This window comes from Haliotis cracherodii, unplaced genomic scaffold (genome assembly GCF_022045235.1).
Source record: "Haliotis cracherodii isolate W230 unplaced genomic scaffold, xgHalCrac1.p SCAF_7, whole genome shotgun sequence".
Taxonomy (NCBI): Eukaryota; Metazoa; Mollusca; class Gastropoda; order Lepetellida; family Haliotidae; genus Haliotis; species Haliotis cracherodii.
The window spans coordinates 16,555,056-16,843,413 of record NW_027266330.1 but is presented as its reverse complement, the minus strand read 5'-3'; the positions used below and the strand labels follow the sequence as shown (position 1 = coordinate 16,843,413).

Here is a 288,358-nt window from a genome sequence, read left to right as displayed (position 1 = left end):
CTAACGAGATCAGGTGGTCAGGCTCGCTGACTTGGTTGATGCACGTCATCGTATCCAAATTGCATAGGGACCCGTGAAGATTCCGGGGTAGAATATGTCTTCAGCAACCAATGCTTGCCGTAAAAGGTGATTATGCTTGTCGTAAAAGGCGACTAACGGGATCGGGTGGTCAGACACGCTGACTTGGTTGATGAATGTCATCGATCCCAATTGATCGATTTTCATGATATTAATCACTGAATTGTCTGGTCCAGATTCGATTATTTACAGACCGCCCTCATATAGCAGGAATATAACAAACAAACAAACAAAATATCGAACAGAAGCCAATGGTACGGTGTACTCATTTTGCACTTCAAAGGTCTGGCGACGTCGAAATGAACGTAAAACTAATGTCTGCTTTAGACCTCATGACAGATTTGGCGGTGTATCGGTTGTGGAGTGGAGTGGCCTCACTATGACCGAGCGAACCCCACTCTGTATTGTGCAAGGAAGGGTCAGTGGACAGTGCTATCAGGACAACATACTGACACCCTTTGTTGACCCGTTTGGAAGGCGTGTGGGTCGACGTTTTCAGGACAACGCCCGTGCTCACCGTGCACGAATCGTCAATGCTCACGTCCAGCAACACAACATCCACAGAATGCCATGGCCAGCAATGAGCCCAGACCTTTTCCCTATTGAACACATCTTGGACATGAGACGTGGGCGTCAAAGACATAGGCCGCCGACCACATAGCCTGAACTTGGTCAGGCGCTGCAGGTGGAGTAGTGTAGACTCCCTCAAATCGCCATTTGGAGCCTCTTATGCAAAACGTGGCGGTATTATTCACTACTGATCCAAAAACGTCAACTTCGAGAAATGTCCCATCTTACCTCTGTCTTCCTTCAAGATCGATGGCGGTCATAACATCTTCTGTAATACTTCACTATCGAAGGTGATTAGTTCATTACTTGAAACTAATATCTCTTACATTTTCGAAAACTTTAAGTTATTTCTTAGTATCCCCAATATATATAGTATATATATTCCATTTATATATCTGAGTTTCTCATCTCCCGCCAGCCCTGAATTTTCATTCAATGTGAAGTAATAAAACGTTTTCGTGTCTACCATTGTACATTTAGGTCAGCTTGATTTCCTTTCGCAATGTTAATTAAAAATTCGTTTCCGAAGCACTGCGACCCGATCTACGTCATAAATAATTGTACAGACAGATGTCATAAAATATGTTACACAATAACTTAAAAAAGGTTAAAAATAATACAATTATACTTTTATATAATTTTTATTTAGCGGACCAGCACTCTTGCTAGTTGAGGTTTGACATGAAAAAAAAATATAGACAGCCTTATAATATTATACATTATCCCCTTGATAAAGTCCATTTTCTTACCGTAACTCAATTTAATCGTACACACCAGTGCCCAGATCACCTGTGAATAGAAATAACACGAATGTTACTAATGTACCATCCTTAGCAGAAGATAAACATATCGTGTTTTCAATACACACATTAAACTACGTTTATAACAAACACGCATATAAAGAACTGACGGATATAACGAACTTGTTTTTGTCCCGACCAGGTGCTCTATATTCTTATAACGAACTACAGTTAGTGGTCCCTTTGAGTTCGTTATAACCGTAGTTTGATGTACCTATTTTACCTGTGAACCTCATGTTGTTGAAACGAATTTGGATCTGAATCTAAACTGCAAATACAGTGGGTGGGTGTATTTTTAACGTGACAAAATTAAAATCGAAATCTTCAGTATAAGCCAGCAAAATGAGTTATGTTCTGATGTTTCGAGTAGGCTGCTCATTACAAATTCATTTAAGAATCAACAAATTAAAGTATAGGTACTGTATGGTATATCTTGGTCACGGCATCCATTCAGATTAAGCTTTTTACATCAGTACACTGTACACGTAAGCTTTAGAGGGATTTAAATTGTGATAAAGGTCAGTAAGCAAATATGAAGTGAGAATCTAACTCATGTTCATTGGATATTAGAGAATGACAGAGGCAGAAGTGTTTCGGACCCGTTGATAGCCTGTGGATATGTGTGGAAGTGGCGTACTGGGCCCCTTTGGCAGCGAATCGGGAGGTACTTCAGTAAATCGAGGGGGCACGGGTGGTCCAGTCGTCTAAGGCACCACAATTCGCTGTGCAGAGTTGCGTCCCTTGCACACGCCAGAAACCTATGATTGTGGGGACGGTCGGGTAGCCTAGTGGTAAAAGGGTTCACTCGTCACGCCGAAGATCCGGGTTCGTATCCCGACATGGTTACAATGTGTCCATTTCATTTCAAAGTCCATTTCTGGTGTCCCCCGCCGTGATATTGCTGGAATATTGCTAAATATTGCGGCGTACAACCATACTCACTCACTCCCTATGATTGTGGGTTCGAATCCCGGTTCGCCCCGATTATGTTTCTAGGTTTGTCAGCACCATACCCGTGCTCGTTGGTTTCATCAAAGTGGTAAACGTCTACGACCTGCATCACTTCGGGCTTTCCTCCCACATTAAGCTGATGTGCCGCGATATAACTGGAATACTGTTAAAAGTGGCGTTAAACCGAACTCACTCACTCAGTTAATCGAACTACAAAGATGCTCTTTTTTGATTCCCCATTGATGTATTTTAGGACGTATAATATTTCAAGTGTTTGTATCAAAATTGAAACTTAAAAACTAACCAATTGTACCAATGAGCTTACCAAGTTTGAAGTTGGTTTCTTAGGAACGATATTTCAGTGTGGAGACTCGCTACAGGCGACGATTTGATAGATGGGATCTTATAGTTGTGAATGGGTCATCAAAACGCCTCACATATCGATGGACAACCATACAGAAGGAAAACGGGATGCATCTCTTTCTCATATATCAATAATGTTTGCTCAAAAATCCCGTGAAGATCCAGATTAGAAAAGGTCTTCAGGAACCCATACTTACCGAAACTGTTATCCCATGTATAACATTTGTTACATTTGACCACTCTCTAAATGGCATTGTGTGTTCACAGCCTTCGGCCATGGGAGCCGTGCCAATTTACACTTGTCAGAGGGGTACTCAAAGTACGTCTTCTAGACTACCAGTTGTTGGACTTTCATTTGAACATGAGAACAAAAGCACTTTGAAAATGGTGCTTTCTTGGAATGCATACATAACAGTGGCACATAGGCTTGCTGGCTCAGAACATGCCGAACAGAGGTCACATGTATTGGACTCTATCAAGTTCTTTCTTGGACCCAGAGGGCAACCCTGATCTGTAAGTATGTTCACCATTGACCTGATGATTTACTGGCGACATGAGCTTACTGGCACGTCCTCATTTGTGAAAGGCACTACCCTGAAGCAGTGCCGAATACACCGTGTTAAGTTGAAGACGAGTCGACATGTAGAGATTCTGAGAAACTATGCAAAATCCAATTTAATCTCCCAAGTTATCATAAAGCACCAGTTCACCACTTGACCTATCCGTTTGCCAAGTTTGGTTAATATCTCTCTCATGGGGTTTGAGTTCTGCTCCAGAAATAAAATGTGACGGGCGGACAACACACTTTCCTATATCCCCTTCCACTTCGTGACGAGGGATAATAAACAATAAATTACATGCTCGTAAAAAAAATAAGCAATAAAACTACAAACTGCAAACTATTACTCATAGATACAGCAGCAGTGTATTGCTGAAACATCCATTTTCCCTTCCAGGATACGATGACGTCTGTTTGTCTATAGACATACACCTGTGAGATTTATGTGAGGTGAACCTTTCAGGGATGTCATCATAATTTGTTCAAATATGATGTTGTGTGTTTATTTGCTTGTCCTCCGTATTCACGCAGAACACATTTGGCTACCATTGCCGACAGCAACTTGTGAATTGACTGTCATTGTTGAACTGTTGAATACATATCCAGTTGAGAGCAATTTTGAAACAAGGACAATCAATTTTAATGAATATCTTGTCGTTTTTCCGTCCAATGACCATATACGGAAACACCCGACGTTTTCGTGTTTGCAGTGACATGATATATCTTTTCAATTATCTGTAAACTCCAAGGAAATCTGTGGTCTTTGTGGCCGTGGTTTGTACATGTTACAGTTTACCGCGGCATGGGAGATGGTTGACATGATTTTGCCATATTTAATCCAGGAAATATTTAATTATCCGACAAGGTTTTGTTCTGCTGAAGAACTTTTTCAATGATACATAAATAATGTATATGCGAAATTGACAGTAATGACAGAACGATGTCACCAATGCAAGGATATGGTAAAGGACGGTGGATTTGGTAATTTAGACAGACTGACGGTAACTATTCCACAGCCTCGAAATGACGCTTTTTGATTTCTTGAGTGATCTGGCAATCTGTCATATTGATGTGCCACCATCGACCATTGCAAAAACTCCAGTATTCTTGTACACTTGGGTGCTATAAATATCACCTGACTGCTGTTTGTGTTAGTTCAGCAGCTTTTCATTGTGTGACACAAGATGAACGTATTTTCAATAGGAAACACTGCAGGTTGTACAGTGTCTCCGTTTGGTACAGAGACATTTGTACATGACGTCAGCCCATTATGACGTATCTACAAAAGTGTACTTTTATAGCGGGATAAAGTACAGTCAGCGTCTTCAGCGTTCAGCGAAGCATCTTAGAATTCAAATTAAAAAATATATGTCCTCGAATCATTCCAAACCAAAAAATAACACTAAAACGGCTTATCCAATACCCATGATATCAATCGTCATATAGCTGGAATATTGCTGAGTGCGGCGTTAAACAACAAAACAACAAACCAACTCGACAAATAGCATAAATGCAAAAACAACCTCAAAACATTTAAGACATTTTGTACAACTCACGTGAAAATACTTGGCATCGGGTTTACACATTCTTCCTCAATGCTGATCTTATAAATTGTCTATCAACTGAAAAAGGTATTTGCAATGCAGTCAGTATAAATTCAGGGCTTTGCAACTGAGACTTGGTATTTAATATGAAATTATCTTTTAATGTATATGTAACCTTATACGCCCTTACGAAGTAGTAGGAATGCACGTGTAATCAGTACCCATGTATTATTTAAAGATAAGATAACGAACATGGATGCAAAACAGATCAGGGGGCACGGGTAGCCCCATTCGTCTAAGGCGCTGCGATTCGCTGTGCAGATTTGCGTCCCTTGGGCACGCCAGAAACCTATGATTGTGGATTCGAATCCTGTTCGCCCCGATTATGTTTCTAGGTTTGTCAGCATCATACCCGTGCTCGTGGGTTTCATCGAAGTGGTAAACGTCTGAGACCTCCATCACTTCGGGCTTTCCTCCCACATTAAGCTGACACGTCGTGATATAAGTGGAATACTGTTAAAAGCAGCGTTAAACCCAACTCCCTCACTCACATAACAGATCACCTTACCTGGTGACGCGATCATGCAGGTGTAATCAGTATCCATGTATCCCCCACTCACATAACAGATCACCTTACCTGGTGACGCGATCATGCAGGTGTAATCAGTATCCATGTATCCCCCACTCACATAACAGATCACCTTACCTGGTGACGCGATCATGCAGGTGTAATCAGTATCCATGTATCCCCCACTCACATAACAGATCACCTTACCTGGTGACGCGATCATGCAGGTGTAATCAGTATCCATGTATACCCCACTCACATAACAGATCACCTTACCTGGTGACGCGATCATGCAGGTGTAATCAGTATCCATGTATCCCCCACTCACATAACAGATCACCTTACCTGGTGACGCGATCATGCAGGTGTAATCAGTATCCATGTATCCCCCACTCACATAACAGATCACCTTACCTGGTGACGCGATCATGCAGGTGTAATCAGTATCCATGTATCCCCCACTCACATAACAGATCACCTTACCTGGTGACGCGATCATGCAGGTGTAATCAGTATCCATGTATCCCCCACTCACATAACAGATCACCTTACCTGGTGAGGCGATCATGCAGGTGTAATCAGTATCCATGTATCCCCCACTCACATAACAGATCACCTTACCTGGTGAGGCGATCATGCAGGTGTAATCAGTATCCATGTATTAGTTAAAGATTAGATAACGGACACGGCAGCATAACAGATCGCCTTAATGGTAAAACGATCTTGTAATAAAAAATATCCGAAAATCTCATTCTTCTGTATAAATATTAACTATTAATGTCCAGTAATACATATGCTACCGACAAACAGTAAGGATTGGTTGGTTTGTTGTTAAACGCAATATTTCAGCTATATGACGGCGGTCTGTAAATAATCGAGTCTGGACCAGACAGTGATTGATATCATGAGCATCACTCCACGAAATTTGGATCGATGACATGCATCAACCAAGTCAGCGAGCCTGACCACCTGATCCCGTTTGTTGCCTCGCACGACAAGCGTAGTCGGTAAGCATGGTTTGCTGAAGACCTATAAGGAACTGATGAAACTGAAAGTGAAAGTCTTATGACCATAAATGTCTGTGAAGTTTTTTTGGGGGCGTGTATATCAATATCTGAGCCCGCTTGTTTGTATGTTTGTTGTTTAACGCCGCACTCAGCCATATTCCAGACATATGACGGTTTGTAAATAATCAAGTCTTGGTCAGACAATCGAATGATTGATACGCAATTGGGATACGATGACATGCATCAACCGAGTCAGTGAGCCTGACCACCTGATCCCTCTTACGACAAGCATAATCGCCTATGATGACAAGCATGGGTCGCTGAAGACCTAATTTAACCCGGATCTTCCCTGGTGAAGTTTCTCTGACATGTCATAATACTTCGATAACGTCATCATATATAAATACAACCAATATGTATATGGGTGTTCATATTAATTACAAAATTAGTATGTACTATAATAAGAAACATAAAAGTCGAATTTAAATGTTATACAGCCTTCAGGTCACAAGTATATCAACTCCATCGGCAATTATTTCTACTTGGAGCCCAAGCAGCAGGGGAAAGTATCGCACATGTTGTCTAACGTGCAAACATCATCTTCCCGAGGCAAGAGCGTTTGCTGACTTTAAAAGTCCAGTTTCCACCCTTGTCGAACTAGGCTGGAATTCTCGGGCTTGACCTCAGCGCCACCAGTGGTTATTACGAGTTATGTTCCTTCTATGCCTCTCCTATGGACCAATCAGATTCCTTCTCTCGTATCACTTGCATTTGCTTCAAACAAAATGACGGCGTCCAGTCAAGACGAACTGATCGATAATCAAGATCTATATTGTAATAAAACTGGTCTTACATCGCGAAGAGCATCAAACACATGAGCACCTTGATTTACGAGTTGGCGGTGCACGTGCTTTGCAAATACTGCAATCGACCGAAAACTGCATCACAGTTTACGAACCGGATTTTGATTTCGTTGCGTGAATGTGATTGGACGATGCATAGACTCGTTAGTCCAGCCAAAATGTAACTCCATAATACCAGCCTAATTCGGCAAGGGTGGAGACTTGACTTTGAGAGTCAGTAAACTCTCTTGCCTCGGGAAGATGGCAAACATCAGCTTCCTCGCCAACTGTCACTTCGAGAACTTCCGAATGGGATTACAAGGTTTTCTATCTGGTGTCTTTTCCAACAACACCATCAATGGCCATGTGAACATCTGCACATCGCGAAACGCATTCGGATTCCACACAGCAGTGGATGAACAACCTGACACTCCAAATATAACATTTGTTACAATCACTGGATTGTCTTGTCCAGACTCAATAATGTACAGACCGCGGTCATACAGTTGAAAAAAAAACATTCATCCTCGTAATTAAGGTTAAATGAAGTGAACATAATATGTAACAGCAAAATACTTGTAAATATTACTCAAGTAAGCATGTAAAGTTTCAGCCATGCCATGGCTTGCCAAAATGCGCATGGAAGCCGAAAATAAAAAAAAGGTTAACTTCTTAAAACTCGACAGGAGGGTCAGCCTGGACCCTCTGACCACGTTGACGCTCAGACTTTGGGTTTTTCACGATTTTCTTCAGGCCTCTGGGGCTCCGTTCTGTTAAGATATGCCATGCAATGACTTGTCAAAACATGCATGGAAGCCGAAAATCAAAAAAGGGTTGATGCTTGATTGCGATATGCTTACCTCGTGTATCGATACATTGTTCTCAATCACCTCTAACACGGAAAATCCGCCTAAGCCCTCCACAATGAGGTCGTCAAGAGTATTTCGAAAACTCGATTGACAGCCGAAGGAAGGAAAAGCACCTTGCGGATGCCAGGTACGTAGCAGGGCTTCGTGACATAATGTTCCATGATTTCTATACAGAGACGTTATGGAATGGATTGATTTAGATATTTTCCTGATCTCCATGTTTTACTGTAAACTTCAAAGATCTTTTAGTTTTGTTGTGTTCGGAAACCTTTTATTATTATCTTGATCAAGTGTTAGTTGTGACTTGGGATTTGGGTATGCATAAGAGCTACAGGTGTAGGACTTTTAACTTTTATATTTTAGGTACAGTCATGCCCCGCTTATACGGACTTCAGATATCCGGAAACCTTGGTTCCCGGACGATTTTCATTCAAAACGAAATAGTTACTATATACATTTACCCGTATATACGGAAATTCAGTTTCTGATTCAGAATGCTGCCTCTGGGAATTATTATGCCTGTTCAAAACAATGCCGTTTTCTAAACTCCGGATTTTAGCATTGCTCTTACTTGCACTTAGGGTTATGCCCCCTTTACTTTTATAACGTAATGTTAAAACGGTTGAAAGATCGATGAATTACCTGCGATTATGTGAAACTTCTGTTTTGTGGTGTCTGCGTCTGATCCTGTCGGCATCCCCACAAACTGGTAAGCAGCTGAACATAGACTGGTGCAAACATCTCGGACAGACCGGAAGACTGATGGTGCAGATATTGCCGAGAAGAAGTCAGAAAGGAGGGAATAAAAGCCTACCGTATCAAGGAATCTCAGCGTAACAAGTACCCGTGGAAGGGGGCTGTTACGTTGAGTGGGTCATCGCAGTCTGTCGGACACGAGTGACACGATGTAAAGAATCGTTTCCACCCGAAACCTAAATCTAAGGAACAAATCATCGTCCGACATGTATTCCAGTGTGTTTTCACGATCGGTAAGCCGCCAGGAAATAACCTGTCTCCTTCTCGATCTCTGCTTACGTCTATTAGCAATGGCCATTTTTGTCCGAATAAAAACCTAAGTTACCATGTGGGCTTACTTAAGTTTTTGGTGGTTTTGAACTAAGTTTGAGTCGAAAATTGAACACAGTTTGGTTTGAGAAATGCATTTTGCTAAGTTTTCTCAAATTTGAGTAAAAACTCAGACTTAGGTCAGTTCTTGAACTTAAGTTTGTTTCGAGAAATCGGGGCCAGCACCTCTGTCATGTCTTCAATGAGGTAATGGCACAACGTAAAAGTGATCTGTGCTGTGTATGTATTGAAATGTTATGTAATGTGCTTGTCGGGCAGGCGATCTGTTTATGTAATAAACTTATCAGAAGTTGTTTATACAGGGATTTATGGCATTTCCTTGAATCCACGAATTTGATAAGATTAGAATCGCAAATGCTTACGTAACACTATAACGCGGTTGTTTTTTACTATTTTCGCCAACTTCCATGCGTTACACGGTAGCGAGAAACATTTAAAAAAGCAGGAGAAATGTGTTGGAATTGTGACAGCAGAACTCAAAATTTTAAACCATGATAACCATGATAGTTCCCAAGACGCAAGACAAATATGTATGTGGGGTTTTATTATAATATAAATCGAAAACAACAGTTGTCAGAAAAGCAAGAATTACAAGAAATAATGAAATACATTTTCAGAAAAGATCAAAAGCAGGAGAAATATGTTGGAAATGAGGGGACGTGTGGTATTTTATAAGGGATGTTCAGCTCAATGTTCCGTACCGCCACTTATTATGAAATTGCCTACACAAATGAACACACGGTTGTTTTCGACTATTTTCGCCAACCTCAATGCGTAACGCGGTGGTGAAACAGGATCAAAAGCAGGTAAAATGTGTTGGTTTTTGGGGGGCATGTGGAATTTTATTAGCAATTAAAATAATTGTGATAGCAGATTTAAATATATATAGAACCATGATATCCCGGTTGATTTCCATGAGTAAAGCAATCTGGGGTTATATTTTATATGAATCTGCCAACACACAATTGAAATCGATAAAAAAAAATCGATAAAATTCCAATGTGTCGCTTTTCGTGTTCTTTAAGGGACCACAAGTTGAAAAGGGTAAAAGACATATGCCTGGAGAATCATATTTGCGTTACCAGTGGTGCTAAGCGCTTGCGGGCCTTTTTTATAAGGCGCAGAGACAGCGACAACGATCTCGTGGTAAAAATTGGTTCGCGGAGTTTTTGCTCAGTTTAGTTACTGCATAAAACATTAAGAAATCGGGTAAGTCGAAGTGAAACGGCGATTACCTTGATTTCTTCCATGCCTTACGCCGTGGCGAAAAAAAGATAAAACACAGGAGAAATGTGTTGGAATTGAGGGGCATGTGGATTCAAGCAATTGGGATACGATGACATGCATCAACAAAGTCAGCGACCCAATTGCGTGGATCGATGCTCGTGATGTCAATCATTGGATTGTCTTGTCCAGACTCGATTATTTACAGACCGCCGTCATATAGCTGGAATATTGTTGCAGAGGTAAGGTTTAAACCTCGTCATCTCCTTTTTAATTACATGGTATACACGAAGAATAAAGATGTTAATAATGTTATGTATATCTGATATAATTAAAGATCAAATATTTGTTTTAGATTGTATATTATTTATAACGAAGGTGCCGACGGCGGGATCAGTGACCTTGACGTTTCCTACCTTAGATAACAATGTGGCAGACATTAAGAACATTTTCAAAAGCGACATTATTGCTACACTGGGCACGCCAAGGACTATTCAGTTGGGCAGTCGGTCGTTTTGCAATTTTAGAGATTTTGTAATTTTTTGGCTCGACAACATAGATGTCTGTCTATGATGTTATAGAAAAATAGTGGTAGGTCTGTACATATATTAATTGAGTATAAATATATAAATTAAGTAGATATAGGTCTTCGGTAACCCATGCATGCCTTAAAAAGCGACTATGCTTAGAGGCGACTAACGGGATCGGGTGGTCAGGCTCGCTGATTTGGTTGATGCATGTGTCATCGTATCCCAATTGCGTGCATCGCTGTTCATGGTGTCAATCAATCACGGGATTGTACGGTCCAGACTCGATTATTTACACACCACCGCCATATAGCTGGAATATTGCTGAATGCGGTGTTTAATATATGTAGTGTTGGAGGGAGCGATATTTATATAAGCAAGTTTGGCCTTTTTACCGATCTCAGTCGAATAAAATATGTTCAACCTATTTTTACATGTTGCGGGGTTTCTTATTTTATACAAAACAAATGTTCTTAAACACATCACCTTGGGTGAAACAGAATTGTGTCATTGTTGGTGACCTTTTTAGGGTCGATTTTATAATGCTTGTATACGTATTGGATGACATAAGATTTTTATTGTTTATTGTTAATATGCTGTTAGGCATTTGATATTTACAGCCTACATGCCACGGTGATTTTCTAATATATATTTGATAAGCATACAGTGCTTCTAGAAATAATGCAAATTCCTCAATCGGCAAACATATTTGCCATACTCAGGGAACTCTGTATATTTAATTATCCATTGTGACTGGCACACATAACAGTTATACATTCACCCCCGCTATAACGCGGACGCCCCTCCTCCCTCCCCCCAACACACACACACACACACACTCACACTCCTCGTTATTCAATTTATTGTATGTAGGTCGGGTGACAGTTGAACTAAAGAGGACACGAATACATGTACTGCATATGCACACTTGAGGACGTATGTGCACAAATGTGCATGCATGGTTACTACAAAAGAATTGACGGTGTTTGTGAGAATAAATAAAATGTATGATTTTATTTTTGTGTTTTTTCTTCGGGTACTGCTTTGAACTACTTTGACTGTTGGGCCCATTTGAATGCAAATATGGTAAGAAATATATGTATGAAATAATCTTTTGCGCTTGAATTTTTAATTTCTTCGCCAGAGATGGATGTCCCGTCATGTCCGGATAGCGTAAACCACGCAAACAGTACATTGTCCAGTGTCTGGTCGTACGCCGTCATTGCCTTTTTCATGCCAAGGCCTCTGATGTCTTCTGTCTTCAGCCTGTGATTCTCTTACTCTTTTGATCAACGCTAACGTCTCCTTAAAGCTGTAGGCTTGTCGTTTGCTTTTCACTGATGCCATGATGAAATGGTACAGATAATTGTTGTTGCATTAAATGTTTAAGAGGTCGCCTTCTGCCTAAGCAATTTCGGCTGACCTGTCCCTCTTTGGGACTCCTGTGTGTGAGTAGGGTACACATATCTATTGTGAGTTTGGTATTCACATAATTTCTGTTTGTGTATTGATAAGATTTTTATTTTCTTATAATGATATGATTTCATTTTTTCCCTTTGCTGCTCTCTTTATATACGTTCGAGTAGCAGGCCATCTCTCAGAAATAGAGTTAGTTTGGCCTTCGCTTTTGCATCTCATGGCTTTAGGAGATCTATGACAGATAGCGGATCTAACTGCAATACTTGTTTTTACCTAGTCAAGGCTGGGGCATGGTCTTGACATTCTAGTAACACGTGAGCAATGGATTCAGCCTGATTGCAAGATGAACAAACCTTGCCATTGTGCATATTGTGACCGAGTCTGAGGCGTGAGATGGCAATTTCAATTTTCCTTACACCGACGCTGACTATACAAATCTGAATTACTTTTGTGGTTTACTGCAGAAACATAATTAACTTTAGATAATCTTCTTCCATGAAATTCTTCTAATTTGTTTATTTAGAAAATGGCATTGAACCGTCTGTTCTGTAAGTTCTTGCAAACACAACTGGTTCCTCTTCTTGCGTGATCAAATTTCAATTTGTGATATGTACCAATGAGATGTCATATAATCAATAAATATGATTTTTTTCATTAGGATAAAGAAATATGATACCTATCAGCCATAACATAGGTGCTGAACATGTATAGAATATACTAATGCCCTGAATGTTTTCCAACAATTAATACAGCTCACTAAACAAAGGTTGTAGTTCCACGTTAGTAGACAAATGACATTGAATTTTTTTTCTGTACTTTATTTAGGTGTTTTCTATGGATGCCAGTAGTCTTATGCACCAATTTGGGGCAGTTGTATTCTGTTGCGAACACCCATGAAACAACACTGTCCAGATATAACAAGTACTGATACCGTTCCAAACTAATCTTTTAATCCCAGGGCCAAATGCCAAAGCACATAGCCAATGACTTTCCATTTTTTCTGAGTGAGAATGGTGTTATGCCACTTTTAGCAATATTGCAACAATATCACGGTGGGTGACACCAGCAATAAGCTTCACACATTTGTACCCATGTTGCGAATCGAACTCGTGATCGCCGAGTGAACGCTTCAACCACCCCACTGCCCTTTTTTCTCACAACAAACTGTTAATATGAACATGAAATTTAAGGATATAACCACACTAGAACTGATGTTTGTTCATTAAGGATACGTAACACCTGAAAAGAACTTTATATGAAATTGAAAAATTGTCTTCTCCAACAATGCATGCCCATAGATCTTAGTTTAAGGAGGATATGTACAACTAAAATAGCACAGAATATTACAACAGCTGTCTGATATGCACAGGCTAACATTAATAACCAGAAACAAGACATGAAGTAAAGTTGCATCCGGATACCTTCCGGAAACCTTCCAGATACCTTCAGAAAACTTCAAATTTCTTGGTAATTTCCAGCTATTTTTTCAAGTGCTTCACACTTAAGTGAACATAATGCACCCCCTAAATTTTGACATTTTTTTGTAAGGTTTTCGGAAGGTTTCCGGGCCGGATCCAAAGTGGGAAGGTTTCCGGATATCGGAAACCTACACTTTTTAGCTGTGTGTATTGATGACAAACACCACTTCTCATTTGATTCTACATTGTATGATGCATTCAGTGATGTAATAGAACGTCGCATAAGCGGTATACGGAAAACGTTACCTTGTAAACACTATCCGATATGGCGTTTATTATTTTAAAACATAGTCAACTGTTCTAGGGTTATCGGCGGCGTTTCAGAACGATCATTTACGATTTGATAAAAACATATCTATAATATCCTATTTAAGTAGTCAAATTAACCTCTTTATATGGAATTACACTTATATTGAATATCACAAGGAAATGCGAACATGTTACACTTTCATTTCATCTTCTACACTTGCCTAAAGGTTAGAAATACGGTATAATGTACTAACAAACAGGAGATTGTCGAAGGTTCACAGAGGTTGTGTATCATAGGGTATTGAACAGAGCTTTTGGTATTTGGGTATTTTACCCAGGGATTGGTTTTGATTGGTTATCCTCAAGTTTTAGAGGGTATTCAGTTTTTTTACCCACCTGTTTGGGTATTTAACTTTAAACATGTTTCGTAACAATCCTTGTAATTCATTTAAAACTATGTGAATAGTAGTATACCCGTCTGCATCTGATTGCGGCTCCCTAGTCGTGAATGGTGATTAAGTAATATTTCAAATATGGCGATATTTACGATGTTCTTAATTTTCAGTGGTCGTTTTCAGTAATTTTACTTTGTTTAAGAATGACAGCGGGTGACATCAGAGAACTGCGAATTTCCCGCAGAATTCACAACTGTGAAGCTTATTTGTGTGCGGAAATTAATTCGACTTTAAAGTGAGGGTTGAAGACGAAGGACATATATATTCCTGTGGCATTCCTGTCAACCATAATCTGCACATCAGTTGCTTGATAACGGGTTGCTCAACGTAGGGCATTTAGCAACATACTGCAGTCAAACAAACAGCTCATGTTGCTTGTTCCACACCATGCTGGCCCCGTGAAGATCCGGGGTAGAATAGGTCTTCAGCAACTCATGCTTGCCGTAAAAGGCGACTATGATTGTCGTAAAAGGCGACTAACGGGATCGGGTGGTCAGGCTCGCTGACTTGGTTGATGCATGTCATCGATCCCAATTGCCTGGATCGATGCTCATGTTGTCAATCACTGGATTAGTAAAACGCCAGTAATATCAGGGCGGGGAACATCAGATATGGGCTTCACATATTGTACCCATTTCGGGAATCGAACACGGGTCTTCGGCGTGATCAGCGAAACCTTTAACCACTAGGCTACCCGACCGCCTCTCTATTAAATGCTCTCAATCAAATCTATGATAATCTTGTTATTGTACTGTCTATCGATGACAGGTATTTATGTGGTCTAATTGTATTTATCATACATGTTTAACTTCTCGGCTATGACGTGGCTGAAGAACTACCGATGTGATGTCAACTTCACTTCAACTCAATCACTCAAATGCCACAGAATCACTTGCAATGTATTTTATTCAGACATGAGTCTTGTTCTTACATGCGTGTGGCATCCGCAGAGTGTAGGCTTTTATGTCACAGCAACTAAATCATAGTCCAGATTTCACCATGATTTCAAAACCACCGCCTCCTCCACTGCTGCCGTGTCTTATTACTCTGTTAAGAAATCCCAGTAATATTGTACTAAACAGTGGGACTGAGTTGAGTATCCACGTTAAACTGTGGCATGGTATCGCAGTTGACTGACGATATAAAACCAGCATAGTCCTGACTGAGACAATCAGACACACACAGAACAAGTGTAACAACCCATTAAAATTAGGGCATTATACCTTGAACAATCAGCAACATTTTTAGTACATATTTCGGCGAATATCATTGTGTAACAAGTATTTACATATATGATATGGCTGAAATATTGCCAATGATGTAAAGCATTAACTCACTCACTCACTCATTTACATATAAACAGGTCATTCTGAAATGAACTCCATCAGCAGTTGATCAGATTAAGATAAGAAAAGTAGTGAAATATTATTGTATCTGGAACATTTCAATATAAAATGTCAACGCCAACTAGTCTCCATTTCCATGCGTGTAAAAGGCTAACTCACTCGGTGATGACACATACACGCATACACATACATTATAATTTCAAGGAAAGGCATCAAATGATGGTCATGGCATCTTAAGCCTAAAGCGTGCTCCACACATCACGCCTCTGTCGCCTGCACATGGCTTCCTGCAGTCCTTCTCTGGTCTCTTGGGATACCCAGCTTTGATGACATTACCACAGTAGCATTCATTCCCAACCTGTAGTCAGAGAAAATGAGCATCACATAACACGTGTTATGAAAAACAATGTTTATCTGACTCAGCTGAGAGTATACATTCTTTACTCGTCACATTATGCTACAACCACCATTAAATATTCTGTTTGTTTGTTTGCTCGCTGACTTGGTTGATACATGCCATCGATCCAAATTGCGTGGATCGATGTTCATGATATTAATCACTGGATTGTTTGGTCCAGACTCGGTTATTTACAGACCACCGTCATATAGCTGAAATATTGCTGAGTGTGCGGCCTTAAACAACAAATCAATCAATCCTGGAGCTCTATGTATGTAAAGTATCTGTGTTTCGCCTACCTCAGTTCCAAAGTAGATGAAATTGAAGTTATGGCAGTGATGCATGCATGTTTCAGTTGTCAAGTGTCTATCTCTCATAAACCCGTATGGAAGTACTTGGTCCAAGTCATCGCGGTAACATCCCGTGTATGATGAACGAACTGTAGGACCAAAAAATAATTTTGTTATGTATGGATAATTAATGAAATGACATTATCACGACAACAGTGATGTTTAGAAATGATGACAATGAAAGAACAATAATTGAAATAGAATATATGTTATACTAAGTATAATAATTTAACAAAGTACTTATCATAGGAATGTTAAAACAGTATAACACTCTCAGATAAAATGAACCTTTTTAAAAAGGCAACTGTTACATAACATAACAGAAAAAAATGGTCTGGCCTACGATCTTGTAAAATTAGTAATAATGAGATGCTCGAAGTGCTGAAAAATTGTGTCTCTCATGAACACCCCTATCCCTGCTCACAAATATGGCAATACTTTCTATTATGTTGATGTTTACCATCTTCAGTGCTTGCTATGGTCCACAATTTAAATAAACTTAAAATATCAAATGCTAAAGCACAGCGTACATTTAAACAAAAAAAGCGTCAGTCTTGGCAAAATTATGTCTCCGAGATAAATTCACGTACGCCGATATCTAAGGTATGGAAAATGATAAAGAAATTTAAACGTGAGGGTTCTAAATCTAGTGTCCACCACCTTAATAATGGGAATGAATTATTAACCGATACTTCTGACATTGCTAATAAACTTGGCTCAACATTCTGCCTCCTCGAACTATGCCCCTAAATTACAAAAATATCAAAAGCAGCAAGAAAAGAAACCTATAAATTTTAATTCAGATAAGGGGGAGGATTACAATGAAATCTTTTCCATTCATGAGCTCAATACTGCCCTTGGGCAAGCTCTTGATAGTGCTCATGATACAGGGTCTGATAATATACATTATCAACTCTTAAAACATTTACAGCAATCCTGTTTAGAAACCCTCTTGATGATATTTGATAAAATCTGGACGACAGGAGAATTTCCTTCTTCATGGCGTGATGCTATAATTGTTCCCATACCTAAACCTGGACGTGATCATACTGATCCTTCCAATTATCGACCAATTTCATTCACTAGTTGCGTTTGAAAAACCATGGAACGCATGGTCAATAACAGATTAACCTGGTACTTAGAATCCAATAACTTAATCACAAATATCCAATGTGGATTTCGTAAAAATCGCAGTACCATTGACCACTTAGTTCGACTGGAGTCATTCGTTAAGAATGCCATTGTAAATAAGCAACATGCAGTGTCTATCTTTTTCGATCTAGAAAAAGCATATGACACTACATGGAAGCACGGTATTTTAAAGGATTTACATGACTTTGGGTTGCGAGGCCGTTTGCCTCAATTTATATCCAAGTTCGCATGGGTTCTACTCTGTCTGATCATTATAATCAGGACCAGGGTGTCCCACAATGCAGCATTTTACCTGTTACGTTGTTCAGTATTAAAATAAATAGTCTTTCAAAGGTTTTAAATGATTCAATTGATGGATCACTTTTTGTGAATGATTTTAACATATCATGTCGTGGTAAAAACATGCATAGTATCGAAAGACAATTACAACTGTGTCTAAATAAGATAAATAAATGGTCATTAGAAAAGAGTTTTAAATTTTCGAAAACCAAAACAAATTGTATACACTTTTGTAGGAAATACAAACCCCATAAAGATCCTGATTTAATTTTAGATAACACTCCGATTTAAGTTGTAAAAGAGGCTAAGTTCTTGGGTATTATGTTTGACCACCATTTAACCTTTTTACCATACATACATTATTTGAAAAATAAATGCCTGAAGGCACTTGAGCTACTGAAAGTTCTTTCAAATTCCAAGTGGGGAGGGGATCAGAAAACCCTCCTTCAACTGTACAGACCACTTATTCGCTGTAAACTTGATTATGGCTCCATCATCTATGGTGGAGCCTGCAAAAGCAATCTTAAACTTTTGGACTCTGTCCACCATCAAGGTCTTGGATCTTTCCGAACTTCTCCTATTGACCGTCTGTACATTGAAGCTGATGAGCCATCTCCTCAACAACGCCGAATCAAATTATCCATACAGTATATCTCTAAATTACGTTCTAATAACTCAAATCCAGCATACGACTGAGTTTTTAACCCCCTTTACGAAAATCTCTATAATAAAAAAGCATCTGTTCTCCCTCCACTTGGAATAAGGCTACAATCTCATATTTGTGCTGCTAAAATATATCTTGAAAATATGGCCCCAACTCAGCTTTTGTCTTCTCCACTATGGCAGTTAGTAAAGCCAGAAGTTGATCTAACATTAACTAAACTTAAGAAATCTGAAACAAATCCCCTTATTTATCAACAACAATATAATGAATTAAGAACCTCATATGATACTTACAAATCTATATTTACAGATGGATCCAAGTATAGTGACGCTGTTGCCAGCGCCACTGTCATTGGGTCCAGGACTATCTCCTCCAGGTTACCCGATAATAGTTCTATTTACAAAGCAGAGGCCAATGCCATTTTAGCAGCCTTACACTATATTAGTAAACAGTCAAAATATAAGAAGTTTATCGTGTTTTCCGATTTTCTTTCTTGCCTGCATGCCATACATAACTTATCATGTCAACATCCATTTTTAATCAAAATTATTGAATTATCTAATGAACTTGCTACTGGCCATTACGACATCGTCTTTTGTTGGTTACCCAGCCATGTTGGAATCATTGGTAACACAATGGCTGATGTTGCAGCTGAAGCAGCACCCAACAAATCTGCGACACCACTTTTGCTCCCATACACTGATTACAAGCCAGTGATTAGATCCTATATCCGTGATCTGATGCAAAAGAAGTGGGACACTCAAGTAGGTATCAATAAATTACATAAAATAAAACCAAGTATTGGTTACATCTCCTTGGGTTGTCAGTCCAGATTTGAAGAGGTCATAATACGACGATGTCGTATTGGCCATAGCAGGTATACACATGAATATTTGTTGAAAGGTGAGGATCCTCCATTTTGTATCCCTTGTGATGAGAGAATCACGGTCACGCATGTCCTGCTTGACTGTATTGATTTTTCCATCGCAAGGGATAAATATTTCAAAGTTTTATCCAGAAGGGATTTTTTTAATCTAAGTAATCATTTAATCATAGGCTTTTCAAAAGAAATAGAATTAATTGACAAATTTTGATGTACATAGTTCGTTTTTATGAAATGGTAGTGTATAATTGTTAACCGAGATTGTTTGTGGCTGTGCCCTCGAGGGGGGTTGAAGTAGCGTAAAATTATAGTCCCCCTAAGAGGGTATCATCAGACCACATCATTCAAAGCTTGTTATTCCTACCGTAGTTTAAAATCGTAGAATATTCGTGAATTTTAATTGATGGCTAACTTGACTACAATCACCAGCAGCTGAAGCGATGGTGTAAATCCTGCTGGGGAACCGTGCAGGTAGCAGAAGTACCGTAAGTCCCCACGGTCCCTGGTATAGTGGCCTAACTTTGGTTGCTGGTGATCTACAGCCCGTTTTTATAATGTGTCGTCTGTTGTAATCTGATCATTTTATTGTTGTAAAACTAGTTTTATAATTATAGTCTGTGATATATTGCTAGTTGTTGTACTATCCTTCGACGACAGTTTTTAGAAATATAATGCAAATGTATGACTTGCCCAAATCACGATATGGCTGAAATATTGCCGATGTGACTTTAAATATTAACTCACTCACTCACACACTCACTTAGTGCATTCTATCCAGCTTCATGTATAAATCGGTGATACTATTGTGACTAGATCATGACATATATTCTACGACGGAATGTTAAACAAACATCCTGACAAGACAGATATTTATTTAAAACTATTGGAGAGCATTAATATTGTTGTACTCCAAAACATCACGAAATATATTTCGGGTCACTATCAGACCACTGTTACCTGCAGGGTATCCCAGCACACTTTACACCATTCTTATACTTCTTGATGAGTGTTGGTAAATTTAGCCACTATTTAGAATCAGCTTAAATATACTCATCACGAATATATTGTGGTAGATTTAGAAATATTTTGAGTGCTGTATACGTACAGCAGGGATGATAATATTACTCCCAGGTTGACCCGATGCTGCTTTAAAAATTATTGCATTTTTACTGGTTCATATCGGAGTTGGTATGGTCAGTGTATGAGGAAATAGTGTGTAGGACAGATGGTAATGCTGTGCAGGATCTGTCACAACGATCACATGTACATATGCCAGTCATGCCAATTGTCACCATGTGGAGATTATATAATTTATACTGAACAACACACGAAAATTGGGTATTTAGAAAGTTGGGAAAGGAGTGTACATAGATGGCAACAAACTACATAATGACCTCCTCCCAGACAAACAAAGTTTTGTTGCAGACGCATGCATCATAACATCAACTAAAACCAAAAATCCACAGTTTAGTTGAAATGATTGAAAATGCAGAAGCAAGTATTTATAATATGTGTCTTGTATCGAACATTGATTAGAGATGGGGATGATATTTTGCAGGTGCAGTGAACAAAACAAGCAGCAGTAAACAATAGGAGGAAAAGAACAATTTCTTACTTGTTACTATCCATACTTCATAGCCTCCGTACGCCTGTAGACATTGACAGTGTCCAGATTTTGAAATGAAATAGCCGCGACTTATGACTGTTCTGCAAATCCTAGCACATATCAACCTGTTGGTTCCGTCATCTTCCAACTCTACACTACGGCTAACATTGCTGAGAGCTCTTACGTCAACAGGTGAGTAAGCGGAACAAATAATATAAAGACCACAAAGAGTAGCACATTTCATCACTTCCATTGTTGGTCTGCCGTCGTCGTGATGCACGAAGTTTCATCTAAGGTCACAAATCCACATTCGAACTCCACGATTGTATTGCAATATTTATGCTATCACTGCAAGCAGAAATGATTTCTATCCAATTAAAGATTAGACTGGCAGACAAAGTACGTTTTGAATATGTATACACGCAGAATTATTGAAAACTGTATACCAATCTCAATACAGCAAATTCATACCAGATAATATTTATATACATAGATAGGGGAAAACGGTAGAAGGGCGCCTGAAGACTTGAAGATGAAGGGTGAAATGGGGTTTAACGCCGTGTTCAAAGCTATTGTGTGTGTGTGTGTGTGTTTGTGTGTGTGTGTGTGTGTGTGTGTGTGAGAGAGAGAGAGAGAGAGAGAGAGAGAGAGAGAGAGGCTGCTTGTACTAGTTCGGATTGACATCATGAGCATCGATCCACACAATTGGGATACGATGACATGCATCAACCAAGTCAGCGAGCTTGACCACCCGATTCCGTTAGTCGCCTCCTACGACAAGCATAGTCGCCATTTACGGCAAGCATGGGTTGCTGAAGACCTATTCTAGCGCGGATCTTCACGGGTCGTATGCAAAATGTCGAAGGGGCTGATGAAATAATCGATTCGGTATCCCCAAACACACGCAGGCAAGTACTCACTTCAGCTAATAGACTAATTAATCGAAAACCAATAAAGATAATAGTACATCATTCGCAGTTTAAGAATGCATTCAACATTTTGGGAAGATTAGGTGGTCAAATAATATTTGTGCGCTTATCCCCATAGTAACGAATTCAAACTTCCCAACATAAAATCTAAGTGTGGTAAAAAACCTTCAGCACGGTATTTGACAAGAGTATTGACAGCCAGGGTCAACATTGTAAACAAAATACGGAAATAACCAATTCCTTGTATCAATATGAATAGGAGTGAATGAGTGAGTGAATGAGTGAGAATATATAATCGCGTCGGCAATTTTTTAGCCACATAGACATGAGAAAAAATTAGTCATACATTTTCCGTCGGCAAAGGACATCACAGATTTTAGAATACCTGATCAAAGAAATAAAGCATCTATATACAATATATTAACTCTGATCAATTAACACCAAGGTATAGGCCACCTGTAGCCCAGAGCTAGATGGCCTCATTTAATGAGTGATTAAGTGAACAATTATAAAAAAATATTAAATAAAACAATAACAATGTATGCATATCAAATATATAAAACACGACGACAATTAACAATTAGATTATCACAGAGTTGTATATAAAAAGAATATATAATAACGGCTTTGTAAAACTTAGAACCAAGAACCAAACTTAGAACCACCATATTAGATGATTTCCCAGCTGGATTTATGCTATCACTTTGGTCACAAGTAGTTGTTTGTAATACTAAACAATATCAAATCTAAAAAACAACGATCCAAAAAATAAAAAACTAGTTGATATTATATACTTCAATTAAGAAGGGACTCACATGCCACTATATTGGGGTGGTGGGGTGGGGTGGGATGTGGTGGGGTGGGGTGGTGGGACACTTGTTTTGCTCTACTTTAACACCACCTTTTATAATCACAGTCGATGATAACATCACACTAATTTTAAAACGTATATCAATTATTTAAAATGTATCTACTTTTCTTTAAAAGCCAAGAAGAAACTGAGCACTGACATTCTGATAAAAAAGATGTTTTAAAGATTATGTGTTGTTTATTGATATCAACGGACTTGATAAGCTAAACCGGTACGCAAATCATGAATAGATTGCTTCATTATCTTCCTCATAATTAAAATTAAATAGACAAAATTAAAATTGATCTATCTTTCTTCTTGCACTTGGTACAATTTCGGTGTATAATTTGATGAAAAAGGATGCTCTGCTAAAGTTTTTCTATTTTGTTTGCCGTATGAAATAAGTGTCGATGTCTAAAAATGTTTGTATTGCTCTATCTATTGGGGGTGATCTATCTATTTAAGAAATAAAGTTTTCTCTCCCCACATGTGTAGTGTAACTAAGTACAGCTTGCCTGGAACTGTTATAGTTGAAGCACGAGTGAAATAAAGTTTGCTCTTCCTACACGTGTAGTGTAATATAGTATAGCTTGCCCGGAACTGTTTTAGTTGAAGCATGAGTGAGCTTGTATCGAAGTGTTGTTTGACTGCAGTATGTTACCAAATGCCCCTCACAGAGGAACAAGTTTGTATGTGGTTGTGATATTTTTGAAGCATTGTTCATTTCTGATGTCAAAGATACAATTCTTAGAGCACAATGCTCGAATCAGAGACATTCGTGGCTGCTGTGTCGTGGACACCGTGGTTTGTACTGTTGGCATATGTCACTGTACCAAACGGAGCCAAGGCACAATATGAAATCAGTCATATTTACGATTCGTTCATTGAACAAACACAAACTACAGTCAAGTGTTTTTATGGTGCATAATACCTTCCAGAAAGCACCTTACAGAACTGAAATGATCGACAGTGGCACATCAATATCTCAGGGTGCCTGAACATTCAAGAGATCAGAAAGTCAAGCCAATTCGAGGCTGTTACATACTGGTAGTTATCGTCAGTCTATTCAGATTACCTCCCACGTGTTTAAATGTGTTCTTGGTAGCGTCTTTCTGTTCCCACCTCCAGTTAATCAATGGCGCATAGACATCAGATATTAATCGTTGAAATAGTTCTTAACCAGCAAAACATGTCAGATATAGAGAATCTCACCCTCGTGTATTTTGATATCAAATATATCAACACTCGTTGATAAAAGTGGAAAAATTCCGAGACTTGCCGAGGATTTTTGCCACTTTTATCAACGAGTGTTGATATATTTAATATCAAAAGACACGAGTGTGAGATTTTATTTATCATCCAACATCATTCTTTCAGCTTTTTCAATTTGTAGACAGTAATAAGCAGTATCTTCAGTGTAAAAAGTACTGCAAACAGCTTCAGTAGCAGAGCCATTGGTGATGTCATTTGATTGTGACGTCATGGTAACCAGTGATGTCACAATGGTCTGCAAACCATTGTGATGTAATTTCATTGCAGCGATATCTACAGTGTAGATATCGCTTGATCTCATTCAAGCGATATCTCCTGTGGGAGCCAGTTTTGGATGATAAAATTGAATATCATTCCCTGGAAAATAATATGGCAATATAATGTCAACCCTCTCCCATTCCACAAACCACAGTGTCCGCGCCACAGTAACCATAAAGTTGTCAGTGGCGGACGTTGGTGTCCTTAGATAATCGATGAACGAGTAATCCTTGAAAGGTTTCATAACCACATACACATGTCAACGTAATACATTCAGCAACATCCTGCAGTCATACATAATTGATTACAACAGCCGTTGCCTATGCCCCACCATGTTCAGGGGCGTTCGGGTAGCCTAGTGGTTAAAGCGTTCGCTCGTCACGCTGAAGACCCGACTTCGATTCCCGACGCGGGTACAATGTGTGAAGTCAATTTCTGTTGTTCCCCGCCGTGATATTGCTGGAATATTGCAAAATGAGGCGTAAAACCAAACTCACTCCACCATGTTCATCCCATAGCGGCGCCATTTCACACCCAAGCCGTCGATTCACGTCAGTTCTAATTGTTTGTTTACTGTTTAACGCCGCCATTCAAGCCATATGACTGCAGTTTCTCACACATGTATTTTGACTGACAAAAAGTCAAGTTCAGTGGAAATGAAATCATTTATTTACATAGCAACACTTGTCTTTGAGCCATGCAGATCCTTTTATCGTGTGTATTACTTGTACAGCTTATGAGTGTAATCCTCAAGCTAGCTTCAATAAATCAACACCCGTGGGGACTCCGGTCTCCAGCAACCTATGCTGGTCGTAAGAGGATGGTCCGGCTCGGTGACTTCGTTGGTTGCACGTCCCCAGAATCCAGATTATGGATCGTTTGCAAACACTATCGATCACTGGATTGTCTATTTCAGACTCGATAATTTACAAGCCGCCGTCATACAGCGGAAACAGTGCAGCGTTAAACAACAAACAAACAGTAAATCCCCGTCATTGAACCTCTTAAATTTTAACTTCCTGAACAAACCTGCCTTTATTCACAAGCTCTACACATTAAAGCAGAACAATTTCAAAACATATCGTACCAGTATTCATATCTTCATCAACTAAACTACACTAGAGGAACGAATTGTCGACTTATCAACCGCCCGAAAGATTAAACTGCTTACTTGTCGTGGATGGGGAATACTCAGCTGATGACATCAATGCCTGTTGGTGAATCATTCAGTTAAAGTACGGCTCGAATACAGTAAAAATATGCAAGTCAATCATTGTGGGCGAGTGAGTGAAAATTGCGAAGTGAAGTGTGAATCAGGTAGTCCCTAAACAAATCACTCAGAAAACGATTGATAGATATTGAATGTAAGCGTGTTAGAGTGAATCAGTGATGTGATCAGTCAGTGAACAGAGAGTGAGTTACTCAATTCATTATAACGATCGAGTGAGAGGCAGAGTTGATAAGTGAATGAGAGTAAGATCAATCTCATTAAAATCAGACCTTTGTACTCGCTACCGCTAAACAAAGATCTGAGGACATCCCATTAGGGGGCACCTCAGAACGACATTTCATCCGACCAATCAGAGCGACGCTTACCAGATCATGAAAGTGACAGTCGGAATGTGTTTTCTAATTATGCAACCACGAAATATTTAACACGGGTATTCCGAACGACAGTTACGGGTTTTATGATTATATCCATACAATCAAGGCCATCTTTAAGCCATTCCAGAGTGTTCTTCTTATCAGTTTTAATTTTTTTAATCGAGAATACATCAAAATGTTTTTCGAAGCGTAGTCGCCAGTTTGAAACTAGTGTCCTAAAACTCGAGAAAGCTGCCTTCTGATGGCTAATGTCGATTTCTTGTCAGTCATTTCATTGGTCGGTCACTTCGGGTTTGCCTCCCACTTCAAGCTCACACTGTTATGTAACTAAAATACGGCTCAATAATTCGTTACAACCATCTTACTCACTCCATGTAACCTCTCATCTCCTCTACGGAGAGTTTCAATCCCGTAACCGCGCTCAATTTCAGATGTCATTTGATTTCTTCATCACAAAATTGTCTTGCACCTTTGAAAATACACATGTACTAATATCTGTGGTCACCAAGTTAAAGAATATTATCTAACTAGATAAGGAACGACCGTTTAATGTCAGATAAAGCTTACTACATCTGATACCATGTTACATTGAACATGAAGACACAAAATGACGTGTCCTGTAAATCAATCAAACATGACGCCCTGTCAATGTAGCAATGGTTATGTTCCTACACATCTACATGTACAACGGCAGGAACACAACCAAACCCCAAGAGCCAAAAGGTGTAGTTTACAAAATTGACTGCAACTTTGGACAATCTTACGTAGGTGAAATATCCCGCTCAATCAACCCCAGAATGAAAGAGCACAAAACCTCCACCATTTGATCCGACAGTATATCAGCCATCTCAGCAACTGTCCTAATCAAAACATCAACTGGGACAACGTCCAAATCCTCTCCAACAACGTCCAACAACCTCCATGTTTTCACTGAAAGAAGACTAACAGAAGCAGTCCACTTTCGCCGCCACAAGCCATCAATCAACATAGATCAAGGCATTCCATCCCATCCGCCTACTATGAACTCATCAAGCAATAATCACTTATCCTGTTAAATTGGCTTCATGTCCCATTGGCTTCCACCAATGTGTTCTCTGTCCATCGTGTTGTGACAGTATTATCCCTTTGTTGTCAACACCTACCCATTCAATACTTTCTGACAAAACTATGCACGTTTACCAGACACATACTGAACTGCCTTTTGCTATTTAGGAATTTAAGAATTTTTTATTTTTTATGTTTCCATGGTTTCCAAGTTGGATTTAAGTTTTCATATAGGGTGGGTTCACTTATGGAGTATAACAAATAAACTGTTAAATATTTCCTTGTCAAACATTGCATGTCCATATATAAAGCACATACTGAACTGGTGCCATTTGATATTAAGGAGTTTTATGAATGTTTATTTTAGAATTTCCATTGCAGCTATTTTGACATGGCCTAAGAGAAATGTTGGGTCAGTTACCTGGTTTTGGACCATAACGTGTTAAAATGGCGTGGGATATAGATGACTTCCTCGACTATACCCTTGTTTATCAGTGAAATAGTTTCTTTACTTGTCGGATAAATGGATACTAGTATTAATCCCTGGAAAAATTTGGCAAGATCATTTCAGCCATATCCCATGTCGCAGGGATATCACACACATATACAAACCACAGTGTCCGCGTCACAGCAACTATAAAGGTGTCCAGGGCCGGAGTCGTTGCCCCATGAATTAAGTCACAGGAACGAGTTACCCTTGAACAGTTTCATAACCACAAGTACACCTGTCGCTCAAAGAAGCACATTCAGCAACATACTGCAGTCAAACCAAAAAGCTGCTGTAGCTTTACCTCTTCCATTGGAGTCCCACAGCGACGCCATTTCACCCAACAAGCCGTCAATTCCCGTCAATGCTAATTGTTTGTCTGTTTGTTGTTTAACGCCGCACTCAGCAATATTACAGCTTCATGACTGCGGTCTGAAAATAATGGAGTCTGTACTGGATAATCCAGTGATCGACATCATACGCATCGATCTACGCAACTCGGATACCATGAATTGCATCAATTGAGTACGCGAGTTTGACCACCCGATCCCGTCAGTGTCCTCTGATGACAAGCATGGGTGCCTGAAGACCAATTCTAAACCAATGAAATACCAGTATATTTTATTGATGTATATGTAAATTATGGCTCTCCATATTATAGAAAAACGAAACTGTGATCATCAATGCAACAGAAAGTGTATTTAATCGTCAAGTTGTAAATATCGCGTTTTGCCGCTTGCATTTCCTTGAGATCTATATGGTAACTAAACGTCTTGCAAAACATGATACACAGATATATACTAACATAACAATGTCCGATATGATATTTGAACGTGAAAATGGTACAACCAAAAAATGAAAATGCATGATCAATCGATATTGACACGGTTGAATGCACCAACCTACCCAACGAGATGCGTGAAAGTCGACTTCATTGAAAGACGTAGCTACCATGTCCTATACAACGAGATGCGTGAAGGTCGACTTCATTGAAAGACGTAGCAACTATGTCCTACACAATGAGATGCGTGAAAGTCGACTTCATTGAAAGACGTTGCAACTATGCCCTAAACAATGGGATGCGTGAAAGTCGACTTTATTGACGTAACAACTATGTCCTACTCAATGAGATGCGTGAAGGTCGACTTCATTGAAAGACGTTGCAACTATGTCCTACACAATCAGATGCATATAAGTCGACTTCACTGAAAGACGTTGCAACTATGCCCTAAACAATGAGATGCGTGAAAGTCGACTTCATTGACCGTAACAGCTATGTCCTACACAACGAGATGCGTGAAAGTCGACTTCATTGACAGACGTTGCAACTATGCACTAAACAATGAGATGCGTATAAGACGACTTCACTGAAAGACGTTGCAACTATGCCCTAAACAATGAGATGCGTGAAAGTCGACTTCATTGACGTAACAGCTATGTCCTACACAACGAGATGTGTGAAAGTCGACTTCATTGACAGACGTTGCAACTATGCACTAAACAATGAGATGCGTATAAGACGACTTCACTGAAAGACGTTGCAACTATGCCCTAAACAATGAGATGCGTGAAAGTCGACTTCAATGAACGACGTAGCAACTATGTCCTACACAATGAGATGCGTGTATGTCGACTTAATTGAAAGACGTTGCAACTATGTCCTATAAAACGAGATGCGTGAAAGTCGACTTCACTGAAAGACGTAGCCATCATGTCCTATAAAACAAGATGCGTGAAAGTCGACTTCACTGAAAGACGTTGCAACTATGACCTAAACAATGAGATCCGTGAAAGTCCACTTCAATGAACGACGTAGCAACTATGTCCTATACGAGACGCGTGTATGTCGACTTAATTGAAAGACGTAGCAACTATTTCCTATAAAACGAGATGCGTATAATTATAAGTCGACTTCAGTGACGTAACAACTACATGTATGTCCTACTCAATGAGATGCGTGAAAGTCGACTTCATTGAAAGACGTTGCAACTGTGTCCTACACAACGAGATGCGTATAAGTCGACTTCATTGAAAGACGTAGCAACTATGTCCTACACAATGACATGAGTGAAAGTCGACTTCATTGAAAGACGTAGCAACTATGTCCTATACGAGATGCGTGTATGTCGACTTAATTGAAATACGTAGCACTTATGTCCTATAAAACGAGATGCTTATAATTATAAGTCGACTTCATTGAAATACGTTGCAACTATGTCCTACACAATGAGATGCGTGAAAGTCGACTTCATTGAAAGACGTTGCAACTATGTCCTATACTAGATGCGTGAAAGTCGACTTCATTGAAAGACGTTGCAACTATGTTGTACACAACGAGATACGTGAAAGTCGACTTCATTGAAAGACGTTGCAACTATGTCCTACACAAAGAGATGCGTATAAGTCGACTTAATTGAAAGACGTAGCAACTATGTCCTACACAATGAGATGCGTGAAGGTCGACTTCATTGAAAGACGTTGCAACTATGTCCTACAAAACGAGATGCGTATAAGTCGACTTAATTGAAAGACGTAGCAACTATGTCCTACACAATGAGATGCGTGAAAGTCGACTTCATTGAAAGACGTTGCAACTATGTCCTACACAAAGAGATGCGTATAAGTCGACTTCACTGAAAGACGTTGCAACTATGCCCTAAACAATGAGATGCGTGAAAGTCGACTTCAATGAACGACGTAGCAACTGTGTTCTATACAACGAGATGCGTATAATTATAAGTCGACTTAACTGAAAGACGTAACAACTATGTCCTACACAATGAGATGCGTGAAAGTCAACTTCATTGAAAGGCGTAGCAACTATGTCCTATACGAGATGCGTGTATGTCGACTTAATTGAAAGGCGTTGCAACTATGTCCTACACAATGAGATGCGTGGAAGTCGACTTTATTGAAAGACGTAGCAACTTTGTCCTATACTACGAGATGCGTGAAAGTCAACTTCATTGAAAGACGTAGCAACTATGTCCTACACAATGACATGCGTGAAAGTCGACTTCATTGAAAGGCGTAGCAACTATGTCATATACGAGATGCGTGTATGTCGACTTCATTGAAAGACGTAGCAACTATGTCCTACACAATGAGATGCGTGGAACTCGACTTCATTGAAAGACGTAGCAACTATGTCCTACACAATGAGATGTGTTAAAGTCGACTTCGTTGAAAGGCGTTGCAACTATGTCCTACACAACGAGGTGCGGGGAAGTCGACTTCATTGAAAGGCGTTGCAACTATGTCCTACACAATGAGATGCGTTAAAGTCGACTTCATTGAAAGGTGTTGCAACTATGTCCTACACAACGAGATGCGGGGAAGTCGACTTCATTGAAAGGCGTTGCAACTATGTCCTACACAATGAGATGCGTGAAAGTCGACTTCACTGAAAGACGTAGCAACTGTGTCCTACACAATGAGATGCGTGGAAGTCGACTTCATTGAAAGACGTAGCAACTACACTACTGCCTAGAAGTTCATTCCCCTTACACGCATGGGCAACGCGTTACGCAACCAGTGTGCACCCCGTCCGCCACTCGTGTGTAACGCGTGACACACTCATTAGAGGGGTAACAAACTTTTGACCAAAGGAGGACCCGTCTTAAGCTGAACCTGGAGGTGGTAACAAGGAGAGAAAATTGTGTTATCCTGACGAAAAATGATAATACACATGTATTTGCTAGTGTCTCCTTTCTTTATGTGATTTTGTGGGAATAACATGAATATTGTTGTGTTTAAATAGATCTGTCTTGTTTTATACGACCATTGCTTCTAAATCCGATGGTGTTAAGAGAATACATGGTCCTCGAACATGTTATTGCAATTGAAATGCTTTTATTATGATTTGACATTAACCGTCTGTAGTACGACTTTCAGTGATAATATGTATGAGGTTTGGCGGCGCATTGTTTTTATTGGACCCTAATTACTTTATGATGACTTGGACTCTTTACCTCAGCTCCATAGCCGTGAGGCTGGAAAAGAGCAGCATGTAATTAAAGAGGGTGGGTTATATCATTGAGGATACACTTGAGGGAGAGAATACTAATTAACGTACTACAGGAAGAGACCTGTAGACGTAAGCGCGGGGTTGTGTTTTAGCTGGCCGTTCGATAATGGCAGACAGGAGAAGTGAGCTTTGACTGCGTCATCTAAAATAAATAATAAAATACAGCAGTGTTATTTTCACGGGTCTGTTGAATAAACTCCCAGCGCTACGGTCAATGTATCTTCTACTTGATCCTTGATATATCATTTTGGCATTCACAATATATAGTATTTCAACGTACAAAAGAGCACTGATCTAAAGCAATTCCGCGGGAGTAGTTGTTACCTGTGCATTACTGTATTTTCCCAGTGAGTACCCGGATGATATAGCAGAAATCTAGACTTGTTCGCGACCTGTGCTCGCCATTCGTAAGCGCATTTTTATTGAAAGTAGAAGGACGTATGGTCACATTGATCAACAAAAATGAAATACAGTTTTGGAAATGTAGGTATATTTGTGGGGAGCATCGGTAATGGTGATACAGTTTTGGTAAGTCACTTGCGTGGTAATTGTGCGATCTTTGTGTACACTATTTTGACTTGCAACACAAAATAAATATTTCATCTGAACATTGCTAATTTTACCGTGTGTATATGTTTACATTCAAAATGTAAACAGATTTCACTAAGGCAATTTATTAAATGCCTAAATATTCAGTCTATTTTACAAATTAACTGAAAAATATGTCCATCTTTATTAATATGATAACGAATTCCAAATATTTGTTTATGTTTAATATCATTACCAAGTACAGTTCTGTATTGCTTGGCTTCTTTTCTTAGCATAATTAATATATTGTGATGTGTTTAAGCTCTTTTGATCGTCTTTATCATTTTTAGTCGGTCGGTTAAATAAATGAATGGATTATTCAGCCAATTTGTAAAATGACTGAAATATTTAGATATTTAATAAATTGCCTGAGTGAATCATATTTTACACATTGACTGTAACATATACACGCTTACAAAAGAAAATACATGTGAATACAACGTCTATCGCGCATCGAAAAACTTCCCAACCAAACGGAAAGGAACAAGAATGATTCTGTTCAAAGCTGCAGCGAATGAATGAAAACAAAATGCAAATATCATCATTACAACCTACCAAAGTTATAATGTATCCGGGAATATCAACATAAAGGAACAATATCCATTGCGTCTGCAGCTGTACAAAAATACTTATTCGATGTCAAATGTCTATTTGAGAATCAAATACTTTAATAATAATTATTTGGAAACAATATTTGGAATATATATGAAATATATTAAAATATTGAAATATATCGTTTTTAAACGTTATTTAAATGTATCGAATATTATAACCCGTGTTTTTTTCTTAACTGATCACTTAGTTTGTTTCAATTGTTTCACATAGGTGCCAAGTTAGCTGAGAAAGGCCACGTGACAACTATTTTTATAATGTCCACGGTTCTTAAAAACATACATTGAGTTAGATAACAATGAACAACCAGTCAGTGTATTATCGGTTACCCTTTGAACAAAGTATGTTGTTTTTACATCTGTACTTCACGCCATGATATGAGTGTATTCCCTAGGTTTAGTAAACCTACCTTCACATGTAAACACTTACTTTTGACATATCCACTGTGCAAGATAGCAGTAATTATTCAATCAACGTATTTCCTGTTGATCCTTTGATGTCTAGGAATGATCAGTTGATTTACAAAAAAAGTAAAGCAACTGATCATACATCTCTTGCTGGGCTGCCACGTGCATGTCACATAACTGACATTCCACCTCACTTCAAACCTGGATTTAGATTGAATAATTACCCCAGGTACAAGAAAGGCCAAATTTGAACCTTTATAATCTGAGTGGTGCTACAACTAAGTATACATGTTATAAATTCATTAACTGAGCAGCAAGTGAATTACGACAAATACACAAGTGTAGGGTTATACCAGAAAATGTGGATGACAACAAGGGAGTAGTAATTGTATCATCCACGCAATCCGAAATCCGCAAATGCTTTCACTCAGGGATACTTTTTTATTATTAAACTGTAACCATCAGGGGTATTTCCAAATAACGACATCCGATGAGCTTTCGCCGTTATTTGTCTGTTTGTTTAGGCTGAAGAAATTAATTACCATGCACCCTTTGTTGAAATCTTCATAGATCACGGGTAACCAATCAGTTTTCAAAAATGCGTAAGCTTATTTAGCTGTCCTTGCAGACTGGTAGCCCAGTCTCTTGTCACGCTCGGTTGCGTTAACGAGCAAATTGACTCACGGCAGCTAGAAAGCCCAAGCGGAAATCCAAAGGTCCTATTACCTGAAGAATCAACCTTCATTTGCGAAATATCTACTGCTCTCAAAATTAAAGTCAGAACTTTCTAACCAAGGATTACCAGTTGAAACTAGTCGATGGCTGAACATTCCCAGGGAAGACAGCCAGTGTCCACTCTGTGAATCTTTCGCTGTGGGAGATGAATTGCATTATTTATTCCAATGTGAAGCTTTTCACCAACGGCGATATGAACTCTTAAATAAGCAATATCTTAAGTTTCCAAACATTTAAGAAAATTATGACCACTAACAGTGTAAGAAATCTAAAAGGCCTATCTAAATTCCTTAACAATAATGTGTACAATACAATTGGTAAATTGTATTAGTATCCACGTATCCTATTTTTATTATTTTTGTTAAATTGTACATAATAAAAATTGTAGATAATTGTATGTCATGTTATTCTAAGGATAAATGAGTTTGAGTTTGAGTCCGACACCCGAGAAGAAGCCAGAGATTAGTGCCCCTTTTTGAATAGTTTACAATCATGTGTTTTAGGGTTAGCTGTGTTGGCTTAAACGTATTTTTATTTCAAAAGAAATCTGGATCAGTAAACAAGCAAAACTTGCTTATGTAATACCTCTCCAGGTAACAACTTAACAACAGCTGGATATATATAAGAGAGTGATGAACATAAACATACAAAATGCACAAATGAAATACACGAAGCCAATACACTGAAGCAAGTGGTGTCTGTGAAATAAGGTAATGCAGTTTTCCTTTACTACATGCATAAAATCAAGCTACTCAAACCTTTTGGTTTTGACAATGATGTCGTGAACTGATTTTAGAAGAGTCATGTTTGTAGAACTGCTTAACTACTGCCACGTAATATCATTTTTAGACCATACCCATATGTGTAGAAATACACAGTGTTTCTGATATTATCGTATTTTCTGACAGTTATAGAAAAAGTGAATTGCATCTTCAAGGTGATATCCACAAGTGCAGTCTGGTATGTCTGATACATGTCGTCTACACTTATCAGCGTTTAAGTCACTGCAGCCGAGCCTAAGGCGACAGTGGACAATTTGGCATGATCTACTAGTTACTTCATCGGATAGAGGGTTCCGCAGGTTGATCATATCCAGAAGAAATTATTATTAAGCATAGGTCTGTGTTCTACATTTGATTGTTTGTATGTTGAATCTATTTCTAAGGTTATATTTGCTGTTATCAGAGAATTGAATATACGCTTTTCAAATATTTTGGCTAAGCAACTTGTGAGTGCTACAGGTCTATAATTTGAGCATTCATGTTCATCGCTGACACTGACACCGCATCAGCCCGGCAGTGGACTTGACACAGTTATTTGCGCACCGATTATATAACTCCTACAGACAGGGTGGGGTGGTTGTTTAAAGCGAAACGGACGACCCCGTCTGTTATCTAATAAATGCTGTGCGGCGCCTTTGATCTTGCCTCAAAACATACACCTTATAGTAGTAAACGACGATCAGGATGGCCTGGAAATAAACACGATTCTGTCTGCCCAGTGTATCCACAAATAACTAGAATGCTTCATATCCACAAATATATATATATAGAAAATAGATATTTGCCCACATCAGTGTGGTTTATCAGAACATGTACAATCCTTTCTTACGCTTGGTGAGGCAGACTGAAATTGAACATTAGGATAACGTCAGCAGGGATAAAAGAGGTCATACCAAAGAACTTTATTTACTAGTGGAAAAGTCAGACAATCCGATCAACCACTACAAGGCCCGGCCGGATCTGAAGGTTGACCAGATCAACACCCCAAAGGAATATCTCTACGCCAAACAAGGAGTCCCTTTCGTCATGGTGCACAAGAAGGGCGGACAGGACATCGAGTACGACATCACAAACTACACAGACTTGTACCACTTCTTCCAGAGTAGTGGCGTACCGACCTCAAACCACTTCGTCGCCAATACCGCCGCCCTCCTTGCCAAGAGTCTCTACCAGAATCCCGACCCCCAGGATGAGAAGCTGACCAGGAGACTACTAGAAAGATACCGCCGCTCGCCAGCCGACGCCGTGCCTTCCAAAGCTTGCGCCCCCCCCCCCCCCCCCCCCCCCCCCCCACACACACACACCCAGGCCAAAACTTTTCCATATTATTGAATATTCTTTTATCACCCACTCCCACCCAGCCAAACCCCATCCCCCTTAACTTTATTAGAATAGGCTGTAAACTTATTTTTTTATTTTATTTTTTTTTTGGGGGGAGGGGACTTTATTTGCTGTTCTGGTCATACATAAATATATGTAAGTTACGTACATGGGGGGGGACGGGGGGGCCTAGATTATTTACAGCTAACAGCAATATAGTGCAAATATTATGTTCAATAAAAGAAAACGTTGATAGATCTATAACACACTTTTTGTACTGTTAAACAAACTGTGGACTTTTAAGACATTTTCGCTTATTGTAATAACATCTAGCTAACAAATCATGTCTATCTCTGAAATCCACAAGCATAGTTGCTGTCAAACCTAAAAAAACATTCAGGGAGGTCAGTTTTGACTTGCCAAGAACCTTAAGGTGAGTTTATTTTTAAACTGTCAAAAGCGATTGTCCCTTCAATACTAGTATATGGCTGGAAGCTGTTTCTCGGACTGTTATGAGTTATGATGTATTTTATGATATTACTGGGGAATGTTCAAATTAGTTACTGTCATTTAATCCAACGTTCTAACTGTCAACTGTCTCAACAGGACCATAGGTTTGGTTATATATCTCCTCCCTGTCTCTATGTCTTAAGTTGTTAATCGGTAACTGCGGTCCAAATGTATGAACTTATTCATCTATTGTTGCAAACTTGACTGATTTAAACATATCTAATTGATCATGAACTACTCAGTCAGTCAAGCACCTGTATCAGAAATGTAAAACCAGCCATGTTTCATGTAGTCCCAATATCACTGAAAAATGCCGATGAAACGTGACATATAAATTTACTCACAGATATATTTTTCGTGAGAGTGAAGCATAATTTTATTAAAGTTTTATTAACAATTTCATAAACTATAATAATATTAATATTAAAATTCATCATCACTTGCCAAGTTTATGAAAATGTCCCCATTTGGGAGATGTCACATATAAACAAGGATTCGAACTGAGTTTGATCGTCTTTGACAATGAGGTTTATCCCCACTTTGCCAGCAAACTGCAGAAGATTAACAGTGAGTGAGTGAGCATCGTTTCTATGTTTATACAAGAAAAGATGTTGTGCCAAAAACGCTCACAGTAGTTAGTGAGTAAACTCGCGAACTGTCATGACCTGGTTGAGTGACTTCCTCCAATCAACGTAAAAGGATTACCCACAGAGAAAGAAAGGATTAAAGTCAGCCATAAATCTTATCCTAACGTAGTACTCCAACTTCTAAATGCCCCTCAAAGAAGGATTAAAATCCTAAAGATATCCTATCTACGTGGTATAGGTACTCACAACCTCTAATAATAAACTGTTACGTTTGGTATCCCCAGCAATACTCACTATGGTCATTGGGCAAATGTAAAAATCACAAACCCTAACGAGATTCTGTCTACATGGTCACACCCGGTGATTGTGAAGATCTCAAATTCTATCAACAGTCAGACAGCATGGCTGTTCATATTCATTTACAATATCCTCTTATAATTAGTATAAAAGTGTCCCACACAAAACCTTCTTTTATTTATTAATACAAAACAGAAAGTGGAATGTGGGGAAATGGGACATATTCCTACGTGAAATAATGAGACATTAGTAGTGGTGACGGTTATATCATAATTTTGCAATCAAATGGAATGACTCGTGTGGACAAATGAATATGTTCGCAATCCACAAACAATCATTTTATTAATGGCGAACATTTACCAACCCGCGACAATCGTGTCAACACGGGGGTTCCCCTAGCAAAAAACTCGCATCTAAATTCACTACTGTTCTACTGTCGGCTAGCCACAATGGCTAGGCGGGACCCTAGTGGAATGGTTCATGCCATAAAAGTCTAACAACCGAACACTAATTAAGACGGGCCGACCTTGTATTTACGGTCTGGTGAACACAGCTCAATGGCCGCTCATTAACTCAAATTTCACATCTCACTGTTTTTTTTTATCTCACTATTCATTTGATCATTTTGTCAACTTCAGCTGGAACCCGGTCCCGTGTTACACGCGTGGCACACGCGTGTGCAACGGGTTGCACACGCGCTGCACACCCGTTGCACACCCGTGTCCAACGGGTGCTCACCCCGTGTGCAACCCGTTGAGCACCCGTGTCACATGCGTGTTACACGCGTTCTCAACGCGTGTTAGGGGAATAAACTTTTAGGCAGCAATGTATGTCCTACACAGTGAGATGCGTGAAAGTCGACTTCATTGAAAGGCGTAGCAACTATGTTGATGCAGCATGGCGACGACCAGAACTGCATGCGTAGTCACATCCTACCAGCGCTGCTCCTGCATACAAATGACCTGCTTTACCTTCAGGTGTTTCGCGATGTATATACGTATAGCCTTGGTCTGCGTGGCTTAAAGTGGTTATTCTAGTGGAAATGCTGAATATTTGTACCTCGAAGTAACAACAAATACACAATGAATGACGACTTTTAGAAATCCTTTTGGGGAAATAGTTTCGGAGACCGAACAAGTTTAATCAGTAGAGCCAGCGCTTAACATTAATTGTGGACACTTTAGTATGTGTTGCCATGATCATTATGGGCCTTCTTATCATTTGCCTATCTTGTATCGCAAACTAAATTTTAAAATGCGTAAAATAGTGTTTATGATCAAAACCCCTTCAAACTATCTCAGACTGTACAGGTTGTTCAGTCATCTAAGGGCCGCGATTCGCTTCGCGGAGTTGTGTCCCTTGCACACGCCAGGATCTATGATCGTGGGTTTGAATACCCTTTCGCTCTGACTAAGTCACATCAAATTGACATACCGTGACATGACTGGACTTTTGTTCAAAGCGGCGTTTAACCCAACTCACTCACTCAAACTATTTTATTAGGGGTGAAACAGATGGGAAGGTGAAAGGGGGTTTAACGTCGGGTTCAAGATTATTGCACTTGCATTATAGCGACATGCATACACATGTGAGTGTCCGATGGTTCGAGATCTAGTCCCGACGTGCACAGGTTATACAGTGCTAACCCACTGATATACCATGTCACGGTTTGAATTGGGCTCCCCATTCACACACAGTATAATCCAAGCTGAACAGTCCTTGTTTTAACCCCCATAATGCCGAGTATTATGTAGGGTAAAACCCGTACCCTCTTTTAACGTCTTTTGGTATGACGCGGTAAGGGAATCGAACAACCGATTTTCCGTTGGCCTGGCAGACGCTGTATCAATTGGACGAAAGATGTGGTCGAAAAGGATGATGAGATTTCGGACAATGTTGTAACTGTTGTGTTTCTTGTGGAAATTAGTTTCTTGTTAGTGTCCAGTAGGTCAATGAGTAACTTTAATCCTGACATGACCCAATGAAGGACGAGTGACTGGAAAGATGAAATAGCAACGTTCAGAGAGCACTGTTTTGTTCTGACTGTGGAGGGGTACCTTATTAATTATTATTATGAATATTGCACAAGAATGGTTGCTATACACGACAGGTGTTGTTATGAGAACATAAATGCATGAGTTGACCTGGACTACTAGGAGTGTAGGCTTATGAAGCGTGTGCAGCAAATTTTTTTCAAATTGGTCAATGTCGTGGATTATGCAATTAAACACACATCCTTTGTGTCCAAAGGAATTGTATGGAAAGTATCATCTGTTGTGGTGTGGGTTGGGTAGTTGCACTGTATAAAAACTGTGTTGCATGGAACATTGCTTGTACACGTGTTTGGATATTTCTTTTGGAGATTGAGTGTGTTGTGTCTTGTCGAGATGCCCCGTGAGAGCCCTATATACTATTTAGGACAAATCAGATTTGCTGTCATGGTATCAGACACAATTGGGGGGATTGGCGAAGTAGATGCATTCCTATGACTTTCCTTGTGGAGCGTTTGCATTGGGCTCAGGCTCTGGGTGGGGACGGAGGTCGGACATTTCTGTCCGGGTGTCGGTTGGGTGACAGGGTTCGGCTTGAAGACGCCAATTTGGAGAGCAGAATGGTTTCAAGTATGGGTCGACATTGAGGAGGATTGTTAAGACAGTTGCTGGTAGTTGGTTGAAACTGTAAAACAATACGGAGTACCGTGTGTATTTTTCCGGTGCTGCCAACGGTAGTTGACAAGGTGTGGTTCCATGATTGTCTAAATGTCAAAACATCATTCTGAGGACAGGGTCTCTTATATTACATTCAGTAGAAGGTAACTATGATCTAGAAGATCAACATGTCGCAAAGAAATATTGTAGCATACCTACCTGTTGAAGCAAGTACATATACTGTTATAAAGCGTACATGTTTAACCCAGAAGGTGAAACGAATCGTTATTTGCATGATACCTTTAGAATAAAGAATGAGAATATGGCAAATTTCAGTTTAAATGTTTATGTCATATAACAATAGAAAACAAACATATTAATATGAAAAAAACCCTGGTAATATGTTTTTATATGTGACGCCCTGAAACATTTGTTACATTAAGGTGTATTAAGTTGACATGATTCCGATGATATTGATATTGTTATTAGTATTATTAATCTTTTCAAAGTAATACCTACTTTGTAAGATTTTATAAGGAACGAGATCAAGGGAGAAATACAGACATTGTTACAATTTAAACCCACGACGTAGTGGGTGCGTATTATGTTTTTAACCATGAAACAAACTACTCTATGAGAGCGGACACAGTGGTGTCCAAGGCGCCTCAATTCGTTGTGCAGAGTTGCGTACCTTGGGCACGCCAGGAACCTATGATTGTGGGTTCGAATCCGGGTTAGCCCCGATGATGTTTCTAGGTTTGTCATCACCATACCCGTGCTCGTGGGTTTCACCGAAGTAGTAAACGTCTGAGACCTGCATCTCTTCGGGCTTTCCTCCCACTTTAAACTGACACGCCTCGGTATCACTGGAATACTGTTAAATGCGGCGTTGAACCCAACTCACTCATCCACTCACCCACTCTCTATGAGAGTTACCTCCCTAAAACAAATATGTTTACTACTGTATTCTGACGCGTCAAAATTAATATTCACGCTGTCGAATGTACTAATACCTCGTTACCGGGAACTCGGTCAACGTTTCACCGCAGCGGAATGCTGGATGAGGAAATGGGTCGGATACAGACTAATTGCTAGTCTGCCCTTCGCCTCTCAGCGGCTGCAGACGAGGAACCCTCTAGGTAAGTGCCTGTCTCACGCTCATCATTGAATAATACATTCGTGTGCAATTAATAATTTACATTTAGGAATGTTTAAAAAATATTTTCATAACTATTTTTGTATTTCTTTGTGTATGCATGTCAAAATAAAGCTTCTTTGAAAAAAAAGGTTTGTGAACATCTTTCCGACTATTACTCACCCCCTGAAACTTTCTCAAACCAAAAGCAATTAAAGCGAAATTACTCTGAATCATGTGAATATTGTTACAAATGAGTGTTATAAAAGATTTCGGTAGTTTTCAGTTAAACACATCTTTATTTTCAAGTGCCTTAGCAGTAAACACATCCGCAATGTGGGTAAGCCCATGGTGAATTAACTCTGCATAGGTGGTACTCGGTTATTGATTGGGATAATAATTTGCAATATGTTTAATCAATTTAATATGAAAAGCTTTCGGTCCTTTGGATGTCCTTAAGCCCCTTAAACACGTAAGTCAGCTCATATTGTTTGGGTGTAAATCAGAAACTAAGTAATTGAGTGAGTGAGTTGGGTTTAACGCCGCTTTTAACATTATTCCAGTTATATCACTGCGTGTCAGCTTAATGTGGGAGGAAAGCCCGAAGTGATGCAGGTCTAAGACGTTTACCACTTCGGTGAAACCCACGGCTGTTTGTACTAGTCCGGACTGATGTCGATTTTTAGTGCTAGCTGAGCTAGCCGCCGTTTCACATAAATACCACACCCAGACACAGTATACTGACTCCGAGCCGACCAGTCCTTGTTTTAGCCCCTTAATGCCGAGCCCCGGACAGGGTAAGTACAATCTTTTAACGTCTTTTGGTATGACGCGGCCGGAGACCGAACCAAAGACATTCCGCTCTCCGGGCGGACGCTCTACCACTAGACCACGGAGGCGGTAAGAGACCCTAACATGTAAGAGACTATGATATAACTTGGGAGGCCGAAGTACAAGATCTGTTTCTCTATTTCGAACATTTCATTATACTTTATTTTTTAAAACAAAACAACATGTACATCGGAAAACTGTACACATTAATCCAGGCATGTTGCTGCCACGGAACTGTCACTTTAACATTATCAGATATTTCCTGTCATGGGCCGACACCACGCAGGAATTGTATTTGAACAACAGTGGGTAACAACTTTTCATACATGTTATTTAATGTCGTAATAACATATTTACATAGATAATTGAATTAGTTTCCTTGGAATATATACATTTTTACATTGAAGTATATACATCATTTTATGGATAGTGGGAAATTGTGTAATGTTGAGATGTAAGTGTAATTTCCGATTATGACTAAAGCTGTCAAATAATACTCTTACAGAAGGAGAGCACAATCGGAAATAACTTGGATAGTATTAATAGTTTTTGTGGTCATGATGAACAAATTGGGAACACATACCACCGGAAATGAAGTAAAACAGTAGATGACATGATCATCAAGGAATGTAAAGGTCCATTAGGGTAAGATGGAACATTTCTATGTTCTGAATCAGCTGTGCGTAATACCGCTACGATTTGCCAAACATTCTTTCCTCGACAAGTCTCCCAATGGCGACTTGAGGGAGTCTTCCCCACCCTTCTTGCAGCGTCTGGCCAAGTTCAGCCAACGCGGCCTATGACGATGACGCACACGTCTCACAACATTTCCCAGATGTGTTCAATTATGGGAAGATCTGGGCTCATTGCTGGCCATGGCATTCTGTGGCTGTTGTGCCAGCCATGGTATTCTGTGGAAGCTGTGCTGACCATGGCATTCTGTGGATGCTGTGCTGGCCATGGCATTCTGTGGATGCTGTGCTGGCCATGGCATTCTGTGGATGCTGTGCTGGCCATGACATTCTGTTGATGTTGTGCTGGCCATGGCATTCTGTGGATGCTGTGCTGGCCATGGCATTATGTGGTTGTTGTGCTGACCATGGCATTCTGTGGATGTTGTCCTGGCCAAGGCATTCTGTGGATGCTGTGCTGGCCAGGACATTCTGTGGATGCTGTGCTGGCCAGGGCATTCTGTGGATGCTGTGCTGGCCAGGGCATTCTGTGGATGTTGTGCTGGCCATGGCATTCTGTGGATGTTGTGCTGACCATGGCATTCTGTGGAAGCTGTGCTGACCGTGGCATTCTGTGGATGCTGTGCTGGCCATGGCATTCTGTGGATGTTATGCTGACCATGGCATTCTGTGGATGTTGTGCTGGACATAGCATTCTGTGGAAGCTGTGCTAGCCATGGCATTCTGTGGATGCTGTGCTGGCCATGGCATTCTGTGGATGTTATGCTGGCCATGGCATTCTGTTGATGTTGTGCTTACCATGGCATTCTGTGGAAGCTGTGCTGACCAAGGCATTCTGTGGATGCTGTGCTGGTCATGACATTCTGTGGCTGTTGTGCTGGCCATGACATTCTGTGGATGCTGTGCTGGCCATGACATTTTGTGGATGTTGTGCTGACCATGGCATTCTGTGGATGTTGTGCTGGCTAAGACATTCTGTGGATGCTGTGCTGGTCATGACATTCTGTGGATGTTGTGCTGGCCATGGCATTCTGTGGATATTGTGCTGGCCATGGCATTCTGTGGATGTTGTCCTGGCCATGGCATTCTGTGGATGTTGTGCTGGCCATGGCATTTTGTGGATGTTGTGCTGGCCATGGCATTCTGTGGATGTTGTGCTGGCCATGGCATTCTGTGGATGCTGTGCTGGCCATGGCATTCTGTGGATGTTGTGCTGGCCATGGCATTCTGTGGATGCTGTGCTGACCATGGCATTATGTGGTTGTTGTGCTGACCATGGCATTCTGTGGATGTTGTCCTGCCATGGCATTCTGTGGATGCTGTGCTGGCCAGGACATTCTGTGGATGCTGTGCTGACCTTGGCATTCTGTGGATGCTGTGCTGACCATGACATTCTGTGGATGTTGTGCTGACCATGGCATTCTGTGGATGCTGTGCTGGACATGGCATTCTGTGGATATTGTGCTGGCCACGGCATCCGTGGATGCTGTGCTGGCCATGACATTCTGTGGATGTTGTGCTGGCCAGGACATTCTGTGGATGCTGTGCTGGCCATGACATTCTGTGGATGTTGTGCTGGCCATGGCATTCTGTGGATGCTGTGCTGGCCATGGCATTCTGTGGATGCTGTGCTGGCCATGGCATTCTGTGGATGTTGTGCTGGCCATGGCATTCTGTGGATATTGTGCTGGCAATGGCATTCTGTGCATGCTGTGCTAGCCATGGCATTCTGTGGATGCTGTGCTGGCCATGGCATTCTGTGGATGTTGTGCTGGAGATGAGTATTGACGATTCGTGCACGTTGAGCACGGGCGTTGTCATCCTGAAAGACAAAACCTCGACCAACACGCCTTGCAACGGGACAACAAAGGGTGTCATTACGCTGCCCCGATAGTACTGTCCAGTGACCCTTCCTTACACAAAATGTGGGGTTCGCTCCATTATGGTGATGCCACCCCACACCATAACCGAGCCACCACCAAATCTGTCATGAGGTCTGACATTGATATAGGCTTGACGTTCATGTCCACGTCGCGGGACCTGAGCACGGCTATCAAAGTAGTACAAAGTGAATCAGAACTCATCTGAAAACATGACACGTTCCCAGCTACAATTACCCCAGATATGACGCTGTGTGACGTCTGTTGGCAATATGACGATTTGTCAGGGGTGGCACATCACATGGCCGTCGAGCATGGAGATGAGCTAAATGTAGACGATTTCTAATCGCCTGACCCGTAGCCTGAACCTGTACTCCAGTAGTCCAGAAGGTTTGCAGCAATTTGATTCGCATTTTCCGGTCGATTTCGGATCAATCGATCCCGTACCCTTGTCGTTGGCACGCACTGAACGGGGTCGATCATCAACATTTTGGGTTTGTTGTACCTGTTCCATAGTCTACCAACTACAACCTGTGAAACTTTTAAACGTATTGGCCACTGCACGCTGACTTCTGCCAGTTCTCAATATCCCGTAATTGCTCAGCGTGTTGCAGACGGCGCATCGGGATTCGAACCTACAATCATATGTTTCTGGCGTACGTCTGGGACGTAACTGTGCACAGCCTTAGGCGGATGGCCACCCGTACCCCTTATTGCATAGTATGTTTGTCGTCCACACTTATCTTCGTTTTAATATTTCAATGAAGAGTATAAACAGGTAATAATGTTCATCGCCACATTCAGAATTATTGCAAAGGTTGCATTTTCTTTCAGCAACGGGTATTGTGTTTCATCTTGCAGTTTCTATGGGTAGTCGGTTAAGAGTTGAGGTGAAATTGGGTTTAACGTCGCGTCCAAGATTATTTCATTAAATAGCGACGTGCATGCACCTCTCTCACTATGTGTGTGTGTGTGTGTGTGTGTGTGTGTGTGTGTGTGTGTGTGTGTGTGTGGCTGCTTGTACTAGTCCGGACTGATGTCGATTTTTAGTGCTAGCTCACTGAGATACCATGCCGCCGTTTCAAATACATACCACACCCAGACACAGTATACTGACTCCGAGCCGACCAGTCCTTGTTTTAGCCCCTTAATGCCGAGCCCCGGACAGGGTAAGTACAATCTTTTAACGTCTTTTGGTATGACGCGGCCGGAGACCGAACCAAAGACATTCCGCTCTCCGGGCGGACGCTCTACCACTAGACCACGGAGGCGGTAAGAGACCCTAACATGTAAGACACTATGATATAACTTGGGAGGCAGAAGTACAAGATCTGTTTCTCTATTTCGAACATTTCATTATACTTTATTTTTTAAAACAAAACAACTTTAATTGTTGATAATTCCATTAAAGAATACCTTCGCTGTACAAAACTATCATCTGGAGAATTGGTGACTTGTTGTTTTAACCAATGGGCGAAATGATAAAAATGTTAATCTATTTCCAGCTTGAGAAAAATATATAGTTAATGTGCATAATCCATTAATATTGAAAGCAATTAGTTATCTAACAACAATTGATATATTAAAAAGTACAACTTGGTACATTTGCTTTGAAATAATCTAGCCAAAAAAACACGTCTCTTGACCGAATAACTACAGATAATGGCCTGGACATAGAAGGGTAATTTATGAAGTAATTAACTTTTGCGGCAACTGACATTATATCAATATACAGCTGTAGATGTCACAATGTAAAGATAAGCACCTTTATCGTAACACATCTCAAGTGAATGGGCTAATAAATAATAAACCTAATACGTCTTGTTATGGCTCAGTAACCATGCCATAAAACGTGCGACAAAAAGTAATAAACCAAGTATGAGTGTGGTACAAGAGTAGCAAGAGGCTCCACCAACCAACGTTTGACACAGAGATGTCCCTACAACAAATCTTACTATTGGTATGGCAGATGGACTTGACAGCTATGACATCCTATGCGTCTGAAAACCCTGGTCCTAAGTACATGCTGTTTGTTATGTATGTATGTGTTCAGTAAAATGGCTTTGGCGAAACCGATGAAACTTTAACAGCTTTGACATGTGCTGAAGGGGTTTAAAACGTATGTTATTATTAGGACCGCCTAGTCCGCCCAAACAGCGTTCAAAGAGACAAAGGTAGTGACCTCAATAACAAATTGTTCAAACCCTTTGCCATTAAGGAATTGCATTCTTATTAGTAAGGAGAGTCACGAGAGCGACCTTCGCTTCGCTTTTGTCTCCCAAAGGGACATTTAGGTATCTCTGGTGAGTCTGGCAGTCGTTTTGATCGATGTTGTCTTACGAGGAACAATAGGCAGGCATGGCAGGCGTCTAAAATAACTGAAGCACGATTTTGGCGATTGGTAAGATTAATAAAATGTTCATTTAAAAAAGGATATTAAATAAAATACGATGATATTTTATTTGGTTTAAACCTAACAATCATGTAACTTGCAGATCATGAAGCACATAACAAAGTGTTCATGCTAACTGGATGACAGAACTCGTGTTTGCTGGCGCATCTGAAGTTTGTCTTTCATGTGCTGTCAAAATAGTCTCAACATCACAGTACTGTTGCAGGTTCCGTTCGGTGCCATACCCAATAATCTTGTTGTTGTTGCAAGAATGGGACACCACTGTCCGTTGTCTTAAACTGTTCCGGTCCGTCTTTCATGTAAAGAGATGGCAATGGAGTAGTCACAGTCCCCACTAGGTCCTTTATCATCTAGAGTGTTGTTTAAACATATTTTTATTTCGACTGGAAATCAGATTGGTACAATGTGTGAAGACGATTTGAGATGGTGATGGTGATATTGCTGGAATATTAGTAAGAAAAGTCCTATGGATAAACATTGCTACAAGCGGCGTAAAACCATAGTCACTCCTTTGACTTGGAACTGGGATTGGTAAGCACGAAAACCCTTATTTTAATACCTTTCCTTACATAATAATCAAGTAACAAGCGATAGTCATGTGTATATAACTACACAACACTTTCCTTGGTGGGCAATTATCAAGTACAAGAGTGTCAGAATAACGGGTCTTTTTTTATACATAATATTACATCATGTGCTCAAGATACGTTTATATTATATGTGAGTGTTTAGATTATTAATCAAGTTTCAATCTACCAGAATTTGTAATGAAAGTATGGATAGATAAGATACTTTCTTGATTTAACCAGATGATAGCCTTTCACGTCCGTTTTAACGGATTACTGTATGAACATCATGTCCTTTTGTGTAATAAACGAGGGGCGTTCAATACGTTTTGCAACTTCAATATAAGACCAAGTGGCAGAATATCTTTTGCACTTTTATTTTTCAATATAATCTCCATTCACCTCAATACACTTATTCAATTTGTCCTTCAAGCTTTTAATACCACTTTTATAGAAATCGGCAGATTTGCCCTCTAACCACTCCTCTGTGGCAGCCTTTATGTCTCGTCTTCCTGGAAGCGTCTTCCACGCAGGGCAGATTTTGCCGGAACAGTAAAAAGTCACTGGGGGCCAAGTCTGGGCTGTAGGGTGGGTCATTTAACTGTTCGAATCCACATTCACATATGGCGGCCTGTGCAATTCTCGACTTGTGAACCGCAGCGTTGTCATGCAAAAAGTAGAACACCCGTTTCTGGCGATTAGATTTTCGCAATTCTTTCATTACATTAGCATAATACTGTCCATTGATTGTAGTTTTTGGTGGCATGTTATCAATCATAAACATGCCTCTTGCATCCAAAAATATGGTGACCATTACCTTGACAGCCGATGGTTGAGTGCGAAACTTCCCCGGAGGCGGAGAATAGGGGTGCTTCATTGCATAGATTCCAATCTAGTTTCTGGGTCCCAGTGGTGGAACCATGTTTCATCACCTGTCACTAGACAAGAAAGAAATCCGGCTTCATCAGCAGTATAGAGATCCAGGAGGTCTTGACAACTTTCAGTTCTCTGATGGCGATCTTGAGCTCTGAGGTTTCTAGGTACCCATCTTGCAGATACCTTGGACATACCAAGATGTTCATGAATAATGGTTCCAACAGTTCCAACTGATATTTGGAATTCCCAAGAAAGTTGATATATTTTCGTCTAGTTGTACGCCAGCATAACACAGACAAGTATCTAATATCTTACCATTAATCATAACATTTGTTTTTATGTTTGTGTACATGTTGTTTACCAGTGTAAAAAGGCTATCGTCAATACCATTTTGAGGTAATTTCTTCCAGAGCCCAATTCTCCATAGATTATCAAAGGTTTTTGTGAAGTAAATAAATGAAAATATAAATTAGATTTCTTTTAGAGTTCTTCATTATTTCATAAAATGTTATCGAGAGTTGATAATTGTTTTCTAAAGCCTGCTTGCGATGGGTTAGGAATATGATGAATTTATAGAGACGATTATTAAGAATACTCATTGAAAGTTTACCAAAGCAGCTTACAATTGTAATTGGTCGTTTGGTATTAGGATCAAGGGCATCAGCTTTCTCCTTATAAATCGGTTTATTGTGTCTTCTTGTCATGCTTTAGGAATTACACCCGGAGCTAATACAACATTAAAGAATTAATTTGTAAAGTAGACCTTACCCAAAACAATTTCAGATTCGGTCAGATATTCGTTTTCAATGCTAACAATACCTGCTCCTTTATTGCGTTTTAGTCGTTTAATAGTGAGTGAGTATGGTTTTACGCCGCTTTTAGCAATATTCCAGCAATATCACGGTGGGGGACATCAGAAATCGGCTTCACAGATTGTACCCATGTCGGGAATCGAACCCGGGTCTTCGGCGTGACGAGCGAACGCTTTAACCACTAGGCCACACATGCTTGTTCTCCTGTGTTTAATCACATCAAAGGTGTATCTAACGAGCGACCACTTTAACCACAAGGCTACCCCACCGCTCTAGTCGTTTGATAGCTAACTGCAGTTCTTCGACTTTGATGTCGTGATAGAGAGTATCTGTATCAAAAGAACTGTCAAAACCAAAAATTGTCAGTAAAAGGATGATCAAAATTGATTATTAAGATTTTAAAAAATCATAAAAAACAAAAAGGTATGTTTATTTATCTCCTCTGTCGTGAACCTAGGGGTTAAGAATGTGTATCTCTTATCGATTTACTTATTTTCATTTAATGTTTTGATATATGTTTATTCATATTTTTTGTAGATATTTTCTCTCTGTATATAATGGTGTTTCTAGGCTGTTGTTGGAAGTCTCTTATATTGAATGTTATCCTCTTCATAACATTTACGCCTGTGTTTACATTCTGGCCCAAATCAGGTCGATCGATCTATTTTTTGTTCTACATTTCAAACCAGTATGTCATACACAACAATTGAAATTTCACATGTGTTAACATACAAATGTACAGGCATTTAAAAAGTAGTGTCCAGTGTTGTATGACATGAGTATACTGTGTCTGAGTGGGGTATTCATGTTAAACTGCGGCATGGTATGTCAGTGAGCTAGCACTATAAATCGGCATCAGTCCGGTCTAGTACAAGCAGCCACTTACACGTGCATGCACGTCGCTATGTAAGTGCAATAATCTTGGACGCGACGTTAAACCCCATTTCACCTCACCTCACCTAAAACGATTGTGGTCTAGTCGCAGGGTTAGACCATTTCAAATTCAGATGTGGATGGGATTATTTCACAAAAAAATGTCTTGAAACACTATCCTGTCCCAGTCACCCGAGCCCCTAGCCCAGTATGTCAACTGGGTGTTTGTTAGAACAGAATAAACCCTCTGAACACATATATAAGTATCTTAGTGTAGCGAACTTTGTGCCTCGTATCATTTGGAGCTGCATATGTCATCAAGAGAGGGCATTCCACGCACGTAGTCAGAAGCTATCAGCAGCGTGACTGCTCTAACAAAGAGGATTCACTTCCATTTTAAAAGTGCAGCTGAAGGTAAGCTGACCTAAAATGTTTTAGATTCTGTCACTGATGTGTTCAAGTTTCTTTTGTATCTACCATCAAGTATGATGATTTGTGTATGTTCCCAATATCTCCGCATGTCTTTATGAGAAATGACATCGATACTGTGATTGTGCATGTACAGTAAAACTCCATCAATCAGAACTGTATCTGTCACGGTGAAATCCTATGACTAACATAACATTGTAACGAAGTGTCTCATTTGTGTGTATGTACTTGTCCTGAAATTAAGCGACTAAAGCTTTTCCATATCCAATAGAAATCTCTGCATGAAACGGGGTTTGTGATGGGTTGCTGTGGAAGAGCTTAAGACTTACCGTTTCACCGGGTGTCATCACTGAGTTTCAGTGAGCCATCATATAAAGTAAATCTTCATCCCCATTTTGCCTTTTACGCCCGTTCGAAGCTGTTTCCGCCGGTACTCGAGGCTGAGGATTGTCTGGGCATATTTATAGATACATGCCAGGTTATTGCATTGTGACTTATTTCTGAAAACACTATTATTTATTTTAAGCATCTGGAGTTCAAGACTGACATCTTTACAATGATGTTTTGATAATGACGTTCATTTTATATTTGCAAAGATAATTTGCATTTGTATTGTAGTATCCTTGAAGTCTACTTCTTTTAGTTCATAATTCACATTTCAGTTATATATATATATATATATATATATATATATATATATATATATATATATGTATATATATATATATATATATGTATATGTATGTATATATATATATATATATATATATATATATATATATATATATATATATATATATATATATATATATATATTCACAAATGTACATCGCACTGACTTCAGTATATTCATGTATTCATGTTTTTGTCACGAATTCCATGTCCTAGTGATATTGTGAAATACTGACAGCGACTATTCATTTACGCCCCAGTCAGCAATCATTAGTGAATAGTTTATTGTAACTGATGGGGAGACTGGGCAGGCAAGGGTGGAGCGTGGCTCCTAACACAATCCAAAGTTTTAATATACTTATAGGAAAAAATGGAATGGAAATGACAACCGCCATGACTTGAATGCAAAACAGCTAAATAACATCAATCATATGACATAAAGAATGGGTACGGTGGGGTAGCCCAGTGGTTAAAGCGTTCGCTCGTCACGTCGAAGACCCGGGTTCAATTCCCCAGTCAAAGTGCGTGGCTTTGATAACATGCTGCTGCAGCTTTCGACGGACTGATGATTCCTGTTACAAGACAACATTTACCCACCAGTCTCTGAAGTTAGTCGGCGGCGCGTTGGTGCGGGATAGCAGGCTCTCTGCATGGCTGTTCCGCGAATACGTTTGGGTACCTTTAACTGGGAATAAGTTCTTGCATGTGACTATAATAATGTTCTAATCACTCTCCAGACCTCCGCGTCATACCTTTTGACGTTAAAACATGACACTTGTTGTTCCCCTTCCTGATATTGATGGGATATAAGGACTGATCGGCTTGAATTCAATATTTTGTGTCTGAGTTGGGTAACAATGTTAAAACTGCGGCATAGTATTCCAGTGGGCAAACACTATAAAACCAGCATTGGTCCATAGAACAAGCAGCCGCACGCACGCACGCACGCACGCACGCACGCACATTCATTCGCAATTTCTGGTTTTACCCTGAAGTATATTAACTGAAGACGTATCGGGTCAAATTGTTGATATTAATCATACACAGATGGGACATTGATATAAATAAAAGCGGCAAAACCTTTTTCATTTATCTCTAGAAATAGTCATTTCTCTGTAATTATCATAGAGGAACAAATCATTGGCATGATGAGATACATGAAAATAGTTCGATCTCTGAATGAATGAATGAATGAATGAATGAATGAATGGATGGATGAACGAATGAATGAATGAATGAATGAATGAATGTTTGTCGGTGCTTGGTTGGTTGGTAGGTTTTAATTAATAAGTTCCTGAAACACGATAAACGATTTGGTTTATTTAGCACGTGTTTCGCTATCATTTGAGTCGTGCATTGATGATGGAAGCAGGCACACCTCAGTGGTTCACACACCCTTTAAAGCAAGTCAGTGCCCATTTCTGGTGTCCCCCGCCGTGATATTGCTGGAATATTGCTAACAGCGGCGTAAAACCATAACACTCACTCACTAAAGCAAGTCAGTATTCCCGTAGCTGTTACACACCAACGAGGTCGAGCAGGAGAGGTTGTCTAATTCAATGCACTCACGTGAGACGTGTCATACCGGGCACCAGTGGAGGAAGGGTTGCATGGGTGCACATCCCTACTTTGTACTTAACATTCATACAAATCAGGTTTGGTGATCGGGTACACTTAATGTATTACAACTTCATAACTGATCATTGGGTGATATGTGTAACACAGCTAACACGACTATCAAACCAATCGTTTCGCGGTCGATTTGAATTCCTCTAACACTTGTCTGTGTTCTTGTTATCCCCAAATGATCCCTCCTTTTACTTTAGCCGCGCTAGAGTGTGTGCAGTGCTTGATTGTCCATTGTCGATAAAGGGTGGACACGTGGAGATACAGGTCAAGTTTTATTGGCCAGTAAATTAGCAGTCATTCGGTCCCACGACTTCCGATGTCATGTATAAGGGGTGGGGGGGGGGGGGGGGGGGGGTAGTGGTGGTGGTGGTGGTGGTGGTTGTGGTGGATGGGGTTATATGGACTTTATTACTTAAACGGGCGAGTAAACATTTGTTTACGTTTTCGTAAACGTGTACCAGCTTACTGACACAAGAAACAAAAGCGGACAGGAAATATCCACACAAAAATATACTTTGAAGCCAAAATTTTTTTTCTAAATTATATCTTTTGACTCCAGTCAACAGACTTTTGCGTCCACTTAAAACTGGTAAATCAGTCTAAAAAGTCATCCCAAAAGCCTAATTTGAGTTAATATTTGTATTCATCGTATTAAGGATATTAGAGTTCAATCACGGTGTATACAGAAGGATAACCAGAAACCTAGCTCAGGTATCTTTGTTCTTGTGATGCGAATCGATTAATCAGGAGTCTGTATTCTCTTATTTGATCAGGCAAGGGTTTAAGCTATCGTGGTAGTACAGGAGCCTATGTTATAGTTTGGGTGTTTATCACTCTCAAATAGAGATGCTACCAGGTACTTGCTAGAAGGTGAATACATGTTACAAGTCAAAATAGATACTTGAGTCGGACATACGTCTAGCGACAAATTTGGAAATTTTGAAAGCTTTACCGCTGCCTTGCATGTTTAAATCTTCATCAATCAAGAGTTGTATGACGCCCTTTGAAACCTTTGAAAACGCAAACAATGTGAAATGTAGGAGCTACAGGAATATTGGTCGACATAAAGTGACAGTTGACCATTGAAAAGTTGAAGTCATCCCTCTTGTCCATTATCTCTAGTTCAGGTGGGTAAATCAGTGGAAGGGAATTGGCTATTTGATGGTTATTGAACGATATCAGATCATACATAATCCTGAAGCTTAAGTTAAACTTCTTGGCCAAATTACCTTCTTTTGACTTTGCCAATCAGAGCAGAATTTCGTATTTATATGCATAAAGAAATAGATAAGCAAGAAGAGGAGCGCAATAGGTGGCCATGGTTATGCATACTTCATGCCTAAATGTCTTACCACCAAATGAAGTTATCAATGAGGAAGTCTAGCATTTCACATATTCTTTTCTCGGTAAACTTAAGATGGCATTCGCTTTCATATTTTATAAATTGTCCCGAACCGCTGAATATTGACAGGTAACTATGTCTGTAGTCAACATGTTTTGTAACAAAAGCCCCATGGATCAAAGAATGAAGTTTTTCCTAAAGTGTGTCATATGAAATAGTGGTGAACAGAGTTGAAAAATATACTATTTTAACAGAAGTGAAGCTGCTCTTTTCTGTCATTGTAAAACGTTAAGCAAATCCTTTTTATTTTTGCGAATCTAGATGCTATTAATTCAACATGTCTCAAATACATTCTGTGAATATAAAGAAGTAATCAGGTCTGGACCAGGCAAACCAGTGATTGAAGAGAGGCGCTCATGTAATGAGAAAATCATTCTTTGATAAGGCAGAGTATATCAATACTTGCATCAGTGCACATATGACAGTTTCTTGCTCGCGATGTTCGTGCCACATTTAGACCGATCTAAGCGTTAAAGTGACTATCGTAACGTTACACGTATATTAATCGATGGCAATACTTTAATGTCACGATAATGTCTACCACATCACCGAGCATGACATGTTATATACAAGTAACTATCGGTTCGTGAATTAGAATGGCCGGTGTGCCAACTATTTTCTCAAACTTAAAATAGATTCATACTTCCAGACACATTATAGAACATCTAAAACATTATATTGTGGTAAATATGTGATATGTGAGCTAGAACGCTTTGTAATCTGTATTTATACTTTAAATTGCTCTAACATGGGGAACGTGGATTAAAATCTCTGCTGTTAAGAACGTGAACCAAGCCCCTTCTCGAGTTTATCTTAAAGGAGTAATGTATCAATTGCATGCACGTTTGGAAAAAAATGATGAGTGAGTATAGATTTACGCCGCTTTTAGCAATATTCCAGCAATATCACGGTGGGGGACATCATAAATGGGATTCACGCATTGTACCCATGTCGGGAATCGAACCCGGGTCTTCGGCGTGACGAGCGAACGCTTTAACCACTAGGCTACCCAACCGCTTCTCAACATGATGATGGGGATTAGAGAACTTATAGCACTTTGAACAAGGCCACACATGCTTGTTCTCCTGTGTTTAATCACATCAAAGGTGTATCTAATTACTCTATTAAAGATGTTGCGTCAAATGAAGTAAATTAGGAGGGCGTAAGACATGAAGAGGAGGACGTATTGTTGGACTCCTTAAGACAGGGATAGGTGGGCTTTTTGTTGGACTCCTTAAAACATGAATTGGAGGGCGTATTACTGGGCTCCTTAAGACATGAATAGGAGGGCGTATTGTTGGACTCCTTAAAACATGAATTGGAGGGCGTATTACTGGGCTCCTTAAGACATGAATAGGAGGGCGTATTGTTGGACTCCTTAAAACATAAATAGGAGGGCGTATTACTGGGCTCCTTAAGACATGAATAAGAGGGCGTATTGTTGGAGTCCTTAAAACATGAATAGGAGGGCGTATTACTGGGCGCCTTAAGACATGAATAGGAGGGCGTATTGTTGGACTCCTTAAGACATGAATAGGAGGGCGTATTACTGGGCTCCTTAAGACATGCATAGGAGGCGTATTGTTGGACTCCTTAAAACATGAATAGGAGGGCGTATTACTGGGCTCCTTATGACATGCATAGGAGGCGTATTGTTGGACTCATTAAAACATGAATAGGAGGGCGTATTACTGGGCTCCTTAAAACATGAATAGGGGGGCGTATTACTGGGCTCCTTAAAACATGAATAAGAGGGCGTATTGTTGGACTCCTTAAAACATGAATAGGAGGGCATATTACTGGGCGCCTTAAGACATGACTAGGAGGGCGTATTACTGGGCGCCTTAAGACATTAATAGGAGGGCGTATTACTGGGCTCCTTAAGACATGCATAGGAGGCGTATTGTTGGACTCCTCAAAACATGAATAGGAGGGCGTATTACTGGGCTCCTTATGACATGCATAGGAGGCGTATTGTTGGACTCATTAAAACATGAATAGGAGGGCGTATTACTGGGCTCCTTAAAACATGAATAAGAGGGCGTATTGTTGGACTCATTAAGACAGTGTACGAGGGTATATTAGTGTATTGCAAATGGTGTTAAACTGGAAGTACACGAACACTGAATATGCGTACGCAAGATGTTCTACTTTGCTGATGCTAGCATTCATTGGCATAAACATATTCAGCCACACCTGTTACACATACATCAATTCAAATGTATACATATGAGGCAGCAGGCTCGCCACCATTCCAGCTCTTCTCGCTGAGTGTTGCGTGCGAAACACTGGAACCTATCAACATCAAAGGTATTCTCTTGTTTCGGTTGATTTATCAATGAACATCATATTTAGATATGGTTTGCTTTATTTGAATCCTTTGATCACAGGGAAGAAGATTATCACAATTATATTTTCGAGTGCAGTTCCATACTTTGATACCAAGTACTTGTATCGTATAGGTGGTAGATCGCAGACGTTACCATTGGGGGAAATACACGGTTATGGGACACACAAAAAAATACATTATCTGGTCAAGGTTTGAACCCATATCCTTCGGTTCCTGTCACAATACATTCACGTAACTCCTCACACCGGACCAAGCTTATATGTCTTGGCCGTCCCCCTTCTTAAACTTCAATCTAATCTGTAACTTGATGAATGTTTGGTTCTTTCAGTGGACTGTTTGGACTGTTCATATAGGATCCACAATGGCTGGGACACCGACTATTTTCCATGGCTCATTTGTACACTCAACGAAAGAAGAGGATATGGTTACTCACAACGACATGGTTATTGGAGTTGAGAAGGGCAAGGTAGGTTCATTTAAAACCGAAACGAATGTGTTATGTCTAATCTTGGAATAAACAATCTTAAAGTTTATCCTGTACAATCACGGAAAAAGGGAACATTTCAATATTGAACAAGAAAAATCTTGAGTTTTTTTTCGCCTCTATATATGCCTCGTAAGTGACTGCTAGTCTACCCTTAATATAACGACAATCAATGCCAACACTGGCAATCCCGGACCACCACGAGCGTTAGCAGGAGCGTTCAGAAATACTGCAACTCGTTAGGTGGCACCTGACACGCTAATCAGACACACATTCACAAGCCAACCACGTCCATGTTGGCAGTCCCACAACAATGTCCATGTCAAAACGCAGAGAGCAAGCATGCAACTCATTAACGGGCATAAGATACGATAGACAAGGAGCTGAAAAGAACCTATCCATGCCAAGCTAAGAAAAAGGATTTTCCATGATTGTACAGAAAATAATATGATTTTGTTTTCCCCAAGATTGTACGTAAGAAATGCACAGTGAAAGTATACCGTGACTTAGTAGTCAGTTCTAACACACCCATGACAGTTTAAAAGTTCAAATAATGTTTAGAACCCTGCGTTCTGATTTGTCCGCCTGTGGTATCGAAGAAGGAGTTTTTTCATGAATGAAGGCCACATGGCCCAGAGTTCATTTACATGAATAATATATGCTATGCACATAGGTTTTTAACAACAGAATCATTTCTGGTAGATAGAAGACTGATAAATTTTGGAACAGATGGGTGCACATGGTAACATTTTGGAATTAAATTTTCTCTACTATTTCTATAAAAAGGACAAATTAACATTTTTTTTATTTCAAACTGAACGATGACTCTGTCGTTGTACGAGTTTTCTGTACATTCAGATTATGGCTTAGACAACGGAATTAACATAACACTCTGGGGAAATCTCTTTCTCATGCTAAAGTATATAGATATGTTTTTGGTTCGAGTAAGGATTTATAAGATGAATAAATATCAATGAAAGAAGAATTGGTGATTTTGTAATGCCAGTTTCTTTACATCGTTGTTTGAGTATAACCATGAAGCATTTCATAACGCCGCAATGCTGAGACAACCACACATATGAAAACGCAGTTTAAAACAATAATTGTCTTATTTAAGAAACCGAGTTAGTTTGACCATTTTCGTCAAATGCTTTAAACATATGGTAACAGGCATACATATATCGTGTTTCGTGTAATCTAAGTAGACACCAGTAATTCATACAGCGACTGTAAAAGTGTAAACACAATGATGTTCTTCCCATCTCTCCTAGAATTGCGGGGGCATGGGTGGCCCAGTCGTCTCTGGCGCCGCGATTCGCTGTGCAGAGTTGCGGCCCTTGGGCACGCCAGAAACCTATGATTTTGGGTTCGAATCCCGGTTCGCCCCGATTATGTTTCTAGGTTTGTCAGCATCATACCCGTGCTCGTGGGTTTCACCAAAGTGGTAAACGTCTGAGACCTGCATCACTTCGGGCTTTCCTCCCACATTAAGCTGACACGCCGTGATATAACTGGAATACTGTTAAAAGCGGCGTTAAAGCAAACTCACCACCCCGACTGTCTCGCGTGAAATTGATTTAAACATATTTTAATCACAAGGAAAAGGAATGGGCACAAGTTTTCACGACTTAGGTAAGCCCTCTCTCAAAAGAATACAATCGCGCCGAATGCCTGAAAGGATATCACCTGTCCATAACGGAGAAGTTGCATCTGACTATTTAAGATATAAACGACGAGAAGGAGTTGTTTATCGTACTGTAAAACACTGCAGGGAGAATACTCACGAGGGACGCAGTCACGAGTAGTTTATTCTCCCTGCAATGTTTATTTCTCATGTGAGATATCAACAGTATGAACAGCCTCTTTGAGGACGTTGATTAAATGTACAACCTTTAAAATTATTTACCCAAACTGCAATAATGAAGACTTTCCGACTTTCTTTATTGTTCTTTGCTAGTATTTTACTCATCTGAGTCTCTAATGTTTTGTTTTAAGTACATGTATATCATCTATCAGTTCATTTGACTCGTGAGGCGCTCGGTCAATCACAAGAGTCAACAGAGCCGTTCTGATGCAGTCAGAGAGCCATGTGGGGTTACTTCAGTATGAAGATTAGAAAACGTGTGTCTCTAAATAAATATACATTTTCGCTGGAGACTCGATACCACAGGCGGACAAATCAGAATGCAGTGTTTTAAACATTTTTTAACTTTTAAACTGTCATGTGTGTGTTAGTACTGACTATCAAGTCACGGTATACTTTCACTGTGCATTTGTTACGTACAATCTTATTACTTTCTGTACAATCATGGAAAATTTGTGAAAGATAATTTTGATGAAATCATGTTATTACTATCTGAAGATGTTGCTCTCTTATTGATGATTGTGTAATTGGACTGCAGAGAAAACTAAATGCTTTAGAACCTTATTGTGACAAATGGGGCCTTGAAGATAATTTAGATGAGACAAACGTCGTAGTTTTTAGAAAGGGTGGTTATTTGAGGAAAACTGAGAAATGGTTTTACAAAGGTTCGCAAATTGAAGTTTTATCATATTTCAAATACCTTGGTCTTCTATATACACGAGCCATTCAAGCAAGGAAAGCGACCTTTCAGTATGATAAAGAATTTCCCATCTCTCCCATTTTCTACTGCTGCTAAAATATTTGATTCAAAGATTGCACCTGTTTTGTATTATGGCTCAGAAATTTTGGGATGTGCCTATAGAAAAAAGCATTGACAAGGTTCAAAGTAATTTCTTTAAAAGTCTTCTTTCCGTTGGCAAAATAACATCAGGAAATACAATTCTAGGAGAGTGAGTGAGTTGGGTTTACCGCCGCTTGTAACATTATTCTAAATATATCACGGCGTGTCAGCTTAATGTGGGAGGAAAGCCCGAAGTGATGCAGGTCTCAGACGTTTTTACCACTTTGGTGAAACCCAAGAACACGGGTATGATAGTAACAAACCTAGAAACATAATCGGGGCGAACCGGGATTCGAACCCACAATCATAGGTTTCTGGCGTGCCCAAGGGCCGCAACTCTGCAAAGCGAATTCCGGCGCCTTAGACGACTGGGGCACCCGTGCCCCCTGCGAGACAGTGAGTTCAGAGAAGTACAAGTACTTGTCAGGCAATACAATCCGTCTCCTGTGGTTGCTTTTTTGCGTTCTCAAAATGTAAGTTAGGGATAGGTTGGCTTTGTGGCTAACAAGCGCTGGTCCTGTGATTGTCAGCAACGTACCCGTCCTCAAGGGACCTACATTACTCTGGTGATTCGTCCTAAATTAATCTGTCACACCTTGTGAAAACAGAAATACTGTGTAATCCCGTTTTATTTATCCTTTCATTGTCATTTTTCATTGTAGGCTTTGATAAACTAATTGCAGCAACATCTTGCTGTATGATATATCGTTTTTTACAACAGCTGGAGATACCTATAGAGATGAACACACTCGCAAGTGTGTCATATTGTTTTACGAACCGAGTATCAGAAAAGCAATATTTCCCTAGGGCCGGGAATAATATTGTTTTGTCTCACAGGAGCCCGCTGAGCAGTGAAACGAATCGCGCCTTCAAGCAGTATGCATGTGGAACAGTGCCCTCAAAATAGATGCCTTTCGGCAGTATTTGAAAAATAATTGACACAAACGTCACTTGAAAATGCATTTTATAATAACTCAAATATATAAACATCATTTGATGTAGAACATTCCCGTCACACGGGATTTTGAACATTCGAAATCACGAGGCCAAGGTTACTGCAGAAGTTCGGTCGGACGTCAGTTTTTTTTATGTCAGGTGAAGGCCAGCAGGAGCACTAGCTATAAGATATTGCATGAAAACTGAACTATTGGAACAAGAACATGGAACTGTGGCAATTCCTACATGTGGACTGATTATTCATCGCCAAACAGGAAAGTTTGCAGTGTGTCTACCTTTAATGACTGGCTTCCTGTCAAATGAAACAGAAGGATTCGTTAAATTCCCATCATAGATTTTGAAGACCCAACCGAATATAGAGCCGCCAAATATTGTGTGAACAAAATCATACGACATGGCTGTACTAGTGTTGGTGAGAGATGTAAGAAGTGCGCTACTTTGGGATGTAGCTTCGGGGACAAGCTCTGCTGTCGACGTTGACCCTGACTGCACAGTGGATTGACGGTCGTGACACATTTGCCTTGACATATTCTCGGATGAAGAGACCAGACTGCCGAATGCCCTGTGTTGTGGATCTGAAATGCGAGAATAATTGTTCACACTCTGAACAATTTCACTGCCCGACAGCTGTATAATATGCGTGGGTGCAGTGTCGTTGTTTTGCAACGTTTGCATCAGGTGTTTTCGAGCTTCTGTGGATCGTCAGTCGTTTGTCGGTGATGTTGGCTATCTCTCATCTCTCATCATGGCAGGTCGTTTGGTCCATATCCAAGGCAATCTTACGGCTCAACGATTTATCAACGAAATTCTCCTACCACACGTCCTCCCAACTGCAGCCAACGGCAACGGTGTACTCCAACAGGATAACGCTCGACCGCATACAGCACGGATCACAAGAGCCTGTCTACACAACAACGACGTTGATGTTCTTCTCTGGTCCTCCAGATCCCCGGATTTGAACCCGGTAGAGCACCTGTGGGATGAACTGGATAGACGGCTACGCCGACGACACCATCAAACCCAGACGTTACAGCAGTTGGCTTTAGCGTTGCAGGCCGAGTGGGCTACCATTCCCCAGGATGTGATTAACATACTCGTCTCTTCCATGGGCAGAAGATGTCAGGCCGCTATCGATTCCATCGGGTGACATACGCGTTATTGGTTGTAGCTGACCTTCACCTTGGACCTTACCTGTGTACCGATAACTACATTCACCAAGTGGTCTTTCCACAACATTTTGCCACAATACCATTTTCGGTTCCTCATAACAATGTATTTTCCTACCTCACGAAAATCTGGCTTTGCGTTTCTTTTTTTCAAGAGTATATATTTGTCATCGCTATATCAACCTTTACGCCAAATGGAATCTGTTTCGTTGGATAATCAAAACTGGATCTATGTTTACATAAAGCTCGACCAGGTACAAATGATTCCAGTGGGGATATGAAATTTGAACGATATTACCTACGATGGGTTTATACAATGCGCATGATTACATGAACATATTATGCAAAATGTAAACATCGACTGGAACTTCATTCAGCATGCATTCCATAACATCCCTACGTAATTACAATATTATAAATGTCTGAAGTTATTTGATTTGCGGTCGTGACTTTGCACAGCTTGGCAAGCAAGCTGCTACTGCCGTGCTGATGAGTTAAGCTCGCGTCAGGATTATTCCTCGAACACGCTAGTTTGAAATAACATAGCAAGGCTCACGACTTTATAATAAGCAAATTAAAGAAAAGTCATGATTGTGGATGATTGTCGCCGACGTAAGTTCTCATCACATGACGGGTTTCAATCACTGCAGATCAGCCACCGGTGCATGCATACATGCCATGTGTGGTGTCATGCGGCCCCGCATAAAACGCTGTGGTCATGATCACAATCCAGGAGACATACAGACACGTTGGCCATGAGTGACCTTTATGGCAGCGTCATTCCGACAAGTTTCCATGTCTTCTGTCTGCCACACACCGAAGCTCATGTTGCGTGTTCTGATATTTGAAATTTTCAGACATAAAAAAACCATTCAGACATTTATAGTTTAATCTCTTCACATCTGCTTAATCTATTCGATCATATGAGTGTGAGTAGGTCAGTATTAATCTATTTTGATAGTGTATAATTTTGATTTTACATCTTCCTAGACCTAAAAAATAACATTTTCTATGAAAAGTGTATCTAATTGATCTTACATGTATGTATATATTCGGCCCAGTCATCTTAGGCGCCGCAATTCGCATGCATCTCTTTGTCGTGCCAGAATCCTATGGTCGTGGGTATGAATTACGATTTGCCCAGAATAACTCGAACTGTTGTGGAAGTATTTAAGCATAAGACACCAAGATGAAAGCTTTGCAAAATGTCAACTGTCCTGAAAACTCTGAAAGAGTTCATATGTGTGAGAGCTAGCATTGAGTTCTTTACAACACAACCACGTAATAATTATTGTTAGAATCAAGTCGGAGGGCTGAAATGGGTGACATAGTCAGTTTAAGAGGGTTTTGGAGGGTAACCTTGGCTTCACTATTGCGGTGCCTGAGACGACTGGGCCACGCGATCGCTAGAACATTAAAGAGACATTGCTGTTTGTTAGCAATTTGAACGCAATTAATAACATTTGTGTCTTCTAATACGTCAATGTCAGAAAAGGTCCATATTATATCTTGCTCTTTTATGCTTCTTACTGCTGGTAACATGAACAATGTGTCTGAACACCTCGTCTTGGTACAACAGGCGTGTCATGTGCAACGGAAGAGTCCATTTCCATTGAACAGGGGACAACGGTACTGTGACGTGGTGCAGGTTCATTCTTTGTCAATGCGCCATGTAAACTCTAAACATTCATTGAAGCTGATCACATCACTCTATTGATTGTAAACTACCATCTGTCTTCGCCGCTTCGATATTGAACATAGATTGGTTTGCCCCACGGGAATCAATAGACCTTGCAAACCATAATTACAATGTGGGAAAACCATGTCATTGTTTAAGCTTTGTTATGCAAATAAAGCTTCTTCAATTCATTTTTAGATAGCTTGACTCAAAGCCCACTGAGCCAATGTCGTTGCCTGTTTGTACGTTGTCCGTCGTTAACCATCTTCCCGAGGCAAGTGAGTTAACTGACTATAAAAGTCCAGTTTCCACCCTAGCCGAGCTAGGCAGGTATTATGGAGTTACATTTTGGCTGGACTAACGAGTCTATGCATAGTCCAATCAAAATCGCGCACCGAAATCGAAATCCGGTTCGTAAAGTGTCATGCAGATTTCGGTCGACTGCAGGATTTGCAAAGCATGTGCACCGCTTACTCGTTGTCAGCAGATATTTTCTAAATCTTTTCATGTTTTTAACAAGGTGCTCATAACTCTGCCATGTCTGTTTGACACAATGATGACATACTATCATCAGGATGAAACAGATTTTGTGAAATAATTGGAAACATTCTCAGCATAGAAAACATTCTTCTCCATAGAAGGTTTTCAGGACTCAGTGCGAAATAAATACAACTGTATTGTATCGTAACAATGCTCTACAATAGAAAATTCATTCGTACACACTTAGATTCGTACACAGTTTAGATATTTCACATTTGTTCATACTTTTGTCCTCAGTATTGACACTGGAAATATGTGAGTGAAACGGTGACAGCAACGTGTTTTAAGTGTCTCTCTCTGATCACATTTAAAACTGTTGAAACTACATGTCCACTATTGATGTATTCGTCGAAGTGGCAGGCTTGTGGAACAAGGTATGGGCGAAACATGCGTATGTTGATGTATCCTCTAATGTCTCTAATTCAGATAATTTTCATCGAACATGAAACACGCCTTCCCGATTTGTTGAGCGAATACAGCGTGCCTCGTGACGAAGTCAGACATCTGGAAAAATGGTCAGTAAAATCAAATACGTTCCTGTAAAATGAGAAATATCGGTGATCAAAGATTGTTTTATAATATGTACGGAGGGATGTAGCAACTTTATGCCTCTTTTGATGACGTCAGAGATGTTTCGTGGTAGACTGTCCCAGATAAATTTTACACATGACAAGTATTGGACAAACACATATATGGAGGACTTATATGTAGGTCTTATGACTTATATTAAACATAGTTGGAGCTTCAATGTTGAAAGAATTAACTGTAAGAAGAATTTTAACTGTAGTATTAAAACAACCCTTTCTTTGTGTGTGTGTGTGTGTGTGTGTGTGTGTGTGTGTGTGTGTGTGTGTGTGTTTGTGTGTGTGTGTCTGTGTGTGTGTAGGATATGTCTACCCTTAACATCATATACGATTATATTACAATGTATGTTCTTTTATTGGGGCATTATGCGATAATGATAGGATAATTTAGAATGTATGATGCCATGAGTTAAGTTAGCTGTTTTCTGTTTCGTATTGATTTGTTTGTTGTTTGCGACACAGTCAGAATTATTCCACCTATATCATGGCGGGTCTTTCGAGTCTTTCAATTGGAAGAGGATAACATGTAATCAACCAAGTCACCGAGATTGCCGACTCTTTTAGTCGAGTCTTGAGATAAGCAGCTAAAAAGGTTACTGGTAGCCAAATTCTATTTCTTAATCCGGATCTGATTTATAAATCACAGGCAGTTTCTGATGCCTGGGTTGGTGGACACTCACATCCATGCTCCTCAGTATGCGTTTGCTGGCTCCAACATGGATCTGCAGCTGTACGACTGGCTCAGCACCTACACATTCCCAACTGAAGCAAAGTTTAAGGATCTGAAATACGCCATGGATGTCTACAGTAAGGTGGTGGTAAGTCTCAACAATGGTACTGATATTTAACGTAAATTATTTCAATATTGACGTCGATGTTGCATCTTTTTGATTAACTTTCTTTATTCTGCATATTGTTTGTAACACCATTGCCACTGATTGTGTGTCAGTTCGTTAGACAATAACGTCGGTTCTGCGCATCGTTATTACTGTAGATTCCTGTGTCAGGGCCGTAGGTGTTAATGTTTATGATGTGTACTTTAACGTCAATGCGTTAGATTTTTATGTCGGTTCTGCACATCGTCATTGCTGTAGATTCCCGCGACAAAGCTGTAGGGATTTATGCTTATGATGTTAACTTTAACGTCATTTCTTTAGTGCCATAAGTGTTGTAGGTTTTACCGTCAATGACGGAGTTCCAAACGTCAATTCGACAACTGCCTGTCGATATTTACTCTCTAACTGGGAGTTTAAAACGTTAATGCTCAAACACGTCCCTATGAAACACACAACGAAGAAAGTTTAATATATTTTCATTCTTGACAATATCTCTCATTTTATGTTACGTTTATTATCATTATGTGTTATCATCATCATTATGTGTCAACGTGATGAATACCTGTTAATCTGTCGTCCCATAATACTTTGATTATTTCTATAATCTCTGCTCATTAACAGTCTGACTCAGAAAACCCTTCAATGGAAACCACAATATGCTGCGGAAAACCTGTAGTTGCATTGCTGACATCGATCAGCCTTCTCATTGTAGTTGTAGCGGCTTGGTAGCACTGTGGATAATGCAGTCGCTAGTCACACTAGTCGAACCATGTTCGATTCCCCAAAACGGTACTATGTGGGAAATCTGTTTGTGGCGTCCATCGGTACGTTTCGGCTAAAATGTTTTCTCAAAGCCGTATGATGCCTGTTCATACGTGTACTCACAGTCACTCACGCAGTCACTCGTTTCTCTTCACATCAATCTCTGTATCTTTCTGGTCCAAGGTCGATTATTTACAGACCGCCGTGATAAGCTGGACGACGAAGTCGTGCTGTTCATTAGGCTATGGTCTCGAAGCTAACATCTCAATAGTACGAGTTGTGAGAAGTTTAAGTATGCAATGAGAGTAATGTATAGGCATGCGTAGCTTCTGAGGTTAATGAAATGTCCAGTTGCCGATTTACTAAACACTACTTGGCTAGCCCACCGCTTTTAGTTAATAAAGTTTTTACACTTGTCACCTTTACACTTTGGTGGGTATTATTAAAGAAATAAATGACTGCGGTTTATTCTCCCTGCAGTGCTTTATTGTACGATATCCTACTCGTGTATTTCTTGTATGAGATATCAACCTCATGTGCAGCCTCTTTGATGTTAAAATGTACGAGCTTAAAAAATATGTACCTTTTTTAAACAATGAGGACTCACTGAGTACAATCCGACTTCGGCATTGTCGGACAAGTCCGTTTCATGAATAGGTGGTTTAAGTTTCGTATTTTCCGGATATTCTCACAATTTTTACGTCGATTATCTGTACCTTGTCTCCTAATACATATTGTCAAATCTCTCTTATTGTTTTGGATGAGATCTTTCCGCCATTGCGTTTATCTGTGTTGCCAAGCTTCATCTAAGGGAAACAACTCTCTGGACACATCCCTCTTAAACGTTACGTCGTCCAATGTACAACGTCATGAAGCTACGAGCGTATGTTCGAATCTCAGGGGACAGTCGTCATGATAGAACAATGTTTCATCGTGAATTAAACCACGCTTCGTTCTTCATGTGTCTTTGCGATTTATCGCGTAGCTATCTTATATAAGTTTATGAACACGTCGCTTCCATTTTGTTCATTTTGTTGTCATAGAATATAAGTACCCATAATTATATTGTTAATTCACAAAAAGTGTTAGGCCGTAGGCCTATAACACAGAACTATTTACAGAGAGAGGGAGAAAAAAGAATTACCACTAATTTACACGTAACCAGAATTTTATTGAGGACGAATATCATTTTGTGCTTATATGCAATGCTTATGGTGATTTAAGAGCTGAATATATTCCTCCTAAATATTTTACGACCCCTTCTAAAAAAAAATTTAAAGCTCTTATGTCATCCACTAACTTTAAAATCATACGAAATCTAGCAGTCTACGTTTACAAAGCTTTTCGACTTCGTTCATTGCATACAGTCTAAATATGTATTTGTATATATGCATGAGTATGTGTATGAATGTGTATGGATATGGATATATATGTAAAATAGTGGTAATTCTTTTTTCTCCCTCTCTCTGTAAATAGTTCTGTGTAATAGGCCTGCGGCCAAACACTTTTTGTGAATAAACAATATAAAAATACCCATAAGGCACCGTTTTTTATGTTCTGTACTATGATTTGTTCAACCTGTATGAGGGAGGTCTGTAAATAATCCAATCTGAACCAGACAATTCAATGATTGACATACTGAGCATCGATCTACGTAAGTGGGATACGATCCCATGCATCAACCAAGTCAGCGAGCCTTCCCCCTCGATCCCGCTAGTCTCCTCTTACAACAAGCATCGGTTGCTGAAGACAAATTCTAACCCGAATCTTCTCGGGGGTAACTTCCCATGTGAATATACGTGTTAAAATTCTTAAACCATCCTTTGAAGAAATATCATTGAAACATTCCAGGGAAGACATATTAATATAAATTCCGGTTTTTGAACAAATTAATGACCAGTTATCATTTTCAATTACAAAAAAGTGACGCTTTCTTATTCATTTTCACAGGATCGAACTCTGAAAAACGGAACAACGACTGCATGCTACTTTGCTACATTACACAGAGATGCGACAAACCTACTTTTTCAGATTATTGGTAAATGATGGTTCTTTCGTTGTCCTGAAATCGCAAAATGGTTTAATGCCACAACACGTCGACTGCAGAATACACCTTTGCTGTATTAAGCTATTAAAACATCAACTATAGTATCCGTCACTGTTTCGTGAACCTTTCACAGAATTGCTGACTGAGAAAAAAATATGAACCACGTAATGTTTGCATTTACGACAGCCTTGGGCTGATGATATTTGTAATGTCATACTTCAAGGCCAAATTATCAGGAATCTAGGGTGACACAAGTGATCTGCTTTGCGAGTCATGCTTCACACGACAGTTTGTTATCGCTGTACATACATACAACTTGCGTACATGTACACAGTAAAGACGTCAGACGGACGATATTTCCCCTATGTTTCGGCTTGTACCATACCTTCCCGTATTTGTGGACCTATGGATGAGACATCCAAATTTCAAGTATCAGTGACCAAATTTAGGTTCGGTACAATTCTATAATTCCTGTGTCCGGGTAAACACTTTACATGCTTTTGCAGGTGTTTGTGGCGGGTGCCACCGGTATGGCAGGATAGACTCATCTTTACGTTAACACCCGATTTAGAAATCTTTTAATTACTATTTAATATTTATTCATAAACTCATGCTTCTGATATATTCGGAGCTGTACAATGTACTCTACTGTCAGCGATTTCGTACTGGTATGGAAACGGTTCTCGCTTTTGTTCACAGAGAAAGCCGGTCAGAGAGCCTATGTTGGGAAGGTGAACATGGACTGCTGCTCGCCCACCTATTACATGGAAACAATGGAAGAGTCATTGGAAGACACAAAGAAGTAAAACCGTTACCAACCTTAATACAGTCAACTCCGTGTGTAACAAATACCCTAGTTCGTATTATGCGGAGTTCGTATCTAACTAAGAACTAGCTTTACATGATTCCTAATGAGGTTAGTTTTTTATATAGATTTGGTGGGATAAACATTTGGTTTGACGCAGACAACTATTCAATTTATCAGTCTTAATTAGTGTTTCATTAAGTATGTTTATTGTACTGGCAAGTCCAGTCTCTGTACCTTTTACAGATTTCTGCGTGTAAAGAACTATCACATTACATTAAACAAAATGTTGGGTTTAAGCAGGGTTATAAAGTAAGAACAATTTGTATAGGTTTTGCTTGAATCACACAATCGCCAGATGTCTTTGAGTTGCTTTATTCGGCATATCCCATTCTTTCGATAATTCGGTGGTAATTCGGTGGCGATAATTAGTTTCATGTGACCGTGCGGATTGTGTGTCAGTTTACCATAAAAACGTATTAAACATGCTGTCAATTGCTGGTTTATGTGATCCAGACATTTTGGCGAGCATGGCCAAATAATCTGTGTCAGATGCGACCTGATCACTATGATTGGGTGCCAACAGTATGGCAGGAAAATATGCTTACCCTTTTCGAGAACACCTGGTGTCGTTATTGATTTTGTTCATATAATTTTAACGGCTTTGTTTCCTTTCACGCCCAGTGAAATCCTTTTCGGCGGAAAATCGAGACTGGTTATTCTCTGGCATTTACATTTTATATGTACTATTCACCACGACCATATATCGTTTTCAGATTTGTCGAATCAACTGTTTCCAAAAAGGTAAAAGTGAAAGTTAATTACATTTTACTCAGCACTTACGACTTAAATTAGAACATACTTCAAATGTTTGAAAGGCATTTAGAAGTGATACGCATAAGGAGGAGAATTAATGGATGTCAGCTTCTTTATAATGAGGAACACAACGTTTGGTGCCCATGATAGAGTAAGCATATACTCCGAAACATTGTGTTCCTCATAATAAAGAAGTTGACATCCACAATTTCTAATCCTCAGAACACACTTCTTTACATTTTATTTCCTCGGATTAGGACAAGACAAAACATGCCGCCGGCTCCACTAGAATCCCATGATGTACATGGCATAGTGGTACAAAACAAAAGACCTGCAAATGCACGAGGTAGAACATAACACGATATATGAATACATGAGCAAGTTATTATATATGTGTTAATAGGTGTGGACATTACCGAAACGGATGAAAATAATATAAAATAATACTGGGAACGATCGATGACCTGCAAATAAAGGTGGTGGTGTTGGAGGAGGTGGGATAACGATTGCACTTAAAAAATACACGAGACTCGATCAGTGGCTGACTGCAGAAAGCACATGGAAAGGTTGCTCATGCGCACAACTTATGGTTACCTGGTTAATACCAAAATATGGACTGATAAACGGACAGTGGTTGAACTGAATACGCATATTTACATAGTTAAAAACTCCCAAATACGGACTGATAAACGGACGATGATTATGACAGGGCATTAAGTTAATTATGTTCTGTAATACAAATTGGGCGAAATAATAAACAGTGATGTGCAAGGTCGCTGTGTATTCCCATAGTTGTAACAAAAGTAGGACTATATGAAACGGAATGTGATCATACCTTTGTGATGCGATGTAAGGATATGAAACCCAGGTTAAAAATTCAAGTAGGTGATATAAGCACAGTGTGCTATATCCATGAAGGGACCTTGTCGGACCAGAGGATGCCATAAACTGTACTAAAATATTTTAAGTACAAAAATGTGGAACATTTAAATATTAAAGAAAACAATAAACCTGTCGATTCTGTTGGCGTAATTTCAAGAATGCATCGATTTTAACATGCTGAATAAGTATACACACTAATTCTACTGTGCACTACTCTTTGTCACTATTTTTCTAGAATCCCCTGGTAACTCCCATAATAACACCACGATTCACTGTGACATGTTCAGAAGAACTTATAATGTCCCTCGGTCGACTAAACCAACAGTATCAACTACCGGTTCAGGTAAGTCAACTGTTCCAAAGGCATAGGTTATCATTATCACACTCATTGTCGTTATTACTATCATTATATAGGTGGTGGGGTAGCTTAGTGGTTAAAGCATTCGCATTTAACGCCGAAGACCCGGATTCGGTTCCGAAAATGGGTACATTGTGTAAAGCACATTCTTTTCTTGTGTCGCCCACCGTGATATTGCTGAAATATTGCTTAGCGTGGCGTAACACTATAGTCACGCACTCAGTATGATTATTATAGTGATGATATGCGATAAATTATCCTTATTTTAATTATCATACATTATGGCGGATTTCACCACGATAACGAAGTTTTATTACCTGCATAAGCTGATGAAACTGACGTGCTGTGATTTAAGCCAAATACTGTGAAATATTGCAGTAAATATTGTGTCATTTCAAAAATAAAAACCTGCAGATAATGTACTTTACTGTCCCATACTGAGTGTCACATGAGATACTGCTTTTTGAAGATCATGTGATATCTCCCACAAGATACTGTTTATCACCTGTCAATCATACATTAAACTTATCACTGATCACTATCTGGGGTCGTTAGGCACACTGGCACCTTTCTAATCTCATATGAACATGACTGCCATGAACATCAATCCTTTCAAACCAGATGTCTGTGCATGGACCTGATACGGCTACTGTTACCAAGGAATCTGATGCTCCATGGTGATTGAGGGTTAGGGTTAGGGTTAGGGTTAGGGTTGGAGCTACTGAAGGAACGACTTTAAAGTTGAAATCCAAGATACAAACTTTTTCTACTTTTATCGAGGACTTCAGACATATTTTAGAATTGAATTGAATTGAATATTGTTTCCGCTTATGGAGGTGTAAGCATTAAAACCAGTGAACACTGGTGGTGAACAAAGTTTATACGATTGTGCCTGCATAAATTCAATAATGTGTTTAACTCAAATTGAAAATATATGTCCACAATTTTAACTTCAGAGACTGCGTATTGAATCTTTAACACACAAATATTTTTTTTGAAAACGACAACAATGTGACATTGTTCAGATTAGAGCACCGCCAAAAATTATCAGACAATGATGAAGCAGTATTCCGCCACGGCGCTTGGCACTTGTATGTTTTAAGTTTGAGAAACATAAGTGCAATATCAAATATTGGATACCTAATCAAATGCCATTGAATCATTTGCAATTTATTTTCAAGAGACACCTGGGTGAGATTTGAGGTGTTAGGAAGAGTTATATTCCTGTCAACAAAATGACTTAGTCACCAAGACGGCGGGGAATCAATAGGTTCGCAATTTTTTTTTGTGTGAGGTGTCTTGTGAAAAGACACTCTTTCCATGAATTATCATATCTTTTCAGACCCATGAACTAGAAACAAGAGCCGACGTCGGCACTGGGGGTTTAAACCATCTCCACATATGGGACAAAGCTGGCCTATTGAAACACAATGTAAGTAAGATAAGTCCGCAGTAAACTAACCTCCACGTCAGTAATGAGAACACCTACTATACACTATACTGGTTTACGTTCGCCTATCGATGGCGAATGCGTGCAGTCCCTGTGGGATGTAATAGTGACACGTGTCTATTTTTTGTCAAGTAACAAAATTAGACAGCGTATGACTCAAGGAAGTCACCCTTGCCTCACCCCAAACACGCAGACTGTTGTCTGCCATTGACGCAATGTGTGAAGTTGAGACCCAAAGGTCACTGAGTGAGTGCAGAAGAATTTACGCCACATTTAACAATATCCCAGAAATGGCCTTCACACGTTGTACTCATGTGGGGAATCGAATTCAGGTCTCTGAGCCAGGAGGCTACCCAACCGCCCCTGGCAAAGATATATATCCAGTCTATATATCCATATGTTAAACAAGTGTAACACTATGATAAACAATGAGCTGACTGGCTGACTGACTAACACAGATATAGATATATATATGTGTGTGTGTGTGTGTGTGTGTTTCTGTATATATATATATATGTGTATATTATATCTATCTGTGTCAGTCAGTCAGTCAGACAGCTCATTGTTTATCATGGTGTTACACTTGTTTAACATATGGATATATAGACTGTGTTGTTGAACGTAAGCAAAATGTTACATGTGTTTTCCTTGTGTTCATCATTTACAAACTAAATATTCACAATAATTTATCTTCATCAGACAGTTTTAGCCCACTGTGTCTACATCTCAGAAGAGGAGCTAGACCTACTCAAACTCCGTGGTTCCGGCATAGCCCACTGTCCCAACTCCAACATCACGTATGTAGCACTATACCAGGGTGAATGTCGTCTTACATCACGTATGTTGTACTATAACAGGGTGAATGTCGCCTCACACCGCGTACGTAGCTCTATATCAGAGTAAATGTCGCCTTACATCACGTACAAATGTATGTAGCACTATACAAGGGTGAATGTGGTCTTACATCACGTATGTTGTACTATACCAGGGTGAATGTCGTCTTACATCACGTATGTAGCTCATTATCAGGGTAAATGTCGCCTTACATCACGTATGTAGCACTATACCAGGGTGAATGTCGTCTTACATCACGTATGTTGTACTATACCAGGGTGAATGTCGTCTTACATCACGTATGTTGCACTATACCAGGGTGAATGTCGTCTTACATCACGTATGTTGTACTATACCAGGGTGAATGTCGTCTTACATCACATATGTTGTACTATACCAGGGTGAATGTCGTCTTACATCACGTATGTTGCACTATACCAGGGTGAATGTCGTCTTACATCACGTATGTAGCACTATACCAGGGTGAATGTCGTCTTACATCACGTATGTTGTACTATACCAGGGTGAATGTCGTCTTACATCACGTATGTAGTTCATTATCAGGGTAAATGTCGCCTTACATCACGTATGTAGCACTATACCAGGGTGAATGTCGCCTCACACCGCGTACATAGCTCTATATAAGGGTGAATGTCGTCTTACATCACGTATGTTGCACTATACAAGGGTGAATGTCGTCTTACATCACATATGTTGTACTATACCAGGGTGAATGTCGTCTTACATCACGTATGTAGCTCATTATCAGGGTAAATATCGCCTTACATCACGTATGTAGCACTATACCAGGGTGAATGTCGTCTTACATCACGTATGTTGTACTATACCAGGGTGAATGTCGTCTTACATCACGTATGTTGTACTATACCAGGGTGAATGTCGTCTTACATCACGTATGTTGTACTATACGAGGATAAATGTGGCCCCGAATCACGTATGTAGCACTAGACTAGGTTAGCTGTTGCCTCACAAGACGTGTGTAGTATACCAAGATGAAGTGTTACCCTCTCACCAGAATAGAAAACAGAAGTTGATGTTTATCATCACCTGAGAAGAAACCAATAGTAGGTATTTTGTTTTCAGGTGACATCAATTGTGTTGTAACTTTCATGTTTGACTGCAGTTCGTATAGTAAGAATCTTCCAATGTCGACGTTGTTGACGTTTAATATTTCCCTCATACATATATCGACATCTGCTAAGAACTGCAGTGATTCAGACAGGAGAAGGGGCTATCTCTTACTGGAGACAATACAACTCACTACAACAGAACACCCGTGAACACCCGGGAAAGAATAGGTCTCCAACAACAAATCCAGACTCCATTATGTACAGACCCCTGTCTTATAACAGGAATGTTGCGGCGTTAAACAACAAACAAACACAACAAGAGTGATGTTATGGGTGACAAGTCCATTCATTGTAACATTGATGAGAAAAAGGCACAATTCCTCTCACTGCAACAGTGATGGTATGGGTGACAAATCCATTCATTGTAACAGTGACGACACATGAGACAATTCCTCTCACTGCAACAGTGACGGTATGGCTGACAAATCCATTCATTGTAACAGTGACGATACAGGAGACAATTCCTCTCACTGCAACAGTGATGGTATGGCTGACAAATCCATTCATTGTAACAGTGACGATACAGGAGACAATTCCTCTCACTGCAACAGTGATGGATGGTATGGCTGACAAATCCATTCATTGTAACAGTGACGATACAGGAGACAATTCCTCTCACTGCAACAGTGATGGTGTGGTGACAAATCCATTCATTGTAACATTGATGAGAAAAGGGCACAATTCCTCTCACTGCAACAGTGATGGTATGGGTGACAAATCCATTCATTGTAACAGTGACGATAAAGGAGACAATACAACTCACTGCAACAGTGATGGTGTGGTGACAAATCCATTCATTGTAACATTGATGAGAAAAGGGCACAATTCCTCTCACTGCAACAGTGATGGTATGGGTGACAAATCCATTCATTGTAACAGTGACGATACAGGAGACAATTCCTCTCACTGCAACAGTGATGGTATGGCAGACAAATCCATTCATTGCAACAGTGATGATGCTCTAAGGCGTCGTAGTTGGCCGTTTCGTCCCTTGGTCTTGGCAGGATCCAATGAATCAATCCAAGAGTATCCCTGATATGGTCTGTAGGCACCATTCACCCGTTCGCTGTAAACGTCTAACAAGCATTTCTTTTGGCGTACCTCCAATATTAAGCTGACTAGCTGTAATACAACTGAAATACTGTCCAAATCGGCGATAACCCCAACTCTCCCCCACACACGTTTTACTAAAATGATGTTCTTCAGGTTGAGAAGCGGCTTCCTTGATGTAAGGCACGTGCTGGAAAAAGGATGTAAGATTGGACTTGGAACAGGTATTTTCAAAGAATCGATTACAAATAACCCAAATTGTATCTCACAATGAATAACAAGGTGATATAAAGACAGCGATAACAGAGTGTGAAGGGAATTTGTTGTAGACATATAACGTTAATAACCATGAACAATTAACTTCATTAACATCTGCCTGATCGACTTGATACTTGCTATTTTTGGTCCAATTTGTGGATAACTGTCATGGAAGCGTATGGCATCATCCATCCTACGTAACATATATTCTTTTACTCACCACTATCAGGCAAGTCCCTTTCTCTTGAATTAGATGAGAACATTGTTTTATGAAAGATAAATTAATACATTTCGATTTTCGATTTCATTCCAGACGTTTCTGGTGGATACAGTAGCTCAATGTTAGATGCACTTCGCTCTGCCTCCCAAGTCTCGAAAACTATCGCTATTCAACGTGAAGAAAGGGGAGAAAACTACGAAATACTAACATACAAGGAACTATTTCGCCTGGCAACATTAGGCGGAAGTGAAGGTTCAAGAACATTTTGTATTTTTCTCTTTTATAAATATATTGTGATATTTGTAAATCATTTCTGTACGCGCTGTTTGAAGATTAATTTATTATCTTTTTTTAATTTTGATACCTGTCAAACTTCAAAACTTAAATGCCCTGAACGCAAGGAAATTCTGGTGCTTCGGGGAATTGAACTTAAGCTTATTAACAACTCAGACATATACTCTCACAATTGCCATCTTGTGCTCTGACAGTTAAGCGCACCTTGGGGCAACATTGAGTAGAGTTAATATATTGTATTAATGATCATATTACATCGTTCCTTTTAGTTTCGAAGTGTCTCTCAGTATGCGTTGTCCTCTTATATATGTATATCTCTCATGTTAAAGCGTCTGGTAAGTAATAAGCATATGTCGGCTCTGTGTTCCAGTGATGGGACTGGACGAGACAATAGGGAACTTTCAAGTTGGAAAGGACTTTGACGCCATCGTTGTCGACCCTCTTGTGGAGAATTCACCATTTGATGTCTTCTCTACCGATACCTTCTCCGACATCATACAGAAGTTCCTCTTCTTAGGTAAGTCACCATAACGGAAGAAATCATTTGTGTTCGGTCTGAACGTAAAGGAATTAAGTAATTGATATCACCACACAATGAACTCGAGTATCGCAGGGTACTGGTTGATGCAAGATATCTCTAGTTGTCACACAAATATATGTTCAGCGGGAAGTAAGTATGTAGTTTGGCACGTTTGGACTTCTGACGTGATCAAATACCTTATTATGGGTAAAATAAGCGAAAACGTCTCATTTATCGAACTTCAAATGAAAATCTATGAGCCAAGACCATGAACCATTATGAATTATTACTATATCTTTGTTGTGTTTTTATCTCCATTTCCTTTGAAAATCAGATTTATTCAAACGCTCATGTCCAAATATCAGAAGAAATGATACCCGAATCTCTAAAATCCGCCTTTTGGCCCATTTTTGCTTCCCTGTGCATTTAGTGTTGTTATATCTCCCAGAAGTGCATGTGTTGAAATGAACACTGCGGGCCAAAGGGGAAATGTTCCTTCCTTGTCTTCTGTTATACCTTCCAATTTTGAACGTTCGTGTACATGGAGTTACAGCTCGACGATAACACAACCTACAAACATATTTCATATCATCACACAATTACTTGAGGAAACAAAATATCTCTAATTGACACACAAATAGGTTTCGCCGAAAAGTAGTATGTAGCTCTTTTCCATACTAACAATATCTATGTGCGTCCATAATAGTTTTGCAATTGAAATGAATACAATCTGGAGTGATTTATTTAACAGTTTACCTCACATCAGCATGGTTCAAGCTTTGTGACGAATATTGTAATTTCGAATGTGGGTAGACTGGAAGTAACTCCTTGATGTGTGCAATACCCTATGACCGAAACCAACATGACATATTATTGATATGTGTTTTACAGATGAGTGCATGTTTTAATAGGTGATGACCGTAATATGATTGACGTCTTTGTGGCCGGAACTCGGACATCTGGACGATGATATTAGAGAAAGATTAAAATACATACTTCTGTTTGTGTGTCGACACCAACGGGAATATACACACTTTAATGAATGTGCATGAAGAGGAATGTGTACAATTAATTCTATATCAATCTCAATCGTTATTTCGGCACTGAGGAGGCCACAAGCCTATTGTACATAATACAATACACATTGATGAGCAGGACAGTTTTGTTATGAAAATAAGATTGCTCGTGTATATCATTGCATAATAAAAAAACCCATATATTTTAGGTGCAATTGTGAGATCTTAGAACTATTTGAAAAATGTGTACATTTAAAGACGCTAAAACGGATATAGTAATATTGTTTTAAGATATGTATTTCTCAGCATAGCATATGCTGAACTATATTTTTTTCATGACATAAATGCAAATGTAACCTCAAAAGCATTCATTGCGGATATGTCTAAATGCTGTTTTGTTTACATTATTTTACTGATGATATGTTACACATTGTAATGTAATGTTTTCACAATTATGTACAACACATAAATACTAATTGATATTATGACATTGTGAAATGCAGATATATATTGTAATAAAGGGAGACAAGTATAACATTACTGATGTGTTTGAGTGTGAATTTTAAACATAAAAGAAACATAAAAGGATATGGTCTGTTCAACATGAGTTTTATCATTTGTAATCATCTGATCACTAACAAAACAAACTGGATATGGTCTCTGTGAATTTATTATTTCAGGTTACAACACAGGTTAATACCATGATCATACCTTGGATGCATTCATGGTAATCGGCAAGAAACAGTGACTAATTATTCATACAATCCATAACTCCTACCATCTACATAACAAAATATTCATTTGTGAGTACGTTATCTATATAAACTGTTGTTTTATGCCATTTCTCTGTCTGGGGGTGCCAACCCCTTCCCGTGCAATACGATGTGTGTCATGAAATATTTATCAGGTACGCAGATGTCATTATTTAATCTTGAAAAAAACACTTTTCAATAAAATCGATAAAGTATCATCCCTTATTATCCCTTATGGTTATGCATTCTGATTGACAATCTCAGCTTAATATACTTGTGTCAGTCTGACCCACTAGTTCTTGAATTGGATACAAGTTAAGTGGGGATGCCTCGAGAGGGGTGTGTGGGTGAGTGTGTTTGGCACCCTCATGGCTCTGGATTAACTCATTTACACATTTATATGCAACATCCTGCGCTCAAGTGAATGTATTGATCAGAGGTGGCGACATAATAGGATAGCGTATTACCGGTTCCTTAAGATATGAATAGGAGGGAATGTGACTGTACTGCAAAGGCTATCATGATAGGTGATGAACGAAAAGAATTGTGTACCACATGTTTCTTCAAGACAAGAATAGGAGCAGATACTGTGCTTGTGCTACTCTATATGTTCCAGTTTACTAATGCCAGCTTTTATTGTTACACCTGTTACACATACATCTATTTAGATGTATACTTATGAGGCAACTGGCTGTCCAGCTCTTCTAGCTGTGTGTAGCATGTGACAAGAGAACACTGGGGCCTGTCAACATCAAAGGCATTTCCTTCTTTAGGTTGATGTATCAATGGATATCAATATTTAAATTTGATATACCTAATTTGTATTTTTTTATGAGAAGACGATTGTCACAATTAAATGTTCGTGTTCTCTTTCGTCCTTTGGTACCAAGTACTTGTACTGTATATGTCCTAGGTCGTAGACGTTACTACTGTGGTGAAACGGGTCGAGGTTTGACTCCTTGTCCATCGGATCCTGTCATCTTAACTCCACAAAACTCTTCACACCGGATTATGATTATATTACTATTGAGTGAGTGAGTTGGGTTTAACGCCGCTTTTAACAGTATCCCAGTTATATTGCGGCGTGTCAGCTTATAACGTGGGAGGGAAGCCCGAAGTGATGCAGGTCTCACTTCGTTGAAGCCCACGAGCACGGGTATGGTGCTGACAAACCTAGAAACAAATTTGGGGCGAACCGGGATTCGAACCCACAATCTTAGGTTTCTGGCGTGCCCAAGGGACGCAACTCTGCACAGCGAATTGCGGCGCCTTAGACGACTGGGCCACCCGTGCCCCCCGATTATGTTACTAAGCCGTTCCCCTGTTTATACTTCAATCTTTAATATGATAAATGTTTCATTTCTTCAACGTGATTCTGTTTAGAAAGGATCCACAATGGCTGAAACTCCGTCTATTTTCCATGTTTTGTTTGTACACTCAACGAGAGAAGAGGATATGGTTACTGACAACGACATGGTTATTGGAGTTGAGAGGGGGGGGGGGGTAGGTTAGTTTAAAACTGTAACGAATGTGTTATGTTAAATCCTGGAATTATACAATCTTAACATATTTCAATATTGTAAGAGAAAGGGTGTGAGTTTTTTTATCAATATTCCAGCAATATCATGGCGGGGGACACTAGAAATGACCTCGTCACATTGTACCCATGTGGGATATCGAACCTGAGTCATCAGCGAGAAGAACGAACGCTTTAACAACCAGGCTACCCGACCGCCCCGAATATTGTAAGAAAATATTATAAGATGTTTTCGCCTTCGAAACTGATTACCACAATACAACGACCCATCAATGAAAACACTAGCATTCCGACACACTGCGACACTAAAGCATGAGCATTAAGATATTACTCGTTAGTCGGCACCTGAAACGCTAATCAGGCGGGACACAATTTCACCAACCAAAAACATGGTACCAGAGAGCTTTCAACCCATCCACGTACATGTACACTTTAAGAAAAACCCGAGCTCGAAGAAAGGACCTTTGTCAAAACGCAGTGAGCAAGTCTGCAACTGACTAACCGGTACCCGGAACGCAACCACCCGTCGTTAGTGTGCACACAGGGAACGAAGACGACTGGAGTTTATTGTCCATTTCGTAAAATCACCAGAGCCTTACTTTTAGAAACCTTATGACGTTAGACAGTGGGGTGTACTTGAGATCTAGACATTTCACGGGTTGCCTATTTTGTTTTAGAGGTGACAATTTTAGTGGTTCAAGTATGGTGGTGTAAATTGATATTATGGTCTTGGTATTTGAACATAAAGATACATCATGTGAATTGAAACCGATCGCATAATGATACATAATTATGTGTGCTCTTATATTGCGCATGCCTCTGTATCCACACGGTGCATACACAAAGCGCTAACTTCATTACCCTCATCAATGGATCAGAGAGCCCTTGATTTTCTCACCGCTCTCCCAAACTGGCTTGTTGTGTGCTTGAAGGTTAACGGTCACATTACTAACTCGTCCCACCGAGTATCCAATTAATACTGCTGTATGAACAGAGGCACTCCGTAGATTGCAGATGGTTTGAAACGCGAATACGCAGCGACGTGATACGTGTTGGCAGAATTCTGATACCCTGAACTTCCTTGCAGGTCCCAGGTATTCATCATCGGTCCATCATTTCGCTGTCAGTCGTTTCCAATTCAATTACAAGTCAATGTCCGTAAACCTGTTTCTGCACCATGTTGGCCGATTCGAAATTCATCGTTAAAGACGTGTCTAGGCCGGGTCACACTCACCGTTGGTGTATCCTTCGTATATAATAGCCCCCATGTGCTGTTTTTGTTTGACTGGAATGATTGGAATGATTTAGGGATATTATCATGCTGAGGACAAACTCTCTGCATTTTAGCTTCAATAAAGGTAACGCTATTTTTTTGGTCATTGTCATTTGTAGAAACCCTAGGCCTCGGTCTCTTCAACCTTCTTCTTCGCACTGGAAATGGCAGACCTCAGGCTTCTTCAAATGATAATGTCCTGAAAAATAGCATTACCCTTATACTGCCATGGAAGTATCGAAACAAATCAACTTCAGTTTAGCGATTTGGAACTGCGTTCTCATTGGTTTCATCAAGCGTCAAAGATTTGAATTACTCTGGCCTAGTTTATGCTGACACGCGTTGTGTGAAAGGAAATACGTAGCCTGTTTTCACTCCTTTTTATTTGCATTTCTGATTATTGGCTTTAATGAAATGAAACAAACAGGTAATTTTAGTACGTATTACAGAAAATTCAATTTCCTTCAAGTTCCAATTACACATTGCAAAATTACTTAAAGTAACATCTTGATTTATATGAAAAGGTATTCTGCAACAGCTTGTGACCTTATATTATATACCATTCTGCCGTCGTCGCGTGGCGGGAATAATGCTGTAGGGCGTCAGGCAACAAACACAAACATTTTTATGCAAATTTATGAGTGGTGGGTGCTACGGGTAGGTCAGGACATGCTTATCCTTTTCAAGAACACCTGGTGTCATCACTAAGTTTTAATGATCCATTTCCTTTTTCTCCCAATTGAACATGTTTCGTCTGATAATCGAGGCTGGTTATTTTATGGCTTTGACGTTTTCTATTAACATAAACTCGGACAGGTAAAATATAGTCCAATCGGGATATGAAATTTTGGACGATATTACCAACGATTGGTTTGTGGTGGGCATATAAATACATAATGTAAATACAGAGCCAAATTTCATTTCACATCCATTCCAAAACATCATAACGAGAGTATTACATCAAAATAGAGACCAATGAATTATCTGTCATGATCTGTCTTCCATTGCTTCAATATCAAACATAACTTCCCCGCAGAAATCATCGTGATCAACAGAAATTGAAAGAGTAAAATATCATTTGTCCCGCCTATCCATGTAGGCGTGTTAAAGTATTGTCTAATGTCTCTAATTCAGAAAATATTCATCGAACATGAAACGCGCCTTCCCGATTTGATTAGCAAATACAGTGTGCCTCGTGGCAACATCAGACATCTGGAGAAATGGTAAGTTTTGATTTGCATATTCAGACACCAAATATCGTTCACGTAAAGTGAGTAGATTCGAACATTGTTTATATTACAGGCACGAAGGGGGATAAGTAATGTATTCTTACATTGTGCCACAGACTATTGGTTTCGTCAGAGAGGTTTCTTTAAATAGACTGCCCCTTCAGGAAAAGTGCCCCCGAAAATATTCCTCATTACAAGAAATGTGCCCCCGAAAATAATCCACATTACAAGTGTCTAACAAACAGATAAGTGGAGTATTTTAGCCTATGTTCATATAATTAAGGGATCACTCACACCAATACATTTGTAACTAATTTATTCTGAGGAACTAGACATTTGAATACATTGAATCTGAGCTTCAATGTTGCAAGAAGCAACCTGTAATATTGAAACAAACTTTCCTTTGATACTTGTCCATTGCTATGCTATTTGGGGGCAATTTCCGGGTTAAGGGGTAAGTGCCTCCATGGTCTAGTGGTAGAGCGTCCGCCCGGAGAGCGGAAGGTCCGTGGTTCGATCCCCGGCTGCGGCATACCAAAAGACGTTAAAAGATGGTACTTGTTGTTACCCTGTCTGGCTCTCGGCATTAAGGGGCTTAAACAAGGACTGGTCGGCTCGGAGTCAGTAACCTGTGTCTGAGTAGGGTATTCATGTTAAACTGCGACACGATATCTCAGTGAGCTAACACTATAAATCGGCATCAGTCCGGACTAGTACAAGCAGCCACACATACACACACACACGTAAATGAACGTCGCTATATAAGTGCAATATTCTTGGACGCGGCGTTTAACCCGATTTCACCACCACCATAACAGTTTTACATCCTTTTCAGTATTTTGCTGCAAAAAAATAGTTCCCGTTACTGTTTCATGAATGTTGCCGAACGTGCTGACTGGGAAAAACGAAAAATGAACCGTGTTTATAATATTTGCTATTGCGACAGCCGTGTGCTGATGATATTATTACCGCCATACAATTACCCCATTTAGCCGTGAATCTAGGGTTACCAAAATTATCTGCTTTGCAATTACGCTGTATACGACACTTTGGTATCACTGTGCACGTATGTATGCGTGTATGCAATAGTCCGTGGCATCAAGATAGATGGTGTAAAGTTCGAAGAGATTGTTCTAAGCAAAATCTATATAGGTGGACACTACACTTGCCTTTCCTTTTGCGGATGCTTGTGACGCGTGGCACCAGTGGGCCAGGATAGCTTCATCCTCATCTTTCATCTTTTCGTAAACACCTGATATTATTATTTAACAGTGAATCAAAAACACATGCCCGTGATAAACAGTGGACTCTACTTTTAGCAGATATTTCTTACGAGTATTAAAGGGCTTGTGTGTGTCGCTTTTGTTCACAGAGAAAGCCGGTCAGAGGGCCTATGTTGGGACGGTGAACATGGACTGCTGCTCGCCCACCTATTACATGGAAACAATGGAAGAGTCATTGGAAGACACAAAGAAGTAAAACCATCACCAACCTTCATACAGTCAACTCCGTGTGTAATAAATACCCTAGTTCGCATTGTGCGGTGCTGGTTCTCCATCTTACAAGTAGCATTACATATTTCCTGATGGGATTAACGGATCTTCTTAAATCCGGAATAACTATATGGCATCACGACATCCCCTAATTTTAGGTTTCAGTGAACAATCTTGATTGTACTCGATTCATAAGTCTATGTTTCTTATACAGATAATTATTTGTTAAGAAACCTTCTCTGGGATTAAGCAAACATTTGTTTTATGCGTTATAAAGTATAATCAAATTTATAGCTTTTGCCTGAACCACACAGTTGTCCGATGTATTAGATTTCTTCGAGTCAGCATTTCCGACTGATTGGGTGGTGGTTATTCGTTTTAATTAAGGGGTGGAACAGAGTGTGTGTCAGTTTATCATAAATGTTTATTGCCGAACAGCTGTTGTCGAACAGCAGTCTTTGAAAGTCGAGGTGTGTCAGAAGAGGCATTGTCATGAAACCGTAGAAAACGTATCCCAGAATATAATGACCATAACTTTCTTCACGTATCTTGAAGGCTTGAATTTCTTTGGTGCCGGAGAAGTGGAATGGTACCATTCCATATATTGACGTTTTGACGCGGGATCATAGCGGTTGACCCATATTTCATCACCCGTTCATATTCTCTTTTTGAATTTGTCGAAATACTCCCCATTAGCTCTAAATGTTCTCTGGCAATGTCAGTTCTTTCATCCTTTAGATCAGAATTTAGAAACAGTCTGATGAGTTGTAAAATGTTTTGATGAAATAAGATTTCTCCTGTATATCATTGCTCAATAAATTAACATAAACAAATGATGCAATAGTAAATTTAGAGCTATTTAACAAAACACTAAAGTTAAAGACGCTGGGATGGATATGTATTTCTGAGTATGGAACAACATTAGACATACGAGAAAAAGTGGCACTCGTCTTCAAATATTCCTCAAGGTACATAACTGGTCATCTGTATAAGGTTTCCATGTATCTGACCATAGCAGTTAGTTGCATTTCCTCTGTAGGTTCACAACGGAGTTGATGTTTTTTTTTTTTTAGATATAATCGCGCTTGATGGCTCTGGAGCTTTTGTCATGTGTGACAACTCTTAATTTAAAAAATATGAGTGACGGTCCAACATGTTGCTTCCGGTCTTTTTACCGGTAAAATATGCGCTTCGACAACTTGAAGCACTTACAGACAAGGACTAGCTAAAACGCCTCCCTATTGAACCTTCATTGGAAAACGGCTGTACTGAATATCGTCAAGTGAAGTGATCGTTAGTTTAGAATATAGGTATCTGTTCAGTTTACCGATATTCATTAAGTCCCTAGCCTTATAAGTGTGTTTTTGATAACTTTTTCTTGACAACAGACACGCTCTCTGACAACCTCAGACATACATACACGTCATAAAACAACAGTTTGTTAAAACAAGAGAATATACAAAAATAAAAATTCAAGACTGGTTTCAACTATTGTATGGTGAACATATGCTATCTGCAATTTCACAGGAGAAACTTTCCCGACTAACAAAATCAGAAACAAGCTTTCGAACGCGATCTCTTTGTAGTTATAATAATTGACAGTTTTTCATATCTACCAACAAAAGTGTGTGTGTGATTTAGTGAGTGAGTGAGTGAGTGAGTGCTGCAGTCAGTAAGTCGGGACAACGCTTTGTTACGGGCCCGTGAACATCCGGTATAAAATAGATCTTCAGCAACCCATGCCTGCTGTATGACGGCGGTCTGTAAATAATTAAGTCTGGACCAGACAATCCACTGATTGACATCATGAGCATCTATCCACGCAATTGGGATGCGATGAAATGCATCAAACCAAGTCAGCGAGCCTGGCCACCCGATCCCGTTAGTCGCCTCTCACGACAAGCATAGTCGCTTTTTACGGCAAGCATGGGTTGCTTCAGACCTATTGTACACCGGGTCTTCATGGGATGAAGCCCGAAGTGATGTAAGTCGTTGACGTTTACTACTTTGCACTCACGGTCATGTTTCTGGGGTGCCTGCATCTCGGACGACTCGGCCACACGTGACCCCGACAGTGATTGAGAAATATACTTCAAACAATTAACCCTGCAAAACAGTTGAAGATATATTTGTTTACAGACGTTTTAAAATGACTAGACATGAAGAAATACTGAGAAAATCAGAGAGAAACGCTATATGCCAAGCAAATGAGCAGTCAACATTAGTAAAGCCCTAACAGGGCCCAGGGAAGACCGATGAGAAGTGAATCAAGACATCGTTAACATATTCAGAGAATACTAGTATAACCAACTGCGACTTTGTCACTGATGAATATACAGGATAATTTTCTTGAGGTAAACACATACTATACAGTGCGAGCTATAACTCTGTGGAAATTGCACTTTCTTTGAAGAGCAGGTCGGAAGTAAGGGCGTTAATTCAGTAGTCTCAACTACCTGCCGCTAAAGAAATCACAAATGACTAAAGGGAGGTAAAGCTGTCACGCCAACAGATAAACGGCACAAATCTGGTAAAACGAGTAAAAAACGTAAATTTTTACGAAATAGTAAGTCTGCCGTAAACCTTTTTCAATAGACTAGATTGGCATTTCCAAAGACATACACACAAATATGATCTCGCTACTTTTGGGTTGGATGAAAAAATGTCCAGATTCTGGTTCAGGCTGCGTGCAGTGTCAGGACCTGGGAAGGAGCTTGCGCGGCCTGTGTAAGGGGAGCTAACTCCACCAACCATCTTACATCAATACGAACTGCTTGTCGCCGTTTTGTCCATTTATAAATTATTCTTGAATTATATGCTTTTTCACTTCGCAACATATCATTGTTGTCACAATCGTGACATTCACAGACAGTGAACTTAATGCCCAGAAATACGATGTTGTGATTAAAATTATGAAACTGTATGTCCTTTAACTATAAAAAACGCAATAATCTATATATGAACAAGGGCGATATGTGATCTCGGCATATTGACACCCAAGTCCAAACTAGCGTATTTCAAATGAAGCTATCATTTTAATTGTCAGATTTTAAAACAAACGACGATACAATAAAACACTGCGGTGAGAATAGGCAAACGCGCACAACGACCACGAGTCATATACAATGTATTTCTTATATGAGATATCTACATTATGCACAGAAATGTTTATGTTTAGAAGTGTTGTTAATAAGCTCTATGGATGTTGTGTATGCTGTCCTGGAATGTTGTTGATGAGCTCCAGGGATGTTGTGTATGAAGTCCTGGAGTGTTGTTAATGAGCTATAGGGATGTTGTGTATGATGTCCTGGAATGTTGTTAATGAGCTCCAGGGATGTTGTGTATGATGTCCTGGAGTGTTGTTCATGAGCTCCGGGGATGTTGTGTATGATGTCCTGGAGTGTTGTTAATGAGTTCCAGGGATGTTGTGTGTGATGTCCTGGAATGTTGTTAATGAGCTCCAGGGATGTTGTGTATGATGTCCTGGAATGTTGTTAATGAGCTCCAGGGATGTTGTGTATAATGTCCTGGAATGTTAACGTTGGTAATGGGCTCCAGGGATGTTGTTAATGAGCTCCAGGGATGTTGTGTATGATGTCCTGGAGTGTTGTTAATGAGCTCCAGGGATGTTGTGTATGATGTCCTGGAATGTTGTTAATGAGTCCCAGGGATGTTGTGTATGATGTCCTGGAATGTTGTTAATGAGCTCCAGGGATGTTGTGTATGATGTCCTGGAATGTTGTTAATGAGCTCCAGGGATGTTGTGTATGATGTCCTGGAATGTTGTTAATGAGCTCCAGGGATGTTGTGTATGATGTCCTGGAGTGTTGTTAATGAGTTCCAGGGATGTTGTGTATAATGTCCTGGAATGTTGTTAATGAGCTCCAGGGATGTTGTGTATGATGTCCTGGAGTGTTGTTAATGAGCTCCAGGGATGTTGTGTATGATGTCCTGGAATGTTAATGAGCTCCAGGGATGTTGTGTATGATGTCCTGGAATGTTAACGTTGTTAATGGGCACCAGGGATGTTGTTAATGAGCTCCAGGGATGTTGTGTATGATGTCCTGGAGTGTTGTTAATGAGCTCCAGGGATGTTGTGTATGATGTCCTGGAATGTTGTTAATGAGCTCCAGGGATCTTGTGTATAATGTCCTGGAATGTTAACGTTGTTAATGGGCTCCAGGGATGTTGTGTATGATGTCCTGGAGTGTTGTTAATGAGCTCCTGGGATGTTGTGTATGATGTCCTGGAGTGTTGTTAATAAGCTCCATGGATTTTGTGTATGATGTCCTGGAGTGTTGTTAATGAGTCCCAGGGATGTTGTGTATGATGTCCTGGAATGTTGTTAATGAGCTCCAGGGATGTTGTGTATGATGCCCTGGAATGTTGTTAATGAGCTCCAGGGATGTTGTGTATGATGTCCTGGAATGTTGTTAATGAGCTCCAGGGATGTTGTGTATGATGTCCTGGAGTGTTGTTAATGAGCTCCAGGGATGTTGTGTATGATGTCCTTGGATGTTGTTAATGAGCTCCTGGGATGTTATATATAATATCCTGGGATGTTTTATTGTAGCTACAGGGATGTAGTCCGGGGACCTGGAGGCACGTGGTCCTGTGACCAGCGCACAGGTCAGATATCAGGTGATTGATTGAGTATGTTTTTTTATGCGGCTTTTAGCAATATTCCAGCAATACCACGGCGGGGGACACCAGAAATAGGCTTCACACATAAAACACATGTCTGGAATCGAACCTGGATCTCGGACTTGACGAGCGAACGCTTTAACCACTAGGCTAGCCAACCTCCCCCAATATTGTAAGAAAATATTATAAGCTGTTTTCGCCTTTGAAACTGATTACTAAACTACAACGACCCGTCAGTGAAAATACTGGCAATCCGACACATCGCGACTAAATAACACATGAGCATTAAGAAATAACTCGTTAGTCTGCACCTGAAACGCTAATCAGACGGAACACAATTTCACCAGCCGATAACAGTGTGCCAGAGAATCATTATCAACCTCGTACATGTACACATTAGGAAAATGCGAGCTCGATGAAAAGCCCCTTGTCAAAACGCAGTGTGCAAGTCTGCAACTAACTAATCGGTACCCAGAAAGGTACAGCCGTCGATACACAGCACACAAATGGACCTCAGATATTGTATCCATGTCGGGAATCGAACCCGGGTATTCGGCGTGACGAGCGAACGCTTTGACCACTAGGCTAACCGACCGCCCCGCAACTCAGGCGAAATCAGGTCGAGGAGATGTACGGCAGCTTGGCTCCTGAGAGTTACAAGGGTGGTCGGTGCTGTCCCACACAGAAGCATGTGTAGAACATGTGGTGTCTCCCTGTGCAAGTGACTTTCTTGGAAATATGCCTCTGTTCCTGCAGCAGTAAATGGCTACCCGGAAGGAGCATGATATCCAGCATGGAAAAGCGCACATGCAAATGGACAAATATTATTAATAGGTGCTGAATCTTGTATATAAACTTCAAGGATGTTGCATGGTGGATGCTGGGATATTGTATGGTGGATCCTGGCATGTTGTGTGGTGGATCCTGGGATGTTGTATGGTAGGTCCTGGGAGTTGTATAGTAGGTCCTGGGATGTTGTGTGCTGGATCCTGGGATGTTGTGTGGTGGATCCTGGGATGTTGTGTTGTGGATCCTGGGACGTTGTTTGGTAGATCCTGGTATGCTGTGTTTCGGGTCCAGGGATGTTGTATGGTGGATCTTAGGGTGTTGTATGGTGGATTGTGGGACGTTGTATGGTGGATGTTGGATACTGTTTTTCGCAGATCCTGGGACGTTGTATGGTGTATCGTGGGATGTTGTATTGTGGATCCTGGGTTGTTGTATGGTGGATCCTGGGGTGTTGTGTGGTGGACCCTGGGATGCTGTGTTTCGGGTCCTAAGCTGTTGTATATAGATCCAGGGATGTTGTATGATGGATCCTTGGATGTTGTGTGGTGGATCCTGGGGTGTTATGTTGTGGATCCTGGGATGTTGTTTGATGGATCCTTGGATGTTGTGTGGTGGAGCCTGGTCTGTTATGTTGTGGATCCTGTGATGTTGTATGGTGGATCCTGGGATGTTGTGTGCTGGATCCTAGGATGCTGTGTTTCTGGTCCTGAGCTGTTGTATATAGATCCAGGGATGTTGTATGGTTTATCCTGGGATGTTGTATGGTGGATCCTGGGTTGTTGTGTTGTGGATTCAGGAATGTTGTATAACTGGTCCAGCAATGTTGTGTTCTGGATCCTTGGTGGTGGTATGATGGATCTTTGGATGCTGTATGGTGGATCCTGGATGTTGTATGGCGACTCCTGGGAAGTTCTCTTCTAGATCCTAGGGTGTTGTATGGTGGACACTGGGACGTTGTATGGTGGATGTTGGATACTGTTTTTCGCAGATCCTGGGACGTTGTATGGTGTATCGTGGGATGTTGTATTGTGGATCCTGGGTTGTTGTATGGTGGATCCTGGGGTGTTGTGTGGTGGACCCTGGGATGCTGTGTTTCGGGTCCTAAGCTGTTGTATATAGATCCAGGGATGTTGTATGATGGATCCTTGGATGTTGTGTGGTGGATCCTGGGGTGTTATGTTGTGGATCCTGGGATGTTGTTTGATGGATCCTTGGATGTTGTGTGGTGGAGCCTGGTCTGTTATGTTGTGGATCCTGGGATGTTGTATGGTGGATCCTGGGATGTTGTGTGCTGGATCCTGGGATGCTGTGTTTCTGGTCCTGAGCTGTTGTATATAGATCCAGGGATGTTGTATGGTTGATCCTGGGATGTTGTATGGTGGATCCTGGGTTGTTGTGTTGTGGATTCAGGAATGTTGTATAACTGGTCCAGCAATGTTGTGTTCTGGATCCTTGGTGGTGGTATGATGGATCTTTGGATGCTGTATGGTGGATCCTGGATGTTGTATGGCGACTCCTGGGAAGTTCTCTTCTAGATCCTAGGGTGTTGTATGGTGGACACTGGGACGTTGTATGGTGGATGTTGGATACTGTTTTTCGCAGATCCTGGGACGTTGTATGGTGTATCGTGGGATGTTGTATTGTGGATCCTGGGTTGTTGTATGGTGGATCCTGGGGTGTTGTGTGGTGGACCCTGGGATGCTGTGTTTCGGGTCCTAAGCTGTTGTATATAGATCCAGGGATGTTGTATGATGGATCCTTGGATGTTGTGTGGTGGATCCTGGGGTGTTATGTTGTGGATCCTGGGATGTTGTTTGATGGATCCTTGGATGTTCTGTGGTGGAGCCTGGTCTGTTATGTTGTGGATCCTGTGATGTTGTATGGTGGATCCTGGGATGTTGTGTGCTGGATCCTGGGATGCTGTATTTCTGGTCCTGAGCTGTTGTATATAGATCCAGGGATGTTGTATGGTTGATCCTGGGACGTTGTATGGTGGATCCTGGGTTGTTGTGTTGTGGATTCAGGAAATTTGTATAACTGGTCCAGCAATGTTGTGTTCTGGATCCTTGGTGGTGGTATGATGAATCTTTGGATGTTGTATGGTGGATCCTGGATGTTGTATGGCGAATCCTGGGAAGTTCTCTTCTAGATCCTAGGGTGTTGTATGGTGGACACTGGGACGTTGTATGGTGGATGTTGGATGATGTTTAGGGCGGATCCTGGGACGTTGTATGGTGTATCCTGGGATGTTGTCTTGTTGATCTTAGGGTGTTGTATGGTGGATCCTGGCCTGTGATGTTGTGTGGTGGATCCTGGGATGTTGTATGGTGGATCCTGTGATGTAATGTTGTGGATCCTGTGATGTTGTATGGTGGATCCTGTGATGTTGTATGTTGGACCCTGGGATGTTGTGTGGAAGGTCCTGTGATGTTGTGTGGTAGATCCTGGGATGTTGTATGATGGATCCTGGGATGTAGTATGGTGGATCCTGTGATGTTGTATAATGGATCCTGGGATGTTGTGTGGAAGGTCCTGTGATGTTGTGTGGTAGATCCTGTGATGTTGTATGGTGTATCCTGGGATGTTGTATGGTGGATTCTTGGATGTTGTATGGTGGATTCTGGGATGTTGTGTGGAAGGTCCTGGGATGTTGTATATGAGGGCTGTTATTTTATCGAAACAATATTTTGTCCTCGATAATCCTGAAATTGCAGAAATTGTCTGCCACAAATAATACATTGTTCCAAGGTGGGTTTTTTTCTGATATAACAATATTCAGGTTCCTTAGTTTTAATATTATAAATTATCTGGTTTTGCAGCTGAAGCTGAAACAATATATTTGACATTGTCACGTTACACGACAATAGCCTTGTTGTTCCGCGGCGGAGAGGGTCAAGAGTTTCACGTGACCTTTACATACGGTATAGTGTTAAGAAAGAGATCCGAGAAGGGTTATAAAAGATCCGAGAAGGGTTATAAAACACTAGAGAAATTCGGTATATTTGATCTTATATAGTCCCTCTGAAAACAATTAACATGGGTGTAGTACATTGTGCTTATTTCGAGGCACACTTTGTGCAGAGACAGGTGTGTTAAAGCTGGCTGTCTAACGTCCATGCCTTCAACGGTTAATGTCCGAGTGTTGTGTTTAAAAACACGCTGTGTTAACCTTTTTAATTAATTGGTGTGTTAAGTCCTCCTGAAATGCTCGGATTGTTGTTTTGTCCATATTTCCTGAGTCATCGGGGTCGTTGCCTTATATGGAAGCTAGACAGAAAGGCTAGGTATTGAGTTGATATTGCCGCTGTACAAATGCATGTAGCATATGTTACAAAAGGATAGAAAAGTAGGTCAACGGGGTATTTAAATCCTGCCTTTATTTTAGCATTTTTTATCTTATCTCCTTATATATACGCGCTGAGTCAGATAGTTCAGTAAGAATTATAAGAAACATCCTGCACGTGTACGTTTCATCATGTTTGTTTGTTGTTTGCTGTTTAACGCCACACTCAATAAATAACAGCTCTTTGCTTATTAATGAAAAATGTCAACATTTGTTACAATAAGTTGAGTTGTCTGCTTCAATAATCTATTTCAAATATTTTATTTATTTCTAAAACCGCACTCGACTCCAGCTATGACTGCGATCTGTGAATAATTAAGTCTGGACCAGACAATCAAGTGATTGACATCATGAGCATCGATCTACGCAATTTGGATACCACGAGATATATCATGCCAGTCAGCGAGCCTGATCACTCGATCCCGTTAGTTACCTCTTACGTTGGTTGGATGGTTGGTTGGTTTGTTGTTTAACGCCGCACTCACCTATGTTTCAGCTATATGACGGCGGTCTGTAAATAATCGAGTCTGGACCAGACAATCCAGTGATTAATATCATGAGCATCGATCCACGCAATTTGGATCGATGACATGCATCAATCAAATCAGCCAGCCTGATCACCCGATCCCGATATAGTGGCCTTTTACGACAAGCATACTCGCCTTTTACAAAGTATGGGCTGCTGAAGACATGTTCTACCCCGCATCTTCAAGGGTCACCTGCATTGCGTATACAAAGGCAGCACAGTTCACTGGTTTGTGGAGATCCAGGTTAACGTCCGTGGTAACCAGATCATGGCACTTGAGACGCTAAAACCTAAGATATATTACACAGAAGAGAATGCCTTGAATGTCTAGTCTTTGTTAGTCTTTTAAACGTGACCCTAATTTCAAAGAACAACATCAGGTTCTCTGTAGGGACTTTGAACTACATGCCAGTTTCTATTTAGGGGTAGGTGAGGTGAAATGGGTTTAACGCCGCGTTCAAGAATATAGCATTTATTTTGCGACGTGTATGCACGTGTGTGTGAGTGTGTGTGTGTGAGTGTGTGTGTGTGAGTGTGTGAGTGTGTGTGTGTGTACTAGTTCGGCCTAATGCCGAGTTTATAGTGGTAGCCCACACAGAGACCATGCCGCAGTTTAACATGAATACGCCACTCAGACACAGTATACTGACTTCGACCCGACCAGTCCATGTTTTTGCCATTTAAATATTGCCGAGCGCCAGGCGGGGTAGCATCAAGTCTTGTTACGTCTTTTGGTATGACGCGGCTGGGGCGTGAAACCCCATCCTTCCGCTCTACGGACAGACGCTCTACCACTAGACCACGGAGGCGAGTCTTTCTATTTTGTGACTGCAACGAAATTGTGTCTTGGCCTCATGGTATTTTGCAATTGTTATATGTTCAGGGTATAATTCTGTTCAAAAGTACCTTGAAGGAAAACATAAGTCCTAGTTTTATAATTGCTGAAAGGAAAAGCGTGTAGTTCAAACGAATATCATAACTTTGTCATTAATGCCTCGATAAAGGATTATTTACCCCATAATGTCACTGACAGCCAAATCTAATACGAAACAACAAAAAGCTTAATTGGTAAACACAACTAATTTTGCCATGATTCCCTGCTTGAGAAGCATAATAACGTTTTGGATATCTAACATTTGGCACATGCAATAATCTAATCCTGAATTTTATAGAACGTTCAATGCAACAATATATACACAGCGTAAGCCCACATTCACCCAATATTGTGCAGGTGGGTGTCGAGTAGAACTCAGATCGAGGGCCCACTTGCACAAAGCGATCTTAGCGCTAAGATGATCGTAACTCCCATACTTTAACATAGGCTTACAATAGTCTAAGCGCTAAGATCGCTTTGTGCAAGTGGGCCCAGGGCGGGACTCCAATCCGCGGCGTATTCTCATATCCACGGCAGATCATCTTCACTCCAAGGAAACATTTACGTGCAAACATGTGTTGGTTTATATATCAATTTACTACACGATCCAACCCCTAAACCTCAGACCAATACAATAATCTAAGCATCAAATATCCTAAAACGTAATTCACACGGAATTGGAATCAATTATTTTACCAAGATGACGAGGCAAAACACACTACGTTGATGTGAAAAAAACCATATTCTTCTCCCCATAACATATTTCTTTTACATTTCATATTAATAGAACATGTTCGCATTATTGGTCACCTTGATCAGTCATTACATGAGCTTCTATAAACAGTAGTGCTAGACTGAGAAGCCGCACTGTTTGTATGCTTATCCCAGGATATATAGAATACTAGACGAGCTCCCGTGTGATAATAATTTCATGACACGAGTGAATAGTTCTGGTTATCTGACGAGCGAGTTTGGTATTAGTACTCTGCCGTGTGTAAATAGGCGGCAGACGAGATGCGCAGCACACTCCAAACAGGCAGAAGACAATTACGCGATCATCAGCATATTCCGATGAAGTTTGACAGAATAATACTTCAAACACTTCCAAACGTTTACGCGTTTTACTTTAATACTACACAAGAGTCAACCTTTAGAATTCATGGATCCGTTTCACACAGCTATCGTAGCGCTCAAGTGATCGTAACATCCATATTTTAACATAGTCTTACGACAATGCCATGTGACGTCAGCCTAGCAATACCGTTGCTGGGGTCATCGAGTGTGAAATAACTCCTGTCAGTGATCTGTTGTCTCTACACGCAATGTTAATGAATAAACCCAGGGATGTTGAGAGTTTCCAATATTTGCTAGAGAAACTAGTTCACCCAGAACAGCTTTGGTATTAATATATTGGTGTAATACCAGCTAACTGTTATTAAACAGCGGTATTTTCAACGATAATAGTAATACATAGAGGATATGTCATGTGTCGAGTGAAATATCATGTTTCTCTCACCGAGTGACGGGGGGAAAGGAGATATTTTCACGAGTGACGTATCTCTTTTCCCCCCGTCACTATTTATTATATACTTTTGGTGTAGTTGTCGGCAGGAAGATTAAATTATTTCATTACAAATGTAAAACCTTCAAGCGTAAATTCTCCCTACATAACACACGTGGACGGTTTTCCACCCCCTGTAAGTACGACTAAAAATGTAGTTCCGTCTTTGCTAAATCTTAAAAAATATAAACAAAAGTAACCAAAAATATTTGATGTCACTAAAATTCTTTAGTATACATTTGGATATGATCATATACAAATCAACTTTATCAAAAAAAAAAATTCAAATCAATGAGACGGTTGTTCGTGGCGAAAGAATACACGCAATTCAAGTAACAAAATGGCGCTTTGCGAAACGTAAAGTATCGACTGACAAATCAGAATAGAAATTCAGAGTTTAATACAAATCATTTTCAACAAAATAACAAACGGTAAGAATCGGTATTAACTACATAAATGACCATCTGTCATTATATGACTTGTCAACGTTGAACTGACGTAAATCAACAGTTTGTGTACGAGCTGTCTCGTGTAGGCCAACATAGTTCCGTCAACGTGTTATGTTCACTGCAGTGAAATTTCAAGTGTTATGTTCACTGCAATGAAAATATCACTTTTCTCAACTTCAGAAAACTCAGTCTTTCACACTGAAGTATATGATAAAGTGGTTTTCGGAATGTAAATCCCAAATAACGATGTAGTTTCATACTGTTTGCAGCATTACAAACAGCCTGTGACTGTAACTGTGACTGTGACTTCTTTAACGATATGTCAAAGTACCAATTCTAAAGAAATCGAACATGTTCAAAATGTCGTCAGAATTATAGATGTCTCTAAATACGTCCAGTTTGGTTACATACCACACAAAACGTACAATGCATTTAGAAGTTGGAGTGAGTGAGTATTGTCATACACCGCTATAAGCAATATTCCATCATTTTCACGGTGAGAAAATGGGCCACACACATTGTATCCGGCGTGACGAGCGAACGCTTCGGCGTGACGAAAAATCTGCAACTCGTTCCAGGCGTGTTCATTTGGGTTGGGGTCTGGTGACCGGACTGGCCACTCAATTGGAACAATGGTCTCCTGCTCTTGGTATGCATCAACAGCCCTGGAACCATATGGTCGAGCTTTATCGCCCATGAAGATGACTTCCGGTCCAACTGCACCAGCATACGGTCTCAGGTACCCATCCAGAATGTCATCCCGGTTGCATACACCTGTCCTCGTGCCGCTGTAGGACATGGAGGTTGGTTCTTCCAGCTGTACTGATACCACCCCAAATCATGATTAAGCCCCCTCCACACTTTGGCACGGCGATCTGTGAAGTCTTGACAATATCTCGATTCATCTTTGAAAAGTTCAGGAGCCAAATCCTGGTCGTGTCGTGATCTTCAGCCCAATACAAACGTGCCTGTCTGTGATGGCGAGTCAGTGGGTTGCGAGGGCATGCCCTCCGTGACCTGGGACCAGCCACCAGCAAGTTGACGCCACTGGGGTTCCGCGGGCCATTTCTGAGTGTGACGGCAGTCACGAAGTGATGATGTCCAACGATTCTGTCACGATGCATCCAAACATAGGCTTTCAGGTCCCTCGTGCTAATCGTGCCCATGAACGCATGCATCTGTCCGTTCATCATGAAACTGAGGTTCCATAGAGGTTACCTAATCATTATTTGTTGGATGATCGTTTTATATCATCAACATTTGATCCTTAGCAGACTTTGAGTAGTATATTTGCATTCATCTTTAAAAACAGAAGCAAAAATTAAACCACCAGTATCAGCTCTCCTTGACATAATATTGAGATATTTACCACATGACTCATATCTTGTGGCATCTGAATGGGGTGTTGTACAAAACACTGCTCTGCCCAAGAGCGGATACAGCATTCTGGCAAAGGAGAAGGGTGTTTTGTGATTTTCATTTCTTGTTGAATAATCATGCAAATACATGTTATTTTTTATGATGAAAAAATATCACCACGTAAGTGGTAGTGTTGCTACACGTTTACTTTTTAATATACCCAATCATCTATAAAAAAATCCCAATGAATGTTTGCTATGTTCCCTGAAACACACGTTGCGCTGTAGAGTTACGCTCCCATATTCTAAGATAATATATGTAGGGCAGTGTGCACTAAATAACTGCTGGGGCGCAGTTTCATATCTCTGTTTGACTCTGGACTGTTTGAAGCCGTATGCTCAAGGTGGCATGAAAGATCTTTTTGTGATATTTTACGAACAAAAGTCGTTCCATAATCATAAGATGGAGTCTCAATTAAAATTATGCGCCCAGTTGTATTGAAAAAAACCAAAACACCTTGCACAAAAAAATATTTTTTTATTTGTGACAGACAATTTCTTAACACCTGAAACTCACTTGATATCGAAGTTTACCATTTACAATGTATGCCCTTGACACAATAAAGCTGAGACACTTACTCAACCATCCATATTCATTATTGATTAATAATACCCCAGCTGCTGTTATCTTATTTCTATTGACGGTGAATATTTAGACAGGTATATTTTACTTGGGGAATATTTAACATGTATATAAAACAACTCACTGTTAAAACTCATATCACACCACTTGGTTTTCGAAACATTGTCTCCCAGCTGGGGGAACAATGGATTCACTGAACATATTGTAATGTTTGGTACTGATGCTCCTGAGAAAGAACGTGACTTGTTTCGTGAAAGAATGTCAGTTGACTGTCTGATAAGACGAAAGGTCGATCAGGTTATTTGTATCAGTTGTTTATCTGTCATTGTTCTCAGTAGGCTCTTAAATGAGAATAACATATTAAGCAAGTTTTCCATCCCTGACTAACTATTCAGGTCATTTACATTTAATGTCAATAAATATCAGCCTTTGTCGTTATATTTTCACCCTGAAAATAAACATTAATAATAATGTCAACATTTATACAATTGGTTAAGTTGTCTTGGGTATGTCTCAAAACTTGAGGAGCTTAATAAATTCTTCCAAAGCCTTAATCAAATATGTTTGTTTTTTTAACACCACACTCCGCAATATTCCGGCTATATGACGGCGGTCAGTAAATATTCGCATCTGGACGATAATAATCGTAAGCATCGATCTCCGCAATTGGGATATGACAACATACATCAACCAAGTCAGCGAGCCTGATCACCCGATCCCGTTAGTTGCCTCTCACGACAAGCGTGGTTTGCTCAAGTAAATCGAATAAACGCTTGAACAGATAAAGCTGTTATTTGTTTATAATTGGGTTGCATGCGCGTGTTAACATGCAAATAACCGATGAAGTCCGTCCAAATCTCATCTTTGATTTTGCACATGCAAGAATATTTTGTTCCATTTATCTGGCTGGTTGTGTCACGGACAGACAACATAAGTGTATATTGCAAGTTTCTGCTGTCCTGCTGTATCTCGGGTCAGTTTCAACCACGTGAATTTCGTTTAGCACGTGCACTACAGTCGTTTCGACTCATGGCGGACGAGAAGCCTATGATGAAAGGGCCTAAGCCCAGCTATAAAACTTGGACACTCTGTAGACAGGTGCATGAGCCTGAATGGATATGACACCGATGTGTTTGTTTGTGGTTGAATGCCTCACTCGGCAAGTATCCAGCTATATGACGGCGGTCTGTAAATAATCGAGTGTGGACCAGACAATCCAGTGATTGACATCATAAGCATCAATCTACACATTTAGGATACGATGACATGTATGAACCAAGTCAGCGAGTCTGACCACCCGATCCCGTTAGTCGCCTATTACGACAAGCACAGTCGCCTTCTGTGGCAATCATGGTACCGATATAGATTTGAAAGTTTGACATGTAATTTTATTGCCAGAACCAGAACTTGTATAGTCCTTGTCTAATAGCCTGGCAGACTGTAAAGCTGAATAAACTAAACATCTGATTCATAAAACTAACGTTCTTCTCGACCTAACCCATGTATCCTGTAATTAGCCCCGTGAAGATCCGGAGTAGAATAGGTCTCCAGCAACCCTTGCTTGCCGTAAAAGGGGTAAGATGCGACTAAAGGGACCGGGTGGTCAGGCTTGCTGACTTGATTGATGCATGTCAACGTATGTCGATGCTCATGAATTTTGCTGAGTGCGGCGTTAAACAACATACATCTGTAATCAGCAGTATATGATAGCCATGCGATAAATCGCAAAGAACAATTGAGATGGAAGCGTATTTTATTTCACGATACAACATTGTTCTATCATGATGTCATTTCTGGAGTTTCGAGTGTGCGCTAACAACATGATGACGTCATATATTGGACGTTATTTTTGCGTGGGAAGTGTTCAGTAAGTTGTTCCCCATAGCTGGGCTACGCAGATAAACACAGCGGCCGAACGATCGCATCCAAAAGTGGGAGAGATATGACATCAATATTAGGAGAAAAAGTACACATGATTTACGTGAGGATTGTGAGAATTTGCAGGAAATACAAATCTTAACCCACCTGTTCGTAAAATGGACTTGTCCGACATTTCCGAGGTAGGATTCTATTCAGGGAGTCATCATTATTAAACTTTGGGTAAATATTTTTAAAGCTTGTTTATTTCAACATCATCCTTTAATAGTGAGTGAGTGAGTTGGGTTTAACGCCGGTTTTAACAGTATACCAGTTATATCGCGGCGTGTCAGCTTAATGTGGGAGGAAAGCTAGAAGTGATGCAGGTCCCAGACGTTTACCACTTCGTTGAAACCCTCGTGCACGGGTATGGTGCTGACAAACCTAGACACATAATCGGGTCGAACCCACAATCATAGACGATTGGGCCACACGTGCCTCCCCCCCCCCCCCCCCCCCCCCCCCCTACCACGGGGCACTTTTAAAGAGGTTGTACATGGTGTGGATATCTCATATAAGTAATTACCTATGCCCCTCATGGTTTATTTTTCCTGTAGTATAAACACGGACACTCCACTCAAGACATTATATACCGACTCCGAACCAATCAGTCCTTGTTTTACCCACTTAAAGGCGACTAACTTGGTTAATGCATGTTATCGTATCCCCATTGCCCAGGCTAATGCTAATGATGTCAACCTCGATTGATATAGCATATAGCTTGAGTGCGGCGTTAAAAACAAGCAAACATCACCACTGGGACCGGCTGCGAAGAACAAATACATGATGTATTTAATGTGACGCTCTCCACTGGCTACGCCTGTATCTTTATAGGTCACACGCGGATATGCTTTTGAGATGACCCCTTGGTTCAGCCTGCCCTGGAAAAAAAGGTCAAGGCGACTGTGCGGTCCTGTCTGACAATCACAACGATGACGGAAGAGGCAGGGCGACGACTGAAGCAGCTCCAGACAGTGTTACAACCTAGCACGGATGGATGCAGCATACAGACACATGTGACAGCAGGTTGGTAGTTGATCTTGCTCACTCTCTCTCCAGGAGGCGGTCCCGTTACACGTCATATGTGTCGCTGGGACTGGGAGAGGTGGGGAGAGTGCCGAAATGTCGAATTCGTGTGGTTGTATGCGTGTGTGTATACTTGAGTGTGGACGTGTATGTCTCTCTGCCTGTGTGTGTGTGTGTGTGTGTGTGTGTGTGTGTGTGTGTGTGTGTGTGTGTTTGTCTGTATATATGTTTTTGTGTGTTACATAACTAATTTGGTCAGGTATTTTAAGTATAGCTACACGAATACTGAATGCCAAATGACAACATGCATACCCACGTTTCGATGAATCCGCCCGTGTATCATACCCCCGTTCGTTTTGTTTGTTTGTGTGTTGTTTTACGCCGCACTCAGCAATATTCCAGCTATAAGACGGCGGTCTGTAAGTAATCGAGTCTGGACCAGACAATCCAGTGATTGACAACATGAACATCGGTCCACGCAATTGGGATCTATGACATGAATCAACCAAGTAAGCAGGCCTGATGAACCGATCCCGTTTGTTGCCTCTTACGACAAGCATGGGTTGCTGAAGACCTATTCTACGGATCTTCACGGGCCTGTTGGTTCACTGCCTGTTCCCAGGCCTACTATCTGTGGATGCATTGACTGTCTCCGTTACTCGGGGCACCTGGTCATGACACGGCAGAAAATGACCCTGCTTGATTGCTGAAAAAAAATGGTTGGATACAAATAATTCTATTAATCGCCTTCTGGTCAGATGGGAATCATACAGTAACTAACGGGATAGGATGGTCAGGCTCGCTGATTTGGTTGATGCAATTACGTGGATCGCTGATCAGGATGTCCAGTCTGGTCCAGACTCGATTATCTACAGACCGCCGTCATATAGCTGGAATATTGCTGAGTGCGGCGTAAAGCAACAAACAAACAAACAAACAAACAAAAGATAACTGTGCGAGTGCCGGCATAAATACTAAATTAACAAACGCCCTTAGAACGCTTTTGGTTTCGCTGAATAACATAAATATGTTCCATTAAATGTAAACGTGTGACGTATGCATGGGAACGATGTATCTGATTTGCTGATAAATTGATAAAGCACTTGTGTAAACAGGAGTTCGACATTTTCGAAGAGTGAAACTTGACACGCACGGAAAAGTTGTTGAGTCCTGTTTGTCGAGATACGATCGGGTCGCCATAACCTATAAGTCGGCTCATAAATTGTAGTCATATCACAACTTGACAGGTCTTCTGCGCAGTGGGCCTCTTTTTTGCAGGGCTATCTTAAGTTGTCCCAAACCCAACACCCCTCTGCCCATTGATAGTCTCTCCCAAACAGATTGTACGGGTCCAGTGACTACACGGATCTCACCGAGGCATGGAGGTAACACAATCCAGGCATTGTGAAGCCATAAGAATTTGACGACCCGGGTTGTAATCGCATAAACATGCGACAGCGACAACCACAGCCTATTTGCTGGATTGATGCATGTCGTCGTATCCCAATTTGCGCAGATCGATGCTCATGATGTCAATCACTGGATTGTCTTATCCAGACTTGATTCTTTACAAATCGCCGGACCCGTGAAGATCCGGGTTAGAGTAGATCTTTAGCAACCCACGCTTGCCATACAAGGCGACTATGCTTGTCGTAAGAGGCGACTAACGGGATAGAGTGGTCAGGCTCGCTGACTTTGTTGATGCATGTCATCGTATCCCAATTGCGTGGATCGATGCTCATGATATCAACCACTGGATTGTCTGGTCCAGAATCGATTATTTACGGACCGCCGTCATAAAGCTGGAATATTGCTGAGTGTGGCGTTTAACAACAAACAAACAAAAGTGCAACATTTTCCTGAACGCACTCAATAAAACAATTATGTTTCTAGGTTTGTCAGCACCATACCCATGCTCGTGGGCTTCACCGAAGTGGTAAACGTCTTAGACCTGCGTCACTTCGGGCTTTCCTCCCACATTAAGCTGACACGCCGCGATATAACTGGAATAATGTTAAAAGCGGCGTTAAACCCAACTCACTCACTCACACTCAATAAAACATCGTACTCTCAATGAAAGAGTTCTTTAAACACGTGGTACTTGACATAGGTCACCTCCGAGATTCATGTTTCAGTCAGGTCGTCTTATCACGTGATCACATCACGTGGCTGGGAGCCCTCTTGATAAGATCATGATAACGCTTCTTGGTTGTGTAATTCGCGTTTATGCACAGTCACGTACATCGACCTAATTCAGGGTAAAGTTACGAAACAATGACCGTTTTACAACTGACCCTTATATATTCTACCGCATTGCTTTCATAGAATGTGGGGGAAACAAGTGAACTAGTGCGTGAACGTTAACACTGCTTTAACTGTTTATCACATGTATTGTGACAGTCAATAGTGACGCAATGCATGCGTGTTCGCCACGGTAGTGAGCCCGCGGACAAAGAGAAGGTTTTGATAGAGGTGTCTTTAGAAGGGCAGGGGGCCACGGGTGTCCCTATCGTCTGAGGCGCCGCGATTCGCTGTGCGGAGTTGCGTCCCTTGGGCACGCCAGAAACCTATGGTTGTGGGTTCGACCCGATTATGTTTCTAGGTTTGTCAGCACCATACCCGTGCTCGTGGGTTTCACCGAAGTGGTGGAGGTCTGAGACCTGCATCACTTCGGGCTTTCCTCCCACATCAAGCTGACACGCCGCGATATAACTGGAATACTTTTAAAAGCGGCGTTAAACCCAACCCAACTCACTCATTCACTCATCAGAAGGGCAGTATATGATATGTACAGACATAAACTTCCTCAAACTTCTGTAGGGGGGTGGAGTGGGGTAGCCTAGTGGTTAAAGTGTTCGTTCGTCACGCCGGACACCCGGTTCCACACATGGGTGCAATGGGTGCAGTGTGTGAAGCCCATTTCTTGTGTCTCCCGCTTCCGTTGGATAAACATTTGAACGGAGGAGGCGTTGCACAGTACGGGGGAAGCACTGCCATACAATCACAACCATATATTAGACATTCCGTAATGATCGTTTGTTCAGTTTTCAAAATCTTAATCGAGAACTGTGTCAACATATTTTTCAAGCGTAGTCTAAATTGAAAGTCGCCAGTGCCGTGAAGCTCGAGAAAACTGCTTTCTGATTGGCCGAAGTCGCCTTCTTATTAGTCCTTTCAGTGGTCGGCCTGAGTTCGCGATAGGACATTCTGACGTGATCCGTTTTGTGATGTCCTCTGATCTTTGTTTAGCGGCAGCGAGAACCTAGATCTGATTTTAATGAGATTGCCACGGCACATTCTAAGAAAGAATACAGCTTTCATTGCCACGTTGTCGGGTTGTCGCCCTAACAAAATGAACCAAACGTGATATCGCCACAACGGCATATTGTGACCAGACAATCAAGTGATTGACATCATGAACATCGATAGACGCAATCGTGATCGATGACATTCATCAACCAAGTCAGCGAGCCTGACCACCCGATCCCGTTAGTCGCTTATGTGCTGACATACCCGACGTTAGGGGCCACAAAGATACTGACATCAATTTCAACGGGATTAGATCTTGCAAAACACCAGTGACCAATATCATGTCCGGTGCAATTCTCTAGTTGGCCTTGCACCGTGTGTTCGCGTGTATTTCATGTGAACAATTGACATGCCTTTGCATGTGCTTGTGACAGGTCCCATCGGTGGGGCAGGACATGTTTGCGAACACCTAGTATCATCAATATTTGATAGTTATTCATAAACACGTGCATGCTATCCAATACTGGATTGTCTGGTCCAGACTCGATTATTTACAGACCGCTGACCGTGTGGATTAAACAGCAAACCAACCAACCAAATCATACACACAATCTGATTATATTATACAGTCAGATTTCATTTGAGCATCGAAAGGGTTTCGTTGTTTATATGTACAAAGACGCATCTGCCTAGGGTCATGGAGTTACATTGTCTCAATCGATATATCGAGTTAGTATAATGAGGTTCGAGTAAAAGATTCTGGGAGACCCTTTATAATAGAGTTCGAGTAATCAGGTTTTACTTCGACTCAGCAGGGAGCTAGTGTTCCCCCAGTTTAATGTACATGTCGACGTTTCACTGGTTGACATATAGATGACCGGTGTTTTATTCTTGTAGAATGCTGCAAGGGGCCGGGGTATGCCACGCCCCTGGATGCTATGAAAGGCCCCAGGGAGAGGCTCGTGTACATCCCGTGCATTGTCCCCGAGAAGGATCGCCCTGACTACCTGTCTACAGTCGATGTAGATCCTGAATCGCCTACATATTGCCAGGTAATAGCGTATTCTTGACCCTCCATGGATACCGCAGGCCCAACACAAACTTCGCACCAAAACTTTGTGTGTGTGGCCTTTACCTGAGTGTCAATGATATTTTGATAAATTCCAACGTACCCCTCTACAACGATGTTTAACTGGAGATAATATACTTTGACGTCATGGCAAGGTTTCTGCGTTCTCTGTAACACAAGCTCCCTGCAGTCTAACGGACGTAATGTACTCTGGCAGAAATATTTTGTAAAGCTAACTAACTTAACTAGTGAATTTCACTGTCCACTCAGACACTAACATTTTAGTAGACTTTACTAATCGGTTATTTTTTTACAAGATGACCTATCGTCACTAACCAAAAGACCCGTTAAGATCCGGGGTAGAAGAGGTCTTCAGCAACCCATATTTGCCAAAAAGGCGACAATGCATGTCATAAGAGGAGCCTAACGGGAGCGGACGGTCAGGCTCGCTGACTTGGTTGATGCATGTCATCGATCCCAATTGCGTGGATCGATGTTCATGATGTCAATCGCTGGATTGTCTGGTCCAGACTCGATTATTTACAGACCGCCGTCATATAGCTAGAGTATTGCTGAGTGCGGCGTTAAACAACAAACAACAAACAAACAAACATAGTTATGAGGTAAATCATAGGTATTGTACGTCCGTAGGTTGCTTGCGGTACTCATGATGCACATGTCCACACTACCTTGCAGGTGATCCACCGTCTATATATGCCCTATGTTGCTGATGAACTTCACCACACTGGTTGGAATGCTTGCTCCAGTTGCTATGACGATGCCAGTAAAACACGGAACAGGATGGTGCTCCCCTGCATCAACAGTGACAGAGTGTATATAGTAGACACAGGTACCTACCCGAGGAGCCCGTCCATTCACAAGGTAGGGACGTACCTTATCCACGCAATGCACAGTTTCCTCACTGACATAAGCCTTTGCAGGACCATGGTTCAATTTTGTTTGTCTTAAAGTACTCACGGAAATGGAAAAAAAACCTGTTTTTCTCAATTTAAAAATCGACACAAAGTGTTACGTAGCTGTAAATACGAAATAACAAAACAACTCGAAAAGTACTAGTCTGGATTTGCTAGTTTGATCTCAGTGAACAATACAAAATGTACTTTACAGGAGGTAATTTGTCGGCACTTTCAACATTCAAAAATAAAACTAAGTCCAAATTGTACATAGCAGAAACAGACTATAGGCATTATGCACCTGTTCTCACCTGTCGTCAAGGTGTCATAGGTCACCTTGATCTACTTACACCTGGTTATGCCCTGTTTCACAATAGTCTGTTTTATTCACATTTTTACACACTTTTACGTGTAAAAAGGCATAAAAACATTTGATAGGCTGTATTTGTGCCACGGCCCAATTAGTACTAATTTAGTTCTTTGAATATTTACATATTTTGTATATTAACTGCAATAATTTAAGATCTGAGGTCGAAAAAACAGGGTTTTTTTTCATTTCCGTGAGTACTTTAGTTATATTGCCTCCTTACCCAGTGCCTTACCGATTCCGTACTTCCGTACCAAGACGGCGCGACAGATACTGTAGCTGGTATGTCTAGTTCGGACAACAAACATTTACAACGAACAAAACTTGACAAAGTAGACATTTTCTTCTTGGCTTTTACTTCCTCACTATTGTGGGGCGGTCGGGTAGCCTAGTGGTTAAAGCGTTCGCTCGTCACGCCGAAGACCCGGGTTCGATTCCCGACATTGGGACAATGTGAGAGGCCCATTCCTGGTGTCCCCCGCCTTGATATTGCTGGAATATTGCTAAAAACGGCGTAAAACCATACTCACTCACTCTTACCCAGTGCCATGGATCATTTATTTTGTCGACCACGGATTACGTATAGTAGAATAAAGAAGCCGAAGCGATTTTGTGCTTGAGGGCGCTGCCCGGCCGTAGTGTTCCGTTGCTGAGCAACATTGCCATAAATGTTGTGAACGTCAACGACCTGCGTCATTTTGGGCATTTTTCAAAAAAGTTGACATCATTATTAATATTATGACCGAAAAAGTGTATGATTATATCAGAAAAGGGATGATACTATTATTATAATTGAATGCATCAATCTGATCCGGAAACCTATGTTTTCGTTACATTAATGAATTCAAGATTGATCAAGTGGTTCTTAACATAAAAACTTAAATTCGAATGTACATGTACATTTCGTATATAACTTTTGTTCGCAGATGTTCGCATTTATCCGGAGTAGAATTTACACAAAACTACAGACTAATGTATTTTCTTCTTAAATGATCATATCTATGACAAACTGAAAGTGGGATTCATCCTCGGTTGCATTTGAGTTACGTTTTTCTCATATTCTCATTTCTCAGGGTACCAATGTATCTCAAGATCAACCAATAATCCAGTAATCCATAATTACATTTTGGTCACCACATTATCCAAGACTATTTCCCTGCGACCTAATAGATTACACAATCACATTCCTCCCATCGTTGTCTAACGAGGGAATGATTTTAAATCTGTTTCCATTTTTTTCTGTAGATTTGATTACTTTTTCTTAATTTCATTTAACCATATTGACGGCGTTATTGCAGAACACTTCCATTTGCATTTATCAATTTTTACGCATACGTTTCGGGAGCTAGATGTTTTGAGGGGGAGACTCGAAGATATGAATCTTAGTGGCGACACGTGGTCCTGTGCACAGCGCACAATTGCAAATCAGGTGAAGTTAAGCGACGTCGGTTGCGGAGAATCCTTCGATGGGTGACCGCGTTTAGGAAGCTTGGCTCCTGAGAGTTTCTAGGCTTTCGGTCCTACCCCATACTGAAGCACATGTAACACATGTGGCGTTTCCTCGGGCAAGTGAATTTGTTCCAATATAGGCCTCTGTTCACCCAGCAATGAATGGGTACCCGGTAGGATGACATGGGAATGTGGTTGTTAACCTTCTAGCGCCTAACATGGAGCATGGGTTATATACTCCCCAGGGAGTTGAGAATTATTATTGAGTGCACATTGATCCAATGACCGGGGTCATAATATCGTTTTGAGCATGCCCCTGACTGGTGTGGAAAAATACGCTATATAAATAACCTATTATTTATATATTTATATAGAGATAAGCATAATTGAACTGACGGATATAACGAACTGTTTTGGGGTCCCGTCCATTTGTTGTATATAGGCTGTATATGTGCCTATATAACGAACTATGGTTATAACGAACTAAAATAAGGGGTCGCTTTTAGTTCGTTATCAGGGCGCTGGTGGCCCAGTCGTCTAAGGCGCCGTGATTCCCTGTGCAGAGTTGTTGCGTCCCTTGGCACGCCAGTAACCTATGATTGTGGGTTCGAATCCCAGTTCGCCCCGATTATGTTTCTCAGTTTGTCAGCACCATACCCGTGCTCGTGGGTTTCGCCGAAGTGGTAAACGTCTAAGACCTGCATCACTTCGGGCTTTCCTCCCACATTAAGCTGACACGCTGCGCTATAACTGGAATACTGTTCAAAGCGGCGTTAAACCCAACTCACTCACTCACTTGTTCGTTATAACCGTAGTTTACTGTATACCCGTTCAGCTCATTCGTGACCAACTCGTGTTATTCCGGGACAAGCCGAATAGCGACTCGTGCCCCTCTCGTGGCCATTTTTGCGACCGGGTTCCGTCTTAGCGCAAACGGGCATACCTAAAACAATTGTCAACTCGTTGCGTAATGGTTCACATATATTTCCCCATATATTATATATATTTTAGATGCAATTTAAAGCACATCGGGACATGCGGAATTTTACAGTATGATTGACCACATTTAACTCTGTCTTGGGTATATTTTTAGATGTAAGACGTATGTTAAATTAAAAATTGTTTCTGAGGGATTCTTTGACGAAGAACTTGAAATCATACGCGCATTCTAATTGGTTTGTCGTATTTTCGCACATAACATTCATCGATAGGGGGACGAGTCTTCTTGCAGGTTACGGAAAGGGGCGAGTGGTGACGAATGCCGTTCAGCTGTCGCACAGCAACATTTACAATACATTTTATTGTTACAGATCGTTCAGCCCTCTGAGGTTCACTCCAAGACAGGCCTGGGCGCGCCGCATACCACCCACTGTCTCGGGTCAGGTCACATCATGATCAGCTGTATTGGCAATCAGAACGGAGACGGAAATAGTAAGTGATGGGGCTCACTTATTTCTAGTGCTACTCGTAACTACAGTTAATATACACATATATCATGCGCTGTGTAGTTGTGAACAATATTCTAGCACCAGTAAGATCCGGGTTACACTTGGTCTTCACGACCCATGCGAGGCGTCTGACGGGATCGGGTGGTGAGGTTCGCTGACTTGATTGATGCATGTCGTCGTATCCAAATTGTGTTCATCATTGCTCATGATGCTCGACATTTACAGACCTCATGTAGCTGAAATATTGCTGAGAGCGGCATAAATGTATATTGCAACAATGAAATAAGAATTATAATTGCATCCTTCTCAAATCAAATATGTGAAAGCGAAATTAGTTTTTCGGGCATGTTTTGGATATTTAAGTGTGCTTCCATCAATACTGCTTGTGCACCAGTGAGTGAGTGAGTTGGGTTTAACGCCGCTTTTAACAGTATTCCAGTTATATCACGGCGTGTCAGCTTAATGTGGGAGGAAAGCCCGAAGTGATGCAGGTCTCAGACGTTTACCACTTCGGTGAAACCCACGAGCACGGGTATGGTGCTGACAAACCTAGAAACATAATTGGGGCGAACCGGGATTCGAACCCACAATCATAGGTTTCTGGCGTGCCCAAGGGACGCAACTCTGCACAGCGAATCGCGGCGCCTTAGACGACTGGGCCACCCGTGCCCCCCGCTTGTGCACCAGGGTTGATTTATGATGGTTCCATATCTGTCAGGTGGCTTCTTCCTGTTGGATGGGTCGGACTTCCGTGTCCTCGGCAAGTGGGAGAACTCCCCTGCCCCCGATTACGGCTACGACTTCTGGTACCAACCGAGACACAACGTCATGCTCAGCTCCGAGTGGGGAGCTCCGAATGCTTGGAGAAGCGGATTCAACCCACAGCATGTGAAAGACGGTGAGATAGCTTTAGGAATGAGTGAGTGAGTGAGTTGGGTTTAACGCCGCTTTTAACATTATTCCAGTTATATCACGGCGTGTCAGCTTAATGTGGGAGGAAAGCCCGAAGTGATGCAGGTCTCAGACGTTTACCACCTCGGTGAAACTCACGAGCACGGATATGTTGCTGACAAACCTAGAAACATAATCGGGGTGAACCGGGATTCGAATCCACAATCATAGATTTCTGGCGCAACTGTGCACAGCGAATCGCGGCGCCTTAGACGACTGGGCCACCCGTGCCCCCTACTTTAGGAATGAATACATGTGGTTGTGCCTCCCCGAAAAAACAAGCACACTTGGACTAACACTTACACTTTCATATGTTCAGTGTTTCGAAAGTTATTTAAAATAAATACATTGTAAACCAAACGCGTCTTAATTATTGACTTTTCTAAATTTGTCAAATAATATATTTTTCTTTTCTAATATTTTTTAATTTCAAATCAATACTAGACATAAATGTAACATTAGTACACGAGGTATATAAGTGTAGCAAGTTCATAGAATCTTAAAGCATGATCAGATATGGGTATGTACATATATTGGATTGACTGATAAATTATATTATATAGGGTAATAATTCCTTCCATTTTTTGTCGAATTTATTTATACTAGTACTACTATTTTTCATTGCGATAATGTTTTTTTCCATTTTACATAAATCTTTCAATATTTTTATGAAGAAAGGAAAGCATAATGGACTTTTCTTAATGCTTCACTGGTGAATGTATTTTTTGCAAGAAGGATTATATGATTGAAAAGTTACTAAGGAACATACGTGGAATTGACACTACCACGAAAAGTGTGGACACTGTCATGAAAGATACATTAAAACTGCCTGGCAAGATATATTGACATTACCATGTAATATCTTTTTATATTACCAAGTAAGATACATTATAATTTCCATACACGACATTTTGTAATATAATTGTATTACATGTATAAGGTGAAACTGTAAGGCACATTCGTATTACCATGTAAGACACATAATCATTGTCAAGTAGTGGGAGAATTAATTTTAAAGGATGCATTAGCAATTGTCCAGCACTGTAGCAGTGAGTGAGTGAGTATGGTTTTACGCCGTTTTTAGCAATATTCCAGCAACATTACGGCGGGGGACACCAGAAATGGGCTTCACACATTGTACCCATGTCGGGAATCGAACTCGGGTCTTCGGCGTGACGAGCGAATGCTTTAACCACGAGGCTACACAGCACCAAGATATATTGACATACACAGGTTTAGGATGAAATGTTAAATATACAATGTCCTTGCATTCTGTGATGTGGTGTGGTCGCAGGTCTGTACGGTCACAGTATTCACGTGTGGGACTGGACGACACACGAGCGCATTCAGACACTTGACCTCGGGGAGGAGGGCATGATCCCCCTGGAGATACGGTTCCTCCACAACCCGGACACCACCGAGGGGTATGTGGGGTGCGCGCTCAGCTCGACAGTGTTCCGATTCTTCAAACTCCCGGTGAGTCATTGATATTGTTATTGATAACAAGTAAGACATTTTTTCATAATCAAAAGAAATCTCTATTAAAAGCAGAGTCGATTGTTCGATCTCTATCAAATAGTGCGGATACCAGGTGTTCGTGGAATGGTGAGCGCATCCTGCCCTAAAATCACAAGCCAAATGTAGGGAATTGCATCCGACGTTATTTTTGTAACTGATGGAAATGTTCTCCACATGTCTATCATAAAACGTTTTGAAGCTTTGCATATGCTTTGAATGTTATAACTTTGACCTATCAACTTTTGAGCAACAGTCGTATATCTTCAAAATCTTTGAAGAACGAAAATGTTCGATTGTATACCTCCAAAGATTGTTGCAGTTGAGTGTGTGAGTGAGTTGGGTTTAACGCCGCTTTTAACATTACTCCAGTTATATCGCGGCGTGTCAGCTTAATGTGGGAGGAAAGCCCGAAGTGATGGAGGGCTCAGACTTTTACCACTTCGGTGAAACCCACGAGCACGGGTATGGTACTGACAAACTCAGAAACATAATCGGGTCGAACCGGGATTCGAACCCACAATCATAGGTTTCTGGCGTGCCCAAGGGACGCAACTCTGCACAGCGAATCGCGGCGCCTGAGACGACTGGGACACCCGTGCCCCCTTGTCGTATACATTTCACATTAAATTCATCTTCTCATGCAAAACATTGCAATGGTCATTTGACAAAAGACACGTGTCGCAGTTCCTGTGTAGGGATGCTTTCGTCATGAATCATACCAGGATCCAGCATCATTCATATCCTTTGTTTGTCGACCCGTGAAGATCCGGGGCAGAATAGGTCTTCAGCAACCCATGCTTGCCGTAGAAGGCGACTATGCTAGTCGTAAAAGGCGACTAACGGGATCGGGTGGTCGGGCTCGCTGACTTGGTTGATGCATGTCATCGATCCCAATTGTCTGGATCGATGTTCATGATGTAAATCACTTGATTGTCTGGTCCAGACTCGATTATTTACAGACCGCAGTCATATAGCTGGAATATTGCTGAGTGCGGCGTTAAACAACAATCCAATCCAATGTAACGTGATGTAACATTTGCAGAATGGGAGATGGGACAGCGAGAAGGTGATCACTATTCCCAACAAAACAGTGGAGGGGTTCGCCTTGCCCCAGCTGCCTGGTATGTGACTGTGTTTCCTAACGAGGGATATGTTTATGGAATGCTATCTAGCATAACTACTAGTTTTCAGTACATAACGACAGCGGCGCGGGTGGCCACGTGGTCTAAGTCAAACATAGTTGAGCATCACGCAGACATGCGAGACAACTTGAATAATGTTCAACTCGATGTTAAACCAAACTCATTTACTCATTTAGTGAATCACATTGTCTAACCTACTATATTCAGGAACAAATGAAGTATACTTACAACAGCTTGTTGGAAAAGCCACATGACAAAGAGGCGCGTGAAGATCCGGGGTAGAATAGGTTTCAGGAACCCATGCTTAACGTAAAAGGCGACTGTACTTGTCGTAAGAGGCGACTAACGGGATCGGGTGGTCAGACTCGCTGACTTGGTTGATGCATGTCATTGTATTCGAATTGTTTAGATTGATGCTCATGATGTCAATCACAGGAATGCCTGGTTCAGCCTCAATTATTTATATACCGCCGTCGTATAGTTGGAATATTGCAGAGTGCGGCGTTTAACACCAAAACAAGTGATACTAGTATATTAGTTCATACCTTAAGATTTGTTTGTGTGTTTTATACTTAACGACGTTCTCAGCAATATTCCAGCTGCATTACGGCAGCCTGTAAATAATCGAGTCTGGGCCAGAAAATACAAATATAATCTACAGTAAACTACGGTTATACCGAACACGCTTATAACGAACTAACGGATGAAACGAACTAACTTTTTAGTCCCGACTATATGCTGTAGTTATGCTGTATATATGCTTATAGCGATCTACGGTTATAACGAACTAAAATTAGTACAGTAAACTACGGTTATAACGAACTCAAAGGGACTACTAATTTTAGTTCGTTATAACTATAGTTCGTTATAAGCATATATACAGCATAACTACAGCATATAGTCGGGACTAAAAAGTTAGTTCGTTATATCCGTTAGTTCGTTATAAGCGTGTTCGTTATAACTGTAGTTTACTGTAATCCCTTTGAGTTCGTTATAACCGTAGTTTACTGTATATTGTGAGAAACGATCCACGCCTTGGAGTGCGATTACAAGCAATCAACCAAGTCACTAAGCCTCACCACCTGCGCAATAAAGCGGCCTCTTGCGACCAGCCTGCATCCCCACATGGTTCATGCTATATACATCTATAGATGATTACTAATCTTTTTTGTGTGACATAAAATAATTGTAATACATTGAGAAATGATGGACAAATAAAGATCCCATAAAGAAATTATAATGAATATATATTATTTGAAACTATTCCATCATCAGAATACTTGCCGTAAAAGCCGACTATGCTTGTCGTAAAAGGCGACTAACGGGATCGGGTAGTCAGGCTCGCTGACTTGGTTAGTGCATGTCATCGATCCCAATTGCGTGGATCGATGCTCATGATGTCAATCACTGGATTGTCTGGACCAGACTCGATTATTTACAGACCGCTGTCATATAGCTGGAATATTGCTGAGTGTGGCGTTAAACAACAAACCAACCAACCAACCATCATCAGAACGTCACTGTAGACACTAGGGTGGATATTTGTTCGGTCACTGTATAATTTAATCACACAACCCCACAACGCACGCACGTGTATAAAAAGTAGCCGGTAGATGAGGAACGGATATCCTATGGCTTCATGCCTATTCCGGGTGACATAATCGACATAAAACTCATGACACCGTCCCTTGCGAAACAACTATTGAATTCAAAGGCGACACGGTGTTTGTGTCAATTCGGTTGGTGAGTCGTTGCGACCCGGCCCACTACGTGAGGAAGATTACAATTGCGTTCCGTGTTCTGAAAACCTTTAAATAGTATGAATGGTTTCGGCTTGTTGCAACTTGTCCTGTGCATAATGCAAGCAGCCTATCAATATAAACTCATGATGAACAGCTTGAGTGAGATACCATGCAGGCCTCATGCAAGACGAATGTAACGAAATAACAAGGGTAAAGGTACACATGGTCCTCTGTATAAATCAAGTAATTAAACAAGAAACAGGTAGTGTAAACGTGTATGTGGTCCTCTCATAAAGACACTAAGTGACAGTGTGTAATTTGGGAAACACAGGACGTGAGGGACTATTTGTTTAGTCATGTACTGGCTGGTTCGACAACGCTTGGAAGTGAATTCAAGTGAATTCAAGTACCTCCTTATGCCTGTTTTTGGTCGGCAAAAGTTACTACGTCGTAAAACTATTGAGAGTGTGTGTCGCTCGCAGTTTTCGCTGTACTTTCCTGCTCGCAAAACTTTCAAATTTAGAGTACCTATCTATTGATGTCATAAGAAAAATAAGAAAATTTAAATGTCAGAAAGACAAAAAAAAGAGACAGCTATTTGGAGATTACTATTGGATGAGTTGAAAATTTGATGTACAATTTCCACAAGTTGAGTCCAGTAAGAAGCGCCACGATCACGGCATGTCAGGACTCTATTGCAGCCACGTTCCGATGTACTTGCATGTGGGATTCACCATAGTGATTCACCACGCCCAGACCTGCACCACGTCGCCAACATTACAGTGATACGCTGTTACATAACTGACATAGTGTTCGTCCCGGGGCAAGGGCGTTTACTGACTGTAAAACTCCAGTTTCCACCCTTACCGAACTAGGCTGCAATTATGGAGTTATATTTTGGCTGGACTAACGAGTCTATGCATAGTCCAATCATAATCATGAAACGAAAATCGACATTCGGTTCGTAACCTGCCGTGCAGATTTCGGCCGATTGCACGATTTGCAAAGCATGTGTACCGTCAACTCGGCGTCAACGTTTATTTTCCAAATCACTTCAATATATTTGTTCGAGGTGCTTACTTGATTTGATGCACTTCGTGAAGTAAGACCAATTTTATTACAAAATAGATCTTGATTATCGATCCCTGGGCGACGCCATTTTATTTGAAGCAAATGCAAGTGATATGAGAGGTGGAATCTGATTTGTAAATAGGAAGGAAATAGAAGGGACATAACTCGTAATGGCGACTGGTGGAGCTACGATCGAGCCTCGAAATTCCAGCGTAGTTTTTCAGTCAGTTAGCTCACATGCCTCGATAAGATGAGTGTTGACAGCCGCGTTGAACCCAACTTCTCACTTACTCATTGCTTATTGAAAAACTCTAGGCGTGCCCTAATGCGCCGTTATTTACTGGGTACAGTCACATCGTTTGTCTTGATAAAATCATCTGGACTTGGCGGCGAATCCCATATCCGACAATATCACCATTATGACACCTGCTCTGCTGGCAACATACCCATACTAATTAGCTAATGGGTCGGGTAGATATATTCACTCTGTTACATTGAGCAATGCAAATGCTTTCTGTTAGGTTTCCATTGAGCCGCTATTCTGTAAATAACGTGAGTTGAAGACTCCATTTAGACAGACAAACAGACAATTTATTTACTGATTCTGTGCAACTTGGCAAGCGGTACTTTAGTTTTGTGAGTGAGTGAATGAGTATGGTTTTACGCCTTTTAGCAATATTCCAGCAATATCAAACTGTACCCTTGTCTGGATTCGAATCATGTCGGCGTGACGAGTGAACACTTTAACCACTAGGCTGGATTAGTCTTGTATTGTCATGCAGTACGCATATTAAAGTCCCTTGGTATTCATCTTCAATATATTTCCAGACGGTATCTAACCTTACACCTTGTCTTCCTCCTGTTTCAAGGTCTGATAACTGACATAATACTCTCCCTGGATGACCGATACCTCTACTTCAGCAACTGGCTCCACGGAGACATCAGGCAGTACGACATCACCGACAGGAGGAACCCAAAACTGGTTGGACAGGTACAGTGATACAGTGATACAGAGATGGAACGTAGCAACCGAAAAGTGCCACACATGATAACATAACATGGGCGGATACAGCTTTTTCGAAAAGGGGGGGGAGTCGGGGGGGGGGGGGGGGGGGGGGTGCACAATTAAGATCTATTTATTGTCTTTGGTGGTTATTTATACAGAAATAAAGATAAGGGGTTAAGATAAGAAATAAAAAGGGGGGTTGACGGAACTATTATAATACAGGAGTTACCTCCCCTTAAATTGTCTCCCTTTGTCGTAAGTTTTCTATCCCTGTACACAAACTGTTGACGTCCTTTTTACGTTAGTTCCACATTGACAAGGCAAAAGAATGGCCGATCGTCATTTATGGAGTTAATATCACTTCTTGCCGTTTGTAATTCTCTCGAAAATGTTTCGTTATAAACTGTAAATTTCTCATTTAACTCGTCAATCGATAGTGTTCGTTTGGCAAAGCGTCGTTTTTGTTACTTGACCAGCGGGTATTCTTTCGCTTCTACAGCGGTCTCCTAGTTTTGAAGAATATTTTGTTTATTTGTTGATTTTGTATATAAGCATACCTAAATGTATGATAAAGAATTTTCGTGACCCTTAATATTTTTTTATACTTTTGTTTATTTAGTCCCTATGTGTTAGGTAGGGAGAGACCCGTGAAGATCCGGGGTAGAGTAGGTCTTCAGCAACCCATGCTTGCTGCAAAAGGCGACAATGCTTGTCGTAAGAGGCGACTAACGGGATCGGGTGGTCAGGCTCGCTAACTTGTTTGTTTCATATCATCGTTTCCAAATGGCGTGTATCGATGCTCACGGAGAATTTGCGTTTCAAGGTTTTACATTTTTAATGAAATTATTTATTTTTCCAGTAGAAACCTACACAAAAAAGTATATAACAAACAGGATATTACATATGTCCATCTCGTGACGGGGGAAAAGGAGGTATACGCCACTCGTGAAAGTCTTCATCCCCCCACCCCGTCACTCGATGTGAGAAACATAATATTTCTCACGACACCTGAAATATCCTCTATATCTTGTGCTGAATAAATGTGAAACACATCGATGAAATGGCGATTAGGAATACATTTCGGATAAATGTGTTTCAGCAAAATCATTTAGTCCGGGAATGATAGGACTAGTAGCTGAGTGAAAGACTTTGTGAGATCACGACGAAGTATTGGTTTTTTTTTTGCTGTATCGCTTTGTATAATGGACATCTACATAAACACATGGTGTATTACAGAAAACCGAAGAGGATATTAATATTAAGTAGTCAAAGTCTAAACTATTTTCTCGAGTTTCAATGTTTGTTACTTCTAATAGGTCATAATGAAATACTCGCTATGATACCTATCACACATTGCTTGATCGCTCTTCATCTCCACCTAGGTATTTCTTGGCGGGATGATATGCAAGGGAGGTGACATCACAGTGACACACGACCCAGAGGGCCAGGTTCGCAGCATGACTTTCTCAGTTTATCATTGTCAGTCAGTGTCTCCTCTCCACATGTTGGAACCGTGTATACAATATAAGGGAGCAGTAAGGAAATAATCCAAACCAACATCAAGTTAACATCAACATCGAGATGATACCTGTAACCAAAGCAACGTTGCTTTAAAAAACTGACACACCTTTCTCTGTACAGGGTCAGCCCGACCCAGTGTTTATCCGCACCAAGAGGCTGGAGGGAGGACCTCAGATGTTGCAGCTCAGTCTGGATGGGACACGCCTGTACGTTACAACGTCCCTCTTCAGCGCCTGGGACAAACAGTTCTACCCAAATATGATCAAGTATGTGTAGTGACGAATAGTTCTACCCAAATATGATCAAGTTTGTGTAGTGACGAATAGTTCTACCCAAATATGATCAAGTATGTGTAGTGACGAACAGTTCCTCCCAAATATGATCAAGTATGTGTAGTGACAAATAGTTTTACCCAAGTATGATCAAGTATGTGTAGTGACGAATAGTTCTACCCAAATATGATCAAGTATGTGTAGTGACAAATAGCTCTACCCAAATATGATCAAGTATGTGTAGTGACAAATAGCTCTACCCAAATATGATCAAGTATTTGTAGTGGCAAATAGTTCTACCCAAATATGATTAAGTATGTGTAGTGGCAAATTGTTCTACCCAAATATGATCAAGTATGTGTAATGACAAATAGTTTTACCCAAATATGATCAAGTATGTGTAGTGACGAATAGTTTTACCCAAATATGATCAAGTATGTGTAGTGACAAATAGTTCTACCCAAATATGATCAAGTATGTGTAGTGGCAAATTGTTCTACCCAAATATGATCAAGTATGTGTAATGACAAATAGTTCTACCCAAATATGATCAAGTATGTGTAGTGACAAATAGTTCTACCCAAATATGATCAAGCATTGGTAGTGACAAACATTTCCACCCGATTATGATCAAGTATTACAAACCGTTCTTCCCAAATGTAAATAATTATGTTTTGTTGAATGTTTGTTGTTTAACGTTTAGAGTAGAGGATATTGTAGGGAGATCAGATATTTTAATCTGCAGCCTGAGAAATAATTATATTTTTTAAGCATTTTCTTGGACAATATTGTGTTTTAGATAACATCCCAGCTGTGTGATGCGATAAACAAGAAACAAACAGGGAAGATCATCCCATGTGTTTCATAATAATATGTTTAAAATCACATAAAATAGTATCTGCCAGGGGCACCAGTAGAATTGTCGTCTAAGTCACTGAAAGTACAACTATACAAACTTTAACACAAACATAATTTGAAAGCACTACACATTTATTTCTAGAAGCAATTATGTCAATGGAAACGTCAAACATCAGAATGATTATACAACTATTTCACAACAGAACAATACTATGTACAACACTCGTTCGACGATAAAAAAATGTAAATGTGACATCAAGATAAACATTGATCAACTTAAGATACAGAGGTGTGAGTGACAGTCGCCTAACACCACGGTCAGCAATATCCATATTCCAGCTGTATCACGGCAACCTGTAAATAATCGGGGAAGAAACCTTGTGGCTGGTCAACGGTCTACGCCGTCGGAGAACATTACCCAAAATAAAATATCGCAGATTGGTAACACCTTATCCTTATTTTAGTGGGGTCGTACACATCTAATTGGCAAACTCTTTAAATAACCCCACGAATCACGGGTTGATTGTACGTTTCCGAATATATCATAAGCATATGTTTACGAATCACTATTAATTAGTTATGAAACCAGGTATTCGCGAAAAGGTGAGCGTATCCTGCCCCACCTGTGGCACCTATCACACACACATGCAACGGCAAGTCAGGTGTTTATCTGGCAATCGCGGGCTCAACGTATATAATAGTATCGGACATTTTGTCACCGATGCGTCAAATTTGGAACTGTCTTCTTCTTCTCTACCTAAAAGGTTTTAAGAACTTAACCAAAGTTTTGAATGTTGTAACCGTGATCAAACAAGTTTTAAGCAAGAGCTGCATGACGTCTTCTAAGAAAGAGCGAGCTTATTACACCTCAAAAGTTGTGAAATGTAGATACCAAAAGCGGGAGCGCCTGGCATACTGATCGATATAAAGTCAAAGTTGACTTTTGAAAGTCATCCCTCTTTTGTCACACAGTCTTGTGGATATGTTTTTGTTACTCTGAATCTTAATATGTAGACCTAAACATGAAACGGGTGAGGCGGTTTCGCTATTCTCTTTAATATCTAGTGCTCATGTGTATATCAATTGAAGGGAAGGGGATATTTGACTATTATTGGGTGCCGCTGCCCTATTGGGTGTATGAAACATTGAGACAATAACATTGGCGGTCCATGTGTCCGTCGTAATGATTTACTTGTTGAAACCTCATCGGAAGCCACAATTACCATGAAGCTATAACTAGAAGAGAATTATCCCGACAATGTGTTTTCTAAAACATAAATCAGATCCAATGGTGACCACGGCATCCAGATTGAAGGTCTGTGTTGCTGTTGCAGCCATTTCGGCGAGGTTCATCATGGGGTAGTGGGTAGGTTTTTAAGCCGCCTTGAACATTATTTCAGTTATATTACGGCGCATGTATCGTTGTGAAAGTTTACAGGCAAACCGTTCGGAATACCCAGGCTGAAATGTGTGGAATACCCACACACTGATTGGAATAATATTTTGAAGTCTATCAATGTTACTTTTTATGTTTCAGATCGGGATCAATGTTCCTGATGATCGACGTGGATACAGTCAATGGAGGGCTGAAACTGAACCCAGACTTTGCAGTCGACTATGGGCTGGAACCTGCCGGACCAGTGTTCGCCCACGAAATTCGGTACCCAGGTGGAGACTGTACGTCCGATATCTGGCTGTAAATCCTACCAGTCGTCCTTGATATTATCACATGCGCTATACTGGACCATACACACAGATGTAGTTATTTTCATAGACTTAGTTGTGTGCATGTTTGTGTCAATAAATCCTCGGACAATATAGGATTGATCATAATACGATGATGTAACAATGTTATGTAGAAACCAATAAAGATTGATAAAGAACATATTCACAGCTAAAGGTATCCTGTGTATCAGTACATTGAGGATGTCACACACACACACACACACACACACACACACACACACACACACACACACTCACACACACACACAGACACACACACACACACACACACAGACACACTCACACACACAGACACACACACACTCACACAGACACACACACACAGACACACACACAGACACACAGAGAGAGGGATAACACTGTAAGCATGTGTATGACTTCGAATATGTACATTATATTCATTACTGCATGTTAGTAACTCTCATTTATTTCATGTAAACGCAACAACTTACAGAAAACGTTTCTGTGCATTGAATAACACCATTGTAAAATAAAGAAATATTAATTGGGAACTCTTCGTATATTTTAAAGCACACCCCACTTCGATATTGCCTAACGCATGCTTTGTGCATGTGTATCCTCTTAATTAGACCGACACCACACCCATTTATAGCATTTGTCTCAAGCAGTGGTAGAATTTTCTGCTGGCCCATTTCAAGCGATAAGAAGAAAATAAAGGTTTGCTGATTCATTTAACTTATTGGTCCTTCTGTCAGTGGATTTGGGCTTGTTGATGTGTTGATAGTCTTTACTCACAAATGTTTATGTTATTAATCGATGTCTGCAGGTTTCAAAATATGCTTATTGGTCCATTTTGGATTTTAGGTTCAGTTAATTTTGACACCAGTTGCCTTTATGTAATTACTTGACATATCAATATTATATTCCAAAAACATGTCCCTGACTACAAAAGGGCTGATCACACAAATCACGCACACCACATCGCTACATTTGCGATGAAAGGTGAGCTTCTGTACCTCCGATGAAACGTTAGCAGGAGAAACATTAATTTTCTATAAAACAGGAGGTTATTCGTGGCAATTTCACGCTCCGACAAATGTCGTCTCAAAGAAGACTACTCCCCCTTTACAAGCTAAAGGGCAAGCACTTGTCAATACAACACGGCTACAAACAAATATAACATTCCTTTTCGTGTTGTGGTAAATTGTTTCTTGGCCAAAGTGAACCATTCCATCTTTCTTGACATGACATCAATAAATGAGTGCTTTCCAATATCGACTGTGCCAATGAACAATGTTGGTTAATAAAGTACAATCCATGCCATTGTAAATCGCCTCTCGACTGAAGAAAGTCAATGCTGCATCACATCGTTAAAAGAGTGCTTATATCTTTAAAAGAGTGCTTATACCCGTAGGAAAACAACAAAAGCCCTCCATAAAGGTCCAAGGGTACAAAGTACATATTCTCTATGATCACACGAATTACAAAGTACATGTAGATGTGCAGCTTACTGAGATTGTTTTATGTTCCATGGCAACGGGAGGAATATTCCAATGTTTTGTATAAGCAAGGACGAGTGGCTTAAACACATCAACGTGCAAAATATAATGGTTTGTCTGTTTTGCATGTTCAAAATAATAAAACATTCTGTTGTTATCAAGGCGTGTTTTACAGTATTGTTTTACAAAGTAAGAGTTGAGTGAGTGATTGAGTGAGTTGGGTAAATTAGTAGCTTTTATCTCCACAGAAAGCTTACATGAACTATATCTTAATGTGACTCGCTCGTCTCAACTGACGCAACCATGGTATGAGGCAAGCGCTTGACTATCCTTCTGATATATATATATATATATATATATATATATATATATATATATATAGACCTGCCCAGTTTTTTTTCAACCTAAAGCATGTGGCTGTTAGCTTAAAAACGGTTTGCAGGTTTGATTTCGTCTACTGATATCTTTTCTGACCTTCCAGTTATTATATCAAAGTTAAATATAGAAAATACGTTTGCCACAGTCACAATGTGGTTTCAAATATTTTGGAGTCAGATCTCAAAAACGAGAACCTCGTGGCCAAAAACACTAAAGAGAATACTTGAACTGACATTGATGTTTTCTGGAACAACAAACTATTTTATGCCAGAAAATCTATCTAAGCATTTATAAAAATAGGTTCATTTATCAAGGGCTTTTAACGGAACTAAAATGTCCTAATTGCAATTTCTAACCGTGGTAGTGTTTATCTAATTATCGTTTACGAGCATGAATACCCCACTCTACGAATCTCAATGTTTGAGCGTTTGATGTTGGCAGTCCAACCTGAACTTGACACGGTGCTTTGACTTGCTCCAAACTTACAGTTGTTGACGAGCAGTGCCTTGTTGAAGCTGAAGGCTGTACATCCGGGGCTCTGCAGACACCAGATGCTGCACGTGGTTGCCGAGGGAGCCGTCACCGTGTCAGTTGGAGTCGCCAGGGTGTGGCCACGCACGGCCTTATAGGCAGCTCCTGCAATGACGTGTGTCAGTGACCTTAACTTAGGACTGTTGAGTTTGGTGCAGCGTCTGTCTTTAAACATAATTATGTTTGTATACAGCTGGATCTGTTAAGGGCCATTGAGGAACTGTGCGGATTCTTATGTGGGCAGAAGGGTATCCGGCTTGAGAGAAAGGCAGAGAATGTGGATCGAAGTGTCTGTACATTCGCCCTCATTCGACACCCACGCACACAGACGGACATACATTACACACACAGGCACACACAGGCACACACCCACCCACACAGAAAGACATATATTGCACACACAGATACACCCCCACCCAGACACCCCCACACCTACAGACATTACACACACAGAGACAGACACACATACACGCACGCACGCACGCACGCACGCACGCACGCACTCACTCACTCACGCACGCACGCACGCACGCACGCACGCACACACACACACAGAGATACATTACACACACAGACACACACAGACACACACACACTCACACGAGCCTGGCATATAAAGGTTAATGTAAAGCTTAGTAATACGTCTGGCATATATTCGTAAAATCCCCATGTTTGTAGATGAGATATCCATTTAGTTTACCCTATTCGGCAAGTCGCCAAGACTATTCATGACAGGTTGTATGCTGTTCATGAGGGGGCTGGCAAATCATATGCCACAATTACACTTTGGGTGAAGGAATGGTCAAGGACCAGGAAGACCTTCAACATATAGACACTCCACATGAGATACCGCATGGGTGAGAGCTATCAATATTTACAATGAAATTACATTACGATGCTTTGCAGACTATTCAGCTAACACGTACATGTACGTACATACACTGCATCGTATATACACTGAAACATGGAGATATATGTATATTCCCTGAAACTAGGAGATACACGTACACTGCAACATGGAGATACACGTACACTGCAACACGGATATACTCGTACACTGCAATATGGAGATACACGTACACTGTAACATGGAGATACACGTACACTGCAACATGGAGATACACGTACACTGTAACATGGAGATACACGTATACAACATGGAGATACACGTACACTGTAACATGGAGATACACGTACACTGTAACATGGAGATACACGTATACATCATGGAGATACACGTACACTGCAACATGGAGATACACGTACACTGTAACATGGAGATACACGTACACTGCAATATGGAGATACACGTACACTGCAATATGGAGATACACGTATACAACATGGAGATACACGTACACTGCAATATGGAGATAAACGTACACTGTAACATGGAGATACACGTACACTGTAACATGGAGATACACATACACTGCAACATGGAGATACACGTACACTGCAACATGGAGATACACGTATACAACATGGAGATACACGTACACTGCAATATGGAGATACACGTACACTGTAACATGGAGATACACGTACACTGCAACATGGAGATACACGTACACTGCAATATGGAGATACACGTACACTGCAATATGGGGATACACGTACACTGCAATATGGAGATACACGTACACTGCAATATGGAGATACACGTACACCGCAATATGGAGATACACGTACACTGTAACATGGAGATACACGTATGTACACTGCAACATGGAGATGTCTTTATATTTTAAATCTCTCAGTTGGATAAACGAGGTAATATCTCCCCGTCAGAGCGTCAGTTCCACAATATGTCATACCCACCTGAAGACGATGGAGTTGGTACTGGTGTTGTGGTAGCGACAGACGCAAGGGAAGATGTAACGGGGGATGGCGTCACAGGAGGAGTCGTATCTTTGGCGCAGAATATAAGAAAACCAGAAGGATTGATTGACAGAAAACATTGTTTAGCAAACATGTACAGGCACATACACTTAAAAACACTGTGGCATTTGCACTGCAACATAAACATCTAAGTACGTACTTATATACCGCAACATTAAATATATACTAATCAATATAGAGATGTAGGTTACAGCAATATTTAGGTATATACACTGCAACATCCATGTGCTTGTCCATGTCTATATACTATAACACTCTTAGTTGGTAGGCGGTCGGGTAGCCAAGTGGTTAAAGCGTTCGCAGACCCGGGTTCGCTTCCCGACATGGGTACAATGTGTGAAGCTCATTTCTGGTGTCGCTCGCCGTGATATTGCGGGAATATTGCTAAAAGCGGCGTAAGCCCATACTCACTCACTCATTCTTAGTTGGGACATATAAAAGTCCACAAAGTGTCAAACCCACCTGGAGACACTGTAGTCGGTGCTGGTGTTGTGGTAGTCACAGTCGCAGTGGATGATGGCATATTAGAGGTCGTGCCTTTAGTTGAATGAGAAAATTATACACAGTAGTTGATTAAATACACCTCTCAACATGAACTAAGCTAGTCTTTCCTCCTTGTTTAAACGTTCAAAACAAAATTTGTTTCAGTGCGATAAAATATAAATCAACGCTATGATCTATGGGAAAAGCGAACACCGACTATGACAACTATTTTGAAAAGACTCCCTTAAAATTCTTTCTAGTATGTAACACAATATAATGGGTGGTAAACACCACATTTAGACAGCATTACAGCTTATGAATAACTGAATGACTCAGTTAACTATCACTGGAAATGTTGTTGTGTGATGCTGGAATTGAAGATCGTTTCATTGCACGTGACTGCTCTCTCATTGTATTTGTCCATTAGCTATCTTGGTTGTTCTAAAGTGTCCGTGTTGTGACATATTTCATGAAAAGTGGACAATTCAGTTAATGAGGTGAGGTGAGGTGAAATGGGGTTTAACGTCGCGTCCACGATTATTGCACTTATATTGCGACGTGCTATGTGTGTGCGTACGTGCGTGCGTGCGTGCGTGTGTGGCTGCTTGTACTAGTCCGGACTGATGCCGATTTTATTTAAATTACTTTTTGAGACTTTGATATTATTACATACAAGATAAAAATATAGTCAGCAATCTTATCACTATAGCCCCTGACAATATAACAAACTATAAATTAATGATGAAAAATAAGGGAACCAATAATTTGATTATAGTTATTGTTGAAGTGTAGAGTTACAATACCGCTGCGTTATTGCAACTGCAACTGCACGCAACATCTAATCACAATAAAGTTTCACAATGTGCATGAACAACACGCGATGCATGTGCATGTGCACACAGAAGTGTGTGCTCTAACAATTACTAATGCGATTGAGCTAAGCACACGCTTAAAATGCCTCCGGGACAGTATTTTAGGAACCGGACAAAATGGCGAATTGTGGGTATGAGAGAGGGGATGGGACGTAAATATCCCAACTTGCCAGAATGAATGGCAAATCAAAAAGTGTAATTTCTAGACTGTGGGACAAGTACCGTCAAACGGGTGGGGGTAGGTAAGTGAACATTATTTATTATTTAAAAAGCTAATGTCGATTATGACAGAGCAGGACAAGGCTGAATAGATTTCACAGAGTTTCTCATATCCATGTCATCACGTATCATTTTCACATCTTGGTTGTCAGCACCATACCCATGCCATCCGATTTGTATTTGTAAAAAAAACAAAACGACAGCGTCCCGATTCACCCGAATGCGATCCGACAGAGAGATCCAACAAAGACCGTTCGCATTCGGCAAGATCTGGACGCAATCTGGACTCAATCGACAAGAAACGGCCCGTTCATCACAACAGCGTCCCGATCCACAGGACACCGTCCAGACAACACAGGACATTTTGTTACGATTTTAATCCGATACAGCTGAATCTGTCACGACATAGTCACGATTGTAATCCGACTAGACAAAATCGGCTGAGTTTCCCGAATGTTACGGGACGCACCATATCGTCGGGAGTGCTTGGCCGACCTCTCTGTACCTTTCTCGATCCGTAGAACTCTGTTACGAACGTATACGACTGCGTTCAGCCAATGATAGGACATTCCAGATCATTGAGAATAGTAATCAAACTTTTTCACTTTTCGTGTCGTAGCGCTGTCTGATCTCAAACGGGAGCCATAATCAGCACTGTGTGAACCTGGCCTAAGGAATAGTACAAAAAAGTCATACACGCCTAAAACACATTATTTAAAGTCATGCATGTTGTTATTAGCAATTATTCCTTTCGTAAATCTCTAAATAGGCTGTGAGTGAGTGAGTTTGGTATTCGCCGTATTTCGCAATATTCCCACAATATCACTGAGGAGCACACTCACTGTGGGAAACCTCACTGAGGTCTTCGGCGTGGTGATCGGACGCTTTAACCACTAGCCTACCGTCTGGCGACCGAGAACATAATATACTCAACATTATTTGAGACTTACCTTCAGACACCGACTGTACCGCGTCCTCTATATACACTTTTATCTCAATAAGAGAAAGTGGTGGAAGGTCGGTGGAGACACGGACGTATCGTACTGTAAACAAACTCTGGCAGGTGAACGTCGTGGTACCTATACCGATACTCTGACCGCACAGGAAAGTTTGGGCAGAATGAAAACTCGAATCCATGGAGAGGGAAATTGTTCTGTTCTCCGCTTGAAAACTTCCTGTATAACAAATATTTCAGTACTGGGTGAAATAATGGGGTTAACACTGCTTTGAACATAATTGAATTTACATAGTCTGCTTAATGTGGGAGGAAACGCTGCTTTGAACATAAAGTCCGTTATTTCACGGCGTGTCAGCTTGTCAAAGGACGCAACTCTGCATAGCGACTCACGGCGTCAAAGACGACTGGGCCACCCGTGCCCCCTCCTCTGACATTAACCATTAATATAAGAGAACAAATTATCAAGGCGTAGTCAAATATTAACTCATGTAATGAGATGTAATATAATTACCAAAGAACGGAAAGGAGATGGTTATTTGTTTGACGTGATGGTTGTTTTCTAAATCAATTTGCCAGTAGGCGTGTCCGGTCGGAGTGTAATCGGACTCAAAAGATGTATCCAAGCGTCCATCAATCGCGTGTTCTGGTGGGAATCCTTCATGCACTGAGCTCGCACTCAATGGTTTCCCTGCTAGGTTTACTGAAACAAAACCAGAAATATATGTACCATGTTATCGTGAAAATCATTCGGCAAAATCCGGCGGTCATATGATTGTGAGGCCTTTCACTCAAAACAGAAATCGTATCAATACAAGAACTCGCAATATATATGTGCACCCAACTCATACACATACGTACCAAAGAGGGACAGGTCAGACAAAATTGCTGAGGCAGAAGCCGTCCTCTTAAACATATAAAGCAACAACAACAATATGTTGTTACCTCCAGGTATCGCTAAACCGTTTATGGGTGGTCATGCTACTTGTGTGGTCTTTCGAAACATACGTTTCGTTCGTAAGTAATTACGGGTCACTGTTAATCTAATACTGACTTACCCTGGTTGTATTAAGCTAAACTTATTATCAAGCGTTCTTCATACTTCGTTTTTCTAGTAATCCGTGGATAACCAACTTTCCTGCAATTGTCTATTTTAGCCCAAATGCCTAATGGAAAATAAACTAGCTGAGCACAGACATGTTCATACTGCTTATTATTCCTTTAGGGATTTGGTTATGAGTGAAATGGAATGCTTAATTGAAGAAGACTAAGAGAAATAATTCAACCTGTAAATCAACATGTAAATCAAATTACAAGCCTTACTGGTCTGATGTGCTACAGAATATGTGGGATGACGTGTGTATATCGGAAAAGGAATGGCTGACATGTAGTAGGAACTCTGTTATTAAAGGTGTCTGTCGCCGTCATTTTCTGGGCAAAAGAAAACTGTTTGTTAAAGCATTAAGAAAAGCTAAACAAAATTGTCAACTAGGACAACAGGATGACAGCAGAATGGTTATTGCAATGAATTCTGGAAAAGAATTTTGGTCACTTGGGCCTTTCTTACAACAGAAAACAGAGTATACCTATGGAGCTCGAGGTGTTTGATGAAAATGGTGACGTCATAACCGAACATAATCGAGTGATCTCCCACAAGAAGTATTCCTACAGTAATCTACTTAATAATGGTTTGACAGGAACGTTTGATGATGAACATTATAGTAACACACAACAACACCTACATGTATCTACAGGACAAGAGCTTAAACAAACCAATTGTTTAGCCTGAAGTACAGTTAGAAGGCAGTTATGAGTATTAAGAAGGGAAAAGCAACTAGCATAGATGGTACACCAAATGAAGTGCTTCAGAACCCACACTGTGTTGTCTTTTGAAAATGCAGTTTCACCACATGGTTGGAGGGAAGGACTAAACCACAATCAGGATGTGAACCAAGAGATTCACTTTGATATAGAGGGCTGACAATGATTTCTATTCCATGTAAAGTACATGTATATACTGCTTTATTAAATCAACGAATCCAAACGTGGCTTGAAAAGAATAAACTTTTGGCAGAAGAACAAAATGGATTTAGACCCTATCGGAGTTGTATGGATCACTTATATGTGTTGTGTAATATCATACAGAACAGAAAATTGTGTACACAATCAACTTTTGTATGCTTTGTTGGCATGCAAAAGGAGTTTGACACTGTAAACAGACATTGTTTGTGGTATGAATTAAGGAAAATTGTAATTTATGATAAGATTCTTGATGCTATACAGAGCCTATACACAGATTATCACTGCAGTGTTAATATTAATAACTTTTATACAGAAGTATTCCCAGTGTCGTTTGTAGTAAAACAGGGATTTAAGATGTCACCAACCCTATTTTCGATCTACATCAACGATCTTCCTGATGAAATTAATATGTTACATTGTGGTGTATTTGACCAAGCTACCCTCTCAATATTGTTTCATGCAGATGACATTTCCCTCATTGCACCGGACCGTGTGTCACTACAAAGAATACTGGATATTCTAAGTAAATGGTGTCAAAAATGGAGACTGGTAATCAACAAGGACAAAACTAAGGTCATTCACTTCAGGAATGGATCCACAAAAACAACACCTGTTAATTTTCACTGTGGCTCCGATGACCTGTGTATCACTGACATCTCGGTATATGGCTGAATGAACATTTAGATATGAAAAAGACTATTTATCTAAGGAATTATGTAAGTATGCTGGGAGAGCACTATCAGCTTTATACACTAAAGTTATTAGTGCTGGTGGGATGTCTTATGAAGTTTATACCAAAATATACACCTCACTTGTTGAACAGGTCTTGTTCTAATGTTGCAGGAGTATGGGGTGCAAATGTGCACAAGGAGATCCAAGCCATCCAAAACAAAGCATGTAGATACTACCTTGGTGTTGGTAAGCATTCTTCTAAATTTTTCACAAGAGGAGATATGGGATGGACATCTTGTTCAGTTCAACAAAAAACAGAGTTATTTTGCATTACGTTTAACAACCGCATCTTGTTGGAATACAGACTACCTCATAAGTGTATAACTGGCCAGTTGCAAAAAATAAATCACGGGACAGTGAAATAATAAAACTTCTGCATAATTATAATGCAGGGAGGATTCTGACAGAGGATTGGAGCAGTAAGATGAAAACCAGGTTTCTGAAAGAATTTCTGACATATGAAGATCATCTGAAATGGTTTCAAGATGTCTGGGATGATTCAAGATCAGAAAACGGAAAAAAAATAAAAACCTATAGAACTTTTAAGCATAATTGTAATCTTAGCTCTAATGTAAAGAGTGTGAAGCGGCAAAAACACAGAGGTATCTTAGCTAAGTTCAGATGTTGATCACTCCCTTTATCTATAGAGATGGGTTGGTACTCCAAGCCTTCCATTCCACTACAAGATAGAACATGCAAATATTCTGCTGATAATACTACTTTAGTAATAGAAGATGAAATGCTTTTCCTTATTGAATGTAATCAGTATGATGGCATAAGAATTGATTTATTCAGTGATGCCACTTCAATAAATCCCTGTTTTGTAAATTATGATAAACAACAGAAGTTAGCATCCCTTGCTCAGTGTGACATTATACAGCCGCATCTTGCAATATCACTGCAACTGTGCTTCAAACGGAAATCCGCCAGATTTTATGTGCGTTTCATTGCACTCATGTGTGAGTGAGTGATTGAGTTGAGTTTAACGCCGCTTTTAACAGTATTCCAGTTATATCATGGCGTGTCAGCTTAATGTGGGAGGAAAGCCCGAAGTGATGCAGGTCTCAGACGTTTACCACTTCGGTGAAACCCACGAGCACGGGTATGGTGCTGACAAACCTAGAAACATAATCCGGGCAAACCGGGATTCGAACCCACAATCAAAGGTTTCGGGCGTGCACTCATGTTTGATGAGGTCAAAATGATTTTATTCAGACTGTTATTGTAATAGTATTGTTTTAATGCGTCTCCTAAGCCTTGTTGGCTGGGCATCATATTTTATTTATTGTATTTTAAAATGATCCTGATAATGTAACATATGATGTGTGACACACAAATAAAATATATTTATCCTTTCTTCTTTTTCCTATTTATGATATGGAGACAAGTTCCTCTTTTGGACAAGTACCCTGTTTTAATGATTGTGAATCTAGATTCTCCGTAGGTCAAGTATCATATATTTTCCTTGCCCAGTCAAAGTGACTGCGTCTTTAGTCTATAAGGCTAGTTTGCTAGTCAGGCGCTTTCGTTTATTTCATTGTCCAAGAGACTTATTCTAGGGACAGGCCCCATGTGTGTATTCCTCGCTGAGGTTATTCACTCATTGTTGTGTAAATTAACTCTGAGGGGTTATATTGTCTTAGCCGACTTGGCTGTCTATGCACTTTGTAAATATCTTGTCAAAGTGTTGATTTAGCTAATCTCTTTTCATGACTGTTATACAGTTGCTAAGTTCATCCGCTTGTGTTTTTGCTCTGATTTAACACATTTTGAGTGCAAATCGGGTTGATGATCCTTTATATTGTCATCTATTGATACAATTAGCTGATAGTAATAAACCTGTGAACCTGTTTTCGCGTTTTTATGATTACTTTATTCTTGTTTGAAGACACCCTGGTCTCTCGAGCACAGATCCGTGACAGTATATACACAGCGACAAAAAGCTGCATGAGTATAAGTTGCAATACTCCCCATTGTGGCGAGAAAACCTCTAACATCAAAGGAGTAAGCATGTGTCTAGATACAAAAGGGGAGGTCGGGTAGCCTAGTGGTTAAAGCGTTCGCTCGTCATGCCGAACACCCGGGTTCGATTCTCGACATGGGTACAATGTGTGAAGCCCATTTCTGGTGTCCCCCCGCCGTGATATTGCTGGAATATTGCTAAAAGCGGCGTAAAACCATACTCACTTACTCGCTCACTCTAGATGCAATATCTCTTCAATCAGGCTGCAGACGACACAACTGGTAATGAGATGTTTCTGAAAAGTTTAATATACGGGCAGTTCTGCAAATGCCAGATTTTACGGATTGAGAGTAAATATATCCCAAACAAGAATTATATGGACAGGCTAAAGAAAACGTTCAAAAATGAAACTGTGTCAACAGGGAAACTGAACTGCGATCAGAGCACAATTGAACTACTTGGGGAAATTCTATCTTGATCTTGCAGATACGACAGATCTTTATTTTAAAGATGAGCTTAGAAAAGGTGTGACACTGATGTTCATCTGGACAACTCGTATCTCTCATCAATCCAAAACTCAATCACTTGTTTTCATCTCTTCCAACTCCCCGAGATAAACCTATTGAAGACTTTATAGTTCGCACTGAAAAATACGACAATCTTAATGCTAATAAAATTGCAATGATATGGAGATTTTTTTAAACAGTCTTCGAAGTAGGTCCAACCTTTTTGTAGGTGAATCTATTTTATTACAGGGATCTCCTTTATGCTTGAGGGGCTTTGCAACCATTCTAAACACTTCTGAAACTATTAGCACAATGTAAGAACTGTAAGAATTGATTATAGAGTAATCTCCTACCCAAGATGGAAGGAAAAGGGAATTGGATATATAAATGATAGTTAAGATAGGATAACTCCTATCAGCAACTTTTGGATTGGGTATGGATTAAAAACTAACATTCTAGAATATATTGTTGTTGGAAACTCAATCACAAAGAGATGTTCCCAAAATTCTGTTGATTTAAAAGAATCTTTTAATCTCTGAAGCGCCTTATTTCAATACAACTTATAACTTAATATTATTTATTTATTTATTTATTTATAACCTGTTAAAATATCGAAAGCAACTCAATATTATAAGTGACGTAATTCGAAAAGAGTAACTGAGCTGATGTCTCCATTTGATGAGATTTGTTTGTGTGTTTGTTTAACGTCGCACTCAGCAATATTCAACATATATGACGCCGGTCTGTAAATAATCGAGTCTGGGCCAGACAATCCAGTGATTGAAAACATGAGCATCTAGCAACGCAAATGGGATACGAGGACATGCTTCAACCAAGTCAACAAGCCTGACCACCCGATCCCATTATTCGTTTCTTACGACACGTATTGTCGCCTATGACGGCAAGCATGGGCTGCTGAAGACCTATTCTAACCCGGATCTTCACGGGTCGCTCATGATAATATCGAAATCTTGTTTTTGTTCACACTTCAGTTATGAATATTTGTTACATGTTATAGGCACCTTATATCATACTGACATCGAAACTGCCTTCGACAGTATCTATTACTGAATGGCAGCTTGCTCACTGATAAGAATTCAATCAAATATAGGTACTTACAGTGCAAAAACGGTAATTATATGTACCAATAATCTCTTATTAGAGATATGGTTATCACGTTAGTTCTATTTGCAACTATTTCAAACACTTCAGCATTATTATTATTATTATTATTTACAGATTAAACAAAAAATGCAACAAAGAGGGTTTGGGTGATCCTGGCACAGTCAGGTTGGTTAGGCTTATCAGCGAGGTCCGCATATTTGCCATGTTTTTCCTCAATCCTGTCAATCACAATAGCGTCAAAGGGGACAGAAAATTCAATGATATAAATGATTTCAAAGGACAAGGTCAGGTTTGTTGGCCTGGATACGTCTGAGGCTGTAAATGGGCCTATTCCTAAGTATTATCATTTTCCATGACACCCTCTACATATTCCGGGTCTTACCATGGGTGGTCCCTGTGTCAAAACCACAAGCATGGCGAAGACGGTAATAAAAGGATCGAGCTACACCATCATGTCGTTTAAGATACTGTGTCTGTGCCAAAGCTGGGCATCCACTGACAATGTGTTGGTCTCATTAGATTCATTACATAATCTACATTTCATATTTACATTTTGATGCAAATTCACACGTTGACGGTTTCGAGCGGGAAGTGATTGGTCCTGAGCAGCAAACAGAAAGCCTTCTGTTTCACTTTTCAGGCCAGACGATTTCATCCAAGCGAAGGACTCTGCAGGATTGCTGATGTTCTCTACACACTGCACATAAACTCGGTGCAGCGGTCGTTCAGATAACCTCTTCCTGTAAAACTGAGTCTGGGCTTATTTCATATGGCACTTTGTTTGGTTGACACTCATTTCAGTACCGTCCAGAAGTACAGAACCATCAACAATATCAACACCGACATTGAGCTTATGTCCCACATCCTTTGCTCATTTTAGAAAACTGTGGAATGCCTTGTTTTCATCATGAGTCTTTACATGCTTCACAAGAGTATCATCAGACAAACAAATGTGTGCAAAAGTGCACAAAACAATTCTATCATGACGAACCCCAACGTTATTCAACTCACGCCCTCCCATAATGATTGGTAAATATATGCGATTGAGGGAAGAGCGAGGGTGGTGGGATCTATTGTCCTACATGATTCTTCGTGAGAGGGTGTCAATATCATGAATTTCTTGTTTCGTCCGATGAAAAACACCAAAATGATATGAAAGGACGGGTACAGCATAAGTATGTGTGGCTTTTACTTTTTTGCGAGCGTTCAGCTCTGAACTCCAGATTTTCTTAAGTCTACATTTGTACTCTGCCCCAAGGTTTTTCCTTGATATGTGCTTTCTGGAGTTTGTCCCTAATCTGCATCCCTAAGTCCGTGTAGGCCTGACCTTCGACGAGATGGTCACTAACTCCTCCTCCAAGTAAAGTGACTGATCCTCCCTTTTCTACCTTGCCACGTTTCAGATGAAGAATGTTGCATTTGTCGAGTCCAAAGGACATGCCGATATCATTAGAAAAGGACTCGATAAGGAGAATCTGTTTTTAGAGTGTGGATCCTCAATTGGCAATAAGTTCAAGGTCATCCATGTAAAGTAGGTGAATAAGGGGTGTTGGGGATCTGTGCTGAGGAGGTCCAGGATGATAACCTTCCTCTTTGCTAAGCACAAAGCTTAAAGGATTTAATGACAAACAGAAAAGCAAAGGACTGAAAAAATCGCCCTGAAATATTCCTCTTCTAATAGAAATGGGTTCCGAAGTCACCACCTGCCCCTGCGAATACATCTCAAGTTGAGTTGACCAGCAATTCATTAAAGACTTGAGTAATACAAGTAGTCGCTCGGGGAGGTCAATACATTCCAGTGACTTTAAAATCCGTTTGTGAGGTACATAATCATAACACATTGAGAGGTTACGGTGGTAAGTTTTAGCCTCTTCAAGTATCATTTTCTGAACCAGCAATTGATCCTTACAACCCCAACATCCCTTTCTGGCTCCTTTCTACTCCATGAAGATAATGTGATTCGAAACGCAGTTCGATGGCACGAGATCTGCAAGACACCCTGTAAATAGTTTGTACTGTGTGTTCAAACAAGTAATTGGGTGGAAGTTTTTAGGGTCAGTCAGATCACCTTTCTTTGGGAGAAGTATTGTTCGCCCTTTGCAGAACCAAGGCGGAACATCCCCTGCACCCACAAGAGAATTAAAACAGTGAAGTAATGGCGTTTGGACACAAGGGAACAGTTTCCAATACTGGTTTCGAATACCATCAGGCCCTGGCGCCGTATTAGATTTGGACTTTTTAATGACATTTTTTAGGCAATCAGGTGTAATGAAACACACCAATGGTGACCTTATTTTTTCATGTACACTATTATTGTAATCCTCTACCCATGGTTCCTCGAGGTTACAGTTGCCGGTTATAGACCAAAACCTTTCACTGGAGTGAGTGAGTTGGGTTTAACGCCGCTTTTAACAGTATTACAGTTACATCACGGCGTCAGATTAATGGCCCCAAGTGATGCAGGTCTCGGACGTTTACCACTTCGGTGAAACCCACGAGCAGGTGTATGGTGCTGACAAACCTAGAAACATAATCCGGGCGAACCGGGATTCGAACCCACAATCATAGGTTTCGGGCGTGCCCAAGGGACGCAATTCTGCACAGCGAAATGAGAGCGAAATGCGGCGCCTTAGACGACTGGGCCACCCGTGCCCCCCCCCCCCCCCCCCCCCCCCCCCCTTTTACTGGAATCCATGGTGTGTCTTTTTTTATCACTCTCATTCTTGCATTCAGTTGCCCGTACAATTGTTTTTAATTTGACATAAACAACTTATTTTGTTTTACGAAATTATTTTTCTTTCTGTCCAAACCTTAACTTTACCTTTAGAGAATCAAGAAATTGATTGAGAATTTTCTCATTTGTTGTCTTGTGTTTTGTTTGTATTTTTCCCCAAATTGATCTTATATTAAGTTGATTCAGTGGAAATGATTGGTTAATTTGTTTGATTGGCCTCCGTTTCTCAACCGGTAAAACACAGATTTGATTATAAAATGACATAAACAAAATATACAAGGGATCATCAGAAAGATCATCGACAGCAGAGGGGTCGAAAGAGGGGGAACACTTAAAATCTTCGCGGCCAACATCAGAAATTTCCTTTCGTGAGCCCATGAGTGGGTCAACAGGTAGTTAGGGAGAACAATGCGGAAATCCCTTTGCAATTTTGGGTCTGCCGATGTTGGAACTTGGGGTTCATGCAAAGGCGTCTGACGAGCGTTGGCTGTTAGCTCACCAAACTCCTGGCGCTTATACAATTTCAGTCGCCGGAGCTGGTCGCGAATATTCTGCTCTGTCAGGTATGCATACATTGGCATGGCTTTGTCCCAATGTTGCTTCAGTAATTTGCCATTTATACGTGGTATGGCTGGCCATCCTGTTGCTTTCGAACACACAAGAAGTGTGGACTTGAGTTGGTACGTCCAATATATTCTTGGGCGGGTTCTGTGCCTCCCCCTGGGACAAGTCCCATCTCCAGTTTGGTTGGTTTGTATACCAGAGGGAGGCTGACTGGGCTGCGGAGTTGAACAAATGGTTTTTCAGACAGCCAATAGGGCTTCTCCCTGGAAGCGCTGCCCAGTTGAACACACCGAGAACGTAGCAGCCTCCTGCATTACCCAGATTGTCAGAAGGGCTATATTCCTGGCAGCAAAACCCGGTACTCTCCCAATGTCAGTCAACTGATTCGGAGATACCAATCCTAAGGCACCGAGAACGATGGCGAGACGGACAATTTGGTACTTGAGATGCAAGCGTGAAATTTGAGAGCAAGTTCCGCATATTCGCGTTGTTTTTCCTGAAACCTGTCAATCACATTAGTGTCAAAAGGGACAGAAAATTCAATAATATTAATGATTTCATTGGATTTATAAAAAGGACAAGATCAGGTTTGTTGGCCTGGATACGTCTGAGGCTGTATACGGGCCAATGGCGAAGACGATAATAAAATGGTCGAGCTAAACCATCATGTCGTTTAAGATACTGTGTTTGTGCCAAAGCGGGGCATCCACTGACAATGTGCTGGACAGTCTCATTAAATTCATTACATAATCTACATTTCATATTTACATTTTGATGCAAAATCCAACATTGACGGTTTCGAGTGGAAAGTGACTGGCCCTGGGCAGCAAACAGAAAGTCTTCTGTTTCGACCCGTGAAGATTCGGGGTGAAATAGGTCTTCAGCAACCCATGCTTGCCGTAAAAGGTGACTATGCTTGTCGTAAACGGCGACTAACGGGATCGGGTGGTCAGGCTCGCTGACTTGGTTGATGCATGTCATCGATCCCATTTGCGTGGATCGATGCTCATGATATCAATCACTGGATTGTCTGGTCCAGCCTCGATTATTTACAGACATCCGTCATATAGCTGAGTGCGGCGTTAAACAACAAACCAACCAACCAACCTTCTGTTTCACGTTCTATGCCAGCCGACTTCATCCAAGAGAAGCAGAGTTACTTATCTTCTCTACACAGTGCACATACATAAACTCGATGCAGTGGTCGTTCAGATAACCTCTTCCTGTAAAACTGAGTCTGGGCTTATTTGATATGACACTTTGTTTGGTTGACACTCTTTTCTGCACCGTTCAGCAGTGCAGAACCATCAACAAAATGAACATTGACATTGAGCTTATGTCCCACATCCTTGTTTTAGAAAACTGTGGAATGTCTAGTTGTCATCATTGTCTTGACATGCTTCTCAAGAGGATCATCAGACAAAGATAAACATGTTTGATATGAGTGATAGCTTTTGCTTTGAAAGTCAGCATAAAAGGAGTTTATAAAGTCAATTTCTTAAAGTTCCATTAATCCACTTTTATTTATCAGTATCATTGCTACATCATTAACAGCAACATACCCCAGTAACACTGACGTATGTTCGTCTATTTATTCTATTATCAATATAAGGTTTCACCCGGTGACAAGACCTGACTGGTCTGAATTCAGTACTTAAACAAAATTATCCATATAAACCAATGCCAGTCTATCATAGATTGTCAATTCCAGATTTCTTCCGTTCAGAAAACGAGTGTGTCTGGGCTCCTTTATGTCATATTTTAACAGAAACTATTCTGTCAATTTGTCATCTAAATAAATGAATATTGACATAACAAATGTTACCTTGATACTCTGAGACTGAGACTCTCTGGGCACCTTCTATTAAATTTTATGAAACCATTCAAACAATATTTTGATTCATAGCCATTACCGTATTTAATTTCAGAGTTTAGAATACGAACTGACGTTACAGCTAACGCGGCTCGAATACATGACACATTGGTAAGCTAACATAAAATGTTGCACTGGCTCACATCATGTCAATTGCTGACTGAAGGATCCGCGCTAAATATTGAAAGAATTCATCAAAGGATTGCACTTGTTTCACGTTATGGTTTGTTTCATTTCGTGCATGTATGTAATCCTGTTTACAGTAAACGGAGTACACCGCATCGGCGCTTAAAGTTGTTGTGTTATCTACTATGACAACAAATGATGCTTTCATTGATCAAACGGTGTCATGGCATTACTTCAAACGGTGTGACAATCACATCACTTCAGGCCTGCACGGCGCAAAATTACAAAGTCAAGGTTATGCAGCGCTGGTGGTTGAGATGATATGAGGGTAACCGCCTTCTTCAAGCTTGGCTGCATTGAAACACGTGTCAATGCAAAACTACTTTCGCAATGGCATCTGCCTTCCATCCAACGGATGGGTACCCAGTAGGATGTGATGGTTATGACAATGTAAACGTTCTAGCGCCTTCCATGCAGCTTGGGCCGTTTACTCTCCAGGAAGCTTAGAGTGTATTTTGTGTACATATTGATGCACCGACCGTGGGTATAGCCGTGTACCGCCACGAGCATGCCATAAGACATATATATATATATCAAAACCTAAACCCATCGAAAGCTTCATTCATTTCACATTTATATAATTAAAAGCACCTCAAAGGAAATAAATGGAGACATTTTGTCCAAAGCAATTAAAATAAACCCCTTACACAGTGATAAGATATATATCTTTAAAAGCAGAGTCCATATGATAAGCAAGTAAGCACAAGACAATTGTACACATGGAAAAACAACACGGGAACATGTGACACAAGTTAAAATATTAATTTCATCCGACATCATTTTTGTTACTTATCTATCAATTGGAAGATGTCCTCCACACTTAGGATACAACGAAAATGCCTTGAATGTTGTAACCTTGGTCAAAAAACGTTTGGGCAATAGTTGTACACGTATGATTTGGTTGATTGGTTGGTTTGTTGTTGAACGCCGCACTCAGCAATATTCCAGCTATATGACGGCGGTCTGTAAATAATCGAGTCTGGACCAGACAATCCACTGATTTATATCATGAGCATCAATCCACGCAATTTGGATTGATGACATGCATCAACCAAGTCAGCGAGCCTGACCACCCGATCTTGTTAGTTGCCTTGGACGGCAAGCATGGTCACCTTTAACGGCAAGCATGGGTTGCTGAAGACCTATTCTACCCCGGAATCTTCACGGGTGTACACAAGGGCGTTTGGAGATAGATATAACCCGAAGGATAGAGAACGAGAGAGAATGAAAGAAGATCCGACACAGAACGGAAGACGCGAGAGGGGGCGAGAGAAAGGGGCGAGGAGATGAAGGGTCACGAAAGAAAAACAGAAGAATACGAATCTGGAGCGAAATTTTTGCTATAGTTAGATGAAGTAACGTTAAAAGGGGAGGAACGAGGAAAGTGAGTGAGTGAGTTGGGTTTAACGCCGCTTTTAACAGTATTCCAGTTATATCACGGCTTGTCAGATTAATGTGGGAGGAAAGCCCCAAGTGATGCAGGTCTCGGACGTTTACCACTACGGTGAAAACCCACAAGCACGGGTATGGTGCTGACAAACCTAGAAACATAATCCGGGCGAACCGGGATTCGAACCCACAATCATAGGTTTCGGGCGTGCCCAAGGGACGCAACTCTGCGCAGCGAATCGCGGTGTCTTAGACGACTGGGCCACCCGTGCCCCAGGGGAAAGTGAGAAATGGACTATTTCCCGTCTTTCTGTCAAGTTAGAAACTGTAACCAGACAGCAGCACAAAGGTGAGGTGAGGTGAAATTGGGTTTAACGTCGCGTCCAAGATTATTGCACTTATATAGCGACGTGCATGCGCGTGTATGTTTGTGTGTGGCTGCTTGTACTAGTCCGGACTGATGCGGATTTATAGCGCTAGCTCACTGAGATACCATGCCGCAGTTTAACATGAATACCCCAATCAGACACAGTATACTGACTCCGAGCCAACCAGTCCTTGTTTTAGCCCCTTAATGCCGAGCGCCAGTCAGGGTAACAACAAGTACAATCTTTTAACGTCTTTTTGTATGACGCGGCCCGGGATCGAACCCTGGGCCTTCCGCTCTACGGGCGGACGCTCTACCACAAGACCACGGAGGCGGTCAGCACACAAAGAGTGTCTGCTGAACAACGAATGTTTAGGACAATCAACGTGTACAATGTACATATATATATTTAAGCAAAAAATCATAAGCTATCTATTTCAAGTCATCACCTCTCAGAGACATGGTTTTGACTACAACTCAGGACTACAGAGTCTGGACCAGACAATCCACGCATTTGGGACCGATGACATGCATCAACCAAGTCAGCGAGCCTGACCACCCGATCAAGAACATATTAATTTGTCGTCAACATACGGTGTCAGTGAATGATTATGATATACATATAAAGCGATTCATTGACAAGTACTAATTACTTAAAATCTGCACGATCAGGCTTAACAAAATCAATGATAAGTAGTAATGAAACTTACATTGGGTTAAGACGGACGCCACCCAACATGACAGGCATATGAGAACCTTCATGACTGAATGCACGAGAATAACATGTGGTGCACTAACATCTATCTAGTAAGTAGCTCCACTTATACTTAACATTCTTAAGTATTCTGACGTTTTCAGTAAACGCATACCTGCCATTGGATGGCTCTGTTTATGGAAAAAGTCCTTTGAAATTCTTAAAAAGTTAAAAAAAATACTTTCACAAACAAGTTGATGACGTGTGACTGTTTATAGAAAACAACTTCTATTTGATTGTTACGACGTTTCAGTGTTACTTCTTTCCCTTCATCGGGTGAATACTTAGGTGTATATGCTTAAACCTGTTTTCTCACCGGGTCGTAAAACCAGTCTAGTCACAGTCTAGTGACCGAACCGCTGCCCTCTCCCTTAATTGTCCGGCACAATTCGGCAAAATACGGCGATCGTCGTTGTCCAGTGAGTTTTCTTCCGTTGCTGGAGAATAGTGACACGTAAATTTTATTCTCTAGCTGTATAATTGCATACTTTTATCATTTATTGATCTGATATGTGTTATCTCATATATGTCTGCTTCCTTATTCATGTGTAGAAAATGTTTGTTTAACTTTAATTTTCACGCAGTAGCGCAATTTTCTGGTACTTATTGTTCTCATGTTTTTTGGTCCTCTTCACCAGCAAATATTTGTACATATCTGGGTGTAAATCTTTAGCGACACGCGTGGATAACGTATGTTCAGCACTTTATTTTGTTACGTACATCTTCAGTATTGCTTTAAAAATAGTGGTTGGTTAGCTATTAAGGTTTGCCCTATGTTAGGAAACACACTTTGGTTACCTAATCAGGTGTGGTGGTGGAATTGGGTTTAACGTCGCGTCCAAGATTATTGCACTTATATGGCGACGTGCATGTACGTGTGTGTGTTTGTGTGGCTGCTTGTACTAGTCCGGACTGATGCCGATTTATAGTGCTAGCCCACTGAGATACCATGCCGCAGTTTAACATGAATACCCCACTCAGACACAGTATACTGATTCCGAGCCGACCAGTCCTTGTTTTAGCCCCTTATTGCCGAGCGTCAGACAGGGTAACAACAAGTACCATCTTTTAACGTCTTTTGGTATGACGCGGCCGGGGATCGAACCCCGGACCTTCCGCTCTCCGGGCGGACGCTCTACCTCTAGACCACGGAGGCGGTCCCCTCATCAGGCTATTGAAGTGCTGACATGTATATAATGCGACAAACCCATTCCATATCTTATAGAAAACTAAGCATTAAGCGTGAGCATGTGTTTAAGAATCATCAGGTGTTCGCGAAAAGGTGTGCGTATCCTGCCCCACCGGTGGCACCCGTAATGAACACATGCAATGGCAAGTCAATTGTTCATCTAAAAAAACCAAGGGAACATATGGTACACGTCAAAATATGATATCATTTTTACCACTGATGCGTCAAATTTGGAAATGTCTTCCACATGTCTACCCTAACACTTTTTGAAAGCTTTTATCCTAGGTAGACGTTATATATCCTAGGTAGACGTTATATATCCTAGGTAGACGTTATATATCCTAGGTAGACGTTGGTGCTCTACCGGATATTTCTCTTATATCAACACACAAGTCCGTCAGTGGGTCCACAACGTTTATTCGTGATCTTAATATGTCTATATAACTACATAGTAGTATGGCCAAGCAGGATCTCTGAGGCGTAAGAGTGCCAACCTGCCTAGCCGCTGTCCGAGGGTCAAGTTCCCCTCACAGAAAGCGTACTATCTTTAACCCTCACTGTCAGACTGCAATGTATCGTGTTACGTTACATACATGGTCAGCCTGCAGTATCCCGCACCTCATCCACAAAGTTCAGCTTCAGTGGCCAACCGGCCATTCTCTGGCATTAATTACAACCCGCTGACCCGCACATGACTCTGTGCTGCTGGCCATGGTAATGATACCCCAGCTGCTGTTATAATTTTTATTGGAAGCACTTTGTTTATTTAAATAGATATAATCAACTTACTTAATTAAGGGAAGTTATAAAACGTATATACACTCCCTGTTAAAATATATAGACTCCCTGTTAAAACCTATATACCCTGCCAAACTGCCTATGATACTTTAATGAGGCCTTGCATGTCCTATCCTTTATCAAACAATTTCTGAGTAAGAGTCGTATGACGCTCTTTGAAATTTTGATAGACAGTGCATGCTCCATTGCCATGTAGGCCAAGATCTAAACACAAGTTTATTAAGTACTGTGACTTCATGTTTACACTGGCATTCATACACAAACAGCTATACCGCGGAATAAAATAGTTCTCAAAAAGAGAGGTGACATGAGCGTATGGATGCACAACTTGCTCTTCAGAGAGATCTGGTGCAACACATGTGTTCAAATAATATCACCATTAAATGGGAAAGGTCTGTAAAGTACTACCTCAGTAAGTCATTCACAATGACGTAATACATTTACATTAGCAAATGATGTCCTTCCTTGATTGTACTGAGGATTTTGGTTAGTGTTTGAGAAAGGGATTTGGTGGTACATTTGGTGGACCCAGCAATATCTCTCTCTTTGTACGGATTTTTATGGAGCTTTGGAATCCGGTACAAAAGAGGAATGGAAGATTTAGAGTAATATTAAGTCGAAAGTTGACAGTACTGATTTATGGTTTCTTCCTCAGTTAACTTACTGGCCTTATATGTGGCTTATATATGTTATTTATGCCAAGTTCTTTGATCAAACAATTAATGTAGTGATGCTTACATGTAATAGTTATGTCATTTGGGAACAACTACAAACTTTTCATGTAGGTCAGCCAGACTTTGGATAGCAGCTGGCTGGGACAGAATGAGTTTATCCCAATTCCGTTTCATCTTTTTAAGTGTGTGCATTCTACCAATGACAACATTACGCACTGACGTAACCCACTCTGAAAGACATTCAACAGGTTCCTTTTCTCTTTTAGTCCATTTTGGGCATATTCTTCGACAGCACCAATAATGATTTTATAGTTGTGATCCCAATGGATAGGAGGTTACTCACGGTATTTTGGTCCATATTTGAATAACTGACGAAGGTTGTTATTGTGAACAATAGAGAAGTCACCTGTGATTATATGCCCTGTGGGTTGATAGCAGTATGATGAGTCTTGACAACCACAAAAAGTCAAATGTACACCATGAGCTGCCAAGTCCACGTTGTGCAACACGTTTATATAATTGAACAACCTTGGTGAAACTGTTGTGTATAAAACCCTTGTCAAATCATATGTCCTTTCCTCCCAGTATTGCTAGATCGTTTACGTTTGGTCTTGCTACTGGCTTGGTCTGATCGCAACCAATGCTTCATTAGTATATGGTCATGGGGCAGTTTTATCTCTTATACTGACTTACTCTGGTGGTATTGTGCTAAAACTTATTGGCTGGGCTCTTACATTTCGTAACCCGTTTTCCAAGTAATCCGTGGATAAACAATTTCCCGCGATTGTCTAGTTTAGGTCAAGAACCTATTCATTGATGGGAATCTAGATACTCCTTGGGTAAAGTATCTTGTATCTTTGTGAAGTATAAACTTTACTTGCACAGTCAACATCACTGAATCCGTAGTCTATGAAACTAGATTGCTATTCAGGCATTTTTTGTCTATTTGTTTTGTCCAAGCGGCTTATATTTTAGGGATAGGCTTTCTTTGTTTAATGTCCGCTATTTAACCCTACTGAGTCTATTCCCTCTAAATAGAGTGTTGAGTTGATTAACTTTCAGGTGTCAATTTGTAGCAGCTGACTTAATAGCCTGTCTATGCATCTTGTCAATATCTTTTCTTTTTAACTCTCTTTTTTCTTACTGTTATACAGTTGCTTAGGTGATCAGCTTGTATATTTGTTCTAGTTTAATTAATCAGTGATCATTGACAGTGTAAATTGTTGTTTTTTATCCTTTATATGGTCATCCATTGATACAATTAGCTGCTAGTAATAAACGCGTGAACCTCTCACCACGTTACATAATTACTCACGGTAGTTTTTACATCGCAATATAGTACTCATATATATGACAAGTCTTTGTGCAACATAAAGTTGTCATCCTTAAAAAAACCAAGCAAGCCTTGCGAAGTTGCGTTCTGCACCACACGTCACTATTCTGAAAGTAAATCTTGCCATATTACACCTATTGTGTTGTACGTGGAAATAACAAGATCTATTTATGTATGATAAATGATCATTCACGGGAAGGTCAACGTCCAAATAAACACCTACATTTTAACTTTACTGCTTTGTGATATGCAATAATGATAAGTGATTTGAGTGCCGCGATCTTTTAGGTCCAGATCCGGTCGGTCTGACTCCTAATTGTTTGATGGTCTTGATCCCTACGCACACCGAATTGAGTACTTAAACAGGACAATGTATAAAAATAAGCGTGAGGAGATAGGTACTTCTATATGACAATTATGTTGAGCACATGTAGCACTATTTTATTTAGATGTAGTCATTTACATCTTCGGTCATTAAGTAAGGTGCGCCACGATCACAGCGTTTTAGGATTCTGTTGAAGCCCCGTTCAAATGTATGTGGGGTTCACCAAAGTTATACACGTGTAAGACCTGCATCTCGTTAGGCTCCCCTCCCTCAATAAACTGATACGTTGTTGTATAACTGGCATTCTATTCACAGTGGCGTTGAGCTGAACATTCTCATGACTGAATGCTTGTCAACAAAAGCAAAGTGTGTTCTGATGTGCCGGGGCGGTCGGGTAGCCTAGTGGTTAATGCGTTCGCTCGTCACGCCGAAGACGATTCCCGACATGGGTACAATGTGTGAAGCCCATTTCTGGTGTCCCCCGCCGTGATATTGCTGGAATATTGCTAAAAGCGGCGTAAAACCGTACTCACTCACTCTGATGCGCCGTTATTTTCTGGGTGGAGTCACTTCATATGTCTTGATAGAAACATCTGCTCTTGGCGTCGAATCCCATATCCGTCGATATTATCAAAATTGTGGAGTTAAGTACATAACGAGTTTATTTATGAAAGAAAAGGTGTAATAAGGCAAAAAATACTTTCTTTGATAACACACTGTTGTTCACAAATAAACATCACATGGTACCCATCTTCAATATATGGACCGACATCACTTGATTGTCTCTTTTGGTATTCTCAGCTGTTGACGTTTTCCATTTACTCGTACATGTTACATAAATGTTCTCTTGTTTCAAGGTCTGATAGCCGATAATACTCTTTTTAGCGGGAACCCAGAAAACTATGATTGTGCGTTCGAATGCCGGTTCACCCTGTTAATGTTTCTAGTTTTGTCAGCACCATACTCATACTCTCTGGTTTCACTCAAGTTGCAAACGTCTGACAGCTGTATCACGTTCCTCCCACATTAAGCTGACAAGAACCTACCCGGAACTGAGGTGTTAAACTCACTCACTCGGTGTGTCCGGTCAAGTAGGAAACACGTTTTCTCACCTGCAGAAATAACAGATCGCGATAAATTTTATTTACAACGAAATATTGCTTTACAATGTATCTCTGAACACTGTACACTGAATATGCTATATGGTATTAAACACGTGATACCATGGTATGATGTTTTCCATAGGTGCTGACAAAAATTAAAAAGTCATTTCATAGAATATTGTGTGCGGTATCTTAGATTTTCATATTATCGGATTATCATATAACTGGATATATATTATTTCAACATGTTTGAAACACCATCTTCCCATGTAATGCCTTAAGTGAAAATCAGATATATTTTACTTTAAAATATGCTGATTCCCAAAGTATCAACGATATCGCAATTTTTGACAATTCTCAGCAGGTAAATTGTTTGATAGGCATTACTCAGAAGTTGACGGATGACAAGATAGTCACAATTTTATGGATGACAACTTCTTTTATACTGTGAAAAGCGACGTTTCGGTATAGATCCTTATACCGTTGTCAAGCAAGACTGAATGAAGGACATAGTGCAGGTGGTTACTGGTTAGAATGTGCTTCTTCTCTAGTCGGGTAAGGCTGTTGATGGTGTTGCTTGCCACGTCTCCATGTAGACGACGGATAGACTGTTTGATAGGCATTACTTAGAAGTTGACGGATGACAAGATAGACACAATTTTATGGATAACAACTTCTTTAATATTGTGAAAAGCGACGTTTCTGTATAAATCCTTATACCGTTGTCAAGCAAGACTGAATGAGGGACATAGTGCAGAATATATATATATATATAGTAGGTGGAGGATTAACAGTAAAAACAATAGCAGTGTTGTGGTCAGAGATGTCTTTGAGGGAGATGGCCTTAATCTTGCGATGATGGCGGATTCGTTCCGTGATGAGGCGTTGGGATCAACACCATCAACAGCCTTACCCGACTAGAGAAGAAGCACATAAAATCCATAAAATTCTCAGCAGCTCCAGCAGCTCCAACTGATACCGATATTAATGCAAGATACACAAATGCTAGAGATACAAAATATGCAATATTGCAATATATTTCGGACATCTTAAACGATTCCTGAAGTTTGTGAGTAAGAAAAGATTGCCAGTCAACACATCAACTCATTAACTAATTAATCTCAATCTAAGTATATTTTTGCGGTATCATATGCATGGGAATAGAAGTCACAGTCACAGTCACGCTCGACCCAGAGGACCAGGTTGGCATCATGACTCTCTCAGTTTATCCTTGTTAGTAAGCGTCTCCTCTCCGAATGTTGGACCGATGTTCATAATCAAAGGGAGAAGTGTTCAAATAATACAGTTCGCTACTCTTGTTTATTTACAAAACAATGGTAATACTTGAGCACCAGCTTATGTCGAAAACGAAAGATCCTAAACATTAAAAAAACGTAGATCCTAAACCCAAATCCACCTCAGCCCCTTTCACTATAACAAAAGGTCGATAGTTTCTAAATTATTTATAGCTTACTGTGCAAAGCGTTCAAAGTGTTCCTGAGCGTTGAGGCTGATTGTGTAAAGGCTAACAGAAACGCTTTACTCTGTACAGGGTCAGACGGACCCAGTTTTTATCTGCTCCATGAGGCTGGAAGGATGATCCCAAATGTTGCAGCTCTGTCTGGATGGGACACGCCTGTACGTTACAACGTCCCTCTTCAGCGCCTGGGATAAACTGTTCCACCCACATATGATCAAGTATGTGTAGTGACGAACAGTTCTACCCAAATATGATGAAGTATGTATGGTGACAATTATGTCAACCAAATATGACCAAGTATGTGTAGTGACGAACAGTTCTACCCAAATAGGATCAAATATGTATAGTGACCAAGATGTGTACCCAAATATGATCAAGTATTACAAACCGTTCTTTCCAAATATTAACAATTATGAATAGTATTGTATAATGTTTGTTGTTCAACGTTTAGAGAGTTTGTTTTGTATGGAGACCAGATATTGTTTCGCCTACAGCTGCTGCAAACCAGATATGTTTTAGTGAACCTCGGAGCCTAAATATTGTTTTAGAAAAGAAAACCCGTCTAACAACCATATATATTTTTGTATATATACAATATACAATTTCCGATTTATTTGCACCCTTATAAATAATTGTATTTTTCAAGCATTTTCAGGGACAATATTGTTGTATGGATACAATCCAAGCAGAGTGCAGCAATAAACATAAAACAAACAGGAAAAAAACATCCTATGTGTTGCATAAAAATATGTTTAAAATCATATATCTGCCAGGGACACCAGTAGAACTGTCGTCTAAGGCAATGAAATTCGCCATCATCCTATTGAAATTTGCCATCATCTTATGATCGAGGGTTCGAATCCCCTGTCAGTCTGTTTATGCTTTTTTGTTTCGTCATCACCATAACCATGGTCGTGGGCTATCGTGGTAAACGTGTGAGAGCTGTGACGCTAAGCAGAATCCACTGTACAAAATTTAACACAAACATAAATGGAAAGCACTACACATTTATTTCTAGAAGCAATTATGTCAATGGAATCTTGAAACATCAAAATGATTATAAAACTATTTCACAACAGTATGATATTCAGACAACACTCGATCGACGATAAAAATGTTCCAATGTGACATCAAAATAAACATAAATCAAATTAAGATACAGAGGTGTGAGTGACGGTCGCCTAACGCCACAGTCAGCAACATCCACATTCCAGCTGTATCACGGCAACCTGTAAATAATCGGGGAAGAAACCAAGTGGATTATTGTTACTGAAAAAGCAATATCGCAGGTTGTCACCACGTAATCTTTATTTTAGTTGGGTTTTACACAACTCTAATCGGCAAACTCTTTAAATAATCACACAAAATCACGCATTGATTGTACAATTGCGAATATATCAAAAGCATATGTTTATGAATCACTTTTAATAAGTGTTCACGAAAAGGTGAGCGTATCCTGGCCCAGCGGTGGCACCCGTCACAAACACTTGGTGTTTGTGACCTGTTGGGTGCATTAAACAATCAGACAATAACGTTGCCCGTTATGATTAAATGTCCCGTTATGAATTAACGTTGTAATGATTTACTTGTTGACACCTCGTCGGAAACCACAAATACTATGAAGCTATAATTTGAAGAGAATTTTCCCGACAATGGGGTTTCTAAAACAAAAATCAGATCCAATTTTAATTATACTCAACAACACAAGTTCCTGTGACACCAATGTCTGAGTGTATTTTTCATACAAGTAAAGTTTGGTTTTCAATATTGTAGTACATGTATGGAATGAAGTCACAAAAACGCAACTTCTACAGAAAAGCATGCATTCCATGCAAAAGATGACTTTTATGCAAACCCCATGCATTTCACTACCCAAGAATGGGTATAAAAACATGTGCGTTAACGGGATTCCATATGCATTGTTTAGCATTGTGCTGACAACAACCACTCAGAAAAACAACAAAATTACGCACTTATTCATGCCTGTCCGAAAATGAGCTTCTGCGAGCCATTGGTATGTTTGAAGCAGGATCGAGTCAACGTGATGTTGCAAGACAACTGAACGTCCACAGAAACACCATTTGTTGTTTATGGCAACGTTGGCAACAGACGAATGCAGTCAGAGACCATCCTCGGAGTGGCAGGCCACGCGTAACCAATAATCGACAAGACAACTGGATTCGAACAACACACCTACGAAATCGATTCCTGCCAGCAACAGTGACTACAAGAAGCATCCCTGGCCCTCGACGAATATCTTCACAAACCGTACGTCGTCGCCTCAGATGTGCAGGGATTGTCGCCAGAAGACCCGCCGGACGTCCCATTTTGACAGGAAACCACCGTCAAGCACGTCTACAGTGGTGCAGACAGCGTCTACGCTGGACGGCCATGCAGTGGGGACAGGTTTATTCACTGACGAGTCTCGGTGTCACCTCAGCCACAGCGATGGACGGATTAGAGTGTACGGATGTCGAAGTGTCGAAGTACGGACGTTACGTCAATCATTGTGTCATGGAAGAAGATCGGTTCGGGGGCGGCAGCGTTATGGCATGGGATTGGATTACAGCAAGACAGAGGGCCCGTTTGATAGTGGTAGAGGGAAATCTCAACGGGCAGCGCTACCGCGACGAGATCATCTGCCCTGTTGATCTACCGTTTTTGCGTCGTCATGGCCCAGGCATTACCTTTCAACATGACAACGCCTGGCCTCATATTGCTCGACTTGTTCAGGATTCTCTTCAACAAAACAGCGTGAATGACCCATCGAGCACATGTGGGATGAGATGGATCGGCGCCTCTGACGTCAAACACGTGTTCCACAGACACTCCAGGAACTTCGAAACATGCTCCTCCAGATATGGACAGAAATTTGCGACGCCTGGTCCTTTCCATGAGACGAAGATGTGTTGCTTGCATCGACACCAGAGGTGGACACACACGCTTTTGTAAATTGAAATTTTGGCATGTTCATGGTTTTTTTTAATGAAATCACGCATTTTCTGAAGTCAGTATGGCAAATTAAACCATTTGAACACTTACAGGAGTCTTTTATCTGTTGCAAACCGAAATTGTTTCATATTTGGTAAAACACATAAATCTGCCTTAAATCGTATTCAATGTCATAGGAACTTTTGTTGTTCAGTATATATCAATGCTACTTTTTTTTCTTTTTTCAGATTGGGATCAATGTTTCTGATGTTTGACGTGGATACAGTCAATGGAGGGCTGAAACTGAACCCAGACTTTGCAGTCGACTATGGGCTGGAACCTGCCGGACCAGCCGTCCTTGATATTATCAGATGCGCTATACTGGACCATACACACAGATTTAGCTATTTACACAGACCCAGTTATGTGCATGCTTGTGTCAATAAATCCTCGGACAATATAGGATTGATTATAATACGATGAAGTAACAATGTTATGTAGAAACTGATAAAGACTGTTAACAAAAACTTAACATATTCACATCACAACCAAAGGTATCCAGGTCCTACATGTACATATATTGAAGATGTCAAAGGCAATAACAGAAACGTTTTCTGTGCATTGCATAACATTATGGTAAAATAAAGAAATATTAATTGGGAACTTTTCGTATATTTTGAAGGACACCCTACTTCGATACTGCCTAACGCATGCTTTGTGCACGCGTATCCTCTTAATTGGACCATTTATAGCATTTTCTCAAGCAAAGGTAGAATTATCTGCAGGCCCATTGCCAGTGACAAGAGGAAAATGAAGGTTTTCTGTTTCATTTAACTTATTGGTCCTTCTGTCAGTGGATTTAAATTTGGGCCAGTGGAGTTATTGATAGTCTTTACTCACAAACGTTTATCTTGCTAAATGAGCATTCAAAAATCGAACTACAGTAAACATATGACATTGCTTATATATTATTGGTCCATTTTCGATTATATGGTCAGTTAATTTTGACACCAGTTGCATTTATGTAATTACATGACATATCAATATTATAACTCAAAAACATGACTACAAAAAGGCTGACACATACCACAATACAAATTCTCCCATGTTTCAGACGTAAGCAGGAGAAACATTAATTTTGTATAAAACAGGAGGTTATTCAAGTCAAATTCACGCTCCGACAAATGTCACCTCAAAGAAGACTACTCCCCATTTACAAGCTAAAGGGCAAGCACTTGTCAATACAACACAGCTACAAACAAATATAACATTCCTTTTTATGTTGTTGTAAATTGTTTCTCCGCCAAAGTGAACCATTCCATCTTTCTTGACATGACATCAATAAATGAGTGCTTACCAATATCCACTGTGCCTATGAACAATGTTGGTTAATACTGTACAATCAATGCCATTGTAAATCGCTTCTCGACTGAAGAAAGCCAATGGTGCATCACATCGTTAAAAGAGTGCTTAGCCCGTCGGAAAACAAACGTCGGAAAGCCCATCATAAAGGTCCAAGGGTACAAAGTACATATTCTCTATGATCCCATGAATTACAAAGTACATGTAGATGTGCAGCTGACTGAGATTCCGTTAATGGTCCATGGCAATGTGAGGAATATTCCTTGTTTGTTAATTAGCAAGGACACGAATGGCTAAAACTCATCAACGTGCAAACTGAAATGGCGTGACTGTTTTACATGTTGAAAAAAATTAAAATATTCTGTTGTTATCAAGGCGTGTTTTACAGTACTGTTTTTCAGACTAAGAGTTGAGTGAGTAAGTTTTGTTAGGTAAAAACAAGAACATTGATGTACGAAAAGGCGACTATGCTTGTCGTAAGAGGCGTCTAACGGAATCGGGTGGTCAGGCTCGCTGACTTGGTTGATGCATGTCATCATATCCCGATTTTGTGGATCGATGCTCATGATGTCAATCACTGGATTTTCTGGTCCAAACACGATTATTTACAGACCTCCGTCATATCGCTGGATTAATGCCGAGTGCGGCGTTAAACAACAAACAAACAAACAAACGTGTATTCGATACCGAAAACTTCACAAATGATACATACGCGAACGTCTGTTGTCAAGACATCATGATTTAATAATGCGACTCTCTCAAAGTGATATCGTTGTTTTACATGGCTCGCTATCTAAAGTCAGAACTATATGGAATTTTTGACATCGCTCATTCACTCTTCGCACGTTTCTATTTCATGTTATTCTCAATTGTGTTTAGTTTGAACAAAATCTGGAAATATAATAATGCTGTAATTTTCATTGGCATGTGTAACATCATTATTTAGATCTTGTTTGTATCTGGTGTAATTTGACCCATACATGTCTACCCAGATATCAACAAAATCATTGCAAATTAAAGAAACATTGTCAAACTCGTACTACCTCTTTGTAATCGTTCGAGTTTGTATTTAGTTTGCATTTTTTTCAATATATGCCAATACTGCAAATTAGTAGCTTTAATTTCATCTCCACAGAAAGCTTACCTGAACAATATCTTAATGTGACTCGTGCGTCACCGTGTTCTACTAATGTTTGAGGCAAGCAATTTGGAGACAGATTCTAAAAAACGAAAAATTGCAAAGAGGCAAAACCTCGTGGCCCAAAAAAAAGAAAAGGGATACTTGCACTGACATTGATGTTCCCTCGAACCACAAACTATTTTATGCCTGAAAATCGATCTAAGCATTTATACAAAATAGGTTCATTTATCAAGGTATTTTAATAGGCGTAAATAGTCCTTATTGCAATTTCGAACCGTGGTGGTGTTGAAATTGCGCTTTATTTCTTTAATTATCGTTTACGAGCATGAATACCCCACTCTACGAATCTCCATGTTTGCGCCTTTGATGTTGGCAGTCCAACCTGAACTTGACACGGTGCTTTGACTTGCTCCAATCTTACAGTTGTTGACGAGCAGTGCCTTGTTGAAGCTGAAGGCTGTACATCCGGGGCTCTGCAGACACCAGATGCTGCACGTGGTTGCCGAGGGAGCCGTCACCGTATCAGTCGGAGAAGCCAGGGTGTGGCCATGCACGACCTTGTAGGCAGATCCTGCAATGACGTGTGTCAGTGACCTTAAAAGTTAGGACTGTTGAGTTTGGTGGAGCGTCTGTCAATAAACATTTGTTCATATATACTCACTTTCCAATCTCCTTAAAATCATATCAAAGTTCTTGCGAGCACTAAGATCTTTTTTTAATGATATTGGAGGAACGCACACCCTACAGTACGAAATGTCCGAAAACGAAATATAATGGGTATGTCTTTTCGGTTATGGACATTTCACAAAAGGGTGTGCGTTTCTTTGGGCAGTCGAGGAGTTATGGAACGTTTTGAGCATACGTTATAACGCTCATGTGTGATAAGTACTCTCCAATATATGTAGGAGATAATGAAATGTCATGATCTGTATGAAGGAGAAAGATCAGCTTTCAAAAATGACTGCCAGAGAGAGAATGCTTTAACGTTAATCGTGATTTTTTGGTGTCTGGTGGCGTCCATACAAACGGCATACGAACGTCAAGTTGGGGCAACTTGACAAATTTGAGGGTGTGTGTATTTAATGGTATATGGCGGTTTCATTATGACTGCCACACCACCACTGCATATTTGCGACAGTGGACAGTGTAATAGTGAGTGAGTATGGTTTTACGCCGCTTTTAGCAATATTCCAGCAATATCACGGCGGGGGACATCAGAAATGAGCTTCACACATTGTACCCATGTCGGGAATCGAACCCGGGACTTCGGCGTGGCGAGCTAACGCTTTAACCACTAGGCTACCCGACCGCCCCGGACAGTGTAATAGAGACACCAGACTGGCGTCAGTAGTTGTGCCGTTTGCGTGCCACGCTGTCCACATTTTGTCTTTCAAGACGGTAAACCTCGTGCACACCGCGCACGTGTTGTAATTGACTACCCTCAGCGGAAAAAAACTTCGCATGAATGCAATGGCCAGCCATGAGACCTGCCCTTTCTCTCATAGAGAATGTCCCCCTGGAGCATGTCAAAACCGGGAGACGTGTACGTCGATGGCAAAGGCCACCCGCTACCATAGCCGTACTGGGTCAGGGTGTGACCAAGACTCCCACAAATTGACATTGATTTGCACCAATGCTCAACGTATTAACGGAACACAAACTGAGCAACCGTGGGGGATGACCTATTTTTGATAAAAGTTCTGTCATCTTTCTTGCCTTCTTACAATACACTGCCAACTTATTCTGATGATAGTCATGTAACACCTAGACCTTCTGTTTTCTTATTTATCCATTGCCATCACTCGATACCTCTTGGGATTTTTGTGATTGTCTTTTATCTTCGAATGTCCCCTACTTTTATTGGACAGTACATACAAGCATTAGTACTGACCAATTTTTACACAGGGGTAATCAATTTATTTTACCCAAGACGGTCGATTACCAACTTGAAGGCTATCGATGAATGGTTGCATGCGGTATTGAGTGAATTTCATCGTTGCAGAGCGAATTTTGAAGATGAGCCCAACTCCGGTCGTCTCACCATCAATAAAACTAAAGAAAACATTGATGTAATTCATAACCTGGTTCTCAACACTGTATGCATCACTCATTGAGTCACTGGAGACCACAGGTTTGTCGTATGCACACCTTCAAAACACGAGGTGGCTGGAAAACTCTGAGCCTCCCTTTGAAGGGTGTATAGAACACCTATAACAGTTTGCATGTATTAAGTACAATACTGTTCATGCATACAGTCTGCACTGGAACCAAATACAGAAGCAGGCAGCAGATGTTTTACAGGCATTAAAGTGCCTAGGTGAAGCCCACGAGCACAGTTATGGTGCTCGCAAGCACAGGAACATCGTCGAGGCAAAGCAGTGTTCCACAGAATCCACAATCATATGTTTCCAGCGTGCCCATGGGCCGCAACTCTGCACAGCGAATATGGGCGCCTTAGACGACTGGGCCATTCATGCTCTAAGATTAGGAAGACCTTCAGCTGCCACCACCAAGGGAAATGTGTCCACGTGGTCACATGGGCAATACGTGGGTAATAATGAAATCGGTAAAGGGCTTAATACCACATGCCCTAAGATACAAAGATATGAGAACAATACTGAGGAAGAATTCCCCTTCCGATACCACCGTAAAGAGTATACGTATGTCAGAGATTGCCTTGAAGACGACCTTCTTCATAGAAGGCCTATCACGTTGGCATCATCAGATATGATTCCGAGAATCTATGATACGGTGAGGACCGACCTGCGAATGCATCATATTGCCAGTTTATTCCTCTTTGGCAATGAATACCGCATCAGCTTGTTGGGTTCCCAAACTCCTACTTCCTGATAAAAAAGACATCAGCACACTATGAGACGAGGGAATCAGTGTCCAGAAGGGGCATTTCTGACTGAACCAAAATAGTTTTCCGCAGATAAATCGCGATTATTGTATCTATTGCATGAAAGGCAATGACTGAGTTGAGGATTTATCTGTGTCCTTTTGTCTGTATGGCAGCCGGAACTGTATTGTCTGTTGTCCGCCGAGCATTGTGACGTGAAATAAGTGTGTACAACCCAGTGAAACTTGCAGTGTTAAGATAGTTTGTGAGAGATGAAACGAATGACATTGTACTAGTGTATGTGTCAAATATCCTGTATTAAGAATGCATGGGCTCCATAAATAAAAGTTTTGTTCCTGCATTGCGTGACAACATCCATATAATAATAATGGTAATAAAGTTGAGATGCACAGCAACCCTGCAGAGTCGGCTGTCCTGAAAAGCGAAACAGAAGGCTTTCTATTTGCTGCTCAGGACCAGTCACTTTTCACTCGAAACCGTCAATGTCGGATTTTGCATCAAAATGTAAATATGAAATATAGATTATGCGATGAATTTAATGAGACTGTCCAACACATTGTCAATGGATGCCCCACTTTGGCACAAACACAGTATCTTAATCGACATGATTGAGTGGCTCGATCGTTTTATTACCGTCATCGCAATGCTTGTGGCTTTGACACAGAGGTCCATCCAAGGTATGGCCCGGAATATATAGAGGGCGTCATGGAAAATGATGAATATAAAATTATTTGGAATAGACACGTGTGCAGCCTCAGACCGACCAAGGCCAAGAAATGCATGTTTTATTCGCTCAAACATATCGGTATATACACTAAACGATAGAGAAACGGATATATTCAATGCAAGATGCTGCTACATACGAGTGAGTGAGTGAGTTGGGTTTAACGCCGCTTTTAACAGTATTCCAGTTATATCACGGCGTGTCAGCTTGGTGTGGGAAGAAAGCACGAAGTGATGCAGGTCTCAGACGTTTACCACTTCAGTGAAACCCACGAGCACGGGTATGGTGCTGACAAACCTAGAAACATAATCTGCGTGAACCAGGATTCGAACCCACAGTCATAGGTTTCTGGCGTGTCCAGGGGACGCAACTCTGCAAAGCGAATCGTGGAACCTTAGACAACTGGGCCACCCGTGCCCCCTTGCTACATACGATGTATGCTCTCTCTCTCGCTCTGGAAATTTAATCTTAAACACAACAAGATAGAAAAATAAGGCTATGAAAGGTAACAGTCTCAGCTGGGATAGATGAAACCACTTATGATCTCACAGCTAGTTTAAAAAAAATCGAACTCACCTGAAGCCCCTGTTGTCGGTACTGGTGTCGTAGTGACAGTCGCAGGGGATGTTCCAACCGATGATGACGCCACAGGGTTCGTTCCTTTTGAAACAAAAGATGGGAAATATACATATTGTTATTGATGAAAAACATAATTATGATTTTCCTTCTTGATAAAACAGTCAAACTAAATTTTAAAAATAACCCCTTGAGAAAATAGTCAACGTTATGATATATGAAGAAAGTGGATATTGAATATGATCACTGATTTGACAGATGCATGGTTTCATTGTATCCGGTGCGTTTGCACGGTATTCCCACAAGCTAGTTTCGTTGTGGAAGCCACTTTCATCGATAAATCACATTGTGTAGGATATTAAACAAGCCGCAATTTAACATCAAGTATTTGCCCGACTCTAAAAACCGATAAAATAGCTGTCAAAAGGAGTTAGTCAAATGTAATAGAAATGTGGAAAGCCAATATTGAATATGACCACTGTCTTGACAGATTCGATTATTATTTTCTATTATTGAAGCCACAATTCCCGAGAGTTTACATTGTATAGGATATTATACAAGCTTCAATTCAATATCAAGCTTATGCCCTGAAGACTTTATTTTTTTTGGCCCGAGGCTAAAAAACGGAAAAAAAAGAAGTTTCGACGGAAGTTATACATGTCACTCTCGTGACTGCAAAAAAAGAGACGATTAAAGCTGTTATTGTGACCCTAAAACGTTGTTTTGTCAGACGTCCAATAAAAACTGTAAAAAACGCCTAACGTCAAAACAAAAAAAACCCATCATATTTATGGACGTATTTACTCACAGTTATAAATCCATTTTAACTTCTCTAAATATGCACGACAAGCAAAAGATGTCATGGTTAATATAAGTACAGACTTAAGATTATAAAATCATGTTACCGTATATATAGTTTTATCATATCCCATGTCAGTGTCATTCGGGTTACATGTGGTTTTATGCATCCTTCGTAAGGTTTCATACCAGTCGCTTCTGGCTCGTGGTATACAACCTAACGCGAGACGCGTATATCAACATGTACTGCCACAACTATAATATTGCAGGTGTTTCTTAAGCATACATTCCTTGATCCGAATCGGTAAGAAAACAGTCAGACATATATCCACTTCTTCATCGAAACATAGCAAACGATAGAAGTCAAACGTAGAGTTATTCCCCCAGAACTAATTTATTCAGGAAACATCGCCAAAAAAAGGAAGAAAGGCGTCCATAATTAATTGGAGATACAAAATTGCGAATGGTATGTGGTAATTGTCATGCCTACAGTTGGACAATACGAGCGGGAAACATAAGAAATGTTAGTTACATGTTAGCAGGGTGCTTTAACAAATAGATGCCGACATTTATGTGAAAGTGTCAAACCCACCTGATGGCGTTGTAGTCGGTACTGGTGTTGTGATAGGGACATTCGCAGGGGATGTTCCAATTGATGATGACGCCACAGGGGGAGTGCCTTTGGAACAGAAGATTAGAAATATATGCATACTTATTCATAGAATACATCGCTCAACATGAAGTAAATATAATCGTCCCTTCTTCTTGCAACGGTCAAAATAGATGTAGCGATATGGTATATGTGGAAAGAGAAAATCGAATATGACCACTGATTTGACACATTATATGGTTTCATTATCTCGGGAGTGTAAACAAAGTCTTCTACGACCTATTTTCAATTATGAAAGCCACCAATGCTTATTGTTTGCATTGTATAGGATATAAACAAGCTTCATTTCAACATTGAGCTTATACCCCCAGGAAATTGTTTTTAGTTGACCGATGTAAAAAACGATAAAGTTTTTCAGGAACATTGAAGTTATAAAATGTACTAACAAAAGTGAGTTATAAAATGGACGATTAAAGATATTATATGTTACCATCACATGCATTTAAGTAAGACGTCAAATGTAAAACTGTTAAATCCTAAGACGACAGTCAAATATGTTTCAAGTCACAATTATTCAGCCTCTTTAACTTCTTTAAATATGCATGGCGAGAGGAACAGGTCATGGTTAATATTATTTGAGACTCACCTTCAGACGTCGACTCCACGTCCTTCTCGCCATACACTTCTATTTCTTCAATAACAAGTGGCGAAACATCACTGGTGACACGGATGTATCGTACAGTAAACCAAATCTGACAGGTGAACGTTGAGGTACCGTCACCGATGTTCTCACCGCAGGTGAAAGTCTCTTGAGGATCACTTTTCGAATCCAAAGAAAGATGTATTGTCCTTTTAGTAATCACCACAGACCCTGTAACAAATATGTAAGTACTGGGTGAGTTGGTAGGCTAAACGCCGATTTGAGCATAAGGGCACTTAGATTTACAGCTTAATGTTGATAGAAATCCAAAAGTGACAACCATTCTGATGAAATGCACGGGAATGGTGATGTGAGTGAATCGTGGATGTTGAACGAAGGGTGGACGTTTGGACTACGCGTCCTCACGCAAAAGTGAGGCGAGGTGAAATGCGTTTTAACGTCAGGTTCAAGATTATTGTACTTATATAGTGACATGTACGTGTATGCGCGCGCGTGCGTGCGTGCGTGCGTGCGTGCGTGCGTGCGTGCGTGCGTGCGTGCGTGTGTGTGTGTGTGTGTGTTTGTGTGTGTCTGTGTGTGTGTCTGTTTGTGTGTGTTTGTGTGTCTGGCGGATCGGTCCGGATTAATGCCGATTTAATAGTGCTAGCCAATTGAGATAGCATGCGCAGTTTAAGGTGAATACCCCAATCACACACAGTATACTGACTTGGAGCCGACCAGTCCTTGTTTTAGACCCAGGGTAACAACAAGTACCATCTTTTAACGTCTTTTGGTATGAGGCGACCGGGGAATGAACCCCAAACCTTCCCCTCTTTGTGGACAATACCACAGAGGCGATATCTGTTATAAACTGGGAATCAACAGTGTTATTTACCGCAAGTATCTGACGGATCACCACCTGTCGGTACTTTTCCAAAATAAGTATTTATATGGAAGCGTATTAGTGCCACAGTCTAAAAGGTCTTAATCATCTACGTAGATAATACTGTATTCTTCGTAGAACATATTTTCATCTCCGCATGCGTCTCAGACAGTGATTTTGTCTTGTGAAGTGGCGAAAGAGTGTGGTGTGTGTGTAACTTCGGAACGTTGAAATGAAGATTTACTTTATCTTTTTGCAATGTTTAGAAAGGTAGAAAGTGAAACAAATCGGTCAGTATTAATTAAGCCAGTGGTTATACATAACTGACCCGGAACTAGTGTCAATTACTCGAGAAAACATTGTTGCCTGAGTCGATAATTTGATGGTAGATGACACTTTCGTCAACGTATCTGAGATTCGCATCCACCAGCATCAGTAAAGGGAACAACTCTGCACAGCCAGCGGAAACAGGTCTTGTTTGGGGGGGAAGTAATCAATAAAAGTAACATGTGACTATTTATGTTGTCCGCATATAGATAAACGTTTAACTTATTAGGAACGTCGTGTATGATGTAAATAGCAGTGTGCAAACTGATAACAGAATTATACGTTTTTCCAACAATATATTGCAATGATTCCTCCCCGAAATTGTCGGGCTCTAACACTTATCAACGAAATCAAGGCCACTACGTTAACATCCCACCAGCTGCAATTGCAAGCTAACCAAGTCAAATATTTAAGTAAATAATATCGTGTTTGCTACACATTTATATACAAATTAAATATCTACCATAATTCTCATGAAAAGTAAAATGTAGGAAAGACAACCAATTCCTCTGAGGCAAGTAGACAAACGCAGACACTGCTGTGAAGAATCGCTATTGGTTGTGCAGAGTTGCTTATTTGTTCAGATCCCGAGTCGACCCGATAATGACCCTAGATTTATCCACTTAGTGCTTCCGGTTTTCACCAATAAGATAGAAGTCGACAGCCGCGTCGCTGTTTTCCTGCCTTCCACGTCAACCTGACATGCATGGTATAACTGTTACGGTAATATTCGTCAAAACAGAATCCAACAGCAGCTACAATGTTTTTACTCACAAAAACATATGTCTAATACCCTTCTTAGATACATTATTTCAAGTTGTTACCATAGATGTGTTAGCAAATAAGAAACAAATAATAGCTAAAATAAATACCACCACAGATTTTGATTAATGAAACAGAATTACAGTAGATGCCACGTTGACTCTTTGTGGCAGATACAATTATTGAATTTGTAACAGTAGTTTGGATTATAGATTGTATTTTGTAAGTAGATGTACCCAAAATGATCAGTCAGTAGCTTTATGATAAGTAGAAAGACTGTTAAGAATGTCAATACAGTTTCCACAGAAACACAAGAAATAAAAAAAAGAAATAACGGAAAAAAACATGGAAAGGCAATAGTTGAGCATGTGGTCAATGCATAGTAAAAATAGTCTTAAGTTTGAGAGTTATGGATCAGAAACGAAGTCCAAATTGTTTCCATGGAAACGTAGCCATGAATTGTTTTGACAGATTTCCAAACAGCAAAAGGTGCCAGTTAAGCCTAGTTTTAGAAACAAATCTGTTGAATGGTTATAAAGTTATGGCCCGAAACCGAATCCTACCCTCGTTTGAGACAAAGTCGAAATTGTTTCAGAGTATAATTTGAACAATGTTAAAGAAGCAAAAGTCTCCAGTTAAGCTGATGAGTAATACATATGTCAAGTTTCGTTGGGATATGCTGAAAGGTTTTCAGGGTAAGGCCGGAAGCGTAGTCTGCCCTCGTTTGTGACTGAGTCAAATTATTTCGATGAAACTATAGAAAAATAAGATAGCAAAAAACGAAAATATCAAAAGGCCCAAGTTAAGCTGATGAGCACGTTTCATTAAAAATCATTGAACGGTTTTCAAGTTATAGCTCGGAATAATAATTCATCCATTTAAACATCCATTAGATTATATTAGATCAGATAAAAAAAATAATTACCCGTGGGAAAGTGGACAGTTATTCGCCTGATCTCATAGAAACCTTCTAAATCAATTTGCCAGAAGGCTTCTCCGGGTTTGTTTGCGTCGGATGAAAAATATGTAAGCAGGTCTTCATCAATCGCAAGGTCTTCTGCGTATCCGGATTCTACTGAACTGGATTCCAGTGGCTTTCCTGTTAGGTTGACTGCAACATAACCAAACATGTTATTTCCAAAGTCAATACACTGCATAAAATATCTGAAAGGTGTCCCACGCAGCTCGGAGTCACGGACTGAATTCAAACATGAACACAAATAATGTACTTGCTCTAAACCATTCGCATCACAAAAAGTGTCATCCAATGAACAATTTAGGTTAAACTGGAATAAAAAGTATAACAATTTATGTTTGAAGCAATCGACTAAGGGCACAGAAAACATGTTAAATCTCCTTTAATCGAAGTTTTGGAGACCTTCGAAATATATCGAGTTATCCGAAGTTCGAGAAAAATCGAGAGTCATTATCAGATAACACTACCGGTAAGAATTCTGTGGGGATGATGGTAGAACTACATCCTTTCGTCGAGTTAGATAATTAGGTTTTTACTGCTGTTAGGTACTAAAATGCGAAAACTCAGTATCAAGACAATATTCGCTAAAAGACACAATGACTGACAAACTGTCCAATACGTGTGTAATGCTAACAGGCGAATACTCAAAAGCAATCTGAGATTCGAACGTGCTCTGGAACTTGACGTGCGTATAGTTTGTACGTAGGTAGGGTGTCATTCCTGATTTTCACACACTGAAGCAAAGCCGATTAATCTCTGTGGACCATTATTTCTGTCAATCTTATTGATTCTGCTTATCCCGCCTTTTCGATTTATTCGATTTCATTCATTATTTGTCTATGTTTGTGTCGTGGTCAATACGTCCACTGTTTCACAATCTGTGATAAGCAGACTATGGAACAGGTGTCAGCAAACACAGAATATTGACGATCGACGATCGAGAACAGGATCCACTGGTCGGAAACCAATACGAAATACGTTTTACGAAATTGAGATCAAACGGCGAATCAAATTGCTGCAAACTTTCATCAGGCTACTGGAGTACGATTAGAAATTGTCTACATGCAACTAATCGCAATGCTCGATGGCCACGTGTTCTACCCCTTGGAAATCGTCATATTGCCAACAGATGGTGTGAACGACGTCGAAACTTTGGTAATCGTCGCTGGTCACGTGTGTTTTCAGATGATTCCCACTTTAATGTTGTGCTTCCTTGATGGGCGTGGTTGTCTCTGGCGAATGAACGCCTAGCCAATGTTAACCTGTCATGAAATAGCATGCTCGATTGTACCTCAAAAGTTGTGAAATATAAACACCAAGATTGGATCTGCTAGTCTACTGCTCAGTAATGCATAATGGGAATATAGACTGTTGAAAAGTCAATGTCATCCTTCGTGTTTGGCGTTTCTGAACGGTGTTCAGAGAGATTTACTGTTATCTATGTTAAATGCTGTAACATATTCTACAACCGTCTTCTGGGTCGGATCTCAGCCTCGCGAAGATGGTTCCTGACAGCCTGGTCCGATATCCTCCTTAAATCAGGGATGCGTCCTGCACTCTCTGACATTGCGATGACGGAGGTTGAACAGTCGAATGACTGTGCAGGGGTGGTAACTCTTCGTCGGCCGATTCTCGGACGGTCTGCAGTGGCATTGAACTGGGTGTATCGGTCACAAAGGCGGCAAATGGTGTTGTGGTGAACGTAGAAGTGGCGTTGAAGAGAAGACTGCGATTCCCCTCTTTGGATACGATGTTTCGATCGGCAGCGCTGAGTCTCGTCATTTTCAAACTTGAAAAATGTTGACAATTGAATGACAAATTATTGGCTTATGCTTGCCTTTTTATAGCGACTACCACGAGTGACGAATGTCATACATCGCACGTGCATTTTGCTTTACTGTTATCCTCCATGACATTTGTGAACAATTGTGAAAACAATGCCGTTTAAGACATTTCAAATCGACAATGACTGCGTTTTGACGCACCGTCTGTCGCATATCAGGTCACCAACATCTTCCCAGCAACATATATCCAGTTTATATACTGGATGTTTTGTGTAATGAACTACAAACTACTTGTGCGTTTCTTTTTTGAAGAGTGTATGTGCAACTTTCCCGTTGCTGGTACCACAATTGCGATCGGTGATACATCTGACATCGGGACAACATCCGCTTAAAGACACATTGAATGATAAACAGTTAAATTGGACAGCATCACAATTTACAAATAACATATTGGCTCGGTTATAACAATCTCATGCATGGTTGACCAAGAATGGTTATCTCAAATTTCTTCTCGTCCGATATCTCCATGAACCTGGGCTGTTCTAAAAGAGTCCGTGACAATGCCATTTATCACATATTTTCGAATCGTTACACCCAAACATAGTTTATCAATGTTACACGAGGAACAGGTTATGTGGTAAATGCACAAACACTGCAATAAAAATGTTAAAAAAGCTACAGATAAATCCACAACAAAAAGTGTCGACCAAATGATATATACAAGAAAATACAACATTGATGTATGAATGAATCGTAGCGTGTTCTATAATCATCTTGAAAATATTTCAGAATCCTGTTTCATAATGAACGATGGAAAATCTTCCGCTTTTTCAAACTTTAACCGTGCACCGTTCACAAGCCAGTGAATGGTGGCCTACTTGTTCTGTCATGCTCGAGCGAGTTGTGGCTGTGGTTTTCCCTGGTGCTCTTGTTCAACTCTTTGTTATCAAATGTTGCATTGGGTTCAAATACGGCGTTCCGGAGTGACAGCAATGTTGTCATGAAGGAAGAAAGGCAACCGCTAGTCTTGAGGCGTGAGCCCAGTGCTGGTTTACGGCGTTGGCGTTGTCCATTAATGGAAATCTGGTCAATGTAGCGTACATTGTACATTTAGGTTTTCCTAAACATGAACCTGGTTTGTTATGCTGTTGTTGGGGATGGCCGCCTACACCATAACGCTACCTACGCCACATATGTCAGCCTCCTGTGCGCTGTTTGCCGCAAAGCGTTCATTACGAGGTCTACTAACACAGCCACCCGTGAAGTTACGGGGTAGAATAGGTCTTCATCAACCCATGCTTGGTTGATGCATGTCATCGTATCCCCTCGCATGTCATGATGTGAATCACTGGATCGTCTGGTTCCGAGTTGATTGTTTACATACCGCCGTCATATAGCTGGAATATTGTCACACGGGGTCTTCCGGATCTAGGTTGGTCACATGTTGATCCATGTTGTTGATATTTGTCCCATAATCTTGTAATGGTGTTTGGGATACGTTTAACATCATGGCACCGACTGCGCTGCATTGTCCTGCTTCCAAGCAGCCGATGACGCTGTTCCACTGCGCTTCTGTGCGTCGTGGTATGTTTTGGCAGTTCTACAGTCGGTAGCATACGGGTATAATTTGAATCCCTGCACTTTCTATACTGTTGGTGTTCAAATTGTACGTGCAGAAGACGCACATGAATTGATCAGATAGTTTAAACGTCGTTGCATTTTGGCGAATCTGCATATTTTTCCGGTGACGGTGTTTATGTCATTGTAACGATGGGGATAGGCTGAGGTCCCCACATTCAAATTTGCAAATGCTATATACCACTTCTAGTGAATGTGTATATTTTAGGTATCACGTTTTATGAATATATGTATATCTGGGTGTGTATACTCAGAAACAGAACACATACCTTTTGGTATAACCTACAACAAGCCTGGTGCAGCAAAGTCAACAAACCATTAAACTCGTATTCTGATAGACAATGCAAATCCCTTTTAGATACTGATATTAGTCTATTTGTTTCTACCCTATTTTGCCTCACCTAAATGTTTGTATACCTGTACATTGCTTTCGAAAAGAACCTCTGAAAACATACTGCAAAGGAACCAGTATATATCTCTCTATATCTAAGTAGAGCAACATATAAATAATTGCTAATATATTCAGATTGTTTATAGCTTTTATTGTATGCATAAATCCATGCATGTACATTGTGGGCCTTAAAACTGAATAAAACTGTCTGCCTGTAGCATATACACATGTAGGTGAAAATAAATTAATATAAACACATATACACACATACATGTACACACACAGTTACAGACAGACATACGCAGGCACGCACGCACACACGCACGCACGCACGCACGCACGCACGCACTCACTCACTCACTCACTCACTCACTCACTCACTCACTCATTCATTCACTCAACCCATGTCACCAGAGGGACTAGTTGGCAAAGAAATCATGTTACTGTATATATAATTGTATCATACCTCCATGTAAGTGTCATTCGGGTTACATGTGTTTTTATGCATCCCTCGTAAGGTTTCATACCAGTCGCTTCTGGCTCGTGGTATAATACCTTACGCGGGACGCATATATCAACATGTACTGCCACAACTATAATATTGTAGGTGTTTCTTAAGCATACGTTCTTTGATCCGAATGCAGTCAGACATATATCCACTTCTTCATCGAAACATAGCAAACGAAAAAAGTCAAACGTAGAGCTATTCCCCCAGAACCATTGCAAATATTCGGAGAAAGGCGTCCACAATTAATTTGAAATACAAAATTGCGAATGGAATGTGGCAATTGTCATGCAAACAGTTGGACAATACGAGAGGGAAACATAAGAAATGTAAGTTACATGTTAGCGGGGTGCCTTGACAAATAGACGCCGACATTTATGTGAAAGTGTCAAACCCACCTGATGGCGATGTAGTCGGTTCTGGTGTTGTGGTCGTGACATTCGCAGGGGATGTTCAAATTGATGATGACGCCACAGGGGGATCGCAGTAGAACAAAAGATTAGAAATATATGCATAGTTGTTCATAGAATATATCGCTCAACGTGAAGTAAATAAACTGGGCGTCAAAAGAAAGTTTTGGTCGAGTTCCATGATCGATAAAAAAGATAACAAGAAGAGGTTTTGTTGTGAATTATAATATAATCTAGGGAGGGGTCGCGAATAATTGATGAACCACAGTTTGAATGAAATCGTGCAATCACAGATAATGTAAGCTCAAGGTAAACAATGGTGGGGTAAGGAATTTCATTTTCAAAAGTTGTCTGAAATATCACCAAAATATTGTCAGACACACTACAAGTTCATTTTCGACACAGTTGCCTTCAATAACGTGTATGACCTCCAGCAGTCTCAATGCATACTGTGATACGTCGCCTCATTGATGACGTCAGTCTTCTGATGACGACTGGAATCCGTTGCCACTCGTCTCTCAGGGCCTGCTGCAATTCTTGTCTGTTGTCGGGAGGCTGATGGCGTGCTCTAATCTGTCTGTCAAGATGGTCCCACAGATTCATATCGGGTGAGTGGGCAGGCCAGGGCAAAACGTCAACGTTCTGCTGGTTTAGAAAGTTCCGAGTCAGTCTTGCCATGTGAGGCCACACATTGTCGTGTTGAAACAATGTCCCCTGCTGTTGGTTTTGTAAGAACGGAAGCTGGCTGCAACACTTGGTCTCTGTACTGCACAGCGTTCAGGTTTCCCTGTATAATCACCAAATCAGTCTTTCTGATCTCCACAAATACCGTTCCACACCATGGCACCTCCCTAGCCGAATGGACGGACCTCTCGAATACACGCTGGAGCCCAACGTTCCCCTCTGCTTCGATAAACTCGTACTCTGCCGTCATTTCGAAACAAGTTAAACCGACTTTCATCAGTAAACAGCACCTGACGCCAATTTGTCACTTGTCAGCGTCGAACCTGCCTCGGCCATTGCAATCTCAGGCGTCGATGTTGAGCAGTCAGTACCATTCCTCGGAAAGGACGATGCGCTCGGATTCCAGTAGCATGAAGTCGTAGCCAGTAGCCAGGCTGATTCAAGAATTCATTACTATAAGTGAGTGAGTGAGTGGGTGTGCGAGTTTGGTTTAATGGTTTATATGACGGCGTGTCAGCTTAATGTGGGGGGAAAGCTAACGTGATGCAGGCTTTGGACGTTCACCACTTCCTGCGAAACCCACGAGCACGGGTATTGTGCTGACAAACCTTGATACATAAACGGGGATTAAAACCCACGACCATAGGTTTCTTGCGTGCCCAAGGGACGCAGCTCTGCACAACGGCGCCTAAGACGACTGTGATATCTGAGAACTACTGCTCAGTTATACATGATGCGTATATAGACTGTTGAAAAGTCAAAGTCATCCTTTAGCGTCTCTGAACGGAGATTCTGAAATCTTAACGGTGTTCAGAGTGATTTAATGTTACTTATGTTAAATGCTGTACCATATTCTACAACCTAACTCCCTTCAGATGTTTTAACCATATTTCACGCCTCTTTGTGCAGTATGCCAGTCACCGTATGTTCTTTAAATGACGAAAAGCACACAACAATCTAAATTTATCTTTTATATCAACACGTGTGTGATGCTAACAGACGAATACTCAAAAACAATCTGAGAATCGAACTTATTCTATGAGATTGGCAAACAGGAACCTGACGTACGGACACAAATTTCGTTTTGTCCTAAACCCAAAACAACTATGAGTTTGGTTGGTTCCGTTTGTCCCAATACCATACAAATGTGAGGGTAAATATAACTATCTAAAAGGTGTTTGTTTACACATCACATAGATTTATCCCTAAACCCATAACAAACTAGCGTTTGGATGGTTCCCTATTTATCCCAATGCCATACACAGATGTGAGGATAAATATAAATATGAAACGAAACATAGCAAACGAAAGAAGTCAAACGAACAGTTATTCCCCCAGAACTATTGCAAATATTCGGAGAAAGGCGTCCATAATTAATTTGAGATACAAAATTGCGATTGGTATGTGGCAATTGTCATGCAAACAGTTGGACAATACGAGCGGAAACATAAGAAATGTAAGTTACATGTTAGCGGGTGGCCTTGACAAATAGAAGCCGACATTTATGTGAAAGTGTCAAACCACCTGATGGCGTTGTAGTCGGTCCTGTGGTAGGGACATTCGCAGGGGATGTTCAAATTGATGATGACGCCACAGGGGGATTGCAGTGGAACAGAAGATTAGAAATATGTGCATAGTTTTTCATAGAATATATCGCTCAACGTGAAGTAAATAAACTGGGCGGCCAAAGAAACTATAGGTCGAGTTCCATACACATATGTGAGGATAGATATAAACATGAAAAAGGTGAGTTTGTAAACACACCAAGTTGATTAGTTTTATCTGTAACTTACCCGTTTCTGGTAACTCTTCAAACACCTGTAGGTCTTCAATCGCGATCGGTGTTACATCTGACACTGTTATATACTGCGGTGAAAAAGGGGCTTTACAGACAAACTTTGATTGCCCGGTGTCAACGATTGTACCGCAAAGGTAGAATAATGCGCCTCCAGTATTCGGGTTAATGTCGTAGAAGCGGATGGACGCACTCTCCATGTTTGCTGCAGAGACAACCATGCATTAGGAGCGACAGATGGGGTTAGTAGACTAGTGTGCAGCAGTTCTGTTAAGGGGGTTAATGTCAATATCCCACCCAACCCTAATATACGTTTAATGGTTTAGCACCCATGCCATTCATCGTATAGATTGCCATGGGAACATAGCCATGGTGACTGTGTTCTTGCACATAATTCTTTTACCAGCAGGGGACGTTGCTGAAAGACGCCACGTGGTACAGAAGGATCGAGTTGACTTTCATGGAACCTCATTGGTAGTAAGGAATTTTGAAAACATCCTTCCTCCCCATCAACTTTGGAAACGTCATGCCAAACAAAAGAAAATTCTCAACTGGTCTCAATTCACGGTGTGGAATTAAAGAATATTGAGTGAATAAGTATTGCTTTACGCCGCATCTGGTGGAATGAAAGACCTACATGTAAGGTATACAAGTCTATAATTCTTTATGTTTACCACTCTGGAGAAACAGCAGCAACCATATGGTGCTGACAAGGATTATAAAAGGGTGGAATTGGGGTAAGTGAGTGAGTTGGGTTTAACACAAGCATATAACAGTATTCCATTATATCACGGCGTGTCAGCTTAATGTGGGAGGAAAGCCCGAAGTGATGCAAGTCTCAGACGTTTACCACTTCGTTGAAAACCATGAGCACGGGTATGGTGCTGACAAACCTCGAAACATAATAGGGGCGAACCGGGATTGGAACCCCTAATCATAGGTTTCTGGCGTGCCCAAGGGCCGCAACTCTGCACAGCGAATCGCGGCGCCTTAGACGACTGGGCCACTCGTGCCCCAGGAATTGGGGATTCGAATCCATAATCATTGGACGTAATTCTCCACAAGGTATTACAAAGAGCCTCAGTGAGCGTGTGTATTGTTTATCTCCCTTCAGAGCAGCATTTCGGGAGACGGCAGAGACGGGACACCACCGATCGGCTTGTGGCATGGCAAATATGACCTGCTGTACAACTTGTGATAATCTGCTTGGAAGCATTGTAACACGGACCATTGTTCCCAGTTAATCATATCCTGGCATAAAGATCTCTCCCTGGGAATATGACTTGGACTATGAGGGCGACATTGTGTAGTAAGATAAAACTTTGCCACGATCACCATGTCCTACTCGTCCCGGCTTTGAGTGAGTGAGTGAGTATGGTTTTACGCCGCTTTTAGCAATATTCCAGCAATATCACGGCGGGGACACCAGAAACGGGCTTCACAAATTGAACCCGTGTTTGGTCTTCAGCGTGAAGAGCGAACGCGTTAATCACTAGGCTACCCGCCTAGGCCGATAACATATTGTTCTAACGTTATCACAAAGTAGTGAATACAAAAACACATGAAGGTAATTACAGAATAATGGAACTTGAATCAGTATGCTTCTGATGATGTAAGGTTGTTCTAAATTCAGCATCCAGTAAGCCGAATAGTCAGATGGGTCCGTCATGCTCCAAGTAGAACTGTCGCCATCAATTGCTTGTACTGCGGTGTCGCCCTGACTTGTAGAACTTTGAGATGCATGTTTCCCGGTAATGTCAACTGAAATATGCAATAAACAACGTAAACATACACAAAATAATGAGGTATGTTTCAATTATAAAATCTACAACATAACGTATAAGGCAAAATTGCTATGTAGTTGTTATTTGGATGCGAACAACACATCGGTTTATCCGAAATATCACCATATTCGATTTCGAAGACGTAATTTCAAAGTACCAAAACCTATTTTTTCTGTGATAGACTTGCATGAAACATTAAACAAGCTTTAATGTAATTTTATCAAGTATATAACTTAACACTGCAAACACGAAAACGTCGTTTTTCTCCGTATATAGGAATGGGACGGAAAATCGAGAAAATATTAAATTAATAATTTTTTTGAGCATCCCAGTATCATTTTATTGGATCACAACAGCCCTCAGCTCCTGGAAAGAGCCAACTTATATGCGGATAATGTACAAGTTTTAAGGTTCAAGATTCAAGATGCATTATTGCTAATACAACAAACTCACCAACCGTGGTATATGGAGACTTGTATACAATCTTTAAATAATTAGTACATACACAGTCGAGATAACAGCTACAAATGTGTTTAATTATCTAATTTTATGTTTGGTCCAGTAATTATTAAGCAAACTGTGAGTGGTTTTGTTTTTCAGATTATTTAGTTTTGGTATATTCCATATTTCTTTGGTATATTTAAAAACCTTTATTGGTGAAGAGCTTCGCATCTAAATACATAGTGGAACTCGTCACCAAAGGAGGACACTCAAAAGTGTTACTGAATGTGTCATAATTGAGCGAACGTGAACTACATAATGGTTGTGATTTAAACGTGCATAGTTTTGTTGTCAATTACTAGCAGTAACGATAATCAGATTTATTGCCTTTTAACACAAGCCATTATATCACAATTAGACATATGCAACAATTCAGTGTCCCCCACCAGATAACCATATAAACCGATTTTCTCTTTAGTCCTGTATACTTTTGATTATTGTTGTTCTGGTGTTCTTCAACGACTAGCCACTCCGTTGACAACCCAGCGTGTTTTGAAGTGAAGCCTGTATGCTGTATGTAACTTTTTTTCTTTCTACGTTTCAGGGCATATTATGTACATGTATGTGGACGAGCGCATGCATTCGTGTGGACCCGAATACACTACAAGGAACATTTTTGCGTTCATGCATATTTGAAATTATGCACATTTTATGTGTAAATAATATACAAGCGACAAAACCATTTCCATATTCACATTAGAAATCTCTGTGAAGTACGGAAGAAGAATTCAGCTTAAAACAATGTATACCGACATGAAATGATGATCAATATCTCATAGAATGATTGTGATAATGGTGTTCCGAGCAAAATTATGATTCTTTGTGTATTAGCATGTGCTTAAATTTGTAAATGTCAATTTCTATATGAGATGGTTATCTAAATAGTTTCATGAAATTAGCAGGGTCTTTTATAGGGAAGTTATCAACATCGTGTTGTGATCAAATCAATGATCAGCAATGTTGTGATTAACCCAATTTTGTTTCAATATATGTATCAGCAAGTTTGTGATTAACCGAACTTTTTAAAAATATATATACATGAGCGATAGCAGCTTATTTCATTATCCAAACTAAGCTTGATAGCACAGCAGGAAAGCATAGCTGCACGTCTGTTGTTTACTCAACAGCCACAACCACCACTTCAAATCACTGCCTGTTATCTAACAAGCTTGAGCTGATTCGCCCAGCGCACTGCATGAGGATAAAAAATATTGTACGAGGGCTTGTCAAAAAGTTGTAATCCTGACTAACTTTCAACTATGGGCCATAACAAAGTGAACTAGTCGTGGTATAAGTAGTTCATTTATAAGAGTATTTGGTCTGTTGAGGCCGTTAGTACGGATGTTATGTATGTTAGTGACAGTTGAACGTGATAGGGGTCCAAAAGGACACAGAAATTGAAAAGAACGAGTATCGAGCAGTCATCAAGTTTTTGACTTAAGAGAAAAGTGCTCCCCAAGAAATTCATAAGTGCCCTAACTATTCCACTGTTAGCCGTTGGGTAGCTATGTTTAAGGGCCAAATCACACATTCAGGATTTTTACTGCCGTCCTTGATACGACCATTCCCGATTAAAATTTGTTAAACATCTTACCAACGATAGTGATGCTGAACTTTTAAGAGATAAAGCATGACGATTAGAGCTGCTACTTTTAATATTTGATTTCATAAGACGGAAAAATGCAGACTGGCATCCCGCTCCGGAACCACATTCCCCTCCTCAATACGGTTTTTATGTTTTGCTGATCTGCTTCGTTACTTTTATAAATGTCGTGCATTTTGCACAGTGAGGACTCGGTCGCACATTCAGGATTTTGATAAGACCATTCCCGATTAAAATTTGTCCAAGTCTGATCAAGATGCTGTGATTCGTGGCGGGAAATTCACAAATAATTAGATAGTGTTCAGGAAACGTACTGATTCAGCCGTTTCCAGCCGAACTCGCCCCGATTCTCCCATTCTCAATCCAAATCTTATCCGATTTGTATCTTCCGCGTGGTGAAAAACGACCGGATCTGTCCCGACAGCGTCCCGATTCCCCCGAATGCGATCCGACAGAGATCCGACAGTGACTGGACAGTGAACCGACAAAGACATGCTGACTGCTTGAGTTATACAACTTCATGACAATGCCTTGCAAATGCTGCTGTGCAACAATGCGGGTTCTAAGAGCTTCCCGACCCTCCATACTCGCCAGACCCGGGACCAAGAACTAAGAACCAAGTATTATTATAAGAACACCTTCGTGCAAAGCGCTGTGGCGACAACGATGAAATCAAAGCTGCCGTGAATGGGTTTTTCAGGGAGGCCTCAAAAACATCTTCCTGGCTGGAATTGAAAAGCTTCCCTATCGATATGAGAAGTGTAATGAAAAGCGGGGAGATTATATTGTAAAATGAAATAAAAAGACACTTTTAAAAAAAAAATTGGTTTTGTTTGTTAGGCTTAGACTTAGACTTAGACTTTTTTTACCAGTCCACGTACAGTCAACAATATTTGTGACTTACCCATGGACAACTGTACTTCAGCCACTTCAAGAACTCCTATTTCAGCAATAGCCAGTGGCGGCACGTTGGTGGTGACACGGATGTGTCGTGCGGGAAACAACCTCTGACAGGTGATCCTCGTGGTACCATTGCCGATATTCTGGCCGCACAGGAAAGTTCGGGCAGAATGAAACTCCGAATCCCTGGAGAGAGAAATTGTTCTGTTCTCGTTCCCAGATGATTCTGAAAAACCAAAAAAATAGTAGTGGGTAAATAAATGTGTTTACGCTGCTTTGAACAAAATTAAATTTAGATATGCCGCTTAATGTGGGAGGAAGGCTCAAAGTGAAAACCATTTTGATGAACACTTCGGGTGTGATTTGTAACTTGGATTCAAAATCATAGGTCATCGGATGACGAGGGATGCGAGTTGGACTAAACAATGTTATTATTTACGACAAATATGTTATAGATGGCAGCCAGTCTATTCAGTCTCATTTTCCAAAATATGTTTTTCAAATAAATTTGAGTTTATCTAGTTATACGAGTGAGAGCTTAAGGGCTGTGGTGCCCGAGTGAATCTATACACACACTTAACTTTGGATGTCACATCAATAATAATACAGTCGTGTGGCGACATATCGTGAAAAGTGAGTGAGTGAGTGAGTGAGTGAGTGAGTGAGTGAGTGAGTGAGTGAGTGTTACTTCTGCTTTCAGTCATATCACTGCCTGTCATCTTGATCTTGGAGGAAAGCAAGAAGTGATGAAGGTGTTAGGTGCGGTGAAATAGTGTATAACGTCGCGTTTAAGATTACTGCGCTTATAAAGCGACGTGAATGCACGCGTGTGTGTATGGCTGCTTGTACAAGATTTAATTGTGTTAGCCCACTGAGATACCATCCTTGCATGGATACCCCACTCAGACAAAGTATAACGTCTCTTATCAGTTCATGTTTCAGCCCCTTAATGCCTAGCTCCATGCAGGGTAACAACAAGAAATATATTTTAACGTCTGACGCAGTCGGGGATCGTACCCCGAACCTTCCACTCACCGAGCAGATGCTCTATTCACTAGACCACGGATGCGGTATCAGGTCTTAGGGATGTACCACTTACGGAAACCCTGAAGCATGGGTATGGTACTGACAAACCTGGTCATATAATCAGGGAGAACCTGGGATGCGATATATATTTCTTTCTGGCAAGATACGCTGCTCTGCACAGCAAACACTTTACTATGGAGAATTAAACCAAAAAATAGGAAATAAAAGGTAACACATTCATAGTATTTGCATTTTTTTAGGTGATCCATATATAGAAAAGATGTTCGTCCTCATCAGTACTTTATCATATACATGTGCATGTATTGCAGTGTGCAACTGATCACAATCGCAGATTTACGTGTCTGGACATTTGCGACATTACATTGATGTCGTTATAATAGTACTATGACGCCTCACCGAGGTTGACGTGGTTGGTCTCTAACATTGATTAGCATCAAAACCAGATCTTATGCCCGACCGAAAAGATTGACGCAATTATTTGCTCAAGGTATCTGTGGGAGGGTGATACGCTTTTGTCGATTCCAGGTATATCACGGCGTGTCAGCTTAACGTTTACCACTTCGATGAAACCAATTATGATCCTTGGTATATATTCACTTTATCCGTGCTTCCCGGTTAAACTAATATGGTAAACGTCCACAACTGTGTCACTGTAGGCCTTGTTCCCACATCAATCTGACATATCAATAACATTAAAAAACTATGTATGAATACAGTTTCAAACATTTACTCGTCCATTTAAACATTGTGTATGTCGCTTATAGGGAGCGTAGAGGGCTCACAGTTTGTATGGGGATGTCCTTGTTTGAATGAGTGAGTGAGCGAGTGAGTTGGGTTTAACGCCGCTTTTAACAGTATTCCATTATATCACGGCGTGTCAGCTTAATGTGAGAGGAAAGCCCGATATGATGCAGGTCTCAGACGTTTACCATTTCGACGAAACCCACGAGCACGGGTATGGGGCTGACAAACCCAGAAACATAATCGGGGCGAACCGGGATTCGAACCCACAGTCATAGATTTCTGGGTGGCCAAAGGACGCAACTCTGCACAGCGAATCGCGGCGCCTTAGACGACTGAGCCACCCGTGCCCACACATCCATCAGATAAGTGGATATACAAATATGATTACCATCTGGGAAGTGAATAGTTATTTGTTTGACGTCGTAGTTATTTTCCAAATCAATTTGCCAGAAGGCTTCCCCGGCTACGGCAGCGTGGCTCTCAAAGGATGTAGCCAAGTTTCGATCAACCGCACGTTCTGCTGATGAACCGGATGCTACTGAACTTGTCATCAGTGGCCTTCCCTGTAGGATTACTGTAACAAAACAAGAAAAGCCAAAATAGAAGTCACATCTACAAGGTGTCCCTCACAGCTCGGCTTCCGTGATAGAATTGGAACATGAACACTAATTTTTGCACTTTTTCTGAACCTTTCGTGTCATGAAACCAAGTTTCATCCAGAGTACAATTTTCGGATGAACTAGTATGAAAAGACTGACAATTGATATGCCTAACAATCAAAACGTGGGGCTAGAAAATTAGTAGCTTCAGTGAGTGAGTCAGTTACGTTTAACGCCGCTTTTAACACTATTCCAGTTATATCACGGCGTGTCAGATTAATATGTTAGGAAAGCCCGAAGTGATGCAGGTCTCAGACGTTTACCATTTCGGTGAAACCCACGAGCATGGGTATGGTGCTGACAAACCGGGGAACAAAACCTCAAACCCACAATCATAGGTTTCTGGCGTGGCCAAGTGACGCAACTCTGGACAGCGAATCGCTGCGCCTGAGACGAATCCCGGTTCGCCCCGATTATTTTTCTAGGTTTGTCAGCACCATACCCGTGCTCGTGGGTTTCACCGAAGTTGTAAACGTCCAAGACCTGCATCACTTCTGGCTTTCCTCGCACATTAAGCTGACACGCCGTGATATAACTGGAATAATGTTAAAAGAGGCGTTAAACCCAACTCATTCACTCACTCACTAGTATTAATTAGGACAATAGGGAAAAAACATCATTTTGTTATTGCGGTCGAAATAAGTATGTTTTACTCTATTAGTTTAATGTAAGATCGCAAGTGCAAAAATAACGAAACTCAGTTAAAGGACATGACTCGCTGAAGGGCAGTGTTTTAGTATGCAAACATACTAATAGTTTGGACTCCTTAAGAACAAGGTATGAACTCATTGACCGTCTCTTTGTTTAACAATCTCATGCAATTTTGATTTGTCACGATTCAATTAGGTTTCTAGTCATCCGATGTCGGGTCTTCTCAAAACGTTAGTGTAACGACTTGTTCAATGAAAACTCAATGGAACTCGGTTTATATATTTGTCTCAACGATGGCTGAGCATTTCCAAAACTGTAATATACTAAAATTAATGTTGATAATGACAGCATTGACAGTAACTGACAGTCATTTTCAAACGCAAACACTATCATATCATAACAAACAGCAATTGACAATGTTTTCCCCTCTACGTGAGCGTTAGTTATGTGGTAAACGCAGAAAAAACGACAACATAAATAGATATACACAGCGACCAAGGGGTACAGGAAACAGGTCAACAAATAGGTATATACACAACAGCAAAGATATATTTTCACTGCATATTTAAATTGTCTTCAAAATAAGTAAATAATATCATAATATGTACTCAAAATAAAGAGACTCCCTGGGCTCATCATCTGAATTGTAAGAAGATATTTCTTAACAAAATGTCAGCTGAACCGATTGCCGTATTTAATTTCAGAGATCCAAGTTTAGTCTATGAACTGACGTTACAGCTATTGTTGATCGAATACATGACACACTGGCAAGCTGACATACAAGGTGCACACACGGCATTGCACTTGTTTGTTTTTTCTTTCTCTTTCATTTACATTCATAACTAATCATGTTAAAAATAAACACAGTATATCGACGTTGTTGTGTCTGCTGCTATGACCACAAATTATGCTAAAGTTGATCATCAAAGCCTATTGAAACAGATCTTGCAGCAAAACTGTCCCTAGCTCGTCCGTGGAATACTATTCCTGGGCCATTTTTCTGTTTCTGTAAATGCTTTTCTTGTAAACGGTTGTCAGCAGCCCAGATATATAAATTTAGTGTTATTGTTCAAAAGTAGCGCTTTCAGTATCAATCGAGTGAAAGGAGGCTAGAAATATGAGTACATATTAAAAAAAAATTAAAAATATAATAATAATAATAATAATTTTAAACTTTGGAGCTCTTCATGTTAGAATTGTTTTGTGCACTTTTGCACACATTTATTTATCTGATGATCCTCTTGTGAAGAATGTCAAGACTCATGATGAAAACAAGGCATTCCACAGTTTTCTAAAACGAGTCAAGGATGTGGGACATAATCTCAATGTCGGTGTTGATTTTGTTGAGGGTTCTGTACTGCTGGACAGTACAGAAATGAGTGTCAACCAAGCAAAGTGCCATATCAAGTCGGCCCAGATTTTTCAAGGAGAGGCTATCTGAACGACCTCTGCATCGAGTTTATGTACAGTGAGTTGAGAGGAAAAACATGGCAAATATGCAGTCCTTGCTTACGAAATGTCACGAAAGTACTACACTGTCCATCTCCCAATTGTTCTTGGTGCCTTAGGTTTGGTACCTCCCAATCTGTTGACTGACACTGATAGAGTACCCGGGTTTGCTACCAGGAGTACAACCCTTCTGACACTCTGGATAATGCAGAAGTCTGTAGTATTGGGAAGTCTCCAAATTCTCCGAAAAGGTTTTGGATTGGTTTGACTTTGCAGCGCTTCCTAAAAGAAGTCCCATTTCTCTGTCTGGGCTGCGTGTAGAGGGAGCAAGGGCCCTGAGCTGATGGTGTTTTGTTTGTTTGTTGTGTACCTTTATCTGAGTTTTCAACACATGTTCACAAGCATTCGTATCTGATTAAATCATACAGGTTCGTGTTTGTGGACTTTGTTTTACTTTTGATATGGTCCACCTGGTTAGAACACACTTGTTGTGACGTGAAGAGCCAGTAAACCTATTTTGTTCCTTTTAATATATTTATATGAGTAGTCTTTAGCAATATATTAGTTTCGACGATTTCTCTGTATCTTTCTGGTTATTATCTGCTTACAGTGAATGAATGAGTTTTAAAGTGCAGAACGAAGAGTGTGAAAGGCCTGTAGAAACGTCCCGATCATGCTGTGTGACTAAATTGAGGCAGTTATAGCAATCCAATTACCAATTTAGATCGTGATGATCCAGGTTAGAACTAGCCTTCAGCAGCTCACGCTTGTCGTAAGAGGCGACTAACCGGATCAGGTGGTCAGGCTCGCTGGCTTGGTGGATGCATGTCATCGTATTCAAATTGCGTGGATCAATGCTCATGATGTGAATCACTGGATATCTGGTCCAGACTCGATTACTCACAGACCACCGTCATATAGCTGGAATGGTGCTGGGTGCGTCGTTAAACAACAAACAAGCAAACAATGACCAATTTAAGAGCAATTAATTATACAGTTACACAAGCCTTTGCAACTATTAGACATTTACAAATCCCAACAGAAACGTGAATCTCTGTCAAGAGGTTCGTATCATGTCTCTGATACGAAGCGACTGGAAATAAGATGGATTACGGTTTTTTTATTGAATCGATAACTGTATATAGTATGCGTTGGTTGTCCTAAACATTCGTTGTTCAGCAGACACTCTTTGTGTTCTATCTGGTTACAGTGTTATGAGCATGACAAAAAGGCAGGATAATAATAATCCACCCCCATTTCGACTGTTCTCTTCCCTCCTCTTGTCGCCAACTTCCTCGACAGGTTCTTCTTCTCAATTTCCTTTCACGATCCTTCTTCTGTATTACGTTCTGTCTCACCTTCCCTTAGGAAAAGGTTTGTCGCTTTTATCTACTAGTAAATGGTTTTCTCCACTTGAATTCCTTTTTTGTACTTTTAATTATATGTTTGTAATATGAATGTAGTGCTTGAAACGTTTGTCTTAACTTTAGGATCTATTGAAGATTAGTTGTTTTGAGTTTGACGCAGCTATGATTATTTCACTTATATCACAAAGTGCCATGTAAACGTCTATCAGAAATAAGGCAAGGAGCCTGACAATCTAAGTCACGGTACGGAGGAATGTAACTATGCTGAGCACATTTTCCCTTCAACAAGCGTGGTTCATATTCAGACGAGGAAGTTTACATATTGTTACCAATTAAAGCTAACTTGATTTCACTACGACCGCATGTTTTAGCCTGGTGTTAGACTTAGCTTATGATACATTTTATTGTCTTAAAATTTGAATTTTACGTTAGTGTTAATCGTCACAAATGGATAATTGTCTGTCAGTATCAATTCATTTATCGTACTTCCATGTCGGAATGAGATCTGATTGGTCCACGTGATCTTTATGAAATACTATGCATCCCGCCTGCGAGGGAAATAAATTTCTGAGAAGGACAATTAATGCCTCATACGCCCCGACGAAGACAAAAGGCTCACGTGGATTTCTCAGCAGCAGAATGAATCCATTAAACCCCGCTTCGAAGTTAAAAGCCTTTTCAGAGCTTTTTGAAGCTTTTTCAGAGTTAATAAAATTTACGCGACAAAGCACAAGATCAACTGACAAGAGTTTTTTTATTAAGTTTGAAATTTATTTAATTCTTTCATAATTAAAAATTAAATAATGCCGGCAAGATTAACTCGTTGTAGCAGTATCACTTGTGGTACATGAGGTTTTATTCTTTCCTCGCCTCCTGCTTGTGGTATAAAACCTAACGTGGGACGCCTCCGGCTCGTGGTATAAAACTTAACGTGGGACGCCTCCGGCTCGTAGTATAAAACCTAATATTGGACGCCTCCGACCCGGAGCATTAAACCTAACGTGCGACGTCTCCGGCTCGTGGTACAAAACCTTACGTGTGACGCCTCTGGTTTTTGGTACAAAAACCTATCGTGGGACGACTCCGGTTCGTGGTACAAAACCTAAAGCGAGATGCCCCCGGTTCGTGGAATAAAACATTACGTATGGCGCCAAGGGCTCCTGGTACAGAACCTTACGCGGGACAGCTCCGGCTCGTGGTACAAAACCTAACGTGCGACGCCTCCCGTTCGTGGTATCAAACCTTACGTGGGACGCCTCCGGTTCGTGGTACAGAACCTTACGTGGGATGCCTCCGGTTCGTGGTACAAAACCTTACATGGGACGCCTCCGGTTCGTTGTTTATATTCTAACGTGAGACGCCTCCGGCTCCTGGTGCAGAACCTAACATGGGACACCTCCGGCTCGTGGTACAAAACCTTACGTGCGACGCCTCCTGTTCGTGGTATAAAACCTTACATGGGACGCCTCCGGTTCGTGGTATAAAACCAAACGTGGCACGCCTCCGGCTCGTGGTATAAAACCTTACGTGAGACGTCTCCGGCTCGTGGTACGAAACCTTACGTGTGACGCCTCTGGTTTTTGGTACAGAAACCTATCGTGGGACGCCTCCGGTTCGTGGTACAAAACCTAAAGCGGGATGCCTCCGGTCCGTGGAATAAAACATTACGTATGGCGCCAAGGGCTCCTGGTACAGAACCTTACGCGGGACACTTCCGGCTCGTGGTACAAAACCTAACGTGGGACGCCTCCCGTTCGTGCTATCAAAGCTAACATTGGACGCCTCCGCCTCCCGTTCGTGGTATAAAACCTTACGTGGCACGCCTACAGTTCGTGGTACAAAACCACACGTGGGACGCCTCCGGATCGTGGTACAAATCCTAACGTGGGACGCCTCCGATTCGTGGTTCAAAACCTTACGTGGGGCGCCACGGGCTCCTGGCACAAAACCTCAGGTGGGACGCCTTCGGTTCGTAGTATAAAACCTAACCTTGGACGCCTCCGGTTCGTGGTACAGAACCAAACGAGGGAAGCCTCCGGTTCGTGGTATAAAACCGTACGTGGGACGCCTCCGGTTCGTTGTCTATATTCTAACGTGGGGCGCCTCCGGTTCGTGGAATAAAACCAAACGTGGCACGCCTCCGGCTCGTGGTATAAAACCTAACGTGAAACTTCTCCTGCTCCTGGTACAGAACCTAACGTGGGACGTCTCCTGTTCGTGGTACAGAACCTAACGTGGGACGCCTCCTGTTCGTGGTATGAAACCTTACGTGGGACGCATTCGCCTCCCGTTCGTGGTATAAAACCTTACGTGGCACACCTCCGGTTCGTGGTACAAAACCTTACGTGGGACGCCTCCGGTTCGTGGTACAAAACCTTGGCACGCCTCCGGTTCATGGTATAAAACCAAACGTGGCACGCCTCCGGCTCGTGGTACAAAACCTAACGTGCGACGCCTTCCGTTTGTGGTATAAAACCAAACGTGGCACGCCTCCGGCTCGTGGTACAAAACCTAACGTGCGACGCCTCCCGTTTGTAGTATAAAACCTTACATGGCACGCCTCCAGTTCGTGGTATAAACCCTTACGTGGGACGCCTCCGTTTCGTGGTACAAAACCTTACGTTGGACGCCTCCGGTTAGTGGTACAAAACCTAACGTGAGACGCCTTCGGCTCCTGGTACAAAACCTAACGTGCGACGCCTTCCATTTGTGGTATAAAACCAAACGTGTCACGCCTCCGGCTCGTGGTACAAAACCTAACGTGCGACGCCTCCCGTTTGTGGTATAAAACCTAACATGGCACGCCTCCCGTTTGTGGTATAAAACCTAACATGGCACGCCTCCCGTTTGTGGTATAAAACCTAACATGGCACGCCTCCAGTTCGTGGTACAAAACCTTACATGGGACGCCTCCGGTTTGTGGTATAAAACCTAACGTGGGATGCCTCCGGCTCCTGGTGCAAAAACTAACGTGCGACGCCTCCCGTTTGTGGTATAAAACCTAACATGGCACGCCTCCCGTTTGTGGTATAAAACCTAACATGGCACGCCTCCCGTTTGTGGTATAAAACCTAACATGGCACGCCTCCAGTTCGTGGTACAAAACCTTACATGGGACGCCTCCGGTTTGTGGTATAAAACCTAACGTGGGATGCCTCCGGCTCCTGGTGCAAAAACTAACGTGCGACGCCTCCGGTTCGTGGTATAAAACCTTACGTGGGACGCCTCCAGTTAGTGGTTTATATTCTAACGTGGGACGCCTCCGATTCGTGGTATAAAACCTAACGTGAGACGCCTTCGGTTCGTGGTATAAAACCTAACGTGAGACGCCTTCGGCTCCTTGTACAAAACCTAACGTGCGACGCCTCCCGTTCGTGGTATAAAACCAGACGTGGTACACGTTGGGTTCGTTGTATAAAACCTGACGTGAGGCGCCTTCGGGTCGAGATATTAAAGCTACCTTGGGACGCCTCTGGCGCTTTGTATAAAACCTAACGTGGGACGCATGAAATTCCCTGTTCCCCTCGTGATCCTGCTACAATTTGTAGTACGAGCTACACTTTATGGAACGTTTAATTGATAAAAAAAATGCTATGAGAAGTGCAAATTAGATACATGGTTTGTAAGTCCAGGGAACAAGCTACACATATTCGTTTGCAAATAATATTTCATATGTGTTTCATAGAGGCTCACTCCAATTGGAATTGGGTAGTATGAAAATGTGGATGGTTGTTACAATGTCTGGATCGTCGCCCATGCTATCAACCATACGTTTTCCTTGTCCATAATGGATTCTTTTTTACTTTAATTGATATCAATCGACCAATAAAACAATTTTCATGAATACTTTAACAAACTGTACATGTAAAAGTATCAACTGTCAAACTCATCAGTGAGGAAATATTCCAACCATATCACGGCGTGATGAACCAAGAAAATGCGTCATACTTTACACCAATGTCAGGAGTCGAACCCCAATCTTGGGCGTTAAGACCCCACGCTCTTTTCACTGAGCTACCCGACTTAATAATTTCAGGCGAAACACAATATTGATATGTTATAAAGATACGGTGTCAATGAATAAATGACTAAGATTGGCATGTACATAAATTCAATAACAACGGTATTTACGGAACATGTTATGAGCATATGCATGTTCACTCACGGAAAACAATAATATGTAGCAATGAAACTTACATTGGGTCAAGACGGACGTCACACAACATGACAGGCATATGAGAACCTTCATGGCTGAATGCACAAACAATGCACACGGAGAACTGACGGCTAAGGGGTTTCACTTATACTTAACAGTCTTAAGTATTCTGACGTTTTCTGTTAGTCCAATCAACTACTTGTAAAGTGATGCCATTATCTAGCTTGGTATATGGCGAAAGTCAATCAATGCAAAAAGAGGGATACATTCGCACAGAAGTTGTCGACGTGAAGCTGTTGAAGGAAAACAACTGCTTTATTGTCAATAACGACATTTCAGATCTACGTCTTGTCCATTAATCAGCAGAACATTCAGCTCAAACATATTGCCTAATTCGAAATATTTTTTTGGTACATATAACTGTCAATAAAGGGGTGCATCACACCAAATTCGTAAGCCAACGTGAATATTGCATCTTTAAAGAAACCAATGCCAGGCTTACGATGTTCCATTTTCCACCAGTCGTCACTATTATGATGTCACCCTGCTGATTGTGACCCAACAAGACATGACGTCCCATTTGAATAGAGAAAAGTGCCAACTTTCACATAACTCGGTAATGTAAGGCTGGGGGATTAACAAGAGAGAAACTGATTAAGCCATAGTGAAAACAGAGTGCTAAGGTTGGGTACTGTAATTTAGCCATGTCACGATGAAGGTATTTCAAAGGTATAATGATGATGGTCTATAGCAAAGTTGACTGTATTGGTACAGGTAGGTAGAAGTCTTAGACCCGGTTGATGTTTGACTGATTTCTTTGAATTTCCATTGTTTCTTTAAGTTTTTCAAATTATTCATGTTGAAGTGTTTTATTTAGATTTCTTATCCACATTGGTTTTCCGTCCTCATGTTAATCCAAATTCAATATGCCTATGACTTGGAAGAAGTTGACGCTTGTAGTGCATTCAACGGATAGGAATTTAACAGCTAAAGAAATCAGTAATCGAAAAGGTATCGTTCATAGACTCAAAGATCCGACGTAGCTGTTCGCGGGTACGGATTAATGTCCAGGTTATCCAGGTCCGAACTTGAAAAAAACCCAATGTTGCCTCATATATTACAGAAAACAGTTATTCGTTGGACATGCTGGTTGTGAACGAAATGTATTGTAAAACTAAAAGAATTGTCCCTGTCACGACCTGGCACACAAAATACCACCAAAGCAATTATCACTGTTTCTTTTGGAAAGGCAACATAAGATCAGAACGGGACAAAGCCATGTGTATATGTAACACGAATTGGTAATTTACTTTCTATACAACGTTGAGCACAACCAGGCTTATGGATCGTATGTGCTTGAAACGGTTTAAATATTGTTCATCCCCCAATCACCTAGATACTGCTGCGATACACGAGCAGCCATTTTGTTCTTCAGATGCTAAATGAAGAAACCATCCTGCAAAATGTTCAGTTTCTCATGTCAGGTACTTTACTGTCATTGTGTGTGTGTGTGTTAGCCGTGTCATTAAGGTACTCATCCATAAGGCAAACGGATACATCGGTACCTGTCAACCATGCACAGTTCATAGTGGTTTGGTTCGTGGTAGGTAAAGCTGATGTATTACAAAATGGTTCACAAGGCTCTTCAAGCAATTAGCTATTAATAAGGCGCGGAACCTTTCTGTGAACGACATCAAAATTGCAAAACAAGCACTTTGCTTACCTGTGCATTCAGGCTTCAGACCATAGAACATGAACATAATAAAAAATGCACATGCTGACTAAGTCTCAGATAAACGAAAACAATGGGTCATGAAAATGATATGATGTTGTCAACAGCAACAATGCATCATTAGCAACAATAACAACTAACACAACTTCAAGCAAAGTGGGTGAAGTTGGTTTAAGGCCTATTTGAACACTATTTCAATTATCACGGTGTGTCAGCATATAACGCAAGTCCTACTTTTACCACTTTAGTGAAACCCACGAGCACTTGTGTAGTGATGATAAATCTAGAAATACAATCTAGGATTCGAACTACGATCATTGATTACTGTTGAGCCTTTTGGAGGTAACTCCAAATGTGGCGCCTCGGACGACTGTGCCAGCCGTACCCTTTGTAATAATATTGTAGAATAACCGTCAGGCTTAAGAACAATGTAATAGTAGGGCCCTGTAGTGTAATGTAATAGTTGAGAAACGATAACGACAAATGATGAGTATTTTCTGCAGCTGCACACATACAACTGTCACCACTTTCATCAACCAGTTTTGGTGATTCCTGCACAATACGTATTCCAGTGGTATCGGGATGGGGCACGCAAAAGTATGACTTTCCAAATGTGGAGATCTAATTATAACCGGATGTTCTGCGTGACAACGACATGTTCACCACTAGGTTGTTCAAACGCTATTTAGAAAGGAAGTGTGGATACTGAGTTTTTTTCTGAATTACGTTTTCGTAAGATATGGCATGTGAACGTTGTGCTACAATGGCGCACTGAATCTACTTCCGACTATAAAATTACGCTTCAGATGTAGCTTATTAAAGTTCCAATCTAGTGGTGTACATTATAGCAGCGAATATTAAACCGGTTTGAAAAAAGACGCTGCTAAGTGTTGTCCAAGATATTGTTCTGCGATGAAACTTTCTCCGCTTTGTATCCAACACCGCTAAAAGTTCTTTTTAGCAGCTTTACGGAAACCGTGGAAGACCTAAAAAACTGCCTTATATCTGAACGACATAAATGTATATTCATATCAAATAGATTTGTGGGGCCCATATATAACCTTATTCAAATAGCCTGCCATAAATGACAAAATCTGACAGACAGAAGGCAGAGTGGTTACATCCGTACAAAGAATAGGGGGCATGAACCCGCTTTGCTTAGTATTAGTTCATTTTAACTTGGTGAGATTTGAGTGAGTGAGTGAGTGAGTTATGTTTAACGCCGCTTTTAACAATATTCCAGTTATGTCACGGCGTGTCAGCTTAATGTAGGAGGAAAGCCCGTAGTGATAATCGGGGCGAACCGTGGTGAGATTTGATGTTCACGAAGAACCAAACTATCTCTACACCAATATCGATATTGAAACTATATTTTAGATCTAAAACAAAAAAATAGAAATTTAGAAATCGTACTTCATTAACATGGAAGTAATGGGGAAATGGATGGCTCTATCTAACATATAAAGTAGTCCTTAGATCCCAAAATTCACCTGATGGTGTACGTGCATTATTAATGGAGCACTAGCCTTGATATTAAATGTAATTGAAAACACGGTGCTTGGATGCACAGGTAAGGGATGGACGGTTCGTAATTGAAATTGGTTGTTTTAAACATAAAAGACTGTATTTCTGTTGGTCGTGCACATGGTCAACACGCCTGGCTAGAGGCTGTCATTTTGGTTTATATGGAAATTTCAGAATGGTGAAGGAAAAACAATTGAGTAAAAAAAAAAGTTTAACGAAACAACAGACATTTGGGCTAAAAAGGCTTTCTGACATGGCCGCCCCAAAATTTTGGCACTAAATTTGTGGATGTCTGAAGAAAGTCTTGCCACACTGGAACTGGAGTCAATTATCTTCATCAGCACATTCAGTTAGTGGGATGACTCTTATGATTGGTCTGGTGTACTGCTTGTCTTTCACATTGACAGTGGCAGTGCGAACACATGACAACGTCATCCAATTTCTAGTTTTCTCTTTCTTTCTGCCACGTCTGCCACTGCAGATCAGGAAGGTAATATTTGATAAAGTATACCCAGGAGTGGTCGGCAAGAACTTGACTATGATGCAATCTGCGTCTGCTCAATAGTTCATCAGCTGGTTATGGAAGAGAAGCATCATGACGGCCAGTCAGCAGGATGTTTGATGCAACTGGGTCTACATCTCTGGCATCTGATGAAACGTAGCCTAACAGCTTAGAATTCAGAATCCGTGCCACCTCTGCTAACATGGTCCGTAACACAGGTTCTGTCACTGTCTGCTCTCCTTGTGCCACTCGGAAGCCATCATGATATTTCACAGATTAAATCTCTTTTTCCCTAACACCTCCAAAGTGTTGTGCATTAGGAGAGCAGACAGTGACAGAACCTGCGTTACGGACCATATTAGAACACAAATCTGACCTTATAGCCAGCCAGTTGTTCAGCAAGGTCTGGTTCCATACTTGAAAGTGCCTCCTGCAACTCGGTTTTAGACCCTCGGAAATTTGAACCTTGGTCTGAGATGAGTTCGTAAAGTATGCGTCTCAGTAAAGCAAAGCGGCAAAATGCCATGAGGTATGTATCCGAGTCCACGCCTCTTAGAAGGTCTAAATGCAGTCCACGGGTCGTCATACATCAATCCCTTGGGTACGCTAGAAACCTATGATCGTGGGTTCGAATCCCGGTTCATTCCGATTATGTTTCTATGTTTGTCAGCACCATACCCGTGCTCCTGGGTTTTACCTACGTTGTAAATGTCTGAGACCAGCATCACTTCGGGCTTTCCTCCCACATTAAGCTGACACGCCGTGATTATAACTGGAATACTGTTAAAGCGGTGTTAAACCGAACTCACGCTCTCTTACATCAAAGCCCAGCGTTTTTTTACAGAACAACGACTGACATTTACATACATTGGTCCAAAGCAGTCAATTCCTGTGGAAAAGAATGGTGGTTTGAAAAGTCGCAGACGTGGTGGTGGCAAGTCAGACGTTTTCTGTGTCAAAGATCTTTAGCGCCATTTCTGACATGTGACACATACTCCTGTCCATAGTGAAAGATTTCTCATCTTGATCCTGGATGATCTGCTTTGTTATGACGTGTCGTGGGTCAAGAAGAATTGGATTTGGGGTGCCTGTATTAGAGATCTTTGCTCTCTGTAAGCGTCCTCCTTCTCTGATCAGGTCTGATTCTGCGTCATAAATAGGGTCAAGCTGGAGGAGGATGCCTTCTTGACACAAGCGAATATAAAGCTGTGAATTTCTAGGGGAATGACTGTGATTGCACTAGCTTATAGAGATGGTTCTCTGTTTGTTCAAACCGTTCAGCAGTCAAGGGCTGAGCGTAGTCCGGCAAGGCCGCCTCGTCAAGGGACTTTTTAACATCAGCCACATTCACTTCCCAGGAAGTGTACTGTACCGTTCTGCATCTGGCAGCTGAGGTGTATTCACAACAATTATGCCACACATAAGCGCTTTCTTGATCTCTGTATTGTCACAGTCCCATTGTCATTGGGGTAGCTGGCCACTAATCAGGTGTCTGGTTTAAGAAATATGGCCCATCTCTCCACTGCGATTGCTTCATGAGTTCTCAGAGCAGTTTTCCTCGAGTAATGTCATCGGCAGGATTCCTCTGTGTGTCAACATATCGCCACTTGTGTACGTCTGTAAGATTCTGGATTTCTGATACTCGAGTTCCAACGAATATTTTGTATCTACACGATTCTGAATTCAGCCAAGCAAGTACAGTACTAGTGTCACTCCACAATTTCACTCTCTGGATTGGTAAAGTTAATTCCTTGCACAACACATCAACTAACTGTGCAGCAGTCAGGGCTGCACATTATCCATAGACACTTGTTTCTTTGGGGAAACCTTTGATCATGCCATCAGGAAACTGACTCTGGTGGTCAGGCGAGCTGACTTGGTTGATGCATGTCGTCGTCTCCCATTTGGGAAGTTCTCTGGTCCAGACTCGAAAATTAAAAAGTGTGGCTTTAAACAACAACAATAACATAATTTTGATGGTTGCAGTCACGCTCAATATGGTGAGTGTGTTAAACATAACTTTGAACAGTATTTCAGTTATGTCACTTCGTATCTGATTGATGGGGGATGAAAGCCTGACGTGGTGCAAAAAAAGTGGGCGTGTCCTGCCACACCGATGGCCCCCATCACAAACACGTGCAAAGAAAAGATCAATCGTTCACCTTAACCAACCATGGAAACATTATCGTACAAATATAGTGATGCTAGTCCTCACCATTGCCCAACAATAAAATCATTTTGTGCATCAAAAACATGGACATAATGTGTGCAAGTTCCTGCAGGTTGTACAAGTCATACATTTGGCAAAATTTATTCACTCAGAGCATTATTGCTAATCAGGACGTTTCGACTCTCACATCGGCATATATTTGAACCCATCACCCATCCTATTATTAACAATTCTCATTGAAGAGCTTTGAAATCAGAAGCTGATTCCAGATCACAAAAAAATCAAAAACGTAAATTTGGTAATACCTTATTAACAAACGTTATGAATACGCATGCGATGATTACATACATGTATACATGTACGAAGGGGGAAGAGTGAAATAATAATCTTTAGTTTATTAGAAGAATAGTTTGTACAGTCAGGTTAGTTTTCATGCACTTTCAAGTACATTCATTTCAGGTGAGGGTTCACAGTTTATGTTCCATGTGAACAAATTGTGTAGCAGGTGGCATCATCTTACAGGATAATACACCCGACAGTTGGGTGAGTAGAGTGTGTTTGATGCCAGGATCTTCACATGCTGGTATCGAACCCTGGTCGACCATGATATGAGCTAACATTCAGCCCTTAGTCAATATATTCCACATGTATTATGTGGAGAGTCATTCTTTATGTGGACGATTTATTGCTATACGTTCAAGTGATATAGGTATATACTGTTATTCGACATCCCCAATCTGTCCAAGCAGCCGTGTTTCGTGGTAAATGATGTAAAAGACAATAACTGACGCATTTTATTGGATAGCTACCCTGAATTTCAATTCATGTTGGTAATCTAAGCTTCGAAAGAATTGACAAACGAATAAACTCCCCAATCAGTATTTCTAAAATGACAGAATAAAAGAATCTGCTTAAGTATTTTCCATTTTAATATTATATATTATGTCTCCAAATTATTTCAGATGAAAATGAAAAAAACCTATGATCACCCTTCGCCTGAAATTTCTTTGTCAGGCGGTGCACAAACTAATTTGGCCAATCAGTGGTTTATGGATTTTTTATCTGTGATGACCTATCATTTTACCTGTCATTTTGCAACATATGTGTTTCACATTTGCTTTGTATAAGACTGTAAGAATCAAGGCCCTGTTATCCACGAATTTGAAGCAGAACAATATTGGAGGTTTAATGTAAAAAGGACCCAGTTGGACATGTGTGGACACTTCACTGATTGGGTTGCATTCCAACTTATTCTTGTGAGAAGAATCACCTCTGATATGCCAACAAGCTACTCCATCCGTTCAATCATCTTTGCACCATGTTGTTTTTCATTAGCACTCTCTTTCTACCAGAACATAATCATTTCTGAGGCAGAAATTGTTCATGACAACCAATGGTAAAGAAAATCTCAAACGGAGAAACTAAACTAACGTCAATTGTTAATGTCCAATATTTATAAACCTAAATATATACTGAGTGTGCTTTCTATTGGTTATGTATCAAGATATATTTTCACGTTCAAGGTCATGTTCATCGCGTTTCTGTTTACAATTAGGTTCATGAGCAAGTCGACATTCACATCAGATTATGGATGTATTTGAGTAGAACTGCTCCATTTTCCAATTTATCATATTGTCCACTTTGCAATGACAGATGGTTCCGGCCTTGCTTTTAAAACAGCTGAAGAGATACGCAATGACCCTTACTGAGTGCATGGGTAGCATATTCGTCAATATCTCCGACTCATGGTGAACTGGAAATACGCTTCAATTGTACCCACGTGGCCAATGGCAAGTCAAAGCTTTACCTACTCCGCTGCCCCACATTACTTCATGCTCTTACTCATCCGATATGAAAATATGAATTATGACTGTTTTATACGTAAGCTGAATCAGTATGCAATATACCAATTATATGAAAATAATTATAATGTATCTGAACTCCAGCTGCAAACAATGAAAAAGTGTTGCTGTTAGTGAAAACAGTATTTAAGTGCACGGTTAGGACCAAGAAAATCACTTGTAGATTTGGTTTGGGACATCTCGTTAACGATCATGAAGCTGCTGCTTATTATAGTTCTGGGTAAGTACTTATACTTGGGTTTATACTCCACAGTGTAGTGCCTAGTATATGGGTATCAGTGTACAATGTACATGCATGTGCTTTGGTCTGTGTGGTTTTGAAACACACTTGAACGAGTGATTATCGAACATAAAAGTAACAATAATTTTGCATTCGGTACACAATTAAATTGTAGGTAAAGCATTGGCTCGGTATTGTCCACGTTGGTACTGTTTGCACACTTTTGATCATTATCACAAAGGCTGAAAAGGATATATATCACCTTTGGCAGATACAGATAGGTATTCTCTATATGAGAGTACGAAAACTACAGCATGTTTTTGTAGAAAATAAACACATATACTGTGCATGTCCTTCTTGTTGGTATTTTAATGCGTGTTGGCCATTGTTACACATCGTTTGTGGTGTGAGGAGAAATGGGGTTTGACGTTGCTTTCATGATTTTTTCACTTTAAATAGCAATGTTCAAGCACGTGTGGGTGGCTACTTATAATAGTCCGGCCCATTTTAGTGCTAGCCTACTGAGTTATTGACACCCCACTCATACATATACATGGAGAGTCTTTGCTATATCATATAATGCCACGCACCAGGCAGGCCAACAGCAAATACCATATTGTTAACATCTTGTGGTATGTACAACTTGGCCAGAGATGTGAAACGTGAATTGTATTTTCGTATTTTAATCGTATTTTCTTTCTGAATTTAACTGAAATTAACAACACCCGTATCAGAACACATTACGGACCTTTCTCCGAATTAGATTGGATATAATTCGTAGAGTCGGAATGCATTAGTTTACATTTTTATGTGTTCCATGTGATTCAATTAGCTAAACGGAAAAGCAACAGACTCTCCATCAATGATCAAAATTTAGAATTCCGATTTCTTCATGTGGAAAGATACATTCTTAGACACGTGCTAATATGTGTTTGTTTTTTAACGCCAAACTCATCAAAATATGGCAGCTATATGACGGTGGTCTGTAAATAAACGAGTCTGGACCAGACAATCAAGTGCTTGACACCATGAACATCGATACACGCAATTGGGATCGATGACATGCATCAACCAAGTCAGCGAGCCTGACACGTGCTGATGTGTGTTTGGGATGTGATAGGCTGTGGCTAACTGTAGTGCCTATTACACATGCGTTTACATTGTACACCAAAATTAGTATTGCTTTTAGGTTTGATTTTGTTCCATTTCAGTCACTCTGTTGACTGCAGAATGTGTCAATGCACAATTTTTGACAGGTCCTTTGTTGATACGTGAAGGTAAGCGAAAGTTAAAACGTTGACTAATTACAGCGTTACTCCTTCCCAATCACCTGTCTAACCCTTCCTCAACTAGTATTCCCAATCATCTGTCAACCCCTTTCTCTCCCGGTATTCCCATCCACTGTCTAGCTCTTCCTCTACATGTATTCCCAATCATCTATCTAGTCCTTCTTTAACTAGTATACTCAATCATATGACTCGTCCTTTCTCTACCCCTAAGCAAAGGGTCCTACTCCTCGCCGCGGCATTTCCATTCTTCGCTTATTTTACCAATAGTAATGCTGATGCCAAACACAAGCCGACTACATTTTTAATCCTTCAACTTAATGGTCACTGTTCGATAATTTTACTGCTGGAAGTCAGTCGAAGCCAAATAATGTAACGTTAAAGCTTCATGTGAATCTTAATCTATCCCTTGACACTAGCTGATGGTCTTGCTTATTTACGTCTGACATCATGCCGTCTCAAAGTTCGATAATTATCTGCCCATAAAAATAACGTTTATGCTTTATGTAAATCTTAATTTATCCCTTAACTCTATCTCATGGTCTCGATATTTACGTCTGACGCTAGGTTGTCTCAGGGGAATTAACCCCAGCTGCAAATGAAAGACAACATCGGCATCACTGTCCGTGAACATGAAATAAACTTTATATAAACTAAAAGGGCAATATTAACACACTGAGCAGGATACCTGCTCGGGATCACACACAGAACGATGAGCTCAGACATACATGCACAGCTCAATCCCTTCGGATCACCAGGCTACCTGAATATCTACAGGACGTACATTTGTATACAGTTACCCAAATATGAATACGATGTTGGGTGGGGCTTTAGCAGAAAACACTGAAATGCCTTCCTTTTGATTTACATTATTATACAGTCAGGTGTGGGTAACAATTCGTTGATTGACAAGAACTCACAGCAATATAACAGAATGATTAAAGTTGACACGAACTTAATTATAGTATTGCATTCAATGCAAATAAATCAAAAGTAGGAAATGATTTAAGAAAATAGTGTTAGTGTCACACTGTGACCCGTCCAAACGTTTTCACATCGGTTATGCTAATTCAGTAACCTTGATTACAAACTAATTAATCTGCCCATTAAGTCATAAACACCTTGTTAGAAATTGTCCCTCACCCTAAATATACCATTTATTATCTATGTTAATGTCATGTATTGTCTCGCCATTATGCCTACATATTCAAAGCAACAATTTCCCGTCATTGACATGCGCCAAACTAGCCTGCCTTCTGCATATTTTTTCATATTTTGTACTTCAAGTAACATGATTGTGATGGGTAAATATTTCCGATGATACATGACATATAACTATGCTTTCATTTTTACATAACACACAGCAAGAAGTAAAAAGTTGACAAGGCTGACAAGGTCAGGATTACATTATCAGCCGCTGTCGGGTTTGAGCTTGGGTCCACCAGGGTTGTCGATGAGAAGGCGAGAAGTACAATATCATTACAAGCAATCATATGACGCGGAGAGGATAATGCGCTCAATGACAGAACCTTCATTCTAATGTGCAGCAATACAAAATGAGCAATAAAATCTCTCTTCTGATACCCTAGTTCTAATGTCTACATATTTTGATTCATAGCTTAATAAGAATAAATATATATCCCTGTTTGTTACTAATAGAGCCGACATTTAGAGAATGTACACATACTGTAGTGTAAACTAGAAAGAAATTTGAGGTTGTGAAATAGGGACAATAGTTAAAAGCAATATCTAAACCGAATGGTTCAAACACTTATAAATACCCAGCGCAAGAGAAGATAAAACGACATACATGTATGCCATGACTCATTCAACGGAATGCATTGAAACATATCAGAGAGTTTGTGGGCTTAGTTAAGTAATATTCCCTCAATGTCACGGCGGGGAACTCCAGAAATGGGCTTCAAAACCCGATCCTACGATGTTAAGAGTAAACCCATCTCGTACAAACCCCACCATTCTGCAACAAACAACTTTGTCTAAAATGTGTTATAAAATTAATGCGAGTAGCCCTGCATTTTACGGGAAGCGACCTTGTTATTAATTCAAGATTTTAAATACATTGGTTGTTGTTAAACAGAGCTGTCGTCTTCTCCCATTATAATGCTCACCAAAGCAGGACAATGTTACCGTGCTTGTAGAGCAGGTCGCCAGTTCAAAGGTAAATTCTTAAGGAACTTAACTCATTTGGGATTGACTTTGGGGATATAATTATGACAATATTTCACACCTAGACATGTGGAACGTCACTGCCCCAAGATCCTGCCGATCGGACTCCAGAAAAATCTTGTCGAATGAAGGCCGTGAACAGCGCAAACACTGCTTCAGAAATATCTGCCCAAGTGATCAGACGCAGTACGTGAGGTGAAATGGGTTTAAATGTCGAGTCCAAGATTTTTGCACTTATATAGCGACGTTCATGAACGTGGATGGGTGTGGCTGCGTTTACTAGACCGGACTAATACCGATGTATAGTGCTAGAACACTGCGATACCATGCCGCAGTTTAACATGAATACCCCCTCAGACACAGTATACTCACGCTTAGCCAACCAGTCCTTACTTTAGCCCGTGAATGCCGAGCGCCAGACATGTACAACAAGTACCACCTTTCAACGTCTTTTGGTGTAACGCGGGCGGGGATCGAACCCCGGACCTTCCGCTCCCAAGGCGAACGCTCTATTACTAGACTACGGAGGCGGTCCAGTCGCAGTAGGGTAAATAAAGGCAAAACAACTCCCATTATTCCTATGCAAAACGAGCAAAGATAGCCAAGAACGCGAGTGAACACGACAACACAAGAAGTGACACATTTCAGTAATCGTAAGTCTTGGGAAGAGCGCCGAAGGTGTGACTCTTTAACATTCTGAAATGAAATCAAATAGAATTTAAGATATTTTTTAGATTATGGCAACCGAAAGAACAGCAAATAGGAATTGTGTGACTGCAACTGCTTGTGGCATTGCTGTTCATAAGAATCGAATAATTTTGTTGACAACTTGGGCCCAAGTACTCTTTGTGTCATGCAAACCTACACAGCCAATCACTGGAGCAATGAGGAATACATGGTCAACATTAATTCCCCATTGCTCCAGTGATTGGCTGTTGACATCGTGCTGATTCCATACAAAATCAAGAAAATGTTGTAAGAAATAAAACCTAGTATATTTCTATTTAAACGGCAATGCCATGGCATTCGATTTTGTGTCGATATAATTAACAGTCAAGGGGAGACAACCCAAACTGTCAAATTGCTGATGATGCTGTAAGCGGTATTTGTTTATATTGTTGCAAGGGAAACATCACAGGCCACAAACGTAACATGCAAACTACATGTTGTTCAGAATTTGGGTATTTACTTACTTACTTTAAAGTACTCAAAGAAGAATGTCCGTAAATATAAAAGGTTCAGTTCGACTTGCAGTGACAGCCATCTGAACAGTAAGACCGTACAAATTTTGAATGACAAAGATATTGATAGTTGCGTTGTGCAATATGTCACAAGATTACATACCTGAACTCAGATTGTCCGTAGGTCAGCGGAACATCCTAATTCAAGCAATAAAACCGTTGAAAACACCGCAACCAGTACAGTCGTTGCCATCGCCTGTCACAATAAAAACACTTGCGGGTGACAAACAGTTGAATGACCTTTTAAACAGCTTCTCGGATGTACACCTCAAAGACTTCCTGGATCACACCACATCGTTAGAGATGGGACAACCGGAGAAAGCGTCACTACCGGGACGAGGTAGAGAAACTACTTCTAATTCCTGATGTACCTAAGCCCAGGTCATCAATGACCAGCGAAGAGACGCCTATAGTAGGTGAAGGGTCAGTTGAACACAGATGTCGTTTTTCACCTGTTTACATGTGATTTCATGACTAAGAAAAAGTTTAACACACCTTGAAAAACGGTCTCTCATCGCTACGGCTGTTGACAATCCAATGTTACCGAGCTTATAATAATATTGTGGAAGGACAGCATTTTGTCTTTACGGCCATCATTCCAGCAGCAGTGTTGCGCCATATTTTTGCAAGTGTAAACCGAGCATCGTTTTGATTTTTGTAGCGGGTCGCGTGAGAAAGGCGTATGGCAGCTGGCTGTGATAGAATGGGTTATTCCAATTCCGTTTCCTCTTTTTCAGTGTATGCTTTCTACCAATGAGTGAGTGAGTGAGTGAGTGAGTGAGTGAGTGAGTGAGTGAGAGAGTGAGTATGGTTTTACAAAGCTTTTAGCAATATTCCAGCAATATCATGGCTGGGGACACCAGAAATGGGCTTCACACATTGTACCCCTGTCCGGAAACGAACCCGTGCCTTTTGCGTGACGAGCGAACGCTTTAACCACTAGGCTACCCAACCGCCCCTTCTACCAATGACATCACGAAATGACGTAACCCAATTTGCGAGACATCTAAGAGCATGCTCAAAATCAGGTCAAACGTATTGCCAAATATTGCCAAACGATGACAATTTCAATTTTGTACCACTACTTACTATAAATATACTGAACCGCAAAAGAAACGTCACCGTGGAAAGATATATGAGAAAAATCTGATTTGTCCAAACACTGTCAACATACTTTAAGAGATATTAAAAGGATGAAACTTGGCAAAACTGATCATCAAGGTTGAAATTAAAGTGTCAAATGTTCTTAAAGTGAAACACAACACTAGTCACTGAGACAACACTGAAAAAATGGCATCACAAGTCAGTATCTCGTGTTTCCGCCATGTGCATTGATGACTGCCGTGCAACTTCGATACATGGAATGGATGAGGCGGTTGATGAAGGCCATAGGCACTTGAGCCCACACTCTGAGGAACGCCTGACGCAGTTCAGCTGCAGTTGTCGGCCTTGGTCAGACGTCATTCAGCCGTCTTTGAATCTCGTCACACAGGTGCTCAGTGGGATATAAATCGGGACTGAGGGCAGGCCACTGCATGGTTCTGATACCATACTGCTGGAGGAAGCCTCTTGTTGCTCTTGCAGTGTGGGCACGGGCGTTATCATGCTGAAACTCGTGGTTGCGGTGACGTGCCAAATGAGGTATGGCGTGTGGTCTCAAGACTTGATCAATGTACCGAGCTGCTGTGACACATTGCCTCTCCCTGGACTGATGTTCTGGAAGACCACATGGCCGACCCTCTGTGCAAGACCAATTCCAACCCACACCATGATGCTAGGACCACCCCACGAGTCTCTCTCAACAACACAAACATCGGAATAACGTTCCACACGGCGTCGCCAGACTCTCTCTCTCTGCTATCTGCTGTTGAGATACAGTAACGGCTGAGAAGAGGACTCTTCTCCACTGCTGGTGGCGCCAATGATGGTGCTATGTTTTCCACTGAAGACGGTCCCGGCGATGACGTGTTGTCAGAATGGTTCCTCGGTGTTGCCTGTGACAGTGGAGATGTCTGCTCGTCAATCGTCGACGCACAGTGTCCGCACTAAGGTGTCGCTGGTGTGTCCCCATGGTCTGTCGAGCAGTTTCCGCAGCAGTAACAAAGCGATCTTGAAGATGCTGTCGCACAATCTGACAATCCTGACGTCGGGTGGTGACCCTTGCTCTTCCACAACGTAGTCGGTCATCTGTAGTGTTGTAGTGTGGACTTGAAATGCATTGGCTACTTGCCGGGCAGTTTGTTCAGCTTGCAATTGTCCAAGGGCTTGGTTTCGCTGATTCTTGTCAATATTTGCATGTGGTTGCAATTCAATAACGAATGAATGTTATCCGATCTGGGTGGATTTTTATAGGGCAAGAAATGGGGGAACACATGTGCATTTCAATTTGCACGGGACTCACGTGCATCGGGTTACCATGGCCGTTGCCGTGATGCGTTTTGGCGAACGGTTTTATTGTCATCTGCTTTGTTTTCTTATCATCAAATTTAATTTTTCCGGACAAGGTAATGTTAAATTTGAGAAACTTTGACAAAAATTACCCAGATATTTAAATGACAACTTTTCATGCAATGTTACTTGGGGTGACGTTTCTTTTGCGGTTCAATATATATCAAATTTCATTACATCACTAGTGTGAGCAAGCATATGTTTACAGAACCAAAACTGTATACTGACAGCATTTTAGGGCATGGTCGAAACCCTGGCGTCAAATCAAGGTACAAAGAAAGAACATATGACGTCTTTGTTGGGTTCGACTACTTCTGGCAAAACATATACAACATTTCATTAGATGGGTGAATGTCTTGTCACACAAACACTATGTGCATTGAAATATCGATCTTTCGACAGATGCATATAACAATGGCTGCCGATAATCCATTAGAATTTGATGTGTTCAATATCAGAACAACAGTTTATCAAATATGATGAAACCGGTTTCGGAACATATTTAATGTTTCTTTCTTAGTAAAACACACACTAATCAGGGCCACACAATCATCGGTCACAAAAAGGGTCAGTCATAGGCAGTGAAGAGTAACGGAAGTAAGTCAGTTTCAGCCAGTTCAAAATTGTGCGTGTAGAGGTAGTCATTCTTAATTAGGATTACTGTTAGGGAGCTATTTCAAACCAACTGGTAGATACGTATAACTTCAAAATTACTAAAATCATGTTCCTTAATAACGTATGTTGGATAAATAAATTAGTTCAGCATTTTTGTCACCACGTCAACCTGTCACCCTTACAATGGGAGATGTAATGTTGATTTCCAAGAATCGGTTGCGCTGAAAGTGAATATATATCAATAAAAAGTTATTCACCAATTCTCATTAAAAAGACTAACTGTTATTTTGAACTAATCAATATTTGTTACATTCATCACTACATGTGACACCTTTTTGGAATGTTCTAGGAAAGATGAAGAAAGATGATGTATGTTCCTAAGTGTAACTACGGGTTGTTAAAGCATTCATGTCGCCGTGGTGGTAGAATGGACATTAAACTACTGTGTTTTGAAATTCGAGGTCACCCACAGTAAAATCGATACCTCTTATTGATACTTTTGAAACCTCAGACTGAAACGGTTTATAACATAAACAACCGAAAAAAGGCAATACACAGGCTTTCGTTATGATTTTTGAAGGCACAACTGATACATAACACCCATTTAGCGGTGATTGACGGGGTATTTCAGGTAACTGATTCATCTGGATATGGGGAAAGGAGAACATGTCAAAAGATATAACATCTTTTACAAGTTCAAAATCGCAGCATTTTTCAGCTGCGGGTCGTTTTTCTCTGAAGTATTATGCTACTAACTCTTCATTCATTCTGGACTACTTTCAGTTAAATTACCGAAATGGGACAATATGAATTTGAATTAAACAGTCTGTAGATGGTGTATGTCTGTAGATAGCCATTCGTTATCCTTCCTTGAAAAGGAAAGTAGATATTATGGCAATACATTACAAAGACGAATTTGAAGTTTTATGGTTTTTAATCTCTTGATAATGTCTACTCTTCAGTTATCAGACTAACAATGGTAATCTATCGTTTTTTCACAATGGTATAAAATAGGCTGCAAGTGTAGAGCTCTCCGTAGTTAACGGGATACCAGACACTATTCTCGTCTTTGGGCCTATTTTATACAACTGTTACATAATTACTGAGATAAGTCTGATCTGAAACTCTAGCCTTGAAAAGTGTGTCTACCATCGTGAACACACCGAGTGATGCATGTATTACCCCTACATCCAAACTTGAGTTATGATGTTTTCAAGTTATGTCCAACTGGCGGCAAGGAAACCCAAAATTGTCAGGAAATCGATGTTCCTTTTGGTTTTTGCTCTGTGTAGCGCACATCTTTCCGTTTGAGAATGTATACACAGTATGTCATGCACAACTGAGTGTATGGTCCGTTCATCTAGTACCCTTTGAAGACAGTGAGATCTCAGTCTTTGGACAACGGTTTGTTGTATCGTAATTGTGTTGCAGATGAGTTAATACCACCGTTCGCAATATTCTCTTGATATCACCAGTATCGTCACATGATTGGTATGGAACCATGTTCTTAATTCTATAAGGTAACATTATATCTTCACATATTATGTCTTTTTGGATGGGTATATGATTTATTGCCATGTATTTTAGAAATATAAGTATATGATGTTGTTCGCCATTCACATTTGTCCTTTTGGACGTTTTCGTGTTAATTATGATCATGTAAGAGACAGCAACTGAGGTTTATGTCGACTTTTCAGCGAACCAGAAACAGGCTTCAGACATAGGACCCGTGTGGCGAATTACGAGCCAATTATTTTCCCCTCATTGTCATATAAAGTTTACTCATCTGATATGATAATGATCTTGTTTATGATGAAACCTGAATCAGTTTTTCATTATCGTAAAAAAATATAGTAAGTTCATTAAAATATATCTTATCTGTATGCATTTCAGCTGCAACCAATGAAAATATTCACTCTGAGTGGAAATGATATTTAGGTGTACGGTTGTGACCAAGAAAAACACTTCCTTCCTTACTGTAGATTTGGTTTGCAACATCTCGTTAACGGTCATGAAGCTGTTTCTTATGATAGTTCTGGGTAAGTACATATACTTTTTGCATATACTTGTAGAGTGTAGTGCCTAGTATATGGGTACCAATGTACAATGTATATGTATGAACGTTGATCTGTTTGACTTTGCAACACACTTGAACATGTCATAATCAAAAATAAAAGTAACAGAGTTCTAACAGAACATCTGATTGAGGCCCGTGATTTAACATTCTGTAAAATTATATTTCACATTGTCATATCTACAGTTTGCAGAGCACACTATTGATCATGATCACAACGGCTGCAAAAGATCTGAAGTTCACCTTTGGCCGATATGTAGAGAGGCATCTTCTATGAGACGGCATAAACTAGTTGCAGAAACTAAACTTAACACATGTACATGTGCTGTGCATGCCCTTCTGGTACCTTCTTCGTGCAAGTTGGTCATTGTCACACATCGTACGTGGTATGAGGTGAAATGGGGTTAAACGTCGCGTTCAAGATAATTTCACTATATACATGTATTAGCACGCGCGCGTGTGTGGATACTTGTACTAGTCCGGGCAATTTTAGTGCTAGCCTAGTGGATAACATACCGCAGCTTAACAGCATACCCAACTTAGACATGCTCGTATATGTAATACTGACTCCAAGGTGTCCAATCTTTGCTATATCGTCATATTGCCGAGCGCCAGGCAGTGTAACGGAAAGAACAGTCTTTTCAACATCATGGTATAAACACCATATGTACAACTTGACCAGAGATATAAAATGTGAATTCTGTTGGGCGTAATTCTTTATATGTTGCTTATTATAACTCAAATGAACAACACCTATATCAGAACACATTATATAGTTTAATCTCCTATTGCATCACTTGAATTTAATTAGAAATACACTCGTAGAGCCGTAATGCATTGGTTTTTAATATTGTTTTGTATCCAGCTGAATGTATAAGAACCCGTCTCTATCCAGTGATCGAAATTTGGAATTCCGGTTTACTTAATGTGTACAGATAAACACTTGGACGCGTACTATTGGGTGTTTGGGATGTTATAGGCTGGTGGTGACTATGGTGTCTATTACACAGCCCGTTAGATTGAACAATCAAATTTAGCATTGCTTGTAGGCTTGATTCTGTTCCATTTCAGTAACCCTGTTGACGGCAGAATGTGTCACGGGACAAGAGAGAGCTGACATGTCGGGACGTGCTGGTAAGCATGAGAGAAAATGACACGAACACCATTCACACCTACCCAATCATCTGCGTAGCCATTCCTCTACTAGTAGTCTCAATCATCTCTCTGACCCGTCCACTGCCAGTATTCCCAATAACCTGCCTAGCCATTCCTCTACTTACTTACTTACTTATATTGGAGATTTAACGTGCGCTTTCCGACTGCAAGCGTATGTCGCACACGGGCCCGGCCAGGCCATTTAATGTGTTTCCAAAAAGGGGAAAAGTGAGTTTGTGCAACCCAGGAGGGGGCTTTAGGGGTTACTTATATAGTAATTTTGAAATTTTGAGATTTGGAAAGAATGCCAAGAGTGGGTGGGGGACGAACTAAGGGAGCTGTGTGTGTTGGGTGGTTATCAAATAAGGTAGTTTTGGTTTTAATATTTTATTTGGGGTTTAAATGCGACTAATTAGTCCTGTTTTTATTAGATATATGCCTAAGGCTTTGAATTTTTCTAATTTATTTTGTGGATTTAGGATTGATTCTAGTGTAAGTCCGGTTTTAAGATTTAGGGTGGTGTGTAGTGTTGTTCGGTGTGTTTGGTAGTGTGTGCAGTGAATGAGTACGTGTTCTGGTGTTTCTTGTTGTTTGCAATGTGGGCAGTTTCCTGTTGTGTGTAGTTTAGCTATTTTACGGTGATTATTTAGTTTGGTGTGGCCTGTTTGTAGTTTGGTAATTATTCTGTCGATTTTTTTGGATGGGTGTAGTATTTTGGATTTATTTAGGGTTTTTTTTAGTACTTTCCTGATTTGGCTATTTGAGTTTTGGTATATATTTTGCCATTTTTTGTTAATTGTTTGTTTAGTGACAATTTTGATTTCTGATTTTGAGCTGGGTAAGTTTAAACTTATTTCTGGGAGTTTAAGGGATAATTTTGCTGCTTTATCTGCCTTTTCATTTCCAAAGATTCCTACGTGGGCGGGGATCCAAATGAACTCTATTTGTTTACCTCTTTTCCTCTACTAGTATTCTCGATCATCTATCTAACCCTTCCTCTACCGCTAACCAATCATATGCGCAAAGGATACCACCCGTCGCTTAATACCCTCATCAAGATAACTGAATGACAAATTGACGCAATTACCTAGGGTTAGGAAGCCGCGGCCACTCCATTTTTTTATATTTTTATCCGTAGTAATCTTAAGGAAGAGAAAATATGGACGTCAACTTCTTTGTTATGAGGAACACAACGTTTCGGAGTATATGCTTACTTACATCAGGTGAATGAATGCCATGAGGCAGAGAGCATATATGCAAGGACAACAGAATTAATAAGATAACACAAGGTGGAAAATAACAAAGGGTAAAAACTAGCAAGGGAAGCCAACAGATGATTGGCGCTGAAAGGTGATTAGCAACAGACAATGGATGTCAACACTTGACAGTAATTACCGCTGAAGTTATCATAGATAAGCAATAGGTAATTGGCACTGGGCAAACGGGAGGCCGGGGTAATTAGCATTGATAGGTGAAAGAATGGACACAGCAAAGGGCAAATTGAAGCCAGCTCGGACAATTAGACCCGACAAAGCAATAAGTCCCCAAGTACATTGGAGAAGCCCTTAGACCCCTCAACACCAGACTCAAAGAACATCGGACGTCTGTTAACAAATTCGACCTGAAATCTGCTATTTCCGAACACATCAAGAAGAACCAAAACCATAACATCGTGGCGGGAAGCTACCAAAGGCCTATCTACCAACAACAACAACTGGCGACAAAGAAAACTACAAGAAGCCATTGACAGGAGACACCAGCCAGCCATGAACCGTGACCAGGGAACCTATCTGCCTAGTGCTTGGGACTTATTGCCTTGATCTCTGTCGGGGCCAATTACCGTGCTGGCTTCAATTTGCCCTTTGCTATGTTCATTCTTCTTAAGCATATGCTCCGAAACGTTGTCTTCCTCTTAATAAAGAAGTTGACATCCATACATTTTCTTCCTTATGTGTATCACTAAGCACTAGGCGACTACCGTTTTACTCCTTCAACTTATAATGATTGGTCACAGTTCGATGATTTAACTACCTTTGAGTCGGGGTCTTAAAACATAACGTTAAAGCTTCATGTGAATCTTAATATATCCTTTGACGCTATTTGATAGTCTTCAATGTTTACGTCTGACACCATGCCATCTCGAAGGCAGGACAACGTCATCATCACAGTTCCTGGACAATACATACATACCATATAAACAACAAAGCAAAGTTCGATAATTAACTGCCCATAAAAAAATAACGTTTATGCTGCATGTAAATCTTAATCTATCCCTAAAGCTATCTCATGGTGTCGATATTTACGTCTGACGCTAGGCTGTCTCAGGGGAATTAGCTCCAGCCGGAAATGAAGGACAACAACAGACAGCATCACTGTCCGTGAACATTAAATACACACTATATAAACTAACAGAACAACATTAACACAATGAGCAGAATATCTGCTCGGCATCACACACACAACGATCAGCTCAGACATAAATGCACAGCTCAAACTCCTTCGGATCATCAGGCTACCTGAATATCTACAGGATTTACATATGCATGCAGTTACTCCAACATGGACACGCATCATGTTTTATTCATATCCTTTTAATATTCTCCAACAAGAATACAAACCCTTGATTTTCTCTTGTTCTATTGTCCCTTGTCGACACTTTTATTTATATGTATGAACGGTTAACTTATTTTGGTCACAATATGGATAAAATAATGTCGATGTGGCTGTAAAGAAACTACGACTTAACACAGTCATAATATTCATAGCGATTTCTGTACTAGACCCGCCATAATAAGATGTATGGGAGAATTGTTAACGAATACAATTCAATAATGTTTATACTGCAATTATTGGAATGGTCGTTTCAATGATGGATTTATGTAAAGAATATATCATTCCTGTTTCGAATCTTAGTACATATCGGTTAATGTCATATTCGGCACGAACTGTTCATGCGGGTATTCGATTTGAACATATCCGAGGGACAGGATTCTGTGTGAAAGATGTTTTACTTGTTTTTCTTGAGGGGATTATGGGGACGTACGGTGCCTCAGCTTCCTGCATGATACCCCAGCAGGATTTACGTCACCACTTTAGCTAGTGGTGGTTGTGCCCAATACTATCTAAATTAAAACACTGGTTGGTCATAGTTACATTGATAATGATAGGAATTACGTGTCACAGAGGGGGACAATAATTTTACGGTATTTGAACTCCCTGGGTAGAACCTTCACATACATATTTAACATATATGAAAATGATTCAGATTTACGGTTCGGTAATGTGACCCCCTTCTGATTGCAAAGTCCACACATTCAGGCTAATAGACTTGATGGTGAACCTTTCATCACAAGGAATATACTTCGGAAGTTCGTCTTCATCCGTTTGAAGCAGATATTCGACGGTGGCCAATACGATATCGTCGCAAAACGACCAGACCATGTCTTGACTGACAACCCAAGTAATTATGACCGATTGTTGGTTTACATTAGTGAAGTTTATTGATTCCTACCTTGGTGTTACCAAGTCATCTAATGCGCCGCAATTCACTGTGCAGAGTTGCGTCCCTTGGGCACGCCAGAAACCTATGAGTGTGGGTTCGAATCCCGGTTCTCCCCGATTATGTTTCTAGGTTTGTCAGCACCATACCCGTGCTCGTGGGTTTCACCGAAATGGTAAACATCTGAGACCTGCATCACTTCGGGCTCTCATGAGCCATTAACACTTTCTGCATTATCCGTGTTATATAATCATATACTTGCTTCGTTTACACAACATTTTCGATGATGCGCTAAATACAACCGATATCATGGATCTGCTATGCTACTTCTTGTCATGTTTTTGAAACACTGTACGAACATTCCGTGATGGCGAGTAAATTGACCAGCCAGGTTGCTCAAAACGGCCATAACTAATAGAGTTTCGTTTGTATGATTCGAATTCAACTTGCCATAACGCCTCGTGATCAAGTGGACAGAGCATCTGCAAGGTGAGGGGAAATGGGGTTTAAGGTCGCGTCCAAGATTACTGCACTTTTATAACGACGCGCACGTGTGTGTGTGTGTGTGTGTGTGTGTGTGTGTGTGTGTGTGTGTGTGTGTGTGTGTGTGTGTGTGTGTGTGTCCACCGTGCTACGATGCCGCAGTTAACTTTATTTATACCCCACTCAGACACTGTATACTAACTCCGAGCCGACCAGTCCTTGTTTTAGCGCCTGAATGCCAAACGCCAGGCAGGTTAACAACGGATAGCACTTGTTGTTACACCGCCTGACCCCCGGTAGTAAGGGAATAAAACAAGATCTGGTCGGCTCGTAGTGAGTACACTGTGTCTGAGTGGGTGTAGGTGTACACACATGCATAGTACTTTTGTCTTTAACATTTTTATTCTATGCTTGAATTAAGGTAGATTGACGAGCCTTGCTTCAAACTTGATATACAAAAGATTGATTGACAGTATCCTTAAAAATGGCCATTTTTTAAAAATCCTACTGTAGACAGGTAGGTACAAACTATAACAAAAAAGAAATCAGAAATGTTACAACTTGACTCATCATGACTAACGTGAACGTGCAATGTACATATTAACACACTAAAACACATTTCCGGATTTTAACGAAGCATTTGCCATTTGACATTTGTTACAACATTGCCTTTTTATTATTACATTGGCCCATATGCTGTACACAAAGGGAATTGCAGATTCAGCTTGACACCGTGTGCTTTGGCTTTCTCTATCATTTCTCAGATGGCTAACTATACCAGGACAAACTGAAATAGTTATCTAACACAGGAAAGAAGCAAACATAAAAGAACTATATTGTTCACTCTCTAGTAAAGAAGCTTGTGGCAGAGTGGCCATGTGAAACTGAGAGAGAGCGTGAGTGAGAGAGGTGGGGTGAAAAAGGGGCCATGTGTAAGTCAACTCCCCATGGCCCCATGGAATATCCTAGCCGCATGTACATGGTCGAGTCCAGACCAGCCAACCAGTAGTTGATAGCTGATATTTTAGGATGTGACTTGTAATTTCCAAATAACATATATAGCAGTATGTCACCAAGTACACGAGTCATGCATGTACAGATGCACATCAACGTGATTAAGTGGATTTGAAATGGATGAACAAACTGATGGACAATTAGTAGAGAGAGAGAGAGAGAGAGAGAGAGAGAGAATGAGAGTGAATGGGAGTGGGAGTGAGATAGACAGAGCGAGAGACGGGGAGAGAGTATGAGAGAGTGTATGAGTGAGAGAGACAGAGAGGTGGGATGAAAAAGGGGTCATGTGTGAGTTAACTCCCCGTGGAATATCTTGAGGACTTCTTCAAGATCAGACGAGTCAACCAATAGTTGATAGCAGAGATCCATCAGTCATATTAACAACACAACACGTTTTGTTTTCAATCTAGTTACATGGGACTGAAATCATGGCATCTGGTTTGATTAGGGGGGCATCTTTCTTTAAGGAAAACAGAAATGTTTAACGAAGGTTCTTGGACTATTATCCTGTACAATATATATTTTTAACAAGACATGCCTACGACAACGATAAATACTGGAATTATAAGGTGTTATTACTAAGTTAGCACATGTTTGGCCGTCTGAAGAATGGAGACTGACCTCGTTGGATGGATAAGTGAAACAGGTGCTTAGCTTTATAGTCTGTTTAATGTGTCTGTCTGGGGGGACTGCCTAGGTTGATCTAGTACAAAGTGTCTATGTCGAAACTCACGTTTACGCGCAATGGTACCATGTGAAGATTTCCATGAAGGGCCGATCTATTTTAGATCAACTTTGAGAGAACAAGAACAGTTACTTGACAGCGACACCTTCCCAACGTCATTCATGTGATAAACACAAGCATAACAGGGCGCGGTTGTTGTAACGCGCCTTTTATATCATTACGTGATATGCATTTAAACTGAATGGTCTTTTCAGAGACAGAGAGAGCCACAGCTAAACACTTTCGGCGTGAGCACAACGGATGCTCGTTCTACGTGACACATATGAATACCATTGAACAGTGTTGAGTGTAACGGCCAGCCTACTACATTAACAAACCAAGCATGGTGAAACTAAAATACCTTCTCCGTGACTTGGTATTCTCTGCGAACTTTTTGTTACTATCATTACGCCGCATTCAGTTACATGACGGCGGTCGTTACTATTCACGTGATCAATGCACACTGTTATTGAACAGCGCAACAGTGTTGTAACTGTAGGAGCGTCTAACGAAACACGTACTCCCCAAGATTTCAATCTTCTCCTGGAGAAGATATCGACTACACGGAGGAAAAGTGAAAGTGCTTTAGTTTACTGAACAGGACAAAACTCTCATACGGGACGGAAAATGTTGCACATATTTCAGACAGCCAATATTACGATATACATTTGTAACAGAATACGAATTGCATGACACTAGAAAGGTCTGATTTAGGCAAATGAAATCGTAAAACATTCTTATTGACAGACATGTGATGTAATGATAGAGTTTAAATGCAAATGGAATGCATCATGTCGTGTAAGTAATTGTTGATGAAGGGTCAGTATTCATGATTTCACTTAAAACATGACATGCTACGACCAAAGTTCAAAGTAACGTTACGTGAAAATGTAAATGTCTCTAATTTAAAATGTTTTCAATAGGATTAATTTACTATGATGATTGTAGCTAATGTTGTCACTAACACAAAATGAATGTCGTGAGAATGATGTCGTGTGAAAACGTTCGTCGTCTATCGGAAACATAAATGCGTCGGGTGGTGTTATTTGGGGCTTTCCTTAAAAATTAACACCGCGAAATAGTTTCAAAAGTGTTAACTAATTCATTTGGAGCATAGACATTGAATGTAAAAGTAACAGATTTTCGCTTTATTACATTAACTTTATTTTCTCCCATCAGTAATGTTATGTTTGAAACTGAGAAATTGTTATGAACTTACTGAAACATGTGTGTGGGCCTAAACTATTTAATAATTCTTCGTTATGATTAATTCAACACTAAATGACGAAAGAAATACAAAACACAAGGAAATTGATTTGTAGTCCTGAAGTTTAAAGAAACATAAGAGCAGGGAAACGAAATACACATGTCCTTGTTACGCTTTAAATAGTTTTAAACGTGAGGGCACAGAAACTGTGCCGCTTTGACATTTTCGTCTATTTTTTTTATATTTATGCATATTCATAAATTATCAATCATATGAGAGGACGTTTTTCAAGAAATTAACTGTTATAATAAAGTAACCAACATCTAAACAAGTCCGCGATTTATTTACACGACATCGATAGAAACGTGAAGAAAAACATTCAATTATATGTAAATCACATTTTAATACCTGAATATACAATGATACATGTATACCATATTTGTCTGAGAAGGTTGAAACCTTGACCTGCTCATAACAATCCAATATACCCCAAGACATGTATGAAATGAGGGTTAGCAACTTTCGCGAGGTTAACTGGTATTTTGTATATTTCTCTTTCAAAAGACGTGATTTTAATTTGTGAACAATATAAGTGACATAAACGGTTTTGGTATTCAGTATACATACATTGAAAACAGCGGTAGATTGGGTAATTTATACTTTAATAGCCTAAATTGGGTTTATTTTCGGGTGAGGAATGCATATATCAATCCGAATTAAAAATTCATTTGAAGTGAGAGTCGTACTTATTAATATTCAAATGTCGGAAGAGAAAATGAGCTTTCAGTATCACATAAATACATACTTCCCTTTATTTTGTTCATCAGTACAGCCATCATGGACGGGAAACCGTGTCCTTGGATTCGTCATTTGCGGCCTCTTCATTAGATATACAGTTTCATGCGTCTTACCGATCACGTGGCATGGGAGTGGCCAATCGACACTAAATGATGAATGGCGTATACATTGCTTCATTTTTGTATAATGTATCCTACTTGCAATGTAATCCCATTTCTGATATTTGCCATGATATCTATATTCATTAATTTTGTAAAGTAACGGTTGTATGATAAGGTGGAAATATCTAAACTTGTATACAGATAATTTCGTCAAATGGAAGTCACGAGGTTGGATTGACCAACAGCTGTTAATCGTTCGGTTTATTATGAAATATGAAGAACATTTCAGGATGGTTTGGTGTCGGAAAAGCAGAAAAACATAAAGTACAACTTAATGGAAGTCATGCAATAACTTCAAAGTACATCTGTGTTAAATATACAGGTGAAACCAATCATAAAATGTAATGACATCAGTAGGACATTACGAATGAGCCCGTGAAGATCCGGGTTGGAATTGGTCTTCAGCAACCAAAGCTTGTAACGGAATCGGGTGGTCAGGCACGCTAACTTAGTTGATGCATTTCATCTTAACCCTATTGTTCAGATCGATGCTCATGTTTTCAATCACTGGATTGTTTGGTCCAGATTCGATTATTTACAGACCGCTGTCATATAGCTGGAGTGCGACGTTAAACAACAAACAAACAAGCAAACAAACAGTACGAATGATATTTTCGAAAACTCCATTTCAGATAAATTGTTGAGACAAGGGTTCTCTACCAGTTTAATCAATTGAAACTTTTAACATAATCTGAGTAGCATTTATCAATTATACTGCCCTTCCACGCCTACCTACCTCCCAAACCAATTGCAAAGCAAACATATTTTTACAAGTTTTCCTCTACTTGTAAGCAATAGAATCTCGGCACCTGTACGCAGTAGACGTAATTCTAAATTAACAAATATGTTTTAGTTTAAACAATCAGTAAATGCACTATCGTGGTACTGAGTTGTTTAATGAAGACTCGATCGTTTTCAAGCCGCCGTAGTAAGGCAGGATTACTTCCGTGTGGCATTTAGCAAAAACCAAATGTAAATTAGCTGAGTGGCGGGTGTTACCGATAGAACAGGACATATTTATTCTTTTCGCGAACACCTGGTGTCATCATTGATTTTCAGTGATCCAGTCATATATTTTTTATCATTTCATTTCACTTTTCACACCTGGTGTCATAACATTTTTGATAATGACTCGTAAACACATATTTATGTTAAAGTCGGAATTGTACAATTGACTCTGTTTCTTATGATTATGGAAAGGGTTTTTGTCTTTTTTTATAGTAGCTTTTTAAGACCTTAATAGGTCACATTAATGTACACATACTCCCTCATTATTGGCTACTTTGGGTCTAAATGTAAGCCGAGTCACCTGTCTTCATAAGCTACATATATTTATTGTAAGTACATATATTTCGTCAGGGTGTGACTTATTGACATGGCACATCACCAATAACATGATATCATACTGTTATTTAGAAGTCAGTACTGGGTTTAACTGTCATAATTTCATTATGAACGTGGACATTCTCCTAGTGCTTCCCGTATGGTCCGGGAAGACATGTAAGACTCATCTTGGCGGCATGTAAATGTTCGAACCTAGAACAGACAGACCCGTCGTTGCTAGCTACGATTCATCCTGTGAGATATTAACGATATTTTGTTCGGTTCACCGAATCTAACATTACTGAAAATGTATAAATTTCTAAAATGTTAATCTGACGATAGTATACGTGCATATTTTCTGATGACCATTATTTAAAGACATCATATAATTTCATTGGAATAGGAATGGGAATGTAACACATTTCTAGTACTGATTTGTTTTTGAATAAGAACTACCCCGATTCAACAAAAATAGTTTCACATAAAGAATTTGTGACCTCCCTAACCAGCAGAGATTACTATTATATAGATTCATATGTGTTACTATTGTCTCTGCACAATGTATCCAACCTCTGATCCACCACAACACAACAGGGTTTTAGCTATGAAGTTTCATCTAGTTATATGGGACGGGAACGGGACGAAGAATTTACATGTCATGAGGTTTTCTAAAAAGTTAGGAAACTTATCCTGTTTAACCATAATGCTTCGAGAGAACATGATTCATGTTGTTATTTGATATGGACCCCTTCGCAACGCCGCTCATGTGATACAAACAAACAAAACAGTACGCGAATGTGGTAACGCGCCTTTTATATCATTATGTTACATATACATGTATACTGAATGGTGTTTGCAGAAAAAGTGCTCGAGCTGAACAAGGGTAATCGGCGTAAACACAGCGTGTTGATCGTTTGACGTGACTCTGAAGAATTACCATTGAACAGGGAACCGTTGAGTGTTACAATACGTGTATAAAACACGGACCCGAGTGTCTGTCAGGTGTATTTTCAGCAGTGTGTCAATGTAACCATACTATACAGGTACAGAAAAACGACTATTAGTCTACACATGATCACTGTTATTGAATGGAACAACAGTGTTGTACCTGTATGAGCGTCTAACAGAACACCGAATCCCCAAGATTACAATCTGAAGAAGATATCGACCACACTTCGGAAATGTGTACGTGGTTTAGTTCATTGAATAGGAAAAAAACTTCAAAATATCATGACAGAATATGTTTTTTGCACCTATTTCAGGCAAACAATATCACGATAACATAATGCGTAATGTATAAAGCTGTAAGGTTTCATTCAGAAAAAAAGTGAATTTAAGTGAAAATGGCATTCACGTTCAAGTGATTATTGAAGGTCTTTATGTCACTTGAAAAATGACATTCTACGAACAAAGCTCAAAGTAGCTTTTTGTGAAGAAGAAAACGCATGGAATTAACATTGTTTTCAGTGGTTGATGGTTTCAAGGGGATTCTGTTGTCACACAGATCGATGATACACACACAAAACAAATATTTGCTGCATGTGCGGGATGGGAGAATAATGTATTGTGTAACAATAATGAAATCATACGGCTCCGACGTTTAGAGACAAATGTTATAGACGTTCATGGTCCATCGGCTACACAGATGTGTTAGGTGTTCTACATCATACATAATGCCGAAAAAACACTGTTGACAAGGGCCCCGCACATTTTGTTCATTCAATCATACGGAAGGTAAACACTGCGTGCAACATGTAATATGATTTCCCCAATTTTTTCCGTCAGCAATGGTGTGTTTCAAGGTTAGAAAGTATAGTTATGAACCCACTCAACTGAACATTTAAACTGTTCTTCGTTGCGTATGTGCCAACAGAAATTAACGAAATAACTAAAATACACAAGGAAATTGTTTCGCAAACCTGAATTTTAAGGAAACATGAGCGAAGGGACACGGGAAACACATTTCCTTGTTACCATGGAAAAATTTTAAATGTGAGGGCACACTGTGACATTTTCATCTATGTATTGGATCATGCATATTCGTAAAATATCTGTCATATCAGGGGAAGTTGTTCAACAAATTGGCTGTTATGATAAAGTAGCACACATGTTACATCAAGTACGCAATTAAGTTACATCGATGTTAACTTAACGAAAACGATATTTCGCTGCATCTTGTTAAATTGGGCTCCAAGTGATACTAATATATACTATAGCAACAGAAAAAACATAACTGAAATTCATGTTAAGTTCAATAAACATACATTTATTCTGAAATTAAATAATGCATGTTGCAATACATATTCGGAAAGACATCTCAATGGATTTAAGGTCGTGATTCACAATTTGCACATGCATGTTCATGTTTTTGCGTGTTTGTTGGTTTCGAAATGTGAACAGCACACAATGATTGTTTAGCTATCAAGTGCTTCCAAAACACGTTTGTTTAACCGAAAATAACATCGCAATGATTTGCTGAAAATCAGCATCTACAAACCGTTCGTATGATGCAAACAGGAATGGTGCAATGCGATACTGCCATACATTTCAATGTTTATCAAAAGACAATAATATCTCTTTGAAGACATAATCTATACTCAACAACAAAAGATCCTTTGACACCACTATTTTAGTGTATTTTCCAAACAAGTAAAGTTTGGTTTTCAATATTGTAGTAAAAGTCACAAAAACGAAATTGCTATAGAATAGTATGCATTCCATGCAAAAGTTGACTTTTGTGCAAGCCCAATGCAATATCACTACCACAGAATGGGTATAAAAACATGTGCGTTAACAGGATTCCATATGCATTGTTTACCATCGTGCTGACAACAACCAGTCAGAAAATTAAACCATTTGAACACTTACAAGAGTCTTTTGTCTGTTGCAAACCGAAATTGTTTCAGATTTGGTAAAAGACATAACTTTGCATTAAAACTTATTCAATGTCACAGGAACTTTTGTTGTTCAGTATACATCAGGCAACGATCAAGACTGACCACGGACCAGGCGTCCACGTGTGACGTCACATCAACAAGACAGCCACAGCATCTTCGGAGTCGATACCAAACTGACACCTTAAGAACTCGAAGAATTCCTGGGTTGAGACCAGTTAGTGGCAGGACCTTATTCAAACGGTTAGGGGAGCATAGCATCAGGCCCCGACGCCCAGCAAAACGCCCAATTTTGTTTCAACGTCTGCAGGAAGATGCATGTACTGTAATATACTTTTTAGGGAGCATAACATTGCTGTCATGTTTCCCCAGACTTCTGCCCATTAGAATACGTATGTGATTAGATGGAACCACGCTTACGACAGGACGGGAACGAGCCGGTAACGCTAGTTCGGTTGGGCCAATCTTCCTTGATATTTGGAACAATATCAAAAGGCTGTAAACACCTGGCATCTTCAATGCACCGCCGCTGACCCTTCTTTATCAATGCAGAAGCTGATCACACCAAATATTGACTCTGTGAATTGACTAGTACACAACCCCTCTTTATATCCTGTTACGTGTGTGTGTTGTAGGTGTCGGGTAGCCTAGTTAAAGCGTTCGCTCGGGTTCGATTCTCGACATGGGTACATTGTTCGTCATTGTCGTATCTCACTTAGCATTAAGGAGTTCTCACACCTGATTTTATCATGCCACTTTCGGTTTCAGAAAACAGAAGCCATCTGCAGCAACCCTTAATAATTATCTAGCTCAGGTTATAGTATAATCATAAGCACTTACATAATAATAAATACAAGCGACAAAACTCTTTCCATATTCATAAGAATTAAGAATTAAGCAGAGTCGATTGTACAATTCATGAGCATGTGTTTATGAATCACTTTCAAATAGTATTGATATCAGGTGTTCGCGAAAGGTTGACCGTATCCCGCCCCACCGGGGGCACCCGTCACAAACACATGCAAAGGAAACTCAATTGTTCACCTAAAAAAAACACGGGAACATTTAGTACATTATGCAAGTATCTAAATATGAAACGGATGAGGCGGTCTCACTAATCTTGCTCATTTCTAGTACAGGTGGGTTAATCAGGGAAAGGGAATTATCTAATTGATGGTTATTGAACGATACTAGATCATTGATATACCTGACGCTTAAGTTACAATGATGTGTACCTTTGCCAATCCGAACAGAACTTCCAATTCATATGTATTAAGAAACAGATCCGCAAGAAGAGGAGCACAATCGGTTCCCAATAAGCTTTGTTTTTAATAGCGCTCGGCATTAAGGGGCTAAAACAAGGACTGGTCGGCTCGGAGTCAGTATACTGTGTCTGAGTGGGGTATTCGTGTTAAACTGCGGCATGGTATCTCAGTGAGCTAGCACTATAAATCGGCATCAGTCCGGACTAGTACAAGCAGCCACACACACACATACACGTGCATGCACGTCGCTATATAAGTGCAATAATCTTGGACGCGACGTTAAACCCAATTTCACCTCACCTCACCTTGTTTTTAATAATGTAATTACCACTTCCAGTTTGGACAATATCGCTTTTCAGAAAACGCATTCTTACAACTTTTAAATCAGAACATCCAAGCCTACTACCACTACTACTGCTGCTAATTATAATTACAATATGGCCTTCAGCCTTGGAGCCCTAACTTCCTAATTACAGCTAAATGACATTTTCATAACTGTATTTATATATACACATATGCAATTGTTGAAGCCTTAGCTTGTTCAAAACACATCAAGTTGCCTCGACACAGATTCATAAAAAGGCATCAATAACCTTTGCGAGATTAATGAATATTTGGAGTATTTCTCTATTTCCTCCTTTTATATTTTTCTTAAACGCCACTCGCAGCAATATCCCGGGCTACAAGACGGCGGTCTGCAATAAATCCAGTCTGGATCAGACAGTCCAGTGATTGACAGCTGAATTCATTATTGACGTTCCTTGGGGGTGAAAAACATACATATAAATTCTTCATCAGTACTCATACTATGGCTATGAATTCGTACTAATGAATAATGTAGCAAATGAATTGCAATGGGACAACTTGACCAGTTTCATTGGTATTTACGGGTTCAGTAGATGGACGACCATGTTTACATGTTTTCCCATATATATATTCTACAAAAAAAGGTATGGAATACTTGGAAATAACTTACCGGTTCCATTACTTACTTGCAATAAATATTAGTTTCTGGTAATAGTTGTATGGTAAAAATGGACGAATGGGGAACACATTCCAATCACCTTCATTAGCTACATATATTTATTGTTAAGTCATTCGTCAGTGGTAAAGTTGTGCCTGACAAAATTGGCACTTAAATAAACCGACATCATCATACTGTAAGTTCTATGAAGTCAGCACTGTCTTCAATGTCATAACGTCATATCAACTTGACTTGAACCAAAGGGGTGCGGAATTATCATCCCTGTCGAGCTGCTGTTAGAAAAAGGTTTAAAACGCTGTGTGTGACAATATCTTAGTGCGCCTCATAAATATGAATACTGAATACCGAAACCGTTTCAGCTTCACCGTGAAAAGGAATATGACACACACATCATGGGGAAATATTAATTAAATAGCTTAAACAAAAACAATTTAACTCTTAGATGTCAGGTTGTTTTTTTTCTGCGGGGTCGGTATCAGTTTCATAAATATTATTCAGTTAAATCCTCGTGAATGTAGTGTGATCTACAAAATACAAAATGGAATCAAAATATCGCTCTTAATTGCAAGGAGTAAGCATATACTCCGAAACGTTTTGTTTCTCATAATAAAGAAGTTGACATCCATATATTCTCTTCTTTATGTGAATCACTTCTAAATGTCTTTTAAAGACCTGGCCTTATAAATTTCGAATGTTTTTTACTTCAGTGTAAACAACTAACAAACAGATAGATGTGGCGTAGTTTATATCCCAAACAACTAAAAATTGGATCTTATGTTTGACAATAAATGAGATGCCACATTGTCACATGGTGCATTAGTGTGTAAATATTGACCATTGTCACACGCAAGCATGTGTTCCGATAAAATGGGTGTCGATAAAGAAAATCGTTGCCACCTGTTTAAGGTTGATGGTTGAAGAGTAACAAAATGAAAGCATATGTGAAACGTTTCTGCATATGCATATGTTTAAGTTTCCATACGCCAAAGGCTAAACGAATAACTACATAAATGTGTTCTATTAACGAGTGATAATTTCCGCATCGACTTTTATTGAGAACGAAGTCCTTCCCTCTGAAATCGTCCGGATTACACAATATCAGATTAAGGAAATCATGGTTAATGAAAACATTTTAACAGACAGGCACAACATGTATTTGCAGGTGTGGACGAAGGCCAAGAATACATCGAGTAAACAATGATATTGTACACAGTTGCAGCGCAACCTTGACTCTGTAGTTTCATAATATATAGAAGGGTTTTACAAAATTGAATTTTATAATATATTTATATTGGCTTCTAAGCCCTCATGCGAAATATATATGCGATGGAATAACATGGAAACTTCCAATAACATATTCACATTATCGGTTTCGAGTATTTCATACAACGTTTCACGAGATGGTCCATTTCTAAAATACTGTTGCTTGTAATAAATTCTTAAACAAGCATATTTTGCACATATCAATAGTACGTGATTGTGTATCTTCGTTAGAGTGGATACATCATAGAGGCATTTTGAAATGCCGGTTTTGTTTTAAAATCTAGCTGTTCTAAAGTAAACATAAACATTACATCAGATCAGATGAGATAAGTCGCTCTTACAATAGAACTTTTGAAGTTGGAATAACGTTGTGAAGCCAGACATGCCCCCAAACCGAATTTAAATAATAGTATTCGTACAGAAGAAACCATTTTAACATTAAACTAGGATAACAAACTATCAAATACTTGAATTTGGATAATACATATGAATGAAAACTGATAACTAAACCACGAGCACCACCATTTATGAAATAGAAAATGATATGTTGACACTTCCTTTGTATTTGAGCAAATCAATTATCCATTTGGTATCGACCCAAAATGGCAGAAATGACTATGAGCATGCTATTTGATTTAAAAGAATGGCTCGAACTTTTGTCCTTGATATTTTTATCAGGAACATGTTTGTTATATCATGTCAAGCACAATTAATTGAGTATAGCCAAATCCATACATTCATATGACATGTGACACTAAACGGCAGAATACATTCATGTTGGTTTCGGTCCCGTATACATGCAGTGGAAGGGGAAACTGTAATAGAATATAACAATTTCCTTGGCAGTGACTTGTGTAAAACGTTAGTCATACAGGGTAATGCGTTTAACCCACCATGCTTAATGCATTCCACTGAAACTATATGTATGCCTTACAGCTTGAATAGTCATTGCATTCGTGGGGTGGTGAGGAGGTGATGACAGCGTTCGCTTATTGCGCTCGGCCCAGGTCCGCTTCCTCACATGGTTACAAAGATTGAGGCCCACGTTGGTGTCGCCCCGCCGTGATATTGTTGGAGTATTGCAAAGGCTGGTGTTAGGTCCTATTCAGTCACTCACTCCATTACATTCGAATCTTTCTTGCTCATAGGCAGAACAGACATTACACGATGAGGTAAACGATGAGGTTAAAGGGGCACTGATCTACAGCAGTTCCCCGGGACTGGTTGTTGCCTTTGTTATTGTTTTTCCCCGTGAGTACCCGGATGATATAGCGACATGTGCTGCGCAATTCGTAAGCGCATTTGTCACTTTTATTGATAGTATAAGGGCGTATGGTCACATTGATCAACAAAAGGAAATACAGTTTCCGAAATAATAAGGAAATGTCAGCAGTGTAAACGTATGTATGGAGAAAATCCGAAATCCCACTTTAAAACATTTGACAGTGTGTGGAGTTCCGACTAATGAAAATAGTATTTTCTATTAGAAATCGGCAGCAACTCGAATGGCAAGGTATAATTATCACGAGCCTAAGACTGCCCAGTTAATTTAAAAAGTCAACGCCAGAGAAACTCTTCTATAGGTCTGTAGGTAAAATATCGATGATATAACCATATGAATGGATCACTGACAATAAGTGATAACACTAGGTGTTCCTGAAAAATGTAAGCATGTCCTGTCCTTCCGGTACACCCACCACAAACGCAATGTTCGGTAAAAATAGTAAGTGTCAGTCACTAAGGGTTTGTGAAAACTCCATATCATGGGACAGCAACGCGATTCATGTTGACAAAAGACATGTCATATTTAGTACTTTCCCTTGAATGTCTACCATAATCCTTGTAAAATGTTTTAATTTTATTGGCTAGCTTATTTGTATGTAAAATGTGTCTTTCCGTGAATATGAAATGTAGACGCCATCAGCCGGAGCTGATGATATATTGCTCGAAATGAGAGGGTAATTCACAATTCGATAAACGAAATCACCCATCTTGTCGCAAATTTATTCGTTTACTCTACGATCCTGAATGGTCAATGAAAAATGTTGCGGTTTTCTGCTTTTCCGTGATAGACAGAGGTTACCTGGGGTGACAAGGGATTTAACGTCGCACGCACGCGCGTGCGTGCGTGCGTGCGTGCGTGCGTGCGTGCGTGCGTGCGTGCGTGTGTGTGACATGTGATCAGGCCTTGTTTTCTCCTCTTGCTGAGCGCGAGGCAGGGAAACAACACATACTATCATTTAACGTCTCTGGGCAAACCTCTATTCAGTACTAGAGTCACTCGTTCCCAACCCGTCTTGGAACACAGCCAAATAGTATATCAGCGGACATGTATATGCTAATCAGCTTGGGACTATTCAGTTTAAACTCCAACACATGACCAAGAGGTTTTTTGTAAATCCCGATGTACAATGTACATACAGCTGGAGCAGCACTTGTATATTATGCTATTGAATAACGATACTCGTATATTATTGTACTACGAACGGCCATTGCATTCAAGCCTTTAGCCGCGTTCAGTAAATTTGAATGTTAACAAGTTTCATAAGTGAAATATAGTAACATTGTATGAACAAGTAATTGACAGTGGTACGTTTGACGTTTCTTATACTGTTGGAAATTATTCACTACCACTTAGCTTTGATCGAACACCTATTGGTGGTGTTTCAGGGAGGTTTTTTTGGCAGTTTCGATAGCGGATTCAACATATTTAATGCATGATTTGTGCATGTTTATTCGTGTTGTTTTACCACCAATGCGGTGAATGGTGTGCTTGCTAGTTTGATTTGAATTTATGACAGAATTATTTCTTTCATTCTGTTTTCAGGCCACCATGGCGAGACACTCATTACCTCTATGCAAGCTTCACATTGAGTCACCATCGGGCAATCAGTCTTTAAGAAAATAGCACCTCTAAATATATGATTATAAATGTAGACTTACTATACTGACAGTGATTTTAACTGAAATATTAACTGAAAGGTTTATAGTAATACAAAATATGTACACTTTACAAAATTGAAAACACAAAGTTTACAAGATCTTCATCAAATATATTTGGTTTTATCCTATTTGTTACATAAGATAACATCAATTATCCTTGCATACAATCTTAGACTCATGGCAGTAATACATATATTTACTGCCATGAGCTGCACATCGATAACATTATATTCTGATGAAATATATTGAGAACAGATAATCTTCCTTGTCTTAAACACAACCATCGATTTTTGTAGTGACTGAAGTCACGACGCGGAAGCATTTCTGAAAACGTCGTCAATAGATTTAAGTTTCTTTCGACCTCAGGGTGAATAAAATTCATCTCCGCCAGATGTTCGAACGCGTGTATGCTCTTTATGAATACGAAATAACAGGACCTCATTCCCAAGCACTTTCAGCTTCCTAGCGAACAGGAATCTACAAAGATTTATTGACCTTAGCGTAGCAACAGCCCCCCTAAAAAAAACTATAATTAAATGACAGAAAAAATGTATTAGCTATACAAACATTTATTTGTCAAATGAATTTTCAAACCAAGTTGTTGTGTGCCTAATATTAATTTCAGCAGTGAAAAATGAAATCAGTCCCTAAATGTGGTGTTTTGTTAACTGAATTTTGTATATACAATAATTACGACACCACCAAAAAAAGATTAAAACTACGCACGATCAGATTTTTAGTGTAGAAACACATGTACTGTACATCTGTACACTTCATGCAATCAGGACAAATGCGAAACATATCAGGACATCGTTGATGTGTTTTGGGTTTAAGATGAAAGGCGACATCTATAGCGTCCCACAGGTGTGTGATAGAGTGAGTGACTATGGTTTTACACCGCTTTTAGCAACATTCCAGCAATATCACGACGGGGGACTCACGAAATGGGCTTCAAATTGTCTGTACCCATGCCGGGAATCGAACCCGGGTCTTCGGCGTGATGAGCGAACGCTTTAACCATTAGGATACATGACCGCTCCGCGTGCCACGTGTGTTCCATCAGGTTCATATATAGCGATTAAGAGGGCACATAGTGGTTCAGTAGGCATTCTGTTGTTACGCGTGCTGTATGCGTTCTAAAATATAGTGGTTATATATGACGTTAGCATGGATCATAGATTCTCCTGCTTCAAATTGTCTGACGTTTTGTGTTCTTCATTCTGTCGTGGCATGACTTCGCATTATACAGTTGCTAACAGACGAGTTTGCAACTATGAACCCACCACACTATCAAGACACCTATGCGTTTCCTTTTTAGGAGTATTTATCATACTTGTTATGCATTTATATCAATCAAAGATCGGATCGAAGGGATATCTCAGTAGATGAAACGTTCGACGGTTACGCCGAGGGCGCGGGTTCGTTTCACGAGAATGGAATACTTTGTAAAGCTCATCTGTGGTATACTTGCTGTGATATTGATATTGATATTGCTAAAAGTAGCTTTGCGCCATGCTCATTCACATCTTATGTTTGCCCGGTGTATTAAATTGATATTTAACTGATGCCATTAATTTTCGCACATTTAGAATTAATCCATCCGATAAGGCTACTCGTAATGTAGAACTAGAGAAAAGGGACATTGGGAATCTAGAGAGGCAGACAAAGGTAGGAGTGTGAGCAATCACACCACCAGGAAATCGTCGAAGAGATGGACTCTGTCTTTCTTGCTACAGCGGATTGCTATTTCCAAGCAAGAGGCACGGGTTCGCTGGTAATTCTCAGATCGTCTGGAGCCAGTGAAACATACACAACTTAGGTGCACAATACATATCACCAATTGGTTTTTGACAAGAATTTAACAATGTTCTTAATAGTTTCAACTTCGATTTCAGTGTATGTTGTTTCCCTAATTGTTGTTCATACAACTAATACAAATACATCCTCGAATTCACATGTCCAATGTTTGGGTAGTTGCAGTGTCTTCGATTATCAATACCTGTCCGTTTGTAGTCTTATCTAGAAACACCCACCAAGAGTTGATAATGTTTCGTTGTTAGAACCAAGTTTGAATATTTCCATGAATGGAATATATTTTCCATCTCGTATCGTTGAAGGATATCTTCGCGCTACCAAATTCAGATCACCGTACACTGCTTTGGGGAAGACCAATGATCCAGTGTGATGACAGAAGTCTTATGTAGTAGGTATCACCTTCGACATTCATGTTCCAAGCATTGACGATTGTTGTTTAAATTGTAAATTGTGCGATGGAGTATGTGGATGTGATTATTGATGCACCGAACATATGACATCTATTTTTTGTCAAATTAGTGTATTTCGTTACGCTACATTATTACATCATGGACATTCTAATTTGTTTATTGATATAGATGAAACATGTAAGTGCTTAGTTTAAATCAAAACATTTAAAATGTTTCAACAGTGGAACCATATGGCATTGTCACGCATCAGTGTAATTCAGGTGTCGCCGTCAGAAGATCACCGAATAACATGATGTAATTAAGATATCAGAAGGATAGTCAGCCAAACTTGAAGATTTGTTAACGGTGGTTTGGGTGAACATTGGTGTGTCAACAAAATGGTTTTGTTGCTAGGTTGCTGACGACACCACAACTTAACAAACATTCAGCTGCATTACACTTAATTATAACCTTATATGTTTTTGTTTGTTTTTGGTTGCTTTGTTGTGGTATTTTTGTATTGTTTTTGTTTTTTGGGGGGGTGGTGGTGGCGGGGGGGGGGGGGGGGGGGGAGGGGGGGGGGGGGGGTTCTACTTTAAATTGTGTCGTCGGTGGCACTGAGCAGCTGTACTGAAGGCTTACGGTATTTGCTACTCCTGATACCCTCATGACTTTCTCATTATCATTATAACAATTTACTTGATTGAGTCAGTCCGCGATTTAATACTGGCACACGCGAATGCTTGGAAGAATCTTGACATTATGTAGGTTCAGAGAGTCAATAATATGCGAGACATGAAATTGCATCATCATTGCAACATTTATCACTGCGTTTCTTATGATAATTTCAAATGTCAGTTACAACCCTTGACGCCAGTGGAAGGTTAATGGACATGCCGTTCAAATTAATGTCATTTGATGCAAAATGTGCCGTAAAAAGATGTTTCATGTCCATAATTGCATACATAGTTCCGGTCATTTAAACCTCCAGCTGGAACGTCCTATAACGCAACCGTCTCTTGTATCACACGGTATCTGGATGGCAAATATGTGTAAGAGGAAAATGAAACAATCAGCTCATTGGCAAGTATGCTTTCATTACCATATGTATTTGTAAAGACCTAGATCATAGTTTCAATTTCCATGTACCCCAATGTTTTGTCGAGAGGGTACGCCCTGTGAACGCAGTGTGTCCTCTTTCATCCAAACACAAGTCTTCGTGCCTTCATTAGAGCTGTTTTTACATGTCACAGATACTGACACAGGCGGCGCTCAGGTAAGACATCTGTAAACATATTTTATTTATATAATTACATTTGATCAAATAATATATTTTCGTTCGAAATTCATTCATTGTACTTCAAATTATATATAGATATTTTATGGATTTTTACACATAATAATCAGGCTTCGTTGTCATCTGGTGTCTTTGTATTTGGTTACGCGCATCTATACTGTTTTCTGTCACGTATAAAATAAAACCAAAAAGCATATTATCATTAGGTCTCTTAAATATGTATAAACATCGCTGTGTACACGATCAATGTCTATGTATTTGTTTCAGACAAATAATGACTGCTGTGATACTTATAACTATTGCCTGCCTGGTTCTTTCAACACGAGGTAAGATCACAGGTTTCACACATACGTAAAGTGAATCATTTCCGACTTTCGAGACCTGAGTTTATCAATATCACAGATTTGTGTTTGTACTCCATCCAGGGCCTTACTCCATGTATGACTAAACGATTAACAACATGACGACATTCCTTCCAATCGATGTTCTTCTGGGTTTTTTTAGCAAAAACGTGTCAGGACAACCAGCACTGTTCGGAGTGTTACACACCATATGGCGACTGTATCACAGAATGTTATTCTGGATATTTCGATCCCAAATGCAAGTCTGTGTGCAGCAAGAATTGCAAGCAGAGGAAATGTAAACTACTTGAAAGTGTCGGCATTGGGAAGTGTACGGAAGGCTGTGAACCTGGATATCGTGGCGAGAACTGTAAATTAGACTGTTTAGTTCCATCAGGAAACTGCACCATATGTCCTGGTGGATGTGAAGGGCATTCCTGTAACCAAGGCGATACATGTTTCTCGGGATGCCAAGATAACTACTTCGGCTCAGACTGCAAGATTTGTTCCAGTAGATGTAAATCGTGCAATAGGATAACAGGAACGTGTAATCATTGCCATCCCCCATATCATGGCCAGAACTGTGAGTACACATGTCATAACTGTTCGGGATCTTGTGAGGATGGATGTACACGAGTATGTCATTTTGGAAAACAATGTAAACCGTGCTCTGAGATCTGCGCTAATTACACTTGCGATTCAAAGAGCGGGTCTTGTTTAAATGCCTGTAGCAATGGAACGTATGGCAAATACTGTAACCTCACCAGTAACCCATGTATTGACGATGTGTGTGATCAGACGACTGGAAAATGTATCAACGGATGTTTCATCACAAAAGATGGATGTAAGAATAATTGTTCAATGGACGTTCCAACAACTGAGTGCACTACTGGATCTTGTGTCACAGGTAAATCAGGCTGAAATATTTTTGGTTGTGATAAATAAGCAAAATTACTTTTCAAAACCTCAAGGTGAAACGAACAATTTGTTTTGAAAAGGTATTGACGCACCCCCATCGATCTCCCTATCCAAAGAGAACATTTTCGAGTTGATTATTATAAATGGCATATCAAATCAATACTAAAAATGTTGGTGAAGGAGCTTTTGATAACATATTGTTGCTTAGATATAGTTACACACATTTTTATCTCCGTTCAGCATGCTGTATTCTCGGTTTACCAACGCTAACATTGATGCACGTTATGTCATTTATTCAATTTGGTCACAAACTTCGACACAGTTTAAACTTGGAACCCAGTGAGAATACCGTTTATCTAAATTTCGTTTTAACAGAAAGTTTGTCAGTCTATGATGTAGGTTAGTCATCTTACCCATCCATGGCATGTACTGTCACTTTCCTTTTGTTTTAGAAACCCCAAGGACCAGTAGCATCAACCTGAGCGCTGTAGCATTGGTAGTAGTAATGATTGTCGCAATAGCTTTGTGCTACATCTGTTACCGCAAGGGTCGATCCTCCACAAGGTCAGTATGTACATCTGGCATATATTCCATTGTAGTTGCAAAAGTTTATTCAGTTATTTTTTATCGTTGATGACGGACGGACGCTCACACGGTCTACAATGAAGGATTCGTATTAATGCCTTATATGGATATGGTTATTTTTTAGCTTTGAATAATCAAATTATAAAATGATAATTAATACTTGTCGATACTACAGTGTTTGTTTCAGCATAATCTGTTTCATATGAGAAAATGTGAATTCCCTTTATTGCTTAAATGTGTTTAAGGATGGAATGATATTAATTCTCGATGCATAACTCGGTGACCCGAGAATTCATGACATCCAGTTTTTAGAAATACTTGCGTAGACGGTGCTGGTATCATCAGTATTTGATCAGTATTTGATTTGATAGTGATACATAAACGCATGCTTATGATATAGTCGGGATCAGACAAAGAACCATTCGTTTAGCAGGGAAATCTTAAGATTATGTAAATGTTTTTGTCGCTTATAATTTGTCGCAGCTGATCATATTTGAATCTGTATATATGATTGTTATCAGTCCACAATAACGAAACTGAGTGTCCTACATTTAGGCCATGTCGTATGCTAGGATACACACTGGAGTCGAACTGTAAAGATGAATGAAATAACTACTCAGATCAACTGATCAAACCAAAAGTCCTCTCTCCACAACCAGTTTCTGGATCGTTATCCATGTTCTACCCACTTCTAACGTAACATTGCTCATATCAGACATTTCACGTTTCACAATGTTTAACTGATAAAAAGAAACAACAAGTGATCGGACCATGTCCAAGAATACTGTACACACAATGTTACAAGAGGTTTACAAGGAACGAGGTCCGTTTCATGTTTGTCACGAACAAAGCGTATTGCTTGGGGCGTATAGTTTGAGAGTACGTTGTTTCTCAATTACTGACATGTTCTATCACTTACCAATTCAATTTGTTCATCGATAAAGTGTGTATCCTGAATATGTTTTGTATCATGCTAGTACATATTTACTTGTTATTTTGACAATGGGAATTATGCTTAAAATGTCACTGATTGCAAAGATTAATGAATGATCGTAGTTATACTCTTATATATCACACAATGGTACAGTTTGTGAAGCTCGTTTCTGTGTATGTTTGCCGTGATATTGCTATACTTTTGCAAAAATCAAGGTTAACGCATTACTGTGCATTGTTCATAAGCAACGTGCAATTTTGTTTACAAAAGTAAGGGCTGGATATATATATATATATATATATATATATATATATATATATATATATATATATATATATATATATATATATACTGTGTAATTAATCAAGTCGGGATAGGGTACGAACACACATATCTTACGAAGTCACCGAGCCTGGCAACCCCGATCCATTTGGTCGCCTCTCACGACCTGCAAAGGTTGCTGCGGACTTATTTTAACTCGGAATCCCCACGGTGGGCTAACATATAGAAAGTTGTACTGTTTTACTGCACCTTGCCCAAAGAACGAGTTTGTGTGTGTTGATATTTGGTCATTTTGGTCATTAATCTTTCTTTTTTATGATCTTATGTTCATATCTTCCCATTTTGTATGTCATTTGATATTTTTGTATTTTATTACATATTTTATATGTAAGCTGCAACCATTACATGATATAAGTGCTTAGGAATGGGATTTCTTATTACTTTCTGGACGAACCCTTATTTCCACAGATAAGATAACTTACATTTTGTATCAAATCAGGACCTTAATTATCAATTTGACTTGACATGTTTTTTTCTGTATTTTGGTCGCACAAGTGATAATTGCTGTGTCATAGTTGAACATGATATATATTTCTAGCGCATGAATATATCTGCAGGAGAATGTAATGGCCATTTAATTGAATTAAGGCATCACGATAGGAGAACCTTACCATCATTAATGTCATGAGTGTATTTATAAATATTTACCTTACGATTTTTCTGAAACACGTTCGATTGATAATAAAAACGTTGAAGCACAGAGAATGTTCTTTTTTAAAGAATTTTTGCTGAGGCCTTGGTGTTGGAGGAACATACAAACCCGTGAAATTGTTTACGTTGCTTTGACATTCGTCGTAGTTCGGTTTCGTTTCAACTGAACTGCAATTAGCGACTACGCAGACAAGCAGCATCTTGCCGAGGCAAGGGCCTTAACTGACTATAAAAGTCCACTTTTCGCCCTTGCCGAATTAGGCTGGAATTTCCAGGTTCGATCCTAGAGCCACCAATGGCTATTACAAGTTATGTCCCTTCTATTCTTCCAACTGATCAATCAGATTCCATCTCACATATCACTTGCAATTGCTTCAAACAAACTAGTGGTCAAGACGGTCTGATCGTTAATCAAGATCTAGATTAAGTAGACACAATTTATGGATAACAACTTCTTTAATGCTGTAAAGGCGACGTTTCGGTACAGATCCTTATACCGTTGTCAAGCAAGACTGAATGAGTACTTACTTACTTACTTTGGAGACTGATGCGTATTTCGCACACGGGCCCGGTCAGGCCATTTAATGTGTTTCCGAAAGGGGCGAGGGTGGTCTGTGCAACCCAAGAGGGGGCTTTAGGGGTTGCTTATATAGAATTTGGGAAATTTGAGATTTGGAATAGATGCCGATGGGGTTGGGGAGGAGAACTAAGGGAGCTGGGTATGGTGGATGATTGTTTGTTTATGTGATTTTGATTTGGTAGGTTATTATGGTTTTAGATGCGTTTTATTAGTTCCGTTTTGATTAAGAATACGCCTAAGGCCTTGAAGTTTTCTAGTTTATTTTGTGGGTTTAGTATTGCTTCTAGAGTGAGAGCCTTGTTTAGATTGAGGGTGGTTTGTAATGCGGTTCGATGTGTTAGGTAGTGTGTGCAGTGGATGAGTGCGTGTTCTGGGGTTTCTGGTTGTTTGCAGTGTGGGCAGTTACCTGTAGTGTGTTTTTTAAAATTTTTTAGGTGGTTATTTAGGTTGGTGTGTCCTGTTTGGAGTTTAGTGATTACTCTGTCTATTTTTTTTGATGGATGGAGAATTTTTGGTTTGGTTAGTGGTTTGCTGAGCACTCTTTTGATTTGGCTATTTGAGTTTAGATATAGGTTATGCCATTTTTTGTGATTTTTTGTTTGTTTACACTTTTAATTTCTGATTTTGAGATGGGTAAGTTTAAGCTTATTTCTGGTATTTTGAGGGATAGTTTAGCTGCTTTATCGGCGTTTTCATTACCGTATATTCCTACGTGGGCGGGTATCCACAAGAAGGTTATTTGTTTGCCTGCTTTAGTTAGGTCGTTGGAGCTTTTAAGTATTTGATTTATTAATTTAAGTCGGTTTTTGGTATTTTTGTTTTGTAGGGCTTGTAGTCCACTTAGGGAGTCAGTAAGTATTATGATTTTTTGGTGGTTTTTGGATTCTTGATTGTGGAGGGCTGAGGCCATGCCCATTAGTTCTGCCGTGAATATTGATTGGTTATTTGGGAGTCGGAAGGATTGTGTGGTTTTAGTTGGTTGTGTGGTATGGACTCCGAAACCCGTGTGTTTGGAGGTCGGATCTGAGGATCCGTCCGTGTAAATGTGACACCAATTTGGCCAATTTTTGTGTATGTATGCTAGTGTGGTAGTTTTAGCTATGTTTGGGTCGGTTTGTTTATTTATTTGGCTAGCTAGTGTTGTGTCTATTTTGGGTATTTTAAGTTTAGGGGTGAAGATATTTGATTGTTTGCAGTTTTGTTTAAGATTTTTAATTTGGTGTTCATTTAGGTAGTTTGTTATTCTTTGGGATATTGGGGTAAGTAAGGGGTGTTTACGAGCTAGAGCTTGGTTTTTAGGGCTGATGTTTTGGTTAATTAAGTTTTGGATGAGAGGGTTTGATTGGGACGCGGCCCAGAAATTTAAGCTTAGCTGTTCCCTGCGTAGACTTAGTGGCATTTCTCCTGTTAAGGCCTGAAGTGAGGTGTAGGAGGTGCCATTTTGGGTGCGTGTAATGAGTTTGAGAGCCTGATATTGTATTGAATCAAGTTTTTTAGATAGAGAGTTGTTTAGGGTGTTGTATATGGCGCAGCCGTAGTCTAGTTTTGATCTAATTAGTGATATGTAGAGAGAGAGGAGAGTATCTTTTGAGGCTCCCCAGTTAGAGCCAGTTAGGCATCTTAGGGTGTTTAGGTCTTTACTGCATTTAGTTGTTAGGTTTTGGATGTGAGCATCCCAGGTGAGATGTTCATCGAAAATAAGTCCTAAGAATTTGGTTTGTTTTTGAAATTTGATTGTTTGATTGTTTAGCTGGAGGATTGGGGAGGCGGGTTTCATGTTTTTATGTTTGAATACTATTCCTGTTGTTTTTTCTGAGTTAAGGGAGAAGCCCCATTTGTCAGCCCATTGTTGTATTATATTAAGAGATTTTTGGAGTAGATTTTTGGCCATTTTCATGCTTTTAGTGCGGATCCAGATGGCTCCATCATCCGCGAATTTTGATGTGTTTACTTTAGGGGATAGACCCTCGAATAGATCGTTTATCATTATATTGAAGAGGGTGGGGCTGAGGATACTGCCCTGTGGAGTGCCATTTTCTAGGGGACATTGGTCCGATAGAGTTTGGTCTATACCCACGGTTATTTTACGATTGTATAGGAAGTCCTGGATGTAGTTTATTATCTGACCTTTGAGTCCTATTTTTTTAAGTTTTTGTATTAGCCCATCGTGCCATACCATGTCGAAAGCTTTAGAGAAGTCTAAGAAGATGCCTGTGGTATATTGTTTATTTAGTTGTCCTGAATGAGGAACAAAGTAAGAATATATATAGTAGGTGGAGGATTAACAGTAGAGGATTAACAGTAACAACAATTGCATACATGAGTGGGATAACATGAGTAGGTAATGACAACAGAGGGATAATACTGTCACAACATGATGGACAGAGAACACATAGGTTGAAGCCAATGGGACATGAAGCCAATTAAATAGAATAAGTTTGTATAGGCGTAGTGATTATTGCTTAATGAGTTCATAGTAGGCGGATGGAATGAAATAGCCTTGATCTCTGTTGATTGGTGGCTTGTGGCGGTGAATGTGGACTGCTTCTGGTAGTTTCTGAACTGCAACCGTGGACAATCTTAAATATCCCGCCACATCAACCATCAAATCAGCCATCAAATCAGCCACCTCGGACCCTATTAGCAACTGCCCTAATCACAACATCAATTGGGACACCGTCCAAATCCTCTCCAACAACCTCCATGTTTTCACTCAAAGAAAACTAACAAAAGCAGTCCACATGCGCCACCACAAGCCATGAATCAACAGAGAACAACATGTACATATGTTCAGATCCAATATACACCATTAAGGTGAGGTGAGGTGAAATTTGACGTCACGTCCAAAATTATTGCACTAATATACCGACGTGCATGCACGTGCGTCTGTATGATTGTATTAGTCCGGACTGATGCCGATTTATAGTGCTAGCACACTGAGATACCATGCGGCAGTTTAACATGAATACCCCGCTCAGACACAGTATACTGACTCCGAGCCGACCTGTCCTTGTTTTAGCCCCTTAATACCGAGCACCAGACAGTGTACAAGTACCAGACAAGTACCATCTTATAACGTCTTTTGGTATGACGCGGCCGGGGATCGAACGCTCTACCACTAGACCACGGAGGCGGTCTACACCATTATGGTGTTCCATTAAAACAATTCCAACACCAAAACGTTATTGTACTACTGGCCTCATGACAACATATACGAAGTGATGCTGTCTGTATATCTGTCTGAACATATTATTTCAAATGACACTAATCACCCTTGTAGCAAGTGCACAGCCGTCAGACATGCCGTCCTAAATAACGTCAGCTGATGCAATAAGATGACCCACAGACGGTGTTTCCGAACGGTAATGGCAACAATAGTTAATAACATTGATACCGACTGCTGTCCCGTCTCTCAACCTCTCATTGCGTGAACTAAACAAAGTTTGATATCATGAAGCTACATTTACTTTTCCATAAAATCCAGTGTTTAATATCATGAGCATCGATCCACGCAATGGGGATCGATGACATACATCCACCAAGTCAGCGAGCCTGACCACCCGATCCTGTTAGTTGCCTCTTACAAGCAAAGTTGCCTTTTACGGCAAGCATGGGTTGCTGATGACCTATCTACCCCGGATCTTCACGGGTCTACTCCGCTTTAGAAAGCACAAAATTTATCATTTTGTCAGCAATGTGTACAACATTTTTTTATGAAGATTATACTATGAAACACACCTATATCCTTTCACAGAAGCAGACAGTGTTTATTTTATTGGGTCTTTTGAAATTATGATTGGACAAGGCGTCATTGTGTACATTGCAAATAATAATATTTCAATCATACCTGTGGGTGTAAGAAAGATAATTATCATTCCACTTAAATTAGTTCTGTTTCACCGCAAATCGTGTCGTCACCTTTATGAGGTGAGACGAAATAGGATTTAAAGGGGCACTGAACTAAAGCAATCCCCCGGACTGGTTGTTGTCCTTCTTACTGTTTTTTTCCCAGTGAGTACCCGGATGATACGCAACGCAACTGAGCGTGACAAGAGACTGGGCTACCGTCTGCATGGACAGCTAGATAAACTTGGAGGCAATATTTGTTTTACGCAGTTTTGAACACTGATTGGTAAACCGTGATCTATAAAGATTTCGACAAAGGGCGCATGTTACTTAATTTCTTCAACCTAAACAAACAGACAAAAAGAACGGCGGAGCTCATCGGATTTCCTCATTTGGAAATACCCCTGATGGTTATAGTTTAATAATATAAAAAGTATCAATGCAGTGAAAGCATTTTCGGATTTTGGATTGCGTAGATAATACGTTTGTATAATACCCTTGTTGTCATCCACGTTTACTGATATAATCCTACACTTGTGTATTTGGTGTCATTCACTTGATGCACAGTTAATGAATTTATTACAGGTATAATAAGTGGTAGCGCCACTCAGATTACCTGACAAAGGTTCCCATTTTGCATTATTGTATCTGGGGTAATTATTCAATCTAAATCCATGTTTGAAGTGAGGTGAAATGTGTGTTATGTAATATGCACGTGAGATGAATGATCAGTTGATTTTCTTTTTGTAAATTTACTTTTTGTAAATCAACGGATCTTTCCTAGCCATTGTTATAGTGCAAACCATTTCAATACTTTTAATTAGAATAGTGCAAACCATTTCAATACTTTTATTTTACATTTAATTTATCTAAATACCTAACTGGTTCAATATGTTTCCAAGTGCACCGAAATTCTATGCCCTTTTTTCTGTTTAATATATTCAGCAAACATTCGGCGTTCCCCTCTTATCATAAGCCCCTCCGGGCAGGACCCTTAATCTCCAGCGCTATCTATAAATGTTAATTAGCACCTCCTAACGTCGCCGGATCTTACGTATATACATACACGTGGGACAATGACCTTTACAAAACCCGACTGACATGGTCAGTCAGGGAGACAGCAGAGAGAGAGCCTGGAGACAGCCAGAAGATCGACTCGTGTAAGTGACAGAACGGTTCTCCCACCCGGGAGGATTGGCCACTCGGTGCCGGTGTGCGTTCTGTCACGTTATTATCAACCTTTTCGACTCATTTTCAACCATCCACAATAAACACGGCTGCTGTCGTCTAAACTTCACCCCTGAGTTTTGTCTTCCGTCATCACCCTGAGCTACCATCCGAGGGCCGAAACTAACGCCCTTGGACACCATCAAAGGATCAACGTAAAACTATCGAGCTCCAAAATGTCATAATTGTATCTATGATATTCAACTGAATATATCGACTTCATTAGGTACGATCTACCTGTGCGTTTCTGTGTTTTTGAGAGTGTATATGAAGGCGGTCTGTAAATTATCGAGTCTGGACCCGACAATCCAGTTATTGCCATAATGTGCATCGATCCACGCAAATGAGCTACGATGATATGCATCAACCAAGTTAGCGAGCCTCACCACCCGATCCCGTCAGTCGCCTCTTACGACAAGCATAGTCGCCTTTTACGGCAACCTGAAGACCTATTCTACCCAGATCATCAAGGATCGTAAATGATTTTAATATTAGTATTACACCGTTTCTAACTGATCAGAACAAATACGTTGATAATGCATGTTCGTTCAAATTACATTCAGTGCAATCAAATAAAGTTGATAGTTTACGTATTTCAACCAAATTGCACCCATCTTCATTGCAACATATATCACTGCGTTTCTTATGAACATGATAATTTCAAATGTCAGTTACAACCCTTGACGCCAGTGGACAGTTAATGGACATGCCGTTCACATTTAAGTCATTTGATGCAAAATGTGTCGTAAAATGTAGGTGTTTCATGGCCATAATTGCAAACATAGTTCCGGTCATTTAAATCTCCTGCTGAAACGTCACATTACGCACCTGTCTCTTGTATCACACGGTATCTGGATGGCAAATATGTGTAAGAGGAAAATGAAACCATCAGCTCAAGTATGTTTTCATTAACATATGTATTTGTAAAGACCTAGATCATAGTTTCAATTTCCATGTACCTCAGGGTTTTGTCGAGACGGTACGCCCTGTACACGCAGTGTGTCCTCTTTCATCCGCACACAACTCTTCTTGCCTTCATTAGAGCTGTTTTACATGTCACAGACACTGACACAGACGACGCCCAGGTAAGACATATGTAAATTCATTCATTGTACTTCAAATTATATATAGATATTTTATGGATTTTCAGCCAATCAGTTGACACATGATAATCGGCCTTGTTTTCATCTGGTGTCTTTGTATTTGGTTACGCGCATCTATACTGTTTTCTGTCACAAGTATCAAATAAAACCATAAAGCATATTATTATCAAGTCTCTTAAATATGTATAAACATCACTGTGTACATGAACCATGTCTATGTATTTGTTTCAGACAAATGATGACTGTTGTGATACTTATAACTATTGCCTGCCTGGTTCTTTCAACACGAGGTAAGATCACAGGTTTCACATAGCCGTTAAGTGAATCTTTTCCGACTCTCGAGACCTTAGTTTATCAATATTACAGATTTGTTTTTGTACTCCATCCAGGGCCTTACTCCATGTATGACTAAACGATTAACAACATGACGACATTCCTTCCAATCGATGTTCTTCTGGTTTTTTTTAGCAAAAACGTGTCTGTACAACCAGCACTGTTCGGAGTGTTACACACCATATGGCGACTGTAACACAGAATGTTATTCTGGATATTTCGATCCCAAATGCAAGTCTGTGTGCAGCAAGAATTGCAAGCAGAGGAAATGTAAACTACTTGAAAGTGTCGGCATTGGGAAGTGTACGGAAGGCTGTGAACCTGGATATCGTGGCGAGAACTGTAAATTAGACTGTTTAGTTCCATCAGAAAACTGCACCATATGTCCTGGTGGATGTGAAGGGCATTCCTGTAACCAAGGCGATACATGTTTCTCGGGATGCCAAGATGACTACTTCGGCTCAGACTGCAAGATTTGTTCCAGTAGATGTAAATCGTGCAATAGGATAACAGGAACGTGTAATCATTGCCATCCCCCATATCATGGCCAGAACTGTGAGTACACATGTCATAACTGTTCGGGATCTTGTGAGGATGGATGTACACGAGTATGTCATTTTGGAAAACAATGTAAACCGTGCTCTGAGATCTGCGCTAATTACACTTGCGATTCAAAGAGCGGGTCTTGTTTAAATGCATGTAGCAATGGAACGTATGGAAAATACTGTAACCTCACCAGTAACCCATGTATTGACGATGTGTGTGATCAGACGACTGGAAAATGTATCAACGGATGTTTCATCACAGAAGATGGATGTAAGCATAATTGTTCAATGGACGTTCCAACAACTGAGTGCACTACTGGATCCTGTGTAACAGGTAAATCAGGCTGAAATATTTCTGGTTTTGATAAACAAGCTAAATTATCTCTCAAAACCTCACGATGAAACGGACGATTTATTTTTTTGAAATTATTGCGCATCCCCTTTAATCTTCCTATCCTTAGACAATTATCAAGTTGATAATTAGCCATGATTTATGTGACTTAAGCTATGATTGGTGAAGGAGCTTCAATACATCAATGTAATTAAGATATGGTTGTAAAAGTCTCTACTTTCGCTGACGAAACTGTATCAGCATTTAATTGGGTCTAAAAAATCCCTTCGAGACGATTCAAATGAACTTAATGAGAATGTTGCGAAAGCATTATCAGATTTCTTTAATCATATAGGTGGTAAGTGTATAAAGTAGGTTAGTCATTCTATCTCGCCCCTTTAAGAAAAGATTCATAAATAGTTCCTTGTCATAGTTTACTGTTTTGAAGCGAGGTAAAATATTTCCATTTTTTATAAGGCACAACCTGTATGAATGTGTGAATGTACTGACATTTTCTTTTTTTGTTAGAAAACCCAAGGGCTAGTCTTATCAACCCGTACGTAGTAGCACTGGTAGTAGGATTGCTTGTCGCAACAGCTGTATGCTACATCTGTTACCGCAAGGGTCGGTCCTCCACAAGGTCAGTATCAGTATGTAAAGTCGCAACATTTTTATTCAGCCAGTCATGGTTGGTTGGTTTGTTGTTAACTCAGCAATATTCCAGCTATATGACGGTGGTCTGTAAATAATCGAGTCTGGACCAGACTATCCAATGATTAATATCATGAGCGTCGATCCGCGCAGTTGGGATTGATGACATGCATCAACCAAGTCAGCGAGCCTGACCACCCGATCCCGTTAGTCGCCTTTTACGACAAGCATAGTCACCTTTTACGGCAAGCATGGGTTGCTGAAGACCTATTCTACCCCGGAATCTTCACGGATCTCAGCCAGTCACGATCGTTGATGAACGAATAAGAATTGAGCCTAGATATTTTGTTGTGATCTTTTATCTTCAGTCAGTATCTGTCGTAAGCTGGAGCTGCTGGAATTAGTTTTTTCAACAACATCCTTAAAAACGGGCGGTCGGGTATCCTAGTGGCTAAAGCGTTCGCTCGTCACGCTGAAGACCTGGGTTAGATTCCCGACATGGGAACAATGTGTGAAGCCCATTTCTGGTGTCCGTCGCCATAATATTGCTGGAATATTGCTAAAAGCTGCGTAAAACCATACTCACTCACTCACTAAAAACGACAGACATTAGATATGCCATACTGATATTTCCGCAACCTTGGTGTAGCTGATAGAGCATCTGCCCGAATAGCGGTAGGTCATAGGTTTTGGGCATGGCATTTCAATTGTCTAGCTCTAATAAACCAACATTTTACCATGAATTGGGAAATTGATTGGTCAATCAGAGGCTGTTAAATCTCAAAGAAAACTCTGATTGAAACAGCTGGTTTCACGGCCGCATCACCGGGGTAGCTAACATAAAATAGTACTTTTTTCAGTCCTTTCAGTGGACATATTTATGTAATTATATCTACAATTATAGGTTATATAATGCAAAGTTGCGGTTGCTGCAATATTCAAAGAATGTGTGGCAATACATTTCGGGCAGAAAACACGACATAAATCTACTAAGAGAATGTACTTTAAGTTTTGGGGACAACAGAGAGCTGGAATGCGGCGCTTTTCTATGTACGACTGTGACGTCATATCTTCTGCAACACGATGAGCGATATGACGTCATAATGGTGACGTTCGGTATAGAACGAAAACTTTCAAAGTTTGCTTAGTTTTCTTTAGGTACCCACCTCATGTAAGCTGACCCGAGTAGTCGTGCTTATATGCTTTCAATGCCTGTCATATGTTCGAGTGAATTATTTCGGTGTAAACAAACTGCGCGTTCGGTTCCAAATTCAATTTAGTACGGTTGAATCTACAGGTTACCTAGCTCTATCTTGAAAAGACATTATGTTTATCTCATAAATAATCTGGACTGGTACAAACAACAACAGCAACAACAACACACACACACACACACACACACACACACACACACACAGTCACGTGGAATAATCTTGAATGCGATGTTAAACCCTATTTCACCTCATCTCATAAAAGTGACAAGGTTGGCGGTAAAACAAAACTTATTTAAATGATAATATAATATTATCTTTCTCAAATCCAAATCTATGTTGAAATATTAGTATGTGCAATGTACACAATGACGCCTTTTTCAATGATCATTTCGGAAATTTGAAATTAAGATCCATTAAGATAAACACTATCTGCTTCAGTGAAAGGATAGTAATGTGTTTCATAGTATAATCTTCATCACATATGTTGTACACATTGCTGACATCATGGTAAATGTTGTGCTTTCTGAAGCCGGGTAACTATGAACAATGCATTCGTGTTGGCTTTTGTTATTTGTCAGACATTCATACTGTATGCATTTTATGTCGTTCTTGAAATGTTATATGCTCAAATAGAAGTCACAGAAACATATTCAGGTGTGTGATCTGCTGGGATCACAATTATTCGGGGAAATGTTTTCTCACTTTTTGAAAGCCCCTCAATGTGACATCTGAACAAAACTAGGTTATCACCAATAAAGTGTTCATGCTCGGAGCGTGACGAATGATTTTTTCAAGTATTATGAGCATCGATACACAGCGGCAGACAGCAACTTTCCTCGTGCCCTTATGGCTGAACAGGAACATATAACCGGACATCAGTTGGCTTATTCAGTAACTCCATTATACACCGCGTTGACAAATATGGTTATTGCGTGAGGAAAATAATTGTAATTCTTTTTTATATCAATCGTTCTAAATTTAGGGAGTGAGTGTGTGAGTTAGTTTAACGCGGCTTTGAATATATGTCAAGTCGTAACACTGATCGTGGGAGGGGACCCAAACTAACCACATGTTTTCTTCGCTCGCCACTTTATTGAAATGATACAGAGAAAAGAAAACAATCAGGATAAATTGAGGCTGATCGAATTCTTCTGACACATGATTGAACGTAAGTATTTATAATTGGAATTTGACGAAATTTGTTTTCATGATCTCGATCGGATCTACGTGGTACTTGTTGTTACCATCCCTGGCGCTCGGCATTACTTGGGACTTTACGGCTTGGAGTCAGTGTACTGTGTCTGAGTGGGGTATTCATGTTTAACTGCTACTTGATATCCCAGTGGGCTAGCATTATAAAGTCGGTATATGCAGTGTGACACAAACCATAATGAAATGCCTTCTAAATCCACCAGGGCAATTGGGTGGACCTTCAGATTACAACAGTAGCCTGTACTGCCGAAGCAATGTGTGCAGCCCGTTGCAGCACCTTTAATATTCCTCAAAGCGGAAAAAACCAAAATCCGACCCCTCACTCAAATGCAGCCACGTGTAATAGGTGGCATGATAACACAAATATATGGGTGACCCTCATTTCGTCTACTTAAATCAATCTTTATCTGATTTATAATAGATTCCCCCGCCAGGACGAAGAGAACTGTTCACAGAGTATGGATGAAAGAGAAGAAGAAAACTTCCCACCTGCCGCAGATGTTGCTATAGCTTCGACACAACGCAACTCTGAACACATTTACCATGATATTGATATAAGTGAAATGGGGCCGGTGATTGTGTTTCTCTAGACAGATTGTGGTGAATGAATGTATTTGGTCTTAACACTACCAACATGAGGCAAGACTAATAGACGAGTAACTAATATTTTTTTTTAATTATCATTTTACAATTATTTTGGATATAGGACGAACTCCCCAAATGGTCGAAGATTTTTGTCTGAGAGAACTTTAGAATCCACATATAAACTGTGCTGACAGATTTGACTTATACTCAGTTATACCACAGACTATATTTGGTTGAAAAGATCAGCCTCATTGTGTTAATTACACATTGAACATTTTGTGCATATTTTACGCTTGTTGGTTTGCAATTCTGCAGGCAAGACAACATAACGAAAAGTCGCCTCTATATTTGTTTGGGTGAGTTTCAAAATATATTTTATTTATCTTGATTTTTTATATATATGATGTCGGAAATAGATGTACACAGTTCAAATAGTATTTGTTTTAATATATTTTCTAATGGTGCACCCTATTCCACCCCGGATCTTCACGGGTCATCTACATACATACCTATAGTTGTAAGCATTTCAACTCTAATGACATTGCCTTGTGTGGTTATGCTACCCTGTTTTTTTACTTAATTATTCATAGTACATTTTGAATATATTTCTTGTAAATTTCAACAAGTGAACAATACAAATGGAGCATATAATTCACTATTATTGACTATGTTATTTGTTTTTATGTTGTGTACACATTGTCGTGTCCTGTCCGGGCAGTAACATTATAACTTTATAAGTATTAGTGAAAAGATTCATTCAAGTAAAGGCTTCCTCTCCAGTATAGGTCTGAGATTACAATCGTAATTTCTGGCCAGCCGAGGAACTCATTGGGCTAGGAATATATTACAATTTGAACTTGCTTGGAATGTCAAATGGTCTAAATTTAGATGTGCAGCAAACCTGCACAACAAAGTGACACTTGCACAGGACAATCATAACGCCCACTGAGCCAGAGTAAAGGGGACGGGGACGGAAAGTTACGTTTGTTTTGTTTGTGCTTGTAGTGGAGACACATTACGGGAACGAAAACAGTTACATGTAGTTTGTGCTTGTAGTGGATACACTTTTTTCTGCTCAGATGTGACAATGGATGTTTCCTAATTCCTAAATGAGAACTTGGTAAGTGAAACTTAAATATTCATGTATTAGTTTTCATACAAACTATGTCTGTGTCTGCAATGCATGGTCAGGAGATGAAACAGACTATACTTTAAGCCCCCATTGTTCAGCCAATTCACATGTGTGTTACAACTGACTGCATTGAGCTCAAATGGGGAAATTTGAGCTAACTGGGAACTGACCATTCATGAGTGTATACACTGATAATAATTACTTAAAGTTTAAAACAGCGACATTATGGGTCGGTACAATGAATTGCCATTTGTTAAGTAACTACATTTTCTGTATATTTCCAAAACCAAAGATGGTAGGATCATGTTCTGCATGAATTTTAGCTTTATATTTTATTAGTCCAACATTGTTGACAGTTTATATGTTTCATGTTACATGCATTATATATTATGAATTATGAGTTTTGTCCAAATGTGGAAATACATAGGAGATACATTTCTTGCCGGGAGTCAATCGTCACTACTTGCCTCATCTGCTCATCCATGAATGTTATGTGAGAAAATGCGAAAAACCAAATTGATACTAATGCGCGTCTAACACTAGCTTCGGTCAAAGAATTCCTCAGGAATAATTTTTGATCTTACATAATTTTTATATATTTTTCAAAGGTTGTTTGCGATAAGGACGAACTAACGTTTTGTGATTTAGAGCTTCAAGACCAAGGACAATTTTGAGGTTGAAATTCATTACAAAATCTTCAGAAGAGATTATTGTTGTGGGACATGTGCATACATTTGGCAACAGACAGACCTTAATGTCTATTCAAATGTAAATCAGTACAGAGGGACTTAACATCGTGGGCTTCTTTGCACACAGGGCATCGGGATACTGCTGATTGCGATGTTAAGCAATAAATAGATATAAAAGAAACATTTACGGGCTTGAAACACATTTCAACTCCAGACCTTCCAGGAATGTGCTTGAATTGTATTCAATAGTTTTCAAGTTACTTGACAGCGACCTGTTCAATGTCAGGTCATCGGGACAAAACAGTAATTGTTTATTACATTACAAGAATATAATGAGTGAGTGAGTTGGGTTTAACGCCGCTTTTAACAATGTTCCAGTTATATCACGGTGTGTCAGCTTCATGTGGGAGGAAAGCCCGAAGTGATGCAGGTCTCAGACGTTTGTCACTTCGGTGAAACCCACGAGCACGGGTATGGTGCTGGCAAACCTAGAAACATTATCGGGGTGAACCGGGATTCGAACCCACAATCATAGGTTTCTGGCGTGCCCAAGGGACGCAACTCTGGACAACGAATCGCGGCGCCTTAGACGACTGGGCCACCCGTGCCCCCCAAGAATATAATGTACATTTGCATTTATATCTATGTATATATAATAGGTACATATCTTATTCGAACCGTGAAGATCCGGGGCAGAGAATAGGTCTTCAGCAACCCATGCTTGCCGTAAAAGGCGACTATACTTGTCGTAAGAGGCGACTAACGGGATCGGGTGGTCAGGCTCGCAGTCTTGGTAGATATATGTCATCGTGTCCCAGTTGCGTGGATCGATGCTCATGATGTCAATCACTGGTTCGTCTGGTCCAGACTCGACTATTTACAGACAGCCGTCACACAGCTGGAATATCGCTGGGTGCGGCGTTAAACAACAAACAAACAAACATATCTTACTCTGCCATCGTATTTTCCACCACACGGGACTCATTTATTTATAGGCCGCCTTTATATAGCTTGACTGTGGCCTTAAAGAACAAACAGTGCCAAATGAGAGTCGACTATACGATTCCGATTATATCATGAGCATGTGTTTATGAATCACGATCAAACAGTGATGATACTGGGTATTTGCGAAAGGGCGTGCGTATCCTGCCCAACCGGTGGCACCCGTCACAAACGGCACCCGTCACATTCAACATGGGCACATATGGTATACGTCAAAATAGGGAATGGCATGAGACATAATATCTGTCACGGATGCGTCAAATTTGGAAAATTTCTCCTCATGTATACCATAAAACTTAAGCTTTTTGAAAGCTTTACTGAGGCTATCGATGTTATAACCTTGATCAAGCAAGAGTTGTATGGCAGTCTTCGAAATCTTGGTTTACTAAAGTATGCTCGATTGTACCTCCAAAGTTGTGAAATGTAGACACCAAGGGCTAGAGTATTGAAAGTGGAAGTAATCGCTCTTGTCATACAGTCTTGTGTGTTTCGTAACTCTGAATCTTTATGCATAGATCTAAAAATGAACCAGATGAGGCGGTCTCACTGGTCTCCTTAAATTTTAGTTCAGGAGGGTCAATCGGTAGAAGGGAATTGGCTATGTGATAGTTATATTGAACTATATCAGATCATCGAAATACCTGAAGCTTAAGTTAAACTTCATTATGCAAACACCAATGCTGACTGATACACCTGGATGTGTGCACAAAACTGCTCGAATGACATTCTTCACTTGCAGTCAAATCATAATTTTCAAAGCTCCTATTAAAAGAATACAGAAAGTTTGGCGTTATATAAAGCACGCCATTGGAAATAGCAGATGTTCCGTCATTGTTTTGTATTGTGAAGGTGTTGCTTGTATTCGGGATTCATTCATATTTTCCTGAAGCCGCTTTCTAATGACGCACGCATATCAGATAAAAGCACATTGCCTCATGCTACATAAGGGAGCTAACTTCACTTCCACCGAAATATCATATTAACTATGTTGCATAAAATCAGAGGCTTTCAATACACGCAACTGACCAAGCGCTTGACCCATATTCGTATTGTGAAGAGTTACCATTCTAAACTTCCGATATGGCACAGCCCTGACGGACGCCGACGTTGCATTCAAACATATCCCAAAATAGACAATCAACTATTACACACGACTTAACAGATTGATAAATGTCCCCAAGAGATCTTACAGTTTATGGGAAACGCTTTTCTGATCTTGGACGAATCATGATGACTATTTATTAACCATGTCAATGCTTTTGAAATGTCCACAAGAAAGGCATGAACGTTACCCTTTTCTTCCCCAAAATTTCGTTCATTACAGACTGTTAGATAATACATATATAATACCCCCAACACACTTCCCCGCCTTGTGAACGCCATCTCAGAAACCACAAAACCAAGTTGGTGTATTCTCTCACAGAATGGTTGTCTGAACCTTGATAGCTCAACAACTAAAATCTACGTAGCCCAAAGTGTAAATATTCTCTTATATCTATTCCCTGAATGTCGCACGTGCGTGTTGTCACATGATATCCTTTACCCAGCCATTATTGATCTTTTGCAATTTCATAAAAGAACCAAGTAAGCATGTAAGTCGACACTTTAAGGGAAAACTTCACTCCTTGTCCTTGTCACGATAAGTGTTGACCATACATATAGTTTTGTCTCTGTCTTCAAGGGGTCTGGACAATTCGTCAAAAATTAAAGCAACCGTCGTCTGAAGGTTATTGAGAAAACAATATGTGAAATGCTAGAATTTCACATTGATAATCTACGTGATTATCCCGCGATATGCCAAGGAGAGGCACGGGCCACCGAGCCGTTGGTGCCCGTGCCTGTAATAAAACAGAAGATGAGATTGGGTTAAATGGCCGAGGGTGTGCAGGTACTAGTGGGCTACTTAGCTGCTAATTGTATATACCAAAAATGCTACCATTGCCATGGCCACGCGCGTGGCCGACGGCGATTGCAGCTAGCGCTGCTGGCCTGAGACTGCTACCGCTGTCCGGCCCCCACGGTAGCATATTTAAACGCTACCATTGCTTGGCAACTCCCACGTTGCCAAAAGCAGCTCCACGCTGCTGGCCTAAGTCAGACTGCCGCTGCCCGGCCCCAGGTAGCCGGCCAAAGCAGATCCCACTGCCCGGCCCCATTTGCAAAACCATTGTGCGGCTCCCGCCGCGGACCCAACTGTCAGCTACCGCTTGACAAGACGACTTCCGCCGCCGGGCCCATATACGTGGCAACTGTTTGCCCCAACGTATGTTATTCTACGATTCCCCGGCTGAAAAGTCGGGAAAGACAAGGTTCCCACTGAGAAGCAGGTAACCCCGGAAAGGTTCCCGCTGAAAAGCAGGTAGCCTTAAGCACGAGTATTAATTTGGAAGCAAGTTAATTTGTTACTAGCAGTGTAGCCCACAAGAACCCCGCCACAAAGCACCAGAGTGCTACCCCACACCCACGGCCACGCGATACGCGGAGATAGCATTGTTGCCCGGCTTGCTTATGTACTGAAAGGAAACACTAACCTGTGGAGATAATATCCTTACTGGCGCAAAACGAGCGCCAGGGCATGCAATAAATTGTCCGTAAACACACACAGTCCTTTGTCACTGAGGTGGACGCCCTCCCAGGCGTACCATGTCTTGTCAGATGCCAGGATCTGGGGATGTGGCACTGTTGTACCGCCGAGCTCTTTGACTCGGTTGGTCAGTCGGCGGTTGATATTCTTCCGCATCCCCTCGATCTTTCGTGGATCCCTGGCATCGTGCCAGTAGCGCCTGGGCAGCATTGAGGATACGATGATCTTGGTGTCAGGAAGCTGGAGTTGTATCCGAAGAATTGATGCCACCATGTCAAGGTAGAGTTGGCTGCCTTTGACCGAGCACAGGTCGTTGGAGCCCAGGTGAATGATGAGGGCTCTGGGGCTGCGCCGTGTCGCCTTGACCTGTGTATCCAGAATGGTGTCCAGCTCCTTCCACCTCATCCCCCCTCGTGCCAGCCATAGCATCCTCGGTTGGTTCGGGCTGGTGCCCTTCAGGAGCAAGTACTGCCGTGCCCTGGCCATGTAGCTGGATCCCACCATCCAAACTGTAAACAATAAGAAGTGCAGTAAGTACCATGAAAGACTATTTGATTTAATTGTGCAACATTGAATTTGTTGGTAAGCGTATGTAAGCATTGTAGCAATCTGATTTCCACCTGCCGTATTGTTGTATGAGGTGTTCAGGCACCCCGTTCATGGCTGCTGATGTGGCTGCCCCAATGCGGAAGGAGTGCGAAGAATAGCAGGCCGTGTTTATGTTGCTGTGTGCTAAGGCCTTTTTTAGGAGTGCCTGGAATTGGTACCTTGTAACGGGGGAATGGTCAGAGTGGACGAATGCATGTTGTGGGCCGGAGGGGCGCGCCTCCAGGTAGTGCTTGATGGCGACTACCAGACATAGCGGATTACCTGGTATAGGTGACATTGTAACTGTTGTCCCCATCCTGTACTGATCAGACTTTGAGTGTGGTAAATGGATTGAAAGCTGCTGGGGGTTGCCCGAGAAGCTTAAATTCTGGATGGCGCAACCTGTTTTTGAGGGTCCAGTTTGGACGAGTTCGCTAACCCTAAAGAAACCGAAGAATGCTGTGCAGTAGACTGCCTTGAACAGCCTGGCTTCATATGCTGATGAGCATACGTGAGGCAGATTGTTGGTTACTACCTGCAGCAGATCTGCAGTGAGCCCGTGGAATTTGTGGTGTGAAGACAGCGCTGCAATGTAAGTCTTGACTGTGATAGGGGAGTGGTGAGTGACTGACAGATAAGCAATAAAGTTTACGACCTGATCCAGCGGGACTGGCCACACCTCTTGTAGCTGGTGTGCGGACCGGAACTGGTGCAAGGCATTGATGCCTGTTTGGTAAGTGGCCCATGTATTAGTAGACAGAGATTGTTGTAGGAGTCTGCCGGCTTCCTGCCTCAGATCAGCCATATGTTGCACGGGATAGGTGTGGGGTTCTGGTCCGCGGCTGGTGCTGCCTCTCGGAAGCGTTTGAGCTGAAACCTCGAGAGAGCATCGGCAATAGTGTTAGCAGTGGAACATACATACTTTGCCTTAAACATAATATTATATCGGAGACACTGCAGGATTAGGCGACGGAGTAGGCTCATCACTCTGGGGGCCTTGGTTGACTGCTTGTTGATAATTGTTACGACGGCTTGGTTGTCGCAGTAAAAGAGGACCTTTTTGTTTGCGAGTTGCTTGCCCCAGATTTGGATGGCCAGTGTGATGGGGAACAGCTCCAGGAGCGTCAAGTCCCGTGTAGTTCCACCCGTCACCCACTGGGGTGGCCATGCGCCGTTAAACCATTTGCCCTGCATGTAGGCCCCAAAGCCGGCGCCACCCGCTGCGTCTGAAAACAGCTGGAGGAAATCGCTGTCCACCCATAGTTGGTCCTGAAACACTGAAATGCCGTTATAACTCGTAAGAAATGTTAACCACATTTGTAGGTCTTCCTTGACCCAGCTGGTAATCCTAATGTGGTGAAATGGTTGCTTACCTTTGCTAAGCAGATCGATTAGCCTGCGGCTGAATGCCCTTGCCATTGGTATAGCCCTGCACATAAAGTTAAGCTTGCCTATGAGGGACTGAAGGGCCCTTTTTGTGACCTTGATGTTACCTGTTGACAGGATGTCTTGGATTTCCCTTGTTGCCTCCTTGATCTTGGGCTCTGGGATTCTGATCTGCATTGCAATGGTGTCGATTTCCAGCCCTAGGAATGTCAGTTTGGTTGTGGGGACCACCGTCTTGTCGTGCGCAATAGGAACCCCAAGCTGTTCAAGTGTATTCACGCATCCGTTGAGGTTGTCTGAGCAGTGGCTGGTGCCTGCTGTGCCCCCCGTTAGGAAGTCATCCAGGTAATGCATGACCGGACACGTTGGAAGATGCGATTGCATGCACCATTGCAAGAAGGTACTAAACGTTTCAAATATGGCGCAAGATATGGAGCAGCCAAATGGTAAGCATTTATCGAAACAGAACTCACCTTCGAATCTGATGCCTAGCAGCTCGAAATCGGATGGGTGGACTGGTATAATTCTAAAGGCCGACTGAATGTCGAATTTTGCTAGTAATGCTCCCTTTCCCAGTTGTTGCACCATCTGGGTAGCTTCATCAAATCTGGCGTACACAACGGAGCAGGCCTCTGTGTCTATGAAGTCATTTATAGATTTACCCCTGGGATAGGATAGATGGTGAATTAGACGGAATTCCTCCGCATGCTTACCCAGGTGCTGACCATATCCTGGCTGCTTCTTGGGCACCAGGCCTATTGGGGTTACTTGGAGGTTGTCTAGGGGGGTGTCCTTGAAGGGGCCCGCCATCCTGCCAAGGTCGACTTCCTTTTGTAGTTTTTGTTTCACGTAGCCTGCCGTATCTTGGTGTGTGGCTGATCGCAAGTTTCGTGCCAGGCGACCCGTGCGGCTTCCCTGGAACTCGAGCTTAAAGCCAAAGCTAAAACCTACCCATAAATAATTTGCATCTCTGTAATTGACCCTAGCATATTGGCGTAACCAGGGTGCCATTTCATTGAGATCCACGGGGGAAGGGGCCACTGAATTTACCTGCCTTGCCGGCTGGTTTTCTGTTAGGAAAGGGCTGATTGGGCTTGTATGGGGTCGGTTGGACCCCATTCCCTAGAAGGCAGGTCCTAGAGCTATGGGAATGTTTGCCACACTTACCGCATTTGTGAGTGTACTTACAGTTGACCCTGCTACAGCCAAATTTATTGAAATCCAGGCATACCTGACTGGCGATGTCCCCCTGTACGCGTGTCATTGCGCCCCGTCCGCCTGATTCTGGTTGTAGTACCGGCTGTGTTACCATGTACTTCAGCCACAACTCCCCGTCGATGTTGTCCCAGCGTCGTGAGGGGTCCCTTGACATTCTGTGTCGGAATTGTTGGTCGTAGGTTGACCAGGCATCCCCCCCGAATCGAAGTGCCGCCGTTCTTATGGTTTCCATGTAGGACAGCAACCCCTGGGTTGTGCGGACCTCGGAGTGCCTACTAACGTAAGTACACATGAAAATGTGGAAAGCTGAAGTCCAGCTTGCCAGGGACAGGCGCTTTGGTTGCTGTTTTATTGGTTTAAAAATTACCTTACCTGAGGAGTCATACGCCATGGTAATCGTACCATCCTCGTGACTTCCCTCGGTGTTTGGTAGTATTGTGCCGAGGTCGACATACTCGCCACGCTAGATTTTTTCCCTCACCTGTTGTTTGACGTGCGCGTCTATTCCGTCCGCACGGAAGGAAAGGGAATCCCCGTATCCGGCGATGTGATTGGCTGGGGCCGCGTCACCGTCGGCCTCGTTGTGCGCATCGGGGATTCTCCCTATGTTGGGCGAAATGGCGGGAGAACTAAAACCAAGCCTTACCTGTTGGTTTGCGCTAACCGGGCCGGGCGCTGAATGTTCCAGCAACTGGAGTATTTTTCCCAATTGCTCGTTTACCTGGGTAGCCGAGTTGGCAACCTGCGCGGCATTTACAAGCTGCGCCGATTGTACGTTAATTCTGTTGCCACCTTCGATATTTCCGTAATTGGCAGACTCACCATCAGCTGTTGTCTCCTGTACAATGTGTACTCCCGGGGTTTGTCTTCTGGTTGTCCTGGCCTGCTTGGCTCCCCTCACGAGCTTGTGGTTGACGGTTGCTCTTCTCTTGGGAGGCATCACGAAAAGTCGGGGTGGCGAGTTGGTATTCCACAAGCGTAAATTGTCCCGAGGGTGAAGTTCGGGAGTAGAGCGGAATAAATGCGATACGGCGAGTGCTGAAATAGATGGTATTCAAAGCGTAATCGGCGAAACGGTCGCGATTGTGTAAATGCGATACGGCGAGTGTTGGAATAGATGGTATTCAAAGCGTAATCGGCGAAACGTTCGCGACTAGGTACAAAGGAAACGTAAAATGGGAAAGCGATTAGATACAGTGACACACGTGTGTACTTGGGGAAGGGCTGCTCGCGAATGACGGACTAACAAAGGGCGGGATGATGATTGCGCGGGATTATTCCCCGGGCACGGTGCCGAGTGGTGGCCCGGGGTGATTGAGTTACGAGGGGTGATTGGGTTACAGACGTAATTAGCCCATGGTTTGGATACGCGCGATAAAGTCATTTAGTAGTTAGTACTAAATGTAAATATTGGGTATAAGATATTTGGGCAATAAGCACATGCATCCCAATAGGCACCATTTGTGCTCTTGCTTGTCGGTGCCTTTATGCATCTGAAGCAATATTACGCTTTCTCTTCATGCATATGAATCGGAATTTCAGCTATGATTGGCAAAATCAGAATAAGGCAATTTGGCCAAGACGATTTCGATAATGGTCAAATAGCCTGATCTCCAGACAAAATCCCAAACTGATATGATGCAAGTTTCTATTTGAACCATATCTTCCCTTTTTTCAGGTGAACACTTGACTTACATTTGTATGTGTTTGTAAATATATGTTTGTGATACAGTCAGAAACTACAGCAAAATAGTCAGTGATTGTGTGTGATCAAGGAAAGCATTTTGTCGCTTTTATGTCTCGACCGTGACATGTTCAAATGCATAAAACATAAGACATGAAATTTATTGAAAAGAACGAAAATAATGCAATTGTTTTAGTATCCATGCCAGTAGTCGAAAGAGACATCGGCCATTGGACCCAATGCAGACAGATTTGTTTTCGGGGTGATAGTTTTAAATGTCAGCAGGCCCTTTCGGCCTGTAGTTTATTTAAAGCTGTGAAAATGGTAAATGAATCAAAACACTGACTTGGCACTGTGAAATAGGGTCCATGAGTACTCACCTGGTTAACTCTTTCAACACCGCAGGCCTGTGCATTTACCACACCGTAATCACGTCAAAATAATATATAATAGTTTCATGAACCTACCTGTCATTTCATTCATTTATTAAATATATCACTTTGACAGAACTGTGGAGTAAGGAAATAACATTTTCCATATTTCTAATTCAGTTATAGGAAATTCAGTCTGGAACACAATCTAGATTGTTATGTATTGTTTGATGTTTGTGGAAACTATGAATCTGAATTAAAATTTGAAGAAACACAATGACCATTCAGTCAATCTGCCCTGAATTTAGTGATAAGTTGTAATACCAGTGCCTAATATTTACTTCACCTTTTCAAGATGGGAAAGTCAACGATGGCCATTTTAGCGAAGTCCATTAGCTGCCTACCTTTCATTCTAACTGGTGAGTATGTCTAATGTTCGTCCTTCTTTATTATTAGAGACTAAGCTCATATTTATTGTGATCTTGCTACAGGTATTCAAGTGATAGGTATTCAAGTTCAGCGTCCACTGTGCACAAAACAATCGCTATATCGTTACAATTATTGCAAATTCTAACGATCGTAACCATAGGTTTCGGCTACAATAGCCTTCCACTCGCACAATGCGATTGTAGGCTAAGATCATTGCAAGCTACTATCGAAACTTACAACTTGTCCCGACCAATCTTAAGTAGGTAAGATCGTGCTGTGTTGACTTGGCAGAATAGCGTGCAAGACAAGGTGTTTCACCTTAATCATCTGCTTTACTTTCACATATTGCCTTTTAATTTTGTTAAACGAAGAACGTACCACATATATATCATGAATACTGTTAATTACGATTGTGAACGACAATCGAGTCGATAGCTAAAAGTAACATCCCCAACCGATTCAATGCTTCAAGAGGTGTCAAACAACATATCTTTTCGCTGATGAAGAGAAAGATAAAACATTAGGTGTCTACAAGATATTAATAATGACCGTGACCTTTTGGATAACAACGTCAGTTGATCTTAGTTCGTACTCCAGATAGGAGTGTTTTCCCTTTGTTTATGCCGTCGCCCGTAGAGTAGAATCTACCCACATTTCTTTTGGGTCACATTCAGGTCAGCGATGCTGTCTTTACTTTATCATTAATATAATCTATAATTAAATACAAATTAAAGTGCAAAATCATACCAATTTCTTTCTCAGTCTTAGCTCTAAACTCGAGTGGGACGAGCGGTTTTAATGTTTGAATGTTAAATAAATACAAGTGTTCATAACCCGATCAAATACACATGATGTGACATTTGAAACTTTTGTAAATTATCTCAAATTCAGCACAAAGACAATTTCAAACTTATTAAAACTTATTACCGATGTAATATAGTTAAATAATTTATACCCAGTGATTATATATTTTAACAACTGCTTTCTGTAAATGGTATTTATTATTCATATTTTCCTTCCGTGCATTCTTCACTGTCCCCAGTCTTTCTTTTTTGAAACAGTCGTCATGGCATCTTTTCTTTGAGCAGCAAAACGTATACATGCATGTAGGATGTGTTTAGGATTTTACGAAAACTCCCCTGAATAGATGCGTATAAAAAAGGAACTTATGACAACCAGTGGCCGATCATACATTTACGTGTTATGACATATGAAAATATCATTATTGATATTTGTTTTAATTTCCTTATAAGTATATCATTAAATCTAGAGCAAAATATATGAATGTATTTATTCTTACTTCAATATTTTCATATAAAACATGGGTAGGAAGTTCTCAAGTTGCAAGACTGCCTCCGTGGCCTAGTGGTAGTGCGTCTACCATGAGAACTAAAGTCCCGGGGTTCGAACCCCGGTCGCGTCATACCAAATTACGTTAAAAGATGGTACTTGTTGTTACCCTGCCTTGCGCTCGTCTTTAAGGGGATAAAATAAGGACTGGTCGGCTCGGAGTCAGTATACTGTGTCTGAGTGGGGTGTTCATGTCACACTGCGGCATGGTGTCTCAGTGGGCCAACATTATAAAACCGGCATTAGTCCAGACTAGTACAAGCAACCACATACACACACACACACTCACACGTGCAATTACGTCGCTTTATAAGTGCAATAATCTTGGACGCGACGTTGAATCCCATTTCACCTCACCTCGAGTTGCAATATCAAACTCACAATTTCTAAATCACGACAGTATGAATGCAGCACAAAATTGTGCCATCATCTCAGTTATCGTTCCCTTCAAATAATGGGATCTTTTGTAAAACTGTGCAAGGTGTGCTAAAGGGAGATATATGCGGTGTTCGTAACCGGTGCCACTATTTATGTGCGTAGGAAACTATGTGCGTTTGCAAATAAATGTAGGCAGGAGTCGAGTTTAAGATATTCATCGACTTAATCGATTGTGACTAAAATTGCTCTGTGCATGTGGGCCAAGGTGTTGCCAACGTCGTGAACATTATTATTTTTTTTTTATCTCATCTGGATGGTTGGAATTGCATTTTGCTGTTTGTCTTACAACATGTACCATCAAGTAAATAATTATACATATTTCTTGTACATGGCTTCCTCTATGATCAAGTACTTCCCAGACCAGTCTACTTATATCTTCCTATCACTAGTTATCTAATACCATATAAAACTTGACTTGCAACTTTTTATTACAGGTACAGAGAAACCTTGTGTTTGGACAGCTTTATAGCTGAAAAGAATATAAAAAATACAACAATATACCAGATATAAGTATATACAATAAATAACAATATACAAGATAAAAGAATACAATATACAAGATGAAAGAATATACAAAATATAATATACAAGGTAAAAGAAGATACGTTATAAAGCAAGATACAAGACCAAATAATATACAACAATATACAGGATAAAATAATATACATAATACAACAAACAAGGTCAAAGAATATACGATATACAGCAAGATACAAGATAACAGAATATACAATGTACAATATACAAAAATATACAACAGGATGTAAAGTAACATAATATCATTTCCGTGTGAATGTCATCTGAGTTGACCACTGAGTCTAACTCTCATAACACCTGGTGCTGGGCACTTCTCACCCCTCATCAATAATTGACATTTCCTACGCATTTCCTTATCAATATCAACATAATTACAATTGAAAGTAGTTATGTAACACTGCTTTGGAAATTTAATGCTGTAATTACAATAATATAAAAGTGAATTTGTGTATTTCGTACAATGGCCTCTGATTTAATCAGCAATTCTAGTTATTATGGAAATGCTGTTTGTACATGTACATGTATTCCTCTACAAACAAATGATTATGATATGTCGTGTTGCAGTATCCGGAGTATTCGGCTCCAACCCTTGTGTTCCGGGATGGTATGGAGACCATTGTGACAAGCGATGCAATGCTAAGTGCCGCACTCAGTCTGACAGCATTATCTATTGTGATAAACATTCTGGAGGATGCTTACTGGGTTGTGTTCCTGGATGGTACAGCGAAAGATGCATTACCCCTTGTAGCCAGAATTGCATCGGTGATGTGTGCAATCAACAAACTGGGCAGTGCACAAAAGGTTGCAAAGGAAACTACAGAGGGGCTATGTGTGACGTACATGAAGGTATGATAAATAAGCTACCTATGCATGCGTTTAGTTTTGGTTCATTTACACCACATTCGCCTCAAACACACAGTCACGTAATGCTCCAGAAAAAAGGTCACAGAAGATCTACAGAATCCAAGGATATAGTTGACAAACAGGAAGGATATACATTCCTGTTTGGAAAAGATATATTGTCAGCATGTGTAATACGCGGTCAGAGTGAAACTATACATACTATCTACAAGTGCCCTTGCACGTTTACTTAAGAGTAATTACAGTTCGACTTAAATGTCATCTGTGACATGGTTTCTCAGTGGTCCAACACTATAAAACCGGCATTAATCCGGACTAGTACAAGCAGGAACATACGCATACACACTCACACGTGCAATCACATCGCTTTAGAAGTGCAATAATCTTGGACGCGACGTTGAATCCCATTTCACCTCACCTCGAGTTGCAATATTAAACTCACAATTTCTAAATCATGACAGTATCAATGCAGCACCAAATTGTGCCATCATCTCAGTTATCGTTCCCTTCAAATAATGGGATTTCTGTGTAAAACTGTGCAAGGTGTGCTAAAGGGAGATATGTGTAGTGTTCGTAACCGGTGGCACTATGTATATGCGTAGGAAACTATGTGCATTTGCAGATAAATGTAGGCAGGAGTCGAGTTTAAGATATTCGGCAACTTAATCGATTGTGAGTAAAAATTACTCTTTGCATGTTGGCCCCGGTCTTGCCAACGCAGTGAACATTAATTTTTCGCTGTTTGTCTTACAACATGTACCATCAAGTAAATAATTATACATATTTCTTGTACATGGCTTCCTCTATGATCAAGTACTTCCCAGACCAGTCTACTTATATCCTCCTATCACTAGTTATCTAATACCATATAAAACTTGACTTGCAACTTTTTATTACAGGTACAGAGAAACCTTGTGTTTGGACAGCCTTATAGCTGAAAAGAATATAAAAAATACAACTATATACCAGATAAAAGTATATACAATAAATAACAATATACAAGATTAAAGAATAGACAATTTACAAGATAAAAGAATAGACAATATACAACAATATACAAAATAAAAGAATATAATATACAAGATGAAAGAATATACAAAATACAATGTACAAAGTAAACAAATATACGACATAAAGCAAGATACAAGACCAAATAATATACAATATACAACAATATACAGGAAAAAAGAATATGCATAATACAACACACAAGGTCTAAGAATATACGATATGCAGCAAGATACAAGATAACAGAATATACAAAAATATACAACAGGATGTAAAGTAACAATGCATTTGCTAAGCTTATTTCCAGGACCTGTTTTGTTTCTATCATATCTGTAGCTTGTTTAAAATCTAATATCATTTCCGTGTGAATGTCATCTGAGTTGACCACTGAGTCTAACTCTCATAACACCTGGTGCTGGGCACTTCTCACCCCTCAACAATAATTGACATTTCCTACGCATTTCCTTATCAATATCAACATAATTACAATTGAAAGTAGTTATGTAACACTGCTTTGGAAATTTAATGCTGTAATTACAATAATATAAAAGTGAATTTGTGTATTTCGTACAATGGCCTCTGATTTAATCAGCAATTCTAGTTATTATGGAAATGCTGTTTGTACATGTACATGTATTCCTCTACAAACAAATGATTATGATATGTCGTGTTGCAGTATCCGGAGTATTCGGCTCCAACCCTTGTGTTCCGGGATGGTATGGAGACCATTGTGACAAGCGTTGCAATGCTAAGTGCCGCACTCAGTCTGACAGCATTATCTATTGTGATAAACATTCTGGAGGATGCTTACTGGGTTGTGTTCCTGGGTGGTACAGCGAAAGATGCATTACCCCTTGTAGCCAGAATTGCATCGGTGGTGTGTGCAATCAACAAACTGGGCAGTGCACAAAAGGTTGCAAAGGAAACTACAGAGGGGCTATGTGTGACGTACATGAAGGTATGATAAATAAGCTACCTATGCATGCGTTTAGTTTGGGTTCATTTACACCACATTCGCCTCAAACACACAATCACGTAATGCTCCAGAAAAAAAGGTCACAGAAGATCTACAGAATCCAAGGATATAATTGACAAACAGTAAGGATATACATTCCTGTTTGGAAAAGATATATTGTCAGCATGTGTAATACGCTGTCAGAGTGAAACTATACATACTATCTACAAGTGCCCTTGCACGTTTACTTAAGAGTAATTACAGTTCGACTTAAATGTCATCTGTGACATGGTTTCTCAGTGGTCCAACACTATAAAACCGGCATTAGTCCGGACTAGTACAAGCAGGAACATACGCACACACACTCACACGTGCAATCACATCGCTTTAGAAGTGCAATAATCTTGGACGCGACGTTGAATCCCATTTCACCTCACCTCGAGTTGCAATATTAAACTCACAATTTCTAAATCATGACAGTATCAATGCAGCACCAAATTGTGCCATCATCTCAGTTATCGTTCCCTTCAAATAATGGGATTTCTGTGTAAAACTGTGCAAGGTGTGCTAAAGGGAGATATGTGTAGTGTTCGTAACCGGTGCCACTATGTATATGCGTAGGAAACTATGTGCGTTTGCAGATAAATGTAGGCAGGAGTCGAGTTTAAGATATTCGGCAACTTAATCGATTGTGAGTAAAAATTACTCTTTGCATGTTGGCCCCGGTCTTGCCAACGCAGTGAACATTAATTTTTCGCTGTTTGTCTTACAACATGTACCATCAAGTAAATAATTATACATATTTCTTGTACATGGCTTCCTCTATGATCAAGTACTTCCCAGACCAGTCTACTTATATCCTCCTATCACTAGTTATCTAATACCATATAAAACTTGACTTGCAACTTTTTATTACAGGTACAGAGAAACCTTGTGTTTGGACAGCCTTATAGCTGAAAAGAATATAAAAAATACAACTATATACCAGATAAAAGTATATACAATAAATAACAATATACAAGATTAAAGAATAGACAATTTACAAGATAAAAGAATAGACAATATACAACAATATACAAAATAAAAGAATATAATATACAAGATGAAAGAATATACAAAATACAATGTACAAAGTAAACAAATATACGACATAAAGCAAGATACAAGACCAAATAATATACAATATACAACAATATACAGGAAAAAAGAATATGCATAATACAACACACAAGGTCTAAGAATATACGATATGCAGCAAGATACAAGATAACAGAATATACAAAAATATACAACAGGATGTAAAGTAACAATGCATTTGCTAAGCTTATTTCCAGGACCTGTTTTGTTTCTATCATATCTGTAGCTTGTTTAAAATCTAATATCATTTCCGTGTGAATGTCATCTGAGTTGACCACTGAGTCTAACTCTCATAACACCTGGTGCTGGGCACTTCTCACCCCTCAACAATAATTGACATTTCCTACGCATTTCCTTATCAATATCAACATAATTACAATTGAAAGTAGTTATGTAACACTGCTTTGGAAATTTAATGCTGTAATTACAATAATATAAAAGTGAATTTGTGTATTTCGTACAATGGCCTCTGATTTAATCAGCAATTCTAGTTATTATGGAAATGCTGTTTGTACATGTACATGTATTCCTCTACAAACAAATGATTATGATATGTCGTGTTGCAGTATCCGGAGTATTCGGCTCCAACCCTTGTGTTCCGGGATGGTATGGAGACCATTGTGACAAGCGATGCAATGCTAAGTGCCGCACTCAGTCTGACAGCATTATCTATTGTGATAAACATTCTGGAGGATGCTTACTGGGTTGTGTTCCTGGGTGGTACAGCGAAAGATGCATTACCCCTTGTAGCCAGAATTGCATCGGTGGTGTGTGCAATCAACAAACTGGGCAGTGCACAAAAGGTTGCAAAGGAAACTACAGAGGGGCTATGTGTGACGTACATGAAGGTATGATAAATAAGCTACCTATGCATGCGTTTAGTTTGGGTTCATTTACACCACATTCGCCTCAAACACACAATCACGTAATGCTCCAGAAAAAAAGGTCACAGAAGATCTACAGAATCCAAGGATATAATTGACAAACAGTAAGGATATACATTCCTGTTTGGAAAAGATATATTGTCAGCATGTGTAATACGCTGTCAGAGTGAAACTATACATACTATCTACAAGTGCCCTTGCACGTTTACTTAAGAGTAATTACAGTTCGACTTAAATGTCATCTGTGACATGGTTTCTCAGTGGTCCAACACTATAAAACCGGCATTAGTCCGGACTAGTACAAGCAGGAACATACGCACACACACTCACACGTGCAATCACATCGCTTTAGAAGTGCAATAATCTTGGACGCGACGTTGAATCCCATTTCACCTCACCTCGAGTTGCAATATCAAACTCACAATTTCTAAATCATGACAGTATCAATGCAGCACCAAATTGTGCCATCATCTCAGTTATCGTTCCCTTCAAATAATGGGATTTCTGTGTAAAACTGTGCAAGGTGTGCTAAAGGGAGATATGTGTAGTGTTCGTAACCGGTGCCACTATGTATATGCGTAGGAAACTATGTGCGTTTGCAGATAAATGTAGGCAGGAGTCGAGTTTAAGATATTCGGCAACTAAATCGATTGTGACTAAAATTACTCTTTGCATGTGGGCCCCGGTCTTGCCAACGCAGTGAACATTAATTTTTCGCTGTTTGTCTTACAACATGTACCATCAAGTAAATAATTATACATATTTCTTGTACATGGCTTCCTCTATGATCAAGTACTTCCCAGACCAGTCTACTTATATCTTCCTATCACTAGTTATCTAATACCATATAAAACTTGACTTGCAACTTTTTATTACAGGTACAGAGAAACCTTGTGTTTGGACAGCCTTATAGCTGAAAAGAATATAAAAAATACAACAATATACCAGATAAAAGTATATACAATAAATAACAATATACAAGATTAAAGAATAGACAATTTACAAGATAAAAGAATAGACAATATACAACAAAATACAAAATAAAAGAATATAATATACAAGATGAAAGAATATACAAAATACAATGTACAAAGTAAACAAATATACGACATAAAGCAAGATACAAGACCAAATAATATACAATATACAACAATATACAGGAAAAAAGAATATGCATAATACAACATACAAGGTCTAAGAATATACGATATGCAGCAAGATACAAGATAACAGAATATACAAAAATATACAACAGGATGTAAAGTAACAATGCATTTGCTAAGCTTATTTCCAGGACCTGTTTTGTTTCTATCATATCTGTAGCTTGTTTAAAATCTAATATCATTTCCGTGTGAATGTCATCTGAGTTGACCACTGAGTCTAACTCTCATAACACCTGGTGCTGGGCACTTCTCACCCCTCAACAATAATTGACATTTCCTACGCATTTCCTTATCAATATCAACATAATTACAATTGAAAGTAGTTATGTAACACTGCTTTGGACATTTAATGCTGCAATTACAATAATATAAAAGTGAATTTGTGTATTTCGTACAATGGCCTCTGATTTAATCAGCAATTCTAGTTATTATGGAAATGCTGTTTGTACATGTACATGTATTCCTCTACAAACAAATGATTATGATATGTCGTGTTGCAGTATCCGGAGTATTCGGCTCCAACCCTTGTGTTCCGGGATGGTATGGAGACCATTGTGACAAGCGTTGCAATGCTAAGTGCCGCACTCAGTCTGACAGCATTATCTATTGTGATAAACATTCTGGAGGATGCTTACTGGGTTGTGTTCCTGGGTGGTACAGCGAAAGATGCATTACCCCTTGTAGCCAGAATTGCATCGGTGGTGTGTGCAATCAACAAACTGGGCAGTGCACAAAAGGTTGCAAAGGAAACTACAGAGGGGCTATGTGTGACGTACATGAAGGTATGATAAATAAGCTACCTATGCATGCGTTTAGTTTGGGTTCATTTACACCACATTCGCCTCAAACACACAATCACGTAATGCTCCAGAAAAAAAGGTCACAGAAGATCTACAGAATCCAAGGATATAATTGACAAACAGTAAGGATATACATTCCTGTTTGGAAAAGATATATTGTCAGCATGTGTAATACGCTGTCAGAGTGAAACTATACATACTATCTACAAGTGCCCTTGCACGTTTACTTAAGAGTAATTACAGTTCGACTTAAATGTCATCTGTGACATGGTTTCTCAGTGGTCCAACACTATAAAACCGGCATTAGTCCGGACTAGTACAAGCAGGAACATACGCACACACACTCACACGTGCAATCACATCGCTTTAGAAGTGCAATAATCTTGGACGCGACGTTGAATCCCATTTCACCTCACCTCGAGTTGCAATATTAAACTCACAATTTCTAAATCATGACAGTATCAATGCAGCACCAAATTGTGCCATCATCTCAGTTATCGTTCCCTTCAAATAATGGGATTTCTGTGTAAAACTGTGCAAGGTGTGCTAAAGGGAGATATGTGTAGTGTTCGTAACCGGTGCCACTATGTATATGCGTAGGAAACTATGTGCGTTTGCAGATAAATGTAGGCAGGAGTCGAGTTTAAGATATTCGGCAACTTAATCGATTGTGAGTAAAAATTACTCTTTGCATGTTGGCCCCGGTCTTGCCAACGCAGTGAACATTAATTTTTCGCTGTTTGTCTTACAACATGTACCATCAAGTAAATAATTATACATATTTCTTGTACATGGCTTCCTCTATGATCAAGTACTTCCCAGACCAGTCTACTTATATCCTCCTATCACTAGTTATCTAATACCATATAAAACTTGACTTGCAACTTTTTATTACAGGTACAGAGAAACCTTGTGTTTGGACAGCCTTATAGCTGAAAAGAATATAAAAAATACAACTATATACCAGATAAAAGTATATACAATAAATAACAATATACAAGATTAAAGAATAGACAATTTACAAGATAAAAGAATAGACAATATACAACAATATACAAAATAAAAGAATATAATATACAAGATGAAAGAATATACAAAATACAATGTACAAAGTAAACAAATATACGACATAAAGCAAGATACAAGACCAAATAATATACAATATACAACAATATACAGGAAAAAAGAATATGCATAATACAACACACAAGGTCTAAGAATATACGATATGCAGCAAGATACAAGATAACAGAATATACAAAAATATACAACAGGATGTAAAGTAACAATGCATTTGCTAAGCTTATTTCCAGGACCTGTTTTGTTTCTATCATATCTGTAGCTTGTTTAAAATCTAATATCATTTCCGTGTGAATGTCATCTGAGTTGACCACTGAGTCTAACTCTCATAACACCTGGTGCTGGGCACTTCTCACCCCTCAACAATAATTGACATTTCCTACGCATTTCCTTATCAATATCAACATAATTACAATTGAAAGTAGTTATGTAACACTGCTTTGGAAATTTAATGCTGTAATTACAATAATATAAAAGTGAATTTGTGTATTTCGTACAATGGCCTCTGATTTAATCAGCAATTCTAGTTATTATGGAAATGCTGTTTGTACATGTACATGTATTCCTCTACAAACAAATGATTATGATATGTCGTGTTGCAGTATCCGGAGTATTCGGCTCCAACCCTTGTGTTCCGGGATGGTATGGAGACCATTGTGACAAGCGATGCAATGCTAAGTGCCGCACTCAGTCTGACAGCATTATCTATTGTGATAAACATTCTGGAGGATGCTTACTGGGTTGTGTTCCTGGGTGGTACAGCGAAAGATGCATTACCCCTTGTAGCCAGAATTGCATCGGTGGTGTGTGCAATCAACAAACTGGGCAGTGCACAAAAGGTTGCAAAGGAAACTACAGAGGGGCTATGTGTGACGTACATGAAGGTATGATAAATAAGCTACCTATGCATGCGTTTAGTTTGGGTTCATTTACACCACATTCGCCTCAAACACACAATCACGTAATGCTCCAGAAAAAAAGGTCACAGAAGATCTACAGAATCCAAGGATATAATTGACAAACAGTAAGGATATACATTCCTGTTTGGAAAAGATATATTGTCAGCATGTGTAATACGCTGTCAGAGTGAAACTATACATACTATCTACAAGTGCCCTTGCACGTTTACTTAAGAGTAATTACAGTTCGACTTAAATGTCATCTGTGACATGGTTTCTCAGTGGTCCAACACTATAAAACCGGCATTAGTCCGGACTAGTACAAGCAGGAACATACGCACACACACTCACACGTGCAATCACATCGCTTTAGAAGTGCAATAATCTTGGACGCGACGTTGAATCCCATTTCACCTCACCTCGAGTTGCAATATCAAACTCACAATTTCTAAATCATGACAGTATCAATGCAGCACCAAATTGTGCCATCATCTCAGTTATCGTTCCCTTCAAATAATGGGATTTCTGTGTAAAACTGTGCAAGGTGTGCTAAAGGGAGATATGTGTAGTGTTCGTAACCGGTGCCACTATGTATATGCGTAGGAAACTATGTGCGTTTGCAGATAAATGTAGGCAGGAGTCGAGTTTAAGATATTCGGCAACTAAATCGATTGTGACTAAAATTACTCTTTGCATGTGGGCCCCGGTCTTGCCAACGCAGTGAACATTAATTTTTCGCTGTTTGTCTTACAACATGTACCATCAAGTAAATAATTATACATATTTCTTGTACATGGCTTCCTCTATGATCAAGTACTTCCCAGACCAGTCTACTTATATCTTCCTATCACTAGTTATCTAATACCATATAAAACTTGACTTGCAACTTTTTATTACAGGTACAGAGAAACCTTGTGTTTGGACAGCCTTATAGCTGAAAAGAATATAAAAAATACAACAATATACCAGATAAAAGTATATACAATAAATAACAATATACAAGATTAAAGAATAGACAATTTACAAGATAAAAGAATAGACAATATACAACAAAATACAAAATAAAAGAATATAATATACAAGATGAAAGAATATACAAAATACAATGTACAAAGTAAACAAATATACGACATAAAGCAAGATACAAGACCAAATAATATACAATATACAACAATATACAGGAAAAAAGAATATGCATAATACAACATACAAGGTCTAAGAATATACGATATGCAGCAAGATACAAGATAACAGAATATACAAAAATATACAACAGGATGTAAAGTAACAATGCATTTGCTAAGCTTATTTCCAGGACCTGTTTTGTTTCTATCATATCTGTAGCTTGTTTAAAATCTAATATCATTTCCGTGTGAATGTCATCTGAGTTGACCACTGAGTCTAACTCTCATAACACCTGGTGCTGGGCACTTCTCACCCCTCAACAATAATTGACATTTCCTACGCATTTCCTTATCAATATCAACATAATTACAATTGAAAGTAGTTATGTAACACTGCTTTGGACATTTAATGCTGCAATTACAATAATATAAAAGTGAATTTGTGTATTTCGTACAATGGCCTCTGATTTAATCAGCAATTCTAGTTATTATGGAAATGCTGTTTGTACATGTACATGTATTCCTCTACAAACAAATGATTATGATATGTCGTGTTGCAGTATCCGGAGTATTCGGCTCCAACCCTTGTGTTCCGGGATGGTATGGAGACCATTGTGACAAGCGTTGCAATGCTAAGTGCCGCACTCAGTCTGACAGCATTATCTATTGTGATAAACAGTCTGGAGGATGCTTACTGGGTTGTGTTCCTGGATGGTACAGCGAAAGATGCATTACCCCTTGTAGCCAGAATTGCATCGGTGATGTGTGCAATCAACAAACTGGGCAGTGCACAAAAGGTTGCAAAGGAAACTACAGAGGGGCTATGTGTGACGTACATGAAGGTATGATAAATAAGCTACCTATGCATGCGTTTAGTTTTGGTTCATTTACACCACATTCGCCTCAAACACACAGTCACGTAATGCTCCAGAAAAAAGGTCACAGAAGATCTACAGAATCCAAGGATATAATTGACAAACAGGAAGGATATACATTCCTGTTTGGAAAAGATATATTGTCAGCATGTGTAATACGCTGTCAGAGTGAAATTATACATACTATCTACAAGTGCTGTTTACCACCCACTGGTACATACTGGAAAGAAGTTTAAGGGAGTCTTCTCAAAATAGTTGTCATTGTCAGTGTTCGTTTTTCCCATAGCTCATAGCGTTGATTCATCTTTTATCGCATTGAAACAAATCATATTTTGAACGTTTAAACAAGGAGGAAAGATTAGATTAATTCATGTTCTGAGATGTATTTAATCAACTACTGTGTATAAGTTTCTCTTTCAACTGAAGGTACGACCTCTGCTTTGCAATCACCCCCTGCTACCGTGACTACCACAACACCAGCACCGACTACAGTGTCTCCAGGTGGGTTTGACACTTTGTGGAATTATCGCCCTGACTTTTATCTGTCCCAACTAAGAATGAGTGAGTGAGTATGGGTTTACGCCGCTTTTAGCAATATTCCCGCAATATCACGGCGAGGGACACCAGAAATGAGCTCCACACATTGTACTCATATCGGGAAGCGAACCCTGGTCTTCGAACACTTTAACCACTTGGCTACCCGACCACCCACCAACGAAGAGTGTTATAGTATACTGAACCAAATTAAAAACTTCACAATCCTAAAATTTTAACATTTTGACCAGTTATCATTGTGGGCCCTTATTGTGTATTTAAACAGTAATGACCACGTTTTGTCTTCAGATAACACCCGTTTTTGTGCAGGTGAATCGATCAAAATCATGTGCACGGCACAAAAGTGGCAAAAGTGGTTTTTCACGTGCAACTGGTCACGTGGCCATAATACCGCACAGCCATACTTGTTAGCAGTCATTAACAAAAAAAAGTGAGTGAGTGAGTTAATATTTAAAGTCACATCGGCATTGTTTCAGCCATATCGTGACTTGAGCAAGTTTGCATTTACATAATATCTTAAGACCTGTCGTCGAAGGACAGTATAACAACTAGCAAAATATCACAGATTATAATTGTAAAACTAGTTTTAGAACAATAAAATAATCAGGTTATAACAGACGACACAATATAAAAACGGGCTATAGATCGTCAGCAACTGAAGGCAGACCACCATACTTGGGACCATTGGGACTTACAGTGCCTTTGCTACCTGCATGGACCCCAGCAGGATTTACATCATACCCTCAGCAACTGGCGATTGTATGCAAAGTTAGCCACAAGTAAAAATACAAATATTCTACGATTAAAACACTAGTAGCCAGAAATATTCTTTGAATGACATGGACTTACAATATCCTCTCAGGGGTACAATAATTTTACACTACGTCAACCCCCTTTGAGGATACGGCCAGTAACAAACTCAGATATAATTTCGTTCTACCAATTTTTAAAAGGTCATTCATTTTATACAATACATATTATCAGAATGTGTTTAACAATTCCATCTCTTTTAAAAACCCAATAACAAAATGAGGATTGATATTGTAAAAAGATCCTTGAGAGATGATGATTTGAAATATTTATCCCTTGTGATGGCAAACAAAAAAAAAAGAAGAAAAAAAGAAGAAGAAAAACACAAGAAAACAAAAGTCTTTACGGCCATTTGGCATGCCACGCCTTTCCAATGTGCAACTTGAACGTGCCATCGGCATGTTGCAGACGGGAACGTCTGTAGCTGAAGTCGCAAGGCTGAAGTCGCAAGGAAGTCGCAACGGGTACCACCGCTGATCGCCCTCGGCCAGGTCGACCACGTGTGACGTCACATGCAGAGGATCGTCAGATTGTCTTACGTCACCTCCGTAACCGAGTTTTGACGGCTACATCAACCAGAAATGAAAAGTTTAGGGGTAGACTGAGTGCGCAAACTGTTTGAAACCGTCTGAGAACTGCTCACCTTCAAGCACGACGGCCATACTGCGGGCCGATTCTGACTCAATTACACAGACGTCAACGTCAATTGTGGGCACAGCGACACTTACGATGGACTCAGAGGAATTGGAATCAAGTCGTCTTCAGTGATGAATCACGATTTCATCTTCGATTTGCTGATGGTAGGGCGAGAGTGTGGAGGCGCCGTCATGAACGTTACGCCCAGTGTTGTGTACAGGAAGTTGACAGATTTCGAGGCGGAAGTGTCATGGTGTGGGGTGCTTTCTGTGGCAATGCACGTTCCAGGCTTCTTGTCATCCGTGGCAACCTCAACGCTGCTGCTTACCGCGACCAGGTACTGGCACCAGAACTTCTGCCGGTTTGATCTTCCAACACGACAATGCCAGACCCCACACAGCAAATTCGAAAAGGAATTTCCTTCAGAATGCGGGAGTCAGCGTCATGGACTGGCCGTCAAGGTCTCCCGACCTCAATCCCATCGAACACGTCTGGGATGCTCTTGGCAGAAGTCTACGCACTCTCCAGAACCAACCACAGAATTTGCAAGATCTTGGCACCATTTTGCAGTAACAATTGCGTCGTCTTCCCAATCATGTGTTCCCAAGCATCACAAGGTCCATGCGGAGGCGTTGTGTGGCAGTTGTCAAAGCACATGGTGACCATACACGGTACTGAACTTGTGTGCCATCAGATTCTCGTGCTTGGGACTTATGATTTGAACTGTTTTTACCGAATACCGTAGGTGCTTGAACCAAATTATGGTTACCACCGTTAATTAAAATCCTTCTTTCGACATTAATGATTAAAAATTACCTTCTCTGATACATTTGTCCGTTGTATATCATATATGGGATTACTTTTAAAAATGTGAAGTTTTTAATTTGACTCAGTATATATATATGTCTGCAACCCGCCACAAGGTGTGTGTATATATATCAAATGTTAAGGCGCTTGCAACCTGCCACAAGGTGTATGGGGAGACGGACATCTCTTATGAATAGCCATACTTAACGAGCCGAAAGTTTGACGAAATATGTTGAAATAACAACCGAAGCTATGTGACAACCGAATGGGCTTCTTTCACAAATTACTCAAGATAACTGAGGAATACCAACCATGAATAAAACGAATGGATGTTTTGCTGTCTTATTTATGATTTGTTAAAACTAAATGCTTACAATTTCACCTGAATGTTACGAAATTCTCCCCTAAATAGATGCGTATTAACACATACACATTTGTATCGTTTCACCATACTATCACTGACATTATCACAGAGTATTCCTATATTCCATACGTAATTTGTATTTCACAATGATGAGAATTTAATACACAGCTATTTCTAACGTGTTGAAGGGAATTCTACAGAACTCTATGATGCCTAATTCTCTTAGTATGTCATTTTACCAAGTGACAAGAAACGATCCACCACCAAGACACGACCCACCACCGAGTGATCCACAAGTGACAATAACAACACTCAGTGTAGTATTTGCAGCAATGGCCTTGGCTCTGTAAGTTTAAAGTTTCCTATGAACATGATTCTGAGATTATTTATGGCAATATTGTTTGCTATGAATTCCGACAAAGGTTTATACATGCAAGAGCAAATCTTGACATATCTGAAGTTGCAAACTGTATGTCGTTTGTCTAAAAGTCGGAGTGAAGAAAACGGAATCAATATCACATATGCATACACGTTTTATTTCATATATGTCAGTATATCAGTGTAGGTCGTTGCATTTTGAATTATTCCCTTTGCAGCTTGGTGAGATACATGTCCTGCAAGTACCGGTAAGGAACACTGAATTTGCATCTGCGTATCTTGTTCTTAATATTCCATGCCTGCCACATAATGCCACCATAGCTTACTCTCTATATTTACTTTCAGAGGTGATTACGAGTTATGATAGGTCCCTATGAACCAACATGCTGGCCGTAAGGGGCAACTAAATGGAACATTGGCTATGGCTGTCGTCCCCTTACGGAATACATCGGTGTATAAAATATCAATCATTTGATTGCATTGTCCATAGAGTACAGGCCGCCTCCTTGTAGCTGGAATATTGTTTAGTGCGGCGCAGAACAACAATCAAACGTGTGGGTGGGTGTGCGCGCTTTAATACAACAGTAACTGTGACCATATGAACAGAATAACTGCAAAATACGGGGATTTATGTGGACGATATTGATTACCAAGGCGATCAACCATTTAACAGTGCACGCTGTGTGTCGTATACATATATAAGTAGTTGATCGATCTGTAACGTCATACACAAGTACATGGGACACTGAGGCACGGTGAAACCGAAGCAACGTAATGTGTTTGGATATTCAGGCTTGTCATCGTATCGTTCATATTCGTTCGACCTTTGATCATATGAATTCCTGAATGGCTATTTCAGACAGCTTTTACATGTCGCCGTCATATGGCTGGAATATTGTTACGTGCGGCGTTAAACAAAAAGCAGACAAACCCTTCCTCGGAATAGTGTATGGAAAACTATGTAATTTATTATTCACCATTTTAGTACCATCTACAAGTCATGATAGGCAACGCAGAGAACGCTTACAGTGTGGGACAACCATTATAATTATTTGTTTTTATAAAAGCGACATTTCTTTTATTTTGATTGTGTGTATTACGTATGTGTGTAGTAAGGTGCGTCTAACAAGATCGGGTGATCAGACTCGCTGATTTGGTTGATGCATATCATCGTATCCAAACTGCGTGGATCGATGCTCATGTCAATCACTGGATTGTTTGGTCCAGACTCGGTTATTTACAGACCGGCGTCAAATACTCAAATACAGCTGAGTGCGGCGTTAAACAACAATCATACAAATAAAACAAAACGTATGTGTGTAACTATCAAATTTCAAGTGTAATTTTTATCTTGTATTTATTCATTTTTCATCAATACCAACTTTGGTAAGTAAGTTGTTATAGTTGAAATTTGAGACAACATTGAAAAAGGACAAGAGAAGGTGAAAGAACGTTCCGAAATAATTCGAAAAAGCACGACACTTATTTATGAAAAACACAAAACGTGTGGCCTCATGACATTCAGGAGACATTGAGACGAGATAGTGAAACACATAGAGTTTCGAACATCGCATAAATTACATCACAACAACACATCATACAGAGACGATATCATTTCGTGAATGTGTTATATCAGCTGGATTTAATGACACTTTAAACAGCATTATCACGACATGTCAGCTTCGTGTGAAATAAAGTGATGACGATTTTAGACGTTTATCACCTAACGTAGTGCTGACAAACCCATAAGCATATTTAGTGCGGCGAAGTCTAGAAATCTCATCTCCGTATATGGTTGGAATCGGCGTTGTTTCCGTCTTAGCACGGTGGATGAGCTTGGACTTGAAATATATGGGATAGGTTGGTGGGTATGGTTCACCTGCAATTAAATAATTGCATTTTAACTAATATTAACTATAAACAAATATATACATGTGACAAATACCTCTGGTATCTAAAATAAGTAATAATAATAAGTAAAATAAATAACTGAATAGTTTGTTAAGATAAGTCTTTTGAGTCTATGTCTTTAAGATTATTATCATCATGATCATGTGCATTATTTTCCTACCTGCAAAGCCACAGCAACAACGCAGTTCCAATATTTCATCTCACGGACCGTTTTCTTACAACGAAACTTGAATCCGTCATAAAACAAGTGCTGACCACCTCGCATAATGAGATTGTAAATGAGATTGTAAAAGTCCTACGTTAACCAAGGTTTAGGGGAGTATATATAAGGTAGGAGAGATAGAGATCAGTTAAGCTAATGTTTTAGTATCTAATAAGAAAAGTAAAAATTTTGGTGTAAAAAAATGAGATGTGGATAAGGGTGGGTAACCTATGCTAATAAACAGGGGCCTTGCGCGGGGGGTGGTGGGGGTGGGGTGGGGGGGATATAGGCTGTGTCGCGGTTAGTGTGGCAGTGAACGTGTTGTCCTTGACATTGGGCGGGTGGCTGGTTAAACGGCTATATTATTAGTGAGTGTGGATATGATTCGACTTGGACATCGCATCGTGCACACGTGTCCTTCCCTGCTCTCCAGCTCATTAGCCATAATGAGAGACATCGCTATGTCACATCCGAGGGAGCTTGTCTCCATCCTGGAGCCCTTGCTGGCTTACCGGGTTGGGGACTACTCCCTCAAGACTTCGTATAAGTCAAACTCCTCCACCCTTTCCATCACCTTTGAACGCGGTCAAAGGAAGAGACCTCTGGTCCCCGCCAAGGCAAAGACCAAGCCTCAAAAGGAAAAAACCCAGGCCACAGCCCCCCCTGCACCTCGCCCGGTGCAGAAGGCCAGGCCCACCAAAAAGGACAAGCCCCCTTCAGTTCTCCACATGGAGATAGAGGATACCCTGCCCTCCATACCCCCGCCCCCCACAGCAGCGCTGGAACTCGCTCCCCTCGAATCCAGAGGGGAGCAGCCCTTCCGCTCGCCAGAAGGCACAGGCCACGGGAGGAAGAAAAGGAAGAGGAGAGACATCCCCTCACCCGAACCTTCCCCCCGGCCAGCCACCACCGCCTCTGTAGAATGCCAGACGCCCACACCAGCACCACCTTCTCTATCAGATAGTTTCGCCCAAACAGCCACTCCGGAACCGCCCATCATGAACACCAGCCAAACCCAGACCACACCGGTCGAGGACCCCCCAGGGGGAAAGGGCTTCCAGGAAACATCATTAGAGAAGGCGGAAACAGTACTCAAGTACTACGAGGAACACCCAGACATCCACACGGTCATCTTCACCGATTCGGAGAAGGTGTACGCTAAGGAAGGGGCTCCGCTCATCGTGGTCCAGCAACTAGATGATGAGAAATTCGAACACGAGATACACTACTTCTCGGACTTATCCCACTTCTTCCTAGACGCGGACTTCAAGACCAACAGGCATCTCATCGCCAAGACAGCCGCAATGCTCACCAAGAGTCGCTACAAGTCTCCTCCCCCCGCGGAAGAAAGACTCACAGCAAGACTCCTTGCGGGCCACCGCAAGTAAGCTTCCAGTAACGCTCGTCAAGCCGACGCCGTGCCTTCCCATGCTTGACCCCACCCCCTCCACCCCATTCCCATTTTTTCCCATATTATTGGTTCTTCTTTTACCCCCACTTCCACCCAGCCAATCCCCCACCCCCTGCAGCTTTATTAGATTAGTACTGTAAAAGTTATATTTTTTGGGGTTGCACTTCTTTACTTATTCATTAAGCTATTTTACCCCAATAGTATAAGTGCAACCCCGTGTGCGAAATACGCTTGAGTCGGAAAGCGCACGTTAAATCTCCAATGTGATTGATTGATTGGCAGAGTTTGGGGCGCGGACGTCGTAGGGGACAATCCGCGCTGGAGATTTGGGGCGCGGACGTCGTAGTAGACAATCCGCGCTGAGATTTTGAAACGCGGACGTCGTTGAAGACAGTCCGCGCTGAGAATTTGGATCCCGATCCGAATCTGAAGTATTGCTGGGGAGAGGGAGATTTACATAGAGAATTTGATTGGGATGGCCTAAATTTTCGCTGATAAGTTTGTTTCTTTAAGGAAAGTGGCTATTTGTAGGTAGGTGGCTGGGGGGTTGTTTGGTTTGAATAGCATGGTGACGTTGTTTTTGCAGTTGGGCGATAGGGAGTTGTATAGTGCTTGTTGTTGTTGCTTATATTTTCCACATGTGTTAAATATGTGGTTTATGTGTTTAGTGGTGTTACAGTGGGTGCAGTTTGGATTTGGATGTCTGTTTTGTTTATGGCGTGTTTCGTTTAAGTTGGTTTGATTGCTTTGTATTCTGTTCTGCTAATATTGAGTTTGTATAGTTCTTGCACTTGGTAATTGGAGTGGTAAACAGTGTTTTAATCCATTGTGATTTGCATGTGAGTTATATGTTCTAGTTTGTAGGTTTTGATGAGGTTGTGAAGGTGGGTGATGTAGGGGGCTATGTTTTTGTTGTTTTTGAATTTTTTGATGGTGGCAGGTCTAGAGTTTTGGTATTTCAGTGTTATTTCTTTGTATATGGGGTTTTGTTGGGCCCCAGCCCAGTACTTAAGTATTGATTGGTGACGTTTAAGTTGTATTGATGTGATGCCTGTGAGGATTTGTAGTGAGTTAAGGGAGGTGCCATTTCTGGTCCCCAGGGCTATCTTGAGGGCTTTATATTGGATTGAGTTAACCTTTTTTTCCAGGTTTTCTGTTAAGGAGTGGAAGACCGGAGCGGCATAGTCTATTTTGGCTCGGATAAGTGTTTTGTATATATTTATGAGTGTTTGTTTGTCAGCTCCCCAGTGAGAGCCGCTGATGGCTCTCATTAGGTTGATGTCTCTTTGACAGGAATTGACCACGTCATGAATGTGGGGAGCCCATGTGAGGTGTTGGTCAAATGTGACTCCTAAACAATTTGCATCTTTTTGGAATCTTTTTTATTATTGATTCCATGATTTTACATAAATGTGATGTGAGTGAGATGGAGCGATAAGAGTCTGGGTCATTAGGGGGTTTCCCTGGTTTCAGAACTGGCACCACCAGTGCATTTTTCCATGTTTTGGGGAGGTAGCCAGAAGTCCAAATTTGGTTGTATAGTTGTAGAAGTAATTTTTGAATTTTGATTGGGATATGATTGAGAATTTTGTAACTGATGTTGTCTAATCCAGTGGCTGGGGATGTGGGCAGCCATGCCGTAAGCCTTTTCTTTATCTGTTTTTAGCAAGGGAAATTTCGGCATGTTAAAAGTCTTGGCATTGCCTTCAATTGCTTTAAGTTTTTTCCATAATATTTTTGAATTTTGTTTGCCCAGCCTCAAGGTTGATGTAAATGTTTGCCAGTTATTTCTTTTGGCCGCCTTAATTAGTTCCTTAGTTAGATGATATTAAGGGAGATTTTTATAGGGTAGTGATCGCTACCCCAGGTGTCACAATGAGGTTCCCAGGTGAGCTTTTGAACTAGATGAGGGGTAGATATTGAGAGGTCTACTGTTATGGGCCTATGCATTTTGATATTATTTCTAAATCCTCAGGGGTAAATGGCTTAGTCTTAGTGTGGTAACAGTTTATAACAGTAGTTTTTGTGTCGTTTATGATGATAATGGCGGGGTGTATGTCCAGGTTTACTTGGAGGTCTGACTCTATCTTGCCGAAGGAAAGTATAGCCTGGCAATTTGAAGGCTTTTTGGGAGATATTTTGGTTTCTTGTACAGCAATTACATAAGGGACAATTTTGTTTAGGACGATGAGGGCCTTCAGTTCATGCCCATTGGTGGTGAGACCGTTGCAATTCCACTGTAAAAACACCATGTTCGGAGTTAGAAGTTAACGGAGAGATTTAAGAAAGATGTATGTTGTTTTGGGGCGAATTTGATAGATGGATTGGGGGCTGGTTTGGTTTTACTTTAGTGCTTTGATGGCTGTTTGAAAGTGCTGGTAAGGTTTTTGGTACAGGTTAGACACCAGGGCCAGGTTGTGGAGTTTTTTGGGAGTGGGGCTTTTGATAAGGAGAGCTGCCGACAGGAACTCAATGATTTGGTTGGTATTTGTGTGTAGCTTTTTGGGGGATGATTGATTTGGGGGTTGCTGTTCTAAGTGACTGTATTTTCTGTGCTTTGAGAGGTTTCTTGGACAGGTGGGCTTTGGCTTTGTGTGTTTGGGGTTTGTACTGTGTTTGTGTGGCTAGGATTGGGATGGCTGATCTGAAGAGTGTTTGTAGTGGGGCCTGGGTTGGTAAGGGATTGGCGGGGGGTGGGGTTGTGTGGGGTGGGGATTGCTGGGACAGGAGGGGGTGGCATAGGGGAAGGGTGGGGTGGGGTAGGTAGCAGGGTTTTTTTCGGGTTGGGGTGGGTCTTGGGTCTTGTGGAAGGGGTACTGCAGTGGGGGGGTTTAGATTGTGTGGGCCGGGGTTTTGTGTGTGTGTTTTGTTTTGTTTTGTTTTTTTTTGGGGGGGGGGGTGTTAAGTAATAATGATGACGATGTATCTGAGATGTCTTCATATTCTGGGATGCTGTTGTATGTTTGGATGATTCTGGCCGGTTTTGGGAGGTGTTCTTGTTTGATGTGTTTGTTGAGCCGAAGGATGTGTTTTTGTTTTAGGGGGCATGTATTTTGTGTGGCTGTGTGACCCTCGGCGTCGCATTGTATGACGAAGGGATCACCATAGATAAATAAGTTGCACTCTTTATATATACTATCAAATACATACTGTATGTATTCTTAAGAAACGACTCTCCTCTAAACTCATCGGTATCATAACCCATATCATCTAAAAAACTAATTGTTTGTTCAATTAAGAAACTGATCATCTCTTCTCCTGTGTTTAAACATCCAACTGTATTATTTTTTACGAAACGACTCTCTAGTAAATCTCCTCTCCTCTGTTTGAACAGCACGGGCGCTAATCTAAACTACGGCAAACCGGTGTTTTTATAGCAATTACTCATTTCTCGCTTTCGTAGGACAAATACCCCAACTTGGGTTTTCGCTTTACTGATACTAGGGAAAAGTGTATTTTCGCTAACCAGGCACGACACCCGAACCGGGAGGAGAAGCCACGATTGGAGGTTTATGGCACACCTAAGAGACAGCGAATTGTGTCGCCTCAGAGTACTGTGCCCCCCGTGTCCCATCACACTATTACAGTGATGTCCAGCCTGAATGACTACTGTACACTTTAATATTTATTTACAACTATATCAACATTTAACAATAATTATGAGTGAGTGAGTTGGGTTTAACGCCGCTTTTAACATTATTCCAGTTATGTCACGGCGTGTCAGCTTAATGTGGGAGGAAAGCCGGAAGTAATGCAGGTCTTAGACGTTTACCACTTCTGTGAAACCCACGAGCACGGGTATGGTGCTGACAAACCTAGAAACATAATTCTGGACTCGAACTCACAATCATAGGTTTCTGGCGTGTCCAGGGGACGCAACTCTGCACAGCGAATCGCAGCGCCTTAGACGACTGGGCCACCCGTGCCCCCCAATAATTATGAAGCACTACGATAATTCGAGGATGTATGAAAAAAAACAGCTGAAAAAATGTCTGACATCACATCATTCAACACATAAAATACATCCACACAATTAATTGAGTTTGACGATGTTTAATCACGTTTTTAACAGTATTGCAGTTATATCACGGCATGTCTGCTTTATTTGGAAGGAAAGCCTTGGAAAGCCAAGCGATGAACGTCTTAGTTGTTTACCACTCAAAGTGGTGCTAACAAACTTACAAACATAATTAGGCGAACCAGGAGTCAAAACAGCATTTCTATCACGGTGGAGAGGTGGTGTGGCCTTGTGGTTTAATCGTTCGCTCGTCACCTGTTCCATTCCCCACATTGGTATTAGATGACCACCTAAACTACAACTAAAGCCATAGTCCATGGCCAGTATGCAAGTCGTGCACTTTGGCCTGAACATATGGTGCAAGGGGTCCTGAATACCACTTCTGCGTTAATTCAGTTTAAAGCCGCGCTTGACGTTTTAACCACTGTGCCGGTAAATACACTCCCACGCGCAATTTTCAGGGTTCTAGGATGGAAATCTATTATCAATACGACAGACGTTACGAAGAATGTATAAATGTATATGTGTGTTTGTAGAGGTTTTGCAATCCCTTTTGGAGATGGGGACGATGCCAGACGTCTTTCTCGTAAGTGTACAACAATGTAAACGGTCTACTTGGCTACTATTTGCGCTTGATTAATTCTTGGACGCATTTTGAATGTAATTTTAAAGTAACGTAACGTCAAAATGATTCGAGCACCGCGAAGTAAGTGTCTTTTAGCAATCAATCAACGAAATGTTCTCAAGGTTCTGCACAATTCTTCAGTGTAGCGTACCTGTTTGGTTTCATTCGTAGGATGGTGACCAACAGGTTTTTCACTAATCCCTACCGGGAGGGCGTACGGTTTTTTCTCGAAATAAATCATGAGGGTGTCTTGTTTGATCCGGATTAAGAGGGTTAATCCAAGGCAAATGGTAAATAATTCGGTGTTCACCAAATTAGATGTTTTATTACATTAGAACCTACACCGAAAAGTCGCTCCTAATTGTAATAAAGAAGCTGTTCATCCATAAATCTTATCCTTACTTTGAACTCAAACTTCTAAATGCCTCTCAAAGAAGTTGTGCTGATACCATTTAAAAGGATTCGTAACAGCGGATGCTATTAATATTAATAGCGGATAATCTTGATAATGTGTTTACATGTTGTGCTGGCACAACACCGAACAATACCAATACCGTTGTCGTATATCTTACGTGACAACAGACTACTGTACGTTTTTGTTTATGCGTCCTGAAACTTGTGTGAGATCGAAATGTCCGCACGTTATGTTTCCTTCGGGATTACATTTGAATATGACCAGAACCTGAATATATCGAAAACTTGGTGCACTTTATCGTGTTATGCAGGATGTTGCGCAAAATCCCACAGGCGTGATAGGTTGACCCTATTACATAGACGTAATATTAGTAGTTCTAGTAGTAGTCACAGTAGTAGTCGTGGTTCTAGACATTAACTAGAAGCAGTTTGTTTAATAGTAGTAGTATTGGAGGCGGGGGAGGTGGTGGTGGTTGTCATAGTTGTTGAATATTTCTTTGATGTGCAGGAGATGTTGTGGTATTAGTATGTCTTACCGCTGTTGTAAACGCTGCAGTAGTTGTAGATTCGGTAGTCGTAGTCGTAATAGTAGTAGTAGTAGTAGTAGTAGTAGTAGTAGTAGTAGTAGTAGTTATTGCGGAAGTACCAGTTGTGATTTAGGTTTATTAGATAGCAGGACGGTCTATTTGTCAATTCACTAGAGGGCCTACTAGAACGTTTCAGTTGGTTGTTGCATCATTTGGAAATTGCGATGATTAAACTGTTAGAACAGAGTACATGTACTTTGAATCCAAATATGTTTTGTAAGGATGAAACTGAAATGATGCAACAACCAACTGAAAATGTATATGAAAACGGATTTTTGGAGGAACTCCTTCAGGAAAGGGACCCAACATATCAGGTAACGGAGTTGCCTGGAAAATGATCATTCATAACCTGGTAACCTGATTTTGACACCCCTGATGACAGACATTTCCGAGAGGAATGAATAATGTATATTTTTGTTTTGTAGGCGAGTCTGGCGTTTGATTGTAAATACAGGTCGCTCGTCCTCAAATGAGGAAAGGTACAGGAAAACGAGGAGTGCCGGACTTAGCCGAACGCCGACGGAAACCGAACAATTATTTAGGCGCTGATCCAAAGCAATTCACCGGGACTGGTTGTTGGCTTTGTTATTTTTTAGCATTAACGAATATGTGAAAGTGACTGAAGGCTTATCGAGACAGAATGGACAAATGTCAAAACTAACTATTAATGGGATTTCTTCAGCGACGCCCGAGGACATATGCTCAGCGTTTGGCATGTATTTTGGTGATTTAGCTACACCTGTAATGTCTGATTGTTTTGATAACTCTTTGCTTCTGATTTAACGGAAAAAGTAGTATTGATCGAAACGATCTATAAAATTTCTGATGTGGAAAAGCTTGATTCACCGCTATCCGATCCTTTTACCTCAAGACAATATATCTTTCTATCTATCATTTCACCTCACTTCAAGCTTGGATGTAGATTAAATAATTACCCCAGACACAGGAAATGCCAACCCTGAGTGGTGCTACCACTAATATAACCTGTAATAAATTAATTAACTGAACATCAAGTGAATGACGACAAATACACAAGTGTAGGGTTATACCAGAAAACATGGGAGTAGTAAACGTATTATCCACGCAATCCGAAAATGCTTTCACTGCAGGGATTTTTTTATTATTAAACTATAACCATAAATAATAACGACATCTGGTTCTTATTGTCTATTTGTTTAGACTGAAAAAAGTATTTAACATGCGCCCTTCGTCGAAATCTTCATAGATCATGGGTAACCAATCTGTGTTCAAAAATGCGTAAAAGAAATATTGCCTCCAAGTTTATTTAGTTGTCCTTGCAGCGAGCAAATCGACTCACGGCAGCTAGTGAGCCCTAGCGGGCAGTGTCAGACAGCCAAGAAGAAGCCCGAGATTAGTGCCCCTTTAAATGAGAGAGGAAAGGTCCAGTCACTAGACCGTTACTAGACTGTCTTTTCGACGCGGTGATACTCGAAACATGCATGTTCATGTATACCGTACTAATTACGTCAAGCCGACTTTTGCAACCAGAAGCTTTTCATGTACCAATAGCAAACACACTGAATTTCATTGTACATACATGTATAGTATATCACATGGTCACATTGAACTACTAAATGTGTCCTTGTACATATGTCTGCAATTCCGTTGGATACCATACGATGGTTTTTAATCAACCACACAAGGTACATTTTTATTATATATTTAATGCTCAGTTTGACCTACTTTCTTTAGCTGTCGTCGTGCCTCTAATAAATGTTTATTTACAGACACACTGAATATATTTGTGTACATATATATTATGTTCAATTTATTGTTTGAGATTCTTACGTGTGACAAGGGGATACCAACTGTTATATGATCCCATGCAGTAATTATTAACCAACTATTAAACGTTACATTTAAGCTATTGTGCAAAGAGGTGGTCCACAAACACTGGCAGCTAAGTGATGTCATCACCTCTGCTGTGGGATCGTGCAGAAACTCCCGAGCACCAGTAAGGTGTTTTCAAAATTCAAAAATATTAATGCCATGCTTGACTTGCACTTGCATGTGTTTGAGGCGGGTGCCACCGATGGGTCAGTATATGCTCGCTTTTTCTGGTATCTGGTATAATTAATATTTGATATTGATTCATAAACACATGTTTTAATATAGTCGTAATCGTACAATGCTTTTTAAGGGTTTTGTCGCTTTCATTTATAGAATGATATCGGAAGACTGCTTCAAACATATATACAAGTAAATAATACTGATCATATGTTTTTAATTCCATAACTTCTTTTCGACGCTTAGTTGCAAGCGCATTGCAGAAGCAGCATTATTTACTAGCTGCCTGTAAGATATATTGTCATGTAAAAGCTTGTACGATTTTTAACATCATACTTGTTTGATGTCATATCAATAAAACAACATGTTTCTATTCATTCCACAAAATATCTTACGTTATTTATTATTATGATGTTTTACATGTATTACATAATTGTCGTATTTATGACTCTTTACTGAGTGGCTGCCGAAGAAATAAATAACACAGACTTTCCTGACAGTGACATTAACATCAGCAAACTCCATACTCAATACATGGTTGGATACTCACTGGTAATGGACTAGGTTGAGCCAAATCCAAGCAAATACTTAAAGATAAACACACCTACACTTGAGGAATTATCACGGTTACCAGCAGTCGCCTTTCTTGAGTGAGTGAATGAGTTGGGTTTAATGCAACTTTCAACAGTGTTCCAGTTTTATCACGGCGTGTCAGCTTAACACGGAGAAAAAACCGAAGTGATGCAGGTCTCAGATGTTCACCACTTTGGTGAAACCGACGAGCACAAGTATGGTGCTGACAAACCTAGTAATACAATCGAGTTGAACTCACAATCATAGGTTTGTGGCGTGTCCAAGGAACGCAAATCTGCACAGGGAATTGCAGCGCCTAAGACGATTGTTCCACCCTTCTTTCTCGAGACATCATTGGGATACTTATCTGGTCATGTGTCCCTCATAACTTTCCATGGCCCCTTAACCAACCGTCAGCTTAGAAGCGACATATGGCATTTAGTGAAACAACGGACGCATCATAGTTCACATAACTGATACTTCTTAATCAGACCAAAACACTGAACATGGGTAAGGATTATAGCCTTATGCTGTTATTGCATTGACAAAAAAGGTACACATAAACACTAACACTTGACGACTTGTGTTTGACCCCACATGACTAGAATGTCGGTAATATTCTTAAATGTTTTCTTAAAGAATATTGTAAGAGCAAAACCCTGTACTTTTTTACCTCCATTAACCATAGCATTCTATAAATAAACCCCTGACTGCAGTGTTTTATTGTACGTTAAACAACATATATAATACAGCCTTATCTGTATTTTGATAATGATGACTCCCTGAATAGAATTCGACCTCGTCAAGGTCGGACAAGTCCATTGTATGAAAAGGTGGGTTTGGTGTTGGCATTTCCCGCATATTCTCACAATATTCACGTTGATTATCTTTCCTCCCAAAACCGATTGTCACAACTCTCTCCCACTTTTGGATTCGATCGTTCGACCACTGCGTTCATCTGCATTGCCCAGCTAAATCTATGGGAACAACTCACTTAACACTTCTGTCTGTCCGTCCGTTCGTCCATATTTCGTTTCCGGAGTATAACTTGAAAACCGTGAAAGATTTTTCATCCCAACTTGGTACATGTATTTCCCAGGGGCTGTAGTGTTTTTTTTAATTGTGGGTGCCGGGGGATTTGTCATCTTCTGATGACTCTTGTTTAAGTTAGATAAGATCAATTTTTTCTGAACTCTACATTGAACAAACATGATATATAAGTAATACAAATAAATTGTTATGTACTTCAATTTATACGCTCATGCTGGCCATGTAATAAGACATCTTCTGTTGTGAACCCTGAATTATTAACACTCTGCTCTCGACCCCCGTCTCAAGCGACCTGCAAAACCGATTTCAATAACGATTCGCACGACGTCCCTGTAGGAGAATGGTACAAAATTAATTGGTCACCGTCCTACGAATGAACCATAATGCGTTCACCAGAACGACAGTATTTAAGCCATGCATTGAGATAAAAAAGATCAAAACGAACTATCAAGATACAGAAGGTACCCGCCCGAAATCACCCAGACAACAGTACTCTGATTAGAAATATTTAAACATTTTCATTGAGGAGGTGATTGGCTCTATTCCTGTACGAGTTGCCTCCCTTAGATCATTCACCTGTATCATGCTGCTACATTGTTAATATACGATGTATTTCTCGCGCGTTCACATGCTGAACAGCACAGTTTGAACTGTACACGAGTTAGGCCTCCCAAAAGTATTAAGTTTCTGACATTTTGCTTTGACCTAAAATGACGCGTAAACGTACATCCTCCCTTTTCTATAAAGTCAGTAGCATGATTAACCACGACGAACCGGAAAGGTACAATCTTCTTATTCTCAGAGGGAAAACGTGTTTTTTTGTCGGTATGTGTGGTTCTCATCTCCATTTTCAGCTTCCGATGACAGTTCATAACCCTATTGTCTTCCAATTTACCATAGCGTGTATCGGTGCTGTATTTGTGATCATAAAATATGGCACATCGGTAAGAATGAAAGGCGGAAAGGGAAAGTCACCTCCCGTCCGATACCCTCACCATAAAGTACCACACGGATTATGAAACTCGTTAAATCCTTAAGTGCCCTGAGGAGGAGGATATATTTTCAAGCGAACAAATGGATGGATAAATACAATATAAAAGGCCTTAGGCTGACAGGACGTGATACCAAAATCGACATATTTCTCTCCACCAGACTAAATAAAGACTGATCCAAATACCGCTAAATCCACCACACTAGCATACATTCACGAAAAATGGCCAATTTGGTGTCACATTTACACAGACGGGTCCTTTGACCCGGGCCCAAAACGCACAGGATTCGGCATCCATATCAACAAACCCCAAAAGGAAACACAATCCTATAGGCTCCGAAATAATCAATCAATTTTCACAGCCGAATTAATGGGGATAGTAACAGCCCTGCACAGCAATAAAAAAAATAGACACCAAAAAACCCTAATCCTTTCAGACTCATTAATTGGGCTCCAGGCCATAAAAAACAAAAACACAAAAAAAGCGCCCCAAACTAATACAACAGATAACTAAAAGCGCCAACAATCTACGTAAACTAGGTAAAGACATAGAAATAGTTTGGATCCCTGCCAACGTTGGAGTGTTTGGCAACGAATACGCAGACAATGCACCCAAAATAAGCATTAAAATTAGAAAAAGTAAGCATCAACCTACCAATATCTATAAAAGGAATAAAGTATCACAAAGGTGAAAATCTTCCAAAAGTAGCAAAATAACTATCAGAAATCTGATTGCAAACTAAAACACCGGCTACAAAAGCCACTCAGAAAACCAAAAATCCATCAGAAAACCAAAAAAAAATAATAGAGTAATAACTAAACTACAAACAGGCCTTACTAAACTCCCTCCTACAACAAATTAAAAAAACACCAAACCGGTAAATGCCCCCACTGCAACTTAAAAGAAACGCCTGAACACGTAATACTATATTGTACACATTACCAGCAACACAGAACAACACTCAAATCCACACTGTATTGCAACAATCAAGTGACACTAGCAACGGTACTAAATCCCCTAAAAGACTTACAAACCTTTAAAGCACTAGGCATATATCCAATCAAAACAGGCCTACTTGGCCGCACTTAAAAAAAGTGCATTGTCAACAAACAAGCTGCCAATAAACCCTAAAATTCTAAACCTATAAAAACACCATTTAGTCCCCATATTTCAAAATTCCAAATTTGTTCTCCAACTTTAGTAAGCAACCCTAAAAGCCCCACCTAGATTGGCTCACCTTCTCGACCAAACGACGTTGTTACCGCCATGTTCGTCCCACTTGATATCAAAACAATGCCACATTAATGCTTTACATGATCACAATACTTTTGCTCAAACAACAAAACCGCTGTTGCTTTTTCTCCGCCATGTTCCTCCAAAAGTGACGCCATTTCACGTTACGTCACATCGCCACAATTCGACTCGAATGTCTGCTCTCCTACGGTGCAGTCATGCAGTTTTGCAGTTTGCTTCCATTGGAGGCGGAAACATTAATTTCCAACTTTGAATACGGAAATGTCCCAACAACCAGCGACATAAACATTTGCAGTTTCTACTCATCCCCACAATGCACTTGTGGAATAATTAGTTTCAGTTGCTCAAACTGAACCAAATTGATATAAAAACATAAATACACATCCTACTTACTCCATGGGATTTTTGATAGTCACACACAGTAACGGTAATACAATGTTACTTATTTAAGCTACGCATGTTTTGGTTGTGTATTTTAAATAGAACGTTTTTCATCTCTCAGACGCAAGCATCCTCGTACTTTAACTATATAAACATTCAGGGCAAAATTATACTTTATTACACTACACAAAATGCAAACTTTATTCTGTAATGGCTGATGTTTGTGACGGGTGCCACCTGGGTGAGGCAGGATACGCTGACAACACTATTTGGTGTATTTAGCTGTATCACTGGTGGCTTCTCACGCCGGACAGATGATTATTACTGTAACGTGAACCGTCATCATTGCGATTCCTTTGTAGAATGTATGCATCATAGTCAGTTTAAACTGTAACGCCAATTTATGTTTTAATGTTTGTCCGCAACATACACGAGCTCGTGGAGTTCACCCAAGTGGTAAACGTCTAGAACCTGCATCACATCGGAAACCACCTGTATCTCTACACCAAGCTGGGTTAAGTAACTGAAAAACTGTCCAATACTGAGTTACACCTCACTCACTCACTCACTCACTCACTCACTCACTCTACTGTTGATTTGACATGAGCTGAAAAGAGACGGTGTACACAAGATGATTACTTGTTTTTATTTTGCGCAATAAATTCTCTGATATTGGGATCGTCGACCACACTGTATCAAATCACTATTCAGTGATAAATATCCTCGACCAATTAACCACCAGAGAATCGTTTCGGAAGTGACGTCGCCAGCTTTCTTTAAACTAACTTGGCAAAGAATTGCTTTCGCTTCTCAAGCTTCAAATTGACATGAACTCAAAATGGAATCAACAATCGAAAATATAGTTTTATGCATTCAAACCGATCCGGACACAATGTTATCGAATCAAAAGAGAGCTTAATTAAAATACACTGTTGTTAGAACGGCTGTGTATGCGTGGGGGAGTCCTCATGCCACAAGAGGGTTGTGTTTATCACGGCACGCAAACATCGACTCGAGTACTGTTTGGTCTTGCTTCTTTCAATCATGAAAGGGCATTGTGTCAGACTTGACGTCTTTATGTGGCGACGCGTAATTCAAATTAAATTAGAAACAATGATATGTTGCAAATGGGTACAGGACATATAAAATAATTGTTTTCCGTCAAAAGATATACTCAAAGAACCAGGTCATCATTTACATACCAGAATACAGGCCGTATGTAGAAAGCTGTAGCGAGTAATTTCTCTATCTCAATTGTCCCATTTCGGTTAGTTGGCCAGGCAAATACATCCGTGGCGATTTCCAGCACTGTGCATCCATCTTGGTTATACCACATTGCAGTACCCCTTGTACGTGTGCAGCCATTGACATCGTTATCAAAAGTACCAAAACGAGCTCCGTTTAAGTTCTTGGAGGCGTCGCCTGCACCGCCAAGGCCATCAAGATAGTCATCACTGTGGACAAGGGCTCGAGTGTCCCTTTCAAAGCTATCCCAGTGCCATGCGTAGCCTTCTGCTTCTGAATCCACATGGAAGTTTCTGCACCATACCGGCATTAATGTTTGAGACTAACAAAATTGACATATCATACATACCCTGTTTGGTTAACTGGTATAGATTTTCAAGACCAATAAAATAATACACGTGCTGAACCGGAGTGCCTTTTTTCATCTGCTGCCATGACCTGGTGTAATTTGCTTTAACAATGGGCGAGAATTCTGTCATGTGAGTGATCACCGATGGCCCACATTTGTACTCAAAGATGTGGTTAGACCCTAACGGTTGAATAAGATATAGAGCATACTTCGATGGTGTCTCCGAGCAGTCTGAAATACAACAAGAGATACATATGACTCATCAAAGTACATTGGTGTGAGGGAATTGTAAATATCCGAGTTTTGGACAAAAGGAACAGTGGTTGATAGCATGTACATCATCTAAAACCATCGTGAGTCATTATTTATTTACAATTCGAACCTCAATCAACACCCTATATCAGTGGAATTCAAAGGTTAAAGAGAGAGAACAGTCTCAACCACTTGACTACAGTTCATATAATTAATTTTGACCAACTCGACTGCAGTTCATATAATAAATTTTGACCATCTCGACTACAGTTCATATACTTAATTTTGACCTACTTGACCACAGTTCACATAATTAATATTCTCCAACAGGATACA

The 288,358-nt window shown here is 40.3% G+C and overlaps 4 protein-coding genes and 1 pseudogene across 4 annotated transcripts; 2 read left to right on the top strand and 3 right to left on the bottom strand.

The window, feature by feature from the left end:
- Positions 1-43,875: 43,875 nt before the first annotated feature.
- Positions 43,876-44,703, bottom strand: LOC139448706 (uncharacterized). Its single transcript, XM_071230254.1, has one exon. The coding sequence runs from the start codon at positions 44,701-44,703 to the stop codon at positions 43,876-43,878; it is 828 nt and encodes a 275-aa protein (XP_071086355.1).
- Positions 44,704-50,691: 5,988 nt separating this feature from the next.
- Positions 50,692-78,151, top strand: LOC139448169 (guanine deaminase-like). The gene is made up of 14 exons (XM_071229689.1): positions 50,692-50,716; positions 57,113-57,250; positions 64,741-64,829; positions 65,545-65,716; positions 68,447-68,534; positions 69,243-69,345; positions 70,125-70,152; positions 71,282-71,389; positions 72,747-72,836; positions 73,554-73,651; positions 76,046-76,113; positions 76,461-76,619; positions 77,032-77,178; positions 78,093-78,151. The coding sequence occupies exons 2-14, from the start codon at positions 57,146-57,148 to the stop codon at positions 78,149-78,151; spliced, it is 1,314 nt and encodes a 437-aa protein (XP_071085790.1). The 5' UTR covers positions 50,692-50,716; positions 57,113-57,145.
- Positions 78,152-101,455: 23,304 nt separating this feature from the next.
- Positions 101,456-122,192, top strand: LOC139447324 (methanethiol oxidase-like). The gene is made up of 11 exons (XM_071228626.1): positions 101,456-101,611; positions 105,758-105,912; positions 106,626-106,811; positions 109,970-110,090; positions 110,826-111,005; positions 112,353-112,534; positions 113,619-113,697; positions 117,401-117,522; positions 118,920-118,985; positions 119,179-119,324; positions 121,726-122,192. The coding sequence occupies exons 1-11, from the start codon at positions 101,518-101,520 to the stop codon at positions 121,886-121,888; spliced, it is 1,494 nt and encodes a 497-aa protein (XP_071084727.1). The 5' UTR covers positions 101,456-101,517; the 3' UTR covers positions 121,889-122,192.
- Positions 122,193-124,154: 1,962 nt separating this feature from the next.
- On the bottom strand, positions 124,155-186,605 carry LOC139448704 (uncharacterized; annotated as a pseudogene).
- A 61,465-nt stretch (positions 186,606-248,070) lies between these two features.
- LOC139447597 (uncharacterized) lies at positions 248,071-251,486 on the bottom strand. The gene is made up of 2 exons (XM_071229003.1): positions 250,232-251,486; positions 248,071-248,902 (listed from the first exon to the last, which is right to left on the bottom strand). Exons 1-2 carry the CDS (start codon positions 251,484-251,486, stop codon positions 248,358-248,360), a joined length of 1,800 nt encoding a protein of 599 aa, XP_071085104.1. The 3' UTR covers positions 248,071-248,357.
- Positions 251,487-288,358: the final 36,872 nt, after the last annotated feature.

What these genes read in the sequence shown, in the direction of transcription:
- LOC139448169 (XM_071229689.1), top strand. Translation starts at nt 57,146, where the DNA reads ATGGCTGGGACACCGACTATTTTCCATGGCTCATTTGTACACTCAACG. An exon ending in ATGTCTACAGTAAGGTGGTG is followed by an intron (nt 65,717 to 68,446) that starts GTAAGTCTCAAC and finishes TCATTTTCACAG; the next exon opens with GATCGAACTCTGAAAAACGG. An exon ending in CCTACTTTTTCAGATTATTG is followed by an intron (nt 68,535 to 69,242) that starts GTAAATGATGGT and finishes TTTTGTTCACAG; the next exon opens with AGAAAGCCGGTCAGAGAGCC.
- LOC139447324 (XM_071228626.1), top strand. Translation starts at nt 101,518, where the DNA reads ATGACGGAAGAGGCAGGGCGACGACTGAAGCAGCTCCAGACAGTGTTA. An exon ending in GGAGCCCGTCCATTCACAAG is followed by an intron (nt 106,812 to 109,969) that starts GTAGGGACGTAC and finishes TTATTGTTACAG; the next exon opens with ATCGTTCAGCCCTCTGAGGT. An exon ending in TTCTACCCAAATATGATCAA is followed by an intron (nt 119,325 to 121,725) that starts GTATGTGTAGTG and finishes TTTATGTTTCAG; the next exon opens with ATCGGGATCAATGTTCCTGA.
- LOC139447597 (XM_071229003.1), bottom strand. Translation starts at nt 251,486, where the DNA reads ATGGGGTCCAACCGACCCCATACAAGCCCAATCAGCCCTTTCCTAACA. An exon ending in GGACCAACTATGGGTGGACA is followed by an intron (nt 248,903 to 250,231) that starts GCGATTTCCTCC and finishes TATTGTTTACAG; the next exon opens with TTTGGATGGTGGGATCCAGC.
- LOC139448706 (XM_071230254.1), bottom strand. Translation starts at nt 44,703, where the DNA reads ATGACAACGCCCGTGCTCAACGTGCACGAATCGTCAATACTCATCTCC.